The sequence below is a fragment of the Vanellus vanellus genome (genome assembly GCF_965231255.1).
Source record: "Vanellus vanellus genome assembly, chromosome: 3".
Taxonomy (NCBI): Eukaryota; Metazoa; Chordata; class Aves; order Charadriiformes; family Charadriidae; genus Vanellus; species Vanellus vanellus.
Window position 1 is genome coordinate 66,117,530 of NC_138907.1, and position 288,358 is coordinate 66,405,887.

A 288,358-nucleotide genomic window follows, 5' to 3' on the forward strand; every position below is an offset into this window, starting at 1 on the left:
AATCATGGGACAAGTTGACCATTGATGTACCCTACACTTAACAGAGGGTTTCTCAGAGCTGCTCTCTTGTTGTGAATCGTCCCCGTTGATTCACATTTTAAAAATGCAGTTTCTCAAACAGAGCAGCGGTAGTTTGTTAAAACATTGGACTCAATTGCTGCACAACCAAAATAACAGTCCCCAAGCTCTCCTCCCCATTTAGCACGGCCTCCAGTGTTTATCGTACAAATTCAGCACAACCACAAACTGGATTAATTTTTTTTCCTTTGTCTTTTCCCCAGATTTAGACGAGATTTTCACATGGGGCAAAGGGAGGGGACAACTCCTTTGCATGTATTTTAGCAACCAAATAGTTTAGTCTTTTGTTCACAAACAAGCTGCTGCTTCTCTTCTCCCTGTCCTTGTTTTTGGAGGCTATCCCACATTTCAGCTCATGCTAACCAGAGCTATGTTACATCTGGCACTGTCCCTGTGATTGCTCAGGCAGCTGGAACAAGTTAGATCGCATTGTTTCCTATGACTTCCCCTTGCATATCAGTTGCCATTACTCCACCTCTGCTGGAGCGCTTTTCCATTTATGTTCTCTCCTTCTGTTCTCTGCGAACTGCCAGAAGTTTTCACCGTTTCTTCATTTCCACTGTGAAGCACACAGAAGACCAAATACCCAAAAGCAGATGCTAAGGAAAATATAGCATAGCTTTTGGAGCAAAGCAATACAGATGATAATAAATGCTACTGTACTACCGCATTTAGGCCTGTCCCTGTTAAATATGGGCACTTCTCCTTTCTGAAGGAGGACAATGTAAGATGTTTTCCAGTCGTACTTTTTTTTTAATTTACAAACCTGAGCACTTCCAAATAGTGGCCTAAACCCCAGGGTCATGTAAAGCTGAGGTGATGTTAGCAGGAAGGCTTTGGCAGATGATAACTGTGAGAAGCAGCTCCCCAAGATCCCTTTCCGTATCTGAAGCGCTTATTATCTCAGGGGTGCTGATGTGAAGCTATATCCCTGTAAATCCAGCCTGGGTAAGCCACCTTCTCTCTCCTCTCTGAGAGCTTGGAATGAATGAGACAATTGCTTCGGTTTCTGTGATGAGACACAGTCAGAAGTTCACATTTCCCTGGTGGCATCACACGCAGCTCACTCCTTCCCTGCTAGGTGTGCCTGCTGGCCAGAGGCTGGGCCCCAGCATGGGTGGGCTTTGCAGCTGGTGCTGCCATAGTTCAAGTTATCGTTGCCCTGTGGCACTTGTCTAAAAGCCACTTCATCACCGCAATTTACACTTCTGGATTATGGCTACAGCTACATGTAGGATGGTGTTTTTCCCTGGCAACCCCATGAGCTGTGGGCTGGCGGTTGCATTTTCTAATCATGATAATTTATAGTTACAAAAGAAAGAAGGCATTGCATTCAATGTAGCATGGGTAACATGGAAGATGTATACATGCTTCATAAAGTATAGATACACCCTATCCATTAATTTCTGGTCCAGATTTGGATTACTATTGTTTATTTGTTAAGCGCCAACAATGTGCTCAGAGCTGTAGAAGGCTCGAAATGAAGACAATCCCAGCCCTCAGGAACTTGGATCTGAAATTCTCCAAAAGTCAGAAGAGGGTTTAGATCAGGTGTTCCAGTTCAGGCTCATCCCCATTATGAAGTGGTGCTGAAAAAATCCAGATGCTTAATAAATAATCACTGCGTTTTCTTGTAAAAATGTAACATTTATTGTAAATGACTAATTTTTCTAATGAATATTTTGGAAATGACATCCATGTGGAGAAACTATACACTGCAATAAATTGCACAGGGGTTACCTGATGTTTCTGGGGGTTAAAGAGAATAGAAACTCTTGGCCAAGATGATGAAAAACTTTCAGACAAGCCAGGGAGTGAGTGCCGACATGGTGTAATCTTAGGCATCCATTAAAGGTTTCAGGCTACATTATCTGTGTAAGTGCTGGACAGACACGGACTGTTATAGCAAATAAATATTAAGCCTGTGAGAACAGCAAAACTCATGTGTTGATACGCATTGGGAACTGAGGATGTCTCTCTCTTTCTAGCCATTCTCCCTGAAAAAAAAAAAAAAGAAAAAAGAAGATGCACAAGAAGAGTGACCTACCCTTTCCTGGTGAAGTACAGAGGAGGGTCAGAAAGGAAGGGGTTAACTTTCTGGTGGGTATGTTTGAGCTTTAGGCCTCAGTTCTTTGCCCAAAGCACATCAATCCTGTGTACTGCATTGCCTATGTATGAGATGAAATCCGCAGCCATAGAGAAGTGACACACAACATGTGTGTATGTGCGCGCGCGCAGCTTTTACCTTCCCCTAAACTTGCACCTCCGTTCCTGTGGGATCCTGGGCCTCAGACACCTTGCATTTAACATGGAAAACACTCACGGTAGTTGACAGGAGGTGCACATTTATTAGATGTGTAACCTGCTTTAACCAGAAGCAAAGCCCTAGGTATTCTAGCCTCAAACAATTTATTCCTCATTACTACTACTGTGACAAATAAATCCAGATAACACATGTGGCATGATCCGAAGCCCAGGGAAAGTTCTCATTGATTTCCATGCCTTTTAGATCAAACCATCACCAGCTAGAGAATTACTTAAATTTTAAATAAGAATTATTATTAAAAACAAAAATCCATCACTGCTTTGTACATGTCAGGGGAGAAAACAAACACCTGTTCTCGGTAATTTTATTCCAAGTTTGTGTGAACATTTTGTTCAGCTTATTTTTCCTCCTATATTCCCTTCTCTCCCTGTCTCCCCAAACTGGTCACCTCTGACGTTGCATTAACATAACTAATCTCTGGGTGGAAAAATCACATTCCATCGCGGATGTCTCTAGCCTGAAGCAGGGTGAGTGACACACCTGTGTACTAGACCTACTGCATGGATAATAAATGAGTGGCCATGATTTGTCCAAGGAATGTGTACAATTACAGGCAAATACTGTAAACCACTCAAAAGCCTTTCCACCGGGACAGATCCTCCTGTCTTTACTCAGACAAAATTCCCACCACTTTCCTGTCTAAACACAACCTTATTTGCAGTTCAGGTTTATCGCAGGAAGTCGGAAGGGAGAGGAGAAGGGGAGAGGTGTTGCTGGTGGTGGTGTGCTAAGAATCTGGGCTAAAGTGGAGATTAAGAGTGGAATGACCCCTGGTGTTTTGGCTGGGAATTACTGACTTTCGATTAGCACCGAGCTGCACTTCCACCGGCATCCCACAGACGGTCCGGTGTGTTGGAGCAGCAGCAGGTACAGAGGTTGCACGCACAGGCAAAGCAGGCAGACGTGCCTTCTCATCTCTCTCTCCCAAATTCACTTGAAAAAAGTGCGAAAATTTACAGTCTTTGGTTTTCTTGATTGGGAATGGTATTTTTAATAGCTAGACGGAAAGGTGCGTGAGTTTCTGCTGATTTCCAGCACATATTAGGGTTGTTTTAGAGGAGAAAATGACATCATTGCCTCCTTTAAATGCCTTCCTCCTTCAGGAAAGTGGTCCAGGTGTGTGGTTAGAGGATGCGATGGGAAGAGACACGGGCAATTTATTGACTTCCATCTACCCTGCTGTTAACAGGGGCGCCTGATACAGCCGGTGACAGCCTACTCAGATTTCAGCTACTAGACCTTTTGCGTGCCTCCCAATCTCCCCGCTGCATTTGGGCTTATCTCCCTGAATCACCTCTGTCTTACTGTGCTAACTTTTACATCAGCCCGTGACCTCCTTGGCAGCCCGGAGTGTGACCTCCCCACCGCTGGCTGCTAGGCTGCCTGCAGCCAGGTTTCCAAACCCCCCCGTAACCAGAACATGAGCGTGAATCAGTCTTGGGGCCCAAGGCACCTTACAGCCCCGCAGCATCCCCAGGAGATGCGAGTACAGAGCGCTCCATCCACCAGGAGCCCAGTGTCGGGAGATGGCAGTGTCTCCCCACCGACGGCTGCCCCGCAGCTTCCAGCTGCGCTGCGTCTCAACCAGCAGCTGGAGCAAACACGGCCCTACCTGCACAAACTACAGCCACAGCGAGCGTTTCTCCTTCTCTCTCAAAATATGCTCAGCTGTGCGTTTGTACAACCTGTGGTTGCTAAGCTGGGTGCTGGAGGAGAAACTAAATGGCTGGAGGCTGAAGAGCAGCAGTGGGACCAGCCTGTGGCACCTGCCGAGCTGGGGTGATCAGTCTGTGCTTTGCCACCCAATGAGGCATCCCTCCCACTTCTCCAGCCTCCAAGGCTGCCTGCCTGCCCTGCTGCCACTGCCCGCAGGGTGGGGACAAGGGCTGGCTGCTGGAGCACAGGGACCCTCAGCTCCCTGCTCCTTACACTTACCAGGCAGCTGGGTCAGGACCTACACAGGTCCAAAACCAGGCTGAAATGGCTCCTGAGATCTGCGCAGGTGACACTGGTCTCCCTGAGGTCTCTATAGTCAGACCAGTGCAGAGAGCTTTGGAAATTCCCTTCATGCAGTGAGCTGAAGGCAGCAATTGCTACTGTACGGGGCACAGAGGAACGAGATGCTGGTGCAAGGCAGGTGGGCACACGGGCAGTACCTCCTGTCTTTTCCAGCAGGCAAAATGCAACTGGTTATAAATGCTAAATACAACCAGACAGATGCTTGAGCAGCAGAAGTTTCACATTCCCATCCAAACCTTCCCATAGTTCAGGTACTGAGAATCACAGTTTCAGCAATTGCAGCAATATCTGCTTGGGATCAGCCTATATGAAAAAGGGGTAAATGTGGACAAATAGCATACTGTAAATATTCATGGGCTTCACTATTCTAGGCAAGAACATTCGCATAGCTGTTCATCCGTCACCCGTAAAGCTCTCTCTCTGCTACCAGGGGATGAGAAGACAACTACTTTCCAGCGGCACAGAAAATCAGGAACAGCTCATACACCGCGTGCTGCTGCAATAACCACTATTTGGATCTCAAGCCCTGATCTGTAGCACCCCCCAGCTCTGTCTCAGCTCTGCTCCATGCTTCTCCCATCCTAGTTTCATCCCCAGAACTCTTTGTGCACCTGATTCAATTCCCAACCTCTTCTTCCCCCTTATCATCTCTCCTCCCTTAGCCAATCCCCTGTCACATCCCCTCCATGCACGCCCCCTCCCACGTCCAAGGGACTTCCATGTCAAAGGCAGGAGGGATCCCTGTGAGCCTCTAATTTCTCTTTTCTTTAACAACAAAATAAAGGGTTTCTGCAAAGGTCTTTCCTTCCTTACCAGAATTATTTTTCAAAAGCAGGAAATTTATCTCTGGACTTGTCTTTTTTATCGGTTCTTTTTCTCTCCCCACGCTTTTCAGGACTCTTCTACAGATAGTCCAAATCGCTTTTGAGAAAAAGAACTGGCATTTTCTGTCCAACATTAGTGAGGCGTGTCTATCTGAGACTCCTAGTCTGCCCAGAAAGTGAATGGGTGCATTAGTCAGTGCTTCCATTAATGTTTTTTGGTGTCTGAGATGGTGAAGCATTTCACAAAATCCTGTGCTGAAGCATTTTGTTATTAAGATCAATTCTACTTCCAAAATGAAAAGCTGTAATCTGCTTGCTATTTATGTCAACCTGTTGTGTCAGGGGCTGAACAGTGGTGAGACCAAAGGATCTGTGGACCCGTAAAACACATCCCAGACTTGTATGGATGTCTTCCGTTGAGGCAGTTGTTGAAAAGTTTGTTATATCCTACAAACACAAGTTCTATCTTATGTTTCGGAACATTTAGATTTCTGCCATTACCAATGAGTTTCAGTCAGGTGCTGGAATAAAATGAGCAATGGAAAAAGATGGCAACAACTATGAATATTTTAAAGGAACTGTGGAAGGATTTCCATTGCAACACTGCAGCCCACAGTGGTTTGCTGTTCTTTCCACCAGTTTTACCAAAATGCTGAGTAGGAAAAAAGAATTCAAGAAGTCACTATAGCTAGAAACCTTTGGAGAAGAGAAGCATGCAGTAGTACCCTATTTTTCAGGAAACAAGTGAATATATCTAGCCCCACATCTCTCCCCAGCCCAACAGATGCTCTCGATCAATTGAACTGAAGTATGCTGAAAGATGTAATAGCACTGGCAAAGCCTTTTGAGGACCGTCAACTACTGTGAATAATTCTGTGACTAAGCCTACTATTAAAATGGCTGCGGTCCAAGGAATTTGAGGGTATCAGATACATATGGGATTGGCCCACCAGCTCCATTTCACTAGCTTCTCCTAGAATGAATCAATACAGAGAATATTTGTGACCTCAACCAGGCATCTAAAAGAAGGCAGGGCCACAGCTTGCTTAAGGTTGCTGGCAATTTGTTTTGCACAAAGGCTCTCTATGGGGAAGGGCATGGGAATGCTGGTTCTTTTTTTAAGCCAGGGAGAGTGCAGGAACATTTTGCAGATAGCTGAATTACCCACTCTCAATATGCTCTGACCTCAGTAGAAAGGAAACTCATTCAGTGAAAATACTGTGTTTTTCTCCTGGCTTCTTTGAAAATCCAGTCCTGGCTCCAGAGATCTTACAGAATGTCTCCTGGGAACGTCTCTACGGCCAACTCGTTGCCTTGTTAACGAGATGATAAAGTTACAGAGATCCAAATCTGCCCACTTATCTCTGCCTGTTCTAACACGTTGAGAGCTGGAAAAACCCCACATACTGCAGTGCAAACTCTTTGGACCACACTCCTGTCATCTCTGAAGGCTCTTTCTGTTACTTCTGTAGGCAACAATAGGTCTGGTCTGTTTTGCTGATAAATTATGCTACTCGTCGGAGACATAAATTTGGCTTACAGCAGAAGCGTTTGCCTGGCCGAGAGGCGTACTGTAACAACAAATGTACTTATTGGATTGTCTACCATCACTGAAGTCACTGTCTTCCGGCCAAGGCCAAATGTTACGGTGCACATGTCTCCCCTCATCTCTCAAGCAAATCACAAGACTGCTTACACAACTCTGAGAAAACTTCACTGCAGATAGCATGCTATGGAGCTGACACTTCTCAAATGTTACACATGTGTGATCTCAGTTTATTGGATGACCGTCAGCTTTAGAGATAGCAATTCCAGGAGGTTTTCTCAAGTAACTCTCTCAGACGCTAGCTACTTCTCAGTAATAGGCCATGCAGTGCAATCTTCTCTTCAAACGGCCTCCAAAACATTATTGCCACATCCTAGGGAGGTGTCCGATTAGTCCCAAAGGTGGACTAATTCTGAGGCAAAATGGATTCTTAATCCTCAACCCCCAAACTTCCTCAACCATTGTGAAAAGGTTATTCCTTGGCATCCCTCAAACTTAGACTGTAAGGGCCATCGTCAGACAGCTGGAATTCTGTTTAAATCGCTGGATCCAATATTGACTGGAAGCAGCTAGTGCACACATCGATTGAAAGAAATGGCTAGCATTGTTTTTAAAAGGAAAATAGTAATCCTGAAATAACGCAAGTTCTTGTGCTTGATGAGAATTAAGTAGGAGAAAGATAATTTTTAATGCACAATGGTTACAAAACGGACTAGAAAGTGTTAGGGATTAGCAACAAAATAAATTGTAAAAATACTGCATGAACAGAAATATTCCAGGGGCGAGAAACAGTGAAATACCTAAATGTTGTTTCAGCTATCCCAGGGATCTTTGCTGAATGCACAACTATGCGCTACAGAGTATGCAAGATAATTAACCTCATGAAAGGTGGGAGTAGGAAGAAGAGGCCAGAAAAAATACAGTGTCACTGCCGAGTGCTTCTACGGTTTTCTGACATACCGTGTCCACTTGATAGAAGTGGACAATAATTACTGTTATTTTACTTTCCCTGTATTCCACAATTCTTCCTTCCCCGTAACATTGTGCAGGCAATACCAAATAAAATTGAGAGAACGAGTTCATAACAGAAAGATATATGTTTTCAAAACAGTTATAGCTGACCTGTAATTTTGACTGCCAAGTAAAGTTTTTAGGGAAAGAGCGTGACAAGTTTCAGAAAAGACTGGGGGTTTAGATGGTGAATGGTAATACCATCAATTCCACCAGTGCAGATAGTTATGCAGGTTGCCAGCCTGCTTTCTTAAACCAGTAGCAGCTGAAGGACTGGAAGAAATTTATTCAAGATGGGGCACAGCCTCTTCATCTTTCCTGAAAGGTTTTCCTTTTTCCTTGAAATACCTGGTGCTGGTCCTTGTCAGAGACAGGCTAGACCTGATGGACGGATGGCCTAATGAGATCTGATAACGCTTTTCATAAAATACATGGCACCTACCTAAGTTCTCCTGAATAACTTTGGAAGAAAGACTGAAATGACTTCCGCTTGTGAAGGCATCCAGAGAGCCTCGAGGCAGGAAAAACCCCAAGGTGAGAGAGAGAAGCATTGAACAGTTGAGCCACAGTGGTCTCCAATGAGCTGGCGAGGGAGCACACCTCGCAGTATTGCTGGCATGGGTTTTAAGCCACTGAACTGGCCTTTCTCTTGTCCCGTTGCTTGGCTTTGTCCCTCATTAGACATAGCTTTCTCAATGGACAATTGATGCCATGATTTCTGGGTTTTTAAGAGGAATACCAGAAAGAATCTTTTGCAGGGGAGATCACTTTATCTGAAGAAATGGCTGCAAGTAGGCAAGGGGAGAGCGGCTGTTCCCGCAACTATGGGTTTGGGACTGCCGACGGTGCTTCAACCTTCTGCTTATATTTGTAAAAAACAAGGTAGTCTTCTTTTCTTTGGTCAGCCTCATTCCACTGAAGAAGCTGAAAATACATGACTGAACATGGCTTTTCCAAACCAGGCATTAATGTTACATAGCAGTGTGCTGCTGTGAAAGGGAAGGTGTGTGATCAGCCATGGAAAGGTAAGATGGACCGTGAGAAAAACGCTGCATTGGGAAGTAATCTACACACTGAAAACACCTGAGGAACTCAGGATTAAATATAAAGATGGAAAACAGGAAAGAAGCATATCAGCCATGATAACATTACAGAGTCTGCGTGCTCTGTTACGCAGTTTGCTGTTTTTAACAAAGCAAATATCAACATATTTGTTTTGTTCCTGACTGTTCTAATAAATCCCAACAGTGTGACAAGTGCTCTGGCTTCGTCTATTCATTACATTATCCTGAAATCCACAATGATAAAAGCTCTGAAAGCATTGCCTCTTCCAGACAAAAAAGCATCATGGAGACTGAGTGTCAATATACTACTGTGAAAGTCAAGAAAGAAAATTTAATGGCAAAAAAGTCCTCCAGTTACAGGGCTAGGAGTATAATGTGATGATTTATGATGACAAAAGTTTTCTTGTAATACATCTCAATATTGAAATCAATGGTTATCAGAGATAAAGAGGTTCACTCTTTTTTAATTCAGAAGTATGCCAAAACAATGTCGTCCACTTCTTTACACACTTCATCCTGTTAAAGCCATTGAAAAGGAGCTATTGTCACAGGGTCCAGTGGCTGCTTTCTAAAGCCAGATGTTTTGTTCTGTGGTGTTATTGTATCACCACAGAGATCGTTGCTATTGCATCACTGCAGAGGTCACTATTGCACAGTCTTCATAGCTGAGACAAGATTCCCTTATTAACCCCAGCAATCAGTTTGAGTGTCAGGTGCCTGTAGCTTTGCATTCTTGAATGCAGGAGCTGCCAGCTCTGAGATCTACAGGTGCAAGAAAAGATACTAAGCTCAGGGCTACCAGTGGAGTTACAAGGAAGGTTGAAATTAGCCTTCAGCAAAGACAGCCAGCTGAAGTAAAGGGCAATGTGTTCTCCAGATGTTTTCTAGCATAAAACCACAGAGTAGAATATGATGGTGATTCAGCAGGAGGCGGAACAAGAGATGGCTACCAATTAAAGATACATGTTCTACCTACCTCTACGAAAGTGGTTGAATTACTAAATAGAAATTCCTTCAGCAATTCCTCTTAAAAAACGGTATGTTTTCTTTATAGACCTATGCCAATCTCTGTACATTGAGCAAAATAGAACATTTCAACAAGTATAAAAGAAGTCACATGGGGCGTTGGCCAGAGAAGAATAGATATTTGATTTAGCAACAGGTAAGGGCAGAGAGATGAGGTTAGTCTGGGACATGTGATTCATATCCTGCCATGCTGTCCACCATAAATCACTTTTAGTACCTCAGTTACCTATGCGTTAGAACAAAATAACAGCACCTTTCCACTCAGCAGGGAAGCTGTGCCTCTCTCCCCGAAAGCTCTTTTCCTAGGCTTGCTCAATAGTAGATCACCACATCTCTTGGTGGGCAGTCCCATGAAAGGCTTCAGCTCGTTGGGAAACTGGAGGATTTCTTTTTAGGGTAATTTAATACAAATGGAATGAAAAGAAAGGAAAAATTCTGGTTGTTAAATACCAACCCTTAAGATTCTACCTGCCTACTCTGACTGCTTTTTCCTATGGGATTTGTGAGAATAACCATGCTGGAACCCGAGAGCAAGTAAACATGCCAGGAGAAGGCTAAACTTGTTCATGCCTTTAACATCTCTGAGCAGACATCTGTGAGTATGTTGACAAGTGGTGGTGTATTTCAGAGTGTGGGAACAAGTGACGTGTAAGAGTTAAACAAGGTATTTCTCTTGCAGAGCTACATCCAGAGTGCGGTGTGTTCAGCCCAGCCGCAGTGAGGTAGGAGCTCACTTGGGAAACCACATGTAAACCATAGCCTGGCAAGTGTTACTCGCCAAAGGGACTTTGCTGTTTTCCACTTTAATGGAAATGACTGAATACTCCTGATTTTTCACTGAGAGGTGCACACCTAACCACTGAATTTACAAACTAGATTAGGAGATTAAAAAAAAGACAAAAACTGTCTTCTCAGGAAGGAACCGTCATAAAACTGGAGGTTCCCATCACCTACATCACTGTCCCTGATGGGACAGGTTTCTGTCCTTTAAAGGAAGAATCTCAAGCAGTGTGGACACTTCTCACTTGAGGCAGTAATGCTATTTCGCGCCGTGGACTTAGGTAACAAGATAGCTAGCAGTGCACAGGGAGCTGGGAACGGCACGGCTGAATGCCAGAAAAAATGTGACAGTCCACCCGTGTGCACTTCTCCTGCTTCAGTGGCAGCACTGGAGGCTGGCCTTCAAAACGAAGAGGGCATCAGCAGCTGTGACCCAGGAGCCCAGCAAGAGTCCAGGCTTTCTGCTTCCAGCTCTTTGCAGTGGGACCAGCATCGCGCAAAGGACCAGTAGCACAAAGGGGACCAGCAACGCTTCTGTGGTGGGACCAGTAGCACAAATGGGATTTGCCTGAGCAGCACAAGGGGCCTGTAGCAGCGGTACCCACCTGCCAGTGGGTTTCGCTTGCTCCATCCACACTGCCACAGACCTGGGAGCTGACTTTTTCCCTACGTGTGCCCCACTGCCATGGCTGCCAGCAGCAAGGGGGGAGGCCGCTGCGATACGTTATTTATGGTGAATTTGGGCTTATTATTGCACGGCATTCCTGCACGCAGACTCCACAGCATCTTGCGGGGAGATTGCTGCGTGATGAATAGACTGAGAAAGGCCAGGCAAACGGTATTATTATAACACTACATAAATATGTTTTTTTTCATTTAACATTAAAACACCTGATTTCCTTTAACATTGTAAACATGTCACTTTATTAGGTCTGGGAGAGCTGATGAATTTAAAGTCATTTTCAGCAAACAAGTCGCAGCTTTTCTGCTTTTTAGATGGAGGGAAGGAAAGAAGTCTTTGTCATGAAAACCTATGGAGGAATAAAAGGGACAGGAGAAAGCTGTCGCCCACTCTGCTGAAGTTTCCTATAGAGACAGGAAGAGCCACCCAGGTGATACTGGTGGAAAACAGTTAGAAAATGGAGGAAATACAGGATATAATCTCCTTGAAACTGTTGGCACAGTCTCTGTGTTTTGTAGCTAATAAATTTAGCTTTCAGGAGGAAATTCAAATAAGCTACATTTACTAGTTTTTAAGAATGAAAATGAATGCATTAATTATGTGCAATGTTACCATCTGCTGAACAAGGCAATTTTGGCCAGGGCTTGGCAATTTCTTCCTGGACATAGCGTTTAAAAACAAAGCTTTTCAACCATAAAATTACTGCCCTGTAAAAGGACAGATAAATGTCTAAGCAAGCGCCTCATTACTGTCAGAGCAATGATTTGTTGTTTCATTTTACTGTTGTGTTTTTCTGGTTATTAGAGTGACGGTTGAGTCAGCCTTTCCATTATAAATAAACTGCTTTCAAGGAACTGCATTTTAACTGGAGAAGAAAACTCACTCTGAGCATTTAGGTAAAGTGAAAAAATAAAAACACTAGCAAGTGCTCGGATACCCTTTGGGCTGACCAGTGCTTGACTTCTTCAGGGCCCAAACTAGGTGGTTTTTTTCCTCTGTGAACAGGTTCCTCCCAGCTCGGACCTCTGTTCCACTGAGAACCAACTTAGTATAGGGAGGGTGTAAAAACAACTCAGACATCATCAGTAAAGCACTGGGAGGCGCACTCCTTTATCCCTGGGGGCTGACCCCAGGGGCCATGCTGCCGGCCCCATTGCCCTCTTCCCACCGAGATGATGGTAAGTGAGGGTACAGTGGGCAAGAAGAGGGGCCACGTGAGTGGGGTGGGCACCCACCTTGAGAAGGGATCTGGGCAGGTTCAGCTCTTTCCCCTCTCAACTGGCCGTGGGGGGGCAGGTGGCTATGCAGCCTCTGTTTTGGCCACCAGGCACTTCAATGTTGAATACGAATATGTTCTTCATCAAGACTATTCAGGGTTTGCGACAAAACTCTCATTTTAGCCCCCTGTGAGTAGCAGAAGTTGGGCTCTGCTAATTACCTTACCTCCATGAGCTGCCACGTGTCAGTGGCCTGTGGTGATTGCTGAGAATAGGATTACATTTCATAAATCAGTGTCCATATGCTGTTTGAGCGGAGCAGCCCCCTGCACTTGGCTCCGTTCTCTTCCCTCCCCCATTTTTTTTTCTCCTTGTGTTGTTTTGCTTTGTGTATGAGTGATCACGAGGCACAGATGTCATTAAGGGTTTCTGGTAAATACCCCTTTGCATGGGCTGCAGAAGTGTAACACGTGCTCCAGTCATGGTTTGTACCATAAAATCAAAAGAAACTAAAAGCCTTCCATGTGAGAAAGATAGCATTTGAAACTGGTGGACTCTTTCAAAGGTAGCATTATGAGCTGCTCATGGGCTATGCTGGTGAGATACAGGGAGAGGCCTCCCCTGGCACCGAACCTCCCCAGCATGGAGGCATCCAGCCTTGCTCTGGCAGGAGAGCTGCTCCTGGGCGCGCTGGCGAGGGCACGGGGACCGCCTGTGAAGACCTTGCACCCCCTGAACAGGGCTCCCAAATAAAGGGGATGGGATCAGGTACCGCAGGGATACACTGAGCTACTCTAGCAGGTCCTACACCCTGTGGCTAAAACACGAACAAAAAAAGGATTTCATTGTTGCTCTCTCATTTCCTGCCAGCAGGAAGGGGTTGTGTATGGAGGGCCGAAGCTGGCAGCTTGACCAACACCTCCAGTCGTGTCCAAAACCTTTCCTATGCAAAGCACAGTCCCAGGATGGCAGGTCAGGACTGTCTGAAGGAGGTTGCACAGAGAGAGCAATGCAGGACCAGGAGCAATCCTGCCACCAGAAGCAACAGCTTTTATGCTGAAGCAAGTTTCACAGAGCAGTATGCACACATTTGTCGTCACTGAGACAGCACTCTGCATGGGTGAAAGAGAATACTCGTACATTGTTAAAAAACACACTCAGAAGTTATTCATTTCTGTTCACTGCTGCCCATTCCCACCAAATAAACTGTTTATTCCAGGCGAAAAATAATATATATATACACACGGATAACTAAATGAAAACCATCTTTTTAGCTCATTAGTGTGTTGCAATGGCAATGGATTAGATCAACTGCAGCTGATTGTTACTAAGGTTTCAGCATAATAGCTAACCATTTCCTGGAGAATTAATTTATTTAACTGTCTGCATGTGGCAGACATCGTGAGGCTGTGAATTGCCATGCCCTCATGGGTTGCTAAAAGCAAACAGCCCCATTGCCAAATGTCTGGGATGGCTCTTACACACTCGGGTGGCACTTTTCACAGGGCCTGCTAAGTTCTCTGCTAAATATTAAAATCCTGATGCTCCAGAGGTGGTGCAGGGCATGAGGACTCCCTTGGGCATGTGGGCATTTTGATGGGACCTCAGGCCTCCCTGGTGTTTTGGTGCAAGCGAGCTACATCTGCAAGCTGGCTACGAAAAGACTGGGAGTAGGGCTGGAGTAGGGGCTGGAGATGGGATGGGGATTGAATGGGATGGGGATTGGGCAGGTGGGCAGAAGGCATGTATGACCAGCAGGAGGCAAAAAGGTATGGCCATGACTGTCTCAGCCAGAGATCAGGAGTTAGACCTGCTAAGACCTAATCTGGCAGTTCTCCAGCAGCAGGTTTCAGATGTGCTGGGACATCTTCATAGGCTCTGGGTAATTTGGGCAGCAGAAGAAAACCCTGTGTCTTTCTCTGCTCATCTACTTGCATTTAGGTTTGAGTGTCTCCTCCTGCTAAGACTTGTACTCTTCTAGTGGGCTTTTACTGTCAATTAAAACCATGCAGAACTAGACATTTGGCATTGTGCTGGGTTTTTTTGAGATACAACTCCCCTTCCACCCATTTTGGGTGCAGGTGCCCAGGACCTGGCAGCAGGGGGGCGATGCAGGGTGGCCTCTGTGAGGAGTGGCCAGGGCTACCCCATGCCAGGCACAGATGGTTCCAGTCAGCTCCAGTGGATGAACTGCAGGGCACAGCTGAGCCCCACAGCCAAGGTGGTGGTGCCTCTGGGAACGTGTGTGCAAGAAAGAGCAGAAAAGACCACACAACCGGAGGAGGAGGGAACAAAAAGAGTGAGAAGCAGCAGAGGGAACACCAAGGCCAGATGAAGCAAGGAGGAGGAGTAGGAGCTCGCTGGCAGAGCGGATATCCCCACTACAGCCCACGAAGGACACTGTGCTGGGGCAGGTAGACGTTCCCTGAAGGAAATGTGGTCCATGGAGAGGAGCCTACAGTGGAGCAAAGGAGGAACATGAGGAGAAAGGAGCAGCAGAGGGGAACTGCTGCGTACTTTCTGACTGCAGAACCATACTCCGCCATCCTGCCTGAGCTGCTTCAAGGACGTAGAGGAGTTGGGAGTGGAGTGAAGCTGGGCATGGGAGTGGGGGGAAGAAAGGTGCTGTTTTAATGTTTGTCTTTTTGTTTCCCACTACCCAATGCGGTGATTAAATATTTATTCCAATTGGCAATAAATTAATTTTCTCCAGGTGCCGTCTGTTTTCCCTGTGACAGTAATGGCTAAGCAATCTCCCCGTCTTCATCTCTACCCCTGAGCTTTCTCATTACTGTTCTTCCTATTTCCCCCATCCCACTGAGGGGGGGGGGAGGAATGAGCGAGCAGCTGGGTGGGAGTTTGGCTGCCAGCCAAGGGTAACTCAACATGCTCCCCCCCAAAAAAAAACCTTGCAAAGAAGTCCTGCTGCTAAGTGCCAGGAGTTTGCTTGGCTCTTCCAGGAGGCTCACAATACTAGCCACGATCTTCTTACACTAACCCAGTAAGATGTACTTAATGCACCAGCCCTCAGCTCCACAAAGGGACACATCCATTCCATGTGCTTCTTCCGCAAACCCCTTGTGTTTATCTCTGTGCACAAGCCTTTGCTGCCAGTTTTCTGCTTCTGCTCCCAGCTGGGGAGGACAACCCTGCTTGCCTTGTGTCCCGCTGCTCTGCAGAAGAGCATCTCCTGCCTGCCGGCTCTTACAAGAGCACCAGTTCCTCCTCTTCGTGCTGGCTTCAACCAGTGGCAGAGGGAAGCGTTTGCAGCCCTGCCCACCAAAGGCAGAGTGGCACACTGGGCTGGGACGCTGCTTCTGGCTGGTCCCACGTGTGCATCTCGTGCATCTTCAGCCCCAGTATCCCACGTGTGCAGGGGAGCAGGGCTGCAGGGGCTCGCTCGCCTCTGCGGCCCGTGTAGCATAAGACCGCTGGAGCACTCTTTCTTTTTCCTGCAAAAGCTGTAAGGAGCTGCTACACTTGAAAGGCTATTTGGGATCCTCGCAAATTCACAGACAGCAAAGGGCTGCAGCTGCAATGAGGTAACAGGAAGGTGTAAAACTAGAGAGAAACAAGGCAGCAAAGAGATCAGCCTGCGAAAACCCATGGGCCAGAGTTGGTGGGGCAGTTGGAGGGGACAGCTGTATGGGGTAGGAGTTCACAGCACAAGGAAGACAAATGAGGCCGTGCTGTAAAACAGGAGAGATCCACACACGCTGCCCAGGGAAAACGCGCTTTCTGGTTGCTGGTTTTTTCCAATGTCTTGCCTGCCCCCCCCCCACCCTGCAGCCGACTGACCAACTAACCACAGCTTCTCAGTTGCTAAATCCTTTCTGGGAAGATTTCTTTTTCCAGAACCCTTCACAATGGGCATAGTGGTTTTAGTGCTGGGTAAGGAGGGAGATTTTTTTTTTTGCTTAGTTTCTTCTTCCCTTCCCTTATCTTTCATTCTTTTTTTTTTTTATTTTCTGATTTCAGAAACATTCCTTTTCACTATTGGACCAAGCTAGGACCTTTTTGAGTCAGAAAGCTAGAAATCAAGATCCCAATCCAGAGAAGCTGAAAGCAAAGAACAGAGGCTCGATATGCCAGCTGAGACCCATAGTCGCCAGACTCCTGCAACGGCTCAGACTTTTTTTCTGGCAGATCTGGTGGGCTCCCGATTCACTCTTTCTCTAAACAGGACTAGAAATGTTCCATTCATCGACATTGGTGCGTGCAGTCCCAAAACACATTTTGGTTTCAATGAGTCAACAATTTCTAATATTTTCCAAATAGCTCCGGTTGTTTTTTTTTTTTTTCATGTAGAAAAAGTGTGTGCTTCCTGGTGAAGGGCATAGTAGGTTAGGAAACATGAATCACTTTCCATTTGCTGCTTCTCTGCAGCACTTCATTTTCCCAGACACTGAGAGCACAGCAAAAAAATCAAGTCTAATTAACCTCCATTCTCAGCCTGACTCCTTGATATGATATAGTTCATTTAGATCCTGTCCTTCGTGCTCTTCTGCTCTCTTGCTTCATGTTTAATGAAGCGCATGCGTGAATTTCTAATGATCCATGTTTGGATGGATGTTTGATGAGTAATCCATCTGGCAAGTTTGAGAAATGGTGCTTTGTGCAACAAAGGATTTTCTTTGCTTGTCCACTTAAAAATCAATTTGTGAAGCTTTCTGGTGTTTTCTCCCTTTCTCACTTTTCTTCCTAACCAGAAAAAAAAAAATTGCTTCTTCATTTTTTATTAGTGGTTTCAAGTCAGAGACTCAGTTCTTGGAAAATCAAGCCTTGAAACTGGTAAAGAAACTAACATGCAGAAACAAACTATTGACATGTTTTGAGTTCCTCAGCATTCCTCCTACTGCCTGGGCTTTTGGCAATTGAAACAATTCCCCCAAATTTATAAACATTTGCACAATGTTTCTGAATCCATTATTTGTTTGGAAAAAAAATAATGGATCAAATAAGTGAATGCTAAATGTGCATCCCATAGAGATAATAATACGTCAGCAAACAACGGAAGAGACACGTAACAAGTAATTCCATTCTGAATTTCTGCTTGGTTTTCCTTGGGGATTCACTATAGGTAATGAAGACAGCTAATGAGAAAGAGGTATTTCTGCACCCAAAGGAGGAACCCATGACTGCTCTCAATATGTTTTTACTTTAGCTCAATGCTGTGAAACATCACGTGCGGGATATATTGACAGCCATTTAGAGCATTGTGTTTCTCAGCAATGAGAAATTAAGCTAATGCTTTTATCTAAAAGTCCCCAATATCTCCTTTTATTCTGATGCTGAAAAGAGAAAAGTTCTGGAATCTCCCACAGTTTTAATGGGGAGGAAAACAATTTTCTGAATACCTTTTATTTCACTCTCCTGAAGTGGTACTGAATATTGGCTTCCTTTCTCTAGAGCTACGTGCAAACCCATCTGGGAGACACAATGTCAAAACTATTGTCATCTATGGGTCAGTCTGCTCGGTAGATGGGCCTGCTTTATATTTCGTCCACACTATTTTTGATATATCTTCCTTTTTGCTCCTAGAATTGGAGCAGAAGGCAAATGTACCGCGTACCCACAAACACTGCAGATTGCATTCCTATGTCCCCAGTAAACAAGAAGGAAGTAATTACAAATTCTTACATTACAAATTTGAAAAGATGTGCAATCTTAGAAGGTTTTAGCTTGTCCAAATGCGCTTCCAGGATTGTGTAATATCCTGTGCAATGTCCAAATGGCATTTATGATGTCGCAAATGGCACGTAAATTTTGCCACATCTAATGATGGGCACCGGGACAGCGTAGACATTGAAATTAAACATTGGAAAAGTTTATTAGAGAAAATGCTGTCTTTGTCATCGATTGGGAATCTTTACATACAAAACAATTACCTTTGTAACAGACATGCTTTAATCTAACTGCTGGGGGAAAAAATTCTACAGTTTACAAGCTGTCTCTTGTGGTTACCAATGCTCTGACACTTGCAGTGTTGTTCCCAAGATCATAACGTCACTGTCATGTGTGCTGATAGTCCTGCAGTCCCGCTTTTGCCTTGTAGTCTGTGCAAACAGACTGTGAGGGTACTGCTTCCTTCAAACCAAGGTCAGCACCTCACTAAGACATGAAGCACTGCTCACAAAGACATTTGCAAAGTTTCACGAGGCTCAGCTTCGACTGGAATGGTTCCTTCCCTTCAGTAGACCAGTTGGTCTCCTGAACAACCCATATCCCTAAGAAGAACATTAGCATAACTCCAGTAAGTGCATTGGTAAGAGAATTTAAATGAATATACTATGTGTCTAGACCATCAAATTGGTTTGATCTGGATTTTGCCTCAAGGACAACCGCAACAAAGGTGTTAGTTGTTGCTCAGGCTGCATCTGGAGCAAGGCACCTAGCGTTCCTGGTGAGGAAAACTCCCTGCAGAGCAGAGGGAGGTTCTGCAAACAGCGTGCAGGTGAGCCAGTCTTTACCAGACCATACGGGCACAGGGTAGCTCCAGGCATGAACCACAAAGGCAGCACGGACGTACTTAAAAAGAGTCCAAGGTCACACTCAGTTTCTGTAAGAGACATTGTGTACGGAGGGTTTCAACCACAAACCAAGCATCTTACACCATGGTATAGTGCAGAAAATGACATTTCCAAGTGTATTTATTGAGAAATAGTAAAGATGTACATAATTTTACAAGCTTTTAATTTTAATTTACATTTTCTTAAATTATGTAGGCCCTAATAAACTATAATCTGCTAATACATGACAGAGACCCTCGGCTTCAATTGTATCTCCAAAATGCTGCTCTTGCTGGGATTTTGGCTCATGTCACTTCAGCTCCTCTTCAGAGATACTAAATACCATATTCATTTAGAGCATATGCTTGGTGTCAATCCTGTAAAGCAGAGATGACATTTGAACCGAAACCCTGGATCTGGATACAACCTCACAGCTATGATCTAGTCTTCCTATCGTGGGCCGAGTCCATATTCTCCATGAACTCTGCAATTCCAATTGGCTGCAGGATTTCATCTGCCCCAAGATGAAGTGTTCTTGTATACAGAATTTTGACTGGGCCTTGTCTCCCTTGTCAGTGCTTGCACCGGAACATCCTCCGCATCTGCTTTAGATGCAAACGCTGCTGCTCACACCGGAGTCTAAAGAAAACAGATCTGGGAGCTAGCTGCCACCTATTGCTTTGTGCACAATCTCCATAAGCATCTGAAAATAAGCATCATTTTTAGTTTTTCCTGTCCTCTTTTACTGATATACTGAACTGCAGAGAGTTATAGCTATTTAAGATACTATCTTGTGACTGCAATCACACCGTATTTGCATTCTGCAAGCTGACTACTCAAATCCCTAATGAATGTTCAAGTTCCGTACCAACTGAGAACTGCTAGAGTATCAGCAAAAGGCATTATATTCTACACTGCATTTGCCCCAAATACTTGCAAACATGACATTGTGCTCAATCGTGGTTGTTGAGGGGAGGCTGAAGGGAAGGCAGTTTCGGATTAATAGGCTGTTGAATTAAAATGCACTCAATGTCAAAATGACCAGCCTTCACTTTAATCTACTTAGGCCCATCTGGAACAGTCTGGCGTGACTACGTCTCTGCCTTGGTTATTTTCTCCTCTGTAGTGTTCATGCAGGAAAATGCGCCAGAGTAATTTCTCTCTACAAGGCAGGCGTGTACGATACGCTTTCATTTAAAGATATGTAACGATTTTTGCTTAGCAAGAGAGTATTTGTGCTCTGAAATTTTTAGTTTAGGATTTTAATGTTGCGAAGGCTTTTGAGCTAAATCCTTGAATTGTCTTTGGATGTACCTTTTTGTGGATTATTTATTTTTATAATTGACTTCTGCTGCGGTAGCACGCAGAATCCAAGTTAAAACCAGAACTTTGTCATGCTCTGTAAAACTTCCCTCCTTTTGCCTCCATCTCCTCTCTAGAAGTCCAGTATATTAATTGAGCCATACCTGCCACAGAGAGCTAAGCACAACTCCAGCAAAGGCACTGCAAACCTTTTATAAGAACCAACGGTCGTTGCTGGGCTATTTTTTGTTCTTATGTCTGATTAGGAAAAGAACACTGAAAAGCTGAACAAAGAGCTTGAGAAATACTATTGCTTCATGCATTTAAATAACACTATGATTTGTCCAAAAGGAAAAAAAAAAAGAAAAGAAAAAGAAGCTAGTTCACCGTACCAATTTTTTGTTTTATAAAGGCTTTTACCTTGAGATTCTCATGCAATGTTATGATGCTGGAACTTGAGGAGGGCTTTGCTTGAACTTTTTTTCTATGCCAGTAGAAACAGTTTTTTCCCACCTGAAAAACTACAAAAAAGCTGGTACTACAGCTTTGTATGAAAAAATGTACTTCCAAGCCAAATTTGACTAGACGGTTACTGTAAATATAAAGAAGGGATGCATCATTTTTACTTATTCAACACACAAATCTATCACCCAAATAATGATTTTATATGTGGCAAGCCTCGTGTGATGATGTCTTTAAACTGCCCAGTGATAACAAATTATCATTAGTTTGTTGTGTGGTGACTTGTACATCCAATTCCAACACAGCAAAGAAATCCCATTTTTATGACTTTATAGAGGAGTTTTGCCTTGGACTTTTAGTGGCTCCAGGCTTTCACCTACCAACTAACTTTTGCATAACCTACAAAGTTTAAATCAACAAAGCTACTACCTGGCAACTAGATACATGGTGGCTTCACAGCACACAGAGGGGGAAGATCTTCACCTCAGTGCTGACTACTGGGCTTGTGTAGGCATCCTGGAGTGTACATTTAACATCTTCTGTTGCACACACCTCTTCACGCAGTCAAAGCACAGGCAACCTCTCCACGTACAGTGTTAAAAATCAAAAAGTAGTTAAGTAGTTTCCATCTTCTGCCACGAGAGATGAACCACTTGCTGTTGTTTCAGAGTGCTCAAGCTGCACGTGGAGCGCTGGCACCCTGTGTGCCATATGGACTTTGCTCATTTTCCAAAGCTGAAGGGTAGCACGTTCAAAACTTGCAAGGTAATTATCACTGTATCGACTGTAATTTTTAATAGAAATGATGAAAATTAAGGTAATATTTTTCTGACTCTTTCTTCATAAAGATCTCCTCCTTATCCTCTCCTCAGATGCCTGACATGCTACTGAAATTTCTGTTGCCAAAACATTCAGGGGTGCTCCTGTGTGATATTGTTGTGCAATCAAAAATGGGTGAGGAAAATCGTGTCAACCCGAACAGAAGACACACAAACGTGGAACAGAATGGAAAAGCTACCAAAACGCCGTTATTTTTACCGAAGTGAACTTTGCTCCTGAAATGGCCAATGTCACCATGCCAGCAATTTCAGCAGCTTGTGTTGATCCTGGATAGACTAAAAGCAGCATCATTTGTGCATCTGACTGGTGAGAAATTCTTTAGTAATTTTTCATTCCTAATGAACTCGTGTTCTATTCCCCGTCTGGGCTTAACTGCACATTTTCACCTTCCAGTAATGCCACCTGCGCACTTTGTCTGCTGGGTGGGAACTTGTTCTTTTATACACAGCAGGTGCACTCACTGTATGGCTTTCAGTGGACTAAGTAATTCATGAATATGGCTCTTAGTTCTCTTGTCGGAGAATCAAGAAATGATGCTGAAGGTGTTAAACACTTTTTTTTTTAGCTTTCAAGGTAGCGGTCCCCAGTATCAACCTCCCAACATACTCTTAACTTTCCTCAAACAATCAGTGGAATTATTCAGAATCCAAATAAAAACACAAACTTTCCTTTATTTTTTTTTTTTCTTACTGCAACAAATTCTTAAATGCTTTGGTGCAGCGTTGCTCTTTGATTTCTGTGAATTTCAAATTTGGTCATGTCAAAAATTATCACAAAGTTTTTTTTGTTTATCTACATAGGTTTTAACCAAAATTACATTATAACACACGAACACAGTCTTCTCTTTAAGGCACAACACATCATTATGCACATTCTGTTTGCCAAACTTATAAAAGAGACAATATTATATAACCCTCTCCCTCCCCTGCCCCTCCCAAAAGAAAGAAAAATTGCATCCACTTCCAAAATCAGCTGCTAATAAAGTCACAGTAAATTATTTTCATCAATAATTTACACAAATTACAGGTCTAGACAGGATTGTCATTATACAGTCTGAGTGCATTCCAATTCAGATTTTCTGGGTTAGGTAGGCTAGAGTCTGGTTCAAACCTCAGTGCTGAGAATATATCCCATTTTGAGGAATGTTGTTGAACACCACCTTGTCGGCTGGAAAACGCATGTTGGTGCTTTGCCAGTTCGAGTCCTTTGTTCACTCCTGTCAGGGCTCGCTTGGTGTGTACCAGCAACCTCCACAGTTTTAATTCATTTAAAAACGTTGCATATATAAGACCATAGAGCTTCCTTACGTAGCACTAACTTTTTAACTCCATTCAGCAATCTGAATTCTTCTTTTTGGAATTTTTAATTCCAAATATTTCTTCCCTTCTTAAGACAATTCATATGTGTAAAGCCAGAGGCATCGAATCACACATAAAAATTCAGTGTACTTGTAATATATATATATATAAAAAAAAAAGGATCGCCAACTTTAGAACACAGTTACAAATACTCTAGTTCCAGTGCTTGATGGAGAGCCAAGAGGTCCGAATGACTGGATATCCTCCAGAAAGGCATGTTGTGCTGTGTTTGTTAGAGGGGGGAAAAGGTCAGGAAAGGCGAACGCTGTGACACAGGGCGGTACACGACACACGAGGCTAGTCAGATCACCACCCCGTATTTTACACCACCGTGTTTCTGGATTGATTTTTGCTAGTAAAGTACCGACAAAAATCAGACCAAAATAGATCTGAGCTTAATAGTTCAACTGAAGGCAAAATACTTACATACTCCTTTTTGACAGTTTCTTTGGAAACAGACAGTTATCTAGTAAGGGCTATTTGCCTGTTGTTAGCATGCAAACTCGCACAAAGGAGCAATGATGGGAAATCCATTTTTGCTCCACTTACTACATTTGGCATAAGACCGAATGATTGTTTCAAGGGCTGTAAAACTTTCATTAAGAGAGGCTTCACACACAACACTTTGAAACAGAGTTGAATTACATTTTTGCCCTTCTGGGGCCGGGGGGGGGGGGGAAGAAATCTGGTTTGGGAAGAGAATAATGCATTTCTGGTTTAAAAAAGATAAGCTGCGTTGCAGAAAGCATCAGTGTTGGTGAGAGATGCAGATATACGCACTATTCTCCTTTCAGCAATTAATCAGAATAGAAAAAAAAACATACTTTCATGTTCTGTTCAGATCTATTTGTAATGTGCTGTATTGATCTCTCTCTCTGAATTCTGTTTCTATTCATGCAATATAGCCAACGTTAAGACAAAAGCATGCCAAACTGGGAAGTACACAATCCAACCACCTTTGTTTAGCACAAACTATAAAAGACCCATCACCAGCACTGTTCCTATATTAAGGAACCATTTGGAATTAGCATTTTGGTTATTTCCCTTTTGTTCCTGTTCCAGATACAAGACTAAAAGGGCACTTTATTTTGCTACTCCCAGCACAATAATATTTATATCACTTGCCCTGTGCAGACATCGGGAGGCAAAATTTATCAGTTTCTGCACACTTCCAGGGTTATACTGGGAAGTATGGTGCAAATTACTAATTTCTGAACATTGAAAATTTATCTGGTGAAATTTAGACTTGCATTATTGTCATAAGAAAATTGAATATTTCTAACAAAAACAGTTCTTTTTTGGAAACACAGATTTGGTGCACAATCTCTATGTTGGATTCTTTTTCCTTTTGCAGATATGTCTTTACTGAAGCAAATTATATGTTCATCATATTTGCTCCAGTAAACTCCAGATCTTCATCTATGTTAGGAAAAAAATTTGCGCAGTCTTTTAGATGTTTTTCCACATTCTCTGTACCACTTCTCTTGAAACCTCCCTGATTTCACCAAAGACAACCACCACCCAACCTTCATGTCATAGCCTTTCTCTCTCTGCTGTTTATCTTTAATTTGCTTGAAGCTCGGTCGACATTTTTGCTGCAATCATTTTTCATTTATTGTTAAAGTACTTTTTTTTCTTTCCAAACTGAAGTGAAGCAAATGCTAGAATCCAAATGGTTCATTTTTACTCTAAGTTTTGATCTCATCATGCTCTTGTTGCCTTGCGTCTGTGGACTGAAATTATTTGTCATTCTGCCATTGTGCAACACTGACAGAAATGCAAACAGAAAGGCTTGCATTAGTAGCTACATATCACACCAACATTTCAGGAGACAGGTTACCTTTTTTGCTGCCTGTTCTTCTTCTACACCATCCCCAATTACAACATATACTACTTTTCTGCCAAACCTTTGCATTATTCGTTCAAAGCAACTTTCTTTTCCTGGAAGATAAATGAGATAAGAGTTGAGAGTGAAGTTACCTGATTAGCTGCATGTTCCTCATCTCGGCCATCTCCAATCACAACATAAGTTATGTTAGTGCCAAATCTGGACACTATACGCTCAAAACAGCTCTCTTTGCCTGAAAAACAATGCACTACTTATTCAAGCTATCAAGTGGGTTATGGTGAAGCCCTACAAAGGATTATTGCAGTGGTAAGACATTGGTACCGCTACTTTTAAAAAGTACCCAGCCTTGGGATTTAGAGCCAAAAACCAGTAAGAAACAGTTAACGCCCTTAGTGATACTAAGCTGTTCCGGGTAAAACTAAATCTCTTAAGAGTTACAGGAAAGCCACTAAGACAAAAGAATTATCCGCACTGCAAAAATGAATAGATCTGTGAATGTATAATTGAATTTAAGTACTTCCCTATTACTGCAGTAACATTTTTTCAAGGAAAGCTGAAATTTTAATTCTAATGTATCTGCAACAATGAGTGATGTAGCAATGGAAAAAGTGTTCAAAGAACAATGGATAAGCAAAATAAAATTAGTTCTTGGGAGAACTTCCATGAAGCATTTGGCTCTTTTGGAGAAATGTGGAAGCAAGAAGGCAAAGCCAGTAACAACAATAAACAGGACTGAAAGGGACCAAGCAAAGTCATCTACCGATCTTCTCATTGCACTGCAGGTTCAGTTTTATCAACAAATGCTCGTACTATCGATCCTAAAACTGTCCTCATATGATGATTTCACTGTTTCCACAGGTGATCTCCATATTTAGTGAATCCTTTCCATTAGGAAGTTTCTCTTTGACATGCGACCTACATGTGCCTTATTGCAAAGAAATCATCACCTATTGTCATACCTCCCATCAACGTAAAGATCACTTCTCTCCTCTCTGCAATAGTTTTTTACCTTGTTTGTTATTACGTCTATCCCCACCCCAGGTTTTTCAGTTTCTTCGTACAAGGTCATGATTTACTGATCTCCGATTCTTACTGCTCTCCTCTTGCTTTTTTCAGCTGGCCCACAAAAAAGGGCTTATGATTAGGAAAAGCAGCGTGTGTATTAACTGTTGAGCGAGGACCACATTTCAGTCTGTGGCGAGCAACAGCTGCAAATATAGTCCCGTGCTCAGCACAGCGCAGAGGTCACCGAGATGAAAAGTAGAGAGAGATCTTATACCCCAGAATTTGCTGTGCTCCTGACAGGGGTGTAACAGCGGCCATACTGTTCCCAGAAGGAATTTCTGGCGCAAAATTACTTTGACAGAGCCTCCAGAGACTGTGCTCCGCTTCACCACCCCCTTCTGTGCTGTCGGCACTATTTCTTAATGCTCCTTCCTTCGGTCCGAGCGTAATCTCAGTGACTGAATCCAACATGTACAGGCTGTAGGACAGATGACATTCATTCCAGAGTACCATGTGGTATTTGGGATACCTAGGTTCTCCTCATCTGTGCCTGGGACAATCTTATTTAATATATTCATTAATGTCCTGGATGAGGGGATAGAGTGTATCCTCAGCAAGTTTGCTGATGATACCAAACTGGGTGGGGTGGCTGACACCCCAGAGGGCCGTGCTGCCATCAGCGTTTCCTGACGTTTTTAGAATATGCATTGTTTTTTCACTTGTGAAAATCATTTAGGAAACATATTGTAATGATTTTGTCAATAAGGTGTCACACTCCATGTTATACAAGGTGTCATAGGTATAGAAATTAAGCGTTCCTGAATTAATAATTGTAAATCATGAAATCTGCCAAAATTATTAGTCATTGCAGGCTGTGTCACGTTTCAGAGGAATGATAAGCTTTCTTGGCTTACAAGAAAATTTTGGCTGCAATTTCCAAAAACCTTGAATTTCCAAACTGTAATGCACAAGAGGTACACAGTTATCAACAGAATAGGAAAGTGCCCTTGTGGCATCCGTCAACACAGCTTCTGTTGGTAACAGTTGTCATTACCATCACTGATGTACTGTGCTTCCAGAAAAGGCTCGTGAAGCAGTGGCCGAGCTTACATAGAGCTGAAGGTCAGAGCAGAGGCTGTCAGCAGAAGTTCTGCTTAGATTTGCATTCTGCACCATACCTAGGAGTTTCTGAGGCTTTTAATCAGTATGGGAACCTTTATTCCTTCAGGCTTTACTGAAAATAACGTGAATTTGGAATTTATTGACATAAACACATCTGAACATACGCAATGCCTATATCTTATAACTAACACTGTAAGTTTTCAGGGAAGTGGCTTGGAATCCATCCATTACTGGCAAAAAAATATTGGTGATGCAGTGCAGTCAGAATGGACGGACGAATAATTTTCTTACCTATTTTGGTTGCACTGTAAATATTTTCAATAGGAAAAGCTCCTCCTAAGCTGTATAGCAGAACTTTTGCAAGTGCTGGGATAAGCTGGGTTGTTGTTACCAACACGTTTACACAGTTACTCCTAAAATGAGAGAAATAGTTTAAGTTTAAATAGTTTAAAACCATTACCCAAATGCTGATGAGGTGAACCAGCTGTGGAGAGCATATTCAGGATTCCTCAACATTTACATTCACTCACACAGCACTGTGTTCAGCACCATCACTTCCAGAAAAATGCACATAAGACTTTTGGCAAAATCCTTTAAAAAAGTATGCAGGCCTGATTTGTAGGAAATATTTCACACTGTTTTTTAAAAAACAGGTCCTTGAAAATGGGCCCACTAAAATACAGATATTTAAGATCACCAAATACTTCTGAAAATAGGCATTCGAATGCTTTGCAAGCATCATTTGCATGCTGGCAATTAATTGGCAGTAGCTACGAGCCAAATAAAAGAGTCAGAAGAATGCAAAACCATCATTTGTTACTCCTGTCTTGAGGGGAAGTAAACGCCAATACACATTTCTGCACAATGACATCACTTTCTTCATGTCTCAAGAGTACAAATATTTCCGAGAAGAGGGAGAGATAAGAATAATCACGTTAATAAGCTAGCATTGAATGCTGAAGATGAAAACTTGAATGGAGAAGTTGTGCTAGCAGTTACACAGCAGAAAAATCAGAGCTCGGCTACTTTAGGCACTGACAGGCTGGACCATGAGCGTGACGGTGGTGGGAACACGGAGCTGAGAGCAAATAGTTGTGATTTTTCCTCCTGGTTCTTCCACAAATACCGAGCAAGGTCTTAGGCTTCTATTTCCGCCTTAATGTATATCAATTTCCTGTCAGTAACACACAGGTAATGTTTAGCTGCCTCGTGAGTAGCTTCTGAAGATTTATAGCTGTACAGCTCTTTGAAGACAAGTCTAAAGACTATTGTTGAACAGTCCTGAGGAACTGAAAACAGTTTTCCGGACTCATCCACCAATGCTCAATTGGCCTTCATTGCCAAATGTCTTTTTGAAGACTAGCAATTAGGAAACAAACACAGAGCTAAACACAATGGCTTACTCAAACTTTTTAATGTTTTTCTCTTTAGGTGCTTAAGACACGGTTAAATAGACAACAATTAAGAGATAAACATATTGCAAAAGTTATGTTTAAAATAAGTTTTTCACATCTTTCCAAACTTGTTCTTTCCACTTGACGCTGAGTCTTTTCCCAGACATGTTCAGAAGGCAAGATGGCTTAACATTATTCTTTTTTATGGTTTAAAAACAGACTTTTTGATGCATGGCTGACTAAGCAGCAGCAGTGTTCACAGTTTTCTTATTCCAAAGGAACAATACATTTTATGTCTCATTACTGAGAACCCAGACATTTAAACTCAGTTAAAACACATTTTTGCTCTTCTGAAAACTTAGATATATGCTTAAGCGTACTGGTATGTCTGGAAGGACAGAAGGGAATTTTTTCTTGTGTTCTGGGATCTACATGGTATTTAGGTAGCACTGTGAATAGGCACAAACATTGAAGTACAGAACAGAGAGACAAGGAGTTCAGAGGATGCTGCCCAGAAGATAATAAATTAAAGGCTGCCTCAGAATTCTATAATGCCCTTTCAGTGTACACAAGGACATCTATCACATTTTGAAAGACATTTCACGCTGTCTTTAATAAATGCTGGAATTGCTGAAAATGAAATAATTTTCCACGGAATTTTTCCTATGTCCTATTCAAGATTCATATTAGACCTGTTCTTTAAAGGCACAATTTATTGTAACCTAAACTCTAAAAAAAATAGCCGTTACAGGTCCAAACCGATAAATGTTTTTACAGTACACTCAAATACGTACCTTGTGCTGATAATTGATAATGATTTAAGTGCATTTGTTAGCCAGGAATCTGTCAGAGCTTCAATCTCTGCTCTTAATTGCAACCATGCATCTCTTTTAGCGGGACCCAGAAGTCCTTTTATGTAAAAAAGCAAGAAAAGAAAAAAAAAAAAAACAAATTAAATACTATATTAGCTTGAATGTATAGATTTTATGGTCATTGTTTCTATTTTAAATACCACTAGAACTTGAATAAACATCAACGAGAAAATCCATTGTCTTCAAGGCTCACTAAATTGCTCTCTGTTTTTATTTGTACTCCACTATATCAAGCAATGTCAGAGAGTATTGTGCAGATACTAATAATTAGTTGTCTGTTTTGTTTTGTTGTGTTTGGGTTTTTTTTTGTCTATTCAGGCTACTTTACTAAGTTTCAAAGCATACCTTTCAGAAACACATGTTTTTAAACCAACTTCTCACAGGCGTTTTGCCCTCTCATTATCAGAGGCAGTGACAAGGAGATCATAGGCAGAGACACTCACAAAAGAAAAGTCTTTAGAATAAACTTGCCTTTGCAGTATCTGCATAAGTTTAAAACTGCCCTGCTTATGATGCTGCATATAAGTGCACCTCAGGTTACACATATGGAAATACATTTGTTTGCCGACGGCTTGCACTTCATGTCCTTTTGTAGTTAGTAATGGTAGCTCCTTTTATAGCATTTATAGCCCTGAAACGGCTCTACATCTTCTGTTCTTATATTTCAGTTAATCCTTAAAAGCACCTTAAAATCTCCTTTTGCTTATGAATGGTCAGATTTTAAAAAATACCCAGCCTGTTGAACGTTGAGACATGACCTCTTTGGAACCAAGCTATTTTAAATTTAGATTTGGTCCTGGAAGAGCAAGGAAATGGGCTTCATGACCTTTAGTATGCCTCTTCTCTTTCACACCCCACGTTCCCCAGAAGCAGTGATGACTGTATTAAAAAATCTGAAATGGAGCAATCTAAAAATACCTAGTTTGATCTAGCCTTTAATAGCTGTTTTGAAATAAATAGATACATAGGTGATAAAAGATTATTTAAAAACCTAAGAAGTAGAGGATGGATACCTACTAAGGACGGAATATATTTCAGAAGCAGGATTTGTGGGAAAGAATATAAAAACCTTAATACAATGCACCACATATCTACACTCTGCCTTTGCAATGATTGTTCCTCTTAGTGTGCTTCCCTGTGCTGTGCTCTTGGACTTAAGTTCTTACCGATGTCAAAGGTTTTATGAAATGCAACAGCTTTAGAATCTTAGATGCATTACGAGATATAAGAAAGCCCAGTAAACTTTTGGATAATACTGTTTCAAGTATTCTTAATATATAAAAGAACTCCATTCATGACACCAATGAAGGGCAAGGTAGAGCAAGTGAAAGCCCATCATTTACTATCACCCTTTGCTCTTATTGCTTTATCCTGCAGCAAGTAAAGACTCTGAACTTCTAAAAGAAAATATATATTTCAAGTTTACACATTTAGAAAATGGTTAAGGTAATGACTAATTCACTGTCCATCTTAGCAGTACTGTTCCCCATTTTTGAGACTGCAGGAAGTAAACATTAAATTGTCTGGTTTTGCTGGAGGTGAGCTTTACTTTGAGTTTCACGTTCCTTTGAAATAAATTTCAGATGAGTTGAAAAAGCCCATGCTATAAAATGGGAGAGTGTTCAATTGGACTCCTTCCTGGTTGGGTTGGCCTCATCTTATCCCCAACTGTGGCTGTTGCAACGCTTGAAGATTTGCAAGTATTCCCTGTTCTCACAGGATCTTCTTGAGGGAGTCAGTTGACATAACCCCCTCTTCAGAAGAGGGCTCTCTGCCTCTGCAAGTCACACAGGACTCTCCAGACCAGATTCTTTTAGTTCTGCTGCTTGATTTCCTACAAGCCAGCTGGCATGGACATAGTAAGTCCATGAATGAAAACAGTAACAGGAAAGCTCTCAGCCCAAAGGAGACTCAGCTTTCTTGCTGACGGAATTAACTGTGTAAGCTACAGAGTACCAGTGGTACGGCAGCGCCAGGGTATTCTTGCATCCACTGGTGACAATAGACTAGCAGATACCCAGCAGAGAATTTAGCAGACAGCGTGTTGTTACCAACTACATCATGAAAATGTAGGATAGAACAGGCCAGCCATGACCAATTTGTGCTGCGGGAACTACACAACCTCTTTCCTAGAATAACAGCGTATTTGAGATAGAATAAGTGGCTCAACCAATGAATAAGGTGGGTATAGCCAAGCCGGGTCTGAAGGAGAAAAACGGGCTCCGTGGCAGCTAAATGGAAGCCTGTTCTGTTTCCCCACCTCTGGTTCTCCTCCACAACAGCACAATGTTGGCTCTGCCATTACAGTCCGTAGCTTTCAATAGCCCAAGGTCCAGTCACATCACTTTCCATTCAGTCTGCGGCTTCCAAGGCACGTTCCCGTGGTGGGAGTTCATCGCCAGGCAGTTTAACCTGATCAGCATTCTAAATTGGTTTTGACAGTTAAACTCACCTCCTATGTTGTTCTTGTAAGTATTATACAACTCTTTTACTCTTCTGTAACGGAAAGCCAGCTTCCTCATCCAGTCAACCCCTCCTCTTACACCTGTTGGCAGACAAAGGTTTGCACTACTTGCAGCTGCATGGAAGCCATCAGTTGCAAAACTGTAGGTACTGCAAACACCCAAAATACAGTAAAAATAAATACAATGTATTCCTGTAAATGCTCAATTTATTTAATCTTTGAAGAAAAAAAAAAAAAAAGAAAGAAATGGTCTATCTTACCTTAGGTCTTGTCCATTATCATCAGAAGAAACATCATCTATATGAACTTGATCACATTCCTGTTGAAAAAAAATAAATCAAATGATAAATTATCTTATAAGAGAGTATGCTGTCCATATGCTTAGTACAGATGTTGGAGAAATGATTGGTGCAGGCTACTAAGTGCACCAGAAGATGGCAGTATATGCACATTTACAGCTTCCTATTGCCACCCATTTCTTTAAAATAATACAATCTTCAACTCCTTCTACACTGTATAAATTATTAGTCAAAATAGTCCTTCAGACAATTGCATGTAATTTTAGAGTGATTTTACATTAAAATTATTGTGATTGAAAAAATCCAGCAATTTACAAGTCTCATTTATGGTCTCTCCAGCATACCAGTGTTCCAAAATCACCTAAACCTTATTTCCCCACTTCCTAAGAGCTAACGATGATGAACCTCCACAGGCATGTAATTTCTGTTAAGTCTCTAAGAGTTTGGATGCTTATCAGATTCTTTTCAGGATTTATCTAAATGCCTTTGGCTGGAAAATCACAGATAATCAAGCAGTCCTGGAGAATTTAATTTTTTCCTGGTTTTAGGAAGGGATGGAAGTAAATCCAGGGAACTGAGGTACACTGGAAAACTGAACTCCTCTCCAAGATGGTTTTATAATTGTATAGCTATCAAATATTCTTTTCCACACAGTGGTTACAGCAGAAAGATAGGAAAATATGAGGGAAACACAAATAAATAACTCAAGCCACCATGCAACAGTAAATATGAACAGGCATTGTATTACTGGTTTCTGTATGTGCTGGTATTAACTTCTTAACCCAAAGACACAGGAAAATTCAGTGTCCGGAGATTTTACTTTCCTGTATATAAGTAATTTTTTAATATTTAAAATAGTTGTTGCTAATATAATCCTAATATAATTTATGAAAAAGTTCAAGGACATACTTAAAAATTACTCCCCAACTAATGTTTTTCAGATAGTTTAATCTTATCACTAAGACAAAATGAAGCTGAACTTTCAAAATGCACAGTTCTGTGCCTCAAATAGTCATCTGAGTCACCTACTTCAAATAAAGCTGCTGACAAGCAGCACTTAATTCAGTCTCTCTGTGACATGCAGGAGTAGACAGTTCTAAGTTTCCAATCTCAGTCTTGTACCCGTGCTAAGCTGTCCAGATAAAGGATAAATCTGAACAGGGGAGTGATTTCCAAATGTGTATGCCACAAGTTCCTGGAGTGTGAATTTTGGGAATTACCGTTTCTTCTTTCTGTTTTGTTTGCTTTCCACTGAATGAAAATTTAATAGATTTTTACCCACATGAAGTAAGTTGTTAAAAAAAAAAAGCAATTATGGCATAAAATAAATACATATAATTTAATTTTCAAAAACATAATTTCATTGTATCACACAAGCAATCATAATTTAAAATTTTGTGTCAAGACTAAAAGAATGAGTGGCCAAACTCTGCTCATCTGGCTTAATCCATTAAGACAGACATGAAAGAACTGCATTCAAATAACAGAAATGAAGCATTCTTCTGCCCACTGCAGAGTGAAAATTTTTTTATTATGTCTGAGGAGATTATCTTGAGCTGTAGAATATTTTAAAGAAGCTGCTTTTGGATGTAAATAGTAGATGAAAATAAAAAAAAAAAGGGGGGGGGGGGAAGTGGCAGCTGAAATAAAAGATTAATTTCTTTATCCTTATTTATTATTTACACTCCAGGAAAAAAATGCATCTATACTCCACCCAGTGTAGGACAGGACCTCAAAAATCAGACAAAAAGCCCCACTGGGACAAACTCTAACTCTGTATTTTTCAATATCTGAGCAATATCTGGCTTCCTAATCACCTTCACAGATTTCCCTGGGACTGGTCAAAGCATAAGATAATTTAAAAGTTCAATAATCAGTCCTGTGGATTTGAAGGTGTACTAATTAAATGGAGGGCACACAGAAGCCCTGATGGTTAAGAAGGAGTGTCTGCTGCTGTTTGAGTTTTGTTGCGCCTTTCAGCTACCTTGTTCCAGCCTTGAAAGCTCCAGATAACTGTTCTGCTGATAATTTCGTTATTAAGTTAAATATGAGTGGGTGGCAAAGCCTCAGCTGTTTACTTTTATTCTTTCATCTCACAGTTTGTCCATTGACTCCAGGAACAGGAGATGAGGGGAACATGCCCTTTTCTGATTACTTGCCCCTTGTACCTGCAAGAAGGTTGTTAAGTTTCCAGCCACATAAAAGGACCAAACCCAACAGCATTTTCCAGCCTCCTTCTTTTCCCCCTTCCTCTTCTCCTCTCAGATCTAGGGCGCACCTCCTCACCATACTGGCAATACACATTAGCTGACCAGAACCAAACTGATGGGCCCACCACTTCTTGCTTTGTTTTAGTTTGTTTTCTCCTCCTTTGCTTATCTACTTCAACCAAACTGTTTACGTTTCACAAATTCACTTATGTGATGTGAAAAAAACTTTCTGGAAAGAAAGGAAAAGCGGGTGGTTTGAGCAGAGTTGAGACAGTTCTCTACTTTTCCCAAAAGAAACAGGAAACTGGTGGCACGACACTAGGCCTGAACTGAGTTTGCTTGCAAAAGGGACCAAACAGTTGCAGGGAGGAAGGAAAGCAAGCGCTCTGTCACTTTAAACGTTAAGGTAAAATACTTTTCACGTCGGCTACACTACTGGCTACTCCCAAGTCACAGTGGCCCACTGTCAGCACAAGGTCAAAACTAAGAAAGAGAAAATGTATTTCCTATTACTGAGAGTACAGGAAAGGAACCTAAGTACAATAACTGGCTTTTGCTTGAAGCAATACTAATTTAAATTATAGCTGAGTGCAGTCAATTCTCTGCAGCAATTTTTAGAGCCTGAAAATTTGAGAGTACAGAATCAACAAACCATCCATAAAAATTATCCTCCTGGAATGGACAGTAATTTCATTATCCAGTGAAAACACTGACTCACCACACTGAACACAAAAATGTTATTACCGAGGGGATGGATATTCAGCACTATGCTTTCTCAGGCTACGGAGAACACAGCTTTTTATGTATATGCTTCAGTCTCTGTTAAAACTAGTTTGACCTGCCTCTCAAATTCTGACACTTACCTAAATCCTATTTTTTATTTTTCATTTTCACTTACAATGACTAAAAAAAAATGGTGACAAAATCTTATTTAACATATGTCACGGTTATAATAAAAATGGAAATGTAATTTAGTTAGTTTGAAATGAATACTCTTTTTTCTCCATCATCCTGGGAGTGGAGGGGGATAATGGAGTTGGAAGATTCATGTCCAAATTCCTGCCTGCATTTGTAGAAATTGGATTTTTTGTGTGCATAGTATACCCTACCAGCATTTCTAAAAGCTGTCTTAAAATGAATACTGAGACAGGGAGAAAAACTTCAACTTATTCCTTACCTGGTCGAGAACAGAAGGCATTAGTCTGGTTATTATTACAGAACTGAGTCCCATCTCTAATGACTGTTTAGGCACATGAACTTTCCAGAGTACCAGACTCTTATTTTCATGGCAAAACACCAACTGCCCTCCCCAGTGATACTTCTCAGGCTAACTAAAATTTATACACTGAGAATGAAATAGCTGGAGAACAGCCTAGCCTGAAATAAAAGTGCAGCTTGGCTGATTAGAACATGGGTTACTGGGTCAGCGGGGAATGTCTCAGCAGATCGGAATTTCTGCATCAGCAGTCATTGTAGTGAGACAGATTTGCATAGAGGAAGGAAAACTTTATTTTTATATATGATAGCTTTCAATAACTTGGTTATTATTACTAGACTCTGGTATGTGGTGTTTGCAACCAAGGAAGACAGGGAAAAAAAGAGAGCTTGGCGGACATAGTGACTGGAGTCAATATTACAAGAATATAGGTTCATTAGTACATGACAGTTGTCATGTCCAGAGCCACAAGGTTTATTGTGGGATGAAGATGAAAGCAAGACAGAAGGTATGGGATCTGATGGCTCAGCAATAAAAAAGTGAGATGATGAAAGGATAATCTGTCTAGTGAATAAAGGCTTATCTCACTTCCTCCAGTAAGAACCGAAGGCCTTGTGTTTTGATGGCCATGACCATCAGCAGCTCAGCACTCACCTCCCCTCTCCTGGGGGAGGACGGAGGCGGGAAGACAGAGAAAGAGAGATGCAGAGAGGAAGAGAGATGAAAGAGAGACCCCAGGTCGGAATTGGTGAATTCTCAGAATTCATCACACAGTCATCATGCGGATGCACTGTAATATTCAGTAATGGCCATGTACTCTGCAAACATATTTAAGCAGACAGATTTATTCATCTGCATATTAAAGGATGCCTCTATGTACTTTGGCACAGGATGCCATGCAATTATATCTTATTTGCTAAGAAGACAGAAAATTGTTGGTCTTCTTGCGTATGCCAGAATGTGTGCATACAGCTCATTTCAGAACAAGAAATTTGGAATTTTGGTAATCTTAAGAAGAGAGTTGGTTTTGAAACAAAGATGGATTCTGGGCTAGAAAATACTTAACTGCATATAGAAATTGGTTTAATCAAATGAAATTGATGGAGTTATGACATTCTCCAAGACAGACATTTTTTGATTTATCTAAAACTGAAAACTGTTTGGATATTGTTGAAGCTCTGGAATAAGCTGGAGTATGAATTTTTGGACAGGGTATTAAAACCACCCTCTGAAGAATATACAAAATGTGAAGATCCACCTATGGCAGCTGAACCTGAGATCTACAAAGAAAATAAATAATGAGAGAAAGGAATGAAGCTTTGATGGCCATAAGCAAGAATAAAGAGGTATGGGAAGAGGACAAAGCTCCATTTAGCTGAATTCTTCCACTTGAACTCAGCACAAGATTGAAGAACACTCGGCATATGCTACCAAACGGCTTAAAGTTCATTGGGTGCCACATGCAATCTGAACACGCAGGGGCAAAGGTCTGCTAAAAAGAAAATCAAGCAATGCTTCAAAAAATTGGAATCTATCGCCGATATGGGGCACCACAATGAGCACATTCACCGAATGCACTTGCATTGTCAAGTGATGACTCACTAGGACTTCAATAAAACACTGACTGGTGAAGGCATGTCCAGGGCTTTACTTTCTTATGTTTCTGCTGTGGAAGGACAAAGGACAGCTCAGGTATAGCGTGAAGTAGACTCCAGCTTCTCAACTTAAAAAGAGCTGAGAATAAATGAGATTTGCAAGGGAAGACCTTGTACCTTCTGCTTTTCTTACTGCCTACAGTTGATGAAGAAACAAAAGAAGTGCACACTAGAAAAATCAGTGTCCCAGTGAATGGAAAAATCTCACTTATCCTAATTTTTTCTATTCATTCACCAGAGATCTTCCTCTGGCATTTTAAACAAAACCTCAGTCTTCCAACTGCCATTAGTGGCGAAACATCTGTCCATGAGGGAACTCTGGGATCCACTCCGAGTAGGAAAACAACTGATTGTTTCAGACCAGGGGAAGGTCTGAAAAGACCACAGTTTAATGAGAACTGTTTTTCACTGCTGTCTCTTGACACACATGGTCGTAAGACTGTCACCTCCCACGTTAACAGATCCAGACTCCCGGAGTGAGAGGAAAAGTCTGTGAAGCCCAGCTGATGAGCCTGCTTCCCAGACTGCTGTTCCTGCGGCAGTCCATCTGTGTGCTTCTGACAGGTCAGCGGTCCACAGCAGTAACTCCCTAGGAAGAGGCCTCTCCTTTTTCTGCCCAGATGCCAAATTGCACGCCCTGGGCACATCGTGACAAAACACGTGGTCGCCTGGTTACCTTGTGAAGAGACATCACTGATGAGTACATCTATCATAGTCCCAGTTCTCTGATGCTGCAATCTTATTCTACCTTTGAGCAAGAAAGGGAGGCCTGTGGCCAAAAGACTACTCAGGTAGTCTGTGAAGAACAGAGACTCTTGGGGAGAGATGATGGCACCCACTGAAAGCAAATGTAAGAACTTCAAGAGAAAGAATGGGAGGCATGTATGTCCCCCTCCTGGAAATGACTGCAGACAGCTCTAAATTCATGGAAAGGGAAAAGGTGGCCATAGGACAAAGAGGGGAAAGCGTAGTTTGCAGATTCCCTCTTTCACCCAGTTTTATGGAAGGACTTTGGTGCCACGGGAAGTTACTGCCACCTGGCTAACCTCCCTCTGATTACAGTATGACAAACGCAAAGTCCAGATAGGCAGAAAATGTCACAACAGACACTAATGTACAGTAAAAACACTCTGTTAAAAACCCAAGCGTAACGGTGTTTACGTTCCTTTGATTCTTACCTCTAAATCATTAAAAAATAAATGTGTGTCAGCAAGATTAAAAATCATTTCTTCCATTCGCAGTCCAAGGGTCACTGCCATTGGTGGATCCTTAAAAAACAGAAAGCAAGGTTAGCTACTTAAATACTTTTAAGTTATATCAGAATTACTTTAAAAACTGCTGTACACAAGGTGTTCTGAAAAATTATCACTGCAAGAAATTTCTCTAAAATCCATTCAGTGTTAAGCTATTTTAGTACAACACCACAAGAAGAGACTGCTGAACCTGTGTGAGAACATTTGGGAAGCTGGGGATGTTGAAACATCAAATCTTTGAAAGTCAAGGCATTTGTAACCTGGCAAACTGACAAGGGAAAATCTTGTGGCCCACATGTAAACCTGCATAAAGAAAGCTGTAAACAGGGAAGGAACTTCTCACAAAAGATATATGTAAGAAAACCAATATTTATTATAATAAGAATACACAACATTTTTCATCCCTAAGCCTTTTATAAAAATATGTAAGTATCATGCCTGTCAATTTGTGGGCAGAAAAGTGCTGAGTCATGGAGCAGTAACTAATTTTTCTGACCCAACGCACTGAGTCAGCAGCAGAGGTAGGAACGAAATTACTCCATGTGACACCCAGTCCACTGCACGATTCCTCTGATCTCTTGGCTTTTCTTCCCAACTTTTGGGTGCACAGAAGTCCTCACCAAGGTCATGCTAAAGTGGACTAGGAAAGGTAGTCATCTCTACCAAATGATTGCTTTGTAAGCAATTACCCGACAACATGATAGGAATGTGTGATTTAAGAGGCCTTTTCAATTTCTAATGTCTCTGCTTTATAAAAATACAAAAAGTAGTCTGAAACTATGCCCACTTCGGCAAATTGAGTTTCACTGTGGATAAATCATGACTGCCTTGCCCATGCTTAGGCCTATCTCACTTATTTCCCACACTTTATGCTGCTCCAGTGTGTATCCTCAAACCTTGTGCTTGGTCCTTCTCCGTCTCAATATTTACCCTTCTTCCATGCAGGCACTCACTGCTGAATTGCCAGGCTCTCCTTTACAATTTTATTGCAGGTTTTCATTCAACAAACTGCCTACAAGTGTTCTTCTAAGTGTTCTTCAGCATGTCTACAATCTATGGCACCATTCTTTAGGTGGTCCACAGGAATGGGAAAACATCCGTAAGTTTGTTTGTTTTCTACAGATCATCCCTTCATTTCTTATGAAACACAGGAATCCTGTCCCTGGCTGAGATTCATTCAAAATGTTGCATCTCTTTGTAGGTCAGCTTCCACACTATCAAATCACTCTACCTCAGCAAGATACCACAAATCTACTGATCTGCAATAACAGTTTATCTGATCGCATTTAGTGTACAGTAAATGTGAGATAATTCATTTAACTTAGCTAAGCTTGCTAGGAAAGAAATTAAACAAATTTGCATTACCTTACATTTGTTTTAGAATAAGAATGCACATGCACAGTTCCTGATGCTTAGCTGACACCCGGTAACTAGTTTTATCGTTTCCTTAATCATCTGCCTGAGCTTGTGGGGTTCAGTTAACTTTTTTATGGTTAATGTACTGCAATGGACTTTTAAAACAGACGTGATCCTTTTCTCATCAAAATAAGAAAAAAAATCTATTTTTCATCATTTAAACTCTGATTGACACTAGCAAGTTTTCAGAAATCCTTTCTTAAATACCTTGAGATTAAAAGTCTAAAAGTTTACCAGCATCTGGCAAGAAAATCACACAAAACCTCAAATGATCATTTGTTAGTACTAGGATCAAAGGCTTCCCAATCAGGATCAGACATCCGCTACTCCAGGGCTTCGCAACGACAGAATAAAAGATGGCTTCTGCCCTCAAGCACTTAGAAACTAATGGTAAAATCTGAAACATAGACATATTTTGACCCTTGCTTATAAGGAAGTCAGACTTGAAGGGAAGAATAGTGCACAAGAAATTGTAATGATCCAAAGTTAGACCCAATTCTCTGGCAGTGAGACGAAATATTTTTACGTTGACCCTTGAACTGGTCTAGACCACCTTTCAGAAGTAAAAACCAAATGCAGTGCTTAGTAACATAACTTCATCCCCTACGTCTTCTGCAGTCATGTTTACTGGATCTGAAAGTCACGTGGCTGAAGGCAGCAGCAAGTGCAAAGGTCAGTTTTCCAAGGGGATGATTAAGGAACACCCGTTAACAGATTTGCAAAAACTTGTGTAAGATACTTAGAACACAAATCATCAAAATATTCTGGACTCATGAGATTCCTCATCAAGCCATAATGCCTTTATCAAGATGTCATCACATATAAACATGTGTTTCTCTCTCCTTTCTCTAGCATTTTTTCTGTGCACAGTAAATTATGACTTTTTCTTCCTAGATGCAAGATAATAAAGAGTATTTGCAATATGCTTCTTTACCTCAATCCTACTAACACTAAGGCATGTGCATAACTTTATGCACAGGTGGTAACTCATTATTATTTATGTGAGTTAAGTTATTCACTGGAGTGCTTCCAAGACTGGAATCTCAGACTTTTGATTCTCAGCCTCTTTTTCCCCCTTCCTGGGTAGAAGCAGACTTAAATGCGGAAATTTGCTATAACATATTCCATTATAATCCAATTTATTTTTGCAGAAACTACCAACTACGTATCACAATTTCCTGCCTTGCCTAGTATAGTTGAAAGACGTAAATGTGACAAAGCTTTTATGATTTTCTTATTAGTAGTATTTTTGTAACCAACTATGCCCGACTTTATTACTGTTAAAATGAGATTTCCTATGTTCCCGTTTTGACAAAGGAATGTGTAGGATATTGCTAGGTACTACACGTAAAATAAAAGAAAGCAAAGAGAATTCATTTCAGCTTAGCATGAAATCAGTCTCGGATCCCCCCATAACAACTTCTGCTAAGAAGAATCACTGGAATTGAATTCTCAATTCATGTCTCAAGACATGAACAATTCTTCCTTTAATAAATTGGCCAAAACTTGCACTGCAACTGTTTAACAAGGATTAAACATCACGTTCCAGCTCTCGCCATGTTAAGTTCATTCCTTAACATACAAAACCAGACAGAGAAAGTGGATTTGCCAGGGTCTTGTGGTTTTATAATGTTTGCACAATGTGGAGGAACATCCCACTCATCGTTTTACTGTCTTTCAACTTGAAACAGAAGTTGCAGACTGACTCAAGTGGCACAAAAAACTGAGTGTTGAAAAGAAAGCAAGAAACGTGCAGCTGATACAGATTTGAGCACAGCAAATTGAGAAACTGAATAAAAGGCAAACTGAACTTCTGCCAAAATGGTATTTTGTGCTACTCTGCACAAGCATACACAAAAGAGGAAACAACAATAACAAGAAAAAATCTGGAAGTTTTCCCCAGATAATTTGCAGCATAAAGAAGCACAACTCTGGCCCTGATTTTAGCCAGATATCATCAGCGTACAAAAGAGTCAAGACCAACTACAGCATTTCTGTATACCAAGATACAAATGACTTTAGTTACGTTAGGACGAAGGCACTAAACTGGAGCCAGACTGTCTGTCTGTGGACTGCTGTACTAGACTGGTCCATCCACTGGAATGCCTCCTGGGAGACCAGGTAAAAATATCATGGGAGGACCAATATTTAAATGTTTTGATCAAGAGAATAGTGACTGGAGTAAAGTACCAAAAGCTCAGTGTCCGTTAGTGGAAGAAAACTACTTAATATTGTCTTGGAAGATCAGGTTTTAGCACAAGATGTTCAAAATAATTTAATTTCATGGAAAAATAATATAAACACACTATTTTTTTTTAATAAAATCTCAGAAAACAGATAAATAGACTGTCAGCTAGATTCATTGAGACAGGAATTTGTATGCACGAAGCATTAAAAATAAGCAAGAAAACAGGCAAAATATATGGATAACATTGTAAGAATAAATTTTCAATGGGTGGCTGTCCAGAACTGACTTACAACAAAATTGACCTCTGGAAAAATGGAAATCCTTAAGTTAAGTACCAATAGTATGAGCTTAAAGACACTTCTCTACATTATGTAGTAATCTCAGATTTAATTTCAGCTCTCAGTCTCTCATAGGGGACAATTGTTCCCAGGAGAGCTTCATGGGTGGCAATGGAAGAAGAGAATACATCTCTTCTTAATAGCCATATCTTGTGGCTGATGAAGGAAAACTCGTGTACTCCATAGGGAGTTTCTGTTCTACGCTCTCCAGAAGGTAGTAGGACACTGGACTCAGCAGTCTCAGACAATGAAGGAGTGAATGGAGAGGACAACTGGAGGTCATGATAGATACACTATTAATACAGGCAGACAAAAGCGTATTTGTGAGTGAATTTGGGAATGTCATCATGGGTGTTAATGGTGACAAAAGTTTCTCTGTTTAATGACGGTATGAACAGACAGTGAGCAATAAAAAACTTTTGAGCCCTTCCCAGAGAATTGTATGAGGCTAATGTGGCTTCCCCGACAACTTTCTGTCATTGGCAATGCTATAAAAAATATCTAAATGTGATCATCACATGTGGATTTGTTTTGATTTTTGCACTTGGAAATCACATTCTCCCCCTTCTACGGTCACAAGAGACGTTCATTCTTTTTTAACCATTTGCACCTTGAGTCACAGCATTTATTGGGGCATCCTCACCCTCTGGATTGACCTGGGAGTAATGAATGAAATATAAATGCTCAGAGGTAGACAAAACGCCAGCTTAATCAGCCTTAAATCAGCAAGAATAACTGGAATGCTATGGAACAAAGAATACACGCTGTTCACAGGGAATAAGAATGTACCTCATAAACTTTTAACAGATGATGACATCTCCTAACACATGTCCTGTCACATCAACAAATCCTCACTTAAGAGCTCAGCATTGTAGAAAACTGTATCTGCCAACTGGTGCTCAGCTGCAAAAACCATCATCAGCTACACAAGTCATAACATAACAGCTCAAATGCCAATGCTCATAATTTGCTACTGCAGTAAATAATTAAAAATAGAAATGTATTAGTTTTATGAAGTACACACCAGATGAGCAAACGAGCTGAACAAGAGGTACTCTTACTGCTGGGAGGCAGCACCGTTTCCCTGAAGCCTAACAGAGGTGTAGTGTAGTTTTTATTCTCTTTTTATGTTAGCTCTGACCAGCCCAATAAAATAACCACTACACCAAAAGTCAGACAGAAACACCCACAGGTAGAAAACAGCAAGCCACAGAATATTCCTCTGGGTAAGTTTTATATTTTAAATATCAAAGGGATGCATTGACCAACCTCTGGCCAAATCTCTTCCACTTCAGTGGAGTTTCAAGCTATACTCTACTGGTGCCCAGATAAGAAGCAGAAATTTGCCCTGTGCTTTAAATGAGATGCTTACAGCTGCATCCAACAAGTTAAATCTTCCAGCAAATCACTAGTTTTGTTTTTAACATGGTTATTATAACAGCCCTATATAATTCTGAAATCAAATAAGTATCACACCATACAAAGTGTTGGACAAGTATACACCAAGGAGTGTTCATTCTCAACTTCAGAAATCCTCAGGCATAATTCAGAAATCTGTTTTCTCTTGACAAATATATGATCTGAAACTTGTCTACTGGATCCAGGCCTTCCCACATGATCTCTGCCAAGAAATGCCCCCATTGCCTATCACAGAATCACAGGATGGTCAGGGTTGGAAGGGACCTCTCGAGATCATCTAGTCCAACCCCCCGGCCAGGGCAGGGTCGCCTACAGCAGGCGATGTTCGTTTGCTTTTCCTTTTTCTCTTCTACTCCAACCACTTATTAAACTGTAGAAATCTTTGGAAAGAGAACCTTTTGTCTCCTTATACCACTGCACCTCTCAAGCGCTCCTGTACTCATACACTGGTCCCTCTGCCCGGCCATAACAGCGTGACGGCCACCTCTGCATGCTGCACCTCCCCTCGCTGCAGTCCCTGCACAGCCTGAATCGCAGCAGAGCAGAGAGATTAAAAGACTAATTTCTGAATGTTTTGTTTTCACCTGGTTACTGCAAGAAATAAGGTAAAGAGCTAGTAGAAAAGAGGAATGAAAGTTGACATGTCAAGGCGTAGATGGGAAAGAACGGAAGGTGAATATCCCTGCCTGTCTGTATATTCACACTAGCTCTAAACCCAGCATCCCACCTCTAGGAAGTATGAAGTGAGCACACTTGGTATAAGAAGATTCCTTCCCTTACAGCAATGTTCACATTAAAGACTCACTAATCTCATTTAGAATATTTCAATATGGGGGAAAGGGAAAACTATGCTTTTCCTGTGATTGTTTTTTTTTTTTGTGCTTTCTTTTTTGGGAGTAACCTGATTATGTTATACAAAATGGGCTCACAAAATACATATGGAAGGGCACAGTATGCACAGCTGAGCACCTGTGTGACAATACACACCTTTATTTTTTAAAATCAGATAGCAATTAAGTAATTTAGTATCACCATTATTTTACACAACTCGGATTTTTTTTCGTTGTGAAGTTACAGTTTTATATCACCTTTCCAGGATAAACATCTTTCCCAACACTTTGGAAAGACGTATGTGCTCACAAGACTTCCTCTGAGAACCTCACAATTCATGGACTATTTATTCTCATAGCAACCCAATTCTCATAACAATCCAGACTTCAGTCTGGATTAAGACCTTGTTTACAGATGAAAATCATACACGGAAAAGATAAGGGCCACATCTGCTAAAGAGGTCACGCTCCAGAGACTGACTGAGGTCCAGCTGTGCTATCTTTCCCTTCTCCCGTGGCTAACCTCTTAGGCACTTAGGCTCAGACACATCCCGTCTTAAATTTAGGCAACACTTCTATGACATGCAAAAGTTAAAGCCTACTCATGATAAGCTCTCCCTGTATTCCCTTTCCTACTGCTCTAGCCTCCTTGCAGTCAACAATACATGGATTTGAGTTTCATTGGCAATTACTTATTACCTTCCCAATGAGTTCTCTATAAATATGGCAAAGGTAGTCACTGCACGAAGGAAAAAGTCTACTACTTTTATTTTATAGTCTCTGGAAAGGAACATATTTCCCTATTTGTATGGATGCCACCTATCAGAACAACAGAAAAAGGAATTTACTTAAGAATTCCTCTCCTTTTGCTTTACGGTTGTTCATGACATTTGTTTACTGATGCTGACCTCAGCAGTATAACTACATTAATTTCACTTGCCTTTGAGATACTCTTGGTTTATACAAGGCAACTTTATCTGCTGTCAGTACTTCTGGCTGTTAATATGGCATTACTGTTTCTAAAGACTATGTATGGAGAGCCAACTATAGCAGCAGATGTGCTCTTTAAGAGCAACGGTACTAGGATTTTTTCAAATATCCCTACTTATAACAAAGTGAGAAACCAAGAGGAATTACATTTCTGTTGTTGCCTCTAAGACAGTTTTCAGAGTTATTCCTAGATGTTTGTGAGCTACAAAATGGGTTCTGATTTGTAAAACTTTGTATTAAATTTGACTTAGACTTTATTCATATATTATGTGAGATGGAATACGAGTTGCAAACATCCTAAGGGCACAATCAAAAAAGGATGAAAGGAATGACTACATCATTGGGGCAATTCGGTAAGTTCTGTGGCAGTCTATGGGCTACACTCAAAAGTGATACAAATGTTCAAGTTCAGCTAGGTTTCTCTCATCTTTTGATAACTATAAGTCAGAAATGGTTCTGACAAAGTCGTTGTTACAGTGTTTGAAAAAAAGGAAAAGAGGCGTTTTTGACAGAATACTGAAATGTGCACCGATTTGGCACCGTGAAGCTGCAAAACAAGCACGGCTGTTTTTTTACAAGACATTAATAACTCCCCTTATCTTAGGATTCCAAAAATTCAGATTTTTGTCTGAGCCTGTGAGTTTTCATATTAGCTTTCTTTTTTTCATAACCACAAACAGCTGTCTCAAAACACAGAGGACTGGCCCATCAGTGGTTATAATCCACAGGTCAGGCTTTCGACTTTTCCAACACGCTGGCTGGGGAGGTGCGTGTGGAAAGCATTTCTCTAATGTACCGTTTCTCACATCCTTTCCTTGAGCATCTCATTCTGGCTGGAATAAAGAGGCAGGCAACTTACGCTTCGTCTGACACAGTATGGACATAGTTATGTTCTTAAAAAGAAATACCTTCGCATTAATTACGTCCAAATGGCACAACACTAGAAAACCTACATCCACATATGTGCATACCAACATTTTCCCTGTCCGTTTTCTTCCCTTCCATTCATTTGCCCTAATTTTTTGATTTATCCAGGCCTTTAGCTCTACCCCTCCCAGCAGTCCACTCCTGCCGCTCCACACTGGTCTTCCCACCAGTCCCTTCTGCCCTTGCTCGAGCACCCCGGGCTCCCACCGCCACCCCGGTGGGGCTGCTGTTGAGCAGCCAGGGGAGCTCCTGCAGGCTGCCACTGCCTCTCTCTGCCTCCCTCGCTCTTCCTCCTGCTCTCCTGCTTGCTGCTCCGTGACCTGAACTCCTTTTGGATCTTGTCGGAGGGGAGAGAATGTGTACAACTGTCTGCTTGGGAGAGGGATTCACTCCCCGGCATTACTCACCCCAGAGCCAGCCAAGGGAACCAAAGATTCAACGGAAAAGCTGGGGAGTCAAAGAATAACATCTGCAGCTGGCGCTGAAGCAGGTCTGTCTCTTACTTGCTCATTCTGATTCATCGATTTTCCTGTAAATTCACCCATTGCTCCAGTTTATTTCTTATTTCTTCCTCTGTGCATCCAAATAATTATTTCCATTTGCCCATTCTCTCTATTATCTCCCTGCAACGTCTCTTCCAACGTACCTCAGCAACTCATCCTTGTTCCTCTATAAATTCTTCCCTCATTTGCAGCATCTGCTTCAGCACTGCCTCATATATTGTGCTTAGGGTCTGTGTCTCATTTCTCTCCTTGACTTTTTCACATTAACCCTCTGAAAACGGGGTTCAATGTACACTTCCCTTCTACCTTGACCCAAGCCACGACGAACACGGAAGGTGAAAACCACGTATGTGTGCAGGCCAGATAGCTCTGATACAGTGAATCAATGCAGAATTCATGGTTCACATACCTTGCCATACTTCTGTGCGTAGGATCCTGTGAGCAGCGAATGAAAAACTATGATTGTTTCATCCAAATCCCAAACAAATACACGCTGAAAAAAGAAGTGGGGACAGTATTGTTAAACAAATAACATCAAAGTCCCACCACCATCCCACCCAGCAGGCTAAAAGTCAACTCAGTCCTAAAGTTCAACTAATCGCTTAACCAAGCAGGTTTTCTCTGAAAAACAACAACAGCGTATCGTGCATGGTAAAAAGTCGGAAGGAGAGTAACTTTTGAACTCTTCAAACATTTCTTATTTGTCCCCTAAAAAGCTTTTCAAATCAGCTACATAACACAGATTTCAGAATCGTCATGGGGGTCAAATATAATTGATAACTTAAGGATAAACAGCACCGTCACATATTTCTCTGCAGGTCTTACTGATGCCAGGTTCTTCTTTATTTCTCCTGCACAGCTAAAGTTAAGTCTTGGGTAGAAGCGCTATGTGCCACATACAATGTCATGAAGAATTTAAATAATGTTGTAGAATAAAATGGGTAATTCTAACTTGAAAAACAAAAGAAACTCCTTATATTGATAAGGCGGTTGAGTTCGTTTTCACTGGTAAACAATAAGAGAAACAGGAAAACTTAAATACAAAAAATTAACAGTATTTTTACTGGAAAAATTAAGTCCTTTGAAAAACAAAAAATGTAGGACAGTTTCTGTATAAAAGCAATGGCATTTACATCCAGTGCCCAGCGCTGCAGCCCACCTTGCCGCCACCCCAGGAGCAACTGTGTGTGGCCAGCCCAGTCCCAGCAAGAGTCTTGTCTTCTGCTAAACCCAGAGCTGGTCAGTGATGGCAGAGCAGTGGGGCTGGCGGGGGCTGCTCCCTCCCAGTGCCAGTCCGGTGGCAGCAGGGGACGCACCACACCGCCGGGCAGCACGTTCCCCTGGTGCCAGAGCTGGAGTGTTTCACGCACACACACAGGCGTCCCGCTTCCTTCTCCTCCTCCTCGGCACTGTAAGGCAGCGCACTGCTAACACAGGAGGTACTATGACTATAATTACTCCTTTGCTAAGAGGTCACCTGTGTTTTAAATCGTCACCCCATATATTAGGCAGATATATTTCTTCACTAAGGCACTGATCTTGCACATACTTAAGTACAGCCATAACTTCACTGATGTAAGCTGCCTCACTGAAATCCGCTGACATTACTTACAAGCACAAGGACAAACCTGTGCATAAATATTTGAAAGGCTATGGCCAGATGATCCTGCATATTTACACTGCCTTCATAAATACAGGTAATTAAGCTGAGCAATATATTTGACATTTCCTATTCTGCCTAACTCGGTCATACAGAAGAGTAATGTCTCATTGTACGTGTATGTTAAAATAGCAACTAATATCTGTTATATCCAGTTAGTGAGACTGAGTCCATGATGTTTTCTAAAACGCTTTAAGCTATTTCCACAGCTGTAGTTTTCAGAATTTACTTTTCATCAGAAGAAACCTCCACATTACCATTCATCAATTACTGCAGGCATACCTCCAAGTCACTGTCCGGAGGGGGTGATGGATTATTCTTCCGCCCTCTACCCCGAGACTTTGACCCAGAACTCCTACATGTTCTCTCATCAAGATCTTTGATTGGTGTGGAGGGGCTCTGCACTGTGTCAAACTCCCCTGTAAAGTCAACCATTCATGGCAAAATTAGTGCTGGATTTTTAAATAAAAAAACCTTTTTTTCTCATAGCTAGACACGTCGGTATGAAAACTCAACCACAAGATGCACCTAAAAAAGTTGCATAAAATGAGCGATAACATGGTTTGTCTTATGTAGATGGAATCTGCAGATGCCACATACCCTTTTGACTTTACCAAGGAAACATTATAAACCTTAACAGAATAAGAGAAAGATTAAAATGACACGTATGCATGTGCATATATACAAATACACATAAGCACATGCAAAATATTGATATATCCAAGGAACACATATTTTAAAAGTCATACTAATGACTTCCCATACCATGAAGTGCCTTTTGGTTCAAGTAGTTAATTTCCCATGTTTGGAGTTCAGCTAGACTTATTTCCAAGTCCTGAGCTACTTTTACCAGAACACCCTTTGGCACTCGTCCATGCACCAGAAGAGACAGTCAGCTTCCTTCTTCATCTCCTCCTCCCAGGTCACCTGCTCGTTAGTAGAGTTCACTTTTTTTTTTAACCTTACCTCTGCCCATAAATTGTCAGAGGAAAGTAGTAACGTTAAATGCAATTTTCCAGTTACTACCAGAAAGAGAGTGAAGTCATACTTGTTGTATTCTGACCATCTTTCTCTAAGTATCAGCTATTTTCTGCTGCCAGAGAGATGTGCTGAAAGGACCTTTGATCTGGCATGGCATAGTTGCTCTTAACACTCAGGCCTATCCCTGACTTACGCATTTAATCTACTTTGCCTCTGCTGGTAACAAAGGGCTTTAGAGGTGACCACAAACCAGTAACTACGTAAGAAGACAGAGTGAAGAAGGTATCTCCAGGAAGTATGGCGTAGAACTTCCCTTTACAAAGTACTTTTGTACCACAGCTCAGTAAACTGAGAAAATATCCTGTTCTTCATAACAAGTACCTTCAGTGTCCCTTTAAAACTTCGAGCAATAAATGCAGTTTGGCTAGGGTCCCGAGTGCTAAATGACATAAATCCTCCTTCATCACCTATCCGATTAATGATTCGATTTTTCTCCATTGAAGAAGGAAAGGGTATAGCTTAGATCTGACATTTGCTACAGAGTTTGATTCGAGAGAGTCCTTGTGCTGCAAGTAATTGTGTGTTTCTGGGCCACTTTGGTAATCTTTGTTAAAAGTGCTCATGGTGGCACATCTGCAGAATAAATAACACTTGGTACAAATGTTTTGCAAGAATAATCTATGATGCATCTGATTGTGGGCTGGAACCTCAACACTATTCATTTTTACAAAGGAGCATCACTAAGGTCACCAAAGTACACCAGGTAACAGGGAAACTGGGCAGCAGATCAAGGAGAGTGATTTTGCTGCTCTGTTAAGAACTTGCGAGACCACATCTGGAAAAATGTCTACTTTTGCGTCCCCAAATACAAGAGAGATATTGACAAACTGGAATTAGCCCAGGTGATGGTTACTAAGGCAGTTAAGGGGCTGAGCACATAGGAGGAAAGGCTGAGTGACTTTTCACAGTATACAGAGAAAGGACACGAAACAACAGACAGAAATCACAGCAAGGGATATTCCTGTTAGATAAAAGATAAAAATCCTATACTGTGAGACTGGTCAGGTGCTGGGACAGGTCCCCAGAGTGGCTGGGCATTCTCCACCCTTGCAGGTACTCAAAACTCAATTGGACACAGCCCTTAGCAGCATGATCTAATTTGGCTTGTCCATGATAGGGTGGATGAAAAGACCCGCAGAGGTCCCTTTCAATGTGAATGATTGAATGTTTCTGTGATCTGCCCTGAGTCATTCGCCTCATTCTCCCGTCACAACAAAGAAGAAAACAATTCTAGTCTAGCAAGATCTAAGAAGAAAATAGAGACTGCAGTCTCAATTAAGAGTCTGTGCACAATGTAACACAATAGTTAAATTCTTAAGCTCTTCCATCATTTATTTATACCTTACAGTGAATGACATACAGAAGATTATTAAAATAAATACACTAGGATGATATATTTATATATCTTGACTGGAAGAATACTGTTGTATTTTTTGGAAGAATAAGATTTAAGCCCATAACGTCACATTCCTGAATGGGAGCTCTAGACATTGTGAGAAAAGAATTCAAGACTTAAAGAAAGGTGAGAACAAGAAGAAAGTTAGTTCTCAAGCCTATTGGTTAGGATGTTTACCTGGAGAAGGACATATCTAGGTTCCACTGCCTTCTCCAGGGCACACAGGTTTATTTGACTGAATGACTGATATATATATGAAGTATAAAGACGTATTTTCATAATGCAGAATCCACATCCCTGTACCCCCAAATGGAAGGTGAAGAATCCTCCATGAAACAGGTGGAAATCAAATATGTCTCTCTCACTTCCTGAGAAAGTACTCAAATTATTCTGCTGTTGCCTGGAAGAAGGTACTACTACTGTTTTCTCAAACTAGGTGATAACTACTTCAATGTCACAAAACCAATGTGCTTCTCTCTGTGAGCAGGACAGAGCCAAATTTTCAGGCAGCAGCTAAGAAGAGATTTTCAGAACTGCAATTTGAGAATTTATTGCAGATATCATTTTGGATAGGACTGTCCTGATTTGGATAGGGATAATATGCATTCTATAGTAGTTTCTCCTTTGGCTGAAACTCTTATTTGCCAAGAGATAACGGGAAAATGGAGCAGCAATAATAATATCTAATGAATAATGTTCCTATGCTGTTTTTACTTTGTCCCTTCAGAACGGAGAGAGTTCTTGTTGACTAATCATTTCTATTCCCAGCATGGTGTTGATGTCAGTGAGGACACTGCAGGCAGTGGAGTGATCAATAAGGTCATATTATCTTAGTTCTTTCCCCATAAGAAGAACAGCAAAATATACTTTGGTAAATGTACAAATGTACAAAAAGATGCTTCACAGCCAGAATCCTCATACAGAAAAAATCTACACTGGCTTCAAAAGAAGTTCTGAGTGTGCAAGAGTTCTTTATGAGAAAATAATTTCCTTGATTTTTCTGACAGAGTGGAAAAATATCCCAAAACAAAACCCCAGAAATGAAAAGGCAAAAATTAAATAAGTGAAGATGAATGTTTATGTTCTTACCACAAAAGTCTTCATATTTATAATATTTCAACTTTTTACAACAAAATAAAGACTCATTTCTATAGTAATGTATTAAAACATCTGTTCTCAATGACTGTGTTTACTCTAATCCAGCAAAAATAAAATATAAAAAAAGCCCTGTTCTAAATCTCCTCTGAAAGTATCCAACAACCGAAGTAAATAACTTCAATTTTCGTTTAGCATTAGCCATTACCAGTTGCTCCAGGCTTCTGCTTGGGTCAATGCTGTACATGATAGTATAATTATCTGTTAATCAGTACTGTAACTAATCACTGTACCTTGTAACTTCTGGGTATTTAAAGCCAACTTTATTTCATTACGTTAATCTCTAAATCAGAATGAGCAGCTGTCTCTTACTTGAACGCAAGGTATGCATCTATTTTAGAACTGCAGAAGTCAGTAGTGCATGTTTTTTTGAACAACTGTAGGCTTAATTGCTTGATTTGCTTTTTACCACCAGCAGGCTGTCGGCAAAGGAGCAACTGCATTTTCTTATCCTCTATTTGCTTTAGAAATGAGGTCAATGCTGATAAAAGGAAAACTTATTAAAAATTCAGCCATGCAACATAAAAGAATGTGAGAAATTCTAGTACCAGAATACTGTAAACCTTACCCTCATGAGAAGTTCCTACTGCAGCTCTTATTAGACAGAAATTTTTATTGCAATGTTTTAAATTTTTCAGCTTTTCCAATATTCAACATGTCTAATAAATATACTTCATAGCCTCCTCCCACTGGAACTATGAGCAGCTTCAGAGATCCAATAAAGCAAGAAGAAAATGTTAAAACCAGAACATGGAACAACCACTTCATCACAGATGTTCATACACATACTCATACACTGGTTCATGTCCGGCATGAAGCCTTCCACGCCGTGGAGACCTGGCAGCAGGTCCAGTTAGAGGACAGGGAGTTACAGCACCACCACTACAAATGGAGGTGGTCTTTCATATACAGAACATTGTTTTCCACCTCAAGTTTGATGTGAAAATCGCCTCCTCCCTGTTAATCATAGAATCATAGAATGGTTTAGGTTGGAAGAGACCTTGAAGATCATCGAGTTCCAACCCCCCTGCCATAAGCAGGGGCACCTCCCACTAGACCAGATTGCTCAAAGCCCCATCCAGCCTGGCCTTAAATGTCTCCAGGGATGGCGCCTCCACAACTTCCCTGGGCAACTTGTTCCAGTGCCTCATCACCCTCAAAGTGAAAAGTTTCTTCCTAACATCTAATCTAAATCTACCTTCTTTCACTTTGAAGCCATTCCCCCTTGTCCAATCAACCATTGTGCCACTCAAGCAGGAGAAAAGAGGTGTGGGCAGTCTGCATACAGACCTAATGCCATCTTCTGGAGAAGCTGCAAAGAGTAACTTCACCGTGGCTACCAAATTAGGAGAGACCAAGCTCTGCGGCATCCCAGTAACTGAATTGGAGCTAATATCCTACGAGTGATTCACCTTGCCTAACTCTGGACATATGAAAGTGAGATGCCTAAACATGAAGCTTTTACCCAGGCTCCCTACAGAACTTTATCCACCCTAATGGATAAAGTACCCAATGAATATACTCAAATGTACTCATTTTCTGAGGCAGAATCCCTTAAGGATTCTCCTGACTTACCCCAATATGAGATTAAGTGCCCCTGGAGATACCTATTTGTCTCAGAGATACTCAGTGGTAATGAGTGCATTTGAAAAATCTTAATTTAGAGCAGGCACAACACAAACACATAAGAGAAGTCCACGGGGCAGGTAAGGAGGTGAGTCTTACACCAATGTGGAATAGACAAACTTCTGAGCCCCTTCATACTCTCCTTATGGATTGACTTTTGTTGCATATTCTTAGCGGAAAGAGCAGCCAGAAGATGGCTTCAACATCACAAACCTCTTTTTTTTCTGCCTTGTAATGTGTTATTGCTTGTTATGAATAGCAGAAAGAGTAAAGTCTTTTTCACTTTTCATCTCATTTTCTTTACTTGGTCAATAAATAAAGCTGTAACTGATATTAACTCTTGATCTGATGAGGCTTTATTATGAAAACAAGAAATCCTGTATGTGTGGAGAGTACTAGAGGCTTTGATTAGTTATTTGAATTAATAGCTAGCAGAGAAGGCAGAAGAGTGAAGTGCCTTGCTTTGCTGAGTCTTAAGTTTTAGTTGGAGAAAGCCTTAAGGACCGAGCGATAAAGGCCTGTTAGACGGCAAGTGAACACGGGAAGTGCTGAAGCTCTGCAGCAGGATCTACCATATCTGAAGTGATGTCCAAGACACTGCACCTCTCTGATGCAAATTTATTTTTACAGTGACACAGAAGGCATGTCATGTATTCTCAAAGTGGGTGTTGCACTCTCAGCAGAGGGTCGCATGATCAGCGCAACACTTCACAGAAATAAGGAGCGCGTGGGCAGATTTGGAAGTTCAGATGCACAACCTACTGAACAGGAAAACAAGTTCATATGCTTAAACAATCCACAAACAAGAAAAATCCTTACTGTTTCATAGATGTGAAGCCTTCGATATTTTTTCAACCTGTTCAAGCTATGTAAGATCCCTTTTCTTTGTCAATACTATTCCATACTAAGGGAGTTTGTAATACATGGTAAATTTATACAGCATTTCTAGGAAACGCAGATGCAAAAGGGAGAGACGGTATGGGAAACACTGTCTGATTTTCTCTAATAAGAATATGGAGGAATAACAAAGGAAGAAGGAAGAGTACACAGGGGACACACAATTATCAAAACATCACTTGTGAGTACTCTTCACACTCTTTTAAAAATACTTCTCGTATGAATTGTGTCTGTTACGGATGTCCCGCAACTGTTGAAATTTCACTTGATTTCAAGTTACCTTTTAGCTTCGTCTTCCTAAATTTGCATTCTGAGGCTACTGAATAACTTTTTACACTTTCACCAAAAACCAAGGGAATGTGTATCTCCCCCAATCCATTTCATACCATACTACAAACACACACATACATACACACACACGCACACACTTACTTTAAGAATAAGCCTGAGGAAAACAGTTGGTAAGGAGAAATATAAACTCGTGCAATTAAAATTCCATTTTTTAAAGTAAATTTAAGCAGCTTATGTGAAGAATGAGGCCTTGCTTATACTTTTCCACACAGTATTACCCATCCTTTGTACAAAGTCATTATAATAATACATTGGTTTGTCTCCTATACTTTTCGGTGAGATGTTGCAGTTGTTAGGATAAGAATGAGGAAGATTTATGCAATGAGTTGATTTTGTGATTAAAGCCCATTTCCCCCCTATTCAGAGCCTAATCCAAACCCCAGTTTGTTAGTCTTTTTATAACTGCTCACAGCCTGTGGGTAAGGCAGATGCTACCCAGGCTGCGTGAGTGAAGCCAGTGTCCCTGGAAGAGGTGGCTCTAAGAGCGCAGAGCCAGGCAGATGGCACTTGATAACCTCTCCCATAGACGCTACGCACAGCCTTAGTGGACTTCTTAGGTTACGAATATATGACATGATACTGAGCTAGATCTTTAAGAACTTCGTATATAATAGAAACAATACAGGAAAGTGAGTGTGAAAAAGCAGGCTTTGTTCAGCCAGTAAGGATACCATACTCCTCTGACTGTGGCTGTGAATTCCTCAACTAGCCCACCAAGATATTCATTTCTGCACTATACTATGCATAATTTCAAATACACCATTTTAACTTTACTTTAGTCCCATTTATCTTAAATGCGGGAAAATAAATTGGTGAGATGTTCAGGAACTTAGAAATCTAGCATCAAAAAACAAAAGCGAAAGAAATCCATATTAACAATTGTTAATTGTTAATTTTTAACCTCACAGACTGCCCAGGGAGGTTGTGGAGTCCCCTTCTCTGGAGATTTTCAAGACCCACCTGGATGCAGTCCTGAGTAATGTGCTCCGGGCAATCCTGCTTTAGCAGGGGAGTTGGACTAGATGATCTCTAGAGGTCCCTTCCAACTCTGAAAATTCTGTGATTCTGTGATTCTGTGATTGTGCTTGCAGAACACAGAATGGAGCAGGTAAATGACTGTGAACTGGGTTATAAGGACAATGAGAAAAAATGAAGAGCTGCCACTACCCTAGGAATACATCTGCGTAAGAAAATATTGTGCTGTAGGAGATGTGCACAAGGGGGCAGAGTTGGGCAGGCAAATTGAGTCTCCTCGTGTCTCCCGAGAACTTTCTCTTTGCGCCTTCAACTACTTCAATGCTATTTTTTTTAAAGAGATTTAGGCTAATAACAGATTGCTCTATCCTTAGTTACCAAAATTAGTGAATTGGCGAGCACAGCTTGGCTACATTTTAATAAAGCCCATGTACTCTTGCTAGCATGATTGGGGCATACTTAAATGAACAACAATATCTTGTTTTAAATTCTTTACAGCAATGCTTCAGAACATGTAGGTGGATACAGGAATGTTCCACTGTCAGTAACAGGAGAGCTCATTGAATTTTTATTTCAAAATTTACTAAAGTTTTGTTTCCGTACGGTTGTTTCCAGTACTAACAGGTCCCTACCAGCCTGTTGTAACTTTTTTTCAGGCCTTCTTCCACAGACAACCATCTCAGTCTCAAAGAGCTTTATTTAACTGACAAACAAACTAGACAGGTTTCCTAACCAAACAAACAAACAACAAACAGCTTATTTTGGCTGGTTTGCATGATAAAGTTTTCTGAAAGGCATGAGCTTAAAATGTCAATACTGAAAGAAGGTGGATATGGAAATCTTGCATAATACAAGTATAGAATAAAATACGAAAATTGTTTTCACCTGAATGTAGATCTGTACCTGGTTGACTAGTCAGGCCAGGAAGAGAGTCCTGTAACTGGTACGTTGACGATGATGAAGTGCCATCAGCCGTGTTGTTTGAGGTCATATATGCACCATATGTTGATGCTGAGTAATACTGTGCATATTGGTTTTGGCCGAAAGCTGTGTATGATGGATAATCCTAAAACAGCAAATGCAGTAGAGTATTAATTAAGTAGAGTAACGAGTGATTTTTCCATTAAGTATTTCTAAGTGTTCAATCATATGACTTTTGCAAGAGTTTTGGGGGTTTAGTTTAGATTTTTTTTAATTTAAGGACATTTAACTTTTTTTTAATTTAAAGATATTTTCTAAAAGACTACAGGGAGGTTGCTGAAGTATTTAAGTGCCAAAAGATGCAACTAGGCTTCCACTGGGATTTTGATCGTTTTCCACAGAAAATACCATTGAACCACAGTGTGTTTAATTCAACATAACAGATCTAAATTAAAATAACATGCTATCATTGGAGTGATATAAATCCAAATCCTTTTGCAACTGACAAATAAAAATTAATAATATTCATAATATTCATACCTGTTGTGAACTACTGAAATTTGTAGAATTTGAAACAGAATTGTTTGCATAAATAGTGGACGATGGTGTAAAACTAGAACCTAAAATTAAAAAATACAATTAACCATGAGAAAATACTTGGGAATCAAAATAAAATACTGAATACAATATTCCATGTTAAGATATAGACAAATCAGAAGAACAAACAACTTTTATTTTCTGTTTAAACAATAAAAAATTGGAATGAAACTTTAAAAGAAATGAAATGCTACTTCCACGCGTACAGGCATACATTCCTCTTCACACCACGCAAGGAAGGTATTGGCAGTAAGTCATTACACCGATCGAGAAAGCATTTTTCAATGTATTGCAGTGTCTCACCTCTCCTCAAATATTGTTTTTCTCTTTTGCCTTCATTTCTAAGTTCTAACACTTTAGTGCATGTTCACTTACACAGCAAAAAACTTTTCAAAGAGTATTTTAATGATCCAGGTGTCTTTAATCGATCTGTAATGAGGCATGTCCTTCTTTTCAATGTCAGATGATTCATATTGTAATTTGTAATATTTAAAAGATTAGCCGTTGTGTAAGAAGCTTAAAAAATTATCCAAATAAAACAGGTTATCAATGATCAGAGGGTAATAAGTGAATTAATAATTGAATAATAAATGAATGAATAAATATGAATTAAGGAGAAATTCTAACAAATTACATTAATTCAAAGAGAAACAAGTATCAAATGATGTCATACTCAGAAACACGGAAACAAGGAAAAGTGACTTGTGTAGTTTAACAAATACAACAAATGCTTCCAGTCCCGCCATGTGATTTCACCCCATAAAAAAAATGAAGGTGCAAATAGGGACTGCATTGCACGACCAGATCTAAATTAACAGGTAACCAAAATGGATACATATATGGATATTAGTACTGGAAAACACCGTTGGCTTTAAATTTTAAAGGTAAACGTAGCTGCGAACGATAAGCGTACTTGCTGGAGTTCACAAAAAGTAACGGACAGTGTATCATAAATATGAGGGAAGAGGGGGCCGTCGGCAGCGGCGGGACGGGATGAGCCCTGACGGTGGTGGCTACTCACCTGGCATCTGGTAAGAGTAGGGTGTTTGGCCTGGCTGCGGGGTGGAAAACCCTGGGCTGTAACTGAGGCACCCGCTCTGCAGCGGTGATTGGGTCTGCGAGAGCCCACTTTCCGTCTTGATGCCTGGCAACATTACACCCAAATCTGTATAAGAAATTAATTTGCAACCGATTCTTTAAAATATTTTCTTACGGTTGGGAAAACAAAAAAGAAAGCAAAAACCGGTCACATCGGCATTGCTCTAACTTCTACGTAAGGCGAAGTAATAAGAGGTCAAATACCGTAAGTGGGTAAGCTGTACGGCTGTCCTGTCTGTGAGTAGGCTGTATAGACCGCTGGTTGCTGCATTCCTGAATACTGGGTTTGTCCGGCATAGGCAGACATTGTTTGAGCTGCTGGTGTAGAAAGAATGTGTGGATAGGGCCTAAATATCAGGAAAAATAGCATTACTGTGGCAACAAATACTTTGTATGTTGATTCAAGCAAGAAAGTAAAGAAAAAGGTTTAAAGATGTCCAAAGGCAGTTCATTATTCTGCCAACTGTTCCTCTTCTGGGATTTATTCCATCCCCCACTGAAATAAGCTGAAAACCACCCCGGCTCACGTTCCCCGGGGCACGGTGAATATTTTGTGCTGTCCCATCCCTACAATTTAATTATCAAGCTACTGTGTCCAGCTCTAGGTGGACTGTGCCACCGCTATACGGCTTTATCTGGATTTGCTCCCTTCGAGCGAAGAGCAGCCTGCTTAAAGCAGAAAAGCTTTTTTAATCCAGTGGAGGCAAACTTGGACTGGAAGAATAAAGGAAATAGAGAGGTGAACGTTAAAGCTACTACATTATGTCCTCTGTGTATGGTTCTGCTTCAGCAGACATCTAGCCTCTGGCTTCAGCGGGAGATGGATTGTGCCCGTTGAGAGCAGCATGAAAAATATTGACAGCGATACTTTGGTAACCAGATGGGCTTTAAATGTTTGGAAAATATGGGCTAGGGAAATAGAATGGAAATAAAAATGGCCCTTTATTTATGAATACAGGGCTTTTATAGAGAGATTGAATAAAATCAGGTTTAAAATTTTTGCCCTCCAGAGTTGCAAAAACATACAGAGAAACATTTGTCTTGGATTGTTTTGTAAGTCAAATAAGACTTTATGGACCAAGAGTTGAATAAACACACTCTGCAGAATTACACTAACTGAAACCTGGCCATTAAAAGCCATGACTAAATTTCAGATTCTAATTTTTTTTTATTTTTTCTTTCTAATTAGTTCAGTACAGTTGGCAGCAGTTACTATCAGAAAAGGATTACTCATTAATTTAGATGCCAATAAATTGTAACAGTAGATTAAAAATTCTATTAAACCTTGTAATGTATTTGGCCAAAAGTATCTGATACAGTTTGCCAAAACCTGTTTTAAGTGGAATGAGGGCTGTTCTTATTTCAGGCACCTACTTTCTCTATCAATAAATTTTGGCTATCGTGATATGAATGCAAATTTGTTACAGAAACTTGAAAAAGCCTAATCAGCTACATGATCAATGTTTTCTCTGTATCAAAGTCACATAAGTAGTTGTGTCAAATACATGGAAACAAATAGATGGCATATTGGAATCAAGCACCCTCGTGCACAACACTGATTGTAGCACAAGCAAACTAATATCCTGCCAACTGCAGCAGTTTCATATAATATCTTTGGTGCTTTTTCCTAAAGTTTCCACTTCTGGATTCATGTGATTGCCCAAGAGTCTGTTTTCCTCAAAAAAAAAGTGAAGGAAATTTTCAGTTCCTAACAACACCCACTGGCTTAAAAATAAATTAAAAAAAAAAAAAGAGAGAGATTAAAAGCTAATCCAATTTATTTAATTTTTAAATCTTATGATATTGGAGAAGGAGCAGGAAAGGGTGGTTCATGACTATGGAACGTTTGGAAGCGTTTGGCAATGCTGGTGCTGGGAGGGTCTGTGAAAGTGTTACCCCTCAGTACGCATCTTGCACGTGCAATTGTGGTTTCTAAATACAAACTGTCTTCTTCAAAATATGTCTGTATGCATTGCCACCACTGTTAAGATGCTGATGTCTGAGAATGTAATAGTCCGATTTTTTCCTTCTGTTGTGTGCAGATATTCAAGGGTATTTCTCGTGCAGCAGTACCGCACAGAGCAGGACCTTACTCCGCAGCCACATGAGGAAAAAAAAAACTTGGAGGGAGCACTATAATGGAGTCAGTACTGAGGTTAAAGTATTTTCTTTTCTCTCTGTTTCTTCTGCTGATGAACCCTTGTTCGCAACAAACCACAGAACTGCCTACAGCCAAGGTCAATTCCCTATAAAAGACTAGAAGAGGTGCAGACACTAACTTGGAGGGATATATTTGCGGAGAGTACTGGTGCGCTGATCTTGGGCTGTAGCCACTACTTGTTATTACTGCAAAACAGAAAACAAGAGTACAGCAGTTAGAATTATCATGAGACTAATACAGCCAAACAGTCTGAATACTAATGAAGCAACATTAGCCGAGAAGCTTATTGAAATGGACAGCTCTTCAGCAAAGTAAATGTCACCTGAACTGCAACGTCTTCATACAAAAATCAAAAAACTCCCAAATAATTCATCAGAACAGAACTCTTCAGTTGGTGTGGGGGTGTCATGTTTTTTTCAGCTTGACTGACATGTTTCTGAGTGTATTGCAGAGGTATATATTTCATACATTATCTGTGATCCACACACCATAGAGCTTTCAAATTTGCAAGTTGTATTAAAATTGGTAGTTAAAAAGAACCTTAGGATTTAATGTATGGTACTGCACAGGATTGCAATAACATACAAATACTTTTAAAGTCTCATATTAACAAGGTTCATTTTAATACCGGGTAGGAAAAATACTTCTTATATTGGTGTGGTTAATTTTAGCAGCTTAGGTGATGGAAGATACCAGACTGACTACTAGACAACAAATACCATTCCTTATCAACAGGCCAATTAGAACTTCGCCACTAAGAATAATATTTTTATTTCCAAAGTAAGCATAAGCAGTCCTGTCCAGTGGCCATCGAAATTGTGTATGTCTGTACTATTCACAGCTGCATTGTTCCAAGCAAGCTGACAGAACAATAGTCATATCCCATTAACATTTCATTCAGAAGCGGTGCTCACATTGGATTAATTCCAAGTGTTTGGAAGTTTCTTTTTTCCTTCAGCCATCTGTCTTGACTAAGACAGATGTATTCCAAATATATGTACTCTAAAGTGTTGAACCAATCCCTTCAGAGCAAATCCATACTGGGCAAACATACAGAGTGTCTTTATTAGGCCATCTGCTGTTCATTCACTTTTCAAAAGATTAAAGTAGTACACAACGAAGCACTGGAATGTCTTTAGTCTAATCAATCATAGTTGTACTTCAAAGTGTACCCTCTTCCTGAGTTGTTCGTAATGGTAGGAGAAATGAACTTTCAGAATTATATAAGTGACAAATAGGTTTAGGTTCCTAACTATTTTATGAAACATGATATATTTCTACAACCAGGCCTAATTAACATCTTTGAGATCTATTGCTTTGAACGTACGCAGAACTTCATCTTTTTAAAGCCAGTTTAAACACATTTAGAACATGTAAGACTTAAAAGGAAAATACAGTAGAAGAAAAACAATTTGCTGCTTTTTTAAATGTGCAGTTGAGTATGGCCTGAAAATAAAGAAGAATTGGATAATAATTTTTGGAACGTGTGCCACCAGATTTCATAAAGGAGTTGCTGACTGAAAAGATATCAAGGCTTTGTCTGTGATGGAAATCTGCTGAGTTTGATTTTGTATGGATAATCTTTTTGTTGTTGTTGAGAACACCTTTCCGTGGTTTAAGCTCAACCCGCAGAGTGATCCACTAGGTGTGTGTACAGCTATTCCCAGAGTTAGATGAACCTATAGCTGTATATATCAACATAATCAGTCAATAGAACTCTACAGTTGCTTAAGGCTTGAAGAGTAATTAGTGTTCCCTGTGGTACCCCTATGACCTTTCTAAAGACAAGCAATAGCTAAGAGAGTGACCTTCCTGATTCTCAGGGCAAGGAACTTTTGTGATCCCTTATCAGCTTATTGGATCTTTTTTGCCTGTACTGCTCCACTTTTTGTCTGACCATTTGCTGGATGACAGCTCACTTGATTAATCAGTTCGGTAAGAGCACATTTACCATTCCACCACACCTGATGTAAACTACAAAAAATGAACGATTGTTCTTTTGAATCACTTAAGCTATCAAAACTTAATGCTTTTCAGCAAAAACTGTCCTGCCTGCTTTTTTTATTCTTCCTCCATATACCTTATTTCACAAATTCAGACAAGAAAATAAAATACTTTTTTTTTTTTTTTTTTACCCCTGATGATACTACTGGTTGCAGGGAAGACAGACAAAAAGAGGCAAGTGCCCCCAAAGTAAATCGTGTACCTTTCAACCTAAAAAGTCTCTTCCTTTCACTCTTTCTCTGGTAGCTCGTCCCATTGATTTGTGCACTACATTTTAGACTGTGAGATGTTTAAGAAACACAGGGTATAAGACCCACCATAAGAGAACATTATGACTGAGTAGAGCCTGTGGACTATGCCTGCATCTCATAGATCAGATTGGTAATTCTAAGGGTTATCAAACTTAAATAACTTTCGCTGCTGGATAGCCTCCTAACCCTGCTTCTGAGGACTGCTAGCAATGGAGCAGATGGTGGAGGCAGGTTGTTACAGTTGTTGTAACTGCATCACTTTATATAGCTATTTCCATGAACGGGGTTAAACACTGTTTTATGTTGCTTATATTAAAAACAAAAATCAAAACTGTTTCTTCTCTGACAAAATCAAATATTTCTAAGGCTTCACTACTTGAATTTACCAGAGGAATGCTCTTACGGGCAGGTATAAGAGCCTCGATTTCTCAAGTCTTACTATGGCGCTGAGGGGGTATTCCAGTCCCCACTAACGTTGACTCACAGAGGGGACAAGAATCTGACAGCCAGCTCTTACCAGTTACCCTGTCAGCTCAACTGGCCAAGGGGGCCAGAGAACTTAAATGACCATAAACTGTCCCGAGAGCGTGTGTTGGGCTCATTATATTAACACAGGCTGGAATTCTGTATTTCTTCATTACGCATCTGGAAAATTCTGTGCAAAGAGTTCTAGGTTAAAAGGATCTCATTTAAATAACAAATCACAATGTCTACACACAAGGCGACCAAATGTAGGTTATACAGCAGTGGCGTTTCCTAACTTCGCCTTTATAGCCGTCAGAAATTGTTTCCTATATCATTTTTGTGTGTAATAAATAATGAGTAAAAAGGATGATGAGAACTTCAAATGTCTCTCTCTCCGCCCCATTAAAATGATAAACAGTTCTCAAATTAATCCAACATTGTAAGCGATATAAACACAAGAATGCATGCGCTCACAGTACAGCAGTTGCAGCAAATCCAGAGCACGAAAATACCCAGTTCAAGGCTGTTCTGCAGCTCTCCACATCCCCTGAATACCCACCCCAGTGGGTGTCTGCCGCAGGACCACAAAGCTTCAAATCGAGTGTACGAATATTAATTACCAACTGTCATTCTTTGAAGAAGAAGGAGGAGGAAGAGTGGTGCGCAACGTGACTCGCCACCTGGCTAAGCCTTGCTAAGAGGCGCGCTTTCTCCCAGGGGCAGCTCTGCAGGACGGAGGAACCGGAGCCCTGCGCGTGAGCTGCAACACGTAAGCCGCAGCCCTGAGCAGGAGCTTGCCCAATGGGCCGGGCAAGGCCACTGTGGCAACCGTCCCTCTAAATTCAAGACATCTGTGTTCTTTATTCTTCAACTTTTCAGTCAAAGATTGGGGTTCATCACACTTCCCTGTGAATCCTAATCTGTATCTCCTGCCCCACACCTCGCACAGTCTGTCTGACCATCGCTTTCTGTGTCACCGCTGGTCATTAGGGACAGAGCTGGCTACCTTACACCCCTCTGGGCTTGTTCAGCCTTCTGCTCAGCTCCAGGACACGTCACGGGTTTTGATTGCCCTTGGAGCACGGAAATCAATTTTAATGGGTAGAATATTTGAAGGAGAGGATTTCTGTGTGGCAGACTCTCAAATGGGTCTCAGCACCGGGAGTTCTCTTTTCACCCATGTCTCATTTCATAAAATATTTCATAACATACCTAAATCCTTCCCCACTCAACCAAGGATGCTTGTCCCCTTCCGACCTACGCTTGTATAAGACAGAGTAGGTGATATCCTTGCTAGTGGCCTATGTGTATCCTCATGAAATGAGCTCACAGGTGCTCTAAAAGCTGCAGGAAAGTATGAGCATTATCACCTTGTCACAGCGGGGAAGAGCACATGTATGTAACTGATTATTAGGAAAAAACAAACTGTTCAGTGTTGGGCTTTGTTATGCATTATTTTCAATTGCAGCTGGTTTGTCTGAAATGACATCTTTCTACTGGTCAATGTTTATTGTCTTTGGCAATGCACTAAACTTCCTAAATAACCAGTTAGGTTAAAAAAGTCAGAGAAATACTTTTTTTGGGGTGAGTTTTTATTGTGCTTTAGCACTTCTTCAACAAAACTGAGCCAACCAAATTATCCAATTTGAAAGTACCAGTAAAAGGCAAATGTGAAAGTAAAGGATTTACTTGTTATGAAAGGCTCAGTGCCTTATCAAGGCAGCTCTGCGTCTCACCCTGATGATGAAGAGCGCATGCCACCCAGACAGGCAGACTATTAATTTCCCACTGCGAATGACCGCTCTCATTTAATACTTGAGTTTGTGGCCTAAACTGAGAATTTGGTTCGCATTTCTTTTGAGTTTGCAGGTGGCTAACAGACAAAAATTATTGTGTAAGGCTCAAATTCCTGCCTTTTTTTGGAGGCACCAATTGTTTCCAAATCTCCCAAGTGTAGAGATCGCAACACTTCTTTTGAAGTCAGTGGAAGCCAACGGGTGAGTGGCACCTGGGGAAATCAAGCTGTTACTTAGCGATCTAATCCTGAACCGGAGGCTGCAATTTTTGGCACCCCTTCATGAAAATATTGCCTTAGCCATCTTTTACACGTGGAATCCAACTCAGATGTCCCAAATACATGGCAGAACCTGATAAAATTTCACCAACAATGACAAAAACATAGATATGGTTGGCCATTTTATAATCTGTAATCATTATAAATACAATTTTAGGATAGAGAAACAACAGAGTGAAAAAGAAAAGCTAATTTTTTAGCCAAGGCTATTAATTTCTTGATGGAACTTGTTAGACTTTAAGTTGATGGAGTTCCTTTCAGTATAATCATAATGAGGACAATGTTTTCATTTATTTTTCTAATTAGAAATGATATATGCTTGCTTTACATCTCACAAAAGACCTTTTCTTCAGGCACTAAATTTGTTATAAATACTTTTCTGAATAACCAACTTCGGAGTATATCTGCATTTACTGATGCCTAAAAAACAATTCCAGAAACATAAACTCAAGTTGTAAAACATTTTCATTACACCGATACATTGTTATTTCCAAAATATTTTAAATAGGGCTTAACTACCTAAGCCTACCAAAGCAACAGCTGTATCAATGTGGAGCAGCAATTCCTGGCTTCAGTGACATTTCAGTCAGGCCATCACTGAACTGGTATTTTCAGATGCAAAATTTACTCTTCCACCTCTCCTTGTTAATATTATTATTAGCAGGACTCATCTTAATGATTAGAAGGCAGATTATCTGTGCTTTTCCACAGTTCATCACCCTTTCATAATTTATAGGAATCTACTTCAAAATTGCTGTTTGTCTGAATTTTTTAAGGAGAAGTAACTGAAACTTATGATTATTTAAAGTAAAATATGGACTTCGTTTTCATGGAAAGAAAGTAGTTTATGGGAATCTAGTCACCGTTTAAACTAACACCCTGCTCATAGGAATACAAAGATTAGCACTGAAATATAACCCTTAAGATTTTAAATTTTACAAATCAGAATGGCTGTTATAAATGCAATCAATTTTTTTTCTTCCTAAGATTGTACAAGACTAACACAGAGAAAAATCTACAGTGCAATAATAACATTCTTACTGTAAGATGTTTGCATACACTGACCATCTTAGACATCATTACAGCTTCTTTAGGATCGTGGCTCATGAAAATTGTAGATTTGAAATTACAAAAACGAAAAACTATCATTATGATTATTATTATTAATTATTTGGTATTAAAATGTTACTTTATTGTAGTCTTTTAAAGATTGCTTCCATGCAGTGAACGGTTCATTAGTGAAGGTTATTAACTGCTATATTAATGTGCATCTAACAATACGTGATCTTATTATGGCTTTACCTGACCCAGTAAAAGTGTCAAGTGATCCATCTCCAGTTGTTGTTGTTGTTTCACTGCTGTTCATGGGTTCTGTTTTGACTGCAAGAAGAGACACTACATAGAAGAATAAGTAGACATGAGATATTACTTCTAAATTTATGCTGGAGTCTTCATGCCAGTCTCACTAGCGGTAGTCCAGCTAGAACAAGCATGCGATGCAACAGCTTCTACCTTCGCTCTATCACCGTATCGAGACAATATACACTTGCTCCATCTGGAATCACCACAGATCTCCATAGCTTTTTATCTGTGCATTCGTCTATCTATTGGTTTTAGCAACTGCAATATCTTCTGGGGAGATTTCAACCTAAATCTAATTGATTCCAACAGTTCCCTAAGAGTAGCGGAGAGGAAGGAAACATTAGCTGTCAAGGGATGTAGCACATAACAAAAATAGTTTTGCCTGACAAGTGAAACAATAATAACAATATGGTTTCATGCTCATATAGAAGCAAATTACTTTCACAGTGCCAGCATTCTGCCTTTCCCCTTCCTCTTTTACAGAGTCTGTGGAGGGCTTTTTGAGCTAGGACACCAGCAAGCAATTTTCCATAAACGAAGAGAGAAGTTTAAAAGAAAAAAAAAAGCAAAAGAACTAGATTAGCACACAAGCGACAGCCAGGACAAGTCAGCTTCTAACTCAGAAGTTACCAAACTTTTGGGTCCACTCTGTACTCAAATTATTTCTTACAGACCATCATGCACTCTGACCACCCAAGCTATAACTGAAAGCACCACAGAGGCAATCTAGATTTTATAGTTTAATATGTTACCTGAACAGACCACCTGGCATGGACTTTTGTAATGGAGTTTGGGAATCACCCTTCTAATTGGTGTGGTAAGAAACAGCGGCATAGAATACACTGCAGCTTTTATTAGATGTTTGACTGGCAAATGTGGAAACCATCATCATATTATCACAATTGCTTTGTGGAGGTCAGTTAGAGGGGGGTGTGAGCATTTATCACATATATATCAGCAACCACAGGACCAGTCACTGCCTGGTGGTGCAAAGCAAAGGGGCAATGAGGACCTGCATGGGCCACTACCGTGGTCATATGCCAGGTATGGAAATTCCGAGGACACAGTCTGGGATTTGTGGAGAAGCCTTTGCTGTGCCTGCTGGGCTGGCAGAGCTCCCCCCAGCAGGTCTAACATATGCCAAGCAAAGGCATTGTCTGCCAACTGGTTACCTGATGCCTCAGAGGGACATCAGCTAAGCTGACCAAAGCTCTCGTCTGTCAACATCACCGCATCCACGTTTGACTATACTGGCAATAGTAAGGGGAGGGGGAAACTTTCATGTTCTGATCTGGCAATGTATTTACAAACTATGGTTCAGATTCAAGTCACCTAACTTATGCATATAAATTAGGTGCATATTAATCTCCCTTTATGCCCAGCTGAGAAAGAGAGGTGCTTCCAGAGGGCAATTCAGTCCAAATACAGCCTGAGCTGCCCTTGAGTTCGCCATCCCACTTACAGTCTGTAGATGAAAAGGTGGCGGATGAGCTAAATAAAGGATTTGGTTTTCTCATGGGAAACATCACCTACAGAGCCATACTGCTCTTCCTCCCTGTGTCTGTGAGCACAACGAGGATCTCACCAGGAGCTGCACAGCTGTCAATACAGCCGCCCGTGATGGGCCCAGCGTGATTCACCTCTCCTATGATATCACACCTCATTCCCAGTCACACCGCTTAAGAGATCTTACTTTGGTAAGTCATGTGGGATGCTGCAGATGTCTACAATTGCACAAGCGACCTATGCTGAATTCAAAGGGATGCCTGACAAACAGGGAACATTTGAGAAATCGGGATGTCTTTGTCTCTGTGACAGGGAGAGTGACCTGCGGTGTCAGCAGTGCCCCAGTGCTAAGGAAACTAAGCAGCACCTTCTTACACAAGCTATACAGTTGTATCTTTCCATTTACTGCGTGAGATTAAAAAACATTTGAATGTGTATCTTTTAAATGTAGACTTCATTTCATTATCGTTTCCCTTTAATAAAACTGCTACACCCATATATTCTCCCTGCAAGTAGCAGGATATTAATTCAATATGAAATCATCAGGGAAGAATTTTAGCCACATTTTTTCTAGCTGTTGTGCACTCCTTGCCATTTTGCAGGCTACTATCCTCTTTAATCAACCATTCCCATTTCCCTATTTAGATTAGAAAGGTGTTATTTTATTTTCATTAGATCAATAAAATATACATCAAGAAAAAGCGTAAGGGTCATTTGTCACAAAACAATTGCCTCCACTGAACCTCAGGCCTCTCAGTCATGTGGAACATGTATTCTTGCCTGAAGCATGAAAAGCAACTAAATTAATTTGTTTTCTGATTACTATATACAGATATCTGCATGTATTTCAGTAGGAGAATGAAAAATCATACTCAGTTGGAAAGATTTGTATTTTCCCCTCTGAAGGTCTTTGGTCACAGTTTATAAGGTACATGTCGCTTTTCTCTGTAGAGTATGGACATATACGTAGGTGGAAAAACCTACTTTTTAGTACCTTGATCTGTTTCCGTTCAAAAAGGTATCCCACTACGGCCCATACTCAGCTACAAACCTATATTCAGTATTGCATCCAGAAAGACACTCCAGTATGTGCCTAACTGTTTTATTTAACAAAACCTTCAGTAATGAATTGAAATGTTTACTTTAGAGTTGTGCCTAGTTCTGGTTAATGCCAGCTGCGGTGTACTTCCATCAGCACCAATAGTCACCATCTTTTTCTCCTCCTGTCAAGCAGAAAAGGATCTAAAACAAAAGAAACTCTCTCATGTACTTAACTTGAGGAAAAACATCATATTGGCACTGTGTTTTGTTGAAAAATACATGTAGAAAGTATTTTGTGATTGATTTTAAACAGTTCTACTTTGTTACATTCAGATTTTATCACAGTGAGGAATTCATCAAGGTCTTTCCTCAGTGTAGCTGAGTATTACCTTTCGTTCTTTACGTTGCATGTCATTAAACCAAGAGGGGAAAAAGCACAAAGCTGACTAAAAAAAAGAATTCTAACATCAGATCAAAAAATGAGGAACATTTAAAGCTGAAATAAAAATAAAAGCTGACACCAATTAAAAACACAGAATCACCCCTGCGTTTCCCACATGTGAGATAAAGCGTGGTTCTGTACCACTATGGCAACTGCTCTAGACATAATGCAAAGACTAAGAATTTGAACCTGCATTTTGGATGAATGCTTTAAAGGCTATACATTTAATATTCTATTTTTTTTTAAATGTGGATTAGTTTTTGGTTTGGTTTTTTTTTTTTTTTTACATATTGAAAGAGTGAAAATAAAATGAAAAGCAATCTCAAGCTGGAAATACATTTGAGTGCTGCTAACAGTGAAGACCGCACATGCTAACAGAGTAGAGCTGCCACGATGGTTAGGGGCTGGGCATATGATGTACAAGGACGGACAGAGAAGCTGGGCTTGTTTTATTTTAGGAAGAGAAGGCGGAGGGGAGCGCAAATTACTGCCTGCAGCTATCTAATGGGAAAGTGCAAAGATGACAAAGAACAAAGGCACACTCTTCTCAAAAGGTGCCCTGTGAAACGACAGGAGGCAACAGACACAAGCTAGAGCAAGGGAAAAATCCAATTAGATGTAAGAGGAAAATTCTTCGCTGTGAGAGTAGTCAGGCCCTGGGCCAGGTGCCCAGAGAGGCTGTGGCACCTCCACCTTGGAGACATTCAACACCCAACTAGACATTGCCTTGAGCAACCTGATCCAACAGCAAAGTTGGCCCTGCTCTGAGCAGGGCTTGGCACAGCTGACCTCCAGGGATCCTTTCCAAATTTAATTCTATGAACTTAGAATACAGCTCCCAACAGGCAGCAGCTTCTACAATATAAGTTCTTTACCTGATGAAAGGACTTAGCAGACCAACATGACTACTACTCTGCCAACCCCTTTATTTCCTAAAGAACCTCTCTACGTTAAGGACTGAAAATGAACACAGAGTTTTAGGGGCAAGAGATGCTACTGCTGTGCATGAAGCAGGACAAGCAAGTGCAGTAGCTATTAGAGCAAACAAGTCTGACTAAAAGCTTGTGTAAAACAATAAGCCACACAGCTTGTCATAGGAATGATTTTTCTATTTCTTTTAGCAAGCCTTAAGGGTTTTCCTAGGAATATACTCAACTAGAAGCACAGATCTAAATGTTCTACTGCCTATGGAACATCAGATTTAATGCAAGCAATGCAAGGACTTTCACATTACATTTCCCCCCCACCGATAACTCATACTTAAATTATTACCTTCCACATTTACCTGAACGAGCTGAAGAGTTCACTGAGGTGACAGACTAAGTTAGTTCAGTCCTTCCTTAAATTTAAATTCTTGTAACTGAGCAGGAGCATTCATATGGAATCAGTTATTCTGGTGCAAAGCATCTTTTGAGCTTAGGTCTGAACGTTTTTGGGGGGTAAATTCTCTCTGGATATGTGGTTTACAAATGGCAAGATCATTCTGAGGTGTTTTTCAAAAGAAAAGTTTTTGACATCCTCCTAACTTTAGTCCAAACCTGCACAGCTTAAACACCCGTGTAATGGCTTGTAGAGAGCCATGGTGATGCATGTTTACACCGATGATTAGTCTCATATATACTGCAAGAGTGTCACACGTATAATTATTATTAATTGTTTTAACTCATAAAAATTAATAATACATGACAGGAAACTCATAAATGAAAACAATAGCTTGGAAAACTTGGCCAAATATTCATAAAGTGGCAAGTTACATGTAGTAGTACTCTAGACATAAGCTTTAATTAATAATGAAAGCCGTAGTAGGAGCAGTAACAATGTCAACCTTGATTGGTACTCAGGTAATCATGCAATGTTGTACCTAAAAATAAACCAAAACCAAATGGGCATTCGGTGGAAAATCCATTGGTCTGACTTCCAGCAAAGCTGACTACTGGCAGTTCCCAACAATGCCGATCACCGTGGGGCTCTCCCAGTCTCTCAGAGCACGTAGACAGTTCAGCTAATTGTAGGTGGGTTAAATTCTCCTTGCTCATCAAACGACTTTCCAAGTTTGGTATGACAACTATTTCTTGCCATTTCCTACCAGTTTGCTGGCTGTGGGAAAGGCCTCTGAGAAGGGGAGGAAAAAAAAGGGGGGGCGAGGGGGAACCCGGTGAAAATGTTCAAACCGCATAACAAAAGAACAGAGCAAACCAAGAGAGGTGTCACACAGCAGTCACGGAGACACACCAGCACACGCATGCACTGTACCAGGGTCTCTCATACTTGTTGCAGAAGAGGGAGTGCTGCAACTCAGCAACCAGTCTGCAGTATTTAACACAGTCATGTTGTCTCCTGAGAACAGGAATGGTACAATGGTTCATTCTCCCAACGTCTGTTCAGTGTATATGAATAGTCTTCAAGGCAAGTAAGTGTTTTTGCACTTCGAGCCAAGTCTTTTAACTGCATTGTATTGTTCTTATGAGTATCATTTTAACTGGTTTATTTGTGCAAGTATAATATAGGGGCACCTCGTTATTAGTGTTCTTTAATAACACGCTTGAAGTTTTCCCTTCTCTTTATGCCGGAACAAGGATCCTGTTTTAAAATATAGATAGATTGATGGCTCAGCCCTTCTCTGCAGAGCTCTGTTACCCTCATAGGCACATACACTTTTTATTGACATTGACGGATTTTTTAAAATAGGGATAAGTCAATAAAATGATTTACATTGTGGCCAGAAAGAACAAACTAAAAAAAAATTTTCTTGGTGCCAGCTGCTAAAATAGACAACAATGTATAAACTCCAAAAAAGAGGGCTGACGCTCTAGCTTGACTTGTATCCATGGTGTCACTCTCATGGACACTAACAGGAACAGGACTCCATCTCAGAATGTGGTACCCTGCCTCCCACTGCTCCAATTCAGCTATGGCAGAACCTATTATCTGAAGGCATTGCAACACCTGTGTTGTAGCTGCACAGTAGTGCTGTCCCTACGGTAAAAGATGCAGCAGCAATAACCAGTACATTTTGAGGAAAATCTAAAAATCTCTTTACGAAAAACTTTCATTACCTGCCAAGAAATGGAATTGGCATGTTCATCAGGTAAAAAGAAAAAATGCCTAAGCGTAATTTTTACGCACTTCTTTTGACAGAGCTTTGAAATTAAGTTAAATGGGTGTAGCACAGAATACAAGAGTACTCAGCAATGAAGCATGATGCAGAAAATGCAATCTATTTCAAGTTGCCAACAGGTATAACCAAACCTTTAACACTTTGTTCAAATCAACCATTCTAAGATTTTCCTTGTTTCACCTTTGCACAGTTCTGCCTCTTACTTCAGTTGGTGCAAATCAAAGAAGTGCTGTTGGAATCGGTAGATTTGCACTGGTATGACTGTCATTTTTTCATAATTCTTGCTGGGTTTATAAATGGGTTTATGCTCTTCCTTGAGATTATGTTAAGAAATGCCTATGACTAAAAACTAGCCAAAACTTTCTATGTTCCAGCAGTGTCTTATACTTACCTCCTGTTCCATTTGTTGTAACTGATGTGCTACTGAGATTAGGTTTATCCAGTTTGGAACTACCCGGTGCATCGCTACTTCCAACAAGATTATGAGGACTTGCTAGATCTTGCATTTCCATAGACCTGTTAAAGAAGAAGGTGACGGTATTTAAATGGACTGTGATATGATCTATAACAATCTACCTTTTCTGTAACAACGGTTTTTTACATGAAAAGTTTGTAATGCAGCCAGATTAACAAATCAATACAGGTTCCTTTAAGGTCTTCTTTGTTTTTACCAAACCTAGGAAAGCAGCTAATAATTTGATGTGAGCAACAACGCCAGCGTTTTTCACTTTATGTATTATGAAGTAAATGACACAGGCTTAGGAAACTGCTCAAAGAGTTTGTAAAAGATGTGCGTGGGTCATATATACGGATGGACAGATGGAGGGATAAATGTATAAATGCACGTATGCAGGTATTGCTTACTAATAGAACAGAGAAATTAAGAGAAAAGTCAGTCAATACAAAAAAAGGTCAGCGTAGGAACTTCTGCCTCCCATTATCTGTATTCCAACCACCAGCAGTCACTGCATCTGCACTAAATCATAGGAACAGACCACACCGGTGAATGAACAGAACTTTCACAGACATCTGGAAGATTCTTCACTCTTACAAATGCATATATTCTTACTAGCTCACTTGCTATTTTTTTTCCCTCTGAGTAATTTCTAGGAAATTTGCAAAATTTCAAGTGTATTTAGACCGCAATGGATTTCAGCATCACAGCTGTACTGGGGGACTGCGGATGGCTTTCAGTCAGCGACAACAGATCTGCCTTTCTCAGGCAAAGCAGACAAAGCAGACAAGGAACATTTCTTGTTTGACCGGTAATTGCAATCCAACTTGCAGTGTGTGCTCGCCTATTCCTTGCTTCATTTATAAATTAATTACACAGATTTTTTCCCCAAAGAAACATTTTTGCTATGTATAAGCAAAGTCGCCAGCCCATCTGCAACAGGAGAACCATTTACCATATGTATACTACAAAGGCCAACAGAAAGATTGTCTTACAGAGCTGCGAAAGCCCACTTACATTGTAGAAGACTGAAGTGGCTAGGAAAGAGATGAACAGTTGGGGTAGTTCAGTAAGAATAACTGCTCCTGCATATTCATATTCTGACCAGGAAAATCAGTGCCAAATCGTTAAAGCGACACCCAGCAGCATCTTAAGTATTTATTGCAGGTTTCACTTTGAAATTGCCTATCTTTTGTCCTCCACACATCTTCCTCTGAAGAAAAAAAACAACCCAAATGAAACCTCACTATCTTTCCATTAAATACGGGTCTGCTGTCTGAATCTCTTTTTTTTCTCCAAGGTAAGGAAAATTAAAAAACCCTACGGAACAAAAATGTCTCCCATGTTGTGCTCCTAATTCAGTTGCTCTCTGGACGCTTTAGCTTGCCTCTCATTGCATCCATTTAACCCAAGACACAGATTGAGAGCTGTCACGTTTTGAGTATCTTCCAGAAAATGTGGGAAATACTACATCTCAACTGGGAAAATGCACCACCCAAAGGCACATGAAGCAAAGAATCCCATTTGCTCCAGTAAATGCTCAAATCAAGCCTGAGACGCACTGATGCTCCGCTGGCAGGGCAGCCCCCCCCCCCCAGCAGCAGCCTGGATGTGCAGGGGAAAGCTGATATTGCAGGAGGCCATGCATCAGCAGGTAAGAATTTTACAGCCATATTCAAGGAAATGCAAAGGCATAAACTGAGATTTGAACTGCCTTGACCCGGATTTCTTCATTTAATTGTGTATACGTTGCTACACATCTGTCAGCGGTGCATTATATTTGCTGTCTACTGGAAATGCGATCAGTGTTAGAGGAAATACAATGAACTCAAGTGGTTTACTAGTCCGTTGGTCTTTGTTTAGTAGTTTCTGTACAAGGATAGCAGCTAAAGGTTAAAAAAAGTCCATGAGTTTCCATCTTGTATGTATTTAAGGGAGCAGGAGAACGCTACACAAAATAAACAATGTGTGTTTCATTGCATATACAGTGTAATGCTCCTCACGTGTTCACTGAGCAGTTTAAGTGTCATGATCTCCTCTTCAAGTATGATCAGTCCAGAGATATCTAATAGGCAGTTCTAGCCTAGACAGTTCACATGTGCTTTTTTCCTTGTTTAGCACAAATATGACAATAATTTCTTTTCATACAGGCACATATCATGGCCACAGATGTAAATGCTTCAGCAATACTTTGTAAGAAAAATCACTGATTTACCTAACTAGTGTATTTAAGATGTATCCATCTTAAGCACTTTTCACACTCAAATGAATCAGATTTTCTTAATCTAATCTAATCTAATCAGATTTTCTTAAACTAAATCCACTGATTTTCCTTTGTCTAGCAAAGAATATAAATGATCTGACTTTGTAAAAGGATCCATACCAGTATGAAACCTTTCATACAGAACTGAATTATATTCGCCTTGTATCTGTTTTCTACAGTGAAAGGCATCCCGGTCCACAGACACGGCAAGTTAGTTCATTAATACTATTTTAAAAGTAGTACATCTACAAATAGACATTTTCTCTGGGTGAGTAAAAGACACCTTGCACTCATTGGTAGTCTATTAAGGATAAAAAGGATATCCAATCCGATAAAAAGTTTCACAAAACCCATTAGTATACATTATACTTATCCTGGGTGCTCTATGCTGTGTGAACAAGTAAAGGGATTATTTTAATATATCCCTGTGTGATATATTTATTCAAGTGCACATGTTACCTTCTGTGTAACAGATGTCATTCAATTCACCGTTCTGGATGCATTTAGTTTACCTTTAGCCTAAAAAATTCTCAGAAAGATGTAACAGACCTACTCAAATCTTACAGTTTCAGTGAATGGAGGAATTCAGGAAAAATGCTTAATAAAACGGATGAAATGATTCCAACATCTTGAATTAATTTTGTCAAACTAAATGTTTATCAGAGTCCTGCTTTCACTGACTTAATCAGAAGCAGGTTCAGGTTCAGTATGTGTTTTCCTGCACTAAAAACAGTAAGAAAGAGTGATCTCCGAAGGACCAATTAATGCTACTAAGTTTATGCAGTTATTTATTAAAGGCTGTTTTCTAGTAAATGCAGTGTGTTTCAATTTAGACAGAATAAAGCCTATTGTTAAAGCTGCTTAAAAACCCACATAGTATAACTTTATTTTCCATTTTTTGTTTCTCTGCCAGGCACATAGCTGTTTGAGCTTTAGGCTTCCCCCTCTTGCATTATCTCAGACTACTTTTTAGAGTAATTAAGTAAAACGCTAAACTGTATCAAAAGATACATTTTGAGAGGAAAAGGATTACTTGGTAAGATGTTTTAATTTTCTCTTGACTGTTTGTTTGAAGAACATTAGCACGATTCCAAGCTCCTGAGCGAAAACCTGGAATCTGGCAAGCCGGATTTGTCTTTTATTCTGCTTTGGCTACACTTTAAGTCTTTGAAAGTTGGTATTTGCACATGCTTAGTGGATCATTGTAGAGGCTTACTGGAAAAGTCCCTAAAACATCCCATTTGCACAGAACAGCCTCCCAGATCCTCACGGCCTTTAACTCCAACCTGAAGGTGGACAACCCCAACAAATCAAAGCCAGTTTGTATCAAACACATGGCTGTGCGTGAATCCTGGGCCTTCCACGTTTTGTTCCCTGGCTTTAAGTGACATCTTTTCAAGGGTTAACCTACGTTCAGAAGCGGGTTCAGGAACAGCATCCAAAGAGAGAAATTCTCCCCGCCCCGCCCCACCGGCCCTGGCCTCCATCTTTACAAGGGCAGCCGAAAAGATCTGGTGATACATCCCAGACCACCGAAGTGCACAGCCCAGCCGCATAACCCAGCCTTGCATAGGAAGGTTTAAGTATGGCTAATTATGGTTGCCCAATTTGACAACTGCATCACTGGATGTCTGTATAGCTTTCATTTGTATGATTTTAAAGGTAAAAAGTTCAAGCCTTGCTTCTAGGGTTGTGTTTTTAAAATTCCTGTAGTTCTCTTCTCTCATTACAACCCTGTATCCATGTGTGCACTGCTTTTCTTCAGCAGAATTAAAATCTATTTCCAGAAAATCTGGGTTGTTATAACTCTGTTATTCATTTGCATTCCAAATTAAAATACTATAAACACGGACTAAGAGCTGGGTCCTTCCACAAATCAAAACTCCATTGATTATTCATGAATTCTGCAAGTAGATCATATTTAGATAATTTTCTTCTTTAAAGAGATCACGTTTTAAAATGTAAACTATTTGCTACATAATCTACTTTTACTATTTTTCAAAGTTTATTTACTAAAAAGTTTGAAAGTATGAAATCATTTACCAAAGATTTATAACAGATTATTCTCATGTGGAAACAAAGTACTTCAAATCCTTGTATAACCAGACCGTTTTAAAAATACTAATTCCTCACTGTGCAGAATTCACAGGAAATCCAAAAGAAAAGAGAATTGAAAGATGGACCACCTAAAGGCTATTTAATGTTGAACAATGTCATTTACTTTATAAAGTAATCAGAACAAAATTTTTAAAAGGATTTTAAAGAGCTATTCTTTTTAAAATTCTTTGATAGGAAATTCTCTGCATAATTTTCTTTAGCATAATCATTACTATACTTCATTGTGGCAATGTCCACATTATTTGTGGTTTTTTGGTTAGTTTCCCCCCTGTTTTTCTCACATCCCTGCTGTTGTAACCCCAGTTCTTGCATATCCCAAACTTTCTCATAGAAACCTGGAGCCTTGTCCAATTAAGATGTCAGCTACCTTGGAGCTTCTGAAATTAAACAAATGGGGAATTTCCCTTTATTTAAAATTAACTTTTAGAGCGATATGAAAGTTGGGCAACAGACTTGTTCAGACTCAGCTCAATCTGTTTCCTACTGCTCTCAGCTCAGCTCTCTGATCAACTACACGGTTTTGAGGACAAGTGGGGTGGGGTTTTTCCCATTTCCCACAGAAATTTTTTTAGCCAGATCTTCCAGCCCTGTTCTGAACATGACTAGCGAGCCCACCTCTCTTCCGCATGCGGTCGGAACTAGCTTATACAAGCCTTTTACTCCGACAAAAAAATTAGGATGGATGCACATACACAAATGTCAGTAGTCCAATGAAATCTACATAAAATCTGCAACAAAGTTTAAAACAATCAAAAACAATAGCTACATCATATTTATAGAGGCTTTTTTTTCCAGCATTTTTTTTTTTTTTAGAGAACTGTATTTTACACAATACATTCACAGTTAGGCCAGGGACTTTTCCTGTTTATTGCACCTACACAAACTGTAAATAATGCAATTAAAAAGAAGTTACACCAACCCTTTAACAGTCCTCAAAGACCACAGTGGGCAGTATGAAAGAAGGTGGAGAGAGAGAGGGGTTCTGGATGATGGACAGGTTTCCAGGGAATACACACATGCATACAAATACATGTACACTAACACACCTATATGCAAACTTTGAATAACTCTTTGGTGCTAAATATCCACAACTACATGTGTATAAGTATATAAATACACAACAAAAAACTTTCCAAGATCTTTCCACCACAGATTTCCACAAATAGTGTACCACAACGCACAGCCTAAGAACACTCTTCACACGAGTAACATTTCCAATCATTACACTAACACTAAAATACAGGTTAATAATGTTTTCTTTTCCAGGTGCTTTTACGCTGTGTACGGCAGCCTTTGACATTTTTTCCACTGTAAAAGGTAATGAAGGAACAGCGAAACTGATGAGAGAAATTCTCTTCATTGAGATGACGGCCTCTATTGTTTTCCCACCCCTGCTGTGTGTCTTCTCAAGCTTAATAGATGGCCAAAATAGCAGATCTTCTGCTATTCTAGGCACAAGCTCGCAAAAGCATGCCCCTCCATCATGCGAGTCCTGGGAGCTTGCCAGAGAGTTAAAAACAAGTAATACTGCTGGACACTAGCAAGACCTCCTTTCCACTCTCCTTGAGGCCTAATTTCTTAACTTGTAAAGTGATCTGATACAGTGCTAAGAAGCAGTAAAAAATGTCATGTTATAGGGATACCACCAGCTAATGCTCTTCAGAATTTTATTTTACTGCTTTTTTTTTTTTAACAATCCAAAAAACAAGTGCTAAACTTTTTGCAACCATTTGGGGATGGAAGGTGGATTCTAGCTGTTTCATTTCTATTTCTCATGGTTTTGTAAGTAGGGTGTCAACTTTCATATTAAAAAAGTGAGAGAAAGAAGCAAAACTAATGCCACATTGATATTCCAAAACAATACTTCTCCTCTGTCTATCTACAACCAATGTCAGATAAAGGGTGTCAAAGGGAGGGAACCTTAATGAAACAAAGAATTAAAACATTAGGGTTTTTCTACCATGATAAAAAATACCACACAGGTAATAATTAATACAAATATCATGAGGTTCAGCCTTGTTGAACTGTAAGTGTACAGTGAGGACTGTAGTAGACTCCTTTGGAACATGGATGATTCATTATAAGCTTGAATATCATCAGGCAGCTTCTCAGCGCGGGAGTTCAAGCTCACAGGGGAATCACCTCTACCCAGGGACTGCAATAAGCGCAATGAGGATCCTTCAAGTACAAAGCAACAATAATTTGAGGAAAACTCAAAACTGCCTGATTTTGTTTTGGTTCTCAACAATACTGCTCATCTTGCAGGGGATGGGACTCCTTAGGTGATCCTTTGGGGCGTAAAGTGGCACTGGTTGTGATTGTATCTCAGTTTTGCTTTCATGCCTATTGTCTGTCTCTCTGCTTTTCAAGCTCTAATTCCAGGAGAAAAAAAAAAAAAAAGAAAACCATGCAGACAGTATTACTTTACAGGAGCTGTCTGACAGGCAGCCAGTGTCAGCGCTGGGGCTGCGCTTGGTGCAGAGGGCTCGGCTGAGAACGTGGGCAAGCAGGTTCGGTGACAAAGGCCACCATTGTAGTGTGCCTCCCGATGCCATTCACAGCTAGAAAAAGGGGATGTTTCTTTTAACAGCACTGCAGCTTCTTCCCCAGCCCTCCTTTCCCATTTCCCCAGTTAAACTTTTGCTATCGCCCTCCCTTTTTGACTCTGCGCCACCTTGAGATTCTCTGTGCTACCTGACAAGTGTCAGACATCTTTTGTCTTCGTTAAATCTGTGCTTCCCTCTTCCCTCACCACATGAGCAAACGCCAAAGGCTTTTGTTAATCTAGCACACAGATATTGCTATTGTAATAAGCCGATACTGCATTACTGAAAGGGATATATGCATTTCTTCTTCACGAGCCTAGTGAGAAAAAATGATTAAACACTGTGAAAAATAATTGATTACAAATTCAAGTTTATTTTTCCTGGAAAAGAAAAACTGACATTTTATTTGCCTGCCCGAGGAATAAAATGAAGGTGGAAAGGTTAGGTTTGCTCTGGCGATGACTAAACACAGCCATGAATATAGAAAGCTTGGATTGTCATGCTTTATAATTCCTGAAAACTATTATTTGCTTAAAAGTCAGTAACTGTATGGTTTCCCTGGTTTCTGATTGACTGAGACATTTTATTTCAGTTTAACGTCACTTAATGTGGTTTCCAGAAAACCACAGAAAACTGTCTATTCTAGTGCAGTTCAGTTGGCCACAAATCCGCATTAAATTATTTTCTCACTGCCTTCTGACTTTTATTGGGAATGAATATAATTTCCCTGACACAATTAAAAGACAATGTAAAATTAATTTGGATTTCCATACTTGTGGGTAACACATACTATAACTTCTAGGAATCATTTCTGGATTTTCCTGTTGGACATGTAGTCCATTTGCCCAAAGCCAACAAGTATTAAAATGAATAGATAAAAATCAAGAGAAATTGAGGGCTGAGAGGGGGGGAGGCAGGGGCGGAATTATTAAATTATTTACCTGAGCATAAACTTCCAGCTCAGCCTCTCTATGCTCAGGAGATTTCTTCAGTTACATTGGTGAAACAGGCAGGCTGTCACTGAAAAGTTAGATAACAGAAGCCTTTTTTTTCTGTATGGCTCCCCTTCCACCTCACCTCTCCACTCTGCAGTTTGGGATTGGTTTGATTTGACAAAGGTAAATGATAGTTTTATATGGGAAATCATTATATTCTGATATAATAAATGGATGCACACACAAAAAGCAAAGCTGCGCAGAGCAGTACCTTCCGGCCAGCTGGATCCCAGCCTCTGAGATCTCTTTTCTGGGCTATTTGAATGTGACAGCCACGGGTTTGACGTGATACGACTTTAGCTCATGGTCTATGCTCCAGGCACTGGAGGAAGTATCTGGCAAGAAGTAATGTGGTGTCTGAACAGATATTTCCCGTCTTCTCAAAGAAAAAGGCAGCTGGTTGGAGAAAACCACTGCAGGACCCACACAGAAAACATCTAAACTAATAAGCAGTGAGGAGCAGGGACTGACGGACTAGCAGAGGGAACGGTAGGGAGCTCAAGTCTCTTAGTCCACGTTCAGGCTGGCCCATCCTGAACCCGCGCCATACATGAGCACGGCTTAGCACCAGCTGGCACACACCAAACCCGTGCCCAGCGCGGCCCCCGCAGCAGGAATGACCCTGGGCCACAGCTGGGGCTCAGGCAGGGGCATGTTTCACACAGTGCCACCAGCTCGGCCACGCAGCCCACAGGCTGCATTACGCAATTCCTAGTCCTGGTGTCAACAGAAAATACGTAAAGGTACACCAGAGGCTAAACTCATGTTTAACCTGCTACTCAAAAAAAAAAAAAAAAAGGTGACTAAAGTAGGTTTTGAAGTCATCACGTGAGCATTTAAATAAATCAAAAGCGATAATGACACTGCAGTTCCATGGGGAGCTGTCACGTACCCAACTTACATGAAATGCAGACTACCGGGTTACAGATACCTAAGATCTAAATGCAGGCCTTTGGATCACAGGGCCACATTTTCAAAGAGTAGTTCACCCAACAGTTCCCATTTCCACTTCTGATCACTTCCAGATGTGATCGGCACTTGCAGACTCTGTGGTTCTTACAACATGATGAGCTGTGTCATAAACAAATAACAAACACTTCTGCGGAGATGGCTGAAACACAAACAGCAAGCCTGCGGCCTTGCCTCCTACGCCACAACTACTGCAGAACGACTGTTCAGAATCCCATCTGAAACATCTGCTGGGAATTTCAGAGTCCTTTCTGCATCTCTGACAGGTGGCCTGGTCGGAGGTAAGGAACAAGCAACAAACCCAGTGACTGGAGAATCTCCCTAAGGCTTTCTTTGGTGTTTTTAAGTCTAATTTGAGCAACAAAGACTATTTCTCATATATACAGAGGAACGTGGAGATGATCAGCTCTGCCAATTACTAGCCTGTTGCTAATCTGTCGTTTGTAAGACAGCCTTCAAAGCCACACTGCTTACTGCACAGAACTTCAAAACATCTCAGGGGAAACACAAGGCAGTGTTCCTCATGGCGTGACAGTCTGATTTTAAGTGGAATGATGAGAGGACTTTTGAAAGGGCTGTTTGAAGCCCCAATTTCCTACGGACAATGAGTATGGGGGTGCTCCACCACCTTTGCTCTTGAATGGGAAGAAATGCCCTCTTCCAAATCACATGTTAATGGCAGACTGAGATGGAAAAAAGCATCAAAGCACAGAGGGTCCTCCAAATCCCTGGTACTCACCCACACCTGAGAAAGAGGAATTTCTAAGGATGACTTCATCACTATCCTATCTTCCAAAGACCTCTTTCAGAGAAAAAGGGATATAATTCTTCAAACCCTTTGCTAGCGTGCTGGAGACCTGCTTTTGCAATGGGAGAGTTCTTCCCTTTAGACCTGATACACCTCTCGGATGCCCTTCATTCTGGGCTTGTCTGTGCAGCAGGTGGAGGTACGCTTCATTTGCAGACGACACTAAACTGGGGGGGCGTGTTGATCTGCTTGAGGGTAGATTGGCTCTGCAGAGGGATCTGGACAGGCTGGACAGATGGGCTGAGGCCAATGGTATGAGGTTCAACAAGGCCAAGTGTCGGGTCCTGCACTTGGGTCACAACAACCCCATGCAGCGCTACAGACTGGGGGCGGAGTGGCTCGAAAGCTGCCTGGCAGAAAAGGACCTGGGGGTGTTGGTGGACAACCGGCTGAGCATGAGCCAGCAGTGTGCCCAGGCAGCCAAGAAGGCCAACACCATCCTGGCCTGCATCAGGAATAGTGTGGTGAGCCGGACTAGGGAAGTAATCATCCCCCTGTACTCGGCACTGGTGAGGCCTCACCTCGAGTACTGTGTTCAGTTTTGGGCCCCTCACTACAAGAAGGACATTGAGGTGTTGGAGCGTGTCCAGAGAAGGGCTACAAAGCTGGTGAAGGGTCTGGAGGACAAACCTTATGAGGAACGACTGAGGGATCTGGGGTTGTTTAGCCTGGAGAAGAGGAGGCTGAGGGGAGACCTTATCACCCTCTACAACTACCTGAAAGGAGGTTTTAGAGAGATGGGAGCTGACCTCTTCTCCCTGGCGACAAGTGATAGGACAAGAGGAAATGGGTTCAAGTTATGTCAGGGCAGGTTTAGATTAGATGTTAGGAAGCATTTTTTCACTGAAAGGGTTATTAAACATTGGAATAAGCTGCCCAGAGAGGTGGTGGATTCACCATCCCTGGAGGTGTTTAAGAAAAGGGTAGATGAGGTGCTTAGGGACATGGTTTAGGAGTGGTGGTGTTTTTATCAGGGTAGGTTAATGGTTGGACTTGATGATCTTAAAGGTCCCTTCCAACCTCACTGATTCTATGATTCTATGATTCTATGATTCCCTTGACCTGTCACATAAGTGCCACCACCAGTGGAGACGGGGCAGCCGGGATACCTGGGTCCAGATACTGGTGTCTGATCCATACTTGCATTTATTAATTGCAATATAATAATGTCAACCTTATTCATGTAAGACACTATTTAAGCATATTGAAAATTGGGAAATCAAGCAGGAAAGGCTGGGAATTTTGCTGTTGGCTTCAATGGAGCCTGGACCACATGATGTAAGTAAGAATTCACATTTGCATAACAAGGAAGCAGAGGGTGGGTTGTGTCTGATTTACCCTGAATTGAAATGTCTGTTAAATATCAAACGAGCTGTTGAAACATGGTTCTTCTTCGTCAGGGATTGCCCAAGGGAAAATAAGCTTTTTCAGGTGTGCTGTATTAGAGTGATCATACCTCGATTCAATGTCATTTCTTTAGCCACCAGTACAGGCGCCTGCAAGAACTTCATCCATCTCCAGAAAGGATGAGTTATGACAGACTGGGCTGAATACAGAAGTTGCCAAAAACTTGTAGTTTTCATGCTCCATTCAAACTTTATGCTTTAATGCAAACATTTTGAATTTTCTCTTTTTTGTGTGTGTGTGTAAATATAAAACACAGAGAGTTACTGGCAAGCAGTCTTGACATGGGAAACATTAACGCATCTCACTTTTAACAGTGAAGTTCCCCTTAAAAGTTAAACCTGATCTTAACCTTGGCTCCCAAGACAAATATTCTGTAGTTTACTTCATGTGGAGCACATTATGTTTGGCTCCAAAACAGTTTGTGTCAAAAGCAATTATTTCTGTTCTCTAATCGCAGTCACAACAACGAGCAAGGTTTAGAATATAAAATAAATATATGCAACTTTCTGACTGCCCGATGCTTTAACTGCTTCAGCATCTGATCATTCCTGTTAAGTAACGAGGCGTAGCTGGGCATAACCATTCTGGATGGCAAGGTACGTTAGATGTGCTGCACACATCCCTTTTCGTTTTGTCCAGAAGACCTTATTACTCGTACACCTGGAAGAAGAGGGAGATGACTGCATTTATTTTTAATAACTAAGTACATTCAAAACAATTTCTGTTCTTCTGAGCAAGAGAATGACGCCCTGATAAATGTACTCATGCTGGCTGACCTTTACCATCGATATCAAATGATTACATTCCATTTTGCATTGCCGTTTGATTTCCCCAAGTCATTTTATAATTTGAGACTTAAAGCATACACGCCGTTTTTATGTACCTTTTTAATTTGGGGTGAAGTAGGTGATTTTTCTAAGAGTCAATAAATACGTGCCGCTGAGGACTCTAGGGCGCAATTCCCCCCCTCCGGAATTATCCCCTCGAGCCACAAGAAGGGGCAGGTACCAGCGGCAAATCTGTAACACCTCCAGTTCCAGCTGAGCCTGCACGCCGACACGACACCCCAGCCAGGCGGGGGGATACCCGCCTGCCCGGGCAGCGACGCGGGAACGGGGCACGGGCAGAGCCACGGCTCCACAGCCCGCTCCCCCCTTCCCCCCCTCCCCCATACACACGGCAGCACTGGAAACCAGCCTGTCCGGTGGAAGCTCTGCTTTATTGCTCCCTCTGCTAAAAGCCCGGCTTACACCAAATGGTTTGACCTTGCTATGACTTCTGACAGCCCGCCCAGCCTTTAAAAATCATTAAATAGCCACTTCTGTCAAAGTCCTGAGGAAAAAGCAGGGCAGGAGGAAACAAAGCCTACAGTGTTGTTGGTTTTCAAGTTTTTTTAAGTTCACCCACATCTAGATTGTAGGCTTAAGACCGTAACTTTACTGCGTTCAGCACAGGTTCCCCAGTGCTTAAGAACCTGTGCTGGCGAGACAGGGTACTCAGGTAGCAGATGTTAATAACAGCACGATTGCTTTTTATAATTTGATTATTTTTGTTTCTCAGCAAATTCTAAAATATTACCGTTGTGAAACATGGTATAATAATGACATGCTAAGCGGGATGAATATACTTCTCCAGTACTATTTTGAGAAAGTCATGAAAAGCACTGCATCTCTGAGAGCGCAGGGTTGTTTTTTTTTTTTTTCTGTTTAATTTAATTTACATAATTAGAAGGAAAATAAGACATAAGCCTGAAATAACATAGAAATAAAACATGATCTTATGTCTAGTCACCTGCCAATTACTTCTACACTGAAAAGCAAATAAAATCCCCCAAACCCTTAAAAATTAAAGTGACAGAGATTCAGTTGTAAATTGAAAGAGAACTAAAATGGAATTCACCAAACAGGATGTGCTCCCTCTCTTCCCTCTTCTGCGCTCATGCCACACAATAAATAATTCTGCGAAAAAGTCGACCCGTGGAATTGCTTTATTTATTTAGGCAGTGTGTATGCCTTTCTCCATAGACCTGCCAAACATACCTTCCCACAGACTTGCTGCTCTGGTCCTGGGCCTCTCTTAAATGACAGACAAGAATCCCCTACGAATTAGGTTGAGACCATCATATTCCTTTTCACATTTAAGTAAATCCAGATTTGAACTTAGGTTTTCAAAGGTGGAAGGCTAGTGGAAGGCAAGTATATTTCATGCTTCGAGGGGAGGTAAAGTTACCTCTGCTCTACAAATGACATAAAGTAATTCCCAAAGAAATTTGACAATAGTACGGACTCAGATCACAGTAAATTATATCACTTGGCAGCTAAACTGGAGAACTAAGTCCAGAATTGCCAACAAAACTCAAGACACACGTTTGGATATATGGAAAGCTTTGCGATTTCTAACAGAAAGGAGCCTGCCCGGGCATCTTATGAGACTCATAAAGAACCTTATCAGCTGGAAAAGAGTGTGTAAATTCTGAGGATCAGATGAAAGTTTTTTGCCTTTTTTTTTTAAATAAAAGCATTCGAAAGGAGAAGATAGAACAGACAGACCATCTGCAATGTAACCACATAAAAGACCCCTGGGCAAATCCAAACCCATTAGCAGAAGTGCTTGACAAATCTGCCAAAGAGCCAGATGCTGCTTACGGAGGAGCCTCTTTCCCTACTTGTCATCTGGATCCTCTGACTTCTGTTCCCAGAGGAGGACAAAGACGACCGATGCTCAGACCAAGCTGTGTGTGGAGAGAGCCGAGGCACGGAATCACTCTCTGATAAGGATACTTTAACATAAATAGAGGACACCAAGTCTGAAATATTAAAAGGAAAACAGCTTTAACAAGTGTGTCAGTCATGTGTGGAAGATGCAGATATTAGAAAACAGAAAGAAAACTTGCAATTAGTTTATTTGCATGTGGTCTCTTTTTATATGGATTTTTTTGGTTCATTCTCTTCTTGTTTCCTTTTTTTTTCTAATGACTGATCAGGATCTAGTAGGATGGGAAAGAGGTGATTTTTGGCATGCTAAATACTAGCACATCATACTAACTGCACGGTGTTCCTTAAATGCTGACTGAGTACATAGACTGAGCGATGGTATTTAAAATGTGTCTGAACAGGTTGTGAAATATCCAGCCAAGAACTCACACTTAAAAATATTTGAGGAAAAAAAAGTAACCTGTATCAATCTCAGAATAGGGGATTTGGATCTAAATGGCCATTTTTTTTTTGAATGTCTGCATTCTTCTAAGCATCTATTCAACTGGATTTGAAGTGCAAAGTAGGTGGAATCAAATACTTTTCCTATTCAGACTCACCAATGGTAAAAAATATTTGGAGTATCCAAGAGGTCAAAGAAGCTGGAACAGGGTCTGAATTAGTTCTCCTGTGTACTGCTGTAATGCGATATGACAGAGCAAAAAATAGACCGAGGGAGAACGAAACAGAGCTCCTTCTCATTGTGATTGCATATGCCACACTTGAAGAATCAACAGTGTCATTTTATGGCTCAAAATCCAGTTCAATTTTAGAATAAAGCTCTAAGAAACTACTGGATTTAGTAAAAGTACTTGCAGGTATAATCCTAGGCTATCTTCTTTCACTCAAAAAAAGTATTTACCCTATCCCAAGACATTCCTGAAGCTTCAAAAATTTTAAATTCTGATTGCTACATTATTTAATACAGAAATACATGCACTCCTTTTCCCTCTCTTTGAAATCCAGGAAGACTAGGTACACCAAAAAGTACCGTGACTTAGCAGATCGACAGATTCAGTAGAAACTAGTCAAAACGTGGGGTGGGTAGGGAGGAAGAACAGAGAGGGAGAGGGAAGTATAGCGAATGCTCACTCTGAGAGTCAATGCCCATCTTTTAAAGGCCAATCACTTGGACCTTGCCCACCTGCTTTGCAGAGCATCAATACACTCGCCTTCCAGAGAAAGGAACTTCAGCCAGGCCACTGACTGCCAGACTGACCTGCTGGAACTGCTGGCAATCCAAGGGCCCTTCGCAGCGAGCTGACGAATGCTGCCTGGCCTATAATGCGGCGTGAAGGACGCACATAAAAGTGAACGCAAATACCATCTATCTATGCAACTGGTCGTAGCTCAGGCTGTATGTTGGGCTACCGGTGCCCACACCACGACCCGACAGAAGCAAGCTGTGTCACAGGCAGGTGGGGAGGACGCCGGCCCGCTCACCCACGCTGGTATCTGATCCATCCGAGATAGATGAGTAACAACCAGGTGCGCGCTAAGCCCCTGGGATGGCTTTGGTCCTGCTCCCTCCATACACCTGCAGCTCCAGCTACAGAAAGTGAATGGGGGAGAGTGACAACAGCCGTGCAAATGGACTCAAAATTGCATTGAACTGCTGCCATCAGCATATATGTTACATTGCGCCACCTCTTTATCCAGTAGTAAAGGCAGTAGGACATATATCGTTATCTTTTCTGCCTGGTGTAAAAATAGCTGCTGTAGTCACCCAAGTTATGCTGTGCAACAGCACCCACGTATAAAAGGGAGCATAGAGGGGATGGGAGATACCAATAGAAGAACTCTACTGCGCACTGCTGTACCTGTGCTCCTAACAAGTTGTTCTGAAATGGGGACTAATGGATTACATTGATTATTTCAATGTGCTTTCAAGAATCTTTGATTACAATATTAATGTTAAATTGTCTGTGTACTTTTTTGTTTATAGGTTGCCATTCCTGGTTGAAAGTTATTACTATGAGCAAGTTGCTTTTAGTGTGCTGCTTATATATGAAATTTTGGAAATTTTTATTGCCTTCTTTTCAGTTCTTCAGCAGTCCCTTTTCTGGTTTTGGTTGTTGGGGGTTTTCTTAGTTCTTAACTGCCATTAATTCTTGGTTACTGACACAGGTCCAGAGCTTCATTTTTGCCAGCTTTTCCCAGACCCTATAAAGAGCACTAACCTGCACTGAGGTTGAAGGGCACTCACTATCCCGTTGCCTACAAAGGCAGACTGCAGGTAACAGGAGTTCAGCACTCTTGAGCAGGCTCAAAACTCACAAGGCACTTCAGAATGCACCATTCCGTCAAAACCATTAACCATAGAAATATACAGGATGGTTCCAGTCCTCCTCACAACCAACCACAAACATTCACATAAAAAACTTCCTTTCTCTGAAGAAGGACATGTGGAAGAAAGAACGACGAGAAGAGTTTAAAACAGAGATGTGGACACAGCAATATCCTGGGAGTCACCCCCGTATAATAGCAGTGTGTAGGCCAGGAATTACTCAAGATGATAGAAAATTTTCTCACAGATCAGTCTGGGATAAGAAAATGTGTGCTGGTTACAGGATACTCTGGTTCAAATGCCCACTCCAAGAAACATGTAATAGTCGTACCAAGTGGAAATGGCTTTCATAACAGCCTAATATTTAGGACATTTACTTAAGATATGTAAGACATAAAGTCATATCCAATGAAGACATATATATAAAACAGCAACCGCTTTTTAATGCATATATGTGTGTATTTGTTGAGTGAAAACTGGGAAAAAATAAGCAGTCATGAAATATTTTAAGAGCAGGTGGTTCAAGCCATTATTCAATAGGATTTTAATCATTTTCAATATACACCTAAGCATACATTAATGATGGCAGATTTCGAAGGGGACAGCAAATAAAATAAATCCTTCACATTTAAATGAGTACATTGCGATTTCTAACAGAAAGGAGCCTGCACAGGCATCTTATGAGACTCATAAAGAACTTTATCAGCTGGAAAGGAGTGTGTAAATTCTGAGGATCAGATGAAATTTTTTTTCCTTTTTTTTTTAAAATAAAAGCGCTCAAAAAGAGAAGATAGAACAGACAATCTGCTCTTGCACAGTATTTTGTATTATCTCCTCTATTTCATAAATAGGATATATTCTTACCAACAGATAACAATAAACTTGGACCTGTTAGAATAGCGTGTTTCTCCCTTTGCCAGAGACCTTTATCTTGCTTCCAGATGCAATAGATTTTTTCTATTTTAAAAATAGGTTTTAAATTATTAGCAGTGGTTGGTTCTTACAGTCCAGTAGCACAAATCCATCCTAGAAAGCTCTTATCTTTCATAGTATGTGATGTTAGACAAAAAGATTATCCACTTGCACTTAAGGGCAACTCCAAAATCTCCAATTTACTTCTACTAACAATTCTGTTAAAACCTTTTTTAACTTTTTTTTTTTTTTTTTTTTTTTTAGTAAGGTGATATAAATTTCCAACAAGTGTTCAAAACTTCTTGGGTTTTTTTGCTTTCATTTATTCCAAAGTCTGACCCACCACTGATTCAGGTTAATGGAAGTCTTAACGCTGACATGATCTAGCTTGGGATCACCCAGAGAAATTATTACTAATATAATAGAAAATATTTTATGCCTGATTAAAAAAAAAAAAACAACAAACCAACAGGAATTTGTAACAGACCTGAAATATAAAAAGTACATTAATTTGATTGTTAAAGCCACAGGGATCTGTTAATATAAACCATTCAAATATTTCCCTGTGATGTCATCAGTTACCATGTGTTTGCACTCTAAATAGATTATTGTAATTTCTGTAAACATATCGAATATATTTTTAGGACTCTTTGGGGGCTTGATCCAGGGCCAACAAAAACCAACGGGCAGACAGGGACCAGCTTCAATAGGCCTCGGGTAATCAGAAGACTAAATTTCTAAAGTTAACGAATGAGAACATCATCGTGCGGCCGGCACAGAGATACCACAGACTGCTCTAAAAATAGGAAAGACTTGCGCTGCCTGAAAACTACATGCCTGAAAAGACACCGTACATAGCAAGGCAACATACTCCTTGTAGCAACTGTCGCGCAATTGTTGTGGGTGCTGCGTGTCATTCAGTTACATGTATCTGCATAGTCGTCTCCCTAACTGTATTATTTTGATTGACTCAAACCACCTAAGTGGCACGCAGACTAAATACGTGCACCCAACCTTTAATAAGTAACAGATTTGTATAAAACATCCTCTCAGCTGGGAGCTAAGCCTCTGTGTCCCAGAATGCAGCCTTTATGAGAAATCTTATTCCACAACATAGTTATTTTAAAATTGGAAAATTGTGATACGTTTTTTGCCAGCCACTGTCTTGACTGAGAAGTCCGGGCTTGATCCTGCCAAACTGTTCTCCTAGGTGAAGTGTTTACAACTACAGTGGCCTCACTGACATGAATGCTGTGTTCTGACAGACATATACTATCCCTGCTGTTGACGGGATTTTTTCTCGCAGTTCCCAAAATTGCTCATGGCAATCTTTCAATTTCAACTTTATTTATTCTGCCTTTTCATAGCAAATTTGTGTTGCTGTATCCGTTCCTTTTTATAGTTTGCCCCAAGAAATACTAGCAGCTAGTCACAAAGTATTTTTTCCTGGCTAAAGAGTAATTTTATTATTGCATGTATTCCCTTCTGGAACTGACCAGTTTTGCAGAAAAGCAGAATCTGTAAAAGAAAAACAAATGCTTTCATTGCCTTTGCTCATATTATGTATCTAGCTGGTCTTCTTGCAATAAGTCAGCAGTGCAACAGGTGATTGCTGGTGGAGTCTGCATGGTTGCTCAGGAGAAGAGGGATACAGTAAGCTGTCTTCACAGTCAATAGACAGCAGATCAGATAAATGGCATCTTGGAAGTGCCTACCTTACACATCTACCTCAGGGTGAGATGAGTCTCACCTTCAGAGGCTGCATCAGAGTCCTCTCAATATCTCATTTCCTCAAATGAAGCCCGTTTATCACACCATTATGATCTGCAGATTGTTCAGTGTGAGACACAGTCGAGCTACGCTACTCCTGACGCAGAATAGCATTTAAATTACCCTCTGGCCAAGATAAGCTACACGTGGTTCACAGACAACCAACCCTTACCTTCTAAAAAAACATGGACGAGTGGATGAGGAGAAAATGAGGGAGCATAATGAGGCTAGGCAACACATACGAAAGCTTGGTCGTCTGAGCTTCCCCACTTTTACTGCACAACCAATATTTATTTTTTCTACTGTAATCACTGAAACTTTAATGACAACTTCCACAGCTATTGCTGGCTTTTCTTGCTTGGCACTTCAATCGTAAAGCTCCTCTTCACCATGTAACAATAAACATTTCTTGTTCGTCTCTCGAACTGCAAATGAATGAGAAGGTACTACTGGTCTCACTCTCCTAGGAATGGGTATGCAGAGGGCCAACCGTGTTCAAACAGTCATGGGAAAGGCATGACAGCTTCATCACAGAATCTGTCAGATGACCTGAAAAGCTTGGATTTGGGTTGAGGAGTTACAATGTTAGATCTGGTAAATACGGACAATTACATGGCATTAAAATAAAGCCAATATCTGACTGAAAGAATCAACCATCATCATCATCCTGAGATAAGACTGTGAAGGTCTTGTTGAGAGAATTAGTCAGTGAAAGAGAAATCTCAGGTGTATTTTACACAGTCCAAACTGCTGAGATGAAACACTTCTGATGATCCGGTTGTCCAGAGTAAGATACAGAAGTTACATGTTATTTTCCTTTTCATTTTTGTTAAATGTACGGATGCCCATGGAGACACTGTTCAGTAATGAACTCATGCAGTATTAGCATAGCTCAGGTGCAGTAAGCATAGTGAACATTGTATTCACAACAGGGCCCCCAAATTGCAGAGGAAAACCTTGGTCAAGTGAACTGAAGTAGCTCTCACTGGCATTCAACACCATCTATTAACTTGTGAATGCATTAATGACGGTAATTGCCTCTCTGCGTGTGCGTGCACTCTATAGCCTGACCAATGAAAAACCATGAGTAGGTATCAAAATGAGACCAGTGAGAAAATGTGAAAGCCCGTTTCTCATTCAGAAGTTTTAAGAGAGACTTTTAAGATGACGAAACAGAAACAGGATTTCATATCTTTTAAATCTTACTATGTGGTACACTTTGAAGCGGTGTGGGTGTGGAAGAACAGAACAGCAATCATCTGATGAACAGCTGCAATCTATGCTAAGAGCCCCACCGAAACCCATATTAAATTGAAATATTGGAGACCTTTTTGAAACGCATAAAAAAAATCCCTCTGTGCTTTTTTGGGCAGCCAGTTTATCAGGCAACTGTGTCTGTGCGTATGATTCAGTACTAACCAGTGATCATCATCAGTGAATTTGTCGTTCACTAATACGTAGGAACGAACTTGGTCTACCTGGTACTAATGCAATAGCTATAATGCCTCCAATTACACTCTTCCTACACTATCTGATAAAGTTTTAAAAGGGAGGATTTACCTGAGTGGCTTGTTTTCACTTTCTTTTGCTTTTATATATTTTTTTTAAAAGTATATAAAGGAAAAGACAAGTCAGGAAGGATGAACATAGCTTGAGATATTGGATCCACAGGTTTGTAGTAACAATTATGCAACAAGAATGGAGGCTGCTTACTCCAGAGGGCTTAGCTTTAACCGACCAATACAAAGATCCATTGCCTTTCTGTGAATACACAAGTAATGTCTTTTTGACTCCACTACGTATTTTCGCAAGTTAATTTGTCAGCTAACTTTTGTCCCAAGCTTACAAAACTACTTGTCAAAATCTTCAAGTTTTCCCCCTTTTCCCCCGTAGATATCATCTTCACAATGTAAAGATCATGGTTTAAAGAGGGAAAGTATAAGAAATATATGGCCATTTTTCTTTAGTCTCCCAGGAAAAAAAGAAACCGTGTCTCGGCTGTCAGAAAAATCTCCTCAGTTCTTCTTTAGACTCTTCTATCCTCTCCAGAGAGTAAAAAAGATTGATTTTTTTTTTTTCCCCATAATCAGTGGACTTTGAGGAAGCAGCAGCAGACCCTGCTAAATTTCCATTTGCAGGGACTTCCTCTCCCTCCCCTCATATCTCTCCTCCCTATTTCATTTTATAGCCCAGAAACCCAATGTTCGTTGTCAGATCTCGATTCCTGATGCTACTTTGGTCTTACAGTGGAATCCCTGGCTGGCCTGGTGGGAAGGGAAGGGAAGGGAAGGGAAGGGAAGGGAAGGGAAGGGAAGGGAAGGGAAGGGAAGGGAAGGGAAGGGAAGGGAAGGGAAGGGAAGGGAAGGGAAGGGAAGGGAAGGGAAGGGAAGGGAAGGGAAGGGAAGGGAAGGGAAGGGAAGGGAAGGGAAGGGAAGGGAAGGGAAGGGAAGGGAAGGGAAGGGAAGGGAAGGGAAGGGAAGGGAAGGGAAGGGAAGGGAAGGGAAGGGAAGGGAAGGGAAGGGAAGGGAAGGGAAGGGAAGGGAAGGGAAGGGAAGGGAAGGGAAGGGAAGGGAAGGGAAGGGAAGGGAAGGGAAGGGAAGGGAAGGGAAGGGAAGGGAAGGGAAGGGAAGGGAAGGGAAGGGAAGGGAAGGGAAGGGAAGGGAAGGGAAGGGAAGGGAAGGGAAGGGAAGGGAAGGGAAGGGAAGGGAAGGGAAGGGAAGGGAAGGGAAGGGAAGGGAAGGGAAGGGAAGGGAAGGGAAGGGAAGGGAAGGGAAGGGAAGGGAAGGGAAGGGAAGGGAAGGGAAGGGAAGGGAAGGGAAGGGAAGGGAAGGGAAGGGAAGGGAAGGGAAGGGAAGGGAAGGGAAGGGAAGGGAAGGGAAGGGAAGGGAAGGGAAGGGAAGGGAAGGGAAGGGAAGGGAAGGGAAGGGAAGGGAAGGGAAGGGAAGGGAAGGGAAGGGAAGGGAAGGGAAGGGAAGGGAAGGGAAGGGAAGGGAAGGGAAGGGAAGGGAAGGGAAGGGAAGGGAAGGGAAGGGAAGGGAAGGGAAGGGAAGGGAAGGGAAGGGAAGGGAAGGGAAGGGAAGGGAAGGGAAGGGAAGGGAAGGGAAGGGAAGGGAAGGGAAGGGAAGGGAAGGGAAGGGAAGGGAAGGGAAGGGAAGGGAAGGGAAGGGAAGGGAAGGGAAGGGAAGGGAAGGGGAAGGGAAGGGAAGGGAAGGGAAGGGAAGGGAAGATTTGGGGGTAGCAGAGATGTGTTCATCAAGTAGTCCGTTGTCTCAAAGAAAGATGATGCCCTGTGATGTGTGGCCAAACTGAACATGCTGTAGCTGAGTGTGAGCAGGAGTCTGGGATTTGGTATTTATCATTTTACCAGACTTCAGAATCACACCTACTCTAGTGTTTAACTCATTTCCACAGCAAGGTCTTGAGGTACGAGGCTGTAAGTTTAGCTTGCAAGTTTTAAGGCAAGAAAACACTCCCTTATTAGAATTAAAATTACTTATTTTATTATGTATGTAAAAAGGGAGCTCATTAATAACTGCAAACAAGTTAACTTCCGTGCACTGAACTAAACTTCAGCAATTCTTGTATGACATTAAATTCAATGTAGGAGCTGTTCAGCATACTCGGGATTGGTACCATTTTAAAATATACCCACCGCATAAGAAAATTAAGAGCAATGTATGTTTATAGGATCTGAACACAGGAACTTCTCCTCCTAACCTCGCTAGTGAATTTGATACAGGGCCATCGTGCCAGAGTTGTCACCCATGTGTGCTACTCCTGTCTTTTCCAGACCTGTAGCACACCGGTTGGCAAGTCCCAACTGTTTACTGCCTCTGTCTTACACACCGATAGCTCCAGAAAGATATAAGCACTTTGTATGACTGGATGGCTATCCAGACATGCAGGGTGAACTTGATTTTTATTATAAAATTATGAAGAAAGAATGCCATAACATTGATAGAGCCACAATACCACCATGATTAGGTATAATGCTACCATTTAGGTATAATATCTAAACATTTTGGGATAAAAGGAAGTATTCACAAGCAGTTCATAGGGATTTGGCAAAATAACTCCCAAGTAACTTCGACAGAATTTGTAAGACAAAGCCGTTTGTGGATCAAAATTTGTGATAGAGATACTGAAATCATGCATGTTTCCTTTTGTGTTTATGACACACCGGTCCACCCCAACTTCAATTCTTAACTACAGTTCCCTCTCCATCTGTGCGGTTTACCTGTCTGTCAAGATAACAACCATCTTCTAGAAATCAATGCTGGCAATGGTCGATTTTTACTGTGTGTATAGCTGGACACTTCTGGAAAGCATTTTTTTGATATGCTGCATAGGTTAGTAAAGTCCCTTAAAAAATTTACTAGTCACATCTGCAGTTTGAATGTTTCTTCTAAAAGACAAACCAAGGCCAAGCAAGACAAAGAATCTGCTGATACACACATGTCACTCCAAGAATTCTCCTGACAAAGTTCCCACACCCAATTTAATTACTTCCCTACTGTAAAAACACTTTCCATCTGCATTTATTGTAATAGTTTCAAATCCAAAACCAACAGACTATAAAGCTAGCTAAATAAATGAATGATATTGGCCTTAGGTCCCAAGCCAGGAGCTATTCTGTAAGGCTGTGTGTCTCCAGCATTCATTTTTATGCTGATGTTTCATTTTATGTGCAATGTTTTCACTTAAGCCTTGTTTAGAGAAGAATTACCTTGCTCCAGGCTCTAAAGTTTTACGTGCTGCGCGGTGCCCTCTAGCGCCGCTCCAGCCAAAGGTCTGTCAGAGATTCCCCTGCAAGACCAAAGTCGCATCGCGAATCGAGATCTGACCAAAAAAACCCGCTTCAGGCTGTATACGCAGCATTGCACACGTTCAGGCCCGGAGCATTAATCCCAAAAGTGTTTGATATATCCTCAAACTGAGGCTGCGGAGCTCGAAATGAAAAGCATTTTTGTTTGAAAATGCACCCTAAAAAATGAAACAACCAGATTTAGCCTCCAGACTGACTATTTGTAACATGGGTTCCCTTTTGCACTTGGGAGAAAAAAAGTATCCTATTCCTCACGCTTGGTATGAAGAATTTAACTACAGCTCATAAGAAATTTCCTGACATGCAGAGGTAATGAGAATACATTGTATTCTGGGTCCTCAGGTTCGTCGCAATATCATAGTCTGATGAAAGCACATCAGGCTATGGACTTCTTCACAGTTTCTAAAGACTTGAGATGTAACAGTGTCATTTGGACAAGCAGGACACTTAAAACGATGCACATGCACAAGTGTTTTGCTAAGTTGGGATTCTCCATGCCATCAAAGTACTTGGAAAGAGCTTGACCTTTATAATAAATTTTAATCCAAAGCAGCAGCACAGCAGATATATTTTTCACTTAGAAGTCACTAAACAAGGACTGAAGGGCAAAACATGTCTCCACCGAAGCCTGGGGCAAAAGTGCTACTGACTTCACTCAAAGCGTATTTGGACATTGAATTTTGTATTCCCTTGCATGCATTCAGTTCTTACTGAACTAAGTGAAAGGATGTATTAATAACTGACACAAAAATCTAATCAAAGAAATTCAGATGGTGCACAGCACAGCACAGCTCAAGCCACGGGTGTTATATTGGCCTTCGATACTGCAGAGGATCCTGCTGCAACGGTGGCACAAAGACATAGTTATGGATGGGATTTGGGGGCAAATTTAATCACAATATTAGTGTGACATCAGGTTTGTTTTGTGGCTCTCCCCTCCTAACTAAAGCTCCTGAGTTTTTGTGAAACTGAAATAGGTCTCCTAAACAGAAGCAAGACAAAGACAAAAGCACTTCAAGCCACAAAACTTGAAGAAAACTGTCCGTTGTTGTTCAACAGCTTACTAATCAACAGGAAGATGCACACAATTACTACTTCATGTGCTCAAACTCATACATACATGTACATAAAAGTGGAAAACATGGCAAATAAATCCATCTTTCCAAGTACATGATATTAGCAAAGACTAATTGGAAAAGTTTCTTTATAAAGAATGCATGGCCTTTTCCTAACTTAGGAACATAGTGGCATGTTTTGCCTAAGTGAAAACAAAGTTTTAATAAAGGTGAACTTTCCTAAGTATTATGTCCTAAATATTCCATATTATCAGTAAACTTCAAGACTCGGATATGCAGAAAAAGGATAAACAAAAGAAGTTACATTTGTTTACACAGATTTTCCTATACTATTTAACTGGATTATTTTTTTTTTTTTTAATTGAGGATGGCAATTCAGTGTTATGGCGCCACCTAAACTCAACAACCTAACTGCTAGCTCGCATCTTTAACTGGGAAAAAAGTCTTTCAGAGCGAAAACCATTAAAATCGATCCAACCATACGTTCTTTGCAAAACGGGTCTCTCGTGCTCTGATGCTACCTATCCCCAGCACAGCTCGGCGCTGTGGGCGGTCGGCGTTCGCCCTCCGGTACCGTACCTGGGATTCTGCGGCTCTGAACCATCTGACTCTGTACACGGTTTCTTTACCTGCAAAAGCAAATGAGTACCAGTTACTCTCACTTGAAACACAACTTCCTCGCTCACAGTTCACGCACTTACAGCGCTTAAAGTGGACCCAGCTCCGCTCACCCTGATCGCTATAAAATACTTCCCGCATTTTACAGCAGCAGTATGCAGTACTAAACAGTGTGTTTCATTATTATCCCATGAACAGCTGCCAACTGCACTTCCCCAGGCTCCATTAGTACGTAAAATGTTCAGCTAAAATAGCTTGGGAGCAGCCGAACTAGGAACAAAGAAAGCAAAGAGCCAGGTTCCCCACTTTGCAACGAGAAAGCCATACTGTTCTCAGCTCGGTAAAGAAATGTTTTCCCAATTGAAACTGCTTCTGTTTCCTGCGAAAGCTCACAATAATAAACACCAGATTCTGGGGCAAAGCGCAGCGTTAGCTAAATAATTCATACATTAATTTTCATTTTGTGAATCTGCTAACTGTACGTTAACTGTTTTTTCTTAATGCATCAAAGAACACATACACCATTTCCACACATATTTGCAATATATAACTACATAAAAGGCAGTTCAACTTCCATATTAATCTCTGCAATACATTGCTGTTAGCTAATTAAAGGCAAAAAAAAAAATCATCGCTTTCAAATAAAAATAGAAAACTCCTCTTTTGCAGACTAGGTATCTCCCCGGGATCTTCAGGATTTCCTGCAAAAATTTAATTGCACCTTCTGGTAATCTAAATTTCTTGTACTTTTAGCAGAGAAAAAAAAAAAAAAAACAAAACAAAACAAACCACATTTTGCTCGCTTGTGTGCTAATGCAGAATCCAGGGCTGTGTGGGAGGTTTCAAAACTCCATTTTTAAAGCCACCTAGAAACATCATAGTCACTCAGACCCACTTGATGTGACTGACACAATGCAAAGAAGATTCCCGTTACAACCAGCAAGTGCTCAATGACAGTTTTGGGGAATATCTTGCGTCAAAAGATCTTTCTGTAATTTTTTGCTACTTTAAAAGAACTTCAGAGAAAAAAAATGTGAACATGAACCACTTCTGTTGAAGTCATTGACAAAATACTCACCAATTCCAACAGAAAAAATGTTTTCCCTAAATACCTCAGCTGAATGCCGTGCAACATCGCTCATAGATGTCTGAATACAAGCATGGTTCTATAGATGGTAATTGTATTCTTTATTTGCATTCTAGATACTAAAAACCCAATATGGTTGCATACATGGTTAGTCATAGAGATCAGGCTTTGGTAGCAATAATGAAAATTTCCCCATGACAATAACTTAAAACTGTCTTTGTTATTGTAACAGGTGTTACCTGAAACACTAAAAAAGTAGCAGACAAAGGATCTTCTAAATATTGTGCTTTGCTTGAGTTTTACTACAAAACTTCCTTCAACCTATCCAGTTACTCAGTTTCATCGCCACTAATTTCCCTCCTCTTGGGTTGTTTCTCCACTGTTGCTACTGTGCTACTCCATGGACTTGGTAGTGGCAGCGTAGCCCAGAGACACGCGATGGTGCAGCGGCTCAGCATGAGAGACAGTGAAAGCTCACGTAAACCCAAAACTCCCAGGCACGATCTCATAAACATTCAGATGCAAACATCATTGCTATAGTTTTATGTTCACTACATTGTTACTAAGGTAAGGCTAGATCTGAAACACAGTAAAATACTTGAGATACAAGCACGTGATCGAGTGCCAAGAAAAATGCCTGCAGTGTGCGTTAGTATACAAATAAGAGAAATATTCATTCAAATCAGTGTAGTGAGCGTCAACATCACAGGCGACTGTTGAAAATTAAATTCAAAATCATTCAAAACCACTGAAATTGAAACAGCCCTTCCTTGAGGGAAAGTGTGTCCTTTCAGAAGCAGATTGTCTCAATCGAGTTACAGAGGGACTTGGCCAGAAAAAGAATCTTTTCATTACACAGATAAAATATAATTTAAAATAATCAAAAATATTTAGAACTGTAAAATAGAATTACAAAATATAAAAATACAAAATATAATCACATAACATAATAAAAATTAATCACAAATATAAATGCATCTAATTTATTTAAATCCTTTTCCTTTAGCATATACTCACTTGCAGGCTAATTTTGCTACCTCCTTGCTGTTAAATTTGTGGGCATTTATACATTCCTTTCCAATTCCTTTGCTGTTCATGTGGTTGCCACCAGTAGCACCGTCTGTCACATTTGCACCAGGGCTCAGATCTCACTCCCCAGGTCAAGAAAGTTCAACCAGTGACTTTAACCAGTTGCTGGAGAGTCTGACAGTCCCCCAGCACGTCCCAACACCCTGATTTTGCAAAGTGATGGCAGGTCCTTTGGTGGGCAATTACCACAGAAGCCCAAAGATAATTCAAACACACACTAACTATCCGAGCGCTTTTAAGATACACAATATATTAAGGGCTCTGGTTTTCCTGGGCAAGGATGAGAAGTGCTTCTTCTCACAGTTAAGCAATAGCTGAGTACTCACAGACTAGTTGTCCTACCCCTGCTCACACTACTACTGCATCGTGCTTTGACCAACACTACCAAGTAATTGAAATGACTGAAAGTTTATGCTCTGTGTAGTGAATATAAAGAAACAAACCAAAAACAAACAACTGACAAATTTTGGTATACCTTAAAAGGGAGTAGCAGAAGAGCCATGGACCAATTGTATGAAAAAGACTCACCTCCTGCACAATGCAGCAAACTTGGGGGGAAAAAAAAGTGAATATTTTATATTCAAGAATATTGCAATGAAAACAATTTTTTTTTTTTTAAATAAGAATATTTCAGGTTTTCAGCTTGGTATATAGATGCTGCAGTTAGTCTATGATTATTCTCTGAGGAAATGCACAGCATAAGCACACAGTATAGACTTGTCTTTTCCTCTGAGACTGAACGCAAACTTCATTATATATCTTTACGGTGCCTCTTTGAGAGAAAAGATTTAATAAATAAAAATGTTATTTCTTAAAGGAAGAACAAGCATGTGATTTTCTTTCAAGTGGACATATGGAATGAACACCATTTCTCTTTCGGGCTACTCAAGTAGCAAAACACATTTTGTTATTCATAAAATTATGCCGCCCTGGAAGGTGAACAGAAAATCACTGTGAAAACTTCTTGATCAAAGACTAAATATCGTTTCCTTTGTCTTCAGCTGGACTGTTTTTCCTCTTAATCTGCCTTGCTGTTTTCAAAATAATTAACCTTCAGTAACACCACATTTATTTACATTCTCACGTGCTAAATGCTATAAAAAGAACCTTTTTCTTTACTCCTGCTCTGTTTTCCTTTTTTTTTTTTTTTTCTCTCTGTTTATACAGGTTTTCTCACCATTTTAGTTATATGCATGTTGAGAATCATTCACAAGAGTGGTAAGATACCAGTTTCAGTTTTTAATTTTGCTGAGCTGTGCTGAAATCTCCTACCCTGGCTGCCTACTACAAAAATGTTTTAAATGTTTCAGCTAAAAATCCTTAAATTCAATTTTTTTGAGAAAACATGCCGTTGTGTTCCTATGTTAAAAGCCACACCACTATGTTGCTGAGCAGCTTTAGTGCCTGCAAGTTTGGAGGCAGAATGCCAAAACTGGAAGTGGGTGGAATCCAAGGTGTACAGCTACCCAGGAATCATCATCTATGGTGCCCAAAGTTGTTTCAGTTTATAAGCTTCAAAAGCCGTGTTTTCACACTGTCGGTGGACTCCAGTTGTAGTCTGGCTCCCGAGTTTTTGAAGACCCGTTCTGCATTGAATACTATCCATCTCAAAGATGCTGGTGCTGCGTAGACTTAAGATTACGTCTCCTGAATGCCAGGAGCCCCCGTGACATCAGGAAAGGGACTGACATTAGCGAAACTGTCCCTCTTTGCTCTGTCAGTCCCATCTGCCACCGCGCAGGTACCCGGGCAATACCCTGAAACAGAAAAACCCTGTAGACTCAAATACAGGGAGGAACAGAGGAAAAACAGGAGCAGGGAGAGGGAATGGAAACCGAGGGACAAAAGGAGAATGGGCTCTGCAGGGGCAAAATTAGAGGAGGGCAGAAGCCACGTGAAAAAAATGTGGCAGTTGTAGGGGTGGGGTGGGGACAATGGAAGAGTGCTGGGGCTGACTGGGACAGGCCAGCACTGCACAGTTTGCTCTCCTTTCCTCTAATTAGATTTGGGACTAACACCATAAACACAAGCCTGAGCATTTGCCAAATATCTGTGAAACTCACTAGTAAAGTCTTTAGTAACCAGTCTGCCCAGAGTAACAGGCTGGTGCTGCTACACCAGCTGCACCGCAGACCTAATTAATGGTCCAAGCTGGGAAAGTATACTTTGAAATCACAAGATGGTGTACAAATGTTATGTTTATCCAGGAAAATCAAGGTCTAATTTGACTCAAACTGAGAAAAAGAAAGAGCTAACACTTTATGCAGTTTCTGTCTTCATCTCTGCCCCAGTTCAGCAGATTTCAAAGATCAACACTGTTTTAAGTGTCCGATACGATGAGGGCACTGTGAATTAAACACTAAAGTTCTTCATTGAATGTATAGGAGAAATATTTACACGATGAATGATTTTATATTAAGTATAGACTTTGGATGCTTCATGTGTAACAAATACAGACCGAGGAACATAAAAAGAACAATCTAACTCCCCATTCACTGAAAAAAGGAGCCATCCCCTGTAAAGCCTAATATGTCATGTATTAAGAGCTGCACCATGATGCATAAGAGACTGGATTTCCACAAGCCATGTTAATTCTGGCATTTCCTTGCTTCTGATGTTTTCCTTTGCAACATTAACATCCTTTAAACATGATTTTATTGGACCTCATTACACTAGATGTTAGACCGTGAACTGGTCCTGCTCTATGAGGTGTTCTCGCACACACTCATGGTATTGAACTCATAATGCAACACAGGTGAGAAAGCCTTTCTAACACTAACAATAAGCACAGCTGAAAAATCTTGCAACACCAGCAGTGAATTATTCTGGCAATGAATCTGCTGAGCTCCCTCATCTACTGCATCAAATATGGCCTTGAACATGACTCCCAGACTGGTCGGTGTGCTATCGGGCCGAGTAGCACCTGCAATGCTTTGGCTCTGGAGGAAGCAGCTCTGCATGGTGCAGCTATGGCAGCTCTAACATCAAGGAGACGAGAATGAAGAGGGAAAAGTACTCTTTGCAGACCCAAAGACATCTCAAAGCACACGTACGTGCTTGCTCAGCCTGTGCCAATGCCACTTCTGATTGGTGCGGAGTGTGGGCAGAGCAAGCACACTTCTACTGCCTGGATGCTTCCCCACAGCAAATTACCATGGCGAAAGCTCCCCAGCTTCTACTCACTGTCCAGGGAAAGGGACCACGTCAGTGGAATGGCCCCAGGAGAGGATGGGGCATGCAGGGGAACGGTTTAATGTAAATATATGAGAAGAATATGGCTCAGGATGTCTGTGACACTGCTGTGAGAATGAATAGTAAAGAAAAGAAGCTTCTCCTCCAAATATTTTTAGATGCTACTTTGACACATATAGTTTTATAACCGTCTTGACAACAAAATCCTTAGCACAGAGACTGTCGGTACAATGCTTAGCATAACAAAGATTTCCTTTGCTACCATGACACCCTTCATTGCTACCATAAAACAAATGATGACATTATCTTGACCTAGAAAAACAGGGCAAGGGATAGCTTAAAGATACAGTGCTGGGATTTAGTAACAAATTGCAGTCATGCTGAAAATGTATATGTTTTGAAACTGATTTAAAAAAACCCATACAAATATTATTGAGAATGAAGCAGGTTTTTGATGGCTTAATTCAAATAATACTATAGCTAGGTATGTCTTGTGAAGACAAAATGAAGCTTCTGCAAAAACAAACAGAAATGCTGAAGCTGCCTACAGAAAGATCTGAAAATAATTCTGAATAACCCCAAATTCTCAACTGATTTTGCACAGTAAATCACTGTTATGCTACACTTCCATAGGTCTCATAAGGGTTTGAGTACCTTAAGCCTAATAATAATAATAAGCTTACATAATATAAATATATAAGCAGTTTGTATGAAAATGTAAGATGAAATGAAATTATAATGTATATTAAAAATGTAATAATATATAGTTACTCACCATCAACTTTTAAGTAGGTTTCTGACTTAGTTAAAAACCCAAACACTGATGCTACTGTTGAGTGAAAGACCTTGAAGCAATAGAAAATTTATTTTTTTTCCCAAATTTTTCACAGTGCAGGTACTGTGCGTAGCTGTATTTTAACTGAATCACATCCTCAAGTAGATTTATCATATCTCAGCAGATCTGAAAGTAGTTCTAATCACAATGGAAGAATGATGAAAACTGTGTTACAGGAATCAACTTATTTTCAAGGAGAAATCAAAATGAATTCACTAGAGTGAATTTAATTCACTATTGAAGTAACATTATATTTTAAATTAAAGGCTATATGAGTCAGTCCTCAGTGAAAACAAGTTTTCAACTCATCTTTTAAAGTAGGTTTAGATATTCAATGGTGTCTTCCATTTTCTTAGTAATGACATTGTTATGCTGTCAACTACAATTGACAACTCTAATCAAAACAGATCAAATTTTGAATATAGAATCATCTAGGCTGGAACGAACCTTTAAGATCATCAGGTCCAACCATCAACCTAACACTGCCAAGTCCACCACTAACACATGTCCCTAAGCACCACCTCTACCCATCTTCTAAATACTTCCAGGGATGGTGATTCAGCCACTTCCCTGGACAGCCTGTTCCAATGTTTGATAACCCTCCCAGTGAAGAATTTTTTCCTAGTATCCATTCTAAACCTTCCCTGGTGCAACTGGAGGCCATTTCCTCTTGTCCCATCACTTGTTACTTGGGAGAAGAGACGGACCCCCACCTCTCTACAGCCTCCTTTCAGGTAGTTGTAGAGAGCGATAAGGTCTCCCCTCAGCCTCCTTTTCTCCAGGCTAAACAACCCCAGTTCCCTCAGCCGTTCCTCATAAGACGTGTTCTCCAGACCCCTCACCAGCTTAGTTGCCCTCCTCTGGACACGCTCCAACACCTCAATGTCTTGTAGCGAGGGGCCCAAAACAGAACACAGTATTTGAGGTGGGGCCTCACCAGTGCCAAGTACAGGAGGACGATCACTTCCCTAGTCCTGCTGGCCACGTTATTTTTGATGGAGGCCAGGATACCACTGGCCTTCTTGGCCATCTGGGCACACTTCTGGCTCATGTTCAGCTGGCTGTCAGCCAACACCCCCAGGTGCTTTTCTGCTGGTCAGCTTTCCAGCCACCCTTCCCCAAGCCTGTAGTGAATATGCTGAACTTTATTTTTCTTAAAAAAAAAAAAAAGTAAAGTCCAAATTACTTAAAAAGTTTGATTCTGGAAGCAGACCGCTGAAGTTGACCTTCGTATTTTACTTAGCACAGTAGACGAAACTTCATGTTTAAAGACATCAGATACATTGCCATGTCTTTAAGAGGTGGGAGGAATAAACATGGTGCATATTGCGTGGGAGCTTCAAACCTGTAGCACAGGGCAGGGCTGAGAGGAAGGGATGGGAACAGGGGAAGTCATTGCTGTTCCACCATAACTTCTATTTTCCATGCAAACCTTTCCTAAGATAGACGTGTTCATGATCAAATGTATCATTGCTACCCTCTTGTCTCCCCCACCTCTCCCCAGACTAATACAGCAGTAACTCTGGTCTACAATAATATGTAGTGTACATCTAACTTGCAATGGAAAATAATCCAGAGGTGATACATCCAGTATAAAATACCTGCAGTTTGGGCATCTAAATCTATGTAGGCTTGTCACCACAGGCTTCCTTCACACCTAACAGAAAGATATGGATGTATTTCACCTGACCTAGAGTAGTCATCTATTTCAGACAGAGGGGAATTATTGCAAGATGAATTGTGAATTACGGTTGCTACTCTCCACCGACTGCTGAAGAGGACAGGTAGTGGGGAAAGGGAACAGTGCTGCCAGAGAGTGAGGGAGTGCCCACTGTCCCCACACAGCTTGTGTGTTTCATTACATCTTCCATGAAATCCTCTTTGTCTGCAACACTGACTACACCAATGAGGAGAGATGGCTTCCGCTAAAGTTTCATGCTTTAGAGCCTCGGCTTCTTTGAACCAGTCATTGACTCTAATCATTTTAAGAAGGAGCTATCACTTACAGAGCATATACTAATTCGCTAAATGCTTCCACTTTTTGAGATTACACTCTTCATCACTGCCACAACGTCTTAGATTTTCTGTATAAACCTCTGCAGAGAACAGTGTGGGTGAAACTTCAACGGGAACCAGCCTACAGACAGGCCACGAGGCTGCAAAGCCGCGCTGCGTTTCCCCAAGATCCTATTTCACCAGGCGGGGATGACGAGTAGCGACGCACCACAGCCCTTGCTGGTGTGCACAATACACAGAAAATAAAGTAAATAGGGATTTAATCAATCCAGGTAAATGTCTTTTTCATACTTACAAGGAGACCATAACGATCGTTTCTTTCAGGAACACTGCACAGCCTTAGCATTGGCACCAGCCTTTGTGCTACTTAAATGAGAAAGATTTATCCACTGCGAAACTGTGTTTCTATTGAAAAGTTTTTCAGAAGGAGGTCTCATTAAGGTGTATTTGTAGTATAAATCGATAAAATCTGAGACAACCGTAACTCCTCAATTTTCTCATTCGCAGGCTATCTTTAGGGTCAAAACTTCCCTTCCTTGGTACTTTCTTACTAGTGGAAGGATTTCCTAAGTGTTTGTTTTTGCAACCTGATTAATGGGTTCCACTCAGTTCAGAGCTCTAAGCTTCTTTCACCTCTTTTATACCTGCAAACATTTCTAAAACACATTTTAAATTGCCTTTGGCACAAGTGCACTTTAAAAAATATCAGAGGGTGTGTTGATCAAGGCATAATTTAAGCGATTACAACCTGTAAAGTACTATCTTCTACATTTTGAAATGCATTTATACGTGCACTGTGGGAAAAAAAATGGCATTCTTTTTTTCTTTTTGTTTGTTTGTGTTAGATGAAAGAAGGAAATATGCCTTCCCTTAACTGGTGGGGCAGGCAGGGCAAATGCCACACCACAATAGCACTTTTTGTTTCAGCTTGGGTTACCTAATAGCTCAGAGCTCACCGAACACTTTCCCCTGCCCTGCTGGGAGGATGGGCCACCAGGCTGGCTCCCTTCCCGGCAAGCAAAAAAAGAAAGAAAAGGAGCTAGCTCCCCATTCAGCAGTTGCAAAGGCAGGGAAGCTCCACCAGTCTGGAGCTGGGAGCAGCACATTTATTGTCCAAGTCAGACCGAGGGAGAAATGTTAAAGCTCTAGCACTGGAAATACCTCTTTCTCTTTTTTCCTCCCTCACACGGTCTTTTTCTCTCTTTAACTCCCTCTCTTTCTCTCTCTCTCTCTCTTTAAAAAACACTAAAGATAAACTCGTGGCCTTTTTTTGCCTTTTCAAATCAGTAGTATGTGTCATTGCAGTTGAATCTGCAAGTGCACCCTTAGTGCCTCCCTGGTATCTCCAAACTGGAAATCAGTTAGAAGATACTGTTCTTAATCTGGACACAGAAAAATGCTTCCTGTTTTTACTCCAGTTATGGTCCCATGATAACCCCCAGATTTGTTGTGATCACACCATTTTTATTAGTTTTAAGTGTTTACTTTTTAAATCTCAGCATTCCCAGATACCATTGATCTCTTTTCAGGAGAAAAACATACTGAGATGCAGGAAAAGAGCCACGCTGTGCAATGCTTTCTCGATTTAATCGTGTGATTCCCCAGCTCCACAGAAATACCATAAGCAAACTAGGTGTATCAAAACTGCTTTGGAGTTATCATTTGATATTCAAAGGGATAGCAAGTCATGTCCTGTTATATGCATAAGATTCAGTGCCCCCTCGGAAAACCTGGACTTATTTTCTTTCCTCCCGCTTTTCAAAACTAACCAGGGCCAACAAACGCAAAGAAAAAAAAGTAAACTTTGAAGCTGAAATTTAAAGCAATGAAAGTCAGGAAGTTCAAAAGTTAATGTTCCTATGGCTGTGTTAACTTGGCCATGTTGCAAATACATCATGCAAATACTTCAAGCTATTTTGTTAAAGGCATAGAGTACTGTGCCATAAAGCATAATAAAACATGCTGTTTTCTTTTCATGTGGAAACCATCTTGTATGAGCAACAGTACAGTGTATTTCTACCGCTAATGCTGATTTCTCTACCGCAAGTCAAGTATCTCTGCCACAAGGCGCCTCTCTGTTCTGAAGATGCCGGTGCCTCATTGGGACCTAGCTTTCTCTTAGCTCACCCAAGAGCTTACGTACTGACCTCCCCAGTAACAAAGGCCAACTTTTCTCCCGAGTCTTTTGCCTCACCAGAAAATAATCTGTCTTTCCCCCTTAAGATCAAAGAACACTTGTCACAGCTTTTCCATCCCTCGCTTAGAGGGAAGTGAAACAAATGGCCTTGTCGATCATCTCCTCCTTTCTGCTCTTCACTATCCTGGAATCGACCTAGGAGCATACCGATACCCAAGTGCAGTTAACAACATAATCACACATCTGCTAACGCTCCTCCTCACCCCAGATGATGAAACACATATATGTAAAATACGCTGTTTTAGCAGATAGGTCCTTTTTCTTTCCCTGTACTCTTTTGTTTGTTTTCCATATCTTTAATATAAGTGCTGCTATGTGCTAAGGTTAGAGGAGCTCAGCCCCACAAAACACTCCTTACTCTTGGTCGACGCGTCTCCAGTTTCCTAGCTCCACTGAGAGTTCACTCCCAGGTGCTGGGTCAGCCTTGAGGAAGAAATGTCTACGCCACTACCAGCTTCATCATCCTCTTTGTCTTGGAGGAGAGTACTCATCAGCTGCATTCTTCATCCCAGAGCTAAAGGGACTTTAAAAACAAGGATTGTGGTTTTGAATTATATTCAAAAAGTTCAGGAAACGTCGTTTAGCAGCAAGAAAAAGACAGGTTTAATGTGTTCACAATACCCTGACTTGATTTGAGCTTTGTACTAATTAGTTTTCAAGCACCAAAGTCTTCATAAAAGTCCATGTCATTTAATAATGAATGAATACCTGACTCCTATCATGGTCTGATAGAATGGGATGGAATAGTTTGGGTGTATTGAAAGCATTGTATGTGGATTCAGCTAGACGACAACTTGGTTTATCGATGATCCAAAGAAAGTTCCCAGGTTGAGACTTGAACTAGTCAAGATGACATGGTAGGCACAAGCTCTTCTACGTGTAGCCACTCGTTCACCGGTACCACTTTTACTCTTGCTCAGATACACTTTTGGTCAACTTTTCGTCACTCTTGGTTCTATCCCAAGCACGTATAGCTATAGCTATATGAGTCAGATATAATGGTAGGAGTGTATTACCTGCAGTGTCTGACAGCACAATCCATGCTGCGTGATCAGTCCAGCACATGCATATCATACAGAATCAGAAGAAGTGCTGATCATTGCAGATGTCCTTCAGAAAAGGAGAAAAACTAGCGCTGTACTGCAGCTTTTCATTACAATTTTTAGTATGTATCTATTAAAAAGGACTCAACTTACTTCTGCGTCTTCTGGGTCCATCTTCAACTCTCAGGAGAGATGACTGTATTCAGTGGACAGTGTCATTACATGACACAGAGTACCAAAAGGATAAGAAAATGTCACTGACCATTACTCACAGATCAAAAAAGATCATCCAACTTCTTTATTAAAGCAATTCGGTTCCACATCCTGACCTAAAGTCAGACTGTATATGCTCTAAAATGTCAACTTCAATTAAATGATCTTGCAACTGGCCATTGGGTAGCAGGCAAGGATCACTCCAGACCGTTGGCTTCTTCAGCTCCTGTTGAACTCCAGCGTGTTTGACAGAAAAAAGGAAAATTCCTGCTCTAAATGTTGTCAGGACAATTTTGCCCTTTCTGACTAAAATAGTCAACAGCTGTTGATTATAAGCCGTTGTTCGCTGCTGTCCTTCACAACCCTGAAACGCAGGACTACCCCAACGTTGGGTGCACGTACTGAGAGCTGGGAAAGCAAACAGGCTGTTTGTGATGAACAGCAGTAACTGCAGAAAATGACCCAGTCCCATCTAGACTTGCACGGGCTTCCACCGGTGCCTTCACCTCACTTTGACAGCAGCGAGGGTAACAGCAACAGCTAACTGAGGCCGTGTTGTGCGCAGTCCTTTAGCAAAAGGCATTCCCTGAGTTTAAGAGTTGTCAAGCTTGGGACAAGCCTCCAAAGATTTAAGCTTAAGCCTAAACAGGAACATGGTGGTTAGGCCCATTATCTTCAACGAAACGATTCAGAATAAAGAAGGTAAGTATCCGAGTATGCTTTTGTAGGACGGGGGGCTCAATTAATGCCAGAAAGCAACAGGTGGACGGAGCAAGAAGACAGGTTGTAGGGAGGATGAACAAGGTAATATGAGCAGGTAATATGAACACGATTTTAGCTCAGCACCTGCCTACCCATTATCAGCTGGCAGAGTCCTGTAGGCATTATGGAAGATGGAAATTAGATGGAGACTGTGGTAAAACAGTATTAAAATAAAATAAATTAAAAAAAACCCAAACAACAACCCCTGTTCTGCTATTCTGTGGTAGCTTTTCCCCTGGTAGTAGATCAAAGATAATCAGTCATAAATATCCGACTTTTCAACAGATAATATCTATGAATCTGAACATGAACAAACAATTTGGTCTATGAAAACAGCCCAAGCTGAAGTCGTCAGCTAATTGTACAACACTAATATTTTTTGTACGATGCACTGTTATTCCAATTAAAACCACCTACTTAAAATGTATACAAATGACTATGTTGCGAATTTAAAACAAAAGTGTGTTCAAAACTGGAAAAAAAGTGGAAGTAGGAGAAGGTAATAAAAAATTGCACATCACATTCCACCTTGAAAATTACCAAGTGAATCGCCTGTACATTTACAGTGAACAGCTGTCCTTTTTCTTCAGTTTCATACATTTCTGTTCTTCCTCATTACTGAAGCTAATTTCTTTAGCATTGTAGCAGTAATTTCTAGCAGCTGTTGTAACCTTAATAAACTATGTCAGGTAACCAAAAACTTTGGCAACCCACTTCTATTAGAGTAAGGATGGAAAAAATTCTTTGTAGCTCAAACTACTTGCTGGTGAAAATAAAATAATCAGTTCTTTATGGCCCATGTGTTGTCTAACTCGTGAAAAAATAATTTGTTAGAGGAAAGATAAGATGACACACAATGCTGCAGTATAAAATCTCACAAACAAGTAGATATAATCTAAAGACCTATTCATATGCATTTGTATCATCATGCAACCAAATTTAGTTCGTTTCTGGTTAGTTCAGCTTTCAGTGCCTCTAGAACACTTCTGCTAAGAAATGAGGGGTTTTTTTAAAGGGTAGGAAAAAAAAGAATAATTTATCAGAGGTAAACCACAGATAAAATACTTTCTAATAAATTCACAGGAAAATATAATACATATAATGTACACGTACTTACTACATGCTAGTAAGCAGCACGGAAGCAAAATCCTATTTAGCCAGACTACTTTATATAGATACATAGATGATTAACATTTTATTATTCAAATATTAACGAACAGGTAAAATCCAGGAACATTTACAACACAACATTCATTAAAATCCTATTAATATCATAGTGTTAAAATGTCATTCGGGGAAATTAATCGTAAAAGGATAAATGATTAATTTTATCTACACACAGGGAAACAACATATGCTTGCTTGTATACTGGTAAAAACAACAGCCATAATTAGAAAGCGCATTAAAAACATTTACCATTCTTTTTTTTTCAATTGCTTTCTGCCATAGTTCTTAACTCTAGCCAGAATAGCTGTATTTACAGTATAAAGTATGTAAATAAAACTCAAACCATCATCTAATAATATATTTTTCATTCTTAGTCAATGGGGACAACATCAGAGGCGGTATAGCTCTTAAAATGCCACAAGAAAGAACCACTTGATAGATCATATTTCAGCTCACATACAGGTCAATTTTGCCTCTTTTTTCAGGTTTGAAATTTTGACTGGTTTATCCCAGTATACTACTTTAGCATATCCAAATAGTTTTTCAGACTTTTGTATTAATACTGCTATATTAAACCATACAATTTTTAAACACTTAAAAGTACGTTTTACTTTTAAAAATGTTCTATAAACAAAGTAGTTGAACTAGCTTTCCAGAAGCAATTAATTAACTGGTTGGTTTGGCTTTTTTTTTTTCCAAATTCATACCATTTTGTTTATATTTGCAGTCCACCAATAAATTCCTTAACCAACGGGCAATCACTGGGAATAAGGAGTTCTTCCAATATATTTGGGATGGTTTTATACACACATCTCAAGCATTAAATAAAAAATAAAAAAACATCAAAAAAACACTTTAGTTTAGGAAAATATAACAACCACGATTCTCTAAACTCTGGAAGCATTCAAAACAAAAATAAAAAGAGACAGCTTCACAGCAAAGACTGAATTTCATCCACCAAGGTCAATGGTCAGAAATAACAATAAAGTATATTGCGACGCATCTGCAGGACGTTCTGCCACAAGAGCCTGCGTGTTCGCCCCTGTTTCAGACAGACAAGCAAGTGTCCTTTGTCTCCGGCTTTCACGTGCCAAGTCTCCTGCATCTTTCGGCCCCCCTCCCTTCTCTCCTGTCTCCCCAACCTGATCCTGGAATGTTTTGGCCACGAGGTTAAGAAAGATTCCCCCATTTATCACAACCTGCCAAGCACAACAGGGTCACAGTCCCAGCCCCCGTCCTACCGCCTAACTAATCCAGCCTCGGCACAGGCATGGAACTTCAAAGATTTTTTTGCCACAGGCAAAAATTAGTCCTTATTTGCTTTAAAATCCAAGTATCAATCAAGTTAAACTGTGCTTCAGTGGAGCGAACATTTTGAACGTCCAGAGCAACATGTACATTTGGTTCTTAGCTGTGACTCTAATTGAATGCAGAACTCACCTGGAAAAGCAGTACAAATACTTTAAGTACAGCAAAACTCTAATCACGAGATAGTTCATTTTATCCAGAAGAAAACCCTCGATAAAAAGAACTGTTCAACCATGCACGCAAAACCACAATAACATCTCTTTGTGCATGTGTGCAAATAAATATACATAATACATACAGAATCTCTGTTCATGTGAAATCGCTTCATATTATTTTACCCTCCAAAGGTTTTATTCTCAGTCATACCAGATGATCAGCCACAATTACATAATTGTAAAGCTCCGTTCATGCCCTTTAAATATTCCTGAAATTAATACTGAAGAACAGTTAGACATTTACTGTGAGAATACACAGAGAACTTTGCTTTAATACTTAGAAAGCAAATCTTCAATTAACTCTAGCTAAAACAATACATAAATTCTACTATTCCAGGACACTTCCTACCACTTTCTGTTCAATCCAACACAAATGTTAAAATAATTATGCCTTTTAAATTAAGCCAGGTTCTTCAATATGTATTTTTAAGTGCATCCTTTTGGGGCTAAAATGGGATTAATTTTAAAATTAGCTTTTTAAAACATCTTCACGTTTTCTTCAGTTCTTTACTTGCAATAGAGTACTGTTTAATTGCGTATTAATTCAGGGCAATGATTAAATATTGCATCAAGTAGAGAAATAAACCAGATACGATACTAAGATATTACATTTTCTGTCAGAGTGTTACAGAAATATTTTTTTCCGCTAGTATAATTGAAAATAGAGCCATAAAATACAAAAAGTAAGTAAGTAGGATATTAACTAGACCATTACATTCTACCAACGACTCACATACCTTTTATACATAAATGTAATACTGCCATATTCTCCTTCTATTTAGAGGTATTGAAATGACATATCATGTTAAAATTTTGATCCCTTGTAAATAAAATTTACTAAATAAATTTTTAAATTCAAATTTTAAAACTGAATAAAATGCTACTTATTTCCTATATTCTCCCAAAGTAAATGTAACTTCAATGAAATTTAGGTGTAGCTACTTGCAAAGAAAACAACAGAAAACAAAAGATTAACAAGATAGGTAAGTAGGTGAATGAGACAGCTAGATAGTATGCAGTGTAGTTTTTCACTTGCTTCCTCTATTTTACAGTATACTCAGACATTTTATCAAACCATGGTCTCTTTAAGTTTAGAAAATAACCTCGACTTCTAATTTCTCTAACAGATGAACTGTACGCACACTCTAACATGCGTATACATGCTCGCGTGATCGCACAAACATACAGATATTTCCCCAAAGCCAAATTCAAGTTCTTTTGCTTGATATTACCCGCATTCATACAAGGTTGAGGCTACCTGATTTGCTGAACCATTTAACAAGCAATGCTAAGCACTTTAATAAATCTAAAGTTACCTTGGAAAAACGCTTTGGCAAGAACTATATTTTTAATTCAGGAATTTAAAATAAGACTTGCTTTATATAACTTTTTTGAATTTACGTTTGATTTACTTTGGAAGATAAAGAAACTACAGTGGCTTGAAAGGTAGCGAGACAGTTAAAAGCTGTTTAGCTGAAATGCATTTCAGAAAACAGTGAACAGTCCAAGAAAAGAAAGACGCAACTGGATCCTGCTGCTTGCTGCCCACCAGACCCCAGGCACAAAATCGAAGAACTTATTGGCCGTAATAACTTACCATACCTTTCTTCCAAACAGGTTCCCTACACATCACAGCTCCCTATAGCAGTAAATCGCTATTTACAGGTGAACCGGACTTGGGCTGCTACTTCTTCTCTGGGGCTTTGCTTGCTGCACTTGGATAAGAAAACAGTACTCCCAGAGTAAACCCCTCCCGCGTTTCCCTGAATGAAACGGACATTTAAGAAGGCAGTCGTCATTACGCCAGCACCCATCGCGGCCCTCTGAACGCAGCACGCCGGCGGCACTGCTGCCCTCGCCCTCCGCACGGAGCCCAAGGTAGAGGAAAGCATCTGAACGAACCGACTCCCCGAAGAAGGAAGGTGTTCGTCTGAATTTGTTCTCCAAAAATGGTCCGTGCAATGGCAAAATGCATTACGCAGCTTGAAAAAAAAAAAATCACGATGGAGTAAGACTCAGATGCAAACGCTTAGTGCCGGCGGGCAGATAACATTACAGAGAAAGTTGAAGGGAACTTTGGGGGGGGTAGGATGGATGCTTTAGCGTAATTGCACTTTAGCAGGTTTTGTTCCAAACTAATGTCTAATCGACTTAGAAATGGACTAAATGGACTCAAATGAAGTATTAGTAAATTAAATCCACTGTATTGGTGTCCACAACTTTTGTAGTTTAGGGCTAATTAATTTGAACTCAATTTACGTCTAGACACCTGTCTCGGCGTACTGGCCCTTATGCATCTCTTACAATAAGGTACTGAATAACACACCACTGAACTGCTCACAGATTTGAGAAAATGTAACATTCACAGCATAGTATAGAATGACACATTTTATTTCTTACAGCACTTAACCAGTAACCTCCTCTCTCAAGAAAAAGCTGCTCCTGAAAGAACACGACTGATTCAGCCCTACGACCTCCCTGAACGCCTGTACTCTAGAGCTAATACAAACAAATGCGTTTTTCTAAAACCAAGTTTGAAACTGCTACTACAGAAATGAAAAACAAAATCTTCTTTTCATTATAGAATCTGGCTGTGCAATTAATATGCACTTACATCTCCCATCTTATCACTAAACGGCATTTGCATCGATGTCGCAAATTAAAATCCATCATAACCTTACCTCAGTTGCCTCTGAAGAACAGAAACGGATTCCCCAAATGTGCAAAGTCAGTTTCCAGGACAAAACAAAACAAAACAGAACAAAGAGGATCTGTTGTGTTTAGCACTAATTAACTTCCACTGTACAGCAGGTAAGGTGTGCAGACAGATTTTCAGGACCAAAAAAACCTCTTGCGCCGGTCAGCTAGTTTTTTTTTTTTAAACTGGGAAATACTGAAGACACTTTGTTCTTCCTTGGACCGTCACAGCGAGCCTAGCGCAGTCCGGTTACTTAAGTTAACTAAGAGGAGATCTGGTTAGTAAACAAGTTTGGCTCTGCCCAATGGCTTTCCACACCCTTCTGTTTATAGTTAGATGACTTGCATTCAGAGGTCACCCCATCAACAGCTCCTGTCTTTCAGTGGGTATCTAATGTGCTGCATTTATCCCAAGGCTCTTTTAATGAAACCACCTTCCTGGTCCCTGCTCGCCTGCTGTCGCTACGACACATCTGCTCCTTATTGTGCAAAGTCCTATTAAGTGTTAAAATATACAGAAAAGCCGTACCTGGGCATGTATTCTGCAAGTAATACGGATTTTTATGGGCGCGAAACTTGTCTGTGAATATTGACAAAATAAAGTCTTTTTAAAGATCAAAGAAAGAATTCTGCTGGCAACATTCATCTTGCGAATAAAAGAAAGTCAGGAGGAAGGAAGATGGATGCCGTTGTTTGATCTGGACTTTAAAACTTTTACAAATACTCCCCCAAAGGATAATGCATGTGCCTGTGCCAGATAATATTTACTTGAATATGTTAACATGCTGGAAACAAGAGACGAGGAGTGTCCTCGAGCTCTGCTGCAAAATGACACAGAGCCAAGAAAAACAAGGGTCAAGTGCCAGGACCCCAGCGCAAACACCAAGTCAATTCTGGGCTGAGAGAACACGTGGAAGTGATGGCTCTTACAAACCACGGTAAATACGCAGCAGCGTACAGCCTCTTAGCTCTCAGGTTTTAGGCATACAATGCGCTACTGGTTACGAGGGGGTTGCGATCCGACTGGCAACTGTTATTTGCTTCATATAGCATTGCAAAGCAAAAGGACAAAGCCCAACTTACTTTTCTTCGCTCTACTGCACGTTACCCATCGCAACAGACGTATCTAAACTAACTGTATCTTAAAATGGGAACAAGAACACGGTGGTGAGCGTCTTTCTTCCCAAGTCCGAAGTCTCATAAAAATCAGAACCGAGAACTGTTTCTAAATTTCTACTGGTACTTGTTGCCTTACTTTTTAGCCAGCGGGCAGCACTGGAACGTTCAGGCTTGTTTCATGTGGAGACGCGAAACTGAAGATGGCACTCTCTCCCCATGCAAACACAAACTTGACTGCTGCTCAGAAATGCTCTTTGAGTGAAAGTTACACCTGCAGCACATTTTCGGCACCAGTTTTTGTCACCACTACAGCATCAAAATGACAGATAGCAGCTTGGCTCTGTTAAAGCTAATAAAACATGATTGATGAACTGGGCTAGAAAGCCATGTCAGTTCAGATTAGGTTATTTGTGCCATCATTTGACAGGTCCCACACTTTATTATTAGAATGGACTGTCGGGACTATAAGGGCCACTAATAAATACATCCATCCAAGTTCCCTGATGCCTTTTTTTGTACTTAAACCTATTTATGAAGTTTAAGTATAAACATTTTTTCATATGAAATCTCAATTTTTACAAAATACTTGTGCTTAGGAATACAATATACTACCTTAAACAGGTGCCTGTCAGCTGCTATTATCTCATGCACTGAAATCCAAGTAATCCTTATTTTACTGCATTATGTGGCACAATAAAGGCCCACCTCTTCGACAATGAAAAGCCACTGGAGCATATATAAAGTACTGGGGAGAGCATAATCAGCTTTCAGATGTTGTTTTTGACATAACCTTAACTGCTCAAACAACTAAAAACGTCAGATGTTGAAGGTTGCTAATGCAAGATTGCTGCAAGCGATGGGGGTTTTCACCACCGAAAAAAAAGGAGACAAAGGAAAAAGCTATCATGTACAATGCTGCCAAGGGCAGACTGAAAGCCACAGGACATGGACCAGCGAGCTCTAATGCTCAAATCCTTAGACACCACTCAAGAAACTGCAGAGAGTCTTCACAGTAGCAGATGAGGAACAAAATTTGTCTCTTCCTCTACCAGGCATCAGGCAGAGGAAAGCCAGCCTGGCTTTAGACTCCACAAGCAGCTAAGGAGTGCGCCATCACCCCCTTTGCACATCTCCGTACGCAGGAGGTCTTCACTCAGCAGCTTCAACCCAGAGCAGACTCGTTTGCCACCCCCTGCCACCACTTCACATCTGTCCTCCTGTCTTCTGCCCCAGACTGACAGGTCTCTGCACACAAGAATGCAGGGACCAAAGAAAAAAACATCAACGTTCCTCCTTTTCCCAGTAAAACACGAGGACTGAATACCTGGAGGCGAAGTACACTCCCAGACATTTTTAAAGGCATTGATCACTTAGTGGCAATAAAAAAAATTCTATGGCATAATTCTGTGTGCGCAGCAGTAGTGTCAAGAGATCAGAGGAAATTATTACATCTACAGCACGAGCTCCTTTCTCAGGCTGACGGGGGAAATCACCGTCCCAGCATCCCTGTGACTGATGAACTGCTCTGTCTGCAAACTGGGATTACCAAGGAGGAGATGTTGTCTATGTACACATAAATCAGAAGTTTCTTCATGCCCTTTATTTACACCCCCATCCTTAGGACACAAATGTGACAGAAAGGAAAACAGCAGACATTAGTGAATAAAAATTGTACTCATTTGACAAAATATGAAAGCAGAAAATGTTAAATATTGTGAATTTTTCAATTAGTTCTGCAACCAAAAGTGTTTGGTTTGGGGCCACAGTAGTGAAAATTACTTCAGACGCTCGGTTTTTTTGGTTTGCTTTATACGTTGTTGTTCACTGTTGGCCTGCAATACAGAGAATATCAAACCCAAAAGAAAAGCTTACCAGCAGCCCTTCACATTTGAAGTATTGTCACAAACTAACAAACTATGCCGGACCACATAAGCTACAGTTACTGTTACACCGACACCTCTGCAGACTAATAAAAACAGTGGTGGAGGTATGAAAGATTTCCCTACCTTTTTTTTTTTTTTTCTTTTTCCTCTAGGTGGAGAAATTGGAGAGAAGGAAAATGCTCTATTTATATAAGCGGTAATCTCTTTTTAAGATACTAATGGGAACATGTGCTTCCCTTGAATGCATTTTTGCAGTTGCTGTTTTTTTACTATTCCTTCAGTTTTCACCACATGACATGAAGTACTTCTCAAAGTACGTTAGAGGGAAGAACACACAGCAGCAGCAGATTTTTTTGCTGTCGAGCAACCTTGTCTAATACATACTGAGTGCCACCACAACCACTCCACGTGTTGAATCAACAGGGTTTTTTAAGCAATACAGTGATAAAACTGAAAAAAAAAAAAAAAAAAAAGTGTAAGAAGTAGAGAAGAGACACTTTGAGAAACGACTGCTTGTGAGATTTTGGGTTGGTCAAGAATGTCATAACTGGAGATCAAATTCAATGCCAAATAAATATTTTAGTGGACCCTGATCTTGCATTCAGAGAGGGTTTGAAGGCGCTTTGATCAAGGGGACTGCGCCAGCCCCTGACTCTCCGCCCGGGGCCTCTCTGCGTTCCCCCGGCTGGCTGACCGGCTCCGGCGGGTCACGGCAGACCCTGGGGGTATCAACCTTTATCCACATAATGGATAACGGCATAATGGTGCCTCCAACCAACCCAGCTTTGTCAAAAAACTCACTCACTCAACTGCTTTTACCTTTTTTTGGTTAGTTTGTCTTTTTAGTAACAAAACTGTCAGAAAGAATGAATTCCCAGAGCTGAACTGCTCTGCTTTTTCAAGAAATTTAAATTAGATTTAAATTTACAAGCCCCTGTAAGATGGCTTGGCTGTGTCGTATTTTTTTGTTTTCCCTGAGCTGTATCTGTGGCAATCCCTCAGACCTTACGGGAAGACAAACTACCCTTTGAATTTCATGAACTTCATGAGTGCCTCCCACCCACTCCATGGCTTGTCTGTAAAATCAAGGGAGTGAGACAAATCAAATCATCACTATTATCATACTTCCATCGATATGCGATACTGTATTTATTAGACTCTCCAGCCACCACTAAAGCTGCGTTATATTCCGCCTGGGTACTCACCAGCGTGCAGCTCCTTAGAGGAAAGTCTGAGGTTTCAGCACAGTCCCCACCACCTTCCCTCTCCTCTTTCCCCTCAGCCCTGCAGAGAGCCGCTTCTCGGACACAGAGAACGACAACAACAAAACAGCGGATGCCAGCTGGATTTCAGGACATGCCCCCCCCCCCCCCCCCTTTTTTTTTTCATTACTGAAACTGCTCCCAAAACCTAAAAGCTGTTCGATTAAACCTCAAAAAGAAAATTGAAAAACAGATGGAAGCTAGCTAAATTCCGAGTTCAAAGAAAAAAATAGACATCTGAGTATATCAGAATTTCAAACAGCAATAACCGAAAAAGTTTATAAACATAAATAAGAAATACACGTTGTAAACATAAATTAATAACAGCAACAAACTATACATATTTACAAATCACATTCCTGAAAGAGCTTTAAAACATCACATTTTTTTTAAGTTTTGAGGTCTTCTTAATTTGCTTTATGCTTTCTCAGCACTTACATTTTCCAGTTTATTTCTGCAGTCTTACATGTAACTCTGTAAAACGCAAGTATATATCTTGATGCTTTTAACTTGAAACATGAAGACACTACCTTTTAACATTAATGCCATAAAAACAATAAAATTGTCATAACTGGCAACATGGTATTTTCTGCCTCGACATCTCCATCTTGATTTCTTCCACTGGTTTCAGTGAAATTTTCTCCAAAAAATACTTATTTACATCTCATTTCTACCTGGTATTTTAAGTGTCTCTAATATTAATTCTGACTTAAAGAAAGAAATAAAATTATGAACTCTTCAAAATGCATGTCAAGTTCAAGGTACAAACTTTGTGAAAAGAGTTTTCATATAATTTCTCCTGAAGGGACGTTGTCATTTAACACCTTATCATCTGAAGGCATTCAAGGTAAAAGTAATTTTTTCAAGTATTAATTCAAGCCCCCACTAACTGTTACGTGTTTTCATTACCACATTTTCTAGGGCTGCAATCAAGATGAGTAATGTGTCAGTGCTCGGTGCTGGGCACAAACATGATCTCAGCACTGAAAGCTTAAAATCTAGTTTTTCTTATGGCTCTTGAGAGTCAACTCTAGTATAATCTTCCAGGTTTATTTTATGACCAAATAAAAAGTTTATTTAACTAACTACAGGAGAGAATTACAGTTATGCAAAAGTTGGAAAGGATTTTAAATTTTTGAAACAGACTTTGCAATCTGCAAGGGAAATAAGAGGTGGAACCGTTGGGAGTTTTTGACTCGAACTTCTCATCAGCAGACCACATTTTCAATCATTTTAACCATTATGCATTCAAAGACACCCAGTAAAACCACTTGAGTATCTGACCGCTCTTAGCCAAGCCTCCTGTCCTAGGTAACATCCAGTCTGAATAAACAAAATGCTGTCCATTTATATATCTCTCTTTTTTTTTTTTTTTTTTTTTTTTCAGATGGGTACAATACTCTGGTACTGAGCACTTGTTTCGGCTTTTGTTGTGCTTCTGCGCCAGGACCAGCTCTACTCGCTCTTCCCCCTCCCTCCGTACACACGTGGCAACTTCATTGTACATACTCAGAAACAACGGTGTGGGGAACGGCATGACACATTTCTCATCTCAAACAAGGGCTCTACCCTTGCTTTAACTTACTGTTTATTTTGAAAGCTGACTGGCACCTCCCTAATTACCACGGACCTCCTCATCAGAAAGCTAGAGCAATATCAAGCCCGAGACGAACCAAAGCAGGGATTCTTAAGCTGTGGTATGCAAACCACTTCAAGGCACTACTCTTGCGCTGGGGCAGGCCAAAGCGGGAGCAGCAGCAACAGCTCCTGACCTTTCTGGGCACAGGGCTGGGACGCACACTGTTTATTTGTGCCTGGAGCAAAGCCTAGCGCGGGAGGGGAAGTGCTTTTTGCACAAGGGAAAAGATGGTGTTTAGGTTCCCGCTTGGGCGGCATGGGAATTAAGGAATGGCTGACTCACCCTGAAAGAGATCATCCACAGACGACTCTTTTCTAGCAAAGAATCTCTTTTAGGCTGTCACTTCAAGGGATTAACAAAATCGGCGGTTTAACTGAGGTCACCTCCCTTTCTACGACTGATAGGTAAGGATGTAAGAAAAATTCCATTGTCCTTTTTTTAAAATATAAACTTTCAAGCAACATGATAAATTTTATACACGCATTAAAAATAAACTGGTACAAATAAGAAATCACAAAAGAAAAAAGAAATTACAAAATTTGTAATTTTGTAATTGCCTGTACAGTAACTCCCTTAAACAAAACTAAATTAAAAGCTCCGCTTGTGAGTGAATGAAGCTTATCTTTCATAAATTTAGGGAAGCCAGCCACTTTACACAGATATGGTTTTCACTGTATAAAAACCTTGAAAGGGAGCCTTAAGTGAAAATTAATGGCATACATGAGTTATATAGGATATTACAGTGAAAATTCTTGGGCTTCTCCCTGTCTGGTTATGGACAATTCAGGGAGATACCCAGCTTACCTGGGCCAGTTAACTTGGTCTGTACTGGAAACAATTATTCTCAGACAATTATGAGACACTCTTAAAAATGTCCTTTAAAAATTTGGACAAAAAATAAATCAATAGATTACTTTTTTTCGTACAAGGATTTTATAGCTCTTTCTGTACAATTACATTTCTGCTTAAAGTCACCAATAAAGGACCCATACTCTGAAAGGACCACTGAGCCACACTAACTATTCATATCTCAGCCTTTTCATCTAAAGAGACTAACAGCTAGTTAACAAAAAAATTCAGGTATCACACAGAAATAAATAGATTTTAGCCAGCTTTCCCCCAAAGTTATGGATGACACTGTAACTGTTAGGCAAGTTAGTATTCCATATTTTTTAGGTGTGCATCTGTAACTAAAATCATTCTTTAGAAACCTAATTTATTATTAAATTTCTTATACGCTTTCTTGATTTGGGCGAGATCTCTGTCCTTTTTCCACAATGCTTACAAAAACCCTGTATCAAACATGGTGCTGATAAATTTGCTCCTTTGAATGTGTATGTTCTTCTACTCATCAAAGGAGGACTTGCACGGAAGTCTCCGTTTTTTCTTTTGTTGGTGTTGGCAGCTTTACCAGTGGGAATTACAAAGAATTTCGCAGCCTGGCAAAGGGAGGAAGTGACATCTCTATATCCCCAAATTATCCAGCTTTCAGCAGCTCGCTCCTTTTTCTGCTCTGCTACACTGTAGGCTTTTATTCCTTTTTCCTCCAGTGACAGCTCGCTGCTTAACTAAAATACAATCCTCCCTCTCTGTAATTTTATTATATCCACCCTTTGCTTTAAGCTGTTGCACCCTGGAGCCTAAGGTAAGTTTTCAGTCCTCTGCAACACAAAAAAATACAGGGGCATGTTCTGTTCTCTAGAGGTGTTCATCAATTTTGTGTGGAATGCACCACAATAATCAAGAGCAGAATGTGGGTTTTGGCTTCCACGGATAGTTTTGCCAAAATAGCATTGCATTAAACTGATTGCTTACTCTACAAGCTTTTAAAATTTGTAGAACACCTTAAAATTCTACATTGCTTCATATGGAGGAGTCCTGCAGTATTTTTCAAACATACAGATTTACAATTGGAAATACAATGATATTAATGTCCACTTACAACACTCTCCTTTACTGCAGTGTTAATCTAAAACTATCCATGACACGGTAGCAAAATTTGGCCCTTGCTGTATTTTTTTTACCTAGTATTTCTATGTATAAAGAATGTTTTAATTCATTGTATCCCGTTTTCTTCTCATCACGCTTGCAATTCTGCTACAGTCAATGGGGTTGCACTGTTGTAACTGAGAGCAAAATTTGGATCAGGATACAGATTTCAACACCACCCTACTCAAAAATATAGTGTTTCAGAGGTTTTACTGCAACTTCAAAGGTGGATCATCTTACGAGTGACTAGCGCTGGAGAGCAAACATCCTTCATCATCATAACCAATTTCTCAGCATCGTCACAAGCTTTTGGAAGAATTACTTGGTTTACAACTTGATCTCTATTTCTGGACACAAGTACAGAAATGCAGATAAGTTGCTTTTACATGCTATATAAGTTGGCATATATAAATGAAGAATAAAATATCTCAAGTCATAGTATTTCGTAACATGATTCAGAACCTTTAATAAAATCAGATTTCTGTCACTGTCATGAGACATTAGTTATACTGTGATTCAAAATCGGTAACAAAAAAAAAGCCTACAGTGAGTTTTTTTTGCTTGTATACCTATAAATTTATTTTCCTAATAGAGATCTCTAAAAATTTACATTATGGCCTAAATAGGGAACTTCATATTCTGCTTCTCCAACTGGGCTTGTCATCATTTCCAGTAACCAAACAGTACCTTTTCAAGACTGAGAATAAAATGTAGAAGCTTCAAGGCTTTTTCCGTGGCGCAAGAAATGAACTGAAATACATACAAAATGAAAGGATTTGAAGAAAACCTGGTAACTTTTTCAGATGAATAAAAATTTCTTTCTGAACTGGGAATGAAGCACCAAACCCTAATGGAATACAGACAAAAAAACATTAATGGCATTTCCTTGTAGTACGCCAAAGTGATTTTCCTCAGCTTTGAAGGTAATGTTGTGATTCTGGTCATTGGCCCTAGAAGATACGTACACATAAACCTTTTTCTTCTCTCTTAGGCAGACACAACTGTGTTTCGGTAATTTTTAGAACAGAAGAAAGTGTTTTGGAGATACACATCTAAGCAAGGTATTTCTTTCAAAATATTGGCTTCTATGCCAATAAGAGTATTCAGCATAACCTATTAAAAAGTATATGCACATGCTTATTTCTTCACATATGACTTGTTTCACTGGCTTTAAGAAGATTATTCACAGTGTATAGTTAGATATATGTGTAAATCACCATATGAATGGAACCTGAATTGAAATACTGTTGTAGAGTTTCTGCCAAGTATTTCAGGTCTTTTTTCCGGATTTGTAATATTTATTGTTTTCAACAAAAAAGACATCACACTGTAATATGTGCAATTAGAAATGAGACTTACTCCTCACACATTTTTCTAGAGATCTACAAACACCTTGAGATATTACTAAAAAAAATACATAGCGCATGAAAATATCGCTTCAGCAATTTTAAGCAATTCAAGCACACCTATAGTCATTCAACTTGAATCCACTATAAATATCTTCAGCTTTAGCAAGAGTTCAAGGGAACATTAGAAAATACTAAGGAATACTTTAAATATGTTGAGGTGCACAGCAGAGAGAGGAAAAATGCAAGATGGTAACTAAAATATCCAGCTATAATAAAGCACCACTATTTCACTATAAGAAAAATTGTATTACAGATTTGGAGTGCATTACTGATCGGCAAAGCCATGTATTCAAGGTTTCTGCTGATTTAGCCTCAAAACAATCACATCTGGACAACTTGTACCCTGTTACTATATGTAAAAGCAGTTCTGCTTTCTGTCCCTGCTGTGAGTGCCCGTAAGCTATATTAAAAGCACTGAGGGATAAAAGGAAGTTTCAAACAACCTCCCAAGTGTATTTTAAAATATTAAATAGATGCTTGGTTGTGCCTGCGCAGAAGGGCGGGGTAGAAAGAAAGGGCATCACAAGTGAAGTCTCCTTCTGACAGGAGCGCCTGTTTGAGAGGGGAGCAGAGGCAATTGGCAGTAGAAGAGGGAATAGTTTGGGGTTTCTTTCCCCCAGTGAATGCTGCACTCCAGAGCTGGCTGAGAGCTCAGTTTAGAAAACATCAACCGTGGTATCTCTGCCTTCAGTCTCCATTACGAATTAGATTACCAGATTAGATATTTGGGTTATACAGGATACAATGACGTATTTATGAAAGTGGACATTACTGATGTTTTGAAAAGTAGATGCAAGAGACCCCCAGTGTCCTGTGAAGTTATGGAACAAGCTGCCAGGACAGGGATTTCCATCTTACCTTTATACTCTATGGATTTGTTGGTGCGTGAAATACACTTATTTATACCTGACCAAAATAACACTACTTAATATTTGTGGATGGTCTTATTTTTCATTAAATAATCTTAGTCATACAAAACCTAAGCTTTTAGCCTCCCTGTTCTCTAGTGGCAATGAATTCCAAATCTTTATTATGTGTTGGTAGAAAAATATTCCTTTTATTAGTTTGAAATATATTTCAATTTCTCTTAATGCTCCCTAAATTGCAGCACTTGACTTACAGTCTCTATCCTAGGCATTATTGCGTATGCTTTACTGCACTCATCTGTCAACTATATTTGTCACAGTCCATAAAGGAGGGTTGGGTTTTTTAATGTCTTTATTAATTTCCATTTCCCATATCTGAATCCTGTAATTCTTCCAAATCCATAGCAGGTTGAGCAAACAGAACTGAACACAGAGCGTGGATTTCCCTCCCTCCGTGCTTTCCTCCTGTGGCAGCACATAAAGATTGGGATAGAGTCGACTCAAAACTAACCACCGGGTAACCTTAATGTAGATTTTGTGTGAGGTCATTTCTGCTGTCCTGCGGTGTACCAAAGCTCTTACCTATCTAAGCAGGGAAGGAGGGCGGCAGGGCGGAGGGGTCTGCTCACTTTTTAGGGAACTGCAATATAACTCTACTCCAGCATTCTTTCTGAATAATTAATAATAAAGACTCACAGCCCACTTCAGCGAGCAGGTCAGTCCTGAGACTCTTCCCGCACGCGACCCAGCAAACCAAGGCCTGATTCCCGGTTGCAGAGGCCACACCTCTTCATGAGCTGACTTCTAGCTTGGGCTCCTCAATGGGGAGTTGCAGTGCGGTGGGATGAACCTGAATTTTGGTTCACTAAATACCTACATAAATTTAGATGCCTGAAGCAGTGGTGCAAACTCTCCTTTTTTAATGTATTTAAACAGACAAAGAATTTTGTAGTGTAATCAAAGATTTTGCTTGAGTGAAAAAGAAACGCAACACTGGGAACCTTGAAGCTGATCCTTTAGTTTTTAGCTAAACAAAATCTAAACTTCTGTTTTCTATAATAAGATTTGCCATATAGACAAAAAGGGAGTGACGACCACAGATTACTAGGTTAGTTTTGCAGCTCAGAGGGACGCATTGTCTCAGAGCTGGTTATTGGAAAAAGAACACAAATAGGACCTGGAGGTACACCAAGTTTAAGAATAAACTGAGCAGCTCAAAGAGGAATTCTGGGGGGGGGACAAATAGCTTGAAACAGCTACTATTTCAATGAAATGTAGGAAATCAAATATAAAAATGAACTGACAGACTGTTTCAGGAGAACATGTGTGAATGAACAATTAACCTCGAGCATTTGGAAAACATTAACTAATGTCTTCCATTTGACACTATGTGAAAAGATCATATAGCTACTGCATGAAACAAACTCTGTATCTTGCTTTTCCTGTGTCTTTATCACATGAACTTCTTTAACTTACCAGCACAGATAAAGATGAAATCAGGGGGCCTTAAGCTGACGACAGAAGATGGAGTTTTTCATTATGTCTCTATTTTTATGATAAAATACTACACAGATTCTTAGATTTCTGGGGTTCAAAAAATCAGCTGAGGAGTCGTTCTGCAAAATTAAGTTAAACAGAAGCCATTTTCTGAAGGTCAGAGAGGAGTTTCAGATAGCTAATTCAACTCAAAGGGAATTAAAACAGGCAGAAAATAGAAATTACAAGATCCTTAGAATTTACTCAGGAATTTGGGCACTAAATCATGCAGGTTTTTGAAAGTTCAGTTTCATAAAGACAGATTTTTCATAGTCACTGATTACACTGATTAGGTTAAATAGAAGGACATACAATTAATTTCAGCCACATAAAAGAATTGGTAATGTGACAAAAAGAAATGAAGATCAAATATTTTGACAATGAAAATTCACTAATCATTATGACATACAACCTGTTACCCAGGAGCATCTTTCCGATTTTGTCTTGATGTTTAAGTTGTACAAGGTTTGAAAGTTACCAAGTTATGAAGAGCTGATTAATGAGCTGATGCATGGGATTCAGTGCCTCTCCAACTTTAAGATGGTCTGAAAGTCTACCGGGGTAAGCCTGAAGATTGTGCTGAGGAGGAAAGGAGGCCTGATATCACTCATGCAAACTATCCAAAGGTGTGGTGAATACAGCTATCTTTCTACAAGATTGTCTTGCTACAGAGACAGCCAGTTTCTTCAAAATGCTACTATAGTATCTATAGCACAAATAAATAAAGGTACCAAAACATTCCAAAAGACTCGTGTCCATCACATGGAAAACTGTCAGAGAAGCTAAATTTTAAAGGATATGTATTTTCTACTATTTGTATAATTGGTATTCATTGTGTGTTTAAAACTTACATAATTTTTAAGCATTTTTAAATGGTACTTGTAATTATACCATTCTATACTAATACCAAAACTTTCTACAATTATTGAGCGAATAGGATTTTTTTAAAATAGTGGTATTGAGTCATCGTTAAATGTATAAGAAGAACTTCTATTTTAATCTCAGACATATATAGGAAGAAAAACTTATAACTCAAGATTAAAAAGTAAACTACAGTATCATCACATACCAAATAGGTCATTGTTTTATAATATATAATGGGTGAAATGCTGGCAATTTTTTTTTCAGATAAATATTTTTTATTTACTTGCACAGAGATAAGTTTTCCTAGAAATTTTAAGTTTTAGTTTTCTTATCAAGAAAATCAAGGTTTTCTACCTCTAATGTAAAGGAATTCAATTAAGATACGCAAAAGCAGGAACTTTTCTCTTTGCCAATCCATACAACACTTAAAACAATAGAAGCTGAGCTTTACTAGTTAAACTAATTTTTGAAGGTTTCTGGTACACAGAACTTTAAAGGTGTCTAAGCAAGAGGAAACCTAATTCTCAATTCAAACTCATTTTTTCAGAGGTCAGCAATTAATTTCATTTGTAACATCTGAGAATCCTTCTGCATACCTTTCAACAGCTTTATGTATCCAGACAGCTTTGAAAATATCTCCCAATGTGGATTTGCTCACTTAGTAACTGTTTCTAATAATTTTCTTGTATAACAAATCCTTCAGACTTGCACGAAAATATTTTTGTTATTTATTCAACCTATTTAAGGCTGTTTTGTTTCAATAAAAGCGATCACATGTTGGTTTTCTGCATTTGGGTGGAATTTTGATTTGTATCCAAACTTCAGGTTGAGCTAAACAATGAGTTCAAATTTAAATTTCTACAAAGTAACAAATGTGGTATCCCTATTTTAACAAAATATAAACAGAATCAGTAGTTGAGTAAACCCATAAAATTACTTTAAAAATCCCTTGTTTCCCTAAATGCTTGTTTTTCAGGTGGAATGCAAGACAAGTCCACATTGCATGGTTATACTGTCAATGACAAGGTTTCTAAAGAAAAGACAATTTAAAAATACTCACAAAAAAGCAAGATAAAAACTTTTTTTCTGATGGGTGGTTCAAATCATGGTTCTAATTGGTGTTTTAAATCACTTTGACTTAAACCAGACAACCCTGGGAAGTAGAAAGATTTGAATGGATTATAAGAAATCTTAAACAAGAGCAAGATGACTATGAGTCTGGAAGTCTGATCTTTCACCACTGAAGTGAAGAGCAGGTCTACCACAGATCTCACAGGCCAGTCCCAGAACGCTCTGAACAGTCTAGGGCACGTTTCTCCTTGCTAGCTTGATTTTTAGTCTCAACTCTTGGGATGGCAGAACAGGCCTTACGACTGAAATGAGCGAATCCGGACTCATAAAACAGGCAAATTTATATCTGCAGTCATTCACAAATTGTAGATTACATCTTTATATGTATTACCTCTGAATTCGAATCGTTAAATATGTTTGAGTTTATAAAGGTGTTGCTGATACACTGAATGTTCAGGAGAGAGGCTAAACAGGTAATGCAAATAACGCATTAATAAGTTAGTTATCCACTCCTATAGTAACTTACACCTTCTTCTGGCTCTTTGGTATGTAAATTAAAGTGACCGAAACCAATTTACATTCACATGTATACATCAGAAAGTGGGTGGAAATCTAGGTTGGCTGAACTTACAAATTCCAATTTCTTGGCAAGTTAGATATCTCACCTAAAATCTCCTTATCCATTTATACATTAGGAAATGTGGACAAACCAATTATGGAACAGCCATAGACCCAATGAGATCAAAAGCAGATCAGTATGCAAGGGCAATGAACCTAATGAAAACGTGGTTTTAAATGGCATATTTTATACTCAGCGGGAGCCAACCAGGACTTTGGAACATGGAAAAAAGTATACAGGGAGAAATCCAAATGCACAGGGCTTATGTCCACCTACAAACCGTGGGGAGCAGACACTTAGCAGTTAAGGAAAGGCTAAGTTAATGGCCTGGGGGGTTGTTTTGACTTTGAGCCAAGGCAATTAAGGGACCGCACAATATTTTGCCTGTCCTGCCCAAGAAGACTACCAGAATGTTCTACAGAGCTGCGCTCTTCCAAGTAGATCGTGTCCAACTGGCCAAGGTTTAATTTTGCAACTTAACAATGATATTAAACATTTGTCCAGATCTCAGTATGTGCTTGAAGAAAGAATGGGATGGAGTGTTAAATATATAAAGACTAGCCAGTATTACCCTCAAATCTGTCATCTATTGAATGCATCTGGGAGAAGCTGGACAGAAAACGAAAACCTTTAAAATAAATCCACAGATCACTGAAATCTTGCAATAATTCTCCCCGAAAGCTAGAAATGAATTGGATCAGCAGACAACTTTGCAAACACATACACACCCCAGTGTGGGTGCACACCCACCCTCAGAAACAGACTTCCCAACATCTGCCAAGCCACCATGCCAGAAGTAAGTTTTCTCTTTTCTGACTGGATAGTGTTATTTTTATGCACAGCTGTTGAACAAAATATTCTCCATAGCCCTTGGATAATAAATCCTTTGAACACATCTAAGTGTGTGTGTGTGCATGTGTGAAGCAGTGACTCTTCTTAGAATGTTTCCAGCCTGCATTATAATATTCAGCTTGTTCCAAAGCCTACAGCAGTTACTTGGAAGACTCCTCTAAGCGCCAGTGTGTTTTGGATCAGCTCCTGGAGAACAAAGCCAACGTGAAGTCTCATTGCAATGCAGAGATGTACGTAGGAACCCATCAAATACATAATAAACAACCTGGCTGCTAACACACAGTGGAACATCCTGCCTTTTAACAGAACACAGTGACACAGGGGCTGACTGGCCACCACCAGAGAGGTACAGCACTGAGCTCAGCGGCTCAAAACCAAGTGAAATGTGCTCTTCTAGCAAGGCACAAGGTATTCTGTTTGGAGGCACACGCAGAACCCAAATGAATACACCCTGTGCTAGCAGAGTGGCTCACACTGCCTTCCTAGAATGTGTGATCTTCCTGCAGTCTGCACTATGCTCAAAGAGCTTCTCAGATATGATCCAAGTTAACGTAAACTTTTCTACAGCCAACAATTCATCTGGATTTTCTAACCGAACCTCAGACAGCAAGAAGTTACTATGCTGATGCAGAAACCAGGATATTCATTTCTGTGAAAGACAAAAGGGGAAGCACCAACACCTTTTGTTTTGGTATTAGAGCTATGTATGACCGTACTGCAGCAAATGGGTGCTTGGCCATTTGCAAGTCTTTGCTTAAGAACATAAGATGATCTGTTCAAGATAATAAAAAAATGCATTGAGCCCAGTATCACACCTTCAGCAGATACTGAAAATGTGTCAGAACAGGGAAATCACATAATGATACTTGACCAAACTACTCTCCAACTCTGCAGCAGTAGTTGGACTACATTAGCTGAGTGACACTAACCAGTAGACTTCATTAGCTAATAGTGGGATCTTTAAATGTTAACTTTTTTGTCTGTTATTTAAAAAACACCAGAAGAGTAATGTTTTTTTCCTTGCTGTCATCCAACCCCTTTTGACTGTTTCATTCCTTGTTTCCTATCTTCTAACCAGAACTTTATCCATGTGAGAACCTACCCTCTCCTCCCAAGCCTGCTGAATGTTGAATGTCCTCAAAAGTGTTCCATGCAGAACACTACTGCATGCCTTTTGGAAATGTATGAAGAGCCGATCAGCCAGATCTTGAGAGAATTCTAAAACAACAGTGAGGCATGAGAACCATTTACTGTCTTGCTTACCATTGCATAAAAGAGGAATTGGGGGGGTGGGGGGTGTAAGATTCTTACTGAATGAAAAGTTCATTTTGAATTATGTATACCAAACAGATCTATATAGTCACATATACTGAAAAATCAGTAACATGATGATACATCAAATTTCAATCTTCTGATTCTAGTAAAAAACGATAGAAAGGAAATGTATCAAGAAAAGGACCTTGAGTCCAGCCCATGATGGCTGCAGAAGAAGTTCCCTTAACTTAGAGAGAGGAGTCTGTTCACGTGCTTACTCATTCCCTCATCTAATGAGGCCCAAACATGGGCTGGCCTACCAGGCCAACATGCTAAGGGTAGCCTACAAAAACTGCATTCATTCAGCAACTCCTGTTTGTGGCGGGTTTTTACTGATACTCCTCCATATCAACAGTTCTGACTTTGGTCTTATTATTCCAGTATCTGAAGGGCGCCTACAAGAAAGCTGGAGACGGACTTTTTACAAGGGCGTGTAGCAATAGGACCAGGGGGAGTGGCTTCAAACTGGAAGAGGGTAGATTTAGAATAGATATTTAATTAGAATAGATATTAGGAAAAAAAATTTCACTCTGAGGGTGGTAAAACACTGGAACAGGTTGCCTAGGGAAGTTGTGGAGGCCCCATCCCTAGAATGGTTTAAGGCCAGGCTCGATGGGGCTTTGAGCAACCTGGTCTGGTGGGAGGTGTCCCTGCCCATGGCAAGGGGGCTGGAACTGGATGATGTTTAAGGTCCCTTCCAATCTAAACCATTCTATGATTCTATGATTCTTTCTGAAGTAAAATGATTTTTCAACATGAAACAATGAAGGGAAACCAAATATTCATAGAAGGCCGGAAAGAAAACAAACGACAGTTCCTTCAAAAGAAATACAGGTGGCAGGTAATGTGCCTGGCCCAGGAAGTCAAAGAAATAATCACTCTGTTAGCAGCAAATACTCAGCTCCAGCCTTGTGGAACCAGTCTGCATTTGGCAAGTGAGAGCACAGTGGCATTCTGCTTGTTAATGGAGGTAAAGGCAAAGGGTCTCACTCCTCCTGTAAGACAATCATGACAAGGCTCACAGAGAGTTTGTGGCTGGTATCCACAGGGATCATTTCTCCTATGCCAGCCATGCTTCCTACATTTCGGTTACGGCCACGCAACAAAAGTCCTTATAAACCACTCATAATACAAACACTAATGCAATCCACATGAAGATGGACATTACAGCAAAACATGGGAGAAGCTGCACTTGTGTGAGCGCATGTATGCATAGGTGTGATAGCACAGACTAGCCCAAAGCCTTGCACATTTTGGGCACAGCCTCAATAAATTATACCTACATTACTTACCTCTAAAATATCCTTATGATCATTAGCTACTGTCGATGAAAACAAAACCAGAATTTATTTCTGGAATAATGAAGGTCACTGGTTATATAATGACTGAATCAAATGAAATATTAAAACTTCACCAGTTACTCATCAACAGAAACAGGACTAATATTCTGCCTTAAAGTTTGAAACAGAAACCAAACTCAACAAAACAGAGATCGTGATAGCACAAAAAAACCCCTACTACAGCTTCATGAAAAGCACTGCTCTTCTAAAGTAGGTCCTTTCTTAGAAACAGAGCAGACACAGCTTCCATTTATTATTTATGGTGCCTTGTGCCTATGTCAGATCCTGATTAATAATTAAAATTAATCTCATTAAGGCAGATTTCATTACAGGATAATTTAATTAAATGATGAATTGGCTCCCAGATGTCACCATTTGTGCCATCTTTTAAAAGATGCTGCTGATGACACAGATTTACAAGGTTTTAGTTCTAACCTGAAAAGCCATATTATTTAACAGATTTATAGCAGGTTTTCACAAGCAAGGCACACAACCTGAAATATAATTCAGATAAGATGAGACAGGCACTTCCAAGTATAAACAGAGCTTTATGTGTGTCTGTGTATGGCATAAGGAAGGATGAGAAGGTCAGCTTCAAATTTGTTTAAAAGAACTCCAACACCGGTACTTATGAAGATCCTACATATCAGTATTTTAAGCAACTTTTCCTCGTAGCACAAAGTGGCTGAGACAGCTGCAAAAAAAAAAAAGTATTTCAGATAGGTTTACAGAAAATTACTTAGAATTTCCAAATTCATTATCTCAAACCTTAAAAGAACCAGAGGAGACAGATGAATGAAAAGTAGAGAAATGTCACTGGCAGCAGGAGAAGATGAACCTGGCTGTACCATACTTCTCACTACCCTTTTCATACTGTTATGCAAGTTTTCTCTTGCTAGTTAACTAAAAAAACACTGTGGAATATCAGCCGCTAGTGAATCAGCAGAGTTAGAATGGGCCAGAAAGAAAGAGCAAATTAGGGTGTTTCATAAGCCACAGAGAAAACAAAACAAAGAGCAGAGAGGAAGCCAAGTAGTGACATAAAATACTGTGACAAAGAGGCTCAAAACAGTGGAAAGGCATTTTCTCTAATATTTCTCCAGCGTACCATATCTTACAGTGACAGGTTACATTCCACAAAACCTCACAGACCATTTTGAAAGACTTCAGCACAAGGAAAAATGAAAAAAGTATGAAGCTGAATTATAAGAGTGCAACATGCCAGTATGCACATTTGTGGGCTAATGGTGCTATTTTTAGGCAGTTTGCCTAAGGCATGACCAGTAGTCTGCTCTTGATTTGCTGCATGTTACTGCTTTTCCCAAACACAGTTTAGTGGACAAAAAGCATCACAAATATTGAAGTTCATGATCACCAAACGATATTTGAATGTATCAGACAGAGAGAAGGCGGCATAGCCGAAGTCCCCACTTCAAGCAGTATTCTGTTCATACCAGAGATTGTTCCAAATAAACATGCAAGTTCTCCATCGGTATGGAAAAGTTTTAGTACTAAAATAGTACAAAACCACTGAGAATACTTTGAATGTTGAAGCTGCACCTGACCCATTCAGACCATCCAAACTCTGCCACAGGACCACTGTTAACAAAGCCCTCAGTGGAAAGAAGGTCATAGAATCACAATGTCATAGAACTGTCTAGGTTGGAAGGGACCTTTAACATCATCAAGTCCAACCATCAACCTAACACTGCCAAGTCCACCACTAAAACATGTCCCTAAGCACCACCTCTACCCGTCTTTTAAATACCTCCAGAGACTCCACCACTTCCCTGGGCAGCCTGTTCCAATGCTTAACAGCCCTTTCTGTGAAGAACTTTTTCCTAATATCCAATCTAAACCTACCCTGGTGTAACTTGAGGCCATTTCCTCTTGTCCTATCGCTTGTTACTTGGGAGAAGCGGTTGACCCCCACCTCGCTACAACCTCCTTTCAGGTAGTTGTAGAGAGTTATAAGGACTCCCCTCAGCCTCATTTTCTCCAGGCTAAACAACCCCAGTTCCCTCAGCCGCTCCTCGTAAGACTTGTTCTCCAGACCCCTCACCAGCTTCATTGCCCTTCTCTGGATGTGTTCCCGCACCTCAATGCCTTTCTTTTAGTGAAGGGTCCAAAACTGAACTCAGTACTCAAGGTGAGGCCTTACCAGTGCTGAGTACAGGGGGATGATCACTTCCCTAGTCCTACTCACCACACTATTTCTGATACAGGCCAGGATGCCACTGGCCTTCTTGGCCACCTGGGCACACTGCTGGCTCATGTTCAGCTGGCTGTCAGCCGACACCCCCAGGTGCTTTTCTGCTGGTCAGCTTTCCAGTCACTCTTCCCCAAGCCTGTAGCACTGCATGAGATGGTTGTGACTCAAATGCAGGACCCGGCACTTGGCTTTGTTTAACCTCCTACCATCAACCTCGGCCCATTGATCCAGCCTGTCCAGATCCCTTTGTAGAGCTCTCCTACCCTCAAGCAGGTTGACACTCCCACCTAACTTAGTGTCATCTGCAAACTTAGTGAGGGTGCGCTTGATCCCCTCGTCCAGGTCATTGATAAAGATATTAAAGAGAACCAGCCCCTAGGAAAACCACTTGTGACCAGCCACCAATGGATTTAACTTCCATTCACCACCACTCTCTGGGCACAGCCATCTAGCTAGTTTTTTACCAAGCGAAGAGCACGGCCATCTATGCCATAAGCAGCCAATTTCTCCAGGAGAATGCTGTGGGAAATAGTGTCAAAGGCTTTACTGAAGTCTAGGTAAACAACATCCACAGCCTTTCCCTCATCCACTAAGCAGGTCACCTTGTCATACAAGGAGATCAGGTTTGTCAAAGAGGACCTGCCTTTCATGAATCCATGCTGACTGTGCCTGATCACCTGGGTGTCCTGCATGTGTAATGGCACTGAGGATGATCTGTTCCATAACCTTCTCCAGCACCGAGATCAGGCTAACAGGCCTGTAGTTTCCCAGATCCTCCTTCCAGCACTTCTTGTGGACGGGCGTCACATTTGCTAACCTCCAGTCAACTGGGACCTGCCCAGTTAGGCAGGACTGCTGATAAATGATGGAAAGTGGCTTGGTGAGCACTTCAGCTGCCAAGATCATTGTTCCTGTTTCTGTTCAGTAACAAGTGAGGTAGCACTCACTTATGGGTGATAAATCTGGTGGCGTTTGGATCACCAGATAATCTTACTGAGTAGCTGGCAGTGTAACCAACCAGGTACAGAGGGCACAATCAAGAAGAACAGAAGTATTTAGAAATAAGTACAATCTTGAGCCCTAATTTACTTTTTGGGGTCCACATACAATACATGGAAGGAGAAAGGCAATGCCAAAAAAGTCAGCATGCTGTAATTGTCTACCCGGTGGGAAATGCTGAGCAGACAAAATGGGTTTTGATTGATAACTTGCTATTTACCAGTTAGATCAGTGATTCACCACTCTGTGGCCTGGCTTCTCAACTGTGAGCCACCCGGCCCAGTCAGGTGCCTAGGCAAGAGCAGCCTTTCTTGTTTATTACCGGGACCACCTAGTCCAATAAAAAGAGGAAAGAGATGGCTTGCAATAGATATACACATATTTAAGTTCTCAGTCTGTCTGATACACAGCAAGAAATTTAACATAAAGGGTGCTCAATTCCCATGTCCCAGAGGAATGAAAAAAACCCACAGGTGGACATATACAGACATACCCCCCAAACATGTCAACTCCCTACGTCCCATGAAGTCATACAAGACTTTACTGTTAGAAACTTAGGGCTGAGGACAATATGCAAAAGTGTGACAGGTTCCTAGAGTGAGACTGGAGTAGTACATGTCAACATTTAAAATTTCACTCCTCAAAACCCCTGCTAATTAGCTGTAATTCTTCTTGATGTTGTATGTCTGCTTCTGCATAAAGCCAGAAATGTCTTATATTGAAACACTGACAACTCATCTCTTGTTTTATCTCCGTGGAGCATCATGGAATGCTGCATCTTTGGTATTCTTGCAAATATCACAGATTCTGCTTTCCTCCTTATACAAACTGTAGAAAATATGTAACTGCTCCTCTTTTTTTGGGAAAAAAAAAAATAAAAAGGTAAATGACTACATTACTGTGCGATTTAAGAAACTGCTTATATATATAATATTCATAGAATATCTATATGAATTTTTAAAGCATTCATATATAATTTATTTTTTAATAATACAGAAATAAACACCTTTGTTCTATAAATCTCTTCTAACCCTCTCTTACTATCTGCAAAATTAATACGTCAGTTCTTCAACACCCTATGACTAGGCTTCCCAGCAACAAACTACTACCCGAAATGTGAAAGACAGAAAGTCACTGTTTATTCTTGTCAGTCCCATGGTTCCACTGAACGTTGTAACATCTTCTTTTCTCAGAGCTACATTTTAATTATCACGAAGCATTGGTTTCACTTACACATTTATTTAATAGCTTATGATCAATAAATTTATATTGCAATGAGTTTAGAACAGCTATAACTTAGGTATGTGTATATATATACACACTTTAAGGGATGATTCAACATTATTTCCATACATATAAGCCATGGTTTATCACAAAACTCTGATTCAGCAGCAGTGCTGGTTATACACATCTGCAGGAAGAAACTTAACTCCTTTCCCTAATGTCTTATCTGCCTCTGATCCCTGCTCTCCACCAGACAGGGGAGAGGGCAGGAGGGAAAGAGGAATACCCATCTCTTTCAATAGCTGCTATGCTTTGCGTCCAAACATGTGCAGATGATCTGAGAAACTGTAGTCAAAGAGCTAACTGGTTTATATCCTTTTAAAAGCGATGTGGGCTATGTGGGTAAAAATGCCATGCTTTAATTAAAAATTTGAATATAATATAGAAGCTACATTCTTTCATTGCTTTCCCATCTTGATCTGTGATTAACCTGATCTAGTTGAAGATGTCCCAGCTCATGGCAGGGGAGGTTGAACTAGATGACCTTTAAAGGTCCCTTCCAACCCAAACTATTCTGTGATTCTGATTCTATGATTTCTGGGGAAGCTACAACCCTGAATAACATACTAAAAAGTAACATGCTATTTTAATGCTATTAGGGAAAATTTCCAAAAAGCAAGCCTCCCCACTTGAAACCCTTCATCAAGATTGCCATGGTCTTTGTAATCCTTCACATTTTGAGCAGTGTAATATGTACCAAAATTAGAATTTCTCTGCTGAAAAAACTACCCACAAAAAAATGGACAAAAAGGCAGATACGTTCTTGTTTTCTGGAATTACATGGCTCTATTCCTCTGCAAAATGAGAGGGGAAAAATATCCCTCTTAAATGTTCTTATTTTTTTTATATTTTTATTGACAATTTTATTAGTAGTTTTATAGAAAAAACATAAAATATAATTTTCTGGGATTTCCCCTGTCATTTACCTGGTGGTTAAAGCTGCTGCTTAGTGTCTCCAGTTTCCCACTGTAGCTACGTTTCCACACATCTTACCAGGATGGGCTCAACGTCGTGCTTCCAGTCTTTTAACTACCACAGACACCACTGTGTATTCCTACTTTGCACCCCTGCATGGTGCAGGCACGCCCAGTTCTTTAACGAGGTAACCTTCCCTGACGAAATATAATTGCAAGAGGGAAAAAAAAGGCAAAACAAAACTGACACTCTGGGTTGACAGCAAACCCAGACAGAAAAAAAATATCTATTACAGAGCAGTTGAAAATAAATGTATATACGTAGAACACACAGGTTAGTGATTTTCTACATCTTGCTGTTGCCTTTAACATAATATACTAGTGAGCAGACTAAATGCTATTCTTTCTTCTCTTTCTTAAAGAAGACTTTAGCAAAGTTCCTTTGTACTCACCAGACTACACACCCTCTGGCTCTCCTCAGCCATCGTAGGAAAGAGAAATTAAAATGTGATGTATAGTTGGGTGCTCAGTGCTACGTCTTCCTATTTTCTTGAAGAATTACAGAGTGTGCCCTCTGGTGATATAACACCATCACCTCATACTAAGCTGAAAAGATGTTTTGAGGCATTATCGTGGAGTTTTAAACACAGTGATGCTTACACTCCAACTTAACTGCCATACAGGTAGGGGAAAATGCATTAATCCCATTGATTTGAGCACACATATATCAATGGTGGGTTTTGCCTATCATCTCTAGCACTGTGCTGGTGGTTTAAGAGAGCAGCAATTACTAATTTAGTCAATTCTACTATTATTCTGGATCAAAGTGCATGTACATCATTAGTGTAACTGTGTGTCAGGAATTATGCTCTGGTCACTAAACTAAGGTGAAGGGCTGATTTTGCTTTCCCCCACGCATACCTCTTTCACTCTTGATTCCATCTGTACTTGTGTTTTTCTGATGGAAAAGTCTTCTCTGCCAAGTAACGAACGCAACTGAACATATGCAGAAAGTATGCAAAGACACAGGGAAAAGATTAGAGAGCCCACAGCCACCCTGCCTTCACACAGACAACCGCAATCACTGCTGTCTGGTGCACAGAAACCATTTTATACTAATAAGAGAAAAATCAAAAGGAAGAGAGACGCCACATCTTAGTGGTTAGATGCCACACCTTAGATGCCACACCTGAGTGGTTTCTTGGACCGGTCAGAAGAGGACAGCAGGAGCTGATGTAGTAGTAAGGTTGCTTTACCTGAACAAATTTGTTTCATTACTCATTCTCTGCCCTTATCCCCTTTGAGGCGAGAGAGCAACGCTCACCAGTGACATCAAACAATGCTCTTACAGAAACGAGACAAACAGCTGTTTTCCACCAGTTTACTGCTAGACCCATGAACTCGAAAGGACAGAGGTGGAAGGGGAAGAACAAAAGGACTGGAGCAGGACAGGGAAGCATTTGCTTCTGTAATTTTGCCCTGGGCTCTCAAACCTCTGTACATTTATAAAATAATAGCTTACTTCACCTGTGTTAGGAGCTTTCCATCTACTAAGGACATTCATTATAATTGCTTTTGATTGGCCTCCTGGAACTAATTTTATTTTATATTATTTATAATTACGGGAACACCACTAAAAAATAGACTGGCTTCTTATTGATCTAGCTTTGAAAGACTTTCCTGAAGTTTATCAATTCAGGAAATAAATGAAATTCTCTTAGCGCAAATTATAACCTCATAGAATTGTACAAATTACCTCGATTCATTAGCAGGCCAAGAAGTTAATAGATATTTACTAGTTTTGGCCTTTCATCTTATAAGCAGAACATAGCCCAGCACCTATTGGAAACAAAGTGAAACGATAATACACTGACATTTTGATGTAAGTATTTCCCCCTCAAAATACACCTTTTCTTGCATCCATTGAATAATAAAACCAGCATTTTCGTCAACAGCCTTTCTGTTACTTGTTCAACAATGTTCTACAAAGGATCTAAAAACTTCATTATTAATGAAGAGTTGGAAGTATGTTAGGATGACATTGATAATCCAAAGACTTAAAAAATAAGGATGAATATTTTTATTTCAGAATCTTTCAGTAAAACATAAGCTGCCAAAAATACGTGCCACTTTGTAAGGGTGAACTTGCAGAACAGTAAGCCTGAAAAGTTAATTCAAGAACCACTACAGTTTTGGGGGAAGTTTTTTTCCTAAAAATGTGGTTTTCAGTTAGGTTCTTTCCAACAAACTCTTGCCAGTTTTACAGGAGTTAGGTGAATAGGTAAGGCTTTTCCCATTTTTTGCTCAGCTGGGAACTTAGGCACTGCTTCTCCATTACCACAGTCCAATTCTAAAGCTACTTTAATTCTTAATGCCTTAATCACTTGTGCTTATTAAATTATTTAAAATGTGCTCTGAACAACAAAGAAAAGAAGGATCTTCCTTTGCAGCTAATGAAGCAAAGGAAAGTTCTGGTTTCGCAGAACCTGAAGGGTTGAATGGGCAGCTGAGGAAAGATGCCCTAGAAAGTTTTGGTCTATGCCTTTTGCCTTATTTTTCGGCTTACAGAAGAAGGAAATAAAAAAATGGGTGAAGTAGTAGCAGCAGAGTTGACATCTCGTTATAAATTTCTTCCCAACAGGAAATCATTATTTTTTCCTGCTTCTGTTCATTCATAATGTCTCATGATCATCTTCATATTCAGTAATTCTTGTGCCTCGAGACGCAGGTTACAAAACCGAGGCCACTGCTCCAGTTTCCTCACAGTACCATATGCCCAAAACGTTGCATAGGGAATATGCATCTTCTCTATAGTTACCTCCTCACGAAAAGCTGTAAAACAGGCAGCAGGTAGAAATATCATGAAAAGGGAGGAATCCAAAGCCCTTTCTTTGGTACCAGGTACAGGAGCTACTGAACGGTGGCGTCTAGCACGGGATAAAGGTAAATATGAAAAGAAAGGGTCAGTGACTACATATGGGTGGTACATAGGCATGGCAGGCGACTGGTGATTGTGTTAACCCGTTGAACAACCTGTTTTCCACAGGGTTGGAAAGCAGTGTCCAAACCCATACGTCAACAGCTGCTAACTAGGGGAAGGATATACACCGCCTTCCCTGCCAAAAATATCCTCTAATGAGACTAAGCACAGAGATGGCACCGTTCAACCAGCAAGTACTACCAGCCTTCACAGAGAACGTCCCATGTTATCACACAGAACACAGGGGGCAGGGCGTGGGGTTTTGGTCACTCTCCTCTGTGTGTTCTTCCCTTCTGTTCACAGGCTAAGTTCCCCTCCTAAGAGGTTTATGAACTATTAAGCATTCTTCAAGGAAAAAGAAAAAACAAGCCTACAATATTAAGATGTGTCTGTCCAAGCAACGCAATAGTTAAAAAGGCTATTAACTATGCAACCGAAAGACAATTTGTAAGAAATTGTACAACTATGAAATGAGCATAACCACAGAAGACCACAGAACAGCTTTAAAAAAATAAAAGTTAAATGACTTCACCAAAACAAAAAGCTAACTTTTTCCACTCATCCAAAGATCCTTTTTGATATATGTATTTTGTAATATTTTATTACATTGCCAAGTAAAAAGAATATTTTGTGTTTCATGAATATAGAGACAAAGCTTCTTGATTCCTGTGTGTTTTTTCTACTAAATACTCAACAGAGACCTCAAAGGAAACAATGGAACCTACCAGAATTCTCAGAAGTGACAAATAACATGCAAACTGCACAGTTTATGTTCTTTGAATAACCTCCCAAAACTAGACACCAAACAAATCTTGAAACGTATTTGAATTTTATGTATATACAACTACTTAGGTGCGGTAAATATAATAAAATTTGTGATTTTGTGATTTGTGACTTTTTTTTCCTTAGTAGAAAGGCAACAACAGTAAATCACCAATACATTATTACTACACATTATAGAAATTATCAAGGGTGAAATCAAATTTATTGCAGCTGTAACACTTCCAAAAGTGAACAGGAATCTGAGTCTGTGCCAAAGAACACACTTTGAGCAGTCGATCACATGATCTTCAAAATAACTAAATTAATTTTGTTGTAAAAATAAAAACTAAACCCCACTAAAAATCAAAACCAAAGGGTACGAAAGTGATTTCCAGATTGAGAAGAAGGCTTTCTTTAATTTCTTTAACAGCTGCTACGGCATCTAGCTTTCTAACACGAAACACAAATATACTTTCCATCAATTATAACCTGTATTTATTCAAAACAAAGGGATTTAAGTGATGAATACCATAAATATAAAGCTGGATTCAGCTCACAGATGAATACACCTTATCAAAAACTGAAATCATCTAGAGCAGTAGGAGACTTCCAGAAAGCAGGAACAGCAGAAAAAACCTAGTTTGTCTTCTAATATCCACCCCCAGAATGTCCCAGGTGGGAGATTACAGCCCACATACCAGTTATTCTTACGGGCCCCAATTCAGAAAAGCATACCTATTCAGGAAAGCACTTAATTAAGCACATGCTTATATGCTTTTCTGAATCAGGTCCATGGTACCATAGGAAATGGGTATAACAGACATAAAATGCATGAGTAGAAGTAACTGAGAACTTAGCTCCATAGCATAAGCTTTCATTTATGTACTTTTTGTATTTTTAAGATATGATGCACTGCTTAAAACATAGCACAGCTAAGCATACTCAACTGTAAAATGCAGCGTGGCCGAAAGGAGACCGGAGTATAACCATATCCCAGGACCCACTCCATATCTCACATGCCTAGTCCCCTTCCAAAAGTGCTGCAAAAGGTGCAGAGTATTCTTTTTTCGCATTATCGTATTTTCCAGCAGATGGGCAGCTTCAGGGATACTGATATAATGGGAATAAATGGCAGGTGGCCAAAGAGCTTTGTGTCACAGTGGTTTGGACCCACCGATACATACCTAGTTAGAGTTAACAAAAGCGGGGAGGCAGGGAAAGAAAGAACTCTGTATGTGTTAATCATTAAAGATGACTTCAAGAAGGTCATTCCTTCTTTTTCACTAGCAGCACTGCAGAGCAAAAACTGTATTTTCCCTTACATTCAATAATGCTCTCTATAAGAATTCCAAAGCTGAAAAAGAAGGTGGCCACCAGCAGGCAAGGTTGCCCAGCGGCTGCTTTGAGCCAAGCAGGACGCTGACTGAGGGCACACATGGGCCAGATGGATTAAGAGCCCTTTCAGCCAAGGTCTGAAAAATGCTGCTTTTTGATATGCTGTCATATCTGCATGTGATTACAGCCAGCAGGAAAACCCGGCGGTCTGCACTGGAGAAAAGCAAGCCTAAGAACGATGATTATGCATATACATGGGAATATCAGACCCCCTATTTGGTTTCAAATAACTGTTTTGCTAAAAAAAGTTACCTTTTTCACACAGTTCACATTTGATTTTCTATCACTTAAAAAATAATACTAAGCGGAATGAAAGTATATAATAGCAGAACCATTCAGAACATTACACTGAGAACCACAAAGTTTAAAAATATTCTGCTGCGCTTAAGAGCTTTGATGAAAGAGATAAAGGCCAGATTTGCAATCTCCCTCACTGCAAGATAACTATAATTTTAATATAGGAAAATTAAATAAAAAGCTGCAGTTTCATTCCTTGGCAATTTTTATTAACACCAGAAATCAGCAGAAACTTTAGTAAGTGCCAGCTACTCTGAACTTTGGATTTAGCAGACCAGAAGCCACACAAACTCTCCCAACATTTAGTAATGTATTTTGCAGTCAGCCAATCTGTCAAAATGCAGAGGGTTTTGTATAATTCAATTATAGAGTTAATAAACATAATTCCCTGAAATAATCTTGAAAGCTAAAACAGCCAGGCTAATGAGATATTATTTTCTACTTACACTTAACGAAAACATAACATCACGCAGTTAAACCAAAGGAATAGTTTTCGAACAGGCAGCATTCATAAACTGAGAACCTATTGGTCAACCCAACCCTATGTAACGGAAAGGTATATATCACCTGAGCGTACTAACAGTGCTGCAGAGGAATTTCAGGGAGGTTCTTTAAAAGTCACACCAACATTACAAATAAGTAGGACAAAAATACCAGAGGGCAGCAAATTTTGCATACCAATTAATGCATCGCTACCATAGACTGACTTACAGTTTCCAAAGGCTTTAATTTTCAACGTGTGACAATCATTGAAGCATCTTTAAAGCATCGTGTATCAAATCACAAGCCCATGCAATCATACAGTGGTTTCTTTACTATGTGCTTGTATTATGCTGAATAAGGATGCAGGAGTTACTCTTCTTTGAGTATGAAGACCAAATACTTTATCAGGAATTTTTTCTTTCTGCAGTCCTCAAAACCCATCACCTCCTATAGGCCCACTAATTACAAATACCCTGCAGAAGCTGGGTTGGATTTTATATTTTCTGCATGATTCTCTTTAACTCATTCTTTGTTTTTCTCTTAATAGCCAAAAATACATACATAGTGGGAATTTACAGATATGTGCTGGGCACACGCCCCCTCCCCACACCCCCCATTACAACTCAAATAAGCATGATCAAATCTCCAAAAATTTGCCAGATTTTCTCTCATCCTTAGACTGAATTTGCTCAAATGGCAAACACTTCCAGTATGAACTAGAAAACATCAGCACATAAAGTGCACACACCTATTAATCCCACTGCATCATACACATACAATGGAGGGTCTGTAGGGTTTGGTTATCATGTATTTTGTTTCTTTGCTTACTGTTGTTTGGGGAGCCAAGAATTTTCTGCTGATTTAGCAGATGTTTACTGGTTTATGAAAATTCAATACTTAAAACATTAACAAATTTCAGTATTTAAACAGTGACTTTTTTGCTGGAAATGTAACAGGTGTTTAAACTGATTCATAAAAAAATAATCTTCAAACCATTTCTACTAAATTTTATAAATTAAAATATTTACACTGACAGCAAGTGTGAAAAGCGTATTTATTCACATGATAAGGGGACTTTTTAATCCAAACCAGCTCTTCCTTTGCATACAAGCAAACAAGGTTAACTTACATGTAAATGGAGCAGATGACTCCAAGAAAGGGCAGGATCTGCTGTAAAGCTATGGTGGTCCTAATTTTAATCTAATATTTCTTTCCTTTAAAGAGAGTTTGCAAATCACTTAAGTCCCAGGCAAGCAATAACTCTTAAGCCAAAATGCAATACTGGTCTTAGGCACTTAGTCTGTTATTCAATATATACAGTAATAATGTTTAATAAAGATGACTACAACTATTCAAAAGAGTCTAGTGTCATACGAATGGGGGAGGTCTTTAACTGATGGTAGAAAATTGTACTTTATATTTCTTTCTAAAACCACACAATCATTTCAAATTGTATACATTGCATTATAAGTATGACAGTTCTAAATTCTAGAAGTTTAATGATTTAAAATGTACAATACCATATTAGGCAGTGCAAAATAGTTCATAATATACGACCAATTATATACGTAATGACAGCCACTGTTGTCACAACTAGAAGACCTCTGCTGGCATAACAGCAGTTATGCTTCCCACTTAATACCTGTTCCCACCTAAACGTTTGTTTTGCTCTTATTCAAAACGTGTAAAGACTTAGCAGTTTATCCACAATTATAAAAAGAGGGGACTGTACATTTGAATAAAATCCAAGTCTTTACTGTATCTAAGTGTTGTCAAAATGCAAGAACTTGCTTCTTTATGAGGGCAGAAAATGGATGTCATGATCTACTGAAATTATACTATAAATCTCTTGGCAGTAAGACAGATGTTGGATGTTTTTCAAAATGTACCGACTGGAGACAGGATCCAGGATATGCAGGCGTACAATGAGACTACTAATGAACCTTAGACTGCTATTCATCACAAACGAGATTCTGGAAATTTTTTTGCCTTCTCCCAAAAGATTTACTCAAATATATTTCAAGCAAAGTGAGCTTGTACTGAATGAAGAAAAAAAGAAAAAATACAACATCCCAAATAGCCTAAATGCATTACTAAAGAAATTCAATTTTTTCTTCTACATACATGACTTTATTCTATTCTCTTAAGGTAGACAGGGATAGAAAGACAGTTGGCTGGAATAGACACAGCATTTCCCACGCTTTCTTATTATATCACTTACAATAGAATGCTTTAATGCTAGTTCTCTGCACCAAAAAGGCACGTCTCCTTTGTCACACATCACTTGTATGGGTACTGGGTAAAGCAAGCACAGCAGTTCTCTCCTGTGTTCTAGTACATTCTACATTCTGCTATTAAAATAATGCCGAAGTGATACCTTCCTTCAAGCAATTAAGAGAAGTACACTAAGCACAAAAAAGCTGAAGGACGATTGCAAGCCCACGTGGCATCTACCAAGTTATGTATCCTTTCAGTGGAAAACAGTGCCAAATACTACCCGCTGTGTAATACCTTTATTACACTTTATTACACTTTTAGTATTAACTTTTTATTAATGCAGAATAGTCTTGTCAGCTCCAGAAATAAGAGAACGATTTATTCTGTCTTTTTCTTTCCATTTGGAAGGCAGCTACAGTTTCTCCTTATTTCTAAGATGAATCTTTTCTTCATTTCCCCCCTTTAATCTGACGTCACTAACTTTATGACTTACAGGGCATTATAACCTCACAGCATGTGCGATATGATGTCAAATGGGAAGCCAAGTTCCAGTGGAGCTCAAGGATGTCAAACTCACAAGCATACTTTAGTTTGGCCCCGGGTAATTCACTCATTGGGTTTCTCTAATTTAAATAGAGGCATTTTCTTCCAGGAAAGCAGACAAGTCGTACGTGCAAACTTACCAGGTGACATTCCTAACATTTATAGATAAGAAGAGAGCTTAGTCTTTTCCCCCACCTGGACTGAGCCTACTGTAGACCAAGAAATGGAAGACAATGGCAGAAACATGTTTTTGCTCTTCACATAACAGTAACCTCTTCATGTAACCAAATGCAAAGGCCTCATCTCTGTAGCAGTAGTCATAACAGGGACAAGATTACTGCACAGATCTTCATCACTATCATAAAAAAATCTTATTATTACAGACAGATTTACGCACAAACCTTTGCTGCCTGCTTTCTACTGTGGCAACTGCTAAAGACCATTTTCCAAACCCAGATTTCAAGGGAAACTATTTACACTCCCCTGAGAGAGAAGGGACTTACAAACTACAAGGAAGGATAGAAAACAAGGTCTGTGCCCCTAACGAGCTTCGAGACTTTTGTAACGGTCTGATTGTCCGAGATAAATATTTGTTAATATTGAGCTCAAAAGCCACCACTGAGCAGAATAGCAGGGACTGATTCTACCGTTCTCTCCCAGCAACCAGTAGCAAAGGATGGTTGAATACTGGGGACAGACCAGGTTAGCTCCAAACATCAGAGGATGTTCCACGAGCCTCCCTAGACAATATTTATTTCATTTTTCCAGTAGTACTCAGTCATGGCATGTTGATGCTTTGTTACAGCAGCAGCACTGAAAAGTATAAAATATGAAAAGTAAACTCAGTTGCTTAGCGAAACCAACAGCCAAAGAGCCGTGTCTGAACACTTTGACTGTGTTATTCACCCCAGCGGGCAGCCATGCTGCATTTCACATTCCTACATTATTGTATGTACTTGGTCAAAGTATCCTCACAATTGTAATTTCCACGTTTTGTTATTCTTTTCCCCCACGGATGCTATTTTCCATCTTTTGCTCTCTTTCAGCATTAAAAATTTGCAAGAAAACCACCCATAACCTATACATTCCTTTGTATACTCTCCATCAAAAATTTCCTCAGTGAAAATGTAAATCTTTCAAAAGAACTGAGCAAGGTATTAAAGATGGTATGAGTATTATATGTTAATTAAAATAGAGAAAAGGCTTCACCTTTCACCTATGTAACTTAGCCATGTTCTATGTCTCAATGTAATTCATGAAGAAACAACACCGTGTCTCAACAGTACAGTGTACAGAATATTTGTCATACACAAATGGGGGTATGGACAACACTTTACACACCTCTTGCACGTTGAGAAAAACATTCCACATAAAACTGTCAATGCTAGTGTCATTCTTCTGCACTTCAAACATTGTTTCTGACCTATCCACTGCAATCCTTCTCTTCAGAGGAATTAACATGTGCCATTGCTACTAGAGCCTTGCTTCAAAAGAGAAGGTGAGAAAAAGTTACAGCAATTCAAAGCTGTCATAGTATTTCAGTAAAATAAACAACCTTGTTGATGTTTTCCATTTTTGCTAAGAGTTACAGGAGAGCCTAGCCTAGAAAGAATTTTAGTATTGCCGTGCTTAAGCGGTGGTGGCTCCAGTTAAATCCTTCCAGTCCAAGAGGCCAGGTAACTAGCGCTGCATAAAAAGGAAATAATGCAAAACATGCACAGCCCAAACTCACAAAACGAGTCTCCGCATTGAAACAATAGCTTAAAATATTATGTATGAAGAAAACCAAACTTTACTGTATTTTCTTCCTCTCACTACCCAGGGAATGGTTCAACTGGAAGAAGACAAAGTCTGCGGGAAGAATACTGGCTACTACTAACGGCAATAAAGTTTCAAACTCCAGAAAGGGAAATGTCCACTTCCATAGAATAATAAAGTGGAGATTTCCAGTGGGGTTTATCAGCTGTGTTGGTTTTTTTCTTTCTTTCTTTCATTTTTCCTTTTCCTGACCTTTATGGTGTATTCGTTGTAGATAATGTTTTAAAAAATACACTCTTGATTGTGAATGTTGCTACTTTCTCTATTCTTCTTCTGAAATTATGCTAGCATCAAGTATAATTTTTGAACACTGCGAAACACCCAGCTGAAAATTTCCGATGTTTTTAAATGCCGCATCGTTCCTGGTTAGACACTGCATCCCATATTCGCTAAAGGCCTCAAGAGTGTCCCTCGAGACCGCTGGAAATCGGAGGAGGACAGCTAGTAGGTCAGCTCCTGCTCTTAGGACATGCCAGATGGGTTTCTGTAACCGGTGATTTTAAAGCAGCCACGCTCCAGCCCTTTTACAACCAGCTGGCATCCTTCCTCTTCAATGAACATCATGTCACGTGAACCCAGACAGCAAAGAATAGAGCATTGCCCCTGCAATAATTAGTTATTCGTTAGCTCCACACTCGTACAGGTAAACTGGGTGAATTTTGCAGCACGATTTGCAGATCCACAATCATGTCAGCACTGACCAAGTATTATTGCAAGGTCAGTTAAAAATGGAAGTACATTTAGACATAAAACTTTACAGAGGTCTTTCTGATGCACAGTAGGCTCTTCATCAACATGAGAAATTCATTCATCCGTGAAGGAATATATAGTACAAGCTTGCTGACCATTATAGTCTGCTTTTTATCATTATGTATTTTAGCGTGTGGACTGCACCAAGATTTCCCTGTCTGACAAAATATACAATTTCCCATACACCACAGAAGATGAAAGCAGCAATTAGTACAATCTAAACATACCTATTTTTCTCCTTTTTTAAGTGCTCACATAAGCTCTTTGCACAGTAGCTCTGCTTGACACCCTACTGATAGGCTTTCAACAACTGGTGAATTTTATAGCTGCGTGACACAAGTAACTATGTTGGGATCAGGCTCTATATACGTATTCAATTTTTGTAGACACTAAAAAGAAACATGAACAGGTTAACTAGAGCTGCATGGCTACAGAATGTGTAAAACGCCACATATTCTAAATAATTCTAAGTCTTCTTTTATCAATACATAGGCATTTAGATAAAAACATAAAGCAGGTCTGTAGACTTTCCAAATCTATCAACCGCAGACAAATAAGTCACTTCTTCAAACCTGATTATATTTGGCAGGATGTCCAAGCAATTATTCAGCAGGATGTAAGCAATTATTCAGAGTCTTACTTATCACAGCTCAACACCGGGACTTTCAACAGAACACTTTATACGGTTAATGTCCAAAACAGAAGACATCCAACAGCATCAGAAAAGCAGCTGATGCGTACCATTATTATTGTAATACATCTGCTACCACAGGCATATCCTAAAATACGGTTTAAATCACATGAACTTAGAGGTTTCCAGTAAATAGTTCAGCACATGATTCTCAAAATGTTAGCTAATTCAATCCATTTAAATTAAAATTATATATTATTTCAACCTGGAAAGTTCAGGCCAATGTTGACGCTTAAGGAAAATCTTATCAGTCTGTCTTTGCTTTCATCAAAATTAAGCACTATTGAACTCTACTACTGACAAGAAAGAACTGAAGAGTTTATGAACGATCAACCAATGATGCATCATATAACTGCCCTTGGTCTTACAAAGACTATTTCCTTTACTGCCAATTTTACTTTGCAGTTATCTCCAGATTAAATTTAGCATCTTGCAAGAAAAATGTAAAAATTTCCTTCAACTAATTAACCTCTGAATTCCTTGACTTAAAAGCAAGTCATGCACAAAACTCAGTATGGTATCAACTCCTTTAAGTCCAATGATTTTCACTTGTGATGCCCTGAAGAATATGGTTTAAATCATCGTTTACTACATTTATTAATAAACACACAAATGCATTCTATTTGGAATAATAACCTGAAGATATGAGGCCTCTTCAAAGCTATGGGAAAAGGGGATAGAATAGGTTTCATTTTTATGAATCTTCTAGATACAGGTGCCACATCACAGAGGCTACAGGTTAATCCTTACTTATATAATGAAGTACTCAAAAAACATGAAAACTCATTATCAAAGCTATTTAACTTGGGCAATGGATTTGAGAACATGATAGACAAGCAGTTAAATAACAGACTACAGAGCAGGATGTCCGGATGTTTGTAGCCCATCAAAGCTCTAGCACCACTACAAGAACCACTACAACTACACAGAAGAGACTGTACTGAGAAAGAAATAAGCACATACAGCTCTTAAGATTATTTAACATAAACTGAATACGTGAATGTGCTAATGGCTGGCACTTGAGATTAGCCTAAGTAATTAATCACTTGAAAAGTAGATAATAGATACGTAACGGAAGACGATAGCCAGTAGCTCAATGTATGACTCAGTATACAAGACTCAGTATACAAGAAACCGATTAAATGTATATAAAGGTAAACTGTGGTTGGATTCAAGCTCCTGAACAGTTAAACCCCTGCAGAGAGGAACTGACTGACAGTACACAGCATTCCCTCTCGTTATCTGCTGTACTCCCCCGAGAACAGAGACTCCTGCGTCCAATGCAGCGAAGGCTGAGTGAACCCAGTTCCTGAAATACATGAGATTAAAAGCACCCTGGAACAGCCCATGGTGACTAGCAGGTAAGCAAGTGGAGCTCAAATGCCCATAATGGGTCAAGGTCCCTCAAGGCCAATACCTGCCAGGTTATTTAAATAAATGCAATTACTAGTGGTTGATGTAAAACACATGATAACAAGATAACTAACTCCATTAAGTATAGAACACATTGCTCCATCTGATGGTAAAACCTGCTGAAAGGATGGAAATATTCCGCAGATTTCATTGCAGAATTATTTTAATTTCATGGTTTCAAAAATTGTCATACTATCAAGTTTACTTCATATCTAAAATAAAATGAGCTAAAGCAGAGGAGAGGCAATAACATCCCATTCCACTTGAATGCCTGAACTGCTGGGAAGCAACATGCTGCACTCAAGGCACAGGCTACCGGAAGAATTTTAACACGTACAGCAAGAACCTTTCAATGGGTGGAAAAAAGCGCAAGCAGAGATTTTTCTAACTGCCTGAGAGCCATTGAGAGGTTCACCATTTAGTGAACAAGCTCTTTCCTGCACAGAATCCTATCTGGGCTGAGAACTGCACAAATTCGATTTACACAGACTCAGTAAAAAGAATTCCTTAAACCGGTTGAAGCACACATTACTTGCTGCTGGCTTCTGAACTACAACCATAGTTTGACTCTTTTAAACGAGGAATTTAGTACCTACGCTGCTGCATCCAGCAACATGAGGTTCCCAAACTGTGGGTGTTACTATGTAAATCTCAAATATGCACCTCAAGGCATCTCAGTACAAAGCCATGAGCAGTCCCACAGGGAAGGTGACTGCGTGACAAACTGAGACTTGAAAACCTGTTCTAATTTTTTAACAGCATTGCCAAGTGAAATAAGAAAACCATTCTTTTTCATTTCAGAAATGTGAGGGTTGCTTTAACTCCTTCCCTTGTGTACTTTGACTGAATCACATAAACAAAAATTTCATATGGCCCAGCGGCAAAGATGAAAAATGTAGTGCCAAACACTGTTTCACAGAATCGGGAACAACTAAAGATTTGCACTATAAAAGATTTATTTCATGACAGAAATCCCATTAGTTACTGCTTCCAAAAAAAAACCAAACCAAACCAACAATTCCCCCAAAGCAAAAATCAGGTTCAGTTAACATTAATTCTTCTATATTTAACCTAAGATTCAGATTTAACACTTCAGCTCCATATTGCCTTATCAAATTATAACCTATATGCCTCAAAAATTCTATGTGCAGTATTTTCCAGACCAGAGTCTGTGGGGGCTGAGGATGGGAGGCAGGGCAAGAGAAGGAACCAAAGAAGCATTAAGGATCAAAATGCACCTTTCTTCCAGGTCCTCTGAATCGGAGACTCTCTCTCAAGTACCTTCCTTGTACCTCACCCGCTAGTGGGATGTAGAGCAAAGAGCATACCGAAAATACAGCTGAGAATGCCAACCTGCACACACCTGAGCTTAGCAATGAGCCCCAGCAGGATGCCTGAAGGAGCCCAAGAAGAAAACCGCTGTGTTTAGTCCCCACTTTGAAATCTGTTTCGCGGCAGATGCTCTTCCTTTTGATGCTACCAAATTCTGACTTCAGCAGGTGTTTTCACAAGGAGAAAAGTAAACCCTACACCTATTCTCCATTAGCACTAAAAAAGCATGTCAGTTGGCTCTGGGAAGTAGTATCTTAGAAACTTCTTTCAGAATTTGGTCGGGAAAGCCACACAGCATAGCGAGCACACTAAAACTATTACATTTGTAATACATATATAGTACCATAATATGTTTGGCCTTGTTAAACTGCTACTTTTATTCCTCTTAAACAATTAAAAAAAATATTGTAATGTTGCTATTTACTGTAAAGATATGTTTTTTCCAGTCCACACCAGTGCACAGGCATCCTCTGGGACAAGTTCTGCCTTAAGTTTTATTATGGCAAAACTATTTCCATTCACTGTGGCCATAACATTTCAACACTTTTCCTCTTTTAAGCTGCTAGAGATTTAACCTAATATAAAGGAGGACAAGGATGTGACTGTGGTTTAATGGGTCTGCATGTGCTCAATATGTTTAAGACATATGAAATTAGATTCTTCATCTAGTGTCATTTTATTGTTTAAAAATGTAACACTTCTCCCTGTCATTCTTCTCTTTTTCAACAGCAGTTGACTTGCAAGTCAACCACTCAGATACTGAGGCAGAGCGCAGAGAAAAGTTACTACAGGGAGAAGAAAGAAACCATGACCGTTATATGATGCTGAACAAATATTAGCCATAGCCACAAATCATTCAGAAGTATTTGCTAATAAAATATTTCTGAAATAATTGCTTTTATTTTGTACTGCATTTCCAAGTCTTTTCCAGAAAAGTATTTAAGCACGTGCCTAACTTAAAGCACATGAGAAATCCCATTGATTTCAGTGGGCTTAATTAATCACATCCCTTAAGTCCCGCACATTCTTCAGCACACTGCTGCATCTCAACTTTCTCCAATAATCAAATGAGAATAAACCAAATATGTGTTCAGTGTAATCCATACTTTTCCCATGAAAATAGAGACATAGTCATTTAAGAGACATAAAAGCACCAGACTTTTAGCCTTACAAAATCAAAAGGCTAGAGAAGACTGATTCACTGTCATATTGTCAAATATTTCGTGTGCATTACAAAACTCTGACTGCTTCTACTGAAGAAGAAATGTCCATTTCTGGACATGTTAATGTCATCTGGACATTGTCAAAATCAGAAGCCTAAGCTGATGTACAATCACTGTCCTAAGGAAATTATTATATTTTCATTTTGCTTTCACAGATAGGACTGACATGGACATCCTTGGAAATATTGTGAGTAATTCTAAGTTAAAATACAATATTGAAATCAATTTAAAGTATAGCATTTATAAATTTGGCATTTTAAATGCTTGAACAAGTATCTTATCTTACAAGCAAAATCCATCTGCAGAGCTTGAAATGTGTCTGTCAGATTCTGATTATTTAATATAAAGAAGAGAGAGGCAATATAATATAGGAGAGGCAATACCTTTTATTAGACTGGCTCATATATTCCAAATCTTATGTATACATGCATATACAGAAACCTTTTCTTTGGTGAATAAACCCTTGTTGAAATTCCAGAGAAGGTCTAAGTTGGCCCAGGTTTCAGGCCTTGACAAGAAGATTTTGTGGGAATGTGAAAAGTTCAGCCCTGTCAATTTTCTATACTCCCCTATTAGATCACAGACAATGAATTATGGTATTACGTTGTATTCTTGATCCACTGTAATTCAAAGTGGGTGATAATTTTAGACCATCTGCGGCAAGCCATCTCTCTGTGCCAATTTCTGTGTCTATAGAAAGGGGGTAATAAAATACCTAAGCAACTCTCAAAAATGCTCTGAGATACACCTTGGAAAAGACAAGCTGATTTTCTTTTACTTTAACTGACTTCAAGTTATAGCATTTTTCTTCAATTATTGTTTTTAGTTAAAAGCAAATAATCACTGATTAAGGGAACTATTTTTTTGCTTGCTAAGCCTGTAATTTCTTCAGAAGGTACCCACTTACTGATATTTAATGTAGTTTGTTGCTTTCATAACAGTGAAATATGCGTGCATACGGCCAGCATTTCATGAGCAGAAGGTAGACCAGACAACTTCCACGGGTTTCTTTCAACCAACATCACTAATTTGACAAGACGAATTGCCTGTAATATTCCAAGCCCTACAAATCACGGAATCACGGAGTTTCAGAGTTGGAAGGGATCTCTAGAGATCATCTAGTCCAACTCCCCTGCTAAAGCAGGATTGCCTAGAGCACGTTACTCAGGACTGCATCCAGACGGGTCTTGAAAACCTCCAGAGAAGGGGACTCCACAACCTCCCTGGGCAGCCTGGGCCAGTGCTCTGTCACCTGAACCGTAAAGAAGTTTTTCCGTGTATTTGAACGGAACTTCCTGTGTTCTAACTTGTGCCCATTGCCCTCGTCCTGTCACTGGGAACCATTGAAAAGAGCCTGGCTCCATCCTCCTTCAACCCACCCTTTAGATACTTGTACGCCATAATAAGGTCTCCCCTCAGCCTTCTCTTCTCCAGGCTAAAGGGTCCCAGCTCTCGCAGCCTTTCCTCATAAGGCAGATGCCACAGAGGTAAGAACCGCACCATGCTATGCTGCGGCACGGAACAGTCTTCTAAAGTACGACTGACATATAAAACCTGGGTGAAAAAAAAATAGTTTAAACTGTTTTTCATTTCACTGGAAGGCGCTTCAGCCGCAGCCCCGTGCCGCGGCTGCCTGGGGCGAGCAGGCTGCCCACCCCGCAGCGGGGGCTGCGGGCACGGGGCTCCAGCGACAGAGGAGGAGCCACAGCTGAAAAGTGATCTGCGAGGGGATCACATCTCACACCCTCTCACGTTAAAACAAAGCAAAAATGGGGAAACAACGCCGTCCGAAAAGGTTGCCAGGTTGTCCAGCTGCAAGTAGGGCATAAATGCGAGTAATAGACATGATAGTCTGTATAATCTGATGAAAAACAAATAACTTACCCAGGGCACAATGGGGATGATTGTCCGAACGCCACAAAAATGAAAACCTGTTCATTCAGGTTTAGCCTCACAGCTGCTAGTGTCCTGTCCTACAGCACTGCAATCTATTGTTTAATTCTAGGTTAAAATGAAGTAATCTAAATATGCACGCTGTTATATAAAAGGGCCAAGGGATGAAATTACACCAGTTTCTAATAAGGCCCTTTGAAACCCTAAACTACCAAGTTAGCGGCCAAATTATTTTTCTTCTACTAATACAGATTGAACAGCAAATAACGACTCGAAGATGATAAAATAAAGAGTGTAAAACTTCTGTAGTTCTCAAAATCTTATGTTTGTTTGCTATACCAAGGCACAACAGAGGACTGCTTAGGTGCCAAACATTTATCATTTCATTAACCATCTCCAAGACCAGTCTTAAAAAACTTCTGTCTCCCAATTGCTAGAGTCTTCATAAATACAAGATCTGTAAAGTCTCCTTCTCTCCCATTTCAAAACTGAATAGAAGAATGTTTAACATGCATCTTTTGAAAAAGTATTTCTAGCTAGAATTTAGTAAAAATCAGCACATTTATTTGGAACAATAGCAATAATAGTAATATAAAATCTAATGTGTTTTGTTATATCTTCTACTTTTTTTTTATTTAATGAGTATAAAATCTATGGCAAGCACAGTTATTAAAACTACATTTTTACCTAGCTACGTCTTTCTGCATAAAACCTATTCACGTGGCTTTAAGTATCCTTTCACTTTATAAGTAGCAGCCCGCACATGGTGACAGACATTATACCAGAACATAAAAAGGACCATTTGGTTATGTTCTTCTGTCTGCGAAATACACATTCTACTATTTTCTTCCATTTCTTTCAGGATACTCATAAACAAATTTCCTTCCTATGCATGATGTACAAGCATATTCTGCATCCAAACTGGGAAAGAAAAAGAGTGTTGTGAGCTCTTTAGGACACACACGCGCACACACGCACCACCGTTGGGTACAGTACCACCGACGAGCCCCAGCCCAGCCCGCTCCATGCTGGCTGCAGGAACTCCCTGGTTCTCAACCGTACCTGGTGGACCCCAGCTCTCCTCTGTGTCGGGTAGTAACTTGCATCATTTTCCTGCTGATCTTCAAAATACAGCTATTTGCCGATGCAGTTGCATGTAAAGACAGGAAAAATGAAGTGTAATAACTTCCACTCTGACTCTGACTCTTTGATCACTGTACAATCCAGATTAAGACTAGATTCCCCCACCTCTGCCACGTGGGGCTGGGGGGGAGAAGGCAAAGGAAACCAAGCACGACAGATTTCTGGGCGCAGAGGCTCTATGGCACGACAAGCAAGCAAGGAGACTGACTTCTGGTCAGTCGACGCACAAGGGTTTAAAAATGTAGCAGGGCACGGCAATTTACTACAAATAAAAATAGGGAAAATAAATAAATTAGTGACATAATGCAATAAACGGTGTATATATTACATCTAATCAAGTTGGCATCTCAGAAAACACAGCAGCTGCTCAATTCAGTCAAATGTAATTCTTTAGAGGCTCAGAGAACAGGGGTGCACTTAGATTTCTGAAGCAGCATGTGGTCACGCTGTCACCGCTTATTTCTTGAGTTTATTTCTTATATGGCAACAGGGATGGCTGTGGAACTGCTCATAACTATGATCATATCAGTTTCACCTGACTGTGATATAGCTTAAGGACAGGAGTCATAGAACCAATTGTTTCTTATTAGTTTATCTTAAAAGAATAGAAGACAGCATAAACAACGAAAACTCAAGTTAGAAGAATAGTAGGGATCTCAGAATTATGGAGAACACTGTCACGATAAAAGCTGCACTATGGTCCATTATGCTTCAGGGGGATGACCTACTTACAGAAATTAGCATAATTTCTCTAAAATAAAACTTGAAAATTAACCCTGTTAAGGTAAAGGTACGTGGCTTCCTTTCCCAAGGATGAAAGGCTCTTAGACTGCCCAGGGAAATTAATTCAATAAAGGATTCTCTCTATTCAGAAAACTCAACCGTCCATCAAACATCCTATCCAACAGCAAGTACCTTCTAGCCCATCTCGGCTGAAGAGACAGGCAGTCTTTCAAGTAACCAAGAACTATAATATTCAGGGCAAGGTGCCAGCACAAGTTTGAGCACGGGTCTTGCATTCATGCTTATTCACACAATCTAATACGCTCACAGCAGCGGCTAGATCCTTAGGCTCCTTGAATTTCCATGATCTAAATCTCATGCACCCACCTCCCAGAGAGGAACCCTGAAGCCAGACTGATGTACCTCCTTGAACATGTCAAGAGCCAGAAATCCTGCATGATGAACAGAAACTGCCCAGAGCTAACCAGTACAAAACACATTAACCGCTACAAAACACCAGGGCAGTACAAGCAGAAGGGCTGTAGGATATACATCTTTCACAGAATCACAGAATCACAGCATGGTCAGGGTTGGAAGGGACCTCTGGAGATCATCTAGTCCAACCCCCCTGCCAGAGCAGGGTCACCCGCAGCAAGTTGCACAGTTCCTTGAGCTTAAACCACCAAAGCCTCAGCTAGAGAACGCCCCCTTCTACCTGGGATCTCTAGCCCACAGTCCTGCCCTGCAGCTTTTAAAGAAATAAGCCAGAAACACTATTTTCTTTTTTAAAACTTGGAGTCTAACCATGGTATAACAGTGAAAAGGCTTTTGAAGTGGGGAAATGAAGGTTCAGCATCTGTTCTAGGCAGATGGGCTGCTCACCACAATTCCTCTTCCCAGGACAGTGCCCAACACCTGGGTGAGATCTTAGTCTGGGTGTACACCTGGGTGAAGGGAGGGATGGAAGGGGACTCTTCCCACCCATTGGGTTGAAGTTCTGCCACCGTTCAGCAAAGAGTAAGAAGAACAAACTCTTGTCTTGAATCACAATCTTCTGTGACACTAACAATAGCATAAAGACAGCAAATCCTATCTCCGTATTCAACGTGGCACAGATTTCACCTCGATTTGTAATCTGCAAGACTGTGCTCACACATTAGCATAAAGCTATCTAGTAACTATGGACAATTAGACTACAACAAGGTAGTAAAATGGTTACTGAAGTATGCATTCATCAAGCATCCAGCAATGCAAAAACATTTTCACTACTATGAAAACACATTTTTGAACTAAGCTAAACTGGCTCATCTACTTCCTATTGATAACCGTACTATGCATACTGCACAGAATAATTGTTTCACAGACTACGAGAGAAGAACTTCTGGTTAATCTTTTATGACCTTTATAAAACTCTATTAAATTATGAAACCATGGAGCTTTTACATGCTCTAAAGTTTTGGTCGGGAACAGTTTAAATGCATAAATACGTGCAGCTGTCCCAAGTAGCGCCACCACGGTGACTTAAGACACTCTTAAGGCTTTCCAGTTCTGTACCATTTTAAATCAGCAATAAAACTCTGGTCCAAAATAAAGTCTCAGATAGGAGCTACACAGTCAGGAGTACTCCTTATTAAAGTAAATTACTGACAGTTTAAAAATACATGCAGGCTCTTCTCAGTTCCTTGCAATTATGTTTCCTATAAAGTCTCTGCTATAAAAAAAGATATTAAAACTAGTTTATTACATGGATAACCGCTTTCAGCATGTCAGAAATAGAAATATGAAATCCCTTTATTGATCTTTAATACACTGACCCCAAGCTGAGACTCATGGGGATCATGGTTCTCACAAAATCCACCAGTACTGTGACCACTAGAAATAAAGATGTTAAAAGCAAAGCCAATACTTTGGATGGCAAGCCCAGCCAACTTTAAATTTGATCGGAGCGTGCTGCCTCCTCAGAACTGCAGCCTGGTGGTAAGGAAGCCTGGAGACCACATCCTTAAAGGAAAGGAAAAACGAGAAAGAGAATAAATGTCCACCCTGTTTTTCCCAGGTACTTCACCAATGACAAGCGGAATCTCCCTCTGACACGGGACAGGGAGATATACTGCCAATTCTCACAGTCCCCTTGAAATCCAAGAGAGCCCTGAAAAAATTTGCGTGTGCCATCTGCCACAGCCTGACCATCTGAAATGTCTTCGTTGCATTTTTGGTAGCTCCTGCTTTGGCAAAACTGTCAGACCACTATGGTTATACATTTTGATACAATTATTTGAACAAGGCATACCACCGGGCAAGTTTTTAACATTTTATTCTTCCCGTGTACCTTAATTACCTCCATCAGCCCTCCAACAACTCTAGTTCTGCAAACTCCTATGTAACTATGATCTTTTACCTTCAACTGGTAAAAAAAGATTAAAACCACGCATTTCATGTATGAACTAAGAAAAGGTTTGAATCTAAAAGCTCAGAAGCTTTCCCCAGATCTTGCTATAATTCTCAGATCTGAAGTAAAATCCCTCCAAACACAACTTGAACAGGGTTCAATTTATTCCGTTCAGTTTAGCGACATTCGTACTTACTGACTGTTCACTTAGATCCTGAGAGTCTTCCATGGAGGTTCTTTCACCCTTCTTTCCCCCACAAGCAGAATTTATCTTCCCTTCAATTTACAGCTCAGTAGTCTGAATTAAAGAGAAGAGAAAAAAATTAACATTAGTCTGTGGTCCTCACTTCTCAGGCAAATCTGCAATAAACAAATACCCTAACTGAGGCTGTGGTTTCACTAAAATCTGCAGCAAAGTTCCTCGACTTCTACGAAGCCTAATTTCATATAAACTGTTTCAACACATCCAGTATTATTTTGGGAAGGTATCTAAAACACACCAACAGAAACAGGAACGCAAACGATAATTCTTCAACGACGGCAAGAAAAAATAGTTATGAAAACAAACCAATAAAAAAGCTAGAATGTTTAATACAAGCAGCTGTTTAAGTAGACAACAAAAGATAACCCTTGGGAGAAGATATTAGAAAGACAATTATGGAACACTGAACAAAACTGCTTAATACACATTTAATGATAACCTCTTAGTCATTAAGTTTCTGGCAGGAAAAGGTTATTATGCAATTATCAGCATGAAGGCCCCTCTCTAAGGTCCATTAAATTCCTTTAGGATTAAATAAAATACACGAAGTGGTTTATAACAAGCAACTCCCTACAAAGCGCTAAATGACAGACATTGCCCTAATTATCCGCTTTGTCTATGCCTTCTCTCATAGGGCGATTCACTCTCATCAAATATTGAGATTTTCAATACGGAAATTCTATTTTCTAAGAGTTCTGCAGACTAACGATTACGGTAACCTTAACTATAAAGCCACAGAATTATATTACAATCTCCATTCTCAGAAAAGATCCACTTTGGAGTTATGCAAATCTCCATAATTTAGAACAAAACAAGTGCCGAGGTTATTTCATATATACAATAAGCATAATAATATTAATCATCGCACTGGAACAAGTTGCCCAGAGAGGTTGTGGATGCCCCCTCCCTGGAGGTGTTCAAGGTCAGGCTGGAAGTGGCCCTGGGCAACCTGGTCTAGTGGGAGGTGTCCCTGCCTAAGGCAGGTGGACTGGAACTCGATGATCTTCAAGGTCCTTTCCAACCTAAACCATTCTATGATTCTATGATTTCAAAGAAAAAAAAACCCACAACAGCATGTAAACACATAAATTAAGGAACCCAAACAACCTGGATTTGTTTATCAGCAGGCACCCCAAGAAACCACTACCTGGGAGTATGCCCAATAACATAAACATACTATGGATCTTTGTTTTAACTTTTGACCAGCAAGCGCTTGTACCTTGTGCTACTCCAACCTGCATAAACGTAACCATTACTTACCTGAGGTTAAACAATGTATAGCTCCCCTGGCACTTGCAGAACATTTGAAAGGAACTGGAGCTGCAAGCCATTGCGCCCACATATCCCCATCCACCCCCTTACGTTGCCCTGTAAATACCCCCTCTCTTCGTCTGAAGTGCCACTTACTTGCCATACCCCCAAAACATAACTCCCCAAATTTCCTTTGCTTTTCCTAGAACGTACACACACGAACGTAGACAGCCCTAGTCTACTTTCTCTCCAGTCTCACCTTTATTTCCCCTTTTTCCTGCCACCAGATTACACCCTCCTGTTTTCCTGCCCTCTTCTCTAAGTTTCAAAAAGTTCTTCATTTTCATTTCATTAACTTTTGCCATGATGTTACAGAAGGAAAAGACCAATAGCAAGCAAATCATGTTGCATGTATTTCATCGTATCAGAAAGCTGAAAATAATTCCTGTTCTTCAAAATGGCTTCAGTCTCCGGTTCAGAGGGATCCAAGACATCAACATCTTCACCCACGATGCTTTCACCAAAACAGTGACCACCTCCCATGGTTTTTCGGACAAAGTGGAGCCCACACCCTTGTGTTTATAAAAATCTTCTGCAGTCTTTGTCCAATGGAGACAAAAGGGGAATAGAAAGGCTTCTTTAAAACACCCGCTACAGGCAAATTTCAGAGAGGAGCCTACCAAGAACAATGGGTATTTTGAGACAAAGCAGCTCTACGTGGCATTTCCTGCGGCAGCCCCTGCCAATGGAGGCAATTCCAAACATAAAGGCGAATTTTCACAACCAATCCTCAAATATTCCACGCAAAACTTAAACACAAAATCTGATTTAATTTACTTAAGCATTTGAAAAGTCTGGATGTTATTGCATAAGTAAGATTGCCTGCGGAAAGCAACAGTCAAGCACTCATTAGTAAAGTACAAGATTTGGAACAAATTGTTTGACTAGTTTCTAAGTTTATCGACTGCAAGTCAGTACCTGGCTTGCATTTAAACATTAAATGCTCTAATTCTGTCTGTCGGTCGCTGAAGATGACAGATCCATCACTTTTTGTGGGAAACTCAACTACAATTCTAGTATGGAGCCATACCATAACAGCCAGATCCATATTCATGTTTCTTTCCATATTGGTCGTGATCCTAACTAAAGCATACTGAAATCAACAGATGGATGTCACATTTTTTGTTAGAAAACAAAGTGTATCAATATTTTAAATACATCCTGACCATGCAAGTCCAACAGGAGTTTTACTATTAATAACTGCCTGTGACTCACCCACAATATGTGTGTTGTGTCCCAAAATTCAGATGGATGTATCCACTGGAACACGTCACTGAATATGCCACTTGTATTACTCACCTTCTAAAAAAGACTGACCTTCACTAATTTTTGAACTTACTTTACTGCATTGCAAATCAAAGACAAGCTTGTTTAATCTTTGCAGAAATACTCAATGTGTTAATATATCCTTTGCGCGAACATGCTATATTATAATAGTTTCTATAGATCATAGTAACCTCTGTTGTTTATCTTCACACTGCCCCAAAATTGGAATACTCTTACTGGAAATGGAGCTTTGTAAAAGAAAATTCAGAATTAATATTTTATCAGTATTCTACCTACCAACCGCTAAATCCTGCTACATTTTGAGCCCAGTTAAAGTGGCTGATTATAACCAACTGCTAACACAATGATTTTTATAATGGCAGTTATGCCAATTGCACTTAGACCAAATCCTTTAGGGTTTAGTTTTATAAATTTGTAAAAGAGGAGAAAAACCATTAGAGAAGTCAGTGATTTAAATAAGACCAACATTACTCCCTAATAACGATATAAAATTAAAGGATAATAGTAACCTCGTGCTGTTTTATGAGGCAATAATCCAGTTACCAATTCAACCTTGTAGTTTATCCCATCAAGAGAACCAGATTAAAAACAGAGGGAGGGAGGGCACTCTTATCCCTATTATATTGCAAGCGTTTCTAACTCGGTTTAAATATTTTTAAAACTGTTGTTAAAAGTCTTAAACTCACAGACAAGCCAGAATGAAGAAAAATGCCTGTTTCTGCTCTTGATCCAGTCCTTGCAGATGTGGCTTTAAAACTGATGAAGTGTTTTATGCTCCCAGATAAAAATTTTACCTTTCTAAGAAACGTCTTAATTAGGAGGATTCCTGACTTTCCTCATCAACAAATGCATTTAAATCTAATTTTTTATTTATTTATTTTTATCTGGGGGAATAAAACACTTCATCAAATTTAAACTGCAACTTCCAGGACTCGACCATGAGGAGAAACATGTGTTTCCTCCCGGAGATACACCCATAAGTTACAAAAAAATAAAAAACTACTTGAGGATCTGCTGCACACCGCTTTGTAAATGACTGAAAATGTAAGGCAGCAAGGACGTGATCTCTCCCCTCGCAATGATTTCTTCAGAAAATTAGGATCGCAACAAATAAACAACTGACTGAGGCAGTTTCATTTTCTATGGGATATCTAGTAAGCAGTGCTGCAATTTTCACAAGCTCAAGACAGACTGTGAAGCCTGGGGATCCGCCGGTAAAAAACAGCCTTAAAGCACTTGACGTTTCCCCACAGTATTTCAGAGGCTGCTTCAGGCCCTCCAGTCAGCCAGATGGAGAGACGGAGCTCCACGAAGAACCCATCATCTGGAAGAGGAGTTTGGCCATCAGACAAAAATTTTCCTCCCTCTCACTTCAACTCAAAAACTTAGGAAGAAAGTTCTCTTGTTCCACTAGGAGTTGGTCTTCTTAAATGAATTCATGTTAGATGAAATTATGTCCTTAGTTTCTATCACAACAATTTTTTTCACATGATAATCCCCTTGGGCACATTGCCAGGTTCTTTTTATTTTGTTTCACCTGAAGAACACCTACTTCTACTGAGGTTATACCATGGTGATGTTCTGGCAGGATAGTACAGGAGCTGTAGGATTCCAGTCAAATTTGCTATATTGTTTTTTACGTTTTGAAATGTATTGATAAGAAGCCTAGGGAATAAACAGAAAGGATGCTGCTGTGGTTAACACAATTAATTCACAGCCACAATGAAGAACTCATTCCTATCACAGCCACAGGCTGAGAGTCAAAATGTTAAGTGAGAAGTGGTCGTAAATAGAGCAATTTCTCATTTTCTAGTGCTCTACTTCAGAAAACTGTGATAGTAGAAGTACTTAGTGCTTATAACTGCAAACAAATGTATGCAGAACGTGCAACAGTAAGATGCCAACAAATGAGGACATGCTGCAAGGTCTGAACTCCCCCAGCCTCAGGCAAGTCGCTGTCGGGGTTTGCACCCTTCCTACAGAACATCAGAGGAGAGTGAAGCACATCTGAGGCACTGTGAAAGGTCATGCAAGGCAGGTATTGAGCAAATTAATTGCGCTAGAATCAGTGCAAGGCACTGGTGCATATGCACTGCAGTCTCACTAAATTAGATGATTTCATGCTAGTTGTTTCTCATGAAACTCATTTCTTTGAAGGAAGAGGAGAGAGGGTACAGCAGTAACACACAGGCACCCCCTAACATTCAAGCATTTCTTCTGCATATCCCATATAGTCTCATGTAAAGAGATAAAATATAACCTAAATTAAAAGGAAAACAAATTCTGATTTATTAGAATTTCAACTTAGCCTGTATCTACAGTCCAAAACTGCATTTTGGACAGTAAAAACATACTTCTTTCTCCACCCCTAATAGTATCACATTTGGAAAAGAAGAAAGATCCATGCCCCAGACGAGGAATGAGATTCATGTGCTTTATAACCTAGCTTTCTTCAAAGCTCAAGTGAAACCATTAGCACGCACTTTTAAAATAAAATAAAAATAATAATCATAGGACTTTCTAGAAACTGGAGATCACTGTCTGTCCGTGCTTTGGTATAAAAAGAAGACATCAGCTTTCTTATCTTATGGCAAAATGAAAACTCAGCTCTCAACATAATCTCAGAAAAGCTGTTGCTTCATATATTTCTAACTAATTTTAGAACTAATTTAAATTTATATATATTTATATTAACTAATTTTTAGTCTCTTTGGCTTTTGTGTTTTCTCTTATACAAGTGTTGTGTTTTCTTGAAAAAAGTGTCAACCCTAATACAAACAATTCGTTAGTGGAAAAAAACAGTGAGAAACATTATTATCTATATCTGACTTCAAGAGAGAGCAAAGTACTAACAAATTTTAAATACCATAAACATAATGAACAGCTAAAAAGGCAAGCAAAGCCATCCTGACAGTACGAGCTGGTCAGGTACATGTACTGCTTTCCTGAGGAAAAGTGGCAGGTGGAGAGAAAGCATACAGAATTTAATTTTTTTATTATTTTCTTTTTAGCTCTCAAATTTTTCTTTTTGCATTCCTTTCAATCAGAAGGATCCTTGCAGGAAGTACAAGTAGCTCGGGAATCGTGCGTGCCTGCTTAGGCTTAGCTGAGGTAACTTGTGCTCTAGGCAATCCTGCTTTAGCAGGAGAGTTGGACTAGATGATCTCTAGAGGTCCCTTCCAACTCTGAAAATTCTGCGATTCTGTGATTCTGATAACTGCTCTTCACCTCCCGATATCGAGGCGAGTGAAATGAGCCTCCTGAAACACTCAAATTGCATTGTAGAAACAAATCTTGCTCCGCAGTCTACCGAATTAAGGGAAATATAGAACATCTGTCTTTCCCTTCTTCCTCTTCTAATACTTCTTTCTTCCTCGGGCTGTCATCCCTAGAGGGTTAGGTACGGCTCTCTTCGCACCAGTTTGGTTTCAGTCCCCTTTCGGCTTGCTGAGGATGAGAATTTTACCCTTGGGGAAGTTTTAGAGCTTTCTGGAACCCTTTGTAGCAGGCCCGGGACCCACTTCCCCATCTATTAGTGACCTCCAAAACGTGAGCTCCTGCCTTACCCAGAGCCCCCGGTCCGCAGCTGAAAGGCCCGCGTCCCTGCCAGCCCCGCTCCGCAGCTTATTTTAGCTCCGAGCGCGGCCAGCGGCCCCTGGCGGAGGGAAATCAACTTCGCTGGGTTCGGTTTTCTGCTGAGCATCTGCCGACATCAATTTGCATTTGCAGATTCGTTGCTTAAATAGAGGAGATACAGTATTCCTTCTCTTGACTGATCAGAATTACTCTAGGAGTTGATACAACAACTCACACAACTGCCGTAAGCCTCTGAGCACAGATGGATTTCCTGCCTACTGCAACCACGCACACTGTCCTGCTGCTTATTTACAGGGAAGGAATACGGGAGGGATTTCCAGGATAGGCTGAGAAGCAAACGGACCCAGCCGCTTCCTCTGTAAAGAAGAGCCCTCACTCTCGCAGCAAATCCATGGGTGAGAGTGTACCAGTGAGACGGAGGGAGCTGCACCGGGCACCCTTCAGGACCCATTCTCATCCCAGCACAGTATCCGGCATGGATGTGCATCAGAACATGCATATGTCTAAACTGGGTATACAGTATATATTCTAATGTATATACTGGCTATACAATACATATTCTAATGTATATCGAAACCATGCTTCTGAAATGAATACATTTCAAGGTGCAGTGTCAGACATTATTAGCACGAGAAACCAAAATGGGAATTAAAAAAAAAATCCTGGTATTCTATCATCAGGACACTGATAAACTGTCCCAGTTTGAGGTAAAACAGAACCAATTTTGTTCAGTATCTCGGGAGCTTGATACGGTTTTGTATATATTTTTCATTATTTCTTTTTATTTTATTATAAATATTTCATTAAAATAGTTTAGTTCCTTCTAAACTCATAAGTCTCTTTTTCCTCCTCTGCCTCTCTCTTTGAAGAGGGGTAGAGGGGAGCATCTGTCGGTCCCATCTGGGGTCCCTCAGGTCCCCAGTAGTGGATTTTGGCCTAAACCACGACATAAACCCAAAGCTCAAATTCACAGAAGATCTAGGGTGTGCCTGTTGTCCCTGCTGGAGATGAAAGAGTGTTTGTTCCTGGTAACACAGCTCAGCCATTTCCCCATTTGGGACAAAAGACTTATCCATATCGGGTTATCATGTATGTTAAGAACAGGGAAGGGGTCTTCAACACCCATCAGGTGTTTATAGTTCTGTGCTCATCTAGTTTCCTTTTACCTTCTCCCTCCCCTGAAAAATTACACATCTATAACTGGGACAGAATTTGTTCTTTCCATCTTGTTTTCTGAGCATGTGAATTCATGCCAGACATTAAATATGGCAATCAAAGCAGACACAAGTTGTGCCACCAAACTGTAATACACTGAAAACCTCTCAAAATTCAAGTCAGATAACTGTCTTTCATGCCGGTCACTTTACGTTTGTTACACACAGCCTTGCAAATTCTGCGTGGTCTTTGGTGAACATTTGTATCACTGTTAGTTTAGTGCAGTTTTGCTTCCTTGGACTCAGTTTCCTGAAGGGTGGCATTGCTTGTGTGGTACTTGTGGACATTTCACTCAAGAAAAATTAAGATGATATTCCCGCTCTGCAGCAGGTACTTCTAATGTAGAAACAAGTCCCCCAAACCATTTGGGACCAGTCAAAAGCAGGCATCAAGACAAAAAAGCAGAGCAACACAGACCATGAGGTCTCTGCATCAGTTAGGTGTGTAAAACAGGTAAGAAATGGAAAGGGTCTAACACAAGAAATCTGCCTGCTGTGCCCTTATCATAATACAACAAAACAAGTGGGAAAACAGGAAAACGGAAAGACTTCTTGGCAAGTGGTAAACAACTGCAAGCACTGTATCTCATTGACTTTAGGTAAAATAATACTTCAGTGTAGCAATTCTCTCCCTTGCAAAACCGGGTACCAATTTTACAGGTACCTGAATACGGCTAAAACTGACTCCCCTACTCTTCCTACCACTCCCATCCCATACCTGTGCAACAAAAAAGAAGGATTAGCTTTAAGAATTTCAGCGCACGGAATTATAAACTCAGCAATTCCTCCCTTGTTCTAACATTGCACAATGCGCCGTGAAATTGCCGAGATTGAAACCAGAGCTGCGAATCCACCGATGCTTGGGGGCTTCCCAACTGTGAGAGACCTCTTCACTCATGCTTAGATAAGGCATGCAGCTACACAGACCTCTTCTGACTCACTCCAGATTAATCAATTACAGAATATTCCAGCCAGAAATAAATAAAACAAATGCTGAGAGGGTTTCTGGCTTGGATTAGTAAACAAATCTAATCTAGAATCCCACTGTGTTCCCCTAAAAATAAAGGGAAATTGATTTGCAAAAAAATTAAACACGGTGTTTTCAAACTCATGATTGATAAAACCCACACAATCCTTACCAAAAAGAAAGATGGTTCCCAGGGAAAAAAAAAAAAGTAATGCAAAGACGCCACAGACAGAAGCATACTCTTTTAGAATTCTAATAAAATTTTTAGTTTTATTTTCCTACTAGCTGGCCATTTCAATGTTTTGAACAACCAGATTTTTTTAGGGGGAAAGATTTTTGTTTTTACTACATGGCATATTTTGCTTAATTTCTGAGACATTTTCCTTCTCTTTTTTTGTAGAAAATAGCTGAAAACAAACCAAATAAAACATTTCGTTCTCTATAAACAAGCCACTGAAAACAGAAAGAAAAAGGCTATGCTCGCTTAGCCAGAATACTTAAAGAGACACTGTCAACTTGAAAAGATTCATGATTTATTATTTCCTCTCCCCAAAATACATGTCAAATTTACCTTTCACCCATTAAAAAAACCCATCTTGTTACACAAATATAACATAAGGCAACAATAAAGGTTATTTCTAAAACAGAAACCCTATTTATCATTTTAGAATTTAGGAGAACTTAAAAATGCGCACATCCTCCAGGTCAAGGCAAACAGCAGTTTTACAAGGCTGGATAAATTAACCCAAAGAATCCAATCACATGTTCAAATGAAAGTCGTGAGAGCGAATTATCTATGTACCTGATTTGTTTTAAAATGCCATGCCACAGTTTGAAGTGTATTCAGCAGCATGAGTATGCAATGATAGTTACTAAAGAAGTTCAAATACTCTCTAAGATTCCTAGAAACATCCTGATGAAGGAGGAAGCTCGCAGCTTGCCCTTCCTTTTCAGCTGTCAGCGTCACTGCCCACCCCTGACCGGCAGCTGCCATTCCTGTTACTGCAAGTGTTTCACATACAGTTCTTCAATGGAACATTTTGAAATGCCAGAAAGAAATATAAAAATAAAGCCACCAAAAATAAACATGGGTACTTTGGTTCTGGTTTGGTGGGAGAAATGCAACTTTTTCCTTAATTAAAGTTGACACTAACCCCTAAATACTGTGTTTGAGAAAGTGTTCCATTCTTGAGGAATTACTGAACAATGGGGGGAAAAAAAGTGGATGCAAAACTGTCCCAGAATAAAGAACTCCTGCTGGTGCCAGCACACAGCTGAGGCAGTTTCCTACAGAACGGAAGGACAATTATTATTCATCAAACCTAACACTGCTGCACCGCGGCTATCAAGTTAACCGAAACCATCAGAACACAACAGATGAAGAGTAGCAAAATTCCTATGTGCCACTCTGGGCAGCACAAACACTAAAACCCATGTTAGAAGTGCTGTGTAGTCTACATTTTTTATGCTACTCATCCTCACAAGAGCTGTCTGCACTCATTTCGGCTCCTGGCCCATCAGCAGTCTCCATACACGACTGAAATGCCGTGAAGTTCATGGAACAGCTCAGCAATCCCACAGGTGAGTCTCTCGCACTAAGAGCCACCACTAAGAGTGCAACACAAAGTACTTGTGAAAAACGGGTATTTCCAGATTTTAATTACAACCGCTTTGACAATGGATCCGTTACCAGATTTCCCTTCCCCCGTTGAGATATTTATTAGCTATGATCAAACATTCTCCTTTGGTAAACTAACATCTGCTCATCCTGTGGAAGACATGTTTCCAATTGTTTAATTACTCCTCTGGTCTTATAACTGAAACTTCTCCAATTTTTCAAGCTTCCTTTCTAAAGCTAAAAGAGGGCACAGCTTTCCAGCAGTAGCTGCACCCATCCTGTCCACAAAGGAAATGTAACAACGCCTTTTCTGGCTATGATACCATCCTTATCATTTGCTGTGGCCTCCAGTTGTTTTTTTAAATAGACCGCTGCCTTGTAGTGAAGCTCATACTGTTTGCTTCCTCGCAGTTTGCTGAACAAGCCAGACTACTCTTAGCGATCTGCTCTCTTCGTTATTTACTCTTCCATCAGTCTTCGTAGTAGCGGTACTGTAGCATTATAGTCTAACGACACATGTGCAAGGAATTTGTAAGAAGAAAGATCTCTCTTATTAGGTCAGCAGTTGATCTAATCAAAGGCATTACTTCTTGTACAACATACTAATCTTTGGGTCACAGGTAAAATAATAGTTTTTGATTTGATGCCTAGCCCCTGAAAAACTCTTTGTAATGCTGTCCTCTTTAAAGACTCATTAACAAGTAAGTATTTTTGAAATCTCTCCTTTCGTTTGCTGTTTAACCCATTTCGTTTGTGCCAAGTTGATTTGGTAATCCTTCAAGTTTCTTAATCAAAAAGTCACATCAACTCAAAACCCTTACAGAACATTATTACATCACTACTCTTATCTCTAGAAATCAAACTTGTACTCACATCAAAAACAATATCGCTAGTTTGGCGTGCTCCAGTGTTCATAAACCCGTGATGCGGTATAGCGTGCATATTTCAGTGTTATATGGGAACAACATACAAAAGGCATTTGGAATGTGTTAGCATGTAAGTTAATACTTTGTGACAGTGGAGACTAATCAAAAATAGTTGCTATAAATTGAGCACTTGTCTACGGGCACAGCTAAGTAATGGCCACTTTTGAGAAATTATTCCACTTCTTTCCCCAGGAAGAGTGGTGAAAGAAAGCAGCCCGTCATGAGTGCTGCGGCCCTCGGCTGTTCTCCTTCTAGTGCGGTTCACGCTCTGCCTGTCCCCTGTGAGCCCAGCTTTGGGACAGCCCTGAACAGACCTGGAAAAGTTCTGTCGTCTGGTATCACATTTGAACTCCTGCCTTCGAGAACATCATAGCTGTCCCCTCCGAAGGTACCGTAACTTTCCCTGCACACATATCTGCAAATTATATGCAGCGACTTTAGTTTTAGTTAAAAAAGACCACATCAACAAAACCTTTTGGTGAAATATCAAGGGATCGTTTCCGTAGACAATGTTTTCATTCTGAAAAATTCCACCTATCCCGCAGACTTGACCCTGCACTTCAGTTAATAGAGGTGGCAGATTAGGTAACGGAGACTGTGGTTCCGCAACTATTTCTGCGGCACCGGTGCCAGGTTCGGCAGCGCGGGCGCTGCCACTCATTCCGACCTTTGCCTCGCTGCCAGCACAGCTGTTTGTGAACCACAGCAAGGAACGGATCCAGCTTAAACGAGTGGCCGGCAGAGGAGGGGTAAAGGGCTGCTTAAGAAGCACTGCCACCAAACGTGAAACCATAGCTTTGCGTTCTTCTGTCCTCTGCCACAGAACACGGATGGATGCAGGAACTTCAGATACGATTGGTCACACACAGCAACGAGTCACATGCAGATTACTGTTACTATGAACCAATACAGCTAGCAAACTATGTAAAACCAGAGCAAAATCGTAGAATCATAGAATGGTTAGAGTTGGAAGGGACTTTGAAGATCATCCAGTTCCAACCCCCCTGCCATGGGGGTTCCACTAGGCCAGGTTGCTCAAAGCCCCATCCAGCCTAGTCTTGAACACTTCCAGCAATGGGGCACCCACAACTTCCCTGGGCAACCTGTTCCAGTGTCTCACCACCCTCAGAGTAAAGAATTTCTTCCTGATATCTAATCTAAATCCACCCTCTTTCAGTTTAAAGCCGTTACTCCTCGTCCTATTGCTACACTCCCTGACAAAGAGTCCCTCTCCATTTTTCCTGTAGGCCCCATCCTGTAGGCCCCCTTTAGGTACTAGAGGGCTGCTATAAGGTCTCCCCGGAGCCTTCTCTTCACCAGGCTGAACAACCCCAACTCTCTTGAGTGGACCTCTTCCTACAGATCTCACAATCAAACTGCTGCAGGCTTAGTCCTGATCTGACAACATCTCTCGAGCTGCAGTTCCAATCCTGGACTTCCTTCAATGCAGATCTAAGACTCCCAAAAGATGGGTAGTTTCACTACTACCGAGGAGGAATTCCTTCCATTTCTTTTGTCTTAAGTCAAAAATCTGACTATTCACATTGAGAAAATAGACTGTAGTTTCATCAGAAAATTGGAAAACAGGCTGAATCGTAGCTAAATAGCTACCAGAAATGACTAGGAAACACACCAGGTGGCCATTTTAGCTGATAGACCCTACTCCTCTTCTTGCAGGTGACTCCCAGCCATGCCGCTGCACAGTGAGCTCAGCACTCGGACAGTGCTTTGAACACAAAAGCTGCTTCTCTGAAGGAGCGATCAACTGAACCAAATTAATGTGAACATTACACCAGCTCCTTCTATCACACCAGATTAGAATAAACATAAAAATAGGTGGCTGAGTGGAAAAGTATTTTAATCTTTCCACTTGGAAAACCTACCACAGTTCCAAATTTTGCCTCGGGGTAACCTGAAAATTTTATTTTGGGGACCCTTTCCCAGAATATAATTATTCCGTTTGTAAAACCTCTATACCACTCAGCCCTATTAGTTTCTACCTCCCTAGTTCTCGACGTTAAGAAGACCAGACCAGGAACATGAGGCGGAGGCTGAGTTGCACTGCTAGAACTTGGCAGAGGAAATGTGCATAAGCTGCCTGAGCCGTGCCTGGTTTTCTGAAACCATGTCTATGCTGGGACACAGGAGAGCTAGAAGAAAGACCTCACATATAGCATGATGTCAGGATGCATAAACTGGAGTGTACAGAGGCCAGTTTAGCTTCTCTCCCGTGGGAATAAGGAGAACTTCATTTTCTGTGATTCTCCGGGAATATACTACAGTAAATAAAAAGGATCATCCAGGTGGGATTTAACACGGTATATGGACTGCACACCTTTTACTGAATAGGCTTGGCATTCATGAAACGTCCCTGAGTAAATGCAACCTGACTATCCACTCCTACGAGCAACAAAGTTGCCCGAAAGAAATTAAAAGAACATAGTCAATTAACAATATTTCTAACTGCATCATTTTTAGGAATACATTACTGTAAAAGGCATTTCTGTGGTCATTTATAAAGTGCTGTAAAACTAAAAAGATATATTCTAACATAGGAACAGGAAAATGTCTTAAAATGGAAGAAAACATGAATATATGCTTTTGACATTTATATTTGACTCTCCTTTGTTTTTTCTAAAAGTATTGCAGGATCACTCCTCTGTGCATGTGATCTCACACATATAAAATACCCTACAATGCCTCCCCCAAAAAACAGACTGCACTAAGAATAGAGGACTAGATACTCATCTGGCATAATGTGAGACCACTCCAGTAATTTCAACATTCCTACTCCAATTTGCAACAGCTAAGGATCTGGCACAAAACAGCAAGCTAAGTTTCCAATTACCTCATGCACCAGCATTGATTTCAATAGCTACATACACATAGTCATAGAGGAGAATTATTTGAAAAGTTGCAAACTCAGCTCTGTATTTCTTTTACTTTTGTGGTCTAAATCAGACCCTCCGTGGTATTTTAATGTAGGTTTTTGTGGTTTAATTATATATGTGTCAAGAGCAGAATACTTACTTGCTGCATCTACCCAATTAAAAAGGGAAAGCAGCAGTAACTTTTTATACTGCTGACAATGTCAACTTATACCGGGTCACGTCACAATAGTAATAAATGTTAATGTTATCAAAATCTATTACGTATTAACTTAAATATGTGAGTAAAAAGTTATCGACTATATGAAAATTAGTCTTCTATATGTGCATATTTTGCAGGTTGCCTTCGGAGGTCTTTTTGCAATTTGCTGCTCCAAATTAGTCAAATTGTACAGTTCAGCCACAATAGGAGGCTACCCTGCTGTAAAGACACAGTATTCACTCAGCCCAGACACAGTCCTTCACAGCGAGCACTTAAATTACATACAATTAAACAACCCTACACATAGTCCTGCAACAGTACATGCTACATTGTACTTCTATGGACAGTTGCTTATTGAAAATCACCGTAAGTTGTTGTTTGGTTTTTGTTTTTTTTTTTAATTCTAGGAAAGAGACACAGACCCCCACAGGAATTTAGCACAAAAAAACCCTTCAAAATCCTGCTTTTCAAATCCATGGTAATTGCAGTCTAAATCAGAGTTTAGTGTCTAGTACCTGAGCCTAGTAGCTTAAGACCAAATATATCCTAGTCTCACTGCTACATGGACCTCCCAAAGTTCTGAAGACAATCACTCCTCATTATAATCTTCCCTTACCATGAAGAAATTTTAAACAAATTGAAAATAAAATGTTTAAATTTTAGTATTCCTCAGGCAGCCATTAGCATTTGACATAGTGCTCAAAAGTCTGACAACTAGCCTATATACAATCCTGTGGGTGAGACTGCCCAGTGATGCATTTTGATATAGGATAATCAATCATCAGCGTAATTTTACTGTTTAACATTAAAGCAAAAGGCAAGCCAGCTATTTGACACACTTCTCAGGCTCAGAGACAAAAAGAAGAAACTGCTTTAAAACAGTTTTCACCAGGGTCCCGTATTACAGGCATCCCAAAAGGAATCCTTCTGGCACTATTACAACCTACAATGTGGACTAAAAATGTAAGTTTTATTGCCTTTTCAAATAAATTTTATTCTTTACTTGACAGATAAGCACTCTTCACATCTGAGCTTTCGCACTGCAAAGTGCATCCAAGTTCCTTTAAGCACTTCTGATTTAATGACAGATTTAATAACATTGCAACACAGAAGTGTGGACTTGGCCAAAAAAATTATTTCATAAAAATTTGATTTCTGTACAGCAACATCTAAAATGTCACCTAATACATACAAGTAAAGCAGAAAGTTTTTAATGTATATTGTAAAGCCTGCGGCTTAGATAGGTAAAACATCTACTGGCTTTAAAGGACCATAAAGATAATTTATTTTTAATAACAATTTCTATTTCATTTTAAAAAGAGTAGCAGTTTATGCCTTCAGTAGAACCATGCCCTGAAATCTCAGGGGTGATTAAAGGGCCATGCCAAAGCTGAAAGGTTTCAAATATCAAACTATACTATTATGTCAGGGCCAGCAAGATCAATTAGCACTTTTCAATGACAGAAAAGGTTAAGTTGGACACACATTTACACAATATTTAAATCCAAGAAAAAAGAAAAACAGCACATATTAAGTTAATACCACATATTAAAAGTTCACTTATAAACCTCGCAATCGATGACGAAATATCAAAGCTCTTCTTCCACTTGCACAACATAACTACTGCTTTTCTATCGCAAAATGGCAAGAAGATTATAGATACGTTAGACAGTAGAAATAACATTGGATTCTCAAGTACAAAGTGAAAACCAAAGACATCTGAGTGTTTCTGCTGCCAGACCCGGTTTAGTGCCGAGCAATCAAAAAGCTTTAAAAACACTTGGTAAACTTGACAGATGTCTGCTAGTCCGATGCCCCTGTGTTTGCATTCTTGCAAATCCTGACAATACTAAAAATGAATGTTAATGAGTAAGTAAGCCTATTCCCATGTTCAACTGAAAGACAAATGGAAAACTACCATGCAACAAAAACCACAAATTAAAAACCACTAATCTGTAAATTAACTCATCTTAAATCTGGAAAGAAAACCAAGGGTACACCTTCTGCGATTAAAAGCCATACAGAAACATGCACACCAGGAAGCAAGGGAACTTACGTTTCAGTTCTTAGTATCAGAAGAATACTCACTGGAAGTACAGGTATGCTAGAAGTTAATTCGATACCTCTTAATATAAGCGTTGCCGCAGTAAACATGGCTTGAACAAAGTACCAGGTTATGATATCAAATAAAGTCAGTACAAAATCACAATAAAAGTACAGAGGATGAAAAAAAAACTTAAGGAAAAAGTACACTGTGTTGAAATCAGTGATTTATATTGCAATTGCATTATTTTGAGTAAAAGTAAAGCAAGATTACTTTTGTTCAACGATATATTTCAAAACGTCTTTTTTTTAAAAGCCCACTTCTCTATTTATTTCTTCAAGGAGTGATTTGAAATATTTACTACCAGACAGTACCTAATTTTAGGTTTTAAGTGCTTTAACAGCTCTATGAAATATGATCAGCAGCTGCAATATAGAAGTATGCTGAATAAACTCTCCTTATAAAAAGGGAGACCTGTTTTACCCCGAGTTCATAAAATCCCTGCTTTCAAGAAAGCAAAAGATAACACAGAAAAAATTAGTAGTTGCGTCCTAGAGCATTTGACAGAAATTCCAGGAATTTCTTTCTTCTTTCTGAATTAACTTCCATATTTAATAGAGGAAAAAGCAGTTTAAATTTTAACACTGGAAGATTGCATTGAACATCGTGTAATACCATCAGGTCATCCAAGAAACAGACAGGTACCTGTCCCATACCAAATGCCAGCGTTTAACATTGATTAATTCTAGGACTGAAAGATAAAAGTTGCATAAAGTTTAAAGAGTAGCTCTCAAAGCTTGCATCAGAGGCTAAAAATATGCAACAGGATACTATCTATAGCTGTATTTCTAGTTGCCTTGTTTGAAACATTTTAACTGGGAACTGCAATTAACTGGGACCCCACCAGTTTTCTGCTCATTAAATTCCTTGTTTAGAATTTATCTATCCCATTGGCATTATCCATACAGAAGAATAAATTTCTATTGCAAAGCGTTGTGAAACCATTAATAAATATAAATTCAGCAAGAGTAACCTTCAACTAATTTTTTAGCAGTACAACCATATACACGCTTGATTTATAACTGCACATGAATCGTCTGAAAAAAGATACATAAAAGATTTGTCAACGTACTCCTCTCATTTTTATTAAATTTGATTGAAGAACATTTGGTGACACAAATACCATGATTTTCAAAAGAAAGCAAGAAGAGCTGTTTCGGGCATAGCCCAGCTAATGTTAGACGTCAAACATAGAGGAAGAATCACGGGGAAGACAGATAAATGTCAATCTGTATTTCCACTTTACTCACAGTATGATACATATTGTAGGTATGCAAATATTTGTTGTTCGTCAGCATTTTCAGAATTACTAGAAGAAAAAGCCAAACCCACAGTCATTTTACGAAACTGGTCTTTTGAGTGTTAAGGAAATGAAACAATGATAGAACCTGAGCTTTAATGCAAAGTATAATCTTCAAATAACAAATAAACACTGAGGTCAGACCAAAAAAAAATATTTACCATACAGAAAAGATGCTTGCTTTGTAATCATCACTCTAAACCTAAACTGATTAGTTTCTCTTCGATACGCTTTCTCGTCTCGGCAAGTGAAACAAGTAAAGCACAACTCAGAAAACTGAAAATACTGGTTTCTTACTGTTCTAGCATGACTTCATGCTTAAACTCGAACCGGCCCAAGCGCTCCCTTGTCTGGTACAGCGTGCCTCCCAGGATTTTTGTAAATAGCAGCTATTTCACATCGCCACTCGCGAGATAAACGTGTCCCTCCGTGTGCTCCGCTTTAAATCCTGCCCGCGGGATAACGGGAAGGCAGCACCGTACCCACTTGGCTCTTAGCGGCAGTTTCATAAACGTAAACGAAACTTTAGATGCCAATTACTGACTGGCAGCGGCGCTGCCGTGGGATCCCGCTCTCCCTTCTCGGTAGGAAGCGCGGCGGGGCCGCTGCCCCGCGGGTGGGTGCCGGGCGGCGGCCCCGGGGCACCCCCCGCCGGCCGGGCAGGGCGCGGAGCCCCCGCGGCTCGGGGAGAACGGCCGCCGGAGCCGTGTGAAACCCAGCCGGCGGTTTTCCGCGGGTATCTGATTTTGGAAGTGTCTGTAATGACAGCCGGAGAGGCAAATTAATGGCCAACAGCCCACTGGGTTTGAACACGGAGAATCCTGTTACCTCCTCACGGATCAAGTACACACACACACACACACACACACACACACACACACACACACTCTCTCTCAGAGGCTTCCCCACGTGGAAACGCTTTCAAACCAAAACACAAGACCCCGCACCGCCGGCGGAAAGGGCGGCGGGACCCCCGCGCCGGAGCTCTTCTGCGCCTCTGTCCTCCCGGCGCAGCGGGGACCGGCGGCGGGGGCGGGGGCGAGGTGGGACAACCCGAAAACGCACCGTTTTGTCTTTAAACCACAAGAAAAACAAACAAACAAAAAAAGAAAACAAACAACAACAAGCCGGGGCGGGGGAGGGGAAGGGCAAGAGGGATCCCTCAGGGGGAGGAAACGGCGAGGAAAAGAAACAACGGGCAGCTCTGTCCCCGCTCCCCTCGGACACCGGGAGAGGCGGCAGCCGTCCGGGAGGCAGCCTGCCCGCCCCATCCGCCCGCCGCCCGAAGGCTGCACGCCCGCCGCGCTCCGCCCGGAGGAGGGAAGGCAGCGGAGACCCCCCGGGCGCTGCCGGCGGCTGGGGCAGCGCGGGGCCCGGGGGCGGCCGGCGGAACCCACCTCCGGCTGCCGCCGCCGCCTGCGGGTCGCGGCCGAGCTGCTTCACCCCCCCGCGCTGCCCAAGCCCCAGCCCCAGCCCCGCTGGCAGAAACGGGTGTTTCGGGAAGGGGCTCGCTACCGTCCCTGCCTGTTTTCATGCCGCTCCGGCAAGAGGGGGCTTCCCGCCGCCAGAAAACTTGTTACCTCCCAGCCTCCGGTCGAGCCGCCGCCGGCCCTGGCTCCAGCCCCGGCCCTCGCAGGCGCGGTCGGGTGGCGGGGCGACCCGGCGGCCGGCGGTGCCCTCCCGCCCGGCCTGCCTCCCGCCTGGCCCCGTCGGGCCGGCATCCATCCCCTCCCTCCCCTCCCCCCCCCCCCCCCGGCTGCTGGCGGGGCGCAACCCGCGCCCCCCATTCCCGCCGCTTCGGGGGTGAGCGGGAGGCGCAAGCGGGGAACAATGCGATGGCAGCCGGCAACGGCGTGCGCCTCTCTCGGGGGCTTACCCCAGCAGCCACAGTAACAACCAGTCGAAGAGGGGTGAGGGCAAAACGGCAGGGACTGTCACCTGGAGAGAGGCAGAAAGTCCGGCTGGGAGGGCAAAAAGTCAACCCGTCCCCACCGGAGACCAGGGGAGTTGTTTTGGGGTTTGTTTTTTTGTTTTTTTTTTTTTTTTTTCAATTAAACTCGCGTGGGGCCGGGGGGCAAAAGCCTGTCTCTGCCCCGCGACGGACGGCTCCGCTGCTCCTTCCCATCACGTTTGTTTTACAGCAACTTTGTTGTTGTTGGTTGGTTGGTTGGTTTTGGACCAACACGAAAACAATGCTAAATAAACCCTAAACACACGCACACACCCATCTCCACGGCCACATGCACATGCGACAGGGAACCGGTTTCCTCCACCTCTGAGCAGAAGGGGTGGGAGGGAGACTCGGGGACGGGGAAGTCAAAGAGAGACACTCACCTTCTCGCTGCCGGGATACGCCGCTACCTTTATTTTAGGGCTGCTCCTTATTTATTTATTCTCGTCCCTTCTCCGAGCAGAGGTTCCCCTTTTGCACTGTTCTTCTGGCAAAAACAGGACATCCCCTCTACAAGTCGTGTCTCTCCCCCCCCCCCCCCCCCCCCTTTCCCCACACACAAATAAAGCGCAACTCGGAGCAAAACGGGAGGGGAGACGGGGGACGGGGGACGGGGGGGGGGGGGGGGAGATGGAGGAGGAGGCTGGTACGGGAGAAGCCAAACACTCCTCTCACTTCAGCGAATGCAACTAGTTGCCTCTCACGCACAGGCACGTAGAAAGTTTCCCTGGCAAGGGACGGGACTTTGCTAAGGAAAGGTAACCCCCTCCCTTCCAAAAAGGTCGTCCCGGGAGCGGGGAGGTAAGGGGCCGGGAGCGCAGGAGCCAGCGCAGCCCCGGGCCGCCGCTTTGCACTTGTGCCGGGAGGTGCCGCCGGGGCTGAGCCCTGTGCCGGCCCCCGCTCGCCAGGGGAAGCCGGGCAGCTCCCGCCGCCCCCCGGGCTTCCCCCCGCCGCCCCCCGGGCCGTCCCCGCCGCCCCGCTCAGCATTCCTGCGCTGCTGCTGCCGCCGCCCCGGCCCGCGGTCACCCCGCGGCCCCCCGGCTGGCCCGGCTGTCACCTACCTCCAAAGTAGCCCCTGCCCGCCGTCAGCCGAAGGCCTGGACCCTTCGCTACTCCCTGGCACTTACAGCCGGTAGTGATGGGGGCAAAGGAGAGGGCCCCTCAAGGGCATGGGTGGTGAGTCAGCCCACGGTTGACTAATGCTGATCCACTTGAGTACAGGTACCAAAGTCCGCTCTTCACTCTTTCCTTTTGTTTCTTCTACCATAAACCAATACTGTAAAGTAATCCTGACTTTTGGGGAAGGTTGGGAGTATATATGAATGATGAAGTATGCTCAAGTGCTACACAACAGGAGCGGTTGCTGTACCCTTTTATAGGATGCATTTGTCTCCTTCCTCTCAAGCTGGTCAGTGTGGATGGAGGCAAAGTCCTTTCCTGCTTGGAAACTGAACGCTCTTTTCTGCTGGAAATTCAGCAGCTGCCTGTGGTCCTCTTTGCTACCCAGTGTGGGGAAGCAGAAGAAAATCCCCGATAGCCTAGTCACATTTCATGCTCTTGGCCTTCACCTTGGATTGCCTCCTGAGTATTATTTCACTGGGTGGATTGGGTGGCTCTTGTTCAACCAGCTGCATCACCCTCCTTCTGTCAAGTAACTTCACTCTCCAAAGGGTGTAAGTCAAAAATTCAAAAGAGGCAAAAGTTAGGCCCTATAGCTGGAGAGAGATGTGAGAGAAAAGTCTTGGTTTTCAGAAGTACTGAATGTCAGAAGCTTTTGAGGTCAGCAAGTCACGTGAAATAAAAAAAAAAAAAAAAAAAGGCCGGATTTGTGAAGATGCTTTCCTACCTGCCTTCTATTTGCTTACTTTGCATCCGGTGATATTATTTAAAGTATAACTTTACTCAAGCTGCCTTCCTTTGAATTTCATAATTTGCATTCAACAAATTGTACTAACATGGTCATCTTTCTCCTAAATAATTTCAGACTTAAGATGACTAAATCTTCATGAAAACAAGTCTATAAAAACCCTGTATTTGCTGTCTTGGGAGATTCGCCACTCAGAAAGAGAACAGACTTGGAAAACTCTTTTGACCTACACAAATACAGCTAGAAAAACATTTAAACTAAAAAAGCCCCCCAAAGCCAGCCTTCAAACTGACACAGAGTAGGACAAGCCAGAAATACGAAGTGAACTTTGAAACTGAGAGTTTAGAGAGTAACTGGCGGGGGGGGGGACGGGGACGGACACACTCAGATTTGCAGGAAATAATTGCGATTGACAACCCTGCTGCAGAGTAACAGTCGTGACTAATGCCAGCACCCATCTTGCTGTAGGGAAACGTGCTAACAACTCCTTCCTTGCGAGAGGATTTTGCGAAGGGCAGCGGTCTAACATGAGGTCCTTGAACACGATAATGCAGGTTTTCTGAAGTCTGGTTTCCTTCCACTTTACTTCAGGGAAGCAAATTCCTGTTACAGGGAACAATCCCCTAGTAACATGGGTTGTTTTAATAGATGTATCACTTTAAAGCAAGCTTTTAACCATCTGTTGCACCCTCTCTTAAAATGTAAGATACAGCTGACTTGAAAAGAGTATGTATGATCTTTGTTTGATGTAACATGTTTCAAATTGAGGAGGGATGGGAGAATCACACTGCTGTTACATGGTACAGACCCAAGGCAAGTCTCCCATTAAGGGGCCTGGCCTTGTTGTCATTGAGCCACATCGCTATTTTGCTATTGATTTTGGTGAGAGTAGGCAGGATCACACACAAAACTAACGAGCATTCGGCCTGGGTCACATGTACTGAAGGAAGGTCTACAGAAACTGATCTCATAATCAAACACTAACTTTTCATAGTGTTTCATGGTAAATATGACTTTCACAGGTAGGAATTAAATGATGATTTTGATTAAATTGATGCCTTTGGGCTGAAGTAAATTCCAGGGAGCTCAGTGGAAGTGATTTCAGAAGATGGCAAATCCGAAATCTAGCACAATATACTGAGTCATAGAAGTGACTCTGCATGACCATATAGAGCCCTGCATTGAGAAGGTCATGCTAGAAATAGTCCTAACAGAGCCCAAGGAAGGGCTGTAGGATCCACTTTTACACCAGAATAGAAGAATAATACCTTATCCATTTAAAGCAACAGGGGAATGTAAGTAGGCAGGATGTAATTATCTAGACTGGTATTTGGCCAGGCACTCCTACACTTGGAAAAACTACCATAGGGTGTTTAATGACCACAAGTGCTCGATACCCTTGCTTTTACCTCTTATATAAAGGCAGCGCTTGTGATCATATACCTTATACCGGTTCAATACTGAGTCACCAGAAGAATGTTGCCCTGCACAAATACCAGTTCATACAGTAACGTGGAATTTCCTTGGAGGTCTTCCATGCAAATACTATAGACCCAACCCTACTTACCTTGTGACATCTAAAGAGATTACAGCCATAAGTAGTATGGTTCCAGATAATCATGTTTGCATATGTTACTACAAATAATATGGTTTTTAGAATCTTCATAAATCATTTTGAAATGAAACCAATATACCTCCATGTTGCATCTCAGTGACAATAAGATTTTGTTGTTGCTGTTTAAGCACAGGGATTATACTTAGTTATTCTGAGAAAATGTAATGACAGCCACTATTTTGGCAATGTATCATTGTTATGATTTATTGAAGTGCCTACCATACGCCGCATCCAGTTTGGGTACTTGTAAATTTTGTTTTACAAAAGCAGGGCTTTGAAATGTGGCTTCTTATTGTCCGGTTCAAGTATGAAATCCAAAAATGTGTTAATTAGGCAAAGTTTGTTGATCTGTATACTTAAGGTTATTATTGGTGCTTCATGGCTTTATAGTCACAAAAAGAAAGAATGAATGGGGGTTCTTTTGCCCTGGTTATCAGATTTCAGGTTTAAAAAGAAGGTGACCCACCCTTTTCAGTAATTCGACATGCAGGGTTCAGCTGTGGGTTCAAAAGCAGGTTACAACTGGCGAGTCATTGTGAAGTGCCAACTGTGCCTTTAAGCATGTTATATAACCTATTTTTTGGTTTCAGTTTTCAAGTATGCCATCATTTCGCTGTTATTTAGATTTCCATATATTTTTTTAATCCAAACAAATCTGACCTCAATCATAAGGTTCCGTGGCTCCAAATAGCTGAGCTTTTCTAATATTTTATTTTGAGTGCCTACGTTCACTACTTCATCACATAGATATGTGCTGCGGGCAGTGCCAAACACGGTGCCAGGGGTGTCCTCAATTATCTTCAGAGCTCACCAGGAGAGGGCTCTGTTCCGCATCCCATACACAGGCAAAAGTCCCGCTGAAATTAGTTTTGTCTTTAAAGCTTGCTTGAAACAAAGCTGGCTAAGTGCAAAGGAAAACCTGCATTTGTCAGCTGGCTGTGCAGGCAGAAATCAAGCATGTGTGCCTGATAATTTTAATTTGCATCCGGCAAATATACCAGGATCTTTTTTTCCTCCCTGGGAGAGAGACCCACTCAGCTTCCAGCAAGATAACTGTTTCTTCATGTTTCATGAAGTTTCATGTAAGTAATTTACGGAGCCTACTCAGAGAAAATGCTGGGACATACATTTTTTATTTTTGTTGAATCATGTCTTCCCTGTCACGGTGGGACACAAAAACTATGTCTGCACTGGCCTGGGCTAGCACACAGACCTGTTAGCTTGCTTCTTATCATGGTTTTGGTCTCACCAATTCGTGTTCTCCTAAAAAATGCTCTGGTGCAGTTCAGGATGTGGTATGGGCCAAGGACCATTCCTGGTGCTTTGTCTGGTCCAGCTGTCCTGTGCTGGGGAATAAGAGTTGATATAATGCGAGTTTTAGCCTTAAAGAAACACTTACCTAGCAGATGGCCCCAGACCATTTCCTAGGGCAGATGTAGCCTGAAAGTCGCTCTTCGACCTGCCGGTGTGTCAGGTTGTTGGGAGGTGGGAGAGGTGTCAGGGCTGGTGTTATCTCACCTCCAGAGCCTCTGGCGCTGGGGGAAAGGCTGAGGGTGTGCCCCAAATCCATCCGTGTTTATTCTGGCAGTAGAACTTTGATTCAGATTTCATTTCATCACAAATAAAATAAAGAGCAATCCTTGGATGATTTATAAAAAGGCGAACATTTTAATCTGTTCCATTGAACATTAGTTCTGCTGCTTAGTGTAATTCCCTTGTATTTGCTTTTTATCAGTTTCACATTAAATGTAGTTCCCCAACTTTCCGATTACTCCTAGGAATTTCAGCCATCTTTTAAGACTTCTCTCTGCTTATTTATATCCATTTGCAACTTTCTTCAGCAGAATAACTTTGAGATGGCCACCATGCTATTTCTATAAATCTATTTAAAGCATCCTCAAATAAGCCCCAGCTTTTTGAAAATAGTTTTCAGTTACATGTATAGGTAGCATAGACCAAAGACATTGATATAATAATTTTACTGTCACCGATCAGAAATGGTCTATGTCAGAGTAGTCACGTTTACGTCAACCATCAGGCATGTTGAGGTTTCCAGTGAAACCAATGGCAAAGCATTCATCAATGTTGTTGTCGGCACAATTGAGCTTGTTATGCTATAAACTCAAATACGGATTCATGCCAAGAACTTTTTACTACACTGTAACATCACATTGTTGATGTATTGCATTATAATATAGTAACATATATTCAGTAAAGAATAATTGGCCATGAGCTTTTTCACATCTTTTATAAAAGTAAAAATGTCATTGCCAAATGACGCTACAAATGACATTATATATTACCGTTACACTAAAAATAACTTTGTTTCTTCCAGGAGCATGATTGAATTTGATTCTTCTAGTAGTATAAGATTAAATGAAGCTCAGGCAATTTCACTCATTTATTTGCAGGTGGTGTGCAATAGAGGAAGGAAACACAGAAAAACTATAAAATCAAAAGCAGAGATTCCAAAAAATTGTGTCAAAGAGTGTTTTTCAGAAAACCTGTTTTATTTCAAAGTACAAGTTCCTTTCTTCTGTTAAAATGTTCTATTTGAAGACTTTAGACATTTTGAACTTGTAAATTACAGCTCCAAAAGTATATATAGATTTAAGCTGGTAGTTTCGTTGCAGCACTGTAAGTATGGTAATAAGCAGAAAGCCGGGCACAGCATTTAGGGACCATTATCCTTCATTTTCAGAAAGTATTGCAATGTTGTCTTGTGCCAGGATATTCCTGACCAGACTCTTCAGGTCTTAGTCTCTGTGAGGACCTCATCCTGAATCTCAGAGATACTGCTTAGAAATATACTGCTTTGGGTTACTTTAAGGACATTTAAACAGCAGTCGTAGACTTCTGTTTTGTACACGGCTGTGAGTTAATCCTGCGGGCAAGCTCCTTATTAGATCATTCTTTGTGCACTGAAATCTTAAGACACCCAGCAAGAGGTACATTTGTTCCATTCTGGCTGTGACGCAATAAGTGTCCTCTGAAAGAATCATTAATGTTCATGCCTTCTGCATTCTTCCAGTTGGTGCAGCCTGTTTATGTAATATATTATAAGTTATGGATGTAGTTATTATATTTACGTTTGGTTACTTATTAACATTTACTCATAATGTATACGTTCTGCTTGGAGGTCTTACTGCACTCTGTAAACACAGTGGCAGGCACAGTCCCTGCCCCGGGGATCTTACAAGGTAGCCCCATGTAAACTGCACAAAAGATATTAATAATATAATTTCCTCTGTCATAGTCATCCACCAGTTGAAGTCAATGGAAAGAAGCACTTCAGTTTTAGTATTAACTGGAACATACCTTGATGCATATCTGTAGCTTCCGTGTGGACATTATTACTGTAATTACAGTGGACTGCATATATGATGGAACGGACTTTCAGGAGAGAAGCAGATAATTTTTTGATGTACTTTCTGAACCCATCAGCTCTGAATTATAAGCAAGATAAGAAGATGCTAATGTGAAACTATTTAAGGCCGGGTAGCCTTGTTTCAGCTAATTGAGCAATGTTGATACATGAAGAGCTATGAGAGCTGCCTGGGCAGCCATCAGCTGCTTTTCCCAAATCAGAAAAGTAGAGATCTCGTGCCTTCTCAGTTCCATTTTTGGGGAGAAGAGCTTGTCATACAGGTTGCCGGGTGTGACTGTGCATTGATGCGATGACACCTGCACATCTTTCTCTCCATTAGTTTGCAGTTGGGAAACAGCAGTTCTGGGAGAGGAAAAGGACATTTTTGACAATGGCCTCCAAAGCAGTCCTGAGTAGGTTAAAACAGAAGGCAGAGAGGGTCGTCAAGATAAATGTGCTCTCCTGAACCTCTATCCTTTCTCACCCCTCTCCCATTATATTATTTTATTTCCTAGTAGCAAATAGTTTAATTTTTTTAAAAGAACTAAACCCAAATGGTGTAGGTTTTGCCACAGCTCCTAAGTTGTTCTGAGACCTACAAGTGGTTACTTCAGCTCTGGTTTCAGAGCATCTTTGCTATTACAGTGAAAAAGAGAGGGTGCAGGAAAGGGGCGCAGGGGATGTGCACCACAGATGAGAACAAAGCAGTTAATGTAACTCACCACTCCTTGTCCTATGGTACACCTCCTCATTAAAAGACATACAAAGTTCTCCTCCTCTTCAGCTTTTGCATGAGTTGACTACACTTGGGATTGGCTGTGAGTGTGAGCACCTTATTAGCATTTGAATGACCTGTGCTGCTATGTAAATGAAACTGAAGATTGAACTTCATGTCAAAAGAAAAAAAATATACATATCCTAAAAGGTGGCAGCCTGTGTTTCATTTTCCCTGCCCCATATCCTGTTCTGGGAAAACTTTTCTCCACTTCTGACTTAATAAAAGCATATACACATTCTGAGCTTTTTTTTATATAAGTATTTTTATTATTCACACTTTTGAAGCACAGAGAGGGACCAATTTAAAGGGCCTAAAATCTGGGGAGAGTTTTGCTCTGGAAACAATTATTTTTGTTGAGGACTATTGATGAGGTGATTACCTAAGAATTCAGTGGTAGGAAATTGAAGAGGAGGCAATTTCTGAGTTCTGAAAGATCATCAATAACAAGTGAAAACAAGTCAGGTTTCTCCATGGATTGTTTATACAAGAGCAGTTGTTGATAAATGAACTTCAGATTGGGTATTAGAGGTGCATAGTGTGCAAAGTGTAATAACAGTTTTACTGCTCAGAACTTGTGAAGACCACATAATTTACGGCCAATTTACTCAACCTTTGCAAACAAATAGTAAAATTCTTATAGAATCATAGAATGGTTAGAGTTGGAAGGGATCCTAAAGGTCATCTAGTTCCAGCCCCCCTGCTGTGGGCAGGGACACCTCCCACTACACCAGGCTGCTCAAAGCCCCATCCAGCCTAGTCTTGAACACTTCCAGCAATGGGGCACCCACAACTTCTCTGGGCAACCTATTCCAGTGCCTCACCACCCTCATTGCAAAACATTTCTTCCTAATACCTAATCTAAATCTACCCTCTTCCAGTTTGAAGCCATTACCCCGTGTCCTATCACTATATGCCCTTGTAAGAAGTCCGTCTCCAGCTTTCTTGCAGGCACCCTGCAGATACTGGAAGGCTGCTAGAAGGTGTCCCTGGAGCCTTCTCCTCCCCAGGCTTAACAACCCCAACTCTCTCAGCCTGTCTTCACAGGAGAGGTGCTCCAGCCCTCTGATCATCTTCGCCACCCTCCTCTGCACCCGCTCCAACAGGTCCATGTCCTTCTTGTGCTGAGGGCTCCAAAGCTGGGTGCAGTACTGCTCATTCTCATGTATCCTGTTAACAATGTTTTGGGGTTTCTTTTAAACATTTATCAATTTTCTTTAGGTTTTGTTTTTGCAAACAGGCAGCAACCTTGAAAATAACTTCACTCTATTAGGGATGGAGGTTAGTATTACCTACCTGGAGGAGAGTAAGAGGAATTAATAAATGAATAGTTCCATATCTTAGGTAACATAAACCACAGTTATGACGTTCAGATATGTGGTATCATGGCTTTGCTGAAACAGTGTAGTAGTTGAAGCTTGATCTTACCATAGTTGGCAGCAGGAGGAGATGCTGTGTTAATTCTGTAAATATGTGGTTAGTTATGCAAAGTCAGAGATGAATTGACTGATAAGGAGGGAGGTGGGCAGTGCTGGAGCTCCTTCGTCACTCTGCCAGGTTCAGTGCACCTTCCGTGTGATGCAGCAGAGATGTTTTCTCACATTCCTTCCACATACCTTCACTTCTGAAGATGAACGGTAACAGCATTTATGTCATAGTGCTGGGAGAAAAACAGCAATACTCTTGTATCAGCTTTGTTCACACCTATTTGAAAGTTTAAAAAACGTTTTGTCATGATGAAAGAGTTTCAGAAGGCAAAGATTAACAGAGGGCAAGTGAAGTAGTTTGCTCAGGTATCCAGGAACCTTCTTACTTGTCCTGTTTGGTATCATGCATAGTGCTGTAAATGAATAGTAACATCAAACAGGATTTCTGTAAAGGAAAGGTACTGCTGAAATAATTAATACTTTCTTAAAAACCAGAAAAGTTTGAGTTGGAGGAAGCATGGGGTTTGTTTCAGCAATTATTCTTAAGCAGAACAGTCTGGAAAAGCAAAGCAATATTGCCCTAACGTACAGCCAAGTGGCAGCCAGGAAGGGTGAGTGCAGCTAGTTCCCTATAGAGGAGCTAGATCTCATCCCTCAGAAAAAAGAGACACAAAAAGAAGTTGCTCAGCCTGTTTAGAAATGGGGGGGGCGGGGTTTTAACCGTAACATCACTAATATTTTGATGAAAATTAGTGTGCGGAAAAATAATCTCTGTGATTTTAATTCTGGGAAATACTTGGCAATTAAAATTCTTACAGATTTTAATGATGGAGAAACAAGCCTAAAGAACAGACTTAAATAAGATCTTCAGCAGGAGGGAGTTCTTGGTCTGAAGTCTTCTGAGGTTCTGCCGTAGTTGCAGCCTGTATTATTATCTGCAAGAAATGCCCATGGAAGGAGGAATTACACTCTTGTAACAGCTGAGTTTGGTGACATTTACAATGTAGAGATAACAAGGTGTTGACATTGGCCCGTATTTTTTCCCCTTGTGATCATGTTCTGTTTGAAGTGACTCAATATGTATCATATTTGTATTGCAAATACCACATCTGTAGTTTGTACACAAATGCTTGAGAGATTTATTGTCCATGTTATACTTAATTCTCTAAATTAAATATACATATTTACAGTTAAATTGGAGTTTTGAGGCAGTTTAGTAAGATTAACAGCTTAATAATACTTCATAGAATTTCATTTAAGATTAGGGCTCCATTCTTTATGCCTTATTTCAGTCTCTTGAGAACTGCCAATTCATTTTCCGTTGCGTTTCTCTGGATTTTTTTAGTTTTAATTCTGGCACCTTCCACTCTCTTTGTAAAATAATTCCATTAGGATTGTCATATTGTTGAAGCTGCATCTTATTAAAAGAATACTTAACAGTTTTTTGAGATTTCCCTGGCATTTAGTCAGATATCAGTGATGTAAAGCTTACTCCTTGTAATGTGCATAAGTATTTCTAACACTATTTTACAGAAGAAAAGAAAATAAAGCACGAATAATTCTTTCCAGGGAACCGTACAAAGTCTGAGTTTGACAGACCGTGCAGAGGAACAGAGCTTTGGTTGCCCATGTACCTCATATCATGAGGCTGTAAACAAATCCCCTGTCTACAGAAGAAGCAGGTGGTGAGTGTTGTCAGCGAGACTTCTTCCACTGCCACAGGAATCCTAAGCTAGGGTTTGCCCTAGTGCTTGGGCAACGCATAAATACTAAATATATCTAAAAACACACATGCCAAAAGTCAAGAAAAGAGGAAGAAGAAAACCACAGATATGTAAAAGAAAAGAATCTTTCAAACATCTACAGGTTTAGTCGTTTCATTCTATATGTTGGTTATAGTTATGCTAAAATTACTGTAGAAGGAGGGTAAGCTTGTAGCATTGAAAGTTTCTAATTTAAAAAAACTTCCATCAACTGTAACACTGGCTTCATGACCTCATGGTGGTTATCATCTGACAATGTTTTTTCTGGAAACAAGAAATTGATTGCGACCCTTAGGTCCCGTTCTCACATGCCCTGTAGTAGCTGGGGTTGGGCAACCTGTGGGAAGAATACACTGCTGTCGCTCAGCAGTGGTTTCTGGCTAATTAAAGAGGATCACTGACAAGCTCTGAAAAGAATCCTGTCAGCTTCCATCAATTAGAACAATGAGACATATTACATGAGTCCTGAGGAAAGGGTTTTAGAGAAAGAAAAAGCAAAGGTGGGCAAGTCCCCACAGGGATGATGGGATGATGGTGCTGTCTTTCCCTAGCTTCCATATCATAGCTTCATACGGATCACAGAGATTTATACAACTCAAATTAGCACTGCTGTGAGAAAACAATAGAGACTTCCAGATTTATTCTTGCTTTGGGGAATAAAATGCGTATCAGTCCAGGGTGGGGTTTTGTTATATTGGGTGTTATATGACCATCTAATGAAAAGGAAAGAACCTTCCTGCAGAGCTTCAAACTTAAGGGTGTAGGAAAACAAACATAGACTAGTTAAAGTACTTCCCCAGGGTGAAACAATTCCTCAGTACCAGTAGCTGGAGCAGAACCTGTGCCTCCTGTCAAACCATATTGGCCCTGTGGCACATCCTGCACCCTAAGTATGAGAAGTATAATACGTAGAAATTTTTGTTCTCAAATTATTAGGTTATTTTTTTCTAATTTTCAGAGTTACGGAATAAGATGTATCCCCTCCTCTTCCCAAATGCAAAATTATCTTCTGATCCGTATTCCCTCTTGAAGTGTCATGGCTCTCCAGGCTTCCTTGCTGTTACAATTGCCATTAACTACGATCATAAATACATTGGATGAGACTGCACTTAGGGTAGAAGAAAACAAGGACCGTTTGTGATGTAAGCGCTGGAACTCTGTTAAAATAAACTATCATCGTGTTAGCAGGCAAAATGGATGGACATAGTCATGTATCTTTTTGCTACAAGTAGTGACTGTAGCCCTGTATAAACATCTACTAACTGATTTAACAAATCACAAGGCTAAAAAAAATTTAATTTACATAGATGAACCAGCACTTCATGGCTCGAGCCACATGCTGCAATATACTTCAGTGTTAAGAGAGGTAGATGATAGATCCTGCGATAGACCTCCATTTCTGCTGAAAGCATATAACTAAATAAAACACCACAAATGGTAAAAGGCCTCTTCCTTATTCTTCTTGCATACCTCCTTTGAGTCAGAGTGGAGACCGATGCCACAGCTCACGAAATGAGAAACTGTCTATATCTATGAAAGGGCTCATAAAACTTAGGGCGCTTGGCTCCATTCGTCTTACATTTTGGTTTGAATGATGGAGGAAAGAAGGTAGAGCACTAAACAAAATAGTGGGAGTGAAAATATGACTGCCCTGGGTTAATTTACGACTAGGGTTTGTTTGTTTGCTAGTTTTTCAAAGCACTACCAACTTGTCCAAGAAGCTCGAATGGTCAAGGCAGCTTGTGTAGTCAATAGTGCACAAGAGGCTTAAGGAACTGGTAGGAATTGGCTCCTCAGCCCAACTGACAAGGTACCTATTTGCCTTGGTTAACTGGAAGTTGTCTTCAGCATAATTTAAACTCACGCTCACACTGGAATTGCAGCAAAATAACTTTACCACCCTGCTGGAAAGCTTATCTGAATAGCTGCTTCTACTGAAAATCTTGGCTGGAGTCTTTAGTTACATTGTCCCTACCTCCCCGTTGTTGCTGGTGCCAGATTTCTCTAATACTGATGTTGATTCTGATTAAAAGTGAATTTTCTATCCCAATCAGCCTCGTTCTTAAAATCTAGACTGTGCTGAGAAAGGCTATATTTAGTTCCTATATGTACAATATTTAATATTTTGGTACATCTTCTAATTGAAATTGTGCTTTCCACCATTAAAGTTGCCTTAAAAAGTCTCATTAAGAATCCTTTTAAAGCCTTTTAAAGCCAGCAACACATAATTTGTAATGTGGAAAAAAACTTTTGAAAGCATACAGTCCTAATTGTTGGTTTAATCTAATTTTTCGTGTGGTGAATTAATCATTTGTAATTTTATGAACACCAGAGGTCCAGGGTGTTTCTCAGCCTCCATAAAAGTCTTCATTTTGTTTTCATGGAATATAGCAAAGATGATTTACTACTAGGGCTGGTTAGCCTTTTGTCTCCATCTCTGCAACACATCTTTTTATTTTGCCCTTCAACACAAAAAGCTGTTTAATTTCCATCCATGCATGGAAAAGTCTAACAAGAAAAGATTTTTATAAACTCTTGCACTTCTCCTTCTTTTTTCTTCTTTATTTTGAAGTCAGAGGATAAAATAAAAACCCTCAACAAATAGTATAGTCACCAGGAATTGTTCAAATATGAATAAAAACCATTTTGCTCACTTACATTTCACTTTTATGTAAAAATGGTATGCCATCTTTAAACAACTGAGAACTTGAAAATGTTACTTGCTCACTGTCGATGGTGTAAATAGCTGTGAATATATACAAGTTTGCAGTCAGCAAAGAACAGTGGAAGCCTGCAGAGCACATACTAGCTAAAATTTTCTGTTTAACTAACAGCCTCTGGTATTGTTTTTACATCTATAATATCACTATTAACTTTTATTAACGTTTTGCCATTATTTCTCAGAAAAAAAAAAAGGGTGAAACCAAAGACTTTGTTTGATAAGGCAAAATAATGGAGACAGGTTCTTTAAAATAATACCTGAATGCACAGTATACCTTATACTGTGGCTTTTGAAGTGCTTTGATACTAAACTGTTTCTCAAACACTTCTGCAATGTAGAAGAGAGTGGTCCTTTTATTAGCTTGAGTATGAGTATCAACAAAAAATGCATGTGATTAAAGGCATGACTGTGCTAAGAACTTTTCTTAGACATCTTTCTTCCCCCATTAAGTAATTTGCTAAAAATGTTGCACAAGCAGCGCCCTCCTGAAATTAGATCACTTTCATCTCATATCACATACGTCCTTGCGTTAGGCACCAGCATTATACTTTCTGTCCCCAGCAACCACCTTCACCAGGCCCCAGGATGCAGGAGGAGTATTTCTGGCAGAAGGTTTGGCAAGATCAGGAGGTCTCAAAAGGTTTGGTACCTTTTCTGGAGTGAGCCACTGCCCTGATGATAACCATACCAAGATGGCCAGTCATCTTTTGCCAGCTATTTGGAGAAGACAGTACTCAGGACCTACGAAGTGACAGTGGACTGTGTGTTTGGAAGATGAGCAGATGCTGATCAGTAAGACAGCCTGATTTTCTGGAAAAGCCCAGGCCAGAGAGTTTAATAGCTTTAGGTACATTATCTCTTTTTATGTGAACAGTCCCCTAGATTTCAGTGGGTCTGCTTAGACTGTCTTACAGAAGCATAGCAGAATCTGGCACAGGACTTTATTTTTAATCTCCACTTCATTCCTAAATTCTTTTCTTCTTGGAGTATGTTAACACCGTAACACTATATCTATATTAAGGGAAGCTTCATGCCATCATGGAACTGTGAAAACAAACTTCAAAGGTACATCCTTAGTGTTGCAAAGAAGATTGCTCTTCTCTCTGTCTAATAAGCAAGTCTGAAACTGCTATGAGTCGTGAATGGAGATATAGATTCCACATTAGAAAACAACACTGAGACCATGAAGACAGGCGCTAGAGACAATGTTTGGCAATTTCATTAGTATGTGCTTGCAGAGGGAGCATAAGATGTCCCAGCACAGAAGTGGAATCTTGGATACATTGCAGGGAACGCTTACATCTTAAGTTTCTGCAATACCGGGGAAACCTGAGTTTATGAAAGAAACCAACACCTTAAATAGTGATTTTTTTTTTTTTTTGCCACTACATATGATCCATAATACTGAGAAATTAAACAACAAAAGCCAGAACCACTTATCAGCAATCGTCTGAGAAAAGGAAGCTCTGAAAAAAGAAATTAAAAACCCACCACTGTACGCATTCAGAAACACAGGACAAGAATTCCTGGGCCATGGGAAATTCAAAGGCAGAAAACCCATTGACTTCTGTTGGATCTGAATTTCACTTAGCGGGAACTTTAAGTAAGCAAAACTAAATTACCTGTATGCTTGCTGGGCCAAGACATTGTAATTTGCACTGGTGAAAGTGCCATGCTATTGATGCATCAGCATATGTATAATGCAAATTCGATATGTACTTTTAGTTAACACAGATAGCTATAGATCCTTCCATCAATTATATGAATAGTGAAATTAAAGGCGAATGTAACTAAGCCAGAGCTGTAGCAAAACATCTGCATGAATGATTTCTGCAGTCTAGGTTTGTTTCTGTAGGACTGAAACAGGTTATATTCACACAAAGCTAAGCGTAACTTCTGTGTTCTCCAAACAAGTGCAGAACTGTGGCATTTGTATAATGCTGAACTGAGGCGTTTCATCCTCTCATGTTTGTAACCTGAAGAGCGAGAGACAACTTGAAGCCCATCATCATTGTGAGCTATCTTAAGTACACTTCCATGCCAGGTGAAGTGGAGGAGGATCACTTACAAACAAAACAATCAGATAAGATGATGAAACACATCACTTTCATAGTCTCAAAGGGGACCTCCACTTTGAGGAGGACCTCCTTCTCAAAAAGGACGTTCACTTTGCCTGACATGGAAGTGTACATGGAAGTGTACTTCAGTTAGCCCACAATAATGATTGGTTTTGTGAGAAGAACACATGGTAATAGAGGGCAACAGCTTAATCTAAGATCTCCACTGAGGCAACTGTGACTTTTGCCATTCCCATTCATGAAAAAAGTGTTTAACACAGGGCTGGAAAAAATACAAGAGTATAAAAATCTTTAGCCATAAAATTGTAGCTATCTTATTGTAATGGACTATTGAAGTATTGTAACGTGCAAATATCTTAGTATTCATTAACACCCAAACTACTAAATCATAGCATCTGTTTGTTATGTTGCACAGAAAACCACTTTCTTTATAAAAATCCACTCTATATAAAACTGGGTTTAAACACACTGCTGTCTAAATAAACCTATTAATGGAATAAGTTTGCTATGAGTTTATGTATTACGACCAATAGGCAAGTGACAGAAGAATGGAACTAATAGAAATGTGCCAGTCAACTTCCTTTCACCTCTTACTTTTGCCAGATTTTGCCTGTGTTTTATCCGCTTGCAGAGGAGTACTGCAAATACTTTCCCGCGTGAGTAGTTACAAATTATCAGGGTTTGCAGGCTAAGGGCTTTTGGCTGTGACCTGTTGGCAGGGGGTAGGCTTGGCTTTGGGTCCCGTGAGCTACCATGCAGGCTGCTGGCTCGGGATGTATCATCAGCTCTGATGGCTTCTTCTTCCTTCCGCAAATCTGCCTATCCAGGGCTGTAACATGTTTGCCGCTCTAGCGTAAATGCCTCGTGTAAGCGCGCACTGTACTAGCCCGTGAATTCATTAATCTCAATACAGAGCAAAAATTGGAAAGAGGGGTTTTTCAAAATAAAATCAGCATGAAGTACTTACCATCTATTAGAGGGACGCACATGGTGAACATTCCGATGTATTTCAATACCAGTGTTACATCTCGAGAACAATCACACTAATAGGAAACCCCGTTAAAATATTTTCCCACCACACAACCCTCCAGCCGGAGACCGTTTCAGACAATGGTTTCACTTTTTTAGTAATGATATTCTTAGCAGTCCCATTGTTCTAAACTGGTCCCACAGATATCTAATTTTTAGTAGGATAACACACATTATTATAACATATCAGAATTTTTAACCAGAAAATTTCCCTCCGACTTTACAGACTTAAGGGCACTATGTCACCATATGTGGTTTCTTGCATTTTTCTCTCTACTGTATTCTAGAACTAAACAAACTTTGTCACACCAGCCTTATCCGTGACAGATTTCCACTGCCTGGGGGCGTTTATGGACAAGAAATAAGCAGGCTGTTTTAACTCATCAGGAAGTGAGCCTAATGAATAGGCTTAAAGCCTCATCTGTTTACTAGTATTTTATTATTTGTTAAACCGACTCGTGGTCATTCTTCCTACAGCAGTGCCATTCTCACCACTGTACTTAGCTAATGGCCTATCAACGTTTCCATTAGAAACTCTCTCTGAGAAGTCGGTGACTTAGCTGTGAAAATTTACAATAGCGGTGCCGACCGAGAATACTAGTTCCCAGATGTGGATCGAATATTTTTATTAGATTTTTAATACGAACGCGTGTATGTGAAAGCTAGCGAGGAATGTTAATAGCCTTATTTAAACCGCATCGGCATTGCACACGTTTCAGCTCTCTGTTGCTTAGCCGGCGCACCTCGGGCTTCCCAGGCAACACCTCTATTATTTCAGTTGCCAGGTTCTTTTAAACAGCGAGGTGCCTTAAATCAAAAACCAGGGATCTACTATCCACTTGAAACTGGGCCCAAGTATGCTCACAAGGTTCACGAACATCGTGACGGGCCAATTCAGGCAGCGCTGCCAAATTTGCAGCCGTTGGGGACTTCCTGATGTTTATTAGTCATATTCCAGTGTCATGCGGTGTGCAATATGAGCTGCTTCTTGCTGACTGCAAACTCCGAAGTGGCGTCATGAGCCCTCTGGGGAACACAGATATCATTCGTTTTATTAAGGACCTGGCTGGGACCCATCACACGTTCTGCCTACTTCTTATTTAAGAAGAAATATCTATGTGCTCGCTCTTTCCCTCTTTCTTTAGAAATTAAGTACTGTAAACAGTTCTGAATACTTTCCTCCTACTACTGAAAACAGAGCCTGTCAGGAAACTTCTTCAACTTTTACAGGAGTGGAAATGTTTAGGAAAATAATATCGAACAGCAACCACAATAGTCCAGTCTGACTGGAAGGCTGTACAGGCGTATTACAGCAAGTACATCACAAAGCGGAGGCAGCTGGTGCTAACAGGAGTAGGAGAGTAAAACCCCCTTGATGTCCCTTCCCAGCGTTAGTCTGCATCTACTGAACATTTCAGTACAACCAAGTGGTTTTGAAAATACGGGTTTTCGTGAAGCTGCTGAGAAAGCAGCTGACCTAGGCATACCATGATGTTCTCCTCAAACATGCCCACATTATCCCCAAAGATGCCCTGGCCTAACACAAGGGCTAGCTACCATGGGTCAAACCCATGCCGAGTAGCCGGCTAGTGCCGGGCAATGGCTGGGCAACGCTTAGGCCTGTACGATGCCCCTGCGTTGTGCAGATGGAGCCATTGAGCTCCAGCTCGGAAGATTAGGAAACGGCCCCCTGAAACAACGAGCAGCCACTGCTATCTGCTGCAAAGCACAGGGGACGGGCTCCCGAGCGGTTGGCTTTGCTGACTTCTGTGCGGCACTCAGACCCTCTCCAGGGGGTACTTTGGGAGTTTAGTCTCAGAAGAGGTTTCGTGGAAAGAATCACCTCCACACCGGGTTTGGATATATTGTTGAAAACGGCTCAGTCTGGTTTATATTGATAGTTAAACTGTCTTTAGCACTCCCTAAATTGCTAGTACAGTCAAAACCCATTGATGACAGTTCTAAGTTATTTCTAAAAGATATTCCTCTAAAATGCACTATCTCAAACTCTTTGTTAATTTCAAAATGAGATTCAAGCAAGCATTAAAGCTGCATTCACCTTTCTTGCTTGAATTTGATATAACCTTCAGGCTGAGTATTCTGCATTGCTGATAGTATTTACAGGCATCGAAAGATAATCTAATGTTCTCATAGGCACTCAGACTATTCAATTGCTATACACTTGTAAAACAAAATATAAACAAGCACTGGAGTCAAATAGGAAACAAAATTTCTGTTTCATGCAGTACTATTTCAATAAAGAGTTAACATTTTATAAATTGTCCCAATAAAAAAAACTTTGCAAATGAAATTTTGCTTTACACAACAGAAATTTCAGATTTGAGAAAACAAATGCTGTAATGAGAATTAAACTATCTCATTTTAACGCAAAAGAAACTCAAAACTGATGCTAAAAGAGACTCCATGAAGTCGTCTAATCCAATAATTGTAGATTTACGTAAGCGCACACAGGGCCAAAAGACTGCTGTTAAAAGGCTCGATCTGTCCCCCCTTAAAGTCAATAGAAAGACTCATTTGAATGGGAGTTGAAATATGCCCTAGAGCTAGCTACTGTAAAGTGGTGAAGACTTACTATAAAATGCTGGCCATATTTTAAGCATACAGACCCATCTTTTAGGAAACGCTACTTTGGAAGGTAAATGAATCCAGTGGGAAAGCCTTTAGTTCATTCAGCTTTAAATACCGACATGTAATATTCTGGTATGCACTTTTTTATGACATTCACATTTTCCCTTCTAGAAGGATTGTCTGAGTTCTAGAAGGATTGTCTGAGTTGTCTAAAGGAGTTAAAAAAACATCTATGATGGTGTAGGATTTCATGGCTGAATGCAAAGATCATTCATTACTATATATATATATATTTTTTTTATACCCGGGTTAGAAATCAATATATGCTTATTCAAAGTTCATATTCCAAATTCTTTTTTTTTTTTTCCCAAAGAAGGTGTCCTTTCTGTGATATTTAACAGTTGTATTTTTATTATATCTTCTATTCCTGCTGTGTATATGTTCAAACATGTTTTGGTAATTCTCAGTATGTGGCTTTTGCCGATGTGAGGACTACTAAATGGGTAGTTCGTTTCGTTCCTCTTTCTGTTAGATAAACCATGGCTCAGCAACACTGTGCTCCTATAAACACATAGTGACGCCACGTACCTTTTCTCCCTGGAAAACAACAGCTTTAGTAGGGCCATTGCTTAGTGTAAGCTGGCTGTGCCCTGACTCTGGTCCCAAGACCACAGAGATGACAAAAGCCTAGGCACCAAGTAAGGTAGCATCAGGTGACATGAGAAATAAACTCCACTCAGGGTTTCTTCAGGTACGTCAAGTTACATGACAGGGAAGAGCCCATGGTGCTGTTTGGGAATTTGCCTTTATCAAGACACCTTTTAGTACAGGGTCTCATCTAGGCCGTGCATCCCTACTACAGCACGGCCTTTCATCTTCCCCATGACCCTATTTCCCAAGTGCAAATAGGAAGCAAATCATAGCACAAAGCCAGCCAGGAGTGTCAGGAACGTGGGTCTTGGAGCCAGAGGGGTTCTCCCATGCTGCTCCGTGGCTACATGATATACAAGTGATTCGGGAAGTAGAAGCTGTTCTGTGGCCCAACAAAAGAAATATGTATATTGGCAGGAAACTAGAGGAGATGAAAGAAAACCAAGATCAGTTGAAAAACCTAGTTGAATAAGCAGATAAAATAACTGCTGAGTTAAACCTTTAACTTCAGCTCTCAGAGGATGAGAGAAGCTGAAGTGCTCCATTATGCCAGGCTTCTTTGGACACCTTCACTGTTTGAGGCAGCCACACCGGAGGAGTTGCAGTCTTACCCTGAAAGTGTAGCAGCCACATGCTCTGTGCGTGAGCGTTGCGCAATACTCCAACAGCAAGCATGGGGAGCCCATGGGAGTCATGGGCCCACATTTTGTAATCCCAGTTCACAAGCTATAAATAAACATGTAATTGATCCGTCTTCACGGAACAAACTGGATGCTTTCTGGTGTCAGCTTTATGTTCGGAATAAGCTTTTCATTTTCTTCCCAAATATTCAAGGATACTTGATTAATTTTAATTAGTTAGGGCACCATCATTTATTTCCTTAGGAATAAATGGAGAACAGAGCTTAATAATGATTTCACAGGCTCTTCTGCAATATTCTTCTACTCTTTATTTTTTCTTAATCTTAAAATTACAGATATTAACTCCTATTTAGTTGTGGCTTTTTGGCCCTCCTGGTTGCTTGCCTTTCAAATCTTAGAACTGTTTTGTTATCCTTGACTGCATGCAAGGCATTTTCTACAAGAGCCTTGGACTTTGGCACAGATGGCACTTTTGGAAACAGATGTCCTTCCAGGTACACAGCAGAAAACCTAAGTATTTTTTAGCATTTGTGGAGACCACTGATGGTGTGCTTCATACTGTCAATGTTCAGTGCCTGGGCACTTCTGCTGTCTAGTACTTCTTATTTCTCCCAGCAGATACCTACTGTGCCTAGTAGGGGAAAAAAAGTAGGAAGAACAAAAGGGTAAAATTTAAAGCCATTCAAGTTGAAACCCTCGTATTTTCAAATGTAAGGGAACAGGAAATAGTAAGAAAATAATAAGGAAATAATACCTGCACCATCTCCTTACATCTTTCGAAACAAGTCTGGATGCTGTAGTCAAATACATTATTTTGATGTCCCTTCCAATCTAGACAATTCTATGATTCTATGAATTATAACTACATGAAATTACATAATGTATGTCCCTTTGGGGTCATCATCTCTCATAGACCCTTTTAGATTTAAAGTCTATAAATCTTGCACATTTGAGATAATGTGCATAATAAAAATTTGATGGTTTACTGACTGTATGGATTCCCGTGAGAATGAAAATTTTAATACGATTGGGGGTTTAGGTTTTGTTTTGTTTTATTGGAGGCACCACTTATACACCTTGAATTTATTTAAATAAAAAAATAGGTATTATTTTTAATGCTTTTATGTTATTTACTCAGCTAACATCTCTCCACAGCTTTGCAAGTAGCCTGAACACAACTGAGACAGAAATGATAACCAATTACTGGGTGTAGGATGTGTGGGATGTACCTAGCAGAATCTTTCTAATGAGGAGGGAAAGCTTCATGCCGGGGTCTGTACCACCTGAATTTTGGATGTGCAATGCAACCACAGTGGAGTACTGCTGGGGTTTTCAGTGTAAAATTAAGTTCTGAGCTCAAACAGAACTTGCAATGATCAGATAATGTTCTAAGGAAGATTTTCATGGCAGGTCTGAAGATTAATCCCTAACGCAATACCTCTCATAGGACAAGACATGCATAAAATAGGTAGAAAATGAAGTGCTCTTCTCCCTTCACAAAAGGGGAGCAGAAGCTGTGCGAGACTTGCTCCAGAACACACGGGAATTCAGCAGTGAGGTATGAGCAGAACCCACTCCATGCCTTAACAACCACCCTTTTAACCAGCATTACGGTTACTCTTTCTGTTATTACAAACAATTATAGCTGGTCTGGAAAGAAAACTAAGGGAAAACAAACAAGTTTATCAGTCTGTTTTATTTTATCTATTTCGGTATAATTGCGACTACAATGTAAAAACTCGGAACAGTACATAAACTGTTTTAATGATCAGGACAGAAGGTTACTGGCTAAAGAACAATTAAGCCGCTGCCTCCTAAGTCGCCTGTTATACATTCACATCTGGAGGGAAATTGTAGTCTAAAGGCTAAGCCTGCAAAGGGCTCTTTGGCAACGCTGGGCGGTGCTCTGCCTAATCTCAAGCATCCTAGGGCCAAAGCCAAAAAAGAAGCTTTGGCCCTGTAATTCTTTCCACGGCAGTGCCCGTGAGGCAGACACCTCGCTCCAGCAGCGCGAGGCGCCCGCCTGCCTCAGCGCCCGGAGGAATTCACAGCAGCCGGGGCCGGGGCAAGCCCTGAGGACGTGGTGTGTATCTTAGGTGACAGTACTTTCTAGGGCACAGATGCCTTACGCTAGCTGCAGGGCAGCGGGAATCGTAGTCTGCCCTCCGGGAGCGAGGTGCTTATGTATCTTTTTTTAATTTTTGACAACCAAGGGTTAGGTGTTTCAACCTTCCTGAAGACTTCATAGAAGGACCTGGTGGTACTTCCTGCGTTTCAGGAATCCCCAAACCTGGTAATATGCTGGGAGGAGCAATAAGTTTGCCCTCAGAGCCGCATTAGTGTAGGAGCTTTTTACTTACATCTACCACTGTTACTGGTGAGGTGCTCCCCCAGGCTTTGCACAGTCACTTTCGGAGGCTGTGTGTGGCAGAATCTGCAGACGTGACAAAACACATATGCAGGAAGATCCACAATGTGTGATGTTTAGTGGACTAGAAACTTCTCAGGGATCTAGGAATATGTATTAGGCTTTCTGAAGTGGGATAGTTCGAGTCTGAAATCAAAATACAACAGAGTGAACTGAGAGTCGCTGATACCACATTTATACCGAGTGGACCTAGGCAGCTGTAGGGAGGGAGAGGAGAAGAGGACAAGTACCCAGAACTTGAGCCAGAAACACCTCTATGAAACTTCACTATCTTGCTCATTAACCAAGTGCACACTGTAAAAATTACAGGTGAAATAAACTGGAATAACTAAAGAGGCATTTCATTAAGTACAGGCTTAGAGCTCATGAGTACCGTGCATTTCATTCTTTCTTTCTTATTAGTCACTCAATGGGTTGAACACCCCCAACTCTGGGTTCAGCATCTTCCTTTGCATCCTCAGGAAAATGTTACAACAGTCAGACCAGACACTATACTGGGAGAGAAAAATAGATATTTTAATTTACTGGTCTAAAGAAAATGAAAGTGTGAGTACAGCCAGAGGTGATGACAGGCCACCTGAGATAAGGAAGGAAGCCCTGGATTCCAGTCACTGCTAGTGACGACTTAGTTTAAAAGACTGGAGCTGTTTCAACAGGAGGGAATTAGATATTCCAGGATAGCCAATAGCCTTGTCATCTGAGATAGGCAGATAAAGGATAGAACTGAAGTTGTGCAAATATGTTAACCACTGCTAACCTCTTTGGCGGCCATAGTTGTGTAGAGCTTGAATATTTAAGGCTATTAAAATACTGGTTACCAGAGCAAAGCTCATTTAAGAGCTCGGTGAGGCAATGACTAATTTGCAAATCCCTCTGAGCTTCAAGAATGAGTAAAATACCAAATTGCTTGGTCCTGTAAAAAAAGGTTCTGGGCATATTCAACAGCAGATTTTTGGCTGTTTAGAAATTTTAAAATAAAACACTTAAGTAGGATTGGGCAAAAAACTGAGAAGGAGACTGACAATCTCTGTGGCAGACTGAGGTCCTGGAGGGTGCAGTTAGCCCTCTATTACTTCATGGACGTGGCTGTATCTCTAAAGTGGCTCTGTGGCACTGCTTGTGAATTTCTCACATCCATGCTTAGATCTGAACGTTGGACATGTTTAGATCTGAGTTTTTCACTGAATAAAGAGAATAAGTTCCAAGCTTTCCTTTACCCATTCCAAATAAAACACGGGTAGGTTTAGATGCGTTAATTCTGATTTAGTAAATATTTAGCCAGGATTACCAGTTCTGGGCATTGAAAAACATGGATTCAAACAACCAAAATCACAAAGTTCCTTTAGAAACCCTTAATTAAGAAAAATGATAACAAGCAATGAGATCTTTTCATTGCTCCTTTGCTATTGAGGTTTTTTCCCCCATCATTTAGTGCCTACTTTGTTTACGCTATCAGACTCTTCTTGGCAAAGAAAGAGGAGCTAGAAACTCACATTATTGATTAAAAAAGAGAGAACCTCTCAAGCTTGCATGGTTTTAGGGCATCCCTGGAAGAATTCTGAATATGTTACAAATAGTGATGTAAACCTGTATTCTATCTCTTAAAGATTAAGGCTGGCACTTCTTTGTTAAGGCAAAGCAAGAGGATGCTGTGAATACAGGTAAAATTGCCATTGCTGTGCTGGGGAAGCACAGAGAAGTCTCCATCCTGGTCCCAGTGAAAGAAGAAATCCCCCTGGTGCAGAAGAGAGGACAAGCATCGCTTTTCTTCCTTTCTTGGACACTGGGCCAGCCGAGCTGTTTGTGTACACAGGCAGTGTGATTCCCAGGGCAGGGGATGGCACAGAACCGCATGTCTTCTCTTATTTAACCGGGTTGCTCCATGAGTTAGGAATACATGCCCTAGGAAGCTCCTTGAGCTGCTTCCTTACTTATATTGAGGCCCTGCACTGCCCTAAATCAGCCAAAACCTGTAAGGTACAAGCTGGCCTTGAGTGTTGTATTACAAATAACACAACAATATTCTTTCAGAAGGGACATCCTCCTTTCTGTAACCGTGTAATTCCTTCTGCTATTAATGGGAGCTGCTAAAGAGGGAGGATAAATCTCAGAAAACAGTGACTACAGCATGACGCATGTGCTTAGTTTGGGGTGTGAGGCAAATGCGGTGTGCTTTTTCTCTCTTCAAGGGCCATAAAAACAGTGGAGGGAGACATTATTATTTCCCAGGGTCATCAGAAGTGAATCCAAAGGCCCAGCAAACATTTTCTTTTCAGTGGATACTTGTCTCACTACCAACTCCAGGGAATTTTCAGTTCAATGTCACTAAAAACTTGAAAGGGAAAATACTCCTGCCATTGCTGCTATTACAAATTATCAATGATGTGAAGGCAGAAGGTATGCTGTACTGGAAACTGTAAGCATCACACTTTTTTACCTACAACAAAAGAATTAAATGTTTTTTAAGTTTCAGGGAACAAATGAGAAATTTTCAAATCATTAATTTTTTTTATCCCACAGGAAAATATTCAGGGGAACGGAAACTTTGCATAGGAACACACCAGTTCGGTACAATATTTTTTGGGATGTCTCTAGTCCAAAACTTTCTTAATCAAAATTAGAGGGCAGCTAGAGGAAGTGATGGGAAGAGAAAGTGACAGAAACCCCAGAATAGCAAAGAGCAACTTCATCAGACACTGACTTGGACAGAGAAAGATGCCGACTAAAGGCTCTGCTCCACTTAGTATTTACTTATTACATAAACTTAGATAGTTCCGGCTGGAAAGGCTTCTTATGGAATGAGCAGTGGCCTATTCTTTAGGGCAGTTCACTTTCAGATAACGAGGGCGGCATAAAAGGAACTGAAATTGTCTCTCATATGCATCTCAAGTACCCAAAACAGTACGCTGCTATGACAGGTCGCTTTTGACCAGCCTTTGCTTTACCTGATTTTATGAAAAGAGCTCCAAAGTATCTTGATTTTGTGGTGGGAATGCTTATAAAAGCTTGAAAAGTTTCATGGGACAAGAAGTGTGTTTCCTGCCCAACTCTACGGCAGGTGTTTATTCTTTATTGCAGCGCGATAGTCTGCAGTATGACATTCTTTTCCTAATACTAAACCCAAAAGTTTCCCTAAAAATAAAAAGCTAAAAGTGAGCCTTATCAGCAACGAGGACTGTCATAATTATGATTGTCAGGATCCTCAAAATTAATTACAACTTCAAGCTGTGACAGAGCCTAAAATAGCAAGAGCTGCTGCTGATCCAAAAATCACTCACAGCGTGTCCAAGCTAGTATTTGGCAGAGAGCATATGCAACTTAAAAAAAGAACATAACCCTTTAGGCCCATGCAAGCAATTAAGCTCTTTGTGGAAATGTCAGGCCATAAGTATGAAAAGACCTTTCAATTGTTTACATACAACTTTCCTCTAATTAGTGAGAACTGATTTTAATTTTTCCCCCTTCATTTTTCAAATGAGACCAGATGGGCTTAAGTTCGGAGGGCAGCTGTTCTGCTCAAAAATTAAAAAAAAAAAAAGAAAAAGAAGAGGTGATTCTTGCCAAGTCAGACCCCATGATTCTTGTCGTGAGGGGGGTACAAGTAAATGCCAGTCAGCTTAGCAGCATTTAAAGATACGTAAGGAACTTAGCCTGGGAGCTCTGCTGACGACGTAAAACAAGAAGACATTTCCAGAAGTGTCTGTCAAACAAAGTATAAAAATAATCAGAGACTGATGGCACAAGTTACTGACACTCTAGCTGATGTACAAGTGGGTGAAATTTAACAGCACTGTGCTAACTTTAATTTCATTGTTGCAGTGCTTCTTCCTAATGTTCTAAATGCAATGATCAGTGGGTTAAAAATATATGATACAGCCTTGTTTGATCGGAGCTACCTCAAATTGCTAATGGGGAGGATTTTTCTTTCATCGCACGAACTGTTAAATCACTGCTGTCACAATTCACTTGTGCTGTCTGTGCCATCTCTCTGCTGCTGTATCTTTTACCGCAGAGACAGTGACTTATTCCCCTGTCTCTCTTCCTGCTCCTCTGAGCCTATAACAACATGCTTTAAGTCGTGAGCGTGATGACCCTAACAGAGTCTAATGCAAAATAGGTCAGTGGAATGCAAGGCAAATGTCACCTAGCTAATGGCCTAGACTGCTTGGTTTTGCTCCTGGAGCCTTGCCTCAGCTCAAATTCATTAGGAAATGCTAAGCCAGTCCCTCACTTTCTGTGCTTCAGTCTGTAAATTGAGAAAGGGGAGGCTTCGCTAAATGGTAGTTGTTTGAAATCCTTGGGTACGAAGGTGCTTATATAAATGCTAAGACATAGACAGTTGATAAGAGGGAATAAATAACATGAAATACAGCTATTTTATTTTCTTTTCTCTTATTCTCAATGTCTTTCAAATATCTTCATACAAGCCTGCTAAAAAAGCCCAAATGTAGGATCTTATTTAGATTTTTGGTTATAAATATGGATCCTCAGAGGTCATGAAGTTAGTCTGAGCTCTTCTTAGACTTTCGATGAGTTGTCTTTGTTCTCTTTGCTTCTGTTTTTCCTGGCATCTGTGGTCTGTCTTATCTATTTGGATTGGAAGCTCTTTTCAGCAAGGACTATTATAAGGTGTCTGTGGTACCTAATGAGTCAATCTTTTTTTGGTCCTGTTGGCACTGCCATAACACATAGTGCTAAAAATTAACCAATTTAGTGTTTAGATTTACAACTACAGTCTGATGGAAACTTACAGTCCGGGAGACAAGTGATATCCTCTTACACTGGCAGAGCCTGCAGAAAAGTCTTCCACTCAGTAGGTCAAAGCAAGAAAAAAAAAGTGAGGGAACGTGTGATGTCAGTGCTGCTGCAATATAAAGCTGAGACAGAAGCATGCATCTCCAAGAAACAAGTAATAAATGAACACTGAGAACATCAAAGTAGATCCCATTGGATCCCTCTGTTGGTTGCACTCTTTGTGAGCATAACCGTTAAGTGCTGCCTTTCTGTTCAATTCCCGTTGAATTTTGTTCCCTGTTCCTATTTCTTCCTATCATGTTACTTGCTCTATCTTTCTCTTTATATATAAGAGTAAGCAACATTGCTGAATATTAAAATCAATCCGGGACACACATACCAATAATTGGCAGATGATACAAAAGGAGGCAAATAGTGAGTTCTTGTTTATTTCACTACTAAGACTTCAAAAAAAATAGTGTCACCAGTATTCTCCATGTAACATGGCAGCTGGGGACGGGTTGTGTTTCGAGGCATCTTATGAGACTGGAGTCTCGGGATGATGAATCTTTTAGTCCTCACAGGACTAACCACAAATAGCATTCACACAGTAACAGGTGGTGATTTGGTCTCAGGGGTTATTAATTTGCCCTAAAAATCCAAAGAAATGCAGGTTCATAACAGTGATGAGAAGCTGGCCAGTTGAAGAAGCAAATTGGTGGTTCTCCTGAAAGAATGGATGGTAGGGCTGTATTTGGAGTACCACAGCCAATGCTATAGCACAGGGTAAAAACATGACTTGCTCTTGTGGCAGATGGATATTGCTGTGAATGCAAATATCAGTTTCTTCATTCATACCTACATTTAAAATGTAGTAGTATGGGAGGCAGTAATCACAAGTTGGAATTCATTCCACCAACTTTAGCACAGTTTGGGTCTGCTCTGGAAAATGTGTCTCGCCAAAGACTTAGGAAGGTGTTAAAGCACTGGCTGTAGAGTATCTCCACTCTGCCTGGTGAAGCTCAAAACTAGACAAGAAAGAGATTGTTCAGTCTGCCCTCCTTCTTGGTTTGTCTGCAGAGCTTTCAAAGGAAGGGTGCCCAAATCAAGCCCGCTTTGCACATATCGCTGAGAAGCAACTGGATGGCAATGACTTCCACTCATTAGCACCAGCCTGGCCTGGGGCTGACCCAGCAAGCCCAAAGCAGAAAGCTCTGTATCCCATTACCAAAACCCCAAACCGTGCAACTGACTTGACTTCTCATTGTATAGACTATAAATAACTTCATTCCAGACATTGCCAGGTGGTGCAACAGGGTGAAGGCCACCACAGAGGAGAGTGTGCTCTCCTCAAAGTCTGTGTCCAAAAGTTTGCTTTCAACTTGTACGTCCAATGGCTTACCTTGAAGGCCACCTGCCAGAGGTGGTGTTTTGCTTACATGCCAATGGACGCTGGCTGTTTTTTGACCAGGGAACTGTGTTTCCTTCAGGCTTTGGAGGGAAACAATGACATACTCTCCCAAGGATTAGGGAAGCCAGGGGGCTAAGCAATAGCACATAAGGAGTTGACTTTGATGTATTGGTTAGGACTCCACAGGAATTCCAAGGCCAAATCGCATGGATCCTGGTGCTGGCATGCCGAGGAAGCTTTCCCTCTGGCATCTTTGCTGCTCTCAACCTCTTTTGCAGGGGCAGGAGAGGCAGCAAGGTTGTTGGGCTGCCCTGGGCTCCTGGCCAGCACCTGCATGATGACCACTGGCCTGGAGGTGATGGGCCACGAAAGGCTTGCTGACTAACCTATTCTTCACTCAGAACTCTCATTCCCATAAGAGCAGCAATTTCGTGTTTATTGATGCCTCTTCTTGCTAGCGGGCTCAACCTTCAGCGTGGCCAATGCTTCTGCTTATGCCAGCTATCCCAGTCTGTCTACTTTGCCCTGCTTGTTGCCTTCTGTGTAGCCATGGCTAAGGCAATGGATATTGGCAGGGGGATACCTCCTAAAGCCATCTTTCCTATTTGGAGAACCTCCAGTCTTCCCAAGGCACATTTCTTTGCAATTTCCATTGTAGCAGGCTTACTTCAAATTCGCCACTGTGGGGTTTGATGCCTTGTGCTCTCCGTGTGCTGCAGAGCAGCTTAGGACACTGCTTGCTCTATTGAGAGCAAGAGCTAGGCTGACATTGGATTTTAGTTTGTATTATTTTCACGCAGAAATGGAAATAAATGTTGTAGCAGCTTGTAACATTTACATGAACACATCGTTCCTATGGAGGTTACATAGCTGCCCAATGAAGAGAAAGTGATTCAGGAGGCGCATTTTAAGGTGGGTAATGGCTAAATTACGGCAATGGTCAACACGCTTTCTGTCCTGGTAGTGAGGTACCTAGAGGACATGATTAAGATTAGAAGAGGGGAAAAAAAATACGGAGAATTAATATAGACACACATTTAAAAATAAAGTATAGCAGTATTAGCAGAGCAAGTCCTGCTTAGGAAGGCTTTTAACAGTTATCAACAATTCTTTAGAAAACAGCCACAGTTTACATGTGCAGCCAGTTGCTTTCTAATTGCTACAGCAGGCTACCACTGGGAAGAACAAAGGAAATATTTAGCACATCGTAAATTCTTCTGCAGCCCTGCCGAGTGGCTGGAGTTCAGATTACACGTTTATAACCAACATTTGAGAGCAATTTCTCCTCCACTTTGAGAAAGTGGGTGGGGAAGCTGTTCGACACTTTCTTCAAATGCCTGAAGTAATGTGTGTCTGAAAGAAACACGGGTTCAAAATTCTCTTCCACTTGTCTTTTGATTCAGGCTTGCAATATATTGTAATATATATGTAATGCTCAGAAAAACTTTGTTAAAAAACAAATGTATGTCCCATTGTTGTTGCTGTTATTATAACGATTAGTTTCCGACTTTACCGCTACTTCGGATGATTTGCTGAAATCTTGCAAGCTGATCAGTATTTGCCCCCACCAACGCTAAGGATCTTGCTAACGCTGCAGGGGGCTGCGCTGGTAACTGGATGGGAGGTATTAGTCTCCCTGAGTCGGTACTTAATCATGTCCCTGTCTTGTGAATGAGGTGTTGAGGCTCTGACAATTGTAAAGATTTCATGATCTAGCAGAAAATATGCTGGTGCCCTGGCCAACTCCAGGCCCCCTTTACTTTCAGTTCTAGGTGAATTCAGATGTTGCTCAAGTTTCTCATAGCTTCACATGGATAAAATGTTCTCCATTAGACGTTCTTAATGAGAAAGCAATGTTGCTGTCTACTGAACGGCTGCCAGTAATGTACAAGAGAAGTAAGCAAGGGAATCTTCTGTATTACTGATATTCAGTTTGGAAGCAGTTCCAGTGCTAACCCATAACTTTTATGAACTTCTCTTTAAAGAAAAAATTGTCTTAGAACTTAAATCATGTTAGATGTTTGTCTGTATCTACTTTGGCATGCCTTTTTTTTTTTTTAATTTGAGCGTGTCAATGCTCCAGTATGTCAGGCATTATTACAGCTACAAATGGGACAAGGACGGCTATTTTTTTCACCCCCCCCGCCCCCCCAACTGATTTAAAAATGTGGCACACTTGGAGCTGAAAAATTGAGACTCCCAAGTGCCTGCAGCTAAATTAGAAAAGAAAATAGAAAAATGAGGGATTAAATATAATTTTAAAAAACCCGCTTCAGTGTTCTTGACAGTACTGAGTCTACGTGCTTTGCTCCAAGTCATGTATTTTTTGCAGGGCTGGTCTGACAAAAATTTCAGCAAATATTTGTATATTCTATCTAAACAGCTTAGTACTGATGTGTTAGAGACACTATTGGTATCTCATTGAAAGAGGAAAAACACATTTGTCCACCGAAAGTCCTCCACCATCCTCCAAGTATATAGCTCTAAAATATTAATACTCTCAGTCACTTGTATAACGTATTTCTGCGCATGTATACCTATGTCAATTAGAGCAGCTGACAGTCTAATCATACTAAAATCTGTAGAAGATACAGAGAAGCAAGGAAAACAGAGCATCTGTTATGGAGGGAACAAGGACGAAATATGATGTTGCAGATATTGCTAGAAGAACACAGGATGAAATCATAGGTCCTGCAAGACAGTTACCTTAACTTCTGTGTTATCTGATCATGGTGGGTTTAGCTATAAAATTTTATAGTCACGCTAATGCATTATCTTAGATTCAACTGTTTATCCAACTTTATTCAAAATTAAAATCATTAACTAAGTGTATCCCTTAAAAAAATCTTCAATTGTCAGAGAATTCTGAAGTCTTTTCATTGCATTAAAATAAGGCTCTGTTCAAATTTTTCCTTGTCAGCCCTTTAAAACTAAAATCGGGATAGCTAATGGAAAACAGTCCAGAGAATGAAGACAAAGCAAGACGTAGTAATCTCCAGTAACAATAATGTACACCAATTGTTTTAAATCCTAAAAAAAAAAGAAGTTACTAAATAGTTTAAGCCCTGCTTTTAACTTCAAGCAATCCCAGTGTCCCACTTCTGAAGGATATTTGTTTCTGGGATAGACAACTATGATGACCAGAGCAAAAAGCTGTATACAAACACAGCAAAAGACTGGGTGACACAGGGACTCATCAGCATCAACAAGAACTTCGGTCTCTAACTAAAAGCATCCACTGGTTTAGTATGGTCTGGCACCATCACTGTTACTCCTTAAAAATTACATAAGGTTAGGTAAACTTTTAAAGATGATTTAGTGGCAGGAGATATAGCAAGCCTGCATCATTAGAGGAAAAATCCCAGCGCCTGGCCATTGCTGGGAGATTTAAGCGCTTGAAGCAGCACTACAATGGAATGGCTGAGGTGCTCCATAGATGTCTGTTTCTATTTATGTCTTTCTATCATCAGCTTTGCACTCTCCACCCCCTCGCACATTACTCCTCTTCCACTGAGTAAATGGAATATTTCACCCATGAATAACAATGTTCTTTCACTAACCTAAAAGTGCCACACAATGCCTTCACACCTGCAGCATTTATAAATTGCAGGTCCTGTGGTCATGAAAGGAACTTAATAAGCACGCTTCACAGGTGAGATGGCTGTAGGTTAGAAGCAAAATGTTGTGCTAAAATCTGCTGGATTTTATCATTACAAAGCTTGTAGTTTCCCCAGCCTTACGCTCCTACAACCCACGGTCACGGCAAAACTATTTCCGTGGCAGGAAAGCTATCTAGAGGGCATATTGTAAACGCATTTACTTTTAGAGTTTGTTGCCAGTTTGGTAATCCATGTTTATAAGAAATTGCAGAAGTGGTTTTAAAGGTTACAGAAATATGCAGACTAGAGAACTGGACGTGGAGGGGCTGCCCCCGCCTTCTGCCATTAAATGAAATGACAGATGGATGAGACCTTGTACCACGAATGTAACTGGTACTGCAACAATTGATGTTATTGCCACTCTTTTTCCATTCATGCTTCATCAGAACTTTTCCTCTCCTTCCGTGTCTCTCCTCACTATTTACTTCTTGTGAAACACCTGGGTCTCCGCTGGGAGACCCAATCCGGCAAATACTTCATGTATGTGAAATATGTGTCTTTAATGTGTGTTAACATTGTGGTATCTACTTGCCTGAGTGAGGCAAGCAAGTGGAGACTGTGCTGATGACCTGCTTTTGCTGGTCTTGTCAGTCCTACCCTTGTCAGCTGAATTTCGTGTAAGGCAAAGGATGAGTCACGGAGAACAAGACGACATTGGCTCCTTTCCTTACATTCAAGGGGTAACACAGGACAGCGGTAGCAGAGACACTCAGAGGCTCTTGGATATCTTGATTTCATTTTCTCAGAGGATCCTAAATTTCTTCTCCTTTGTCTATTCTGGCCTTTGTAGCTGTGACTGTCGGATTTTCCAGTGTTCTGAGGCATAAGGGTGAGGGGCACGGACTCTTGAGGAGGAAAAGATGTGGATGGATTAAGAGATGTCAAGCCCTCTTGAGGGCTCTGTGTCCGTGTAGAAAATTAAAAATAGGAAGTGGGGCCTGACAGGGTAGAACTCAACGGGGAAAGCAGCAGCCACCTGCGTGCACATAACATATATGTGCTCTACGAGTGCGTGAATGTATGCATGTGCACACAAAATGGAGAATATATATTAATTAATGGATAGAAGATAAATAATATGCATCCTTAAATGTTTGGATTTATATCCATAACCATGCAATATTTAAGTCTGTGTAAAATGTACATTGCCTTTGGAAAATAATGGCCGACTATCCTTAGTTTTTTAACTATCATGCTACATCCCAGCTGGGAAGATACGACCTTGCCATGGCGAGCTGCAAGGGCCATCCACAGTGAATGCCTAAACCCATACAGAGCCTTAAGACACGAGCAATTTGGATTCCAAATCAGGAACCATCTTAAATAGCAATCTAGTAAGAAAGACAAGACCTGCTGATGCATTAATGGAAAAGCGGTAAAAAACCCAGTGTCTTTGCTTTATGTTATTGCTGGTTTGCCTCTTGGCACACCATCCCAGCTAACCACTGCATACACCAGCAGCCCTGGAGTTTTTTTCCTCCCAGGAGACACTGTACAAAGCTAGGAACGGACATAAACCAGTCAGCCGGTATACGAAGAGGTGATGCACAGCCCAGTGAGAGCTGCAAAAGACTCGTGCAGGAAGGGAGTTTGCTATCCGCTGGGCTCTACCAGAGCTTGTGAAGGTACATCTGCCGATGAGAATCCGGGAAAGTCTTGCAGCTGGTTAGTGGGTCAGATGGTTTCGTGTCACGCGGGACTTTTGGAAGCATCGGATACTAAGCGATCGTGTAACTTTCAGAAGCCTGAAGTCACCACCATCTGCATGTCAGCTCCCTTTTGCTGTTGCCATTCCTCTAAAACAAAGCTCATATTAAATGCTTTGAGTCTTGGCATAACACAGATCCCCAAACCACACTTATCCCATGACCAGTGATGAGTGTGCAGTTCTATTGTTAGAAGCAAACCACTTCAAAATACCAAAACATACGTTTTACACATATTTTCAACTCTCTCCTATGTGAACAGCAAAATCTTCTTTTGCCCTTTTTTTTTTTCCCCCTCCTTTCTTTTTTATTGTTTTTAATATCTCCACGGTGAGATCTTGGGTAGTTTTTATCTTAGGAGTACATTTTACACGAGTAAGTGTGTTTTGACACCAGTTATTTCTCTCGCCAGGCCAAGGAGTTCTGGGTGCAATGTGCTCCCTGAATTAGTTATGATGTCACTGACACCTAAAAACGGGCATTTTTCTGTCCTGGTTTAGGTGTCAATGACATCATCATCTGCTGCAGTGGAAACAAACCCCTAAAATTTAAGCCTGGGTATGTAAATTGAGGAGTAGCTGTTTTTTTGAAATATTTTGCTTTAAAATGTAATATTTAGTCTAGACACAGATTCTGTTAATGATTTGGGATCACAAATGTTCTGTGTACAGGAGAATTGCTGTTAACCTTTAAGAGAAAAGAAAAAAAAATATTCAAGGTTATAAAATGCTTTTACATATACCTGAAAACAAGAACTGCTTCTTAAGTAAATAGGAGTGTAGGTGGTTGTAGAAAATGCTAACTGCCTCATAGGGCAGACTGATCCAATTTGCTTTATTCAAGTTTATCAAGGAAATATGAACCAAAACCACGTGAAAATCTTTAAAGTTTGTTACTGTGGCCTCTGAAACAAGTGGAGCTACAGTAAAACAAAATGCATGAAAAAGAACAATTGGGTTCTATCTCCTGAAAGTTGTGTTTCCAAAATACACTCAGCTTAATCCTTACCCAACCTCTCCCTTTGATCTATGTGACCATAACAGCTTTGGAAAAATTCTAAGCAGATTTTAAAAAATCATCATATTAACAATGTTGTTAACTTGTCACATTTACGGACTAAATTAAAGTTATTTATTTGGCACACATTCTTTACAGATCTTTTACAAAAATAGTTAATTCATCCTCAGTTCATCTGCCTGCAGGGCACAATCTAGTACCCATCAATCCCAATAAAAAAAACCCAAGCCAAAATAACTAGATGATGCCAGCTGGTTTCATCTAGGGCAGCAAAACTGTAAAATCCAATCACCTTTTCATTCTCAGATGACCTAAACATGACTACAGTAGTTTAAGTACAAAAATGTGGGCTTCCATTTCATGTGACAGGGCTATTATGTCTGCTTTGATCACAGATTTCTGAAAGCATTTTTAAGGACATTAAATGCATAATTTTCAGCAGAACACGCAGTGAATTAGATATTGTCCCCACATGGATGCTGCTGTTGTGTTACTCTTGGTTCCTGTGCTCAAACTGCTGGTTTAGCCAAGAACAGTTTAATGTAATGTACATACATAAACCTCTCTCAGGGTGGAAGCCAGCGACCTGATGGATAAAGATCCAAGTTAGGAAGTGGGAAACGGGGGTTAAAATCCTGGGAGATAAATCCAGGAACTGAACCGTGGTCACAGATTTCTTCGGTCAGCGCTCAGACGGCAGTGTTACGGCATAGAGGGAACATGAGAGCGGTGGGAGTCCTCTGCCAGCTATTCTGGAGAAGTACAGAAAGTGCTACTACATTTTATGGGTGACTGTCCCTTACTGCTGTGCTTTAGGGGTGACTTTATGCAGTGGATTTTAATGAGCCCCTCAAGGAATTTAGCAGAGGGTTCCTGGATGCCAGGCAGGCTTAAGTGTGAAGGTGGAAGCGAGCAGCTCAGCTTTGCTTACTAGGACTGAAACTTTTTCTGCTTATAGACAGGAGAAATGTTTTCAAGTGCTTAGGCATCTTTCAAGTTACCAGCTATGATGCCTCAAAGAGTAACTCAGTGGGCGTTTTCAGAATCCCAGTATTGCGTGCAGTTATCTGCATTTTTGCCTAAGCCCCTCTTTAAGTCCCCACGTCCTCGTGTGGACGAGCACAGATCAAGACAACACCACTGGTTGAACACAAACCTCATTTTTGACAGCGCTTATTTTAACTTGGTGCAAAGTGACACCTACTGTCCCTCTATATTTGTATTATTGTCTGGAATTTATTTGTGGTGGGTTTATTTTTGTTTAACAGTAACACCTATACTTGTGTAGAAGCATCTTGAAAATAAAAAATAAAGACAAGACCAGGTAAAAATAAAATCTGCATACATTAGCCATTAGTATTACCATCACTCACAGGTATCCTCACAGCAACTTCATGCCTTAAAGGTTCTGGAAGTTGATTGATTGTTCCCAAACTACTACATAGTTTTAGTTGATTAACCACATATATTTTTTGCCAATATGTCTGGCTACCTTTTAGAAGTTAGAGCATTGCTGGCCGTATTACAGAAACAGATTTTTTTAAGGATTGGAATCAGAGTTGGCAGTAAAGGGTTCAGTTGCAAATTCATTGGTGATCTTAAAATTTCATTTGACATAAAAGAAAACTCTTTGCAATGGAAAAATAAGAGCCTGGATTCTATTTAAAATGACATCTCCACTTGCAGCCTTTTTTTTTTTAAGCTTTAACATAATCCGACTCAGGGACAGCGCTCACTGAAATTTCTGGTATTTTCCCTGTTCATTTGAGATCGTCTTCCTAGGAATGAAGTAACATCCTGTCTTTTTAAAAGGAGAAAAATATCTGTTCAAAACGTCTTCTCATTAAAAGGTCTTTTGTCCTTTTCTTTGGCTTTTTCAGTTTTTAACGAGTTGTTTATATATCTCAATGGTTTGAAAAGACAGATGTATTTTATGTAATCTTCCATGTAAGCTTTTTTCATTTCACTTATAAATTGCTTTTCCATATTTTAAGATGCGGTTACGTTTTCGTGGAAAAATCACCAAAAAAATTGCGAGCAGTTATTTGTTGCCCACCATGAACTTCCAGATAAAGTGGGGATAAATTGCAGTCGGTCGTAAAATCCCAACTTATAAATAAGCCAGAATTTTATTGTAGAAATAGCAATTAAAACTGTGTTGTTCTGTTTTATTTTTACTATAAGACTGTAATATATGAGTTTCATTTGGGTAACAGTTAAATAGTTAACAGCGTGCGCTCTGTTTTGCTCAAAGGGCAGCTCTAGGTACCAAAGTTAGAGACCCCAAGCTGCCCGGAGATACAATGATGAACGGCCTCCGTATAGCAAAGGGCTTCCACAGCCTACCAGGAAAGGCTGTAACCTATACATTATAAACTCGTAAGGAACAATGAAATTCAGAGATGCCAAAACTGTGAACCTTGTAACCGAATAACAATAATTCAAGGTCATATGCTGGGTTGTATATCGTAGATTTCTGCTTCCTGAAGCACAAGCTTGACCAAAATGGTGTCCTTTTTTTTTTTTTCATCTCCATAAACCTTTCCTCGGTTTACCATCAGATATGCTTTTAACTCTTATAGGTTTGGACACAGTTCAAGCACAGAGCCGTAACTGCATCTTGAGCCTTAGTCTGCAAGCAAACAAAAGACAAAACAATTGTTTTGGTGTTTTTAACAGATGTGCAAATGTGTACTTTGTCTGTTGATTTGGAGTACCAATAAATGTGAAAGCTGTTTGACCAGTGGCAGAGATCCCAAATCTGACTTTAAAATCACCAGTGTTACTTGGCATTTCTTCACTGAAACAGGCGTTTCAAGCCGGAGGATTGTTATGATTTGATATGGAAGTGGTATTCATAAATATCCTAAGCGTACCCTTAAAAAAAGAATGTATGCATAGTTTTAGTTGGGAACAATCGAAATCTGGTGTCTGTGAAGCTCCCAAAGCAAAACACAAGGCAAACCAAGGACAGATTTGCTGTTCGTGTTCTCTCTGGCGGCTGTGGTTAGAAGTTGTGAGATGTTTGTGTTTTCACTGAGTCTTCCTCTGTTCAAGTCCTGCTCTTGTTTACATTATTGTTTTTAAATTGGATGTAGTCAAATAGCTCAGCTGTAACTGGCAGTGCTTCTGTCTGCATAGGGCTTAAGTACTGTTTAGGTTTCATCCTCATCCTCTACACAGAGCTGCGTGTCATCAGATCAAAACTCATGCTTTTTAGGTCTGCAGACCTGGTGAGGCATTTACAATAAAGTAGCAGGAAAAAAGGGGAAGGGAAGGGAAGGGAAGGGAAGGGAAGGGAAGGCAAGGCAAGGCAAGGCAAGGCAAGGCAAGGCAAGGCAAGGCAAGGCAAGGCAAGGCAAGGCAAGGCAACAAGAGGGAAAAAAAGTAAGAAAAGAGACAAAAAAGGCAAAAGAGAGCTTGGATTACCTAATTGGGCCTGGATTTATCCTACTGTTATTTTTATTAAATTTAAGCTGATATCATTTGCTGCAAACTCTTCTCAATTATCCCATTATGTTGGTTTCAATACAGTGATATGAAGGAGCGGAATTTCATCCAGTATACTACAGTGTCCAGTACACACAAACAGAACTAATCTACACACAAATAAATTATGGAGGTCTACAGTTAATATATATTTATAGAAACATTTTTTTTATTATTTAACAAAATTTTTTTCAGTTAGAACAATTCTCGTGCTAATGTTATTTGGAAGTAATCCCAAGTTTTCAACCCATCACCTAGCCATAAGGAAGCTGTTGAGAAAAAAAGCCAGGCGATGGACTATACTATAGGGAGATAAGTTCTAATATCACTGCCACATTATAAAACTATCTAATGAAAAGATCACATAGTATGAAGTCAAGAGACCTCTGCTTCTCTGGTGCATGTATTATAGGAGATATTGGTATCCTATAAAACTCTACATGAAATACCTTGTACAGTTCTATCCTTTAAGCATATACAAATACTTTATAGTTCAGAGTACGCTGACCACATATGACAGTTCACATAGATATTAAATTAGCAAAGTGCTATTGGTTTGATGTGTACCTACTGTATTATTTTTAGTTGACAAGAAGACACAGAGGTCAGATTCTACTCTTGACTATTCAGTTTTCCCATGGTCATCAATATGTTAGTCTATCCTGAAGAAGAACTTAGTTCACTTTGTACTAGTGATAATGAAAAAAGTTCATGAATTTTCAAGTATAATAAAATAAACTATAATGGTCATGAACTTTTCTTTATTCCTACTGTAATTGTGAGAAATGGACAAATTTAATAAAAACAGTTATGCAGAAAAGCAGTTTGCAATTTCATGATGGAATCTTCAGTTTTCCTCACTCAAGTTTTAAGTGCTTTTAAAAAGAAAAATGTGTGTTTGAATCCTAATATATGACTTTTATTCACTGAAATGGTCCCCAGGGCTAATCCTGTGTGATCACTATGGATCTGAGTGGGGAGAAGCCCACCTGGAGGAAACTGGGCCAACTCTCCTAGCAGAGACTGGAGCTCTGGAATATAGCAAGGCCACACATTATGTTCACATCCCTTAATTGAACTTAGTTCCAAAGGGCTGTCATAGATTAGAAAAGTAGAAATATGACTTCCTTTGCTGGTCATGTCTTCACAGCCATCACAGATGGTAGTGAGTTTCTCAGGTTCTAGTCCTGATTGTCCAGATGTGATCTTACTCTTGTCCTCGGGCCATGCGGTCACGACAGTGTGGCATGGTGCCTGAATTGATAAGCTCTGCCACAGCATTTGGCCCATAGTGAGAGGATGAAGTATAGAAGTGATGCAGGATTGAAAGGGTAACTGCCTTTCTTTTTACTCACCCATCACTGTAAAAATACCTGAGCTGCTTTGACTTTCTTCTGAGAAAATATGCATTGCTTGTTTGGGGGTTTGGTTTGGTTTTTTTTAATATCTTAATGACAGAATCAACGTTTGGGGATTTTTTTGGTGGTGGAGGGGTTGTTGCCTCTGAAGATCTGAGGAACAAAGCTAAAAAGCATCAAACCATGGCTTTTAGGAGTTTTGAGGACAGATTTAGAGGGATATTGCACTCAAACTGTGAATTATGCTGTAAAACATAGTGAATCCATTACTTTTTAAAACACAGAAGATTCAGGAACAGACTCCTTAGAGACCACTAGAACTGTAGAATCATATAAGGATACATTATTGACTCCTATACTTGGTCACAAGCTAATCAGACTATGTGTATTTTAAAGCCCATTTATAGTTTAATTTATGACCAATTGCACTATTTGTATGGTATTTAAAGGTGTCACAGACAGTTTGGATGTAATCCAAAGAGCAAGCAAAGTTTTCTTCTTCCTCTAAGAACCAAGCAATGCACTTTTCGTTCCTTGATGAAAGATCCTGGCTCAGCAAGCTGAGCTGCCTCGCAAAATGTGTATATGTCTGAAACATAAGAAGCTTGCACTGACAAAGGAAAAGCCAAAAATGAAATAAAGAAAAGGCAGCTAGCTCGATGACAAGCTGGCATGTTCGAATTTGAGGCTCAAATTCAATGTGAATCACAACCATGTGAATGTTATCCTGTTTCAGAATTGAAGCAGAGCTCAGATCTTGCAAACAGAATGGTTCTGCCTCGATTTACACATGTGCGTAGACCTGCTCCAGTCCGTGGGATTGCTCGCTCACCCGCAGAGCTACATGCAGACCCGATTATCTGATTAATGCCCTGGAAAGGCTTTCTGATTTTTTATATTTTTTTTTTCTGATGAGTTACCATCAGGACACTTTTCCATCTTTTGGAAAGGCTACCGACAGGAAGGACTGTTGGATATCATGAAAAATAGTTGCTATGAAAATAAAAGCTGGATAGATTTTTCAGCAACTCTACCAGGACTATTTTTACAACCCTTTAAGAATGCACAATTGTTTCTAAAGATTTGAGAGAAGGGTTTCAGTAGAAACAGGGCATCCGTGGTTTCAATGTCTTACTGCACTGGGAGTTGGGGGGAGTAGGGGCAAGGAGAGGGAGAGGGAGGAACAGATTGTAATAATAAAGGCGCACAATAGTATTACACATGGAGTTTAACATTAAATAAAGATTGCCTAAATTCCTACCTGCGAATGCTTAGCCTGGTGTTTGTTACACTTCCAAGTGTGAAGGAAAAGCCACAAACATTTATCATGAGTGTCAGTAAGGCCCCCCTTCCGCACCTCTCCCATGCTCTCCACTCCTTTCCCTGCATTTCAGAGCTGTCAACATCCGTGCTTGCTCAAGCCTCCATTTCTGGCTGTTCGTGCGTTACGGGATTGTTTTACGCAGCCTGCCTAAGAAGCAGCAGCTTGATTTGAGTAGGCAGGGAAGGGCTTTTAGGAGCTGGGAACAGTCTCAGCCCTGGCAGCATTCAAGGTGTCCCCTCTGAGACTCGTGGCCGTTGAATTAGCCCAGCACACACCAAGCCCTTCGCATGCAGCAGCCTCTACCTAGCGCTGCCATTTTGGGGGATGCCACTCTCCGGCGGCTAGCAGCGTGCGGCAGCGGACCTAAGCTACTGATGTTGCTCTGCACTGAAGTCATAGGTCCCTTTTTCTCCTAACCGAGGAATGCGAGAAACTTCCCTTATCTTTTAGCAAATTCTTAATATGATTGTTCTGTATTTACATCTTCCTACTGTGTTTTTTGCTTTTTTTCTCCTTGGCATTCAGTCACTTTTCTTTGTCTTATTTTATCCCTCGTACAGATTATTAAGGTTTGTTCTGTGACCGTTCTTACATTTTCCTACATTTTATCATATACTTAAAAATGTAGTACAGTTCTCTCAGAGACTATCAGCAGGGGGAGTGCTTTAGGAATACAATTATTAATCCTTATTATTTTTAATGAAAATGCTAGGCACTTAAACAGAGAAAGTGCCCTTTGGGTGTCTGAAAATGCTGCACTGGGGAAGGTGGGTTTTATTTCATGTGGACACAAGCGAGGTGGGACTAACTCTGCATGGGAAGTGGAGGTCTGTGGAAAAGCTTTCAGGAACATCCAGGGATGATGAGGACTCACCTGAATTCTTTCTCATTGAAATGAAATGAAATGCAAAAGAGACTCAGCAGTGAAGGTACATTTGGCTTCTCCATTATTTCTGAGGAGTGCACACTTGCCCGGTTCCTTTTCTCTCTCCTAAATGGCAGCTATGAGGAGTGGTGTTGTGCCAAGGTGACCCATGCTCTGGTCTGTGGTTGTCCCTGGGCAATTTGAGCTCCCCATGTTGCCAGGCACTGGGCCAGCACCTCCAGGGCCACCCCGTCCCACCCCACTAACTAAGAGGGTCCCGTGCCCTAACAAGGGCACCACATCCACATGATCCCAGCCAAAATCAGGTCTCCAGCTAGAGGAAGCTCAGCCCGACACTTGCTGGGTGGAGCTTCTGCCAGCAGCACCACGCATTGAGGTGTTAGGGTTGCCCTAAACTCTTCCAAATAAATCCCACAAATCTTTAGGGGACCTTCTAGTCTTTCCTGGAGCAGTACAGTAGATGCCACAGTGATGGCATCTCCTATTCATATATTTCAGTTTCCAGCTCCAGCAGCTAAAATAAAACGCAGTGGGGAGGCCGCTTTCGGACTGAATTCTTTGCAGCACCTGGAATTGAAGGAAGGAGGTAGTTAATACTTATCCTGGTTGTAATTTTTGTGATGGAGCTAGGAGAGGAAGCACGTGGTTAGGATTATAAAGGGCTAATGACATGACAGTCTTCAGTCATTGTCAAACTGAACTCCATTCCCAGCTAGGCATGAAGGCATTTCTTTTTTTTTTTTAACCACAACAGTCCCCCTGAGGAATCTACACCACCAATCTATTTTTAATTATGGTGATTATTAATAGATGATTTCACTTGCAGTCCTAGTTCTATTTGCCACTCTCGGTATTTCATAGCTTTAATTTATGCTGCTTTGCTGCCGTTGGCTTTGTTTGGCAATTACACAAATAAAAACTGCACCTTCATCCTCCTATGTGCTTTGTGTTGTCACCGCACAATAGCAGGCATTGTCCACATTTTGAAGAAGGTCTTATGCAGAAGTTGGCTATAAAAGTAGCCAGTATTTCAGAGACTGAAATGGATATCTCCTAGTTGCACAAAGACAACTAAATGAGATATCCTAGGGTTATTTAAGTCATTTTTTGTAGCTATCAATGACTTATCTGTTTAGGATTCAGGCACTCATTCCTGACCTCTGCTGTGGTTTCCTTTCAATGTCTGACCTTAGATTTTATGACGATAGGTACTCTTATATTTGATAGTCACTGCAATGTTTTTTTTAATAATCAGACTGTGTAGACACTCTTCCACGTGTAAAAACATGTGCCTTAGATATTAACAATTTTATTTTATTCTGCACCTCTTCTCAGCTTTGCATAATATTTTAAAATGTACTGTAGGCTGTTAAGTATCTTCAATGCCCCTTTAAACTATGCAGATAAGATGTGAAACCCATACGTGCCACCTCCAACTCTGACTGTGACATGTATTGTGGTCTCACAGAAAAGCAAGAGCAAGCTGCTAGTTATCGTGGTACAGATTAAATTTGTTATTTGTCAGGGAGGACTCACAGATATCCATGCATTCATACTTCTTCAGTGCTAGCGTTATACAACAGGGGAAGTTTCACTATCATTTCCCTTTCCGTGCTGTCAGTTTGTAGGTGTTATCTCCTGCCTACCTTCGTGTGACCTAAGTGAAGAAAGAAAATTCAAAATGTCAAAGTCAGCTCAAACTCCCGGAGAAATCTACCATGGGACTACCAACCCACCAGTGAAGTTTGGTTCAGATTAAATGGAATCATTTTATACAGCTCTGTCTATAACAAAACTTTCCCAGATGCTGTAAAATGGTATCATGATGCTTCTGATTCTAAGCTTATGAAAAAGAACAGTTATACCGTTTTGCATGCAGATTTGTGGCGGCTTCTTTCTAGTTCCTACTTATACAGATAAATTGTGTGCTTTTTCTGGAGTCTGGTCCTTAATCCCGTCCATGGACTATTTGTATTGAGTAGGACTAAAATGAGACTTCCTCCAGAGCAAGAACTTGAGGTGTAAGAGGCTTGATAACCAGAGATGAAGTGGGATGGGTGAGATAATTTTCTGCATCTTACTTCACCTTCCATCCCTCTAAATCCAGACTAGGTTTATGCATTCATGTTCATATCACTCTTCAAAGGAAATGCCGAGTGAGACGGACATGAGTGTCTCCTCTGTAGCATTTCTAGCCTAGGCACCATGCGAAATGTGGAGTCCCAAAGAGACAATTCTGATGGTGGTGTAAACACACTGACACTGGCCTGACATAAAGACAGATGCATTTAGAAAGATTTTGGACTTCATTCCATCTGACCCCATTGTTCCCTGTTGTCTTTCTGGCTTCGTTTTATCATGTTTCCATTTTGCTCCTAATGCAACACTTTTTCTTCTCCATATCTTCCCCAATGTCCCACCCTGCTCTGGAAGATCACTTTTTTCTAAGCTAAAAATTAATATTCTGATCACATGGAAACAAAGGGACTGGTGTCCTAAGTTGGTTAAGGAAAGCCTGAACTTTTCGTGTAACTTTCAAAAATGTCTCAGTCCATCATTTCAATGCCGATACCAAGGATAGAAAAAAAAGAAAAGTATATTTGTTCAAGAGGACCAAACCACCTCCCCTCTTATACAGAGAGCCAATGTAAGATGGCCATCCCCAGTGATACAACGCAGCTGTAATTATCTGTGTGGAGGCTGCATAGAAATATGGAAGTGATTTTGAAATCAGCTATCCCTCTAGTGAAGTTCTGCAGGCATGAAGTCGGGGAATTAACTGACTGAATGTTCAGAACCCCAATTTAGCCCAAACTGCCTGGGGATGCCACTCATAATGCAGCCAGTCTAGCAGAATAGGAGTAGCAGTCATGTCTGGAAAGTCTGGGGCCACAGTCTCCGGTGTGTGTCTGCCTGTTGCTGTGTATCACAGCGTTACCTTTACCCAAGCAAGCCTGGTGATTTTCATTCCCCTGCAGGAATATTGAATATTATCAGTTTAAACATAGTTTTATGGTTAATAAGTACTCTTCACGCTGCTGGTAAGGGCCCCCCAGGGCCTAACAAAGATCATTCTTTGTTTTAAAAGAATCTCATAAAAGTAGATTGGTCGTTCTGATCACATAGACAGATGTGTGCAATCCAAACGCTCCCTTACCCCCTGCAGGCCGCAGCGTGCGCTTGAGAAGTTCAATGATATGAACCTCACTAATCATCACGGTGTCAGTTCAGGTCACGCCCACACAGACTGAACGAGGAGGCGTCCCTGCGTTAGATACGGGATGGAGTCCTGTCATGCTCTGAATTACAAGAGACACGCTGTTCTGCAACAGTGGAGGCAGAAAGCTAACCCTGAAAGACACCGTGCCTTTCAGGGCAGCAGTGATGGAGCCACAACCTCTCCAATGGTACGGCCCTTTTCCCCTGTTTCTTTTGTCCCCCTTACCCGAAAGGTTCAAAGTAGCTGGTCCTTTCCAAGTTTCAGCTTTCATTTTTAACTTGTGCCATTTAGAAATGCATGCAGTTTTCGAAGCAAAACACCCAGGGTTCTGGAAATCAGACGCTATGTGTTTAGGCATCAAAGAGCCCGGAGGACTCTACTTTAGTTGAGTCCATTCATGTATTTTTTCCACCTTCCTATAATTCCATTGAGTGCTTGATCTGAGACCCCTTGTTTTACCTTCCCACCGTCTTCACAGATAAAAATTTACCACTACTGAATCCCTCCATCACCTCCTCCAGCTCTTCACTGCCTAAACCTCCCCCGTTGAGATCATTGATTCACCAGCTACAAAAATCTCCTGTTAGCCTTCTGCTTGCAAGCATCCAGGTTCGCCTTTGCCTCCCTGCCAGACCTGATGCTACTCATACCCCTAAGCATACAGCTCCCCTCTAAGCTGTAAACTACCCAGGAACACTCTTCTCATCCCTATTGCCAGCTCTTCAGTTCTTTCCCCATCTGCACAGGACCGTTCTTGCCTCTTTGCTCTCTCTTTGACTATATGAATCCGATAGATGCCAGACTTTTGTTTTCAGAGTCCTAAGCAGATTTCTATCACCACCAGTTGTTTCTCTACAATTCTTGCCAGCAGCTCTCATTCTAACTTTCCTATTCCAGCGATCTCCACAAGAAGCAGTTTGTGCATGGTCAGTGACAAGTGGACATTGGCTGGTATTTTTAAAAAATCTCAGACAACATTATTCTCTGAAGAGCTCTTCCCTTTTCAGCCATTCTGCTTACTTTTGTATGGCTGCTTTTGAGCTGAGGTGTGTACAAGACAGTCCCTTTATTATTTGCTATAATATTTTATAAGGATTTGTTGTGCAGCTCGGAAAGTGGTGACAGTAAATCCTTTTCTAATAAACCAAGGCCACTACAAGGAATGCTCTGCTCATTGTTAGGCAGACACCTGGGCTGAACTCACAAGGCATTTGGCTAAAAATGCTCACTACTGACACATCTGCTTTATCCATCTATCCTGGAGGGAAGAAGAGGCAGAAGGAGTTTTGAGAGAGATGAATTATAAAAAACCCAACACCTCAAATTATTATTTTAAATTACTTGTGTTGATGTGAATGTAGAAGAAGATTAGCTGACTTTCTGCAATCACAGCACCAAAATGACAGTGATGTATGAGATGAAAAATGCTTTCTAATACACAGAGATTCTCTATTCCTTCTTCTGCTGCAGTGCTGTCTGCAAGAGACACCCCCAAGATTTGGCTTACAAAGCTGAGCAAGAAAGTACTTTAGTTTTATTCTTTCACTGCTCTGTTTGTAGGCAGGCAACAGAGTACTTTCTCCAACCTGGAGCCCATTTAAAAACAGACAGGGCTATTTTTTGACTTGCACGTCAATTCCACTGTCTAAAAAATCTCTTCCAAATGTAGTGCTATTAAACATAAAGAATTCAATTTAAAACAACAAAAAAGAATTTTTAAATCCATATGATTAAAAACCACTAGAAGGGCAGTGCTAGAAAATGATGTGTTTTTTCTGACTTGAAGACAAAATACATCTTAACGGCAAACTAGACTAGACTATTTTGACTTACATAAGAGCAAGGAAATAAGATATATTTGTCATGTGCCATCTTACTTCTGGGAGTACTCACTGGTTGCGCTCAATTCACATTTTATAAGAGGCTCTCTGTACGATGGTGTTGCCAAGGTCAGTGATTTGCTCTCCTGAGAGCCCACGTGATGGGAAGTATATAGTCTATAGTGAAGCAGACAAGGATGTCAGTGGGAGCTCTTCAAATCTGTAATCCTTGATATTCCACTTCACACATAAGAATGTTTTGGCAGCTGGGAACTCTGATGAAAGCTGTTGCTGATCAAATCTCCTAGCATTTTTCCCCTACGAGTCTCACCTGCAAGACAAGCTTTATAAGGCAGCGTCTTAGGAAACTCATAAGAACTTCCTCTCAAATCTGTTGAAGCCAGGTGGATTTCCACAGGCTTTGGATCAGCCTGTTCACTGGATAGAAAGGGTCCTTTCATACATGCATGTTTTTATGGTTGGTCAGGATCTTGACCTGACTACTTAATCTCATGGTGCTAGATGACATGCCCATGTTGGTTCCTCTGGACACCTCCAGCTCTGGTGACAGCTCATATTTTCCTATTTGCTCCACCGGTAGACACAGAGAAGAAAATTAATGATTTATACAAATCCTTAGGCAACTTTGCATCAGAATTTAATTTGGGACAGAACCTCTTTCCTTTTTGTCGCTTTGATGCCTGTTTATAAATAGCTCAAAACATGATTATTTAAGATTTACTTTACTCATTGGTGTTGCTTTTTTGAATGTGTATCAAGCACTCAAACAAGTATCAATTTATAATAGTCGCTGCAAGGTTGTGTAATTGATGTAATAATATCCAACTTATTTGCTTGTCATTCCTTTCAGAAGAAACCATTTGGTGGAAGAAAAAATAATGTTTGGCAAATGGCTGTTTGGCAAACAGAGTAAACTCTTTAAACAAGATGGTTTTGAGTCAGAACTTCTCTGCAATAAAATACAGTTCTACCATTTACTTGGTTTGTAAATATAGATCTTGGATTATTTCTGCCCATTAAAAACTACAAAAGAGTTAACAATGCAGAGGCAGCGACATAAGCTAGGGGAACACGGGGCTTTACTTGAAGCTGCCATTGTGCTTGTGGTTGAGCCTATGAGATGTAGCCCATAATGATTTCTGACAAAGAGACAGCAAGACAGCAATGAGAGCTCTGCTGGACAGCATTAAAACTCTGTCCATGTAAGCAGAAGCTCCACTTGTTAGCTCAAGCTCAAGGTACTGGAAATCTGGAAAATAGAAAAGGCTAACCTTAGCATTTACATCAACCTATAGATGTTTTGCAAGCAGCGTGATATGTGCCCTGGTCTTCTAGGTGTGTGTGTGCAGCCTTTGACACTCTCTTTCTTTCATTTATCTGTTTGTGGGAGGAATTTACAAGGATTTGCATGATTTCAGAACACATAGCTGGTGCTCAGCTAGTATCTGTTCCTATAACACAGCTCCCTCTATCTCTTTATATCTCTACCTATCTCTCGTTAAATACATATATGTATACATATATGGATATGGATATATGGATATACGTGCCTTTATATATATTTGGAGAGAGAAAGTGAGACAGGGAAGTAGAACAGAGATTTCATCCAAGACTACTTTTTAATTACTGCATTTGTTTTCTGCATTCAAAATAAGAAACAGATCAATTTCAGGAGGAGTTTCCAGGTAGGCCAGTTTCCTAACTAGAAATAGTATTAGATGAAACAATGGGAGGAACATCATGATTGTCCTTTTATTCAACCATAGAAGAATTTAGTCTCCAGTAGTATTAAGCAGTTATTGACACAATAGTTTCCAAACATTGTGGTGAGGACCTGACCGGCTGCTTTGGGGTATGGACTCCTGAATACGTCATAAATGATTCATTCCCATCAGATTTGAGACTATGCCCATAACTATGGTCACACCACCTTGGACTTCTGACTCCAAATGCTCAAGAAATGTGGCACGAACACTTTAGAGGAAGAGGCAGGCATCTTGTCATGCTAATTGGAAAATAAGCCACGCAATGGAGATATTTCTCCCTAACCTTGAGCAGAAGCTAGTATCCAGATTATACCCTGAAGTGTATACCCTGAAGGGTCCCCTTTATAAGTTTTATGCCATCTAATGTAACTGTGTGAATTACCTATGCTTTTCTCACTCTACTGTTTATTTCCCCTTTGAAGCCTTGTTTGTTCTATTAAAAAGCATTTTGATTAACTGTTTCATTAAGGTCTTCATTTCAAAGAGACCACACTCACTTAGCACTTTGTTCCAACAGAACTCTTTTTGTGACAATTTTTGTGGAGAAAACACTACTTTCACTGTTTTACCTCGATTTTTCAGTTGTCATGGTGTGCGAAACCCAAGTTTTTTAAATATATATATCCAATTTTCTCTGAGAAACATAAACTGTACAGTAAAATATCTGAAAGTTGGTGCTTTGTCATTTCTTCACTTTATTCTTCTCAGTGAAAGAAGTGTTAGGGACAAAGACAATGCGTTTCATCACATGCTCTTTAACTATAAGAACAGTAACGTTTTATGAGGTATCCCTCAGAGTAACGGGGAAATAGAGCATCAGCTCTGCTCCCACTGAATGAAATGATAAACCTTTATTTTTTAGTGCTGGAAGAATCAGTCCTTTTCTCCTTTGGCACCTTTTAATTTCACAGCATGTCTCCTTGTGTTGTACCATCTTGAGAATAGACATACAGGTTTTTCTGATTTACTTCTCTTCTATATTCATTACACTGTAAATCTTTAGTGTGATTCCTCTCAAGCAGTCATAAACTTTTAGTCTCTTGTTACACAAAACGGTTTCCATATTTGTACTTATCTTTGCTTGCCATTTATAACCATTGCCTACTTCTTGTTAGATCCTTTTTGAAGTTGTATGCCCAGCACTGATTGTGATTTTTTAAAAGATTTTAGGATTTTAATGACTGTGCCAAAGGTCAAAAAGGCTAATGGGGGCAGCAGTTTCCTTCTGTCTTATCTCACAAGCTGGGTAAAACCTCCATATATTAAAAGTGTAGTCAAAAGTGTTGTGATGGGAAGTATGTTTATGGCAATGTGTTAGTGGCAGAGTATCGCGTGCCTTTGTATACCGGTATTAGCCCCAATGGTAGTATAACGCCTTCTAAATGTTTTGTCTCGAGGAAACTTCTTCCTTATCCTGAATATAAGAGCTCAGTGATACAGCTGGTGCACCATGAATGGTCTGGGGCTGTTGATTTCTATGACCTGTATAGATCTGTCGGTGAGGTCCAAGAGCTGTGGTACGAGCAACATTTGGACACAACAGACTAATGATACTCGGTCATGATGTGACGTAACAAAGGCATACTGGAAACGGATACAATACTTGTGTGACATCCTTTGGAATTCATTATATTGACAAGTATGACATGTACAAAAACCTGCCTCAATATTGGGAAAGAAATAGGCATGTTTTGACATTTGTTCAGAGCTGGGACTATGAAGGAAATCAAACAGATGAGTAAAGTTTTGAAAGCAGTTTCAAAAATGTATTCCTCTCATACCACTTCTCTGTCACATTGTCCCTCCTGTGTGTCACGGTGATGAGAGAATGGTGAGTTGCATTGAGATGGCTTATTGTCTTTGCCAGGGTGGCCCTCATCTTTCTATATGGGGAGACGAAGCATATATCCAGATTCTTACAGCTGGCAAATACTGAGTCCCACCTTAGGTGGTCACCTTAGGTTAGATTCAGCTCTGTTATCTTTAGTAGTTCTCTGTGCTGAACTCTCTGACCGATGAGAATTTTGAGCAGGGGCTTTTTCTGTTCTCTTTTTTCCCACCAAAAAGGGCTCCAAAGAGCGGATCATTTGGCACAGCATTCTCTGCTCTTCTGCCAGGAGAACGTCTGAATTGCAATGAGATTTACATGAGTGGGAGCTTGCATACATGGGAAGATGCAGGAGTCGGTTGGAGGTGTGCCCCCCAAGAGAAGCTGAGGTGGATAGAATGACTTTCCAGGATCTGCGATTTACTGCTTCAGAGACAAGAAACCAGTTGCATGCACGTGCTATACTGGTTCAAATTTAGAAGCTATTTTTGACCATAAGGCCCTTAAAAATGTTAATTACTTATGTATAATTCTTGAAATTATATTAGTGGTAGGAATTAGAACACTGCTCAAACAATTTAATAGAATTATAACATTAACATTCCTTTTGCGCTGTTTTAAAAGGCCACTGGAAACATACAAGTCAAAATAAGCATCCAGGTGCTTAACACTGAAGGATAGCACTGAAGAGATAACATTTCCTTCGTATATTATTTTCATAACTGTATAATTTTTAACTTCTCATCACTATTTCCTTTTCCCTCTTGGTTTTAAAGGAGCTGTTGGTTCTGAATGGATCTGAAGAACGAAGGAGAAACCAGGAGGTGGACAGGTGCAAATGGCAATCAACATAACCTTCATCAATGTCCTTTTCCATTAGTTTGCAAAACTATTAGAAAACATGTTGCAAAATTCCCACGCTGAGCTGCCATGTCGGCAGAGTTCACTGGTTAACCCTTCTAAACGAAAGCAAATCCAATAGGTTATTGCAACCTGATACTCTTCATTAGCGAAATCCAACAGTCTGACCCTGTCCAATGGATTTTCTAAAAATTGCTAAGCCGGTTTTATATCCAGCAAAGGGAATCTGAGGTGCTCTGTTCATAAGGTTCATACATACAATGCTGCAGGTTCAGCTAATGCTTGTCACATCATAATAAAAAAGCAATAATAAAGCTGCATATTTAGAGACACTAAAAATCATATTTTATCAGCTGCTTTGACCTTCTTGTATCAAATGGTTAATAGTATTAGGAGCAATGTTGACATTACAGCCATAAAAATCATTACTGATTTCAGTTGGAAAAAAAAAAAAATAAAAAGGTCGTATGTCACCGGGCTTGTTTCTACCTATTCAAGCACTTACCCTTTGGAGACTATCTTTTTCTCACTCCTTGAGCCTTATCTTCAGGAAATGCTAATTAAATTGCCTTTACATAGACTTTCCTTTTAGTAAAATCACTGGGGAACTGTTTCTTCTGTTGCAATTACTGTCATTGTTCCTGGTTTTCGGATTTTTGTAGTGTGGTCACAGAGCTGAGAGTAAAGCCCACATACCATGAAGTCCTGCCGGCTGCGCATTGCATGCTTATAGCGTGGCCACCAGCTCAATGTGTAGCCTTTAAATTACTTCCAATCTTGGTTTGCACAGGGATGCATGGAATATGTTTCAGCTCCTCTAATGAAACAGGCCGTGCAAACCCATTTTCCCTGCTGGCCACACAGATCTAAATGAAAGCATTTGTTCTCTCTGCGCCAGGGCTTAGCTCTATATGTATCTCTTGTACAGAATAGAAACAAGAACATTAGCATATGATGATCTGGTGATGATCATCATCATTGTCATTCCCTTTAATCATAACTACATTTTTCCAAAACCAAACATGGTATGATTCAGTACATAACCCTGGCTAAGCTGTGTATATTACGGGGACTTTTTAAGAGCATACAAATGGGTATGAGTTCCATGGTTTGGTTTTGCTTTTTTTTTTTCCCTACAGTTTAATATCTCAGTAAGTGTTAGAACAGACATATTTCCCTAAACTGTCCTCTGTCCTGCAAGCATTGTTTGGGAACGGCTCATATGTCTCCAGACTGGCCAGTCTATTCCTGACCCACAAACAGGTGTTTTGACGACCTCCAAACACTTGTAGTTCCTCATTAAAGCACTATGAATGGCACATGTGAACAATCATGCAGCCTTTGCCACTTTTTAGGCAGTTCCGCTGCAACAACAAAATATTTATAAGCTCTCATTCCTTTGAATGACTTCATGAGCAAAGATACCATTTTTAAGATTCACCTCCAGCGAGTGTCATATATCAACATAATGGATAGTTTATTAAAAGAAAAAAAAAAAAAGAGGTATAGTCATATTTGTGGTTATATGGCCTGACCAAAACTTTTTGGAACTAATATTTTTTTTTCTGGCTTTGAATTGCTTTTATTAAGCGATGACATGTGTGTTCATAGTAAATCTACAAATATAGTGTGAATTTTCATTGTCTCTTTGAGAATAACTTTGCAGATTTATCATCAGTTTTAATACATTTGGGCTTTAAAAATGTGTGTCCTCTAAATCTAGGAAGGGGATTTGGGAGAAGATCTAAAAGAACCACTATGGCTTCTTCTAAAGTGCAAAATCCTTGGTGAACTGAGAAACTGAAGTTCTTTCTGCTTACAACCAGTTTCTTTTGTGGCAAGGCAACAGCAGAATCAGATCAGACAATGATCTTCTAAAAAAAAATCCCCTATGTCATCTTGTCCACCTGAGAGGAGTTCTATATAAAGATGTGCTTGGTTCCAGAAGCCGAAACTTCACAGATTTCACTTTATTTTGTAATAATAATAATAATAGTAATAATAGTCTTTCAATTGGGAGAATCAGGAATACATTGTGTAAAATCCCAGTCTCAGAGAGCTCATTGACTTCAATGCTATTTGGGTTCTTATATACCACTTTCTAAGGAGAGTCTGAGTCTTATTATTATGTAGGTGGTAGGGGATCTACACAATACAATGAGTCCTTATACCAGCTATATAAAACAAGCCCCTTGTATTTTTCCCATTAAGTCATTTAAGGCTACTATAAACTTACAGTCCAGTCTTGAAACTGGGGAGTAGGTGTATAAATTTGAAAGTTTAAAGTTGGTACAGCTGTATTATGTTATGTATTTCCACCAAATCTTTTCTTCTTTACATTGAGTGCAGAGATGTGATCTACACAAAAAACAAAACCACTGAGCTTGTTTCATTGAATTCATTTCACCATGTTCGAATGATCTGTATAGATTACTTTAGTTTAGCTCATCTGAAAGATAATAAAAGTTGGCTAATATTCAAGGACCACCTACTCCAAGCTCAGAAATGATGCATACTGACAAAGAGGAAGTCAGGCAAAAACGCCAGGAGGCCTGTGTGGATGAACAAGGAGCTCTGGGACAATCTCAAACACAAAAAGGAAGCCTACAGAGGGTGGAAACAAGGACAGGTAGCCTGGGAGGTATACAGAGAAATTGTCCAAGCAGCCAGGGATCAAGTTAGGAAAGCTAAAGCCCAGATAGAGGTAAATGTGGCCAAGGGCATCAGGGGCAACAAGAAAGCCTTCTACAGGTATATCAGTGACAAAAGGAAGACTAGGGAAAATGTGGGCCCACTCAGGAAGGAGACGGGAGACCTGGTCACCCAGGACATGGAGAAGACTGAGATACTCAATGACTTCTTTGCCTCCGTCTTTGCCGGGAAGGGCTCTAACCACACCGCCCAAGTCACAGAAAGCAAAGGCAGGGACTGGGAGAATGAGGTACTGCCCATTGTGGCAGAAGACCAGGTTCGAGACCAGCTGAGGAACCTGAAGGTGCACAAGTCTGTGGGACCTGACGAGATTCATCTGTGGGTCCTGAGGGAACTGGCAGATAAAATTGTCAAGCCACTATCCATCATATTTGAGAAGTCGTGGCAGTCCGGTGAAGTTCCTGCTAACTGTAAAAGGGGAAACATAACCCCCCGTTTTTAAAAAGGTTCAAAAAGAACACCCGAGGAACTACAGGCTGGTCTCTGTGCCTGGCAAGATCATGGAGCAGTTACTACTGAAAACTCTGCTAAGGCACATGGAAAATAAGCAGGTGATTGGTGACAGCCAACACGGCTTCACTAAGGGCAAATCGTGCCTGACAAATTTGGTGGCCTTCTATGACTGCATTACAGCGTTGGTGGATAAGGGGAGAAGAACAGATGTCATCTACTTGGACTTGTGCAAAGCATTTGACACCGATCCATACAACATCCTGGTCTCTAAATTGGAGAGATGGATTTGACTGATGGACCACTTGTTGGATAAGGAACTGGCTGGATGGTCACACTCAAAGAGTTGCAGTCCACAGCTCCCTGTCCAAGTGACAAACAGTGGCAAGTGGTGTTCCTCAGGGGTCGATACTGGGACTGGTGCTGTTTAACATCTTTGTTGGTGACATGGATGTTGGGATGGAGTGCACCCTCAGCAAGTTTGTCAATGACACCAAGCTGTGTGGAGTGGCCGACTTGCTGGAGGGGAGGGATGCCATCCAGAAGTACCTGGACAGGCTGGAGAGGAGGGCCTGTGCAAACCTCATGAAGTTCAACAAGGCCAAGTGCAAGGTCCTGCATATGGGCCAGGGCAATCCCATGCACAAATACAGGCTGGGTAGAGAATGGATTGAGGACAGGCCTGAGGAGAAGGACTTGAGGGTGTTGGTGGATGAGAAACTCAACATGAGCCGGCAATGGGCACCTGCAGCCCAGAAGGCCAACCGTATCCTGTGCTACATCAGAACAAGTGTGGCCAGCAGGTTGAGGGAGGTGATTCTGCCTCTCTACTCCGCTTTTGTGAGACTTCACCTGGAATATTGTGTCTAGCTCTGGAGCCCTCAACATAAGAAAGATATGGACCTGTTGGAGTGGGTCCAGAGGAGGGCCACAAAGATGATCAGAGGGCTGGAGCACCTCTCCTATGAAGACAGGCTGAGAGAGTTGGGGTTGCTGAGCCTGGAGAAGAGAAAGCTCTGGGGAGACCTTATAGCAGCTCTCCAGAATCTGAAGGGCACCCACAAGAAGGCTGGGGACGGACTTTTTACAAGGACATGTAGTGATAGGATGAGGGGTAATGGCTTCAAACTGGAAGAGGGGAGATTTAAATTAGATATTAGGAAGAAATTTTTCACTCTGAGGGTGGTGAGGCATTGGAACAGGTTGCCCAGGGAAGTTGTGCATGCCCCGTCCCTGGACGTGTTCAAGGCCAGGTTGGATGGGGCTTTGAGTAACCTGGTCTAGTGGGAGGTGGCCTTGCCTATGGCAGCAGGGTTGGAACTAGATGGTTTCAAGGTCACTTCCAACCTAAACCGTTCTATGATTCTATGAATAGTAGCAGCGATTTGTTGATATAATGTAGATTCAGATAATATATAAATTGATGACAGGGCCTTTTTATGGAAATGGCACTTTGATCACCTTAAAATATATATCTTGGAAGAGTCGTTAAGAAAAGAATGACTGTGTGTTCAAAATTATGGATAGAAATGTGTTTTTTTCCCCTCTTAATATTGAGATCTCATACCGCATCAGGTGAGAAACAGATGCTGATGATGTAGTGTGTGTATGCAATAAAGTTCCATATTAGTACAAAACAAACCCAGAAAGTCTTAGAAAAATAGTTGCAGGGGAAAGAGAGGAGAAGAATGACCGATCTCATCATTCTCCTCTCTGCTTTAATGCTATGTTTTGTAACTACTGAATGAAAGCGACTGGAGGGTGTGTTAACAGGCACACAGCTGTAAGCCCCACAGAGCTTTAAAACAGGCCGCATCAGAGCAACTTAACTTTATTTTGGGAGGTTATGGGATAAGTCAGAACCTGATCTCTGTTACAGCTAGATTCCAGAGATATGATCTGTTTCACCGAGGGCTCAGAGTAGCCATATTATTGGAAGTGGGTGAAAATCCAACTGGATTTGGCACTTCAGACATGCCTAATTAGAATTCTTTAAAAGCTGTAATGATTTTTTAGAGGACTACAGATAGACGCTAATAGTGTAATGATTCTGTAACATGTCTGTTCCTGGAAACTGCCTATGAATTCTCACAAGATTACTGTATCATTTACATGTTCCATACACCTCTCAGTTTCAGAAAGAAAATTAAGAAAATCCAGGGAAAAGCAGGAAAGACTGCATTAAATTGCTGAATTTCTGCCTTGGAAAATATTAAGCGAGAACCTGTGGATATTCATAGTGGAGGATCATTGTTAGCAAAAGTCTGTCTTGCCAGACTGGAATTTGGAAAACATAGGTCAACTTCTATTTCTGCCCAGGGCCTTCTATGCGATTGACTTTCTTAAGCAAGTTGTCCGGACCCAGATCCATCTCACCTAACTTTACCGTCCAGAAGGGGAATTTCTGCTCTAAGCTATTGCTTAGGCTCTGTCCTTCACCATGCTACAGCTAGAAGACATTTCACTCCCCTTCCTAGATTCTACATGGACTAAATCTCCTCTAGCTGTATGTCTCTGATAGTCTGTTCTGCATTGGTGCTAATTTCCTCCTGGGCTCCTTCCACAACAAACCCTGAGCATGAATGAAGAGAGAGCTTTGCCTCAGGGTCCACTCCACGCAAGAGGTATGGGCCACACCAGCAACCCCCGCTATTTTTGTGGACACATGATTACAGAAGAGCGTAGACCTCTGTCTTTGACTAACTGCCTGACTTCGAGATACCTAATATTAGATGTGATGAATTCAAACACTGGGTATCTACATGCTTCTCACACTGTAAAATAGGAATAACAATAACCTTTTGACTGTCTCAAATTATTAGCATTCAACTCTGACCTTTAAGTGCTCCTGTGGTAGAATTGTGCAGTTCTGTGCAACCACATTAATACCAATTAAATAAAATTTTACTTATCTTCTATCTGAATTGCAGAATCATAGAATGGTTGAGGTTGGAAGGCACCTCTGGAGGTCATCTGGTCCAACTCCCCTGCTTAAGCAGGGCCACCTACAGCTGGTTGCCCGGCACTGTGTCCAGATGGGTTTTGAATACCTGAGATGTACTGCTATTGATTTTCCTATTACTGGTTAAGCACAGTTGTTCACTAAATATTTATTTTAAGTTACCAAGACTTTGGTTTTTTTAAAAAGACAAAGAGTACAAAATCTTTATCTTAGACCATTCTTTTTTGAGGGGAGAAAAGGATTTTATTTGCTAAACCTAGCAAGCAGATCATAGATCGATACAGATAACAGACTTGAAGTCCATGATGGCGTTGCTTTGCCAGCTCCTTCATTAGTCCTTAAAATCTCTTTTTATCTGTCACAATTTCCTGCATATGAGCAGCCTTTTGTTGTTTTGGTGTTGCAGTGCAATGGATTAGCCTTTCTCCGACAGTTTTTTTCGGGGTGGCTTCAAAATGGCTCAGAAGGGCAAAAAAAAAGCTAGGAGAGTTAAGCCAAATTTATGCTGTAGTTTGTTGGTACCCTTCTGCGTGCACTCACAGCGCGCTGCCTGCTGACTTGATTAAATGTGGTACAAACCGTTCTCCACAGCTTATTGCAGCGCTGGGGCAGGTGTCCAAGTTGCTATGTTAATTAAATGCCACTGATATCTGTGGAAAGTTTTTTGCCTCTGGTTACTGAAATGACAAACACAGGGAAACTTACAGAAATCATCACGCATTTGATGAGATGAGCGGAAACCTTATCAGCAAAACATCGATTTCCAATGTGTTCCCATGAGAGTTGGTGGGTGAGAGATGCATCAAGCAACTGGCAGTTTTATTTTGGGAAGAAGAAGATCTTGGTTTTCTCTGCGTGGTTCAGCATCTAACGGACAGTCGCAAATTTTTATTCCGCTGAAATCTATCATCAAATCTGGGAAACTGGAGTTATTCATGTGGCTCTCTCCAAGTGGCTCGTGCCTGCGAACACAAAACGAGTGTAACATTTCTTGCAGGGTGGGGAAGGGAAAAAAAGAACAGGCAAGAAAGAGGCGGGGGGGGGGGGGGGGGGGGGAAGGAAAGCGGCGTACCCACAGCACCGCCGCTCTACTGCGCTCCCAAGATTCAGATTCCAGTTTGGCCAGAGATGAAATTGATAGCTCTGCGGGAGGAATGTGGGAATAATGGGCTACGGACACTATGAATGAATTATGCACTGCAGGCACGGGGCTCCTCAGCGCATCCCTGTCCGAAACTTTATTTTTATGTGGCACATATTTAGAAAATTGAGGAGCGCCTTGGAAAGTTGGGACAGCTGCTGAGCGCGTGCGGGGCGCCGGGGGAATGCCGGGGCTGTGCCAGCAGCCTCTGGCCAAGCAGGTCTCCAAGACGCCTGCCAGCCCACCGCCCCAGGAGCAGCCCCCCGCCGCCGCCGGCGGGGCCGGACAGATGCTATGAAAGGGCTGGCGTTAAGTGCCTTTTGCAGGATATTAAACCAGCATCCGAACCGGTAAAAAAAATGAATTGTCACTGACATTGTGTCGGCCCGCTTGGAGCCCTCTCTGCTACTTTCCGCAGTCTGGTAACCATTACGCGCAAGAGATCAATATTCGCCTCAGTGCTGGAATTTAAGTAATGATTTCCAATAAAACCTATTTCAGACTGTACTGGCTAGAGGACAGAGACAAGCCACAAAACATAATGCACTCGAAGCCTTTCTTTTCTTGTCTTTTCTTTCCTTTTTTTTTTTTCCCTTCCTTCCTTTTTTTTTTTTTTTTAAAAAAAAAAGAGACTTGAATAATGGAAGCGAGATCTAGCGATAAGACACAGGCACGCACACAAAAAGGAGGCAATTTGGTCCTGGCCAATCTGCTTAGCTAATGGCTGTAAACTGACACCCGTAATGAAATAAAAATGTCTCGGTGCAAGTGCATGGCTGCGCAATTGCTACCGACACCCAACCCGGCAGCCCCAGTGATGGGTGCTGGGGAACACACCCTTCCACATCACTTTTTTCACTGTTTTACAGCAAATAAGACGTACGTTTCCAAAATGGAATTAAGTAAATACTTCAAGATTTTGTGCTGCAGAAGTCTGATGTCTTTAGAAGTGGTGAACAGCTCCGGCTCCCAGTAACTGTAATTGACACTCCAGGTGCTCAGCACTTTTGAAAATCAGGTTTCTAGTACTGTTCCAGTTCTAATTTTCCTACTTGAAAGCAATCTTTTTTTTTTCCCTTTCCCCTGCTCTTTGCAAAAGATTCTGAAGGGTGTAAGAAGATGACTGGTACTTGAGGAATGAAATTTCTGATCTATTATCTGTTAGTGAAGGAAATAATTTACAGAGGTGAGATAGATAGAGACGTACACATATATCTTCCAAGTTGTCATAGTTTCAGATTTTGCCTTTGGCCTCACTGTACTGCCTAGTTTCTTTGTGTCCTGCAGTGCAGACTTCAGACAGAGGAAAGCCCCTGTCCAAGTGTGCTAAGACTGGACTACTGTGGTTAAAATGGTTTCCCCTGGATCTCCCTCACAGCTTGCAGTTGTCTGATTTCAATCAGTGGCAGTTCTCTCCACATGTCTAGCCATCAATCTTCTCCTGCTCCTGGATGAGTGTGTCACAGCATGGTGCATGTTCCAGTTAAAAAATAGACTGCACCGCAGCTCTCCCTCCTCAGTCATTGATAAGTATTCCTTTGATATTTTTATTAAAAAAGAAAGAAAACACATTATGATACATGTTTCTGAAAAAAAAAAAAAAAAAAGAAAAAAAAAAGAGAAAAATAAAGCCCGAAGCACACCGAAGCCCTGGAGGCTGTAGGAACAGCAGGAAAGAGGGAGAGGGAGGGAGTTTGGGGTTATGTGCTTATGATGAAGCTATTGCTTGGTAAGTTACAGTTTGTGTGAGTTGAGGATTTCAGTCTTTATTGTTTTCCACCCTGCGCTATTCCAGCAGTAAAAGTTCTCTGGACATTGTGTGAGTCTCCGGTGTTCATCTGCTTCACACCCCTTCCTTCCCCCACAGTGAATAATAATTGCTATTTGAAAACAGAGCTGCTTAGAGATGGAGGGGGGGTTGTACGAAAACTAAGCCAAGTGTGTCATAGTCCCTCGATCTCGCCTTTGGACCTTCTGGAAAGCAAAATAAATGGCTGTTTCTGGTTTAATTAATCTTTTAGATTACTGAGCGGTCTGCCAGTCTCCTCGACCAGCTTCCTCTGTGTGGCTGAAGTACGTGCACAGGAGCATCCAGAAGTTGCCCGATAGAGAGGACGGTGTGACCTGCCTCCACGTAGGTGTCCTTACCCAAAGTAAACCCACCTTCTGAAAAGACTGAAGCTGCAGAGAGCCTGCATAATAGCTGTGCTTCTGACAAAGCACTTTTCCATGACAGAGCTCAAAGCGCTTTATAAAAGAAGGTAAGATTATTATTCTTGTTTTATAAATTGAAAACTCAGACACAAGGGGGAAAAGCAAATTGTGCAAGGAGGCAAGTGACTTGGGGGACTATAAAACTCCTTTCGCTCAAGTGTCAGGGTTGTATTTAGGAGGTGCCCTACTTAATATCTCACCCAGTAATGAGCTTTTACTGTTCATATATCGAAGCCGATGAGATTCAGCAGTTAAAGAAAGATTGCATAAATAGGCTTGAGTCAGCCAGGCTTGAGCCTGTTTTTCACATATGATGTAAAAGTCCATTTCATTTCTCGTGCCGATAATTCTAATTTAGAAAGAAAGTGAAAGGGGAAAGCAGCCAGCTGGGAAATAATCGCATTTAGGAACGGCAATTAAAAACTAACCACTTGTGATACTTATTTCTTAAGCTAAAATTAATCTCTTATATGGTCACATTGTCTCTTTTCAATCAGCAGTCTGCAGTGAGATCAACTGATTCTCAAATCTCCACAGTTTTAAGAGCCCTTCTCCGTGATATTAAGTAAAGCCCCTAAATCTGGAAAACTCACCCACAATCACAAAATTCACTTTCTCATGGAAAACCATGTGATGAAAGCCATAGGAAATACTTACTGTTAAAGCAATTCACATGAATAACTAACTTCAGGATGAAAACTTTGCCACCAACACTATTAATTAATAAGAAAGAGATTTTATGGTCTATTTTACTTTTCATTGTGTGTTTTGTTGGCTTATTCTTCTACACTGGGGACTGGCCAATTTTATTTCTATGCAAAACAGCATAGTATATATTATTCTCTCTCCTCCTCCTCCCCTCTGGTAGGCAATGCATCTCAAAAAAGTGAATATACATAATAAATAATCATTAAGTAGGCACATTTCTAGCATAGACTTGTTGCTCAGTAGGATTCGGTTCTTTAAAATGGTATAAAAGAAAATATAAAATCATTGCAAATGACACCAAAATTGGTAGTTATGAGTAATGATGAAAACATACCAGTACTGCACAGAAACCTGGGCTGATTAGTAAGTTGACCTCACCTGTATGACTGCTAAATGCCACATGAGATGGTTAATTAAAACCTTTCATTAAGAATGAAAAATATGGATTAGTTTTACAGAATGGTCGACGGTCTTTAGGCACAAAGTGACTCAGAAAAAGGATTTCGTGTTTTTGCTGTGCAAACAGACGAGCAAGATCTTGCTCCCAGGGCAACACAGAGGCTGAGCCAGCAAAAGCTGTCCTGGATGTATGTACGGGAGAAGATTATCAGATAGAAACAAAGGAGTTTTACTACGATGGATTACTGACAGCTAGTAAGATCGTTACTGTGATGTCTGTCTGCTTCTTTTGTACACATTTAAGTAGGATGTTGGCAATTTAGAAAATGTTCAGAAAAGAGCTACAAACACAACTTCAGTAACAGAAGTGAGAGAAAAAAAGCATCTTAATTTAGTTACTAAATAGTGCAGATTAAGAAATTATATAATGATGGCCTGAGGATAATCTCTAGAAAAAAAAAAAACTGGAGAATCTGACTTTTCAATTTAACAGAAAAGGTCATAATGAATGGAAGATGAATCTCAGCAAATTCAGATTAGCATTCAAGCACACAGCTCTTTTCAATGAAGGATTTTAACTGCTGAAAAAATACCTTATCTGGGAATACAATGGATTCCCTCTCCTGTGAAGTCTCTAAATCAAAGCTGGCTGTCTTTCTGGAAGCGCAGTTACATTTCAGGCAGTGGCAGTGGATTTCATATTGGGAACACTTGGCAAAATTCTTTGGTCCTGTGCTATGGAGGAGGTCAGGCTACATGATTATTATCGTTCTTCCTGGCCTTAAATGCTATCAATCTATGAAACATGGACTTAACTTGAAGTCTCACTCTAAATCATTTTGCATTCATTTGACTTCAGTGGAGCCATTTAACATGGTCGAAGTTAAGCATGCGCTCAAGCGCTTTGCTGAGTGGAGGGGGACTTGCCCTCTTGGAACTGGCCATGTGCCAAAGTGCTTTGTTGAAATGGTGCCGCAAGTCTTTGTAAGTCACCAAAGGTGCAAATGAGAAAATCCTTCGTGTTTGTTTTTTTCATAGTTTTGAGTGCAGAAGCCACTCTTTTGCTTACAATTTTTCCCCCCACATAAATCGTTGTGTACTGTGCAACAGAGGTGCCAAACGGCACTGCCTCTTCCTGGCCTCTTTTCCTGCCCTAGGACTTAAGGACAGGTCTGAATCCTACATGAATCAGCAGAAGTCATCCCAGGTACATTAGAGGGCTGTATGGACAGGCCATTTCTCTGGCAGCTGAAAGAGACCCACCTTCTGGGAGGCAAGACGCTGTTGTAGGAGATGGGATTAGCTGTGCCTACCTACTTGAACAAACTATTAACAAAGTTGCAGCTTTTATTAGTGTAAACTGTAAGAGACTGAATCAAATCTAATTGATGTGACATGCCATGATTGTAGAGGACTTTTCCATCAGAAATAGTAGTTAGCATTTGAAGCGCTAAAGTGGTAGTATCATAATATCCTCGTTCACACAGGCTGGTTCTTCACTGTTTCAGTTCAAAAGGAATTCAGAAGATGCAAAATGATATTTAATGTAAGGACTTCCTGACCTAAAACAAATAAATAAATAAATTTGGCCCCCCTTTTCAGTATGTGTTTTGTTTTTTTTTCCACTTTAGTAGCTGTATTTTTATGCAGCATTTATTTAATTTCAGTCTAGTAAAAAAACTCACACCCCATGTCTTCTCTTTTAAATAGTGACAAAACACACAACTTCTGTGATAAATCTTGCTGTGTTTCTTTAAAGGGTAGCTCACTTTTTAAACAACTGCGGTGAGGTGTATTAGTCAAGTCCTGAATTTCACGTTAAAAACAAATAAATCACCAGTGAAAAGCAATCAAGTATTTGGTACTGAAAAGATTTACTGTAACACAAAAATGAAATACCGACTGTGAAATACTGCGGGAAGTGCCTATAAAGTTCATTATCACTTTTCATATTTTCAGCAGTTTCAAAAGCCAGAGAGAATGAATTTACTTATATTTTATCTCAATCTTTCACTTTGCTTTACAGTTCCTGCCAGGCAACTTGATCTGTAAGGCTGAACTGTAGGGGCATTCCTATTAATTTAGATAGTCATCTCAGCTACAGTATGCAGCGTTGATTCCTTGTTAGGCTGAATGGTTAAAGTGAGTATTTGCAACTTTGATTTACATCTTGCAAATTGTATTATTCATAGCAGTTTTGCTCTAAAATGGCTAGTTAGCAGAGTTCAGCGAAAGTTAAAATGACTTAAGCCTAGTGTTAGATCATGCATGCTCTGCAGCCCTGACTTTCGCTTCTGGAGAGCTTGGTTCCATATTTACGACACAGACCACAAAGGAGTGCAAGCCAGAATTCAGCCCCAGTTAAAGTAACCCACAAACATCTCATTAAGTCATTCAACATACAATATCAAAAGCTGAAAACATGGCTACGCACTTGCATTTTCCAGCTCCCTGCACAATTTTAGCTCTGAAATGGTTGTCTAGCACAGGAAGTGATGGAACATTGTATCTTTGATATCCAGGTCAAACAGGTCCCCCCAAAAAGTAAGAGCAAGGGATGACTAGAGTCAAGTACTGCTCGGTAAACATTAAGATTAAGGGCTTCTTTTTAACTCAGGTCTCCTCGCTGATCCAACTTTAAAGCACAGCCCTATGAACAACTGAAAAATGACAAGGAAAGCTGGAAACTGGAAAACTGTAGAAATTCCTGAAGGGGAAAAGCTTTATGCGAGCTTCACCACTGAAGGGAACATAGTCAGCTCTATTCAGACGAGGGTTTTCATTCAGCACGAGGATGACCTCTAATTCCTGTGACAGTCTTGTGCTGGGCTTCACCACAGAGATGCTGAATAACAGTCTCCTCAGTGCTCTTCCATTCCGAAAGGAAGGAAAAGAAGAAAGGAAAGAATACTTTATATGCCAAACCACCTGCCTCAAGACACAAAGTATGACTTTTGCTGTCTTTGATAATTGCATATAATTATTTTTTTTCACCTCAGTGTTTCATTTCAGACTTGGACATGAGTGAAAATTCCATATTGTACTACTGCTTTCCTTCAATTTACAATAATAATAAAATAAGATTTGGAAATGTCTCCTCATTCTGGATTTACAAAGTCATTATGGAACCAGGCTAAATTACTTCAGTTAAAGAGAGGATTCTGTCCTTAAAATTACGTATGCAAAGGAAAGAAGACTGGATCATTGCACAGAGTGCTTGCCAATGACTTGTTAGACCTAAATTACTTTCCTAACCTGATCAGTGTGTAATTTCTCACAGGTCTAGTGAGATTAATTACATGGTGACAGAGACATAGAGCTGTCTCTTGCAGGATATCCTCCTATAGCTGAGGTGGAAAGGACATGACCTTGCACAGGAGTTTCCTATGGGAGGGTGGCAAAACACATTTACATGTACTTTCCTCCTGCCACTAGATCTCCAACAGCTAATTACATTTTGCATCTTAGCCTTTTTAAGCGTACAACATAATTCAGCATTTCTTCTGAGCAGATTGTTTCCCTATTTGACCCAGCGTTTTACCGTGGCCTGCAGATCTATCTCAGCAGAGAAGGACACAAAAACTGTCTTTTGGGGCATCAGACCCTTTTTTCATGGACCCTCACATGGCGTTTTTACTCCTTGGGCTATGCACAGTGCAAGAACGTAGGGGAGCACAATGCCCTTTTTTTCTGAAGGGAATGGTGCTTCTTTGGCATATTTTGCATATTACCAAGCTACCGGGCATGCCTTCCAAGTAAGTTTGAATGTCAGAGCTACTACATCTAAAGGGCCACATTAAAGAGATCCAAAATCAGCCCAGTCTTTTTATATAGAGAGCAGTAAAAGCTCTCCAACTTAACCTAATAAATTACTGTTATAAAAACAGTTTTATGTAATGTGCAGAAGTCTAAGAAAAACTGTTTTAATGGTTGTATAAAAGAGAGATTTGCAAATCTGTGAATATAAGTTAACGTTATGCATTTTTCAAGTAAAGGGAATAAAAGAGGGGCTAAAAATTGCCAGAGTAAAATGCAAAATAATGGAGTCTCAGTTTCATTTTCATCCAATTAACTACCTTGAAAATGAAAAGGCTGTTCTACAGAGTTCCTTTTAAAAGTTGGATTAATTTAACTTTGGAAGTTGAGTACTAGGAATCAAGTGCTGCGCCTGCACTTTCCATGAGCAGCTGAAGGAGACGAGAACAGACAATGATTGGGCAGAGCTCTCATGAGTGATTCACTGCATACACAAAAATTTGACTATGTTGCAGTCAATGGCGTTTTGGCTATTGGCTTGAACGAAGTCAGGATTTCAATCATGTTTATTATAAGAAACTCTAAGCCAAATTTGAGGGAAAAAAATCTAAGTAATAGTCAGGAAAAAAATGAAGTTTTGGGGGGCTGAGTTCATTTGCAAATCAAGATTTAATTCTATTAATAGTTTTGGCTGAAAAATAGGGTTTCATTAAAAAATTGTAAAGCATTGAATTTGCTTCAAACCCTGCTTTTTTCTGCTCAGAATGAATGAAAGTTAAACTGAAATCAAATAATGGACTTCCCCATCTGAAGATGTTTCACTGTGGTTTGTGAAGTCTTTGTGTTTACACAAATGATCATTTATTTCATTGCCTTGTTTATCATTTTACCCCCAAATTTCTGTTTCAGTCTGACGCAAATTGGCGACCTCCTTTTCTTTCTGATGGCAAGACCGAGAAGGCCATTTTTCACAGAGTTTCATATAACTCACATATGATAACGCATATGCACCTAGAAATATATTTTTTCATCTTACTGCTGAAAATTGCAAAAACTGACTCCTGAAGTCAGACATTTCATCCAGATCGAATAACAGATATTCAGTAGTAAAGCCATGAAATAGCAGTAAGAAGGAGGTCCAAAATTAATAGGTACGTGGCTTAAACCTGAATATGCACGGTAGGTCACAGTGAAGAGGAGGTGACCCGCTATGCCTCAGCATTATAACATGTGCGCTTGTAAATACATCATACCTAAAAACACAGAGTTGGCTTACCTACTCCTTTTGAAAAGCGACACCTTTTCAAAATATCCTCGAAACCCAACCTCTGCTTTGTGCTCTAAACATTTCTGTAAACACTTTTTTCCCCTCTATTGTCATTTTTGCACCTAATTTTCAGGCGCTTTTTAATAAAATGTAGCGTACAGCCTATGCAGACAAGCTCTGTCATTCTGCGTGCGGGGGTCAGCACAGCAGCATTCCTGTAACTGACTGGCACCTTGGCCGAGGTGCAATGCAAATATTAAACGATATTAGATGGCTGAGTTAGCCATTGCTGTGATTATCCTATGATCTAGACACCTTCTCACCATCCAAACATTTTAAAAAGTTTCCATTCTTTTTGGTCCTAAGTCTATTTTAGACACCTGCTGTGCCTGTTCCCTTCTATCAGAAATTATATTTGTAGGTGTCAATCAAGCCCACGCGGGCCACCAGTTATAATAATATTGCGCATTGTTGTCTTGTTTTTCCTTCTCTGGTGGAAAACAGCTTTAGTCTCCCAAATGTTTCCCGAGCATTGTCCCATCTCCAGAGCAATGGTATACTTTCTGTGAGGAGACCCAAAGTGTCCAGTTTTGCAGAGGAAATGGAGCTAGCACCTCATACAGTCTCCGAACACTGGAACTAATTTGGATTTCTCTCCTCATTCATACACTCAGTCTTCTCCCCCCACTCTGCTCCACCTGTTTTCCTTTTCTACTGAAGTCATACAATGAACTGATGACTGAAGATTTTCCTATCCACAATCCTTGCAATTTCTTTCCAAGTGCATGCTGCACTTAAATGTATTTTGATTTTGGGGCCAAATTCAGCACAGTACCACCCTGTACAGTCCACCGAAGTCTGAGATTACACAAAGAGTAATTCAGTCCACTATTACCACGGCTTTAACTTGTTTGCCCAGCTCATTATGAACACTAATTGCCTCGAAAACTTCCATTGCTTTTGTAGTATCTGGCAACTTTAACTCTGTTTTTCCTTATTTCGCCTCTTTGGTGTCTCCACCTGCTGTGTGGTGCTGCTTCACTTCCTGAACCATCTTCAGCATCATTCAATACCTGCAACCTGTTGGACACCCACAGCTTCATTCATTCCCTTCCCTTCCTCTGCCAATTCTTTTGCTCACTCATTCATTTCCCCATAGACTTTCTAGTTGCCTCCAGGCAGTGTCTCCTCACCGAGCATCTCGCTGCACTCGCAACAGCTGGGAATCCTCCTCTTCTCTCGTTGCCCACGCCCAACTAAAAAGTACTGGGATATCCTTAAAGTACCTCTCCAAGTCACCGGGCACTCTGAAAACTCAAGGTGTTTCCTGTATCCCAAGCAGCGATTTCTCAAAACGCGGTGCTCTCCTCCCATCGCCTCCAGCGACCAAAACCATTTCTGGCTTGTGCATTGTAGTCACTTAACCCTCTTAATGGGAGAATCCCAGCACTGCCAGGAAGCTCCAGTGCGCCTGGAGTTTCACACAGAGAGAAAATTTGATGGGGAACTTAGCAAGAGAGAGTGCTTTGCCCCAAAGGACATACAGTACAGTATCTAGAGGAGAAAAAAACCAACGAACACAATGTCAACAAAACCAAGACAATGGCTGAGAGGGAGATCAAAATACAGGGTGGTGACACACCCAAAAAAATAACGGCAGATGCAACCTTCCTGGGGCCGAGGCCCTCGCTCCTCCACCCAGACTGCAGGTATCAACAAACAAGATTCACTTGCATGTGGCCAGAGACCAATCAAGGCAAAAAACCTCACAAGCCAAGTGCTTTATGGCTGAATTTGTGTTTGGATGGCAGCGAGCTGGGGCAGTGCCCCACACATTGCTCAGGAATAAGGTAAGCGCTGAGGATGGGCCGAAGGCAGCATATGCCACATCTGTTATTTGCCAAGGGGAGGCTGCTGCATCTGTGGTTTTGCCACCGGCCTCTCGGAGCAAACGCGTTCACTGACAATATTCCCCTGAGCAGCAGCTGCAAGAGGATCACTTAAAATTGCATAAAGCATTAATCTGAACTCTGAGACAAGTTTGGTACCGCACAGTTGGACGTAAGCCAAAGTGTCCCATGTAGTAAAGGGGAAGGGGGGAGGGAAGAAGAGAAAGAAAGGAAAAAAAGAAAAGACAGTCCTGTCAGTGGTTTTAAGCTGCCACTTTTTTTTTTTTTTAAATGGAAAAATTGTTACAAATGGGTTCTTCAACATATGTTATTAATTTCATTGTACTGGCTTCTTGCCAGTTAAGCATCAGTCCTGGTTTCTTTGCTTTCAGTTTTAACTAGCAAAACTCATGAGGTCATTAACGAAAATGGACACGAACTACTTTTTTTTCTTGCACACAACTGTTATGGAGCAACTGACTCTTCTGAAGGCTTTTATTTAATAAAACTTCAGCTTCTTTTTTTTTTTTTTTAATATGGAGATGTGCTCCTCGGCAAAATCTGGTGTTTCTACTATAAACAAAGCAACATGTGAAGGACTTCAAACACATTTACTGGTACTGGCAAGAGTAACAAAATCAGAAAATTTAAAAACCACTCATAAATGTTAAGTAGCATTTCATAAAGCTACGCTGCTATTTACTTTGCTCAATATGTATACGTGATAGAGACCAAAGCAGTACTGAAAAATAACAATGAGAGAGAACGCGGTTTGATAAAAACATCTACATATGGAAATGTTGATTGAATTTTATTAATGTTTGATTTGGCATGCAGAGAACTGCAAAATCCACTTGAAGAAAGAATGCCGTTTCATGGATTTCTGTGCAAAGCAGCATCTCCCACATTGCGAGAGCCAGGCTGAGCCCTTAATCCAGCGAGCACGCTTGCTGTAGGTGCGGGCAGGGAACACAGGCTCATTTGAAGACAGAACTGGTTTATTTTGCAAGTGGAAAACTGGCATTATTCACCCCAAGGAGTAGAAACAGAGATATGGAGCTGCCATGAAAATAGTGTTCTTACCGGTCTCTAAGGGTGCTAGTGCCGCTGTGCTGTGGCACCCCAAATGCCTGCAGTCTCCACTCTCTGTCTGCTTCATGGCCATCCCATGATAGCCAAGCCTGTTGTGAAGTCCTCTGCAAACACTGCTCCCAGTACCCATCTCCAGGACCAAGCTGAAGGCTGTGCTTTGTAACCTAGAAAATGAGAGGAGATAAAGGACCTTCTAAAGGCTTGGCCCCACTCTGCCTCTTGCTTCCCATCTGCCATCTACACGTAGCAGATGCTGTTGCATGGCGGGCCCTGGACAGGACCTGGCAGAGAAAGCCAGCACCAATGTCCAGCAAACCTTACGTCTGGTATCTAGCTACCGTGCCTGTATACCTGTAAGGAAACTGTCCTTTAGGAAAGGAGAAAATAAGTTTCACAGCAGCAGGCATAGCCTCTATGGGTTATTAGTACCTATGACAAAATAAGTGCTAAATAAGTGAGTTAATAACTACATCTTTACACTCAGCAGAGCTACCAATTTGCACAAATAGCAAGGCTGGAGAAATGCATGCTCTTATTGCTTTTATCCTTGTCCTTAATTCCCCCCCTTCCCTGCTGTTGTTTAGTACACGCTCCTATTACATCATGTCTAAAATTAGTTTGCAGGATCAGGCTTTCTTGTGAAATATTTAGCGCTACTTTCTTTAGGTGAGACCAGGAATTCTACAGGAAAGGCCTTTTTTCACCACTTTTTATGTCTTAGCCTGATCCTGCTGCTGCCAAATGAAAGAATGTCTTTTTCTTGGCTTCAGAGAATCTTGGGCTGGGCCCTGCAGCCAGAAACCACAACACGGCATACTTGTTAGATAAAGGAAAATGTATGTGTGTGTGTGTAAAAATAGCTGATCTGTCTGCTAGAGAAGATGAAATCATGCTCAGAGATTTCTTTTCTAATTAAAAAATTAGGATTCAAAAGGAACCACAGTCCTTCCCTTATGCCTGAACAGCCCTGCAAATTATGCGAGAAAGAGATACAAGAATACAACTTCCTACTCTAAAGATGCAGGGACCATAGCAGATAGATAAGGATATGCAGACGTAATCTAATATCCAGGGCTCTGTTACACACAGCTATGCATGCATACACACAAATGTATGCAGTTTCCAAGAAGGTCTCTGGTAGTATAGGCTTCGAAAGTACATTTTGGCTAGACAAATGCTGCAGATCACTACCTTAAACTGTCTGTCTCTTCCAACAAACTATTTTCACAGCTTCACCTTAATTAAATGAAGATGTTTTATTTGGTGGAGAAGGATGAATGAGAAATTAAAGTTGTTTATGGGTTTATGGGGTTTAAGGGTTTATGTAACTTCAGTTCAACTCCCTATTTTACTGAGAGCCTTCTGTGCCTTAAATTAAGTCTCTGTGTTCCATACATATTTATAAATGTAAATTTTACCCTCCCCTCAGATGATTTGAGACAATAGGTACTTTAAAGTATAATGGAGCATTTTGAATAGGTCCCTATCTTTGTGTGGTCTGGTTGTTTATCTTTCACCCTCAGGAATATTGCTGGTCCTGAAGGTCCCCCCAAAAGTATCTGGTTTCTAGATCTCCTCAGTTGATCATGGCAAGGACAGGCCACAGAAACTGGTGAACCTAAACCTGAAAAATGTTGGTGCTCTTTCACTTTAGTTTTGATTGTCTCAAAATCCATCACAGAGAAGACAGATATTTAGGTAAGGTTCAAACTTATATATTTGTTTGTCAAAATTTACCTCATGTAACTTTGGACACGTGAAAGTTGGTTGGTTGGTTGGCATCAGCATCTTGGTTGCAGGCAGCAGCAGGGTTTTGAAGTGCATCCTCTGATCATCGCCCCTTACTGCACATTGGTTTGGTTTGCAGAGCAGTTCCAGTGGGTCAAAGCTGGATTCCTCTAGAGGTCAATAACACCAGGGGCTCTACTTCCAAGACCAAATGCTTTCCAACCCCTAGTGGGGATTTGAGGATGCTAATCCCGCACTGGTCCTTTGGACAGCTCTGAACCACAAGCATGACCTCAAGCAAACCTCCTGAACTGCATGTAGTGCTGATGTTGGGGCCTGAGCACCAAAGCTGTTTTGGTCTCCCGGTCTCTTGCTATTGCACAGTATTTGCTAATGCTGACACAGCCCAGCTCTTGGCTGGCCACGCCAAGCTTCCTTTATGGGCAGTAGAAATAAATAAATAAGCAGAGGCCAATCATCTTCCTTATCTGAGGCAGCTATCTCAGGGCAAGATAAATGGAAAGGACAACCAGCTTAGATGCACACAGTGAGCTTGGGTGTCCTGAGTGAAGACAGTCAATTGTGGTCCCACATGCACAATTCTAGATATATTCAGCAATAGGTGAGGAACCAGCTGCAAACCATTCGTATGTGGTGTGCAGGAGGAATGATGCTGCAGACCTACATGGCAGGAGGGGACGTGACCCTCAGGAGAACCTATGATCAGGTCCTGGGACCTCATGCACAACTGTGATACAAGCTTGGGGCAGGACTTGTAGAACTGAATGCATCTGGGAACAAGAAAGGACTTCCCAGTTTCTAGTATTGTAAAGGGTCTGCCTATTCCTCATGGCTCCTGCAAACTTGACCCTTGTAAGCCTCAGAGGGAGCAATGCACTTCTCTCTCCAAGTTCCTTATAGCTCTCTACATTGTACTCAAAAAGAAAAAAAATTTCTCAAAGAAACAGACAGTATCACATTATCACAGTATGCTCAGGATTGGAAGGGACCTCAAAAGATCATCTAGTCCAATCCCCCCGTCGGAGCAGGAACACCTAGATGAGGTTGCACAGGAAGGCGTCCAGGCGAGTTTTGAATGTCTCCAGAGAAGGAGACTCCACAACCTCCCTGGGCAGCCTGTTCCAGTGCTCTGTCACCCTCACTGAGAAGAAGTTTCTTCTCAAATTTAAGTGGAACCTCTCGTGTTCCAGCTTGAATCCATTACCCCTTGTCCTATCATTTAACATTTTAGTTAAGGACATACAGAACCTATCTGCATCGATAGAACCTGTTTCATGGAAGCTATATAGAATCTACTCTATATGAATATCATCATGACACACAGATTTCTTTTTCATTTACAGTTAACTGCTGTGTTTCAAATTAAGAGAAGTAACTTTATAGTTTAATTTATCCTATGACTAGTTATGTTCTGTTTGAGAACTTCTATATTAACCCTTTTCTGGAGCTCTAAGAACTCACCATAGCAGTTGCCAAAGATGTAAATGTTGCAGCAATTACACTTTCATTGTCCATGAAAAATGGCCTTGTAAGGTTCTGAATGGATGCCGTTCTTCGGTGCTGAAAGTATTTTTTAAAATCCAGGAAAAGAGTTTTTTGTTATCCCTTACTGTAGTAGGGGTTAATACACACTCTAAACATTAAAGTTTAATAGAAAAAGTTATATTTGATTGATTGTTTTATCGAAACATTCCTTTTCTGATCTCAGAGGAAGACTGAAGCCAACCAGAAATACACCAATGATTTTGTCATCTGTCAAGGATTTATTAGATAACGTATTTCACAAAGAAAATCTATTTGTCACATATGCTTGACTAATCTATTAAACAGGCATGACTTCAAAGGATACATAGGTGCAATAACCCGTTCACACAGAGCAAGTGGCAGGACTGGGATGTAACACTTGCAAATTTAAAGAAAGTAGCATAAACATATGCTACAGAAAGGAGAAATATCCACATACATGGCAAAAGGCAAAGTCAACTGAATTTGTACTCTGGCTATGCATAGCTACATACTGGTTCTGGCTATAAATTTTTTAATGGCTATGCTGTTCTGTCAAGATCAAATGTTTCGGAGGAATGTGCTGATTTTAAAAACATTTTGTTTCCAAAATGAATGACAAGATACATGTGCTTTTGAGTTTTATCAGAAAAATACATCTTTGATTTTACACTTCATATATTGGAATATACAAAATAATATCTGAAATAAAAGGAACTGAAATCTACAGTTTCCTTGACATAAGGACATTTTAACAGCTTGGTTTACAGAATATATTTTTATTCTTATTCTGACTTGAATCAAAATTGATTTCATTATATTCAAATTTTGCAGATTTTAATTCTGACAGGTTCCTCTACTCAAGAGTTGAAGCACGTCTATTTTAATAGTGTCCTTTCCTCATCCCCAGGTGATGTGTGGTAAGGAAGCAAGATAAGACAGCATTAGCCTAGGTGGTAGTATTTAATTTCTGACTGCAAAACACAGCATACGTGACACTTACACTTTCTTCCCTGTTATGGAAGGACATGTCCTATGACATCCACTTTTAAATTGTACGTGGTACTATTGTTCTAACTTACAAACATAATATCAGATAAAGTGGCCTAATTATTAAATCCTGCATTATACCTCAGATAATATTTTCATGCTTGAAAAGTAAATTCTTCCTGTTCACATTGCCACATGGTCTTTTGCAGCTTTTAGTACTTTGCTGTTGAAATGCTTTCTATCATCCTTTGGACTCCACCTCATTTTATCGAGGATGCTGAGCACTGAGAAGTACACGATCCTTTCACCTTTGGACACTTGGAGTAAAAAGCTGAAAGCAAATTACTCTTGTCCTAACAGGAGGCGTGTTGGTGTTGCCAACACAATGTGTCATTTGTCTGTGCAGAAGGAGGATCATGGCAAGAACAGTGAGTAGTAGCTTAACCTCTTGGGTTAACAGCACAGCTTTCATGCACCTTGACATTACCCTTTCTGGGCTGAGGAGGAACGGTTCAAAAATAAATGATATGAATGAAAACACCCAAGCTCCAAAATCCATACCGATTTCCTGTTCAATAACACAGTTTGAATGAGTGATCAATATTTTCACTTGTTCATTTGTGAAGATGTTCCATTTTAGATAGTGGGACCCGTGAGTATATTCACAGAATTTGCCTTCGACAACAAAAATCTCCCTGGTATTGACTGCATAGATAGATAAATATTTTTATTGTGAGAAAAAAATTCAGGGAAGATCCTGACAAGCTGTATGCATATAGGGTGTTTTAATGCCACGATTTCTGCTCATCTGCATTTCCACCAAGCAAAGCTGGTGATGATTGAGAATATCTGAAGCCAAAGAAGCATCAGCACTTGAGAGGGGGAGCTTGGTCAGGCTATGAAGAGGTCTTACAGGACATGGCACCAGTCACAAGGAGCTTGTAGTGTCAGAGGACTGGATTTAGAGTGTGGGCACGTCCCCACCATGCTCCTGTGGCAAGAACCAGCTTGCAGGTTGCTTCCTGGGGATCATCAGGTTTTCACTGAAAGCTGCTGAAATACACAGTCAGATTTGGTTTGGGAACCAGACACTACTGACTTCAGGATCCTAGATCTCTTTTACCCTTTTGGAAATGGTTACTTGTTTCTTTAGCTCCTAACATGGATTCCAGCTTCTGCAAAGCTCAGCAAACAAGGCTGGAAAACAAGCTGAATCTAGCAAACGTATATGAAATCAGAAAGAAACTGTGGCCTTCATCAGAGAGGGACTGCCCTGCAATGTTTAGCTCGTTACATTTTGCTCTTCGTTCTTTTCTAAAGATCCATGCCTTCCCAATATTCAAAATAAAGAGATATTTAAATGAAACCAAGGAAATGCCAGGTAATAACTTTTAATTCCCATTCATGGCAGTGAATGGGTGAAGAGAGAGCTAACTAGTTCCAAACTTCCCTGCTCTTCAGCCTAGGTAGGAGTCTTCACATGCCTCCTGCTCCTGCAGACATCCCTGGTTTTTAGGTCTCCTGGAAAACTTTTGTTGGCACGGGGATGCTATAAATGGCGGGCTCATTTCAATGCTGGGAGCCTGATGCCTGTCCCTGGGGAAAATACCCCGACTCGTCTCGGCCAGGGTTTGAACACACAGCTCTTGGACAGGAGCTGGAGGAGATTAAAGCATTCATTTTCCTAACTGCTCCAGCTACTGTGCTTGAAACCTTAGGGCATCAGCTTAGTTTACCAGGCACAGCATCTCTATGTACTTTTATTTCACTGCTGTTTTATAGCAGGGTATTGTCTTGTACAGTTCTCCTTATCTACACTTTTAATAGGTGTTTATAGTTTGTGGCAAGCAAATAAATAAAACACCCTTTTAGAATTAGAAAACTGAAATGTAATACATATAAACCAATCAAGGCAATCCTACAATCTGACAATGATTAACCACAGCAGCAGCAAAGCGAAGCTGCTTGTATGGATTGGAATTTAAAAAAGAAAAAAAAAAAACCCAAACCCTCCCAATGATCTTTTCCATAGGTTAGCAACCAAAACTTCTAAATATACCATTTGTTAGATTGAGCTGATCATCAACAACAAAGCAGACTTCATTTGCATGAACTTTGAAGAGATTTTATGTTGACTGCGCAGCGTATGCGCGCACTGCCGAGGCCCTTCGGCAGGACTGCGCCGCCAGCTTGCCCCCGTGCGCTGCCTGCACGCTCCCTCGGCTTCGCCTGGAATGCTGTGGTTTTGCAGTCCAGATGTATATGCTGGTGGTGGTTTGGGGATTTGTTTTTTCAAATGAGTGGGGCTCATGGAAAGCAAACTAAATATCGTGAGTTTGCATGTGAAAACACGGCTGGGAGATTCTAAAGTAGAGTAAGATCATTAAAATAAGAACAACTTTTCTACCTCCGGTTCTCTTAATTGACTGCCTGAATATTTTCTATCTGGAAAAGATTTATCAACAATGAGATCCTTCACAAAAATGTGCTAATTACCATGAAACTTGTTGAGAAAACAATTGAGTCAGTTCTGCTAATTTCAGTGTTAAAATGACTCATCAATAAGATTGTTCAGAAGTTACTATAGTGCAGCATAAAATAAAACCAAAAGCAGGATGGAACACATTATTTAGAATTTTATTTTCAGGTGAATAGCACACTCAGTGGAATAGAAGGAGCTGAATAATAAACGGACACTTGGGTCAACGTGCCAAACATTTTTCCTTCAGAGCATTTCAACCTTCAGAGCTTTTCCACTTGTGCCCAACTTTAGGCAGATCAGTAATTCTGACTCAGCTCCACCCTTGGCTGTGTGCAAACCCATAGATGTGTCATGGAAGGTTGTAAAAGTATTTTCTGCTCCTACAGCTGTTAACCCTGCTCTGCTTTCTGGTTGTGGTGGGCCCTGCCTTTGCAGATCAGAGATTGCCAAAGAATATTAGTCACGGCATTTCTGGGCCTCGCCAGAGGCAGAAAGTTCTGGAAAACTCAAAATGTGTTATTAAGCACTTTGCAGCTCTGCTTAACACAGATCAGGAGTGTGGATAGCCACCACGCTTTGCACTGAGCTTCAGAACACCCTGGGGTTTGTCTGGCATGGTTACAGGCAGTGCAGACACCAGCGAGGGGGAGAGCAGCAGCTCGTGGGAACAGCGCGGTGACTCCACACCAGACCATGGTGTGGAAAGAAAACGTGTTCTCTGCCATGCAGAGCACTTTCCATTAGCAACTTGAAAATCATATTATTTCCTCTTACTATCTGCATTGATTTTCAGTGTCTTTTCCAACCAAATTTATATACGCGTCTTTCATAAAATGAAAAAAAACCAGCACTTCTGTGTTCTTAGGTACATTCCCCAAAGCATATGTCCTCCTGCCCTTGTGCCTCTTGGGTTCTCACTAACACCGCAGGCTGTCTCTCGCTTGTGCTATTTCCCCATACGCTGTTATTTCCTTGCTAACATCTGCCTCCGCTCTGTTCACTCCCTTCCCCCCGCTAGGTAAAACTAAGAGCAGCAGAGGGGGACCACAAAGCTGGAACCCATCAGCAGCTCGATCCCACTGGGGGTCCCTCCGCTCCACGTCTGTGACTGGTCCGGAGGGGGTGGCACAGAAGGAAACGGAGGTGGAACAAGTGTCCTTGTCAGGGATGGGCAGTCACTGTCTCCTGGAGAAAAAGGAGCTGGAAAAAGGAGAAAAAAAGCTTTCCCTGCTCATAATACGTAGTGGGATTTTCCATGTGCTTGAGGGTGGAGGTGCCACCTCTGCCAGGCATAATGTACTTGTGATAAAGCAGTCTACGCTTGCAAGGCAGCACAAATTTACTTGGGTAACATAATCAGTCTTCCTTCAGTATTTTGATTTCAGTGTATTTAACTTCTGAGCCATTTAAATTGCAAAATGAGTGAGACTGTCCAGGCTGTCAGCTGTATGTGCCATTAAGTACCACAGGGTCATTGTTCAAAGGACATTTGAGTGGAAAATTATATTTCTGATATGGGACAATAGCTGAGGTAAATTACTTTTTTTTTTCCAGTTTAAATGACTGAAATATTTACATAATGTAGATATGTTCAAACCAAAGTGATGAGTGAACAGTCTTTAATAGGAACCTTGACCTTAGAGAACACCCGTTGGTTTCATAAAGTTTTGAATGTAGAACAAAGGAATAAACAAAGCTGCATATATACAGATATATGTATTTCTATATGTATATCACCATGTAAGTTCCTGTATAAGGAATATATAGAGCTGTAATTCAGCCAGAGGAGAACAAGGGAAGTATGATGGCAAACGTTTTTGATGGCAAATGGTTTCACTCTTGCCGAGGTTTTGCTGCTCATAAGGCATAGGACTTACTCAGTTTTTATTTAAATTTTACATCACTAGGTTCCCATTGAGGAGAATGTCTGCACTGAATATCTTTACTAATGAGCGACAAGGATGTTTACTAATCAGTTTTGTTGCAATACGGACACGCAGAGGATCAGGTACAGTTAAGAAGTATAGTAGTAGATTTTAAAAAATGCGATTTCCATCGCTCTGCCATTAAGTTATTCCCCCAAAAGGGCAGTCTCCCCACTTTCTGACAACACGATTTGGAGCTCACAAAGAGCTTTTACAGTTGGTTTCTGAAGGCTGGAGCAGTGACTACAAACAAGCTTTTCCTCCTCTTGGGGGTTCATTGCTCTCATGCAGCTGTTGTTTTAGCCTCCTGTACAAATAGGTTTAAAAAATAGGCACTTCCTTACATATAGCTGTTCACGGCATCTGGAATGACAGGGTGGGCACATTACAGTAAATGGTGTTTAGAAAGAAATGTTGTGAAAACAAAGAAAGCCACACAGGAAAAACACTGACAAAACCATACAAATATGTGGCTTATCTATTTTGACTATTTGCTTTCTTTACGTTTTGGATGTTTTCACAGAACGCATGTGGCCCTCACTTCCAGGCACACAGTGTGTTGTTTCAGGATTCTCCAAATGGAGAGAGCAGTCTAAAAAACTGTGAATATAATTAGATATGGAATACTTTTAACAGCTGGAGGGATTTCACACTTACAGCCTAATTTACAAAACTTTGGGCTTGGCACTGTTTCAACACTAGCACTGCAAGTAATAATTTCTCTGGCATTTTTTTGGCTCCTGAAATTATTTATGTCTATACATACATCATTTTAAAATCACACACACACAAAAAGAATACTTCTACCTGGTTAGTGATAAATGAGCAACTCTAGAAGCAGTGTCAGAAAGAAGTCAGAAAAAAGTGAACCCACACAAGGCCCATGCTTAAAAATTGCAGCTAATTTCTCTCCCTGTTTATAAAAGGTCTTGTGGAAGTTTCCTGTGTCACTGAAAGTGTTTCAGACATTTTTCTGAAACTATAATGGAGTTAATTTGTGTGAGATTTGCAAGGAAAAAATATCAGCAAGTAACCAGCACATCAAATACGGTAGCTAGGAAAACAGATTTATCGAGTAGGTAAAGTAGATACCGTTTCTGAGATGAGATCTAAAAGGAATGAGAACAGTAACAACACAAGGAACAGATGATTATATTTAGCATTTTCATATCTTTTCTTGGCCGTGGTTTAATAGCAGAATAAGAAGTCTATACGGACTCTGAATTATCTTGTAAACTGTATTCCCAGTCATTCTTGTTCTTACAGCTCCTGTGCATGATATCCTTTCACTTTTGGGGCTCTAGAAGCTAAAAACTCACCTTATCAGGTGAGTTATGTTAAATAGCAGAGTATTCTTCTCAAAGGGAGAGGGTTATAGCTCTCACTAAAACAACCTTACTGAACTGGGGCAATGACTGACGAGCAATCCAAGACTGTTAAGTCTGTATTAGAAGAAAAATATATGCTTGGTTGTTTGATAATCTGTAGATCACAAATACTGATACAGAAAAAAACAGAGTAAGACAATGACTTTGTGATGATACCCAAAATAGTGTTTTTCAAAACGTGTGCCATTCCTGGAAAAATATACCATGTAAGGCCCTGTCAGTGGCGCACACTTATGTTTTACATTACATAGATAAATAGTTCCAAAAGAGTTTTTGCACAGAGATACAAATGTATGCTCAATTTGCAGCCAGTGAAGGGGGAAGTTATTCACATCCTTCTCCTAAGGTTTGCAGAACAGATTCATGGCTGCAGACTTCTAGGTTACAGAGCTAGTCTTCTCTTGAAGGCTGTGGAATAGGCACTTGAAAAGGGGGACTTCTTGTGTTGTACAACCTCCTGCAGCTATACGGTTGGGCACTCAGGATAAGTCTCATGGAAGTAAGTGATGCAAAGAATGGATGAATGCATTTACAGTGATATTTCTTTTTAACTTCATTTCCCACCTGCCTCACACAGCTGGTAACTCACACACTGCTTGCTATTTGGAGGAAAAGGGGCTCACTTGCTCCATCCATTAGGGTCTAGGCTGGAGCCGTGGGATTCAGGCCTTTGCTAAGCATGCCGATAACAGGCATGGATTTGGTGACTCAGACAGCTACTACAAGGAACCAGCATTGCTGAAGGTCATTTAATGCCACACACCAAGTAACCACCTCATAGTGAAACCTCTGGCTTCACCAAGCCTAGGTGGGCTTCACGTTGGCAATGTGGTGCTGAGAGGAGTGAGATGCTTTCAGCAACACCCCACGATGCACAATGCCTGGGCTTTCTTTATCCTTTCAGAGAACGCTGACCTCTCCTCAAACTTTCAGCCACGATGGAGTTTCATTAAGCTATTGCATTAAGAATAAACTTAGCTTTTCCCCTAAAGGCACAAGCATACTTCTGCTCCTTCCCCCATTCCATCCCCCTGGAAACAACTTTTAAATTTTGCAAAACTGAATGCCATAATGAAAAAACCCTCCTATTCTAATACTTTCCTTTGTACTGCCAAAAAATCTTTCTCTACTGTTTATCACCATGAGGGCTTACTCCAAATTCCAGTTAATTACAGCATCAGACATGTGCTGGAAGCATCCATCAATACCTCAAGTACACAGAAAGGAAGATGTAAGGACAAATTCCTCATTGATCCATGTGTTTAATATACAGCACGTATGTTAAGAATTACATCTTAACACTGTGGCATGTTTCAAATTTGAGTAGGGTGAAAAGAGTTGTGTTTGAATATATATTGATAGCAGGACAGTTTTATTGCTAGAGAAAAGTTATTTAAAAAAAAAAATCCATAAAGGGTTATTTGGTTAAAATAGATACAGGAGTGAGAATTTAATTTGCTTGTACCTAGTTCCGCAAAAATAAAAAAGATAATGAAGGCATATATTTATAACTCCATGCCTGTCACATTTGGATTATTGAAACATTCATGCATCTGATCCAAAGTCCTCTAAAACCAATCTCTCCCCAGCCTCTGGATCACGTGTGTAAAATCAAACACACAGATAAATCTTCACCAGATTGGGTTGTAAATAACCATACTTCCTGCTCCGCCCCATATCTAATAGCTTTAATCTCCTTCCATGTGCCTTTGCAGACACCATCTTAAAAAGACACTTCTATCCACTTCATCAAGAGGTTGGAAAAGAGCCTCCAAGTGCTGTAATTCAGCTTGAAGTCGTGAGTCCCCTCACCTGCGTCCCCCACAGCGTCTGCCAGCTCCAGATACCCACCTCTACCTTGCCCCGTGCACTTGGCATGGAAAATCAGGGCAGGCTCGCTGAGTTTTCCCACCGCCTAACACGCACACCCTTGTAAACCCTACTTCTCCCTTTCTGTTTTCATTTTAGCACCGGTGAGGGGGGAGGTGAAATACAAGATATTCATGTGCCAAACAAAGGATGGATCGGGTGTCAGCCGACAATTGTCTCCACTAAGGAGGCAACGGCAGGAGCTGGTGAGATCAAACGCCGGGAGGAAATATGGTTGTAATATTAATAAACACCTGTCTGGTATTACTGTACCTGCTGGACTTCTCCCAGCAAGATAATTAATCACCTAAACCTGGCAAAACAGTCTCCTAAGCCCCATCACAATATGCATTACAAGGTCAGTCTGAACCTGCTCCAAAACCCATGCTGGGACCCCGCAAACTCCAGACGTGGCCTTTTGAGTCAAGGAGAGCTGGCAGCTCGCGTCCCTCCCCACGAGCTGCATCAAGAGGGAAGCACGCTGGAGGATGTGAGGTTTTCGGGGCGCAGCTGCTCCCCTGCCCTCCACAGCATCGGGGAGGCAGGGGTGCGGACCGGGAAGGTCCCTGGCGCCCGGAGCTGGAAAGACTCGTCCCCTCCTTTGCGTGCATCGTGGTCTGAGCTGGCTGGAGTGCTAAAAGTCACTGGAAATATTATGGGCACCCTCCAGGCCCTCAGGGAAACTCTGTGGTATTACTTTAAACACGCTGTTTTGCGGGACCGGGGCCCAACTTGGCCTTCCAGTCCCTTTGGTATAAAGAGGCCACTCGCTTGACCTGGCTGCAGCCCCCATGCTAACCTAGCGCTGCCAACACATGCTGCCTTCCCACTTTTATCTTGCTGTGCGGACAAGCCCTGATTCGGTTACATAAATAATACTGGCCCACTGGAAGCCATCCAGCCATTAAACCTCTTGATTCGGAGTTTAAGCCCGAGATCAGGATGAGGCCTAATGCGTGTGGAGTGGAGATTATCCCACATCTGCCAACCGTGGTACGCCGGCATCTGCCGAGCACCTGGCGGGGGTCACGCTCCGATCCACCCTATGGGTCCAGTGCAGCAATTCCTATATTCTCTGCTCTTACTCAAGTGGCAGGACGTCATCAAATATGTATTTCTAAGACAGATTGGCCCCTAATTGGATAGCATGCGCGGCAGCCCCAGCTGAAGAAAGTATGTTAGCGAGAGTAACTGTGCCGGGATCCCGCAGCCCACGTGCGGGACGGCTGCTGCCGGAGGCGCAGAGCCTTGGTCCAACCTGTGCCGCCCAGCTTCGCCCACCCGGGCGAGGGTGCACACACGGAGCGTAAACAGCCTTTTGTGTTTGCCTGACGCGCAGTCATTATCTCTCGAGAAACGACACGAACAGACAACTGCAGGAATTGAAACTAGCAAAGGACGCAGGTTAAGGGAAAAACTCCCGCTGTTTCACCATCTCCCAGGCTTTATCCGTTACCTCCATACTGCTTTATCCCATGCAAATGAATGCTCCGCTGGGCCTTCCTCCTTCAGCTGCATGCAGGAGCAGCCCAGTAGCCCCACGGCAGAATACTCATTGACACAGAACTGGTGTCCTTCTTCTCCCTATGCACACTGAGCATTTTTGTTTCACTTGCACATGCGGTCTCCCAGGCTTCTTTCTGCAGGTTCAAGCCCACAATAACTAAGTCCCCTTCATCTGCAGTATTGTAGGCTGCAGCTATTGTAATAAAATAGCTGTGATCTTCAGCAACTGCAATAGAACATTGTCTTGAGATCAATTTCCTTTTACAATAAAGTCTTGGCTTTGCCTCAGCATTTATGAAGTGGTGGGAGGCCGTTATCCATTGAAATTATCTCTTTCATATACTATACCATAAAAATATGGCCCTCTGTGTGTAGTGTTATAAAGGCATTTCGCTGACTGACTGACTTTAACCACCCAAGAAGAGTAATAAGTTCAGTAATCCTCTGGAAATGCACAGCCTGGAGTGTGTTATTGCAGTTAGTACGCGGTGCGCTCTACAAAAGCAAATCACAAAAACAATTAGATTTATGCATTTACAATCCTTGATTGATACAGCCTTGACATAAATCACAGAGTTAGAAAAATATGCTGCTGGATTAGCAAACCACATGATAATAGTGTGGCTTGCAATGTCATCTTGCTGAGATATTTACGATACCAACAAAATCAATGACAGTCTTAGCAAGTTGCTGTTTTATAAGGCGTTATGAATAGACTGTGCATCTAAATTTTTAGTGTGCGCAGAACAAATGCAACCAGGTTATAACTCGGAAAGGTATCTTGGGACAGATTCTTGGACTGGTGTCTGAGGATGGCCAGCCCAGTGAGCTCTAAAACTGCACTTGAAGAAAAAACTTTTATCAATGAGCCATGGGTGGATTCTGGTGCCACTAATAGATAGAGGAGTTTTGTGAGTTTTTTTAAATAGTATCTATGAGGATATAATTTTTTTGTTGTGGAGTAACTGTGTTGTGTTCACTGGTCTTCCTCATCCAGTATCTGAAGGGACAGGGAACAAGATCTTCTTCAAGAGTGTACCTTCACAGTAATGGGGTAAGATGCAGAACTTGGTGAAAGTCCCAGCAAGCTCCACAGTATGTAATCAGACTGTTTTGAAGTTTCACCATGGTTCTTATCACTACATGGTCAACTCAACAACCGGGGCATTATCCATCAGGAAGCATTTCTGCAGAGCATTACTGTTAGTCATCCTTCACGCTGCAGCTCCTGTTGCCCACAGCACAGTATCTTTAGTTACCCCTGCATCTCTACAGAAGTGAGCGATCAGCAGGGGTGCACGCTGAAGGCCTTTCTGGACCCACAATTAAATACAGTGATGCCAAACTGGAGGGGGTAAATTGTCCCTGAGACCATCATACCTAGAAAGCAAACATTAATAAAGATACTGACTGAAGGAGTAAATATCTTCCAAAATAATACTACTACTTTTGTTGTAGTTTATGTCAACCCTAACAGCAGTGTTTTGTATAAGCCATCTTAAGACCGTGAGAAGACAACAGGGAGGATGGGGGCAGACGTATTGCATGCTGGTTTCAAAGTGCTTTGTAATTACATGAGAACACTTTAAGACACAAATTGATAAAAAAATCAGAGAACTTATCTTGATCAAGTCACCAATTATCCAGTAGTCAGATGGGTAGTGTACCCAGGAGGTTGCTATCAAAGTTTTATAGGAGGAGATAAAATCACTGCTGGAAGAAATGTTCAGAAGAAAAAATCGCAAGTGGATATTTGGAAGTTGGTAAGTTACCTGGTGGATAAGCTGGACACAATGCCAATCCATCTGAGGCCGCATCATCTAGTTTATACATAGCCTTTAAAACTGTCTAGACTGTTTACAGTTCCCAATAAGCATGTCCTGTATTTAAGATCAGTCACAGCTTTTGACTCCTGGTTTTGAGAGCAAATAAATGGTTGTCTGCGGTGAGGGTGAATTAGACAGGGACTATGTGAGATAAGAGATTGGCTGTGTTTCTGTTGTTGTGGACTTCAGCCAAAGAAGGAAGGATTATCACTACTAATACAGCATGGGACTTTGAGATGGTCTATCAGCTGGAGAATAATCCAAACTCTAAATGCTAAAGTGAGGTAACTAACGTGGCCTGCCTTTGACAGCGTCTGAGGAGGGGTTCTGCTGGAGGTAGCCTTTTCAAGCCTATGCTAAATTGTTCTTTCTCTACAATTTATGCTTCCGCAGCAGGAAATGAACATTTGAGATTTGGCCTGCAGTTTGAGGTAAACAATGCACTTTCCTCCCTTTCTTTTGCTTCTGCCAGAGTACAGAACCCCAAGGAAGGGGAAGGATTTTACCAGTAATATTTATTACTGAGTCAAATCTCTTCATATTTGTACACTTTGAGGCCAGCCCCACAGCCAGCATAAATCAACATAGTTCCCTCAGAGTTGCATTGCTTTGCTCTGTTGATGATCCAGTCCAACAAGAGTAGGAGAAGAATAAAAATAGACTCCTGATTGCCAGGAATAGAAGGAAGTTAGAGTAAAAAAGGCCAGGCAAATAGCAAGTGCTGCTTATGAAGTTTGTGTATTTTCTCAGTACTTGCCTGTTACAGTAGAAGCCCTGCAGGTCGGTTTTGAGCAGTTGAGAAGCTGCAGCGTGGGATCAATTAATCTAGTACCGTGTTTCGGGGAGTATTTTATCAATGGTTTTCTTTACAAAACAGCCTGACAACTGTTTTGTATTCCATTCATTCCACTGAATTTGCAAAGAATAGAAATTCTGCAGATGTCTCCGTTACTTTTAATCCCCTGACTTCACTACCCTGGTTAGGAAGTTAGCTGATGACTGTAATGTGTCAGTGTAATCAAAAGTGAGCACTTCGTTCTTGCTGAAGAAGATATTCCTAATACAATTTGATAGTCTCAACATTTTTGTTTCTGGACAGTTTTATTATGTGAAAATGGTCTGCCTTGTAATAGGTGTGGTCAGCTGAATTGTGCGTGGAGAAGATGCTCTGCGTGGTGCCTGAACGCCAGTGCACAGCTGATGGAGATGCTGTCTCTCCATCCTTCCACACACAGATGTGTCTGAGAATGTTTTAAGAGAGCAGTTCAGATAAAGATGGAATACAGCCATTTCCCATAATGTAACACAGTCAGAAAGATCCCCCCAAACCTTTTTTATCTCCCTTTTTTATAAAGGCTTGGCCTGGCTGTTTTAGCCAGGTTCCATTTGCAGAGCTTTTTTTATCTTAATGGCAGTCCCCGGAGGAACTTCAGCTGTCTCAGCACTATTGCCTCCGGAATTGTGAAGGAGCTTCCAAATTTTGTGGAGACTTAGGCCACGAGTCCCTTGGAAACACGGGCTCTGGCAGTTTTCCAAAGAGCTATAAACATAACACATCTCTGGCTGCACAATCAGTGATTTTCAGGGCTCAGATAGACTACGTACAGAGGACTGGATCTCATGATCAGCGATGTGATCGCCCCTGAGCTGCCCCCGTGTGTGGCAGCAGTGGCTTGGCTGGGGCATTTAGCACCCTATGGACCCAAAGAGGGTGGGAGCATTCTCCATCCTAAAGAAGGTGTGTAAAGCTAAGCAGGGGTTTTCATGCAGGTTGCAATCACTGTGATGTTCTTCAGAGTCACTGCCCAAGAACTGTGCTGGAAACAGACCTTGAGTGCACACACTGCTACAAAGTCCTATTTTGTCCACTGCTACTATACCGAAATATCTTCTCTTGATCTTTGATGGGAAATATTTCCCATCTTGCTCATCATCTTTGAGCCAACTTCGGAGCTGTGGTCACATATGACCAGGTTGGTAAGTTCACTTGGTTCTTTCAGAACCTGAAGAGATGCTATTACTGTACAGTAACAACATGCATCTACAAATACCTCACTATGTCTATAAATTAATGAGTTCCCACTTACCTGTTCATGTAAAGGAAAAGGCTGAGATAATAACGTATTGCAATCAGGTTTCAAGATTTGACTCCCAGGTGCTGATAGTTGCTAAAAAAAATGAGTAAATAAATGAAACAATTGCTTCTGAGGACGTAAACTTTCATTGAGGGGCACTGCCGTGGCCAGATGTAGGTACTTCACTGCTAGAGGAAGAATAAATTTTAGGCAGGCTTTTATTACACATGAGGCAAACGGCTTTACTTTCTCTGTTCAGCACAAATATGCAAAGCCTGCCTTTGTACCACAGGGCTGCCACTCTCTTGGCAGCAATATTAAAGAGGTCCCCTTGTTTTGTTGGATATTAATACCAGGCTGCACTCCGAAATGTGATTTTAAAAATAGAAAGAAAGTTAATTGTTGCTGGGAAATTTTAATTGAGGCTGATTAAAGGAAGCAACAAAATATATTGACTACTAAACCTCACTTCTTGTTTTAAGTGTGACCTATAATGGACTCCCCCAAATCATTACATGGTCCCTCTAAGCATTCCAGGTTTTTCATTTGAAATTCATTAAATGTTTGTGTGTCTGATTTTTTGGGGGTTTTCTGAAAAGTTTTATAGTCACAGCTGCACTAGTTATGGATAGGTTTATAGTGCTTTGCCCATCAACTGGCCCACATGTCCCGTCCAGTTCGTTTGATACCCTACCTTTCACAAGCGTTCAGCAGTTCTGGAGGTGTTCTTATAAAGCTGCCAGTAAATGTACCAGCTGGGCTCATTTATGTACATGAGCAGCCTCATTCCGGCAGACTTACAAAAAGCTAGTGGCAGTAAATCTGCGGTCAGTCCATATATGTACTTTAAAGTATTTTTTTACACTTCTGAAAAGAAAATAATAAAATATCGCTAAGCTTTTTAGTAAGTTATATGTGGTCTTCAGAAGAACTTGAATACTCCGTGGTGAACAAACAACCTTCTGAGAGTCCCTTTTTCTTTGCAGTAAATTCTTTATGCAGTGCAATTAAAGCTGTTAGGAAAGTCTGCTCTCTTGGAAGCACACTGATGGACTGCATTTTTGCAGAAAATCATGTGAACAAATTGCTCATTATTTTCTTTTGTGACTGTTGCAGGTGCAACATGAATAAAGGACTTCTTGAAGGCTGCAAACACCTTCTTCACATTGCCCAGGGAGGCTTGGCAGTAAATAAGGCTGGTTTAAAACGTTCAGATGAGTGGCAGAATGAGAAGGTACAGAGAAGACACCGCGAATAATACAGTAACCTCAACAAAAATTAACACAGGTGAAAGGACTTCCAAAAGATGGAAGGGGGGGGGGGAGGGGGGGGGAAGAAGTAATAATAAAAAATGTTTATTTAAGCATCTCCAGGTTTACTCTGAGAGAAATCCTTAGACAGGATGCCAAGAAAGGGAACCGCTTCTCCCTGACCGCACTGGCCCACCTGCCAGCGTCAAGCTACTCCAAAGAGACTCTTTCCTCTCTTTTCCCATCCTTTTTCTGGATTTACTCACAGCTCTCCTGTGCTGTGTGTGAATGTCTTAGTGCTTCCATCAGTTAGTGCAAGGTTTTATTAATGTTTACTAACAGAGATTCCAGTCAATCCCATCTGAGAGGCTTCCTGCTATGAACGAATTTACTTCAGCACTTCTAGTAAGAGCAATGTCCCCATGTTTTCTATTTCTTCAGGATAACAGGAGCTTTCAGCTAACCACGTGTGTTATGGCTATAACTCACTGGTGCTTTTCGCCATAACTAGTTTTCAAATTAATTACTTGCCAGCATATCTACTGAACAAAAGCTATAGCTTCATGGCAATGGTGGACTTTTCTGCTTTGTGTTTTACCGCAAGAATACTTACGGCATGTGTTACTGTCCCCTCTGCTACGCTGCAGACCAGTCGCTCCAGATTTTCCTATGAGATAAGTAAGTGGGTTCAAGCTTCAACAAGGAATATAGCTGGGATCTTACCAGTATAGCTGTCATGGCTATCCTTTTCCAGCCGTGGTTCTGTTGCAATAAAAAGATACTAATACACATTACTAATACACATTACACATTACTGCATAGGTACCTGTGCTCCTATGCAGTCCTAGGACACCTTTCCTCTCTGACAGTTCACCTTGCCTTCTTCCTCCTAGTCTAGAACTTGTTTTGGTGGTTACTACCGAGTAAAAATAAAATGGTTACAACCTCCATATGGTATACTGCAAAATATAAGAAGCATTAAGAAATGAAACTCAGAATTTCCTAAAGCAACCTAATACTCACTTTGGTTTGGGGATGTATTTTTGACTTTATTAAAATGTATTTGCTGGAAGCAGCTGTCCCGTGTTCTGGGAGCCCTTTCCAATGCTTCAAATTTCATAGCAATTAACAGTTGCAGGGAACAGTCAAAATACAGTGCCGTCGACCCATGCGATCATAAGTCTTTCTTAAACCCACAGCTTGTAAGTCATGGAAATTCATGCTCTAGGAAGCTTGGAGCCAAGCTGACCTAAGGGCATGGAGGCAACCAGCTGTGCTGCCAGCAAAGTTACCTGAGTCAGGGACTATGGCTGAGCCTACAGACCCTCAAGCGTCTGCACTGATGTTCATGCTTCGCGGTTAATCCAGTGATCGGTTGCTTTCTGCTCGTCACTTGCATGTCCAGGGACAAAGTCTTTTTCCCCAGCTTTCCAAAGGAAGGAAAGAAACGCTTCTCTCTGGCAAACGGAACAATTCTCATTTCTTAAATAGCACCGGTGAATCTTTATCAGTTCAAATTCTTGTTACCTGGCCCCTTTGTTAAAAGCGTGGGAGAGGTGGCAGAGTGTTGTTTTTCTGTGTCAACGTTTCGTTTCCTCCCAGCATGAGAAATGACTTGGCAATTGGTTTCATCAGGTGGAGAGCACATTGCCTACACATTGCACTCACATTATGCCCTAACTGTTCAAAAACGTTTCCAACGTTTTGCCTCTTGTATGGTTATTTACTACAGAGAAAATCGATAGGTCCTCATTCTCTCTTACTTTCTTAAACCAAGCTAGTTGGTTTTAACATTAACCTCCTTTTATTTATCTTTCTGCCAAATTGAAAAGATTTGACCTGAGGTGTGGAGATAGACATTTCACATCCTCTTACTAGTGCAATGTTGTTTGGGGACTAGTTATGTTATCGTAGAGAAATGCAATACAAACTTTATGTGTATGATATTAAGGGGGCAGCGTCTAGACAGAGATTGGGTGCCTCCAGACTTGCGTCTACTACAAGGATTGATAGAAAAATGAAATCTCTTAGTAAAGCTTTCCTAGAAAACCACATAAACATTAATGGCTTTATTTATGGCACTAAAATTTTAAGCATAACATAATTGCAACTTCAGCCATTTGGAATAGCAAATGAGTCAGAGCCCGATGCACGACTCCTACAAGCAAATGCAATAGATATTGTCTTGTTAGTGCTTGGTTGGGTTTTTTTTTTCCCTCTCTTTAAAAGAATACCTCTTAATCTGCTTATGTCGTTAACAGAAAGGTCATCAACTGTGGCTAGTACTGATATTTTATTCCTAGTTTAACTGCAAATTTTTAAATGCTTCTGTGGTGTGCGAATTAGCTGCTGAAGAGCAGCCAGGAGTGGCAGGTGAACATGGCAGGGGATGTCAGAAGTGATTGAATTTTGGAAATGGGATGGCTGTCTTAAAATAGATCAACAACATGAGTCATAAAGAGATTTCAGGGAAACACCAACTCCTACTATTAGACAGTGAGGTAGAAACCTCTGTAGGGCCCCAGGACTGAATGCAGAAAACGGCAAGGTTGGGAGTGGAAAAAGTCAGTGGAATGGGCTGGCAATGACTCTGCACTTTTTACATTGCTGTGCTTTACCACAGTATATGATAATACTTCGGGCAGATACAGTAAAAAACATACTGATTTTTGTGCCTCATGTTTGAGAGGACAAATTCTGAAGAGCCAAAGAAACTGTGTTGTATTTAACAGTTTTGTTTCGTGTGGAAGTGTGGACACTGAAAGAAATCGTAAATTTGAGGAACCTGAAAAATGCCCTTGAATATATGTTCACATTTTGGAAATATTACAATAACATAGCAGCGAGCTGCCTGTCCAGAGGCCAGGTCTTACAGAAGAAAACCGGAAAAGATTTACAAAAGCCTAATATGAATGACTTCCTTAAAAGCCTAATATGAAAAAGATGCAAGGGGCAACTTGCTCTGAGGTCAGCGTGACTTTAACTTAAATGTCAGTGCAGTAAGATCTATGGCCAACATTTTCAGAAAGGGCCATTGGTTTGGGCTATCTTCAGAGCCTCGGTACCCAAAGTTCAGCGTTGCAGTACGTGGCATCCCAAACCAGCAGCTGCATTTGGATCTCATTCTTATTATTCTTTCAGGAAACTCATCGCAGTGTAGGGGCTGTTAGATCGTAGTTCTGTTTGTCATTATTACTGACTTGTTAACATTTCTCTCGTGCAACTTCTGCTGCAGTGGATCTAAGGTTTATTATCATGACATAACCTGGAAAACATTTTAGCTTTTTTTCTTCTCCTGGCAAGAAAACACTCCTATTCTGGGATGAAAAGATAACACAAATGAAACCAGACAAGGATCATTACATTTGCTAATCTGAAGTGAGAGATTAATGTTGTACTGTGGACTAGTTCTAAAAAAATGCAGGGTTTTACTCCATTTTCAGAACACCACCTGCGTCTGCTGAGGTGTGGAGAGATGGAAAGGATCAACGCTGATTTTCCAGTCTCCTTTATGGAATAAAGGTAGTGCTGTCATGTTTTGCAGCTTAACAACTTAAGGATTTGCATGTCACTACACCTTGTCTGCTGTCACTTTGTTAAAATCAGAGTGCAAGAAAGCAAATGAGGGCTCATTAATTACTTCAGCTTCTTGGTAGTAAGACATGCCTTTGATTTTAACTTTTTATTTAAAAATGTAAAGCCGAGTTACTAACTTTTGCTAGACTGTAAGGACAAGGGCTCCTTCTCACTCTGGTGAGCAAGGGAGCAGTGAAATATATTGAGCCAGAGCTCTTTTTGTTACATTACTCATTATTACTGGGACTAACCGGTTACTGAGCCCAGTGGCTGGTAAACAGATGAGTTCAAGGCCAGCCCATGGGTCCTTGCTCATATGCTACTCTTCAGCTTTTGTTGCTGACCAGAATATAGGATGAGTCTTTCTGATGCCGAGGGTTACAATCCAAAGGCACCCTTAGGACCCGGCATGCTCCCCACCGCTCTGCTGTTTGTGAAAGATGTGCTGTCTGGTGCTCAGCATTGCAGACAACACTCCCAGATGGAGTCTTGCATTATTCGTGCCTAAATAAAGCTGTGTGATGGGAAGATTGTCACACAATCACACAGCACTGGCTCTAGGTCTTGGGTGCCCCTAAACCTGGGGACGGGAACTGCAAGGATGGACCAGAAAGGGAATGTGATGCTTGTGGCCTGCCAGTCTCACTCCAAATCAGCTCTCAAAGTACAAGCATTGAGGTGAATGAGTTTATATATTGAAAGACAAAAAAAAAAAAAAAAACCAACCACAAAACCAAAAACAACCCAACAACCAAAGTAGAACAGTTCTTTTGCTTAGAAACAGAGGTACAGCACTAAGAGAGAGCAACCCATATTGCTACTGAAACTTCAGATCAGACCCAGTGGGCACTTCCTGAAAATGCAGTTTCTTGGTTGGCTTAAACTGATCAAAGCGTATTTTGTTGCTGGAAAGGGCGTTACTGCCATTTTGCATGCCTCTGCCCACATGCTTCCACAGCCTCCATGCAAGGCTGTCTCAAGGTTACCACGTTCTCTCTGAAGTTGCATTGAAATATGACATGTCTAACTGCCATTCCTGTCTTTGAAGCTTCATAAATTAGGTATTTAATCAAGATGATTCATTTCAACGTGTCTTCCCATGAATTACCTACTGTCTTCCATCTAACCTTCAGAAGGTGGTGATATTGAAGGTATAACTCGCGTGAGAAATTAACTAGTAAGACTAATCAAAACACACCAGCTACAGTCTAATATTCAACTCAGCTCAAGGTAAATTTTTTATTCCCTGTGAAGAAAATGTTGTCTGTTGTCTGGGTTCCAGCTTCAGTGCATAAATTGCCGTACACTGAAAGTCATCTATTCAGGTTGGAAGGGACCTCTGCTCATCTGGTCTAACCTCTTTCTAAAAGCAGGGCGGTCATAAAAGGGATTGCTCAGGGCTGTGTCCAGCTCTGTTCTGAATACTTCCAAGAACAGAGAATACACAGCCTCTCTGGGCACCTGTCCCAGTGCCTGGGCACTCTCATGGTGATATTTATTCTTCCTTTCATCTAAGTGGAATATCCCTTGCTGCAACTTGTGCCTGTTGCCTCTTGACCTTGTAGAGGTGCTCTTCTGAGAAAAGTCTGAATCCATCTGCTGTATAGTGCCCTTCAGGTAGCTGCAGGCATCCTTTAGAGACCTAAGACTTCTCCAAGCTAGACAGACTCAGGTCCTCACCCTTTTCTCACGCATCGTGTGCCACAGCCCCCTAACCACACGTGTAAGTGATCAGCTGCACTTTGTGCAAACATGTGAAAAGCATCAGGTGGTTCATTAATAGCTCTTGAATGAGACTTGACACAGAATTAGGTAAAGAGCCTTGGATTCAGGGTGAACATTGCCAGACAGAGGGACATGTGATAACACAAAGGGGGAGAGTGCTCCAGAATATGTTGCCCAGGTTCTCTTGTCTTGTGCCAACACGACACCCGGGCCCTACACGTTGTCACCCCTTCCTGCAGCATCTCACGATCACAGGAACATATTTTTGCACATGCTCATGGACAAAACCTTTTCTGAGAAATATGTGGTGCAGTATGGCATCGTCGATGAGAATTCGGGCAGATGAGACAGAATAGATGTGGAACTGCTGGCAGACTAAAGTTTTGCTGTGAACAAGCAGGAATCTCCTGATCTCCTGTCTATAACCTCATTTAACCTCACTGGAACATTAAATATTAGAGAACTGGAAAATCCTGAACATCCCAATAAGTATTTTGCCTTTAACCTGTTGGTGGGTCTGATTTTATTCACTTTTAAATAAGACCAGGTTTGCCTTATATGAGGAGCTAATACGATAACTAAGCCCCTTTTCAGCACAAGGGTGCAAATATCTTTTTCATTGTTCATTCCAAGGCTTCCAGAAGAACCACACTGTGCAAGAGGCATTCAACGTCAGTGTTTCGGGGGGTTCACCATTAACGATCATGGCTGTGGATAAAAGACTGGTTGGCAAGTGATACTCTGTCACCCACTGTTGTGTCATATCCAATATCTTACATTAAGGAGGCTTTAGGGGAAATGATAATAATTTCGAGGGGAAAAAAAATTAATAGAAGTAAAGGTTTGGCAAAAATAAATGTTTTATCAGGAACAGCCCTTGCCAAGCATAACATTTTCTCAGGAGCCAATCTTGGCAAAATGAATGTTTTATCAGGAGCAGAAGTTTGGAAAAAGTAACATTTTATCAGAAGTGGAGACTTAACAGAAAACGCCTTTTTATCAGGAGTGAGGACCATGGCAATTTAAGGAGAAAGGCTTGCTGAAAGTGGGGTTTTATCAGGAGTTTTATTTGAGAAAAATACTGCTTCATGAAGGCCAGGAACTTTCCAAAAATAATGTTTTATTAGGGGGAGGAGATGGATGAAAATAACATTTTATCAAAAAGAAGGGGGGAGGGATGGATTTAGTGCAAGAAGTGCGCTAACAGCTTCTACCTTCCAATATGGGAAGCTTTGCTCCTGGAAAAACATTATTTGCACGCTGAGTGCTTGCCCTAGCTAAAATGCTGGTTTTGACAAGCTGTGCTTCTGATAAAATGTTGTTTTTGGCAAGCCCATCTCTCAAAGAGATGTTTTTAGAAAGTTCTCTTCAGAGGGAAGATGTGCAAATTGACTATAATACCTGCAGCAGAGCCAGGTACCTCTGTGAGCCAGATTTTCATCTGTTTATTAGCTCTCCATGGTTTCCCTTCCTGCTTTTGCTTTACGGTGATGATGTTGATGCACAGCACTTTGGATCCTGAAACACCATTCTGCTTCCAAATGTAGGCCTCCTTCATCATCTTGTTTCCCTTACAGACTCAGACTGGCTGACTCTTGTCCAAGTGTGTGTTATGCATCCTTTCCCACTGGGGCTCTCTCCCCACACCTGGAAGATTGCTTATGTCTTGTTTCTAATTTCACCAGTCAGAATGGGACACCGTTGGGCTTGAGATGTCCCTTAATGCAGTGAAGGACCCAGTGGCAAAAGCCACATGGAAAGGTCTTCATTGCATCTTTTTCTGCTGTTAAGAGGCTAATTGCAAAAGACTGAATCTCTTTGCAAAGTACACTCTCACAAAGAGGTGCAGGAGAGAGGAAGGAAATGATGGGTCAAGTCACTTTATACATCTCCATTTCTTATCACATCTCAAAGTCACGCTGTACAATACATTCATGTGCTCCCCACTGGAGTTCTGGGCAAATACCCATATCGGGAGTTTCCTATACATGTTATCTGTAGGTATCACCGCTATGAAGAAACTAGGACCGTGCATGAATGCAGGACTAGAGCCTCTTAACAATTTGTTGCATGAATATAAAAGTTGAGGTGGCATGTGATAAACTGGAACAGGAGAGCATCAATCACTACGACCAGATGGATGGGATTCTCCATGGACATTGCAGGAATTTGCAGGGCATCATCAGAATCACTCGCTGTTTATTTACAATGTCACTGAGCACCAGTGGGAAACCATGAGAAAGGCTGACTCAATAGCTATTTTTAAGAAAGGTGACAGGTGTGAGCTGGTTATCATAGGCCACTCTGTTGTCCTCCCTTCCAGGTACTGTAAGATACTTGCACCAGGAATGAAATCGCTGGTTATTTTGGGATGGGGGACTCTGAAGCTGATTTCAACTTGAGCTCTTTTTTTAAGGCTGTAAGAGAAAATGTCTTGTAAGGAACTGGTGAATGAAAATGGACAAGCATATGTGGCGCAGTATGTTAACTACTTCAGCTGAAAATAGCATATGGGACATGTGAAGCACATGAAGAATCCCACATACCTGACTACGAGGACTTTAATTTTCCTACTGTCATAAAGAAAAAAGAATGTCCTTCAGTGTTGCAAAATTTTCCCAGTGCACATTGGCCTTTTATCCAGGTCCCACTGAAGCCTTTCCGTGCATGAGTATTATCAGTGAATGTCATTGCATCAGTGATTATGTTTCATTGTAGCCTAACTCACTGTGCTATGAGTGACTGACTTATTACCTGTACTATGAGCATCTGTATATCGTTGGCTTACTGATGAATTGTCATTGTAACCCCTAAAAAAAAATACTTTGTTGTTTTATAATTTGAATCTTCATGTGAGAGAGGAGGGATCACCTTTTAATGGCAAGAGACTTGGGTAAGATTCAGTTTTTCCATGGGTGAATTGGTCTAGGTAGTGAAGGCTTTTAGAAGAAACGCTGGATGTTTGAATCCATCTTTTGCTACTACCCACAGCAACTGGCAGAGAAGTTACACACAGAGCAGGGTAAGGTGGGTAGTGTCTCCTCTTGGTAGTAAGTAGCAGAACAAACTGTGGGGGGTTAAGGTTCAAATGAATCTCATATTCCAAAGAAATTCTTACCTGAACCCATTGACTAAACTCTGGTTTTGAATTGAAACTCTGGGAAACCGCTTTCATGGAAATCTATTTGTATACGGTTTCCACCAGAAGCAGTAAATTCATCGGAGATTTTGACCAGGTGATGTTAACCCAAATTTACAGCTGTGATATTTCTGCACATTTGCCCCTGCTGGCAAGTTTGGCTTAGCTCTTCTGCACACCCCATTTGTGCCATACACCTCCCACCAAAGCAGACCCCTCCCCCAGGGGGTTCTCCTGCAGAGCTGGGCTGTTCCCCGCTGGCGTTATATGGGTGCAAGTTGCCCCCGAAGTAGATCGTCGTGCCCATTTCGGCCTCTGAGCCGGAGTATCCCTAGAGAGCACTCTGCTCCCCCTCCGTGACTCTGCTCGCAGCAGCGCTTACTCTGCGCTTCCCTTAAACAGGCAAGAGAACAACAGGTGCAGCAGCGAGAGGGCATCTGTCCCGGCTTTTTTCTGCTGGGTTTTTCAGTTCTTATAAAGCACTTATTAATAACATAGGGCTGTTATTGGGTTTTACACTTGATTTCCAAAGGATGATTTGCAATACGGTGAGGGTGATCCAGCCCTGTTCATGTATGGAGAGGGGCTGGAAATATTTGTTTCAGGTTACACAAATACTTTGCTTGAGCTGAAACAAAGTAACATTTTGGCTCGGTGACTGAACAGAAAAAAAAAAAAAAAAAAAAGGAAAGGAACAAAGAAAGAGAAAACCAAAAATCTATTCTACAAATAAGCCTAATCCCAATGGCAAGTAGTTTCTGTCGGAAATTGTTTGCGGGGCTCCTTCCTCACGTAGGATCTTTCTGTGCATCCCCAGCTGCAGTCCTATCATAGTCTTCCAGGAAACACCGTGACAGAAGGACCCGCAAAGACCTTAGACCTCCCCACCAGAAATGACTCTCAGCCTGATGCTCTGTGTTTATTATAGTAAGCTATGTCATTGACCTCAGGGGGACAAGGGCTTGGCTCCTGGCTATTGAAATTACCACTGATCTCTCTCTGAATATCTGCTGCATTTACAGCTAGGCAGAAGATTTTAACAGCCTCAAAACAATTGAAGGGAGGATTCATAGTAACGTTCAAAGAACAATTATAATTTCTTTTTTTGAGAACAGTAAGAGATTAAAATACAGCCTTTGCTCGCTTTTAGCATAACGGTATCTGAGTTGTTTCCAGACTTTTCCAAGTTTCAAATAAGAGTACTTCCTCCCCCTCAAACCTTGTATTTCTCAAACTCTTAGTGTTGTGATACCCTGCAATGCAAACATATTCCGTTCCCTTCCCCTCTCTCATTCCAGCCTTTTTGTCTTCCTTAAAAAAACCGCGACACAAGTAACGTTCATGCCTTGGTTTCTCTACCTATATTTCTATCTCTGAAGGAAATTATATGATGCATTTAAACAGACGATAAAGATCTTAAAGCTTGACCTGTAGCTTAGGAAAGCTTTCTCCTCCCCCTTTTGTAAATGCTACTTTCTTTCTGTTTTGCTTGTTTGTTTGTTTGTTTGTTTTTTTGTTTTAAAGGAGCTTTAACCAAAAGAAAACTCCTTCAAGAAGGGTCCTACCAATTTCGGAGAAAGTTCAAGCAGTTTTCAGGCTGAGGATCTACTGGACACGGCTGTTGCACAGTATTTCTGTAATAACCATAGCGTGCCGTTCAGCAGAAAATACAGAACTAAGCAATACATATGCATATTTTTTGCCGTGGAAAGCTCAGCCCATGGGTTGGATGCCGTTTTCCCGTGAGCCCACTGCAGGCAGTAGGGCTCGGTGCTCCCGCTCCGCAGTCCCACATCTCCATGCTGCGGTGATTACAGAAAGGATGGCATTTTCCCCTCTTCCTTTGAATTTGCTTAGCTTTGGGGGTTTAAGTGAGACCATTAGTGTTATTGAACTTAGCATTTGGTGGTTTATATATGATAAAGGGGTTATTACACAGTGATCCCTGTATGTTTAGGTCAGCTGTGGCAATCAATCAATGGACACTTTGCCTTTGACAGCACATGCTTCCATAAAAAAAATTCTCTGGCAGAGCCCTGTTAGCTAGTAATGACAGAGTAACCTCTGTCAAGTAATATACTTGATAAATTTTGCATGTGCTGTTGACTGACAGAAGCTCCGGCTTCCTGTCTGAGCAGCATACGCGGGCTTCAAAGAGCACAGAAACCCTTTTCTTCTCCCCGAAAGGAGCGCCTGAAATCCATGCGGGTAGAGTCAGACCTGCCTCCGAGCGGGGAATAAAACAATGCCGCGCAAGGGAGAGCTGCTTTTATGCCTTTACAAAGCAGAACTTGCTCCTTCGCCTTTCCCTTGCCTTTCCCTGTCACTCACAATTACCCGAGACCTGCCAGCTTCGTGCGCTTGCTCGTGCAAAACACCCGCCTGGGCCAGCGGTCCGGGCTGAAGGGGGTCCTCCCGGTCCCGCTGGCCAGGGCCGCCTATCTGTGGGATCAGCGGGGCTGCGGCGGTCGCCCTCCCTTTGTTTAGTCTGGGCAGAGGCGGTAATTGTCTGCAGCTGCCGCTCCTGCTGCCTCGCTTTGCCTTGGGTAGCTCAGAAGGTACAGCCGCAGCAGCGCAGCAGGTCCACAGAGGTTTCCCAGGGTTTCCCAGCGTGCTGATGCTCACCGGTGTTTCAGTACGGCCCGGCAGCGGACAGCAAGCCTGGGTGGCTGGGACCAGCCCTGGCGAGCCCAGCTTGCTGCTGCTGTCAACACAGCTTAGGTGCTCATGGCCACGGCAGAGGCACCTTCACCATACAGAACCCCACCAACATCCGTGATATTCTTGGGTAAACAGGTCTCTTGGGTTCTTACCTTGAAATGCCCTGACCACATGCAGAGAGGCACAAGGGGGTTTCTAGGCAGCCACGTTCCCGGTGTCTTCTCACCATCATGTCCAGGCCAGGCAGCATAGAATCATCATAGAATCACAGAATGGTTTAGGTTGGAAGGGACCTTGAAGATCATCAAGTTCCAACCCCCCTGTCAGAGGCAGGGCCACCTCCCACTAGGCCAGGTTGCTCAAAGCCCCATCCAGCCTGGTCTTGAACATCTCCAGGGATGGAGCTTCCACAGCTTCTCTGGGCAACCTATTCCAGTGCCTTACTACCCTCAAAGTGAAAAATTTATTTCTAATATCTAGTCTAAATCTACCTTCCTCCAGCTTGAAGCCATTCCCCCTTGTCCTATCAATGGTGTGGCAGGCTTTAACCCTTCCTCTGTCAGCTGTTCTTTCCACACTACTTTGCATTTCATCATAGATACTGATAGCTGCCTTTAACAGGTTATGAAATATTGAATTTCCATGTGGCCAAGCAGAGCTCTCATGAAGGAGGCTTAAACCCCTTGCTCCCTCATTAACCACGTGTATCTGTTTGTTTTGGAGAGAAGGGGATTTCATCATTTACTTCCACAGGGGCACAATCTGATTATGTGGGATTAAGCCTGAAAACCACCCTAATCCTAAATGCAGCAATACGTAAAGACTGTCAAGTGAGTGTGTGATCTCAGCACCCGTGCCGGGCTGTACGGGGCAGACACGTGAGGGAGGAACTCACAGCAGCACCCCACTGTCAATTACTGTATGGACTAATTGGAGTGTAATTCAAAAAGATTCCAAAGCCCACTTGTCAACAGGTGTTCTTTAGGGTATACTAATCAAAACAATCTTGTTTATGGAAAATGTTATTTAAAACCAACATGTAGGCTGCAATAATAAAGTGACACAGTTTCTCAGCAGTTGCAACACCACTCGGCGAAAGCAGGCCAGAATGAGAAAGTGTAAACCTGGACCCCAATCGCATCTGTACTCATGTGTTCAAAAGGTTGCATCTTTTTCCTCTAAAATGCTCTTTTAGTTTTCATATAGGCATCTGCTAATAGCAGCAGAAGTTCCTCTGGGACTACCAAAGCCAAATTTGTACTGGAATAGAGTCTAAAAGACTACCTAAATTTGAATTTTCAATGTCTGTATTTTGATTTGTTATGAGCATACTTTAGGCTTTCAAGCAGAATGCAAAATGATGACACAGGTGGTTAAATAATATTCATCATCCATCTGTCATTTATTTAGTAACGGACCACTACAGAATTTATGATATAATAAATCTTCAAAACCTATTCCTCCTTTCTTTCTCTCCAACTTAAACTTGGAAATCATATCAGAGAAGTTACATGTGGAGATTTTAATTATGAACTGAAAAAAATATTTCCACAATGTATAACCATAATGAAAAGTGCTAAACTTTAGAAATGTAAACAATATAGCAATTCAAACCAGCCCTAAAAATTCTGAGGCACAGAAGACTGAAAGATTAATATTTCTTCTGGTGGGATATAGAAATCTTGATGAGATCATTTTATATAGTGAAGTATGTGGTTGCACAGAAATAGTGCTTCATTTACTCACAATGGGAAGCATCGTTTTCATTCAGGAAATTTAAAAATCATCATTTAAAAAATATGTATTTGAGGAATACATTCATAGTCAGGTCAGACGTAACTTCTGCTGGAGACAGATCTTCTGAAAAGGGCCGTTTCCATCATTTTCCATGCTACGTAAAATGTTGAGTATGTAGATATGATGATTAATTAGGCACATTCCATCTAGCTATTCATTTTGTGGAGCTTGAAAGAGCAAGAAAGAATTGTTGTAGGTGAGCTTAAACTTTCCCATAAAATATAGGTTTGGGATAAAATTCTGGTTTTCCTAAAAAAGGTAACAGCAGCATGAATATTTCACCCCCTGTAATTAAAAGTTTACTGTTGAGGATGTGTTATTCTCTCTCCAGCTGCATTTAACAACTTACAGAAGAAATTCAATTCACTATCAACGTATTCCCTGCTCTAAACAGTCTTAAGCAACATTTTGAGAGAGTTATAAACTGTTCTTCCCCATCTTCTGTCTGCAAATGTGGTTGGAATACAGTTTTAAGCAGGATGAAGGATTAAACAAACAAAAAATAATGAAAAGTCAAAATATGCACACTGTGCAAAAGCATGGTCGAATACATTTTGCCTTGTATAAACTTCATCCAGTCTATGTGGGTTTTAACATATTTCCATGACTTTAAATAAGAAAACATCTTAAAGCGCAGCCCATGGGAAACCCAAGCTTGATTAGTTTTACCTTTTACTACAGCCTGCAGAGTGTAAAACACAGCACATCAGAATTGAATTTGTCATCTCCAGACCTCACAGGAATTTTAGGAACTAAATAGTTAGGAAGCATCCTGGTACTTCTCTTTGCTTTAATCATAGTAGAAGTTTCAATTTAAACATTCAGGAAATCTCCCTTATTTAAAGCAATCAACTCATTGCTGACAGAGTCTGGCTTTACTGTGTTTAATTTTTTGGCATCATGCAAAACTTGATTGGTTACAGCCAGTGCGTGAACAGGTCCTCTCCCTCCCCCTCCTCCCCAGAAAATGTAAAAAAATCCCCAGGTCTTTTCTGAATCATTCTCAGCCCCACACATCCTAGTATGTGTGCAAACCAATGGGATATTAGTGCAAAACCCCAAACGGAAAATGTACATAATAACTAATATAGCCAAGGAGAACCTTATTGCCAAATAGTTCTCCGACATCTTTCAGCTGCAAAAGCTTAGAATCCAATTTTTGGTCCAGTTATTTAACATTTTTGACCCTTATTTTGAGTGTGCCTCTTCTCATCTTGTTAGTTGTAGATTCACAACACATTTCTAAGATCGCAGCCTACTCTGCATGAAAGAAAGCACCCACCTTCCCTGCATCTTTGAGCTGTGGTGTTGGTATTCACACAAATTAGGTTGCACTCTCAGAGAAGGCACCTCTGGTGAGCCCTGAGGTTGGCTCTCAGCTCTAACATTTCAGGATAAGCACTGAATATACTCACCCAAGATGTAACTCCTGATGAAAGACTGTTGGCAGGTTGGGCCTGGATTATAGTAAGCCACTTCCATGCTTACCTCAGCTGATGAAGTACCTATGGTCAGATCTCATGTGGAAACCATACTATTTCAGGAATGCAGAGAGACGATGCCTTGGACCTCTGACTGAATTGCACTGATAGACCCAAGTCTGCGCATGTGAGTCCATCATGGCTCGGGTGAGCACAGGCTGAAAGAGCCCACACTTTCCCTGACACACAGGTCAGGGAAAGATGCCCTAAATCAGGTAGGTTTGAAGATGGGTAGACGTGATGCTTAGGGACATGGCTTAGTAGCGGTTTTGGCAGTGTTAGGTTGATGGTAATAGACTTGATAATCTTAAAGATCCCTTCCAACCAAGATGATTCTATGATTCTATAACACCAAGCAGTAAAACAAGTTTGAGCTATCTTCTTGGCATATTTTCCCACAGGACAGGGCAAATGGTAAGGCCACAACACACAGTTATTCCTAAAGCTGCAAAGATCAGGGCAGTCTGCACAAAACCTCTGCTCGCAGACCAAACAACTTTCAGCAGCTCCTTTCCCATGCTCTGCTTCTCAGCCCACTTTCCCCTGCTGTCCATCTACAGCCTACTGACCCACACGTTCACAGAAGACAGTCAAATGGGATTTTGTCCTGCTCTCCCTCTGCCCTGTGCCTGTGCTTGCACCTGCAATCACATGGCAGCACGTGGTCAAAGGGTGCTCACGAACCTTTGTGTGCAGCTGTTTGGAGGGGCAAGTTCAACGCGTCGGATGGGAAACCACTGAGCTGCAGGCCACCAAACTATGGCAATTCCATTTTTCCTCTTTCCTTCCTGATGCTTTTACTTTTAATAAGAATAAGGCTTTTTTTCCTTTCAGCTGACATCCACCCTGTCACTTTTTTCCAGCACAACAAGGTGTTGGGTCCCACAGAGAGCCAAAGAGTGACAAGGACACAGTGCTCCTGCTCATGAAGACCATATGATGCTTCTATGCCACTTCTTCCTTGCGGGGTTTTAGTCAGGTGACAACAAGGTTCAGGTGGGATGGCAACTCTTTCTTTCTTTGGGGTAGGAAGGGATAATTAAACAGTTTTATTTAGTGTCAAAACCTGTGTTTGCTTTTTTTCACTCATTTTAGTCTCTTTTTATGTGGCTTCTGTGAAGCTGTCTAGATAGTTGGGAAGGTGCTCTGTGGAGGGAGGGAAGGTGCTGGGGAAGAGGCCAGGGTGGAAGCATGCCGGTTTTCTGAAGGATATTGCTTTAGTTTTAGCCAGCTAACACTAAGTAGGAGCGGTCATATTAAGTACTCGGTATTTACAGAGAAGTATTTCACTGGATGATGCTGTACCAATAAAAAAAAAAGTACACACTTTCAGATTCACGTACAGTCTTTAGTACTTGCAGAGTCTATACAAACCCTGTCTCTGACTTGTCTTGTTCTCATCTGTGAGCATGCTTACCTCAGAAAGTTTAATGAGTAATAAAGCTGGAGTCTCCATGAGAAAGAAGTGTCTTCATCTTCCTAAACATCTATGGACACTTTTTGAGAGCCAATTTACTCCAGCAAGCTGTTGCAGTTCCAACAAGTACATCTGCAAGATAGATTTTTTCTCTAAAATGTATTTTCTTATACTCTTCCTCAACTTCAACCAAAGATCTAGATCCAAATGCAAAACCTAGGATCACGAACAGGTATTTGCCTAACTCTTTGAAAGACGTAAACTTATACCTGTATCTCTGAAAGCTGTGGATACCTTCTTCTACAGCCAGGAAATTTCTCACCTTCAGTTGTACTGGTATTGTTACTAGTGCTACAACCTATAAATGAATCAACATAATTACAGGTATCAAAGTCAACACGATAAAATATCCATAAAATGCATAAATATTGGTAGCTTATGCAAATGATAAGACTGTAGACCCTAAATCAGAAAAAGTTTTCAGCATAATAACTACTCAGGCTTATTTCTTTGGTACCGCTTTCCCAGTTTAAAGTTGGACTGTCCTTGACTCTGCCTTGAATGGGCAACCTGTGGCTGTCAGATCACAACCAAGAAGGTAATGTGAACTAATCACAACAGTCATTAAGCTTGTACTGAGGGGCTGACATTTCCTAACATGAAACTGTGCTGCATTTCTTACCTTGCGGTAGTTCCGTAAGTCTCGCTTACTGTTCTGTCAGTACAGTTTACAGCTGCAGGGAATTATTTTCTTGAGGCCAAAGTCCATGTAGCTCACAGGCTAACTCTTCAGGTTGGCCTGGCTCCACTTGCAGGATTGAAGTGCTGCGAATAAGCATCTCTCTTCTCCATTTTCTCCTCAGTTTGGTTTCATATGGTCGCATTCACAGACTCTCACCTTCTGCATTGCTTTTGTGCAAGCTCTTCAGCTTCTGTTTGTACCACCCCAAATGCAAGTTAACATAGTTCTCTGTTCCCTGAATTGTCCCTGTCTTTCCATTTGGTGAACGCTTATTAAACAGAACATTGCAAACAACACCAGATCATCCTAGTCTCCAGCTACCTACTGGACTGAGAGTGGCTCAACACAAGTAGAATGTAAGAGTGGTATAAATCTTAAGCTCTGCTTCCCCTCCTGCTACTTGAGACCAGGCTGTGAACTCACACACGACTTGTTTAAGTACTTCTACTGTCTTGTGTGCCTCTTCTTCCCATAGGAACTGTCTGTATTCAGCATTAGTTTGCTTAGTTTGCTTAACCTGAATTAAACATTGGCTTGTTTGACCACTTTTTCCAGCCGCTGGTGGAAAAGAAATCACATTTCCTCCTTCATGCTTCAGGCTGCTGTGAACACCTCAAAAACCAAGGGGAAGCAGCAGTTCTCAGCATGTACCTTGGCCAAGTGGGGCAGAGTAAAGAGCAAGACCAATCTTCTGGGTAAGCGTGAAGACTTGCCGGTATTGCTGGTACATGCTCCAGTATGTGTTTGACATAGATTGGTGTAAAAGAATTGCGTAACAAGGAGGGCAGGGAGGCTCCTGATGCATCAGAGGGTCTTGCAACTTGCACAGGGTGTGAAAAGCAGGCTCCCTGTTCTCTGCAGCCATGCCCTTGCACGGGAAGCATAGACAGCATCTGTTTTATTTATGAAGGGTCATCCTTTACAGCAGTACTTCACAAAGCAAAATCTACCTGCAGACACTATATTTCAGAGAAGGCAAAAGAAAAAAAAATCATTCATTCAACTAC

At 40.8% G+C, this 288,358-nt stretch overlaps 1 protein-coding gene across 4 annotated transcripts; it reads right to left on the reverse strand.

Moving 5' to 3' along the window:
• Positions 1 to 22,331: 22,331 nt before the first annotated feature.
• Positions 22,332 to 182,129, reverse strand: EYA4 (EYA transcriptional coactivator and phosphatase 4). 4 transcript variants are annotated; one of them, XM_082481523.1, is made up of 20 exons: positions 181,992 to 182,129; positions 162,182 to 162,279; positions 98,898 to 98,947; positions 73,527 to 73,651; positions 72,286 to 72,354; positions 66,969 to 67,061; positions 60,991 to 61,057; positions 58,916 to 59,058; positions 58,635 to 58,778; positions 57,557 to 57,636; positions 56,981 to 57,161; positions 48,937 to 49,073; positions 47,404 to 47,487; positions 38,309 to 38,398; positions 32,011 to 32,069; positions 31,739 to 31,899; positions 29,209 to 29,323; positions 27,312 to 27,433; positions 24,885 to 24,985; positions 22,332 to 23,267 (listed from the first exon to the last, which is right to left on the reverse strand). In XM_082481523.1, the coding sequence occupies exons 4-20, from the start codon at positions 73,645 to 73,647 to the stop codon at positions 23,187 to 23,189; spliced, it is 1,848 nt and encodes a 615-aa protein (XP_082337649.1). In that variant the 5' UTR covers positions 73,648 to 73,651; positions 98,898 to 98,947; positions 162,182 to 162,279; positions 181,992 to 182,129; the 3' UTR covers positions 22,332 to 23,186. The 4 variants fall into 4 exon arrangements, with proteins under 4 accessions (XP_082337649.1, XP_082337648.1, XP_082337646.1 ...); XM_082481522.1 differs by having other exon boundaries at positions 56,999 to 57,161; positions 162,178 to 162,279; XM_082481520.1 differs by having other exon boundaries at positions 162,178 to 162,279.
• Positions 182,130 to 288,358: the final 106,229 nt, after the last annotated feature.

What these genes read in the sequence shown, in the direction of transcription:
- EYA4 (XM_082481520.1), bottom strand. Translation starts at nt 162,210, where the DNA reads ATGGAAGACTCTCAGGATCTAAGTGAACAGTCA. An exon ending in AGGTACAGATCTACATTCAG is followed by an intron (nt 49,074 to 56,980) that starts GTGAAAACAATT and finishes TTGACTTTACAG; the next exon opens with GGGAGTTTGACACAGTGCAG. An exon ending in TATTTTTTAATGATTTAGAG is followed by an intron (nt 32,070 to 38,308) that starts GTAAGAATCAAA and finishes TTTTTTCAACAG; the next exon opens with GAATGTGATCAAGTTCATAT.